The sequence below is a fragment of the Culex pipiens genome, chromosome 1 (genome assembly GCF_016801865.2).
Source record: "Culex pipiens pallens isolate TS chromosome 1, TS_CPP_V2, whole genome shotgun sequence".
Lineage (NCBI taxonomy): Eukaryota > Metazoa > Arthropoda > Insecta > Diptera > Culicidae > Culex > Culex pipiens.
This window is the reverse complement of record NC_068937.1, coordinates 31377097-31665454: the sequence shown is the minus strand read 5'-3', so window position 1 is coordinate 31665454 and position 288358 is coordinate 31377097. Positions and strand designations below refer to the sequence as shown.

Sequence of the window (288358 nt, the reverse complement as noted above, 5' to 3'; positions counted from 1 at the left end):
TGTAATTTTTGTAATTTTTGTTATTTTTGTAATTTTTGTAATTTTTGTAATTTTTGTAATTTTTGTAATTTTTGTAATTTTTGTAATTTTTGTAATTTTTGTAAATTTTGTAAATTTTGTAAATTTTGTAAATTTTGTATTTTTTGTATTTTTTGTCATTTTTGTCTTTTTTGTAATTTTTGTATTTTTTGTCATTTTTGTCATTTTTGTCATTTTTGTCATTTTTGTCATTTTTGTCATTTTTGTCATTTTTGTCATTTTTGTCATTTTTGTCATTTTTGTAATTTTTGTCATTTTTGTCATTTTTGTCATTTTTGTCATTTTTGTCATTTTTGTCATTTTTGTCATTTTTGTAATTTTTGTAATTTTTGTAATTTTTGTAATTTTTGTAATTTTTGTAATTTTTGTAATTTTTGTAATTTTTGTAATTTTTGTAATTTTTGTAATTTTTGTAATTTTTGTAATTTTTGTAATTTTTGTAATTTTTGTAATTTTTGTAATTTTTGTAATTTTTGTAATTTTTGTAATTTTTGTAATTTTTGTAATTTTTGTAATTTTTGTAATTTTTGTAATTTTTGTAATTTTTGTAATTTTTGTCATTTTTGTCATTTTTGTCATTTTTGTCATTTTTGTCATTTTTGTCATTTTTGTCATTTTTGTCATTTTTGTCATTTTTGTCATTTTTGTCATTTTTGTCATTTTTGTCATTTTTGTCATTTTTGTCATTTTTGTCATTTTTGTCATTTTTGTCATTTTTGTCATTTTTGTCATTTATGTCATTTTTGTCATTTTTGTCATTTTTGTCATTTTTGTCATTTTTGTCATTTTTGTCATTTTTGTCATTTTTGTCATTTTTGTCATTTTTGTCATTTTTGTCATTTTTGTCATTTTTGTCATTTTTGTCATTTTTGTCATTTTTGTCATTTTTGTCATTTTTGTCATTTTTGTCATTTTTGTCATTTTTGTCATTTTTGTCATTTTTGTCATTTTTGTCATTTTTGTAATTTTTGTAATTTTTGTCATTTTTGTCATTTTTGTCATTTTTGTCATTTTTGTCATTTTTGTCATTTTTGTCATTTTTGTCATTTTTGTCATTTTTGTCATTTTTGTCATTTTTGTCATTTTTGTCATTTTTGTCATTTTTGTCATTTTTGTCATTTTTGTCATTTTTGTCATTTTTGTCATTTTTGTCATTTATGTCATTTTTGTCATTTTTGTCATTTTTGTCATTTTTGTCATTTTTGTCATTTTTGTCATTTTTGTCATTTTTGTCATTTTTGTCATTTTTGTCATTTTTGTCATTTTTGTCATTTTTGTCATTTTTGTCATTTTTGTCATTTTTGTCATTTTTGTCATTTTTGTCATTTTTGTCATTTTTGTCATTTTTGTCATTTTTGTCATTTTTGTCATTTTTGTCATTTTTGTCATTTTTGTCATTTTTGTCATTTTTGTCATTTTTGTCATTTTTGTCATTTTTGTCATTTTTGTCATTTTTGTCATTTTTGTCATTTTTGTCATTTTTGTCATTTTTGTCATTTTTGTCATTTTTGTCATTTTTGTCATTTTTGTCATTTTTGTCATTTTTGTCATTTTTGTCATTTTTGTCATTTTTGTCATTTTTGTCATTTTTGTCATTTTTGTCATTTTTGTCATTTTTGTCATTGTTGGGGAGGATATTGAAGTTCCGTTGAGCGAAAACACCGTTTAATTGATGTTCATATTGCTAAAAGCTAAATTCCTTTATTACTATAAATTCCAACTTTAAATGTAAACAACTTACATTAGTCTTCAAATCTGCTTATCCTTCTCCAACCAATGCCAGCAGATTAAACTCGTACTTGACCGATTATGGCCTGACGTAGCGCTCCTAAATTCAATTCAATATTTAGGACATAGTTTTACAATTCATTCTAAGTATCTTACTTACAAATTGATTGTTTAATATAGTTAATATCTTTAAACAATCGCTCCTACATCGTGCCTACCACTTTTGCTCATCCAACCCACACATCGTCAATCACCGATCAATCGACCCAAACCTCTTGACATTTGCTGCCGACCTGTCCAATGTGACGTTTCGGGCACCCGCGGCGGCGCCTTGTAGGAACGACCAAGGCAACGCTGCGCTGCAACCTGGCCATAGGGAACCGGTGGTAGACGCCGTAACAGTCATTTTTGTCATTTTTGTCGTTTTTGTCATTTTTGTCATTTTTGTCATTTTTGTCATTTTTGTCATTTTTGTCATTTTTGTCATTTTTGTCATTTTTGTCATTTTTGTCATTTATGTCATTTTTGTCATTTTTGTCATTTTTGTGTTTTTTGTCATTTTTGTCATTTTTGTGTTTTTTGTCATTTTTGTCATTTTTGTCATTTTTGTCATTTTTGTCATTTTGTCATTTTCGTCATTTTTGTTATTTTTGTCATTTTTGTCATTTTTGTCATTTTTTGTAATTTTTGTAATTTTTTGTCATTTTTGTTATTTTTGTCATTTTTGTCATTTTTGACATTTTTGTCATCTTTGTCATTTTTATCATTTTTGACATTTTTGTCATTTTTGACATTTTTGACATTTTTGACATTTTTGACATTTTTGACATTTTTGACATTTTTGACATTTTTGACATTTTTGACATTTTTGACATTTTTGACATTTTTGACATTTTTGACATTTTTGACATTTTTGACATTTTTGACATTTTTGACATTTTTGACATTTTTGACATTTTTGACATTTTTGACATTTTTGACATTTTTGACATTTTTGACATTTTTGACATTTTTGACATTTTTGACATTTTTGACATTTTTGACATTTTTGACATTTTTGACATTTTTGACATTTTTGACATTTTTGACATTTTTGACATTTTTGACATTTTTGACATTTTTGTCATTTTTGTCATTTTTGTCATTGTTGTCATTTTTGACATTTTTGACATTTTTGTTTCTATAATAAAGTTTTTCAAAATGCAGAAATTAATCTTTCCCAAATTCAGTGTGTCAATCACCACACCAGTTGCAAATGATTCGAAATCGTTTCCAATGAACTCTCGATTCCAAGAACGAAGGTCGTTCGCGCTGTTGCAAAATTGACGGACTCCGCGAACCAAACTGCGAAATTAAAAACATTTCAAATCATCCGAATTCGTTCAATCAATCACGTGGTCCCTTAAGACAACCCCAACGCCGGTCTAAGCTCCAAGATTGAGCGACTGCATAATCATGTTTTGATTTATGTTGTCTGGGCTGCGAATACGCTGCCGTTGGTCTTCTGAAAACCCCCAGAACCAAGCTAGACGACGACGATCCCCCAGCTTCGCTGCAGCGGCAGCTGCGAGTGTGAATTGTGCAAAAATGTGCACTTATAAGGGAGTGTTGCCAGCCACCTCACCACGCCAAGAAGTCCGCCACCGTCCGAGAGCTGTTTAAGGTCCGCTCCGAACCACGGTTACCCGCGGGGATCAACGATTCGCACCGCGTGGAGTTGGAGCGCTCAAGAAAAAAGGTGGTGTTCAAAGTCTAGTTAGCACGTCATTATGGTGGACTGAGTGTTGCCAACAAAGCCGTCTGCAGCGGTTTGTGATCTATTGCCACCCGATAAAGGTCTTTAGGGAAATTTCACATGCGTGGAGCATGGTCCACTTTTGGGTCCAAACCCCGTGGGTTTGGCCACGCCGCGATCGGCATCGATTCCATGTTTGACGTTTCGACGGCGGTCGTCTTTAGGGAAATCACCTGTCAAGTTTTTAAAGGCTTCGCCTGAACCAACACCAAACTCAATTTGTTCACCTTAATTGACAAGTATGGAGTTGACGGGACAAAACTCGATTTCGGGAGCCGCCGCCATGCTTGCGGAATCGGAGAACAACACAAACCGGGCGTTTTGTCGCCAGGTTAGTTGGCTTCTTCTCTCGTGACAAGCCGTGTGTTATCTCTGTTGTTGTCGTCGGAGGACGTCGTTATGCAGCTTCCCCTCGCCACGGCAGTCACCTCCCGGGACATGAAGGCTAATTTGTTACACTCACGCTTTTTTCCCCTGCCCGGAGACGACATGGTCGCCTTGGCGATGTTCTGCGCGGTCTCTCTGGGGAATTCTGCTCAGAAGAGACGGTCGCGAAGGTTGCGATGAGGCTGCGCTGATACCGCAGGCAGGGCCAATTGTGTTTGCCGTTTTCTGGAAGAATCTTGCGGAGGTTGTTTGCGGGGCGTACCTTCGTGACACAGGAGTCACCATTCGCTAGTTGGCAGAACAGAAAAGTTAATTTTAGAAAGCTTATTGTTCTTCCTAGAACTGTGAGAGGCTCGGGCTTTGCTGGAATGAGACACGGTGGTCAAACGAACGCACCAGCGGATTGCCCTTGTTGGGGTCGTTGACCTTGTCTCCAAAGATATTTACCGATTAATTTCAGTTTGAATTGGTGCTTTAACGAAAGCGAAGTCTTGAATCAAATGAATTAATACTTGTCCCACATGTGAGTGATAAATCGATTGAAGCTGTCCCAACTTCCTCATACCAATTTCATCGATACTCATCTTGTCCCATGTTCAAAACCTGTCCCATTTTTTTTAAATCAACCTCAAAACATGGCAAACGACCATTGTCAAAATAAAGTTTATCCATGATAAAAAATAAGAATTTGTCTCACTCACATGAGACAAGCCTTGTCCCACTGTTATACTTGGAAGACCAGTATAGCAGAAAACTAGTGTCTTTTTCTTGCATTGAATCAGAACAGTTCAATAGATCAGTGTCCAACGATCAGATCTTGTCTCACAGGTTCAAGGTCAACGATTTGAACACGTCTCATGATCTGGGACAAGTCTCACTGTTTTTCTTTCAAGATCAATCGTCTATGTATGGCAGATGGTCCATTTTTGCCGAAAATCAGACCTTGTCTCAAGATCATTAACTTATCTGGTCTACTAAACATCGACCATTAGTCAGATGTTGCCATATGAGACAAGACTTGTCCCACTGTTTTACTTAGAATATGAACCGGCAAAATATGGTTGATTACAAGGGTGTCTCACCACATCGGATGCCACCCGAATGTCAACCAAATGTAGTCAAATGTCATCCCAATGCATTGCACCTCATTCAAAGCCACGGTTCGATACCCTCGTACTGGAGGTTCCCAAATAGGTTCCCATTCGTTCGTACTAGAACACTAGTCACACGTAATCCACGATACGATCGCTGACTGACCTATTACGTCCATGTTAACAACACGGTCTCGCTCACACCTCACCTCACCTCTCTGTTCGGGCGTTCGCGTACACTCTCTCGTGCGCTCCCGCCGAACAGCCGTACCTCTCTCCGATTCCTTTTCCCGTCGTGTCCGTACCCTCTACAGTCAGGTACGCTCATACGAGAGCACCGGTCTGGGATGGGCGCGCGCTCTTGGTGGTAGATACATCTCCGACACATCTCCGAGTGCGCACCGCTCCGTAGAACCACGTATGACGTTCATGTTAACAACACGGTCACGCTCACACCACACCTCACCTCTCTGTTCGGGCGTTCGTACACTTTCGTGAGCTCCCGCCGAACAGCCGAACCCGTATCCGATTCCTCTCTCCGTCTCCGTCCCTATCTCCTCTCGCCCACCTTCGTCGGGTCCTCTCTGCGGGCCTGCGCTCATACGGGGGCACCGGTCTACGGTTGGCTCGCGCTCTCGGTGGTAGATACGTGTATGTATCTTCGAGTGCGCACCTCCCGTAAAACCGCGTATGACGATCCCGGTTCAATGATGGAGTTTTCATATACGCTCATGAAGGGCCTCCATTACCAAACTTGACTCCCCATAGGTACGAGAAAGCAGAGCGTTCCCCAAAAGACGACTTAAAATTTGTATGCAATAAAAATGATCTCCAACCGCCTGCATCACAAGTCGGGGCAAATCGGGACATCATGTCCGCGGACGTATGCATCGGTGTTGAACGAAAGTCCCCGTACCCCCCAGCCTGGAGTTTGGTCACGTCCTGGCCACTCCCGGAACCGGTAAAGATTGCTTCCCCCGAAGGTAGGCATGCTCTGCGGGACCTCTTCCGTGCCCGTAGACGGGGCCACCATACACGCGTGCGCTACTACATGGGTCGACGATCTCGCACTTCCCGACCCCAGGGTCCCTGTCCGTGTGGAATTGCATCTGGAATAGTAAGCGTGTATGGTGACCCCGACTCGTCATGCAAATATTTTTTTTAACCCGTTTTTTTTATTTCTTCTTCTTTTTCTTTTTTTTCTTCTTCTTCTTTTTCTTTTTTTTTCTCTTCTTCTTTTTCTTTTTTTTTTCTTCTTCTTCATTTTTTGACCAAAGCTCATGAGCGTACATCGGATAAAGTATACACTAAATCCCCTAAATACGCTCCCCCCGATTGCGCCTCCCCCGTTTTGCGCCCCCCGAATTGCGCTCAAACCCCGAAATAACGCTCCCCCCAAATAACGCTCTAAGTGGCGCAAATCGGGGGAGCGTTATTGCGGGGTTTTGGCGTAAAATGGGGTTTTCTTTTTAAATGTACTTTATTTACATATAAATGAAATATTTGTATAAGGGGTCATCCACAAAACACGGATAAGGGGCCATCCACAAATCTGGGTATCCAAGAACTCCCTAGATATGTACTTGATCAACGGGGGTCTATATGGGTGTATTAACCATCGGTATAGCTTCAGGTAGCTTCAGTGAACCACAATGGATACCCTTAGCCATGTTGGATTGTTATAGGTCCTCCAGGAACTCCCAGAAGTTATGACCTGACGATCTACCTGATCAACGGGGTTCTATATGGGTATATTAATCATCGGTATAGCTTCAGGTAGCTTCAGTGAACCACGATGGATATTCTGGGTTACGTTGGATTGTTATGGGTCCTCCAGGAACTCCCGGGAGTTATGACCTGATGATCTACTTGATCAACGGGGGTCTATATGAGTGTATTAACCATCGGTATAGCTTCAGGTAGCTTCATGAACCACGATGGATACCCTTCGCCATATTGGGTTGTTATGGGTCCTCCAGGAACTCCCGGGAGTTATGACCTGATGATCTACCTGATCAACGGGGGCCTATATGAATACATTAATCATCGGTATAGCTTCAGGTAGCTTCACCTAACCACGAAGGATACTCTGAGGTACGTTGGATTGTTATAGGTCGTCCAGGAACTCCTGGAAGTCATGACCTGGATATCTACCAGATCAACGGAGGTTTATATGGATGAATTAATCATCGGTATAGCTTCAGGTAACTTCAGTAGCATCCATCATGGTTCAGTGAAGCTACCTGAAGCTATACCGATGATTAATACACCCACATAGACCCCCGTTGATCAGCTAGATCATCAGGTCATAACTCCCGGGAGTTCCTTGAGGACCCATAACAATCCAACGTACCCCAGAATATCCATCGTGGTTCACTGAAGTTACCTGAAGCTATACCGATGGTTAATATACCCATATAGACCCCCGTTGATCAGGTAGATCATCAGGTCATAACTCCCGGGAGTTCCTGGAGGGCCCATAACAATCCAACGTAACCCAGAAGATCCATCGTGGTTCACTGAAGCTACCTGAAGCTATACCGATGATTAATATACCCATATAGACCCGCGTTGATCAGGTAGATCATCAGGTCATAACTCCCGGGAGTTCCTGGATGGCCCATAACAATCGAACGTAACCCAGAAGATCCATCGTGGTTCACTGAAGCTACCTGAAGCTATACCGATGATTAATATACCCAAAAGACCCCCGTTGATCAGGTAGATCATCAGGTCATAACTCCCGGGAGTTCCTGGAGGGCCCATAACAATCCAACGTAACCCAGAAGATCCATCGTGGTTCACTGAAGCTACCTGAAGCTATACCGATGGTTAATACACTCATATAGACCCCCGTTGATCAGGTAGATCATCAGGTCATAACTCCCGGGAGTTCCTGGAGGACCCATAACAATTTAACGTAACCCAGAATATCCATCGTGGTTCACTGAAGCTACCGGAAGCTATACCGATGGTTAATACACCCATATAGACCCCCGTTGATCAAGTAGATATCTAGGGCATGACTTCCGGGAGTTCTTGGATACCCAGATTTGTGGATGGCCCCTTATCCGTGTTTTGTGGATGACCCCTTATACAAATATTTCATTTATATGTAAATAAAGTACATTTAAAAAGAAAACCCCATTTTACGCCAAAACCCCGCAATAACGCTCCCCCGATTTGCGCTCAAACCCCGAAATAACGCTCCCCCCGTTTGCGCTCAAACCCCGAAATAACGCTCCCCCGAATTGCGCTCTCCCCCGGTGTGCGCCCCCCCAAAAAGAGCGCACATGGGGGATTTAGTGTATGGGGCGTACGCTGGCAAGGTCGAGCGCAAGCGACGCTACATGCTGCCACCAACACTGTCGGCGTACACCAGTCCATGTATATGGAGTGTACGCGGGTTTGCGCACACGATGTTCCCACTCCTAGGACGGTACATTCCTTCGAAGTGTACGGATGCGCACCCGAGGTTGCCTACCATGTCAACCTTTTTCATATGCCAGACTTAGGCAAATTTTGCCAATTTAGGTGAACTTTTTTCCCATGTAGGCGAAACTCGCCTCCAAGTAATCCAATTTGGCCTCCACTTAAGTAAACCTTGTCTTAGCGTGGATACCGGTACCTAAGCTCATCGGCGTACACCAGTCCGCGTATATGGGGTGTACGCGGTCGAAGTGTACGGATGCGCACCCGAGGTTGCCTACCATGTCAACCTTTTTCATATGCCAGACTTAGGCAAATTTTGCCAATTTAGGTGAACTTTTTTCCCATGTAGGCGAAACTCGCCTCCAAGTAATCCAATTTGGCCTCCACTTAAGTAAACCTTGTCTTAGCGTGGATACCGGTACCTAAGCTCATCGGCGTACACCAGTCCGCGTACACCAGTCCGCGTACACCAGTCCACGTACACCAGTCCATGTATATGGAGTGTACGCGGGTTTGCGCACACGATGTTCCCACTCCTAGGACGGTACATTCCTTCGAAGTGTACGGATGCGCACCCGAGGTTGCCTACCATGTCAACCTTTTTCATATGCCAGACTTAGGCAAATTTTGCCAATTTAGGTGAACTTTTTTCCCATGTAGGCGAAACTCGCCTCCAAGTAATCCAATTTGGCCTCCACTTAAGTAAACCTTGTCTCAGCGTGGATACCGGTACCTAAGCTCATCGGCGTACACCAGTCCGCGTACACCAGTCCACGTACACCAGTCCATGTATATGGAGTGTACGCGGGTTTGCGCACACGATGTTCCCACTCCTAGGACGGTACATTCCTTCGAAGTGTACGGATGCGCACCCGAGGTTGCCTACCATGTCAACCTTTTTCATATGCCAGACTTAGGCAAATTTTGCCAATTTAGGTGAACTTTTTTCCCATGTAGGCGAAACTCGCCTCCAAGTAATCCAATTTGGCCTCCACTTAAGTAAACCTTGTCTCAGCGTGGATACCGGTACCTAAGCTCATCGGCGTACACCAGTCCGCGTACACCAGTCCACGTACACCAGTCCATGTATATGGAGTGTACGCGGGTTTGCGCACACGATGTTCCCACTCCTAGGACGGTACATTCCTTCGAAGTGTACGGATGCGCACCCGAGGTTGCCTACCATGTCAACCTTTTTCATATGCCAGACTTAGGCAAATTTTGCCATTTTAGGTGAACTTTTTTCCCATGTAGGCGAAACTCGCCTCCAAGTAATCCAATTTGGCCTCCACTTAAGTAAACCTTGTCTTAGCGTGGATACCGGTACCTAAGCTCATCGGCGTACACCAGTCCGCGTATATGGGGTGTACGCGGTCGAAGTGTACGGATGCGCACCCGAGGTTGCCTACCATGTCAACCTTTTTCATATGCCAGACTTAGGCAAATTTTGCCAATTTAGGTGAACTTTTTTCCCATGTAGGCGAAACTCGCCTCCAAGTAATCCAATTTGGCCTCCACTTAAGTAAACCTTGTCTTAGCGTAGATACCCGTTAACCAATGAACAAAAGAAGTAAAAATTGTAAATTGTGTTGAATTTTTTTTATTTGTCAAATTACAACACTAGTCGTCGTCGTCTTCGTCGTCGCTGAAGTTTTCTCCGGTGATATCAACGCTACTTTGTACTACCAGCAGATCCTCCCATTCGAAGGAGCGCTGCGATGTACCCTCACCGGCTTCTGGGTCCTCAAGCCGCGATATACCTTCAAGGACGTACATGTCCTTGCGCTGCGACGTGTCCTTGCGCTGCGACGTGTCCTTGCGCTGCGACGTACCCTCGCCGGGGTCTGCGACTTCCCGTCTTTTCACCGACGACTTTCTCGCGTTAGAGAAAACGTGGGAGATGTCCTTGTTCAACTCATCGAACGATCTCGGAGGCAGCGATCGGTGCACGTTGAAGTAAGCTGCAACAAGACGGTAAACAGCGTCTCGCATGGCGTGCGCCATCGGGGTTGCCGATCCCGAAGACCGACCAACGGTCGTTGTGACAAGCTCGTCCGGAGAGTACAGCTCTAGAAGAACACCGCGCAAGAAGTCAGTGTACCCGAGCTGCCTCAGCTCAGTGAACCTCTCCTCGCTGATGCCCCCCATCCTGCCGGCGTTCCACCCGCCGTACCTGATAACTCTCATTATCAACTCCTTCATGGTGCGTTGTTCCGGACAGTACTTCGCCAGCTGAGGTTTCTTCGATGGAGTTGGTTGGCTGTTACCGCGGCGGCCACGACTACGCGACGACGAGCCGTGCTTACGAGCTTGGTCACTCTCCAATATGGCTACCCTGGCCTCAAGGGAAGCGACCTGCTGACGTAAAGGCTCAAGCTGAGCCTCACGTTGCGGCGACTCGCGTTGCGGCACAGGCGGTGACTCGCGTTGCGGCACAGGCGGTGACTCGCGTTGAGGCTCAGGCGGCGACTCACGTTGAGGCACAGGTGGTGACCCGCGCTGACGCACAGTTGGTGAACCGCGTCCACGGTTGATGGCACGGAATACCCTCGCCTGAAGAGTAGTTGGCCGAGTGATGACTTCAAGACTCGAACCTTCCTCACTGCCGCTTGACATCGAACCTTCCTCACTGCCGCTTGACATCGAACCGTCCTCACTACCGCTGGCCATCTTGTAGAATGATTTGTTTACTGATGCTGAGGCGGCTTTATATACTAAAAATAAATGGTACCTGTGTATGTAGAGAACTTTACCATATAGGCAGACCTTGCCTCCGTATAGGCAAACTATACCTCCTTATAGGCAAGTTTCACCTCCAAGTAGGCGAACTTCGCCTCAAACTAACCCAACCCAGACAACTGTGGGTACTCATCTCACCTCAGCTCAGTGGTGCCATCACAGGAATGAACACTTTCCCATTTCCGGGACTTAGACGAATTTTGAAACTTTTGTGCATTTCATGGGTTGCATACATTTAGGGGCAACATTGTATAAAGAGTATAAACCGGATGTTTGTAGAGACCAGTACATAGGCAACTACAAACACCCGGTTATAACACTCCCCCTGGCTATTCAACCACCTTAGTGGTTGCATAGTCAGAGTGTCATCATGGATAGTAAAGAACACTCCAAGAGTACGGACATGATATAATATGTATTACTTATGAACCTAATCAACCTAGCTTGCCCTAGTTAGGCATGGGCTGTTTGTAACGTATCATACGAGCTTTTTCCTGAACCTTAGACGCAGTAAGCATCCACACTACACTACTCTTCTTAACGTGAAACACCTTCCCGTGGTCATCTCGTATCAGGTAGATGTGCTTATCGGACGTGCTGTTAGGCAGCGCGATCTGGCCCGAAAAGTTTGAAAACAGATGCTTAGCTTCATACACCTCCTGACCGGGTTCATGGTCTTCATGGTCCTCCGTGTCAGACTCACTATCGGAAACGATCAAGTCTTCCCAGTTCCGGTCCCCGAGGGCATGTACACTAAACTCGAAAGATTGTTCAGCCTGCAAGAGGCCAAGCTTGCCCAAGACCTCAGATGCCCTCCCCTCAGCACTGGTTAGTGCGGCTTTTATTTCAGCATCCGTCGGCAGTGTCGGTAGCACGGACTCGTTGGTCGGACCCGTGTGACCAGGGAATCGAAACTTAATACGGTTACGGTGCTGAATTTGATGCAGCATGTGAGCTCGCCGCAGCTTTTCGCCGATTTCCTTGAAAGTGAGGTTCGTCTGGGTATGGTTCATTGTCGTCATCGATCGAAGATTCCGGAATGTCGCCTCGACGTCCTGACTGCCGAAACACCTCACTAAGAATTCCTCGGGTCGGCCACGATCGCGGCAGTCTCTTGCTGCCAGCACAAGGCTGTGAGCATTTATCTCAAGACAAGCGTACGTGTTTGCTGTCACACATTGGAAGCTGCTTGTTCTATTCTTCAATGTCCAGTTCCTCCACGCCCGCATGAAAAACAACGCCTCCCTGTGGAAATAAACGGTGTTTAATTTAAACCCAACAATTGTGCCATAGATTAACTGTACCAGAGCATTGAGATGGCTTCAATCGGCGCCAACGATACATCAGTATATGCTCGGTATATAGCGCTCATGTAGCGGAGCAGCACTACCGTGCCCTCGCTACCAGGCACATGTTCCTCCAACAGGTTGATAACGGCTTCCTCCATTACTTTTTCCGTAGGTCGAAAGCTCATGAGGTCGGTCGGGTGAAGATCACCGTACGTGAGACCGTGTTTGTCCTTCGAAACCTTATCCAACAGGGCATCGAGGTGGGTAACGCTAGCCACCGATGTACCAATCATTAACGCTCGTTTGCGATTGAACAACTTGCGCGCTAGTTTGTTCACTGTGTGCGTTATATCTTGGTACAGATAGGTGCGCTGAACAAGTTTCCAAAGAAATCTAACACCTAGCTCATCACACGGTACATCTGCCAATTGCATGATGCTGAGCATTGCCTTCAGGAGAGTTGGGTCCCCATCTGAAGCTATACCAAAAACGGTGATGCCATGCTTCTTCAGCAAGTCGATGGTGTGAAGCCAACGCTTGAGTACATCTGCATACGTAAAGCTGTTGTCCGTACCCATGTAGAACAGCACGTACGGGGCCGCATTTGGATCTAGAGGTACTGCTAGTTGAACGTATGCAGTGCTTGCCAGTCGGCAATTTTTCAACTTGTCAGCCATATCCTGCGCATTGCTGGCGTCAAAGTAGTTTCGTTTGGGAAGTCCCGTGTGGTCAAGCGGAGCTACTAGTCCAGTCAAAGTGTTTGTTCGCTCGTCGTACTGGGCACGCGGGGTAACCCTCGTCCCATCCTCCGCAAGCATCACCGTCAGCGGATAGCCGTTCTCGGTCAGGTAACGCTTCAGACCCGCCGCGTCGATCACCCCTGAAAAAATAGGAAGTTAATGAAGGTTTAAGATTAAACCAAACATTCTTACCATCTTTAATGTCCGTTGTATGTTTGTCCATGTGCCTTAGAAGGGTAGCTCGGCTTATGCCGGGAACATTCCCAACCATGAACTCATGATACTTCTTCCCAGCCATTATGTATCGATACAACGACATGTCCTTTTCTTCATCGGTGTAGTGTAACTTGCATGCACTCTTAAATGCGATGGTCTCATAGAGCTTAATCAGGTTATAAGCCTTGGAAGTTGCCACAGGACATTCGGCTGCACTGTCCCGTGGTTCTAGTTTCCCGACGTTTTGTTGTCACTCCTCAGAAAATGCCCACCCCGCAAGTGATGATGGTGACGGCTGCTACCTTCGCCGGCGTATTGATACTGATTGATCAAGTCTGCCACCGACTTTCTGCTCGGTTGACATACACCGCTACCAGCAGCTCCATCACCGCCAGCGCTAACAGGAGCTGTACCATCGTTACCGCTTTCCGCAGGTCCACCATCGCCACTGCTAACAACAGTTTCACCATCGACAATAGCAGCTTCACTACCGTCACCATCATTTGCAGCTTCCTCATTGCTACCGCTTCTCGAAGCTCCACCACTGCCATCGCCAACAGCTGCTTCGTCAACGCTATCGTTTCTCGAAGCTACACTACTGCCACCGCCAACATCAGCTTCCTCAACGCTTCCACTGCCACCACCAACAGCGCGATCCCCGTGAGCGCCATCTCCATCGCTATCCGTGTCCTCTTCTGAACTTAGACTTGCCAGTTCTTCTTCTCTTCTACGGACCACTCCCCGTAAATGTGTACGAACATGCTGGTAATAATTATTCGTAACCCAATTGCCACCAGAACCCTTGCACATGGGACGTGTTTTCTTGCATACTGCGCACGTAACACGTACTGTCGCTTGGTCCCCGGTGTTTGAAATGGTAAGCACTGGCAAGTCTACGAAGTAGTCGGGGTCGACTCCACATTCCTCGTGCTGACGGTAGTAGTTGGCCAACTTCTCTAGAAGCATTTTCTTCGAATCGTCAGCAATAGGATTTACTTGGTCTGTACCAATTTCTTGGCACCGTCTCGCTAGTACCGGTGAGCCCTCGATGAATTGGCGTATCCCGTACTTTCGGATCAATTTGCCTACATTGTCGATCGAAACCTTTTCAGCGGCATGCACAGTGAATGTTGCCAGATCGTTCTGTTGCCGGCCAAACACATCGTACTTTGACCTTGTGAGCCCTCGGCTTACGGCATCATCGAAAATTTCGACACCACTCTTTCTGACATCATCTTCGATGAGTTTCGGCCATTCCACACTTGCCTCAGCGATGACTTGCGATGCTGACAGGTCGAACATATCCAGCAAGGCCATGACTCGATGCGGCACGAGACCGATCACCTTCTGGACACGTTTCCAGAACCGCTCCTTTATCTGCCCCCTTTCTTCGGCATTCATCCTTGCTGCTATTGTGATAGTCAGTACAACGGCACTATTTTAGTCTGCAAGGAAAGGAGAAAGACGTTTGGTTAGCAAAGGCAGGCAATAAAATGGCAAGTTTAAATGCATTATAATGCATCCGAACACATCGGATGCATCTTTTATGAGCCACCCCCTGGTTGATTACCATTTTTATATCATAAGCTATCTCCCTATTAATTGAAAAGTCTGACGGTTAACGATCAGAGCTTGTCTCAAAGTGAAAATTTTGTCTCATGATCAGATCTTGTCCCATTGCTTTTCTTGGAAGACTAACGTACGGTAGAAAATAATTTTCAATGCATTTTCAGGCATTCATAGTCAGATTTTGTTCTACTTTTAACCTTATCAGAACTACAGTCAACGATCTTGTCCCAAAAGCTTCAATATTGTCCCATGGTCAGATCTTGTCTCACCGCTTTAATTAGAAGACTAAAGAACGATTGATGATTATTTGCAATTCATTTTTAAGGCATTCATGGTCAGATTTTGTCCCACTGTTAACCTCAACAGAGCTACAGTCAACGATCTTGTCTCAAAGCTGCAATCTTGTCCCATGGTCAAATCTTGTCCCACTGCTATATGTTGACGACTAACGAACGGTAGAAGAATATTTTCAATACACTTTCAGGCATTCATGGTCAGATTTTGTCCTACTGTTAACTTTATCAGAACTACAGTCAAGGATCTTGTCTCAAAACTTCAATCTTGTCCCATGGTCATTCCTTGTCCCACTGCTTTACTTGAAAGACCAACGTACCGTAGAAGATCATTTTCAATGCATTTTAAGGCATTCATGTTCAGATTTTGTCCCACTGTTAACCATAACTGAACTACAGTCAACAATCTTGTCTCAAAGCTCCAATCTTGTCCCATGGTCAGATCTTGTCCCACTGCTATACTTGGAAGACTAACGTTAGTTAGAAGATCATTTTCAATTCATTTTTAGGAATTCATGGTCAAATTTTGTCCCACTAGCCTTAACAAAACTACAATCAAGGATCTTGTCTCAAAACTTCAATCTTGTCCCATGGTCATTCCTTGTCCCACTGCTTTACTTGGAAGACTAACGTACAGTAGAAGATAATTTTCAAACTATTTGTTATGCTTTCATGGTCAGATGTTGTCCCACAATTAACCTGAACAAAACAACAGTTAACGAACTTGTCTCAATACTTCAATTTTGTCCCATGGTCAAATCTTGTCCCACTGCTTTACTTGGAGGACTTTCTTACGGTAGAAGATCATTTTCAATGCATTTTTAGGCATTAATGGTCAGATTTTGTCCCACTGTCAACTTTAGAGTTTCATGCCAAAATGTACAATTTTGTCTCAAGGGCAAACCTTGTCTCACTGGTGAACTTATTACCAATGCAAACGATCAAGAGTTGTCCCACGATTTCACCAGTTTCAATAAAATAAGGTTAACGTTCAGACATTTATCAGCCTTGCATCGAAATTAGCTACCACTTATGATAACTTCATCGAGCAGCGCTGACAAATGACCGTTTTGTCACTTATCAAAACAGATAACCCCTCGAATTTGTCTCCGATAGCGCTCCGTCTAGCCCATTTTCCATAACTCAGCCCTAAATCAAGTCAGTAAACTTCAAAACTGATCGACACCCATTAGCTTTTTATCGCATTAGATAACCAAATTGAAATTTAGGGCTTCGAGTCCAAGCCGTGCCACTCCCACGGTCGATCTCGGCTCTGATCAATTCAACACTTTACGACGCGTCGAGGCCGCCGCCTCGATATCGTAAAACATTGAGTTTTCTCTAACTCTAACGCAAACATTAGGTAATGGCGCGATATTGGTTCGATATTCGGAAATCTGGCGATCTGGCAGCTTTTCTCCCTGCCGGTCACTCTCAAAGTGACCAAGGGGGGAATCTCTCACGTAATTAACCGAACGTGACTGGCCGATAAATGCGAGGTGATAAAAACGTTTGATCGTTTTACCCCTCGACTAGACTAGGGAGGCGCTTCAACTCAAATGCAAAGTCATTGCGACCTTTTTCCGGTGAAATTTCCGTATCGGGTCCGGGATATCGGGCTCACTAATTGCCGACCTTACGACCTTTTTGACACGCGCGCGTTACCGATTGTAAACAAACTTTCGCGTGACGACCCGGACCCCTTTCGGATTATGGTTGGGTCAGCTCACGACCCGGTGGAGCTCGGGAAAGGTGCGGCGATCGCCGTTTGGTAGATAGTTGGTTGCAATAAGTGATCATTCGAAGATAAATTTGGTTCTTTTTGATGAGATTTTGAATTTTGGAACGTTTTTAGGTTACTTATCGTTTTTATTGTTGATATCGTTTTTGTCGTTTTCAACGTTTTTCACCGTTTTTTGTTGTGTTGAACATTGCTTACCATTCTAAACGTGATAAAAACGTGTTTATATCGTTTTTATAGTTTTGGGCCAAACGGTACATCTGAGCAGATCTTTTAACTACAGTCACAACTACACCATCAAATCTCATTAACCTCGCAATAACAGTCTCAGAAGCTATAAAACCTTCTAGTTTTCCGACCAAAACAGAATAAATTTCCCGCTCAAAGGTACAACTGCGTCCTACACACTAATCCGGATCATCGATCCGTCCTGAAATGGCCTGACAACGCCAATAAATCCCCGCGCTGCATAATATAAATGAGCACAATTAATTGGAATATTTCACACTTTGCTCAACTCTAGGACCCACCACCGCAGAGGGTCGTCCAGCCGATCCGATCGCCTCTCGACGGATTTGACCAACGCGAAACGTGGGTCAATTAATCTGCATGTTTTGCCCCTTTCTGGTGGGCTTCTTCGGCCCGTCTTTTATTGGTCCAATCGATCGTGATCGTGATCTCGTGAGCGGGGGGGTTCCTCGCCGTTTTGACCGTTTAGGTCACTGCAATTTTTCAATCAATAGTTTAAATGGGGTTTTTTTGCGAGAGTTGGTAGCCCAATAGGTCAGCGCAGCGATATCCTCTAACCTGTTTTGGGAGTTCGAAGATGGAATCTTTTGCGCAAATTTTTCAAATTAATTTGCGATTTCCTGCGAACTCTGAGCGGAGCAAACAGACCGTCCAGATCTGCTTTCCTTTTATGGTCCAATGGTGGCCAGGATTGACACACATTTCGGGTGACCTTTGCCGCGATGCGCCACCACGAGGATCATTCCAACAGTGTCAGGGGATTTATGATTTATGACCCCCACGATCGAGTCACTTCAGTCCAATCGGACAAATTTGACCAATTTTGGAGCGTCGCCGATGTCGATGATTGCTTTATTAGACGTGGGTCCTTGACTTATTAAAGAGTGGGCATTATTCAAATTTTTTTAACACTCCTCCGTCCAAGGCATATTTCACTTACACGGACGACCAAGCCTCCGAAACAGTTGCTTCGCTAAATTCAACTCGCTCGCATTTGGCTCCATTTCAACCAATCTTGATCGTTCTTGCAGCATTCGAACCGGTAGGATTTCAAGATTCATCTAAAACAAAAACGAACCTGATCCGACTTACCTGCTAGTAACACCGACTAAATTCGTCGAAGCAACTCTTTTTAGGCGCTCGTTTTAGGGAACACACCATGGCCAAATCAACAAGAAAGCATTAAAATTTGAAATCAACCATTCAAATTTAACTAATTTGGGGTCGCTGAACACGAATATGACACTTAGAATATTTCAAAAAATTCAGAAATCCAGAAATCCAAGATGGCGGCCAATATGGCGCCTGTAGTATATTGGGAACATATATTTGAGGGTGTAATAGTGATTCAACCACTCAAATGTAACTAATTTGGGGTCGCTGAACACGAATATGACACTTAGAATATTCCAAAGTATTCAGAAATCCAGAAATCCAAGATGGCGGCCAATATGGCGCCTGTAGTATATTGGGAATATTTATATGAGGTTGTAATAGTGATTCAACCACTCAAATGTAACTAATTTGTGGTCGCTGAACACGAATATGACACTTAGAATATTCCAAAGTATTCAGAAATCCAGAAATCCAAGATGGCGGCCAATATGGCGCCTAAAGTATATTGGGAACATATATTTGAGGGTGTAATAGTGATTCAACCACTCAAATCTAACTAATTTGGGGTCGCTGAACACGAATATGACACTTAGAAAATCCCAAAGTATTCAGAAATCCAGAAATCCAAGATGGCGGCCAATATGGCGCCTGTAGTATATTAGGAATATTTATTTGAGGGTGTAATAGTGATTCAACCACTCAAATCTAACTGATTTGAGGTCGCTGAACACGAATATGACACTTAGAATATTCCAAAGTATTCAGAAATCCAGAAATCCAAGATGGCGGCCAATATGGCGCCTGTAGTATATTGGGAATATTTATATGAGGGTGTAATAGCCATTCAACCACTCAAATCTAACTAATTTGAGGTCGCTGAACAAGAATATGACACTTCGAAAATCCCAAAGTATTCAGAAATCCAGAAATCCAAGATGGCGGCCAATATGGCGCCTGTAGTATATTGGGAATATTTATATGAGGTTGTAATAGTGATTCATCCACTCAAATGTAACTAATTTGGGGTCGCTGAAAACGAATATGACACTTAGAATAGTCCAAAGTATTCAGAAATCCAGAAATCCAAGATGGCGACCAATATGGCGCCTGTAGTATATTGGGAACATATATTTGAGGGTGTAATAGTGATTCAACCACTCAAATGTAACTAATTTGGGGTCGCTGAACACGAATATGACACTTAGAAAATCCCAAAGTATTCAGAAATCCAGAAATCCAAGATGGCGGCCAATATGGCGCCTGTAGTATATTGGGAATATTTATATGAGGGTGTAATAGCCATTCAACCACTCAAATCTAACTAATTTGGGGTCGCTGAACACGAATATGACACTTGGTATATTCCAAAGTATTATGAAATTCAGAAATCCAAGATGGCGGCCAATATGGCGCCTGTAGTATATTGGGAATATTTATTTGAGGTTGTAATAGTGATTCAACCACTCAAATCTAACTAATTTGGGGTCGTTGAACACGAATATGACACTTAGAATATTCCAAAGTATTCAGAAATCCAGAAATCCAAGATGGCGGCCAATATGGCGCCTGTAGAATTTTGGGAATATTTATTTGAGAGTGTAAAAGCCATTCAACCACTCAAATCTTACTTATTTAGGGTCGCTGAACACGAATATGACACTTGGTATATTCCAAAGTATTCTGAAATTCAGAAATCCAAGATGGCGGCCAATATGGCGGCTGTAGAATTTTGGGAATATTTATATGAGGGTGTAATAGCCATTCAACCACTCAAATATAACTAATTTGGGGTCGCTAAACACGAATATGACACTTGATATATTTCAAAGTATTCAGAAATTCATAAATCCAATATGGCGGCCTATATGGCGCCTGTAGTATATTGGGAATATTTATTTGAGGTTGTAAAAGCCATTCAACCACTCAAATCCAACTTATTTGGGGTATGAATATGAGGAATATGACACTTGGTATATTCCAAAGTGTTCAGAAATCCAGAATTCCAAGATGGCGGCCAATATGGCGCCTGTAGTATATTGGGATTATTTATTTGAGGTTGTAATAGTGATTCAACCACTCAAATCTAACTAATTTGAGGTCGTTGAACACGAATATGACACTTAGAATATTCCAAAAATTCAGAAATCCAGAAATCCAAGATGGCAGCCAATATGGCGGCTGTAGAATTTTGGAAATATTTATATGAGGGTGTAATAGCCATTCAACCACTCAAATGTAACTAATTTGGGGTCGCTAAACACGAATATGACACTTAGAAAATCCCAAAGTATTCAGAAATCTAGAAATCTAAATGGTTGCCAATATGGCGCCTGTAGTATATTGGGAATATTTATTTGAGGTTGTAATTGTGATTCAACCTCTCAAATCAAACTGATTAGAGGTCACTGAACACGAATATGACACTAAGAATATTCCAAAGTGTTCAGAAATCCAGAAATTCAAGATGGCGGTAATATGACGCCTGTAGAATATTGGGAATATTTTTTTGAGGTTGTAATTGTGATTCAACCACTCAAATGTAACTAATTTGGGGTCGCTGAACACGAATATGACACTTTGAATATTTCAAAGTATTCAGAAATCTAGAAATTCAAGATGGCGGCTAATATGACGCCTGTAGAATATTGGGAATATTTATTTGAGGTTTTAATAGTGATTGAACCACTCAAATCTAAATAATTTTAAGTCACTGAACACGAATATGATACTTAGAATATCCCAAAGTATTCAGAAATCCAGAAATCTAAGATGGCTGCCAAAATGGCGCCTGTAGTATGTTGGGAATAATTTTTTTTTCTTAATTTCTGAATACTTTGGGATATTCTTAGTGTCATATTCGTGTTCAGCGACACCAAATTAGTTAGATTTGAGTGGTTTAATCACTATTACAACCTCAAATAAATATTTCCAAAATTCTACAGGCGCCATATAGGCCGCCAGCTTGGATTTCTGGATTTCTGAATACTTTGGAATATTCTTAGTGTCATATTCGTGTTCAGCGACCTCAAATTAGTTGGATTTGAGTGGTTGAATCACTATTACAACCTCAAATAAATATTCCCAATATACTACAGGCGCCGTATTGGCCGCCATCTTGGATTTCTGAATTTCAGAATACTTTGGAATATACAAAGTGTCATATTCGTGTTCAGCGACCCCAAATTAGTTGGATTTGAGTGGTTGAATGGCTATTACACCCTAAAATAAATATTCCCAATATACTACAGGCGCCATATTGGCCGCCATCTTGGATTTCTGAATTTCAGAATACTTTGGAATATACAAAGTGTCATATTCGTGTTCAGCGACCCCAAATTAGTTAGATTTGAGTGGTTGAATGGCTTTTACAACCTCAAATAAATACTCCCAATATACTACAGGCGCCATATTGGCAACCATTTGGATTTCTAGATTTCTGAATACTTTGGGATATTCTTAGTGTCATATTCGTGTTCAACGACCCCAAATTAGTTATATTTGAGTGGTTGAATGGCTATTACACCCTCATATAAATATTCCCAAAATTTTACAGCCGCCATATTGTCCGCCATCTTGGATTTCTGGATTTCTGAATACTTTGGAATATACCAAGTGTCATATTCATGTTCAGCAACCTCAAATCAGTTAGATTTGAGTGGTTGAATCACTATTACACCCTCAAATATATGTTCCCAATATACTACAGGCGCCATATTGGTCGCCATCTTGGATTTCTGGATTTCTGAATACTTTGGACTATTCTAAGTGTCATATTCGTTTTCAGCGACCCCAAATTAGTTACATTTGAGTGGTTGAATCACTATTACACCCTCAAATATATGTTCCCAATATACTACAGGCGCCATATTGGCCGCCATCTTGGATTTCTGGATTTCTGAATTTTTTGAAATATTCTAAGTGTCATATTCGTGTTCAGCGACCCCAAATTAGTTAAATTTGAATGGTTGATTTCAAATTTTAATGCTTTCTTGTTGATTTGGCCATGACGTGTTCCCTAAAACGAGTGCCTAAAATGAGTTGCTTCGACGAATTTAGTCGGTGTGACTATCAGGTAATTCGGATCAAGTTCGTTCTTGTTTCAGATGAATCTTGAAATCCTACCGGTTCGAATGCTGCAAGAACGATCAAGATTGGTTGAAATGGGGCCAAATGCGAGCGAGTTGAAATTAGCGAAGCAACGGTTTCGGAGGCTTGGACGGAGGAGTGTTAACTCGATCAATATCGAAATTGGTTAGTTCGCGGGATGTAACAAAGCGCTCAGGATCTCCTTGATGGTCCTAAAAATGACGTGGAACTTCGAGGACATCGAACCTGATCGTACTTTTGACGACCAGAACCGAAAACTTAAGAAATGGTCTACAAACCAAATATTCTTTAAAACTACGGAACTATTTGATGTCCCCATAGGTTCAAACCATGACTGGGATCTCCAAGAGTGCACTCATGACTTCGTTATACCACGTGCTTCAACCATATTCGATATTGATCATGTTCATGAGGATACGTCACTGATCAAATTTATAACCCCCCAAAATATAATCAAGAACCTCCACCAGCAGACACATATCTCAAAACCGCGGACAAAGTTATGATCCTCTGTTCAAACCTTCGCGTACCTTTGGTCCATAATCTTACAAGTTTCGCTGGCCAACGAACCGTCAGATTTATGATGTCGTTTCAATCGCGCGAACCTCCCCCGCGCGATGGGACTTTCCGCCGTCATCATCGGGCGGGACAGACCGTCGTCTTTTGATTGGCTACCCGCGTGACAATGGCCAGAAGGAGGTTTGTCGCGGAGACATAAATTCTTGTTCCGAGAACGAGAATGATGGGAAGACGGCACGGAAAAGATCGAGTTTTGAGACAAGGAGGGCGGTTTGGGCAATTTGGGACAAATTTAAGCAGTTTTAGCAATTCATTTAAGTGACCATGTGAGACTATTTTTTAAGTTTAGACAATTTTAACAGTTAACATTTATTTGATTAAAATTATTAGGAATAAAGACATTTTTAGACAAGCTGAGACAAACTTTGAGACACCTGAAGACTAGAGATTGGAATGACATAAGATCTATTAGACCCATTCACAACAGTTTTGAAGACAATTTGAGACAGTTTGAGACAACTTGAGAGAATTTGAGACAGTTTGAGACAGTTTGAGACAGTTTGAGACAACTTGAGACAACTTGAGACAACTTGAGACAACATAAGACAACTAGAGACAGTGTTAGACTTCTTGATGTACCTATTCAAAACAGTTTGATGAAGACAATTTGAGACAGTTTGAGACAACTTGAGGCAACTTAAGACAACTTGAGGCAGTGTTAGACTTACAACAAACAAACAATTATCCACATTAACGACTCCCGGGTCTTTTGTGGTCTCTATTGCAAGTTTCTGCTCGAATCTAGGAGTCCGAAGGCTTGAATGGGGAGGGCACCCAAACCTCTTTCTACTCCAAGGAACCTTCCACTCCAGTGTTTGAACTGACGACCTTTGGATTGCAAGTCCAACCACCGCCAGCGATTCCACCGGAGTAGGCTTGGTTTGGTGTGTTGTTTGTACTTATGGCATGGAGACGACTCCTACACCTGGAATAACTTAACGGCCTAACAACCAAGGCCGGGACCGACATTTTACTTCCTCATCCGATGGAAGGTTGGAGCAGATGGGAACTTCTTGATATACTAATTCAAAATTGTTTCATGAAGACAATTTGAGACAGTTTGAGACAACTTGAGACAGTTTGAGACAAGTTGAGACAATTTAAGACAAAATAACATAAGACAATATAAGACAACTTGAGACAGTCTTAGACTTCTTGATATACCCATTCAAAACAGTTTGATGAAGACAATTTGAGACAGTTTGAGACAACTTGAGACAGTTTAAGACAAGTTGAGACAATTTAAGACAACATAAGACAACATAAGGCAACTTGAGACAGTGTTAGACTCCTTGGTATACCCATTCAAAATAGTTTGATGAAGACAATTTGAGACAGTTTGAGACAACTTGAGACAATTTGAGACAACTTGAGGCAGTGTTAGACTTCTTGATATACCAAATAAAAACAGTTTCATGAAGATAATTTGAGACAGTTTGAGACAAGTTTAGAAAATTTAAGACAACATAAGACAATATAAGACAACTTGAGACAGTGTTAGACTTCTTGATATAACCATTCAAAACAGTTTGATGAAGACAAATTAAGACAGTTTGAGACAACTTGAGACAATTTGAGACATTTGAGATTTGAGACTTGAGACAAATTAAGACAACTTGAGGCAGGTTAGACATTTTGATATAATTTTGGAAAATTAATTATTCTCAGACAAACTAAATCTTTTGATAAACATTGTACAGTTTGAGACAAATTGAGACAATATGAGTCAATTTGAGACAATTTGAGACAACTTAAGGCAATTTGAGACAGTGTTTGACTTCTTGGTTAAATATGAGAAAATTCAATATTCTGAGACAAACTTATACTTTTCTGACATTGTACAGTTTGAGATTTATTGAGACAGTTTGCGACAACTTAAGACAACTTGAGACAGTGTTAGACTTCTTGATAAAAATTGAGAAAATTCAATATTCTGAGACAAACTGAATCATTTTCTGTACATTATACAGTTTGAGACAACTTGAGACAGCTTGAGACAACCTAAGACAACTTGAGACAGTGTTAGATTTTGGATAAAACTTGAAAAAATTCAATATTTTGAGACAAACTGAATCTTTTTCCTGTACATTGTACAGTTTGAGACAACTTGAGACGACTTGAGACAATTTAAGACAGTTTAAGGCAACTTAAAACAACTTGAGACAGTGTTAGACTTCTTTTAAAAAAAATGAGAAAATTCAATATTCTGAGACAAACTGAACCTTACAGTTTGAGACAACTTGAGACGACTTGAGACAATTTAAGACAGTTTGAGACAAATAAAGACAACTTGAGACAAAGTTAAACTTCTTGATAAAATTTGAGAAAATTCAAAAATCTGAGACAAACTGAACCTTATTCTGTACATTGTACAGTTTGCGACAACTTGAGACAATTTAAGACAGTTTGGGACAAATTAAGACAACTTGAAACAGTGTTAGACTTTTTGATAAAACTTGAGAAAATTCTAAATTCTGAGACAAACTGAACCTTTTTCTGTACATTAAACAGTTTGCGACAACTTGAGACAACTTGAGACAATTTAAGACAGTTTGAGACTTATTAAGACAACTTGAGACAATGTTAGATGTTTTGATATAATTCTGAAAATTCAATATTCTGAGACAAACTGAACCTTTTTCTGTACATTGTACAGTTTGAAACAACTTGAGACAATTTAAGGCAGTTTGAGACAACTTAAGACACCTTGAAACAGTGTTAAACTTCTGGATAAAATTTGAGAAAATTCAATATTCTGAGACAAATTGAATCAATTTCTGAACATTATACAGTTTGAGATATCTTGAGACAGCTTGAAACAACTTAAGAAAATTTGAGACAGTTTGAGACAACTTCAGACACCTTGAGACATTTTTGGACTTCTTGATATAATTTGAGAAAATTATATATTCTGATTCAAAAGGAAACTTTTTCTGTACATTGTACAGTTTGAGACAACATGAGACAATTTGAGACAGTTTGAGACAATTTCAGACAACTTAAGATAACTTCAAGCAGTGTTAGACTTTTTGATAAAACTTGAGAAAATTATTCTGAGACAAACTGAACCTTATTTAGCCAGTTTGAGACAAACTGTGACATTTGGACATTTCCGTCAATTTTGCAAACCAAAATGCATCTTTTTCCGTGCATCATTGCCCGAACAATCAGTGGGCATATTTCACGCTCTCTTGCAGAAGAATTGCAGCAAATCCCAGCGGGAGGTCGCACTCGTTCTGAGACTTAGAACTCGAGTTATTCAAATTTTGTTTTCACTCGAACCATTAGTCATACACGCCGTCGCGGATTTGTTCGGGGGCGTCCATGAATTACGATCGGAAACCATGCCGGTTTATTGTGATTGGGCGCTGTCTCTGAAAGAAGAGGAAGGCAACATTGTTTAGAATTTTAATCGTTTTCGTTAGTCCGTTTTTTTCGAGGGAGATTTCACCGAAAAAAAAAACTTCAACTACAACAAACTAACATAAACGTGATTTATGCGTTCGAAGAGGTGGGGGGATCGTACGCAAGACTTGAAGAGGCGAGCATGATTTATGGCAGCTTTTTCCTTCCAACCCAAAGGCATCGTACGTGCGTAATGAGAAATGAGTAATTCTTCTACATTAGGACCACGCGCGCGCGGTTGTTTGGACGTGCATGAGCTAAGTGTGAACGATTGCGAAACTTTTTGAGAAGTAAACGTCAGAAACGCACCGCTGTTGAAGACCACGTATTTGAGTAATGGTTTGTTATGAAGGTGTAATTTTTCAAAGAGATCGCCGAACCCCGTTACATTCTGTGGGAAATATTTTACTTGGGATGCAAGTTGGTCATCTCCTGAACATTTAAAGCGTTCTAAAATGATACAATCTATCAAAAACTATCAAAAACGGTCAAAACGATAAAAACGATCAAAACGATAAAAACGATTAAAATGATAAAAAAACGATTAGGACTTCCCAAATATTTCAACTAATCTATGAATTTGTGAATTTCAGGCTTTTTCCTTCGTTCAATCCATTAGAAAGTAACTCACTTTCAACGCCCATATCGCGCACGTAAAAACAAACAAAATGTCAACCCCAACAACCACATCGTACACACGTTACGTCACACCACACTCCAGACACTAGCCCTGAAACCGGAAAGAAACGGCCTTTCACGCATCAGTACGCTGTGGAAACGATTCAATTCTGGTCACATTCGAGATTTTTGCTCGTTTCACCTTTAGACCGTGTTTTTGTGCGTTAGCAAACGCGAGAAAGTAAAATTACCTGTCAGTAATGTCACCGCGTTGCATACTTTCCGGGCGCGCAGACAGGTAAAAAACTTCCAGACCGTTAAAAATTTATAATATCCAACCTTAAGGCACAGCATATCGTTTTTTTCTTCCTTAAGCCTCAACCGCAACGAACTGCACTGAACGACGTGGAAAAAATTAAGTCGTAGGCGGTGGCTGTTGAGCGACGGAAAGCTGAGTCAAGAAACGGTAACGTCTGCGGGAAGGCAGCTCGACAAATATGTGACAGGGTTACACAACTGTTTGGAGTGTAGCGGGGCTGTGAAGTAACGAGCACGTGTGGCGCACGTGGAGGACGGGGGAGAAATGTGCAATTTGATTGAAATGTCATAAGAATGGTTTCTTATTGTTGAAGAGATAGTTTTTTGACAAATTTCGCCAATTTTGAATCGATTCTACCATTTTCCAAGTTTTTATCGTTTTTATCGTTTTTGTTTTTTTTTCTATTGGAACGTTTTTTGACGATTTTTAATTGATTTATCGTTTTTAACATTTTTAACAACTTTCGCTCAAACTTCTAACAAGCTTTTATTCAGTTTTCAACGCGTTTCGGACACATTTTTGTACAAGTTTGAGCAAGGCAAAAATGACTCACAACTGGAAAACGCAATTTTAAATGTTTATTCAATCTCAAAAGATACAATTTTACGATTTAACAATTATTACTTTATTTTTTTAATTTTTGAACTGTAGGTATCTTTTGCTTGAGAATACAAATGTTGATTTGAAAAAAATATCGTTTATATCGTTTTCAAACTTTGACACATTTTGAATGCACTTTTTTTACAAATTTATGCATTTTCAATATACTTTTGATTTGCAACTGTTTAAAGCAAAATCAACTTTTGCCGTTCAACATTTGCCAGTGAAAATGATTTTAAAATAATAATAGTTCTATCAAACCGATCTGAAGCATCATCATGTATCTTGCCTGAAATTCTGCCCCGCTAATCTTCTACCCGTCAAAATTGAGGTCATCTCGTCCATTAACCGGCCCGTTTAAGCTCTTGCGCTAAAACTGACGACTTTTCCACGATCACGATGACCTTCGTTCCATCCCCCCCCCCCTCCTCTTGCTGGACATTCAAGAAAAGGACGTCCGCATCATTTTTCAGAGGTCCATCTTCTTCGCTTCCCCCTTTAGGGCATTCCGGCAAGCTTCGAATGCACAAGACTTTCTCATTGTTGCTCGCTTGTTTTGTGACTTGAACGCGCGCGCTGCCACTTTTCAGCGACGAACCCAGCTCCCTTTGAGGGTAAAAACGTTTAGTTTCGCTCCGGACTCGTCATTTTTCAGGCCCCTTTTTTCGCAGAAAAGATCTACCCCCTTCAACTGTTTCGCCAGAAATTCTTCCGCCGACAGTGAGATCTCGTCTGATCTCTGCCAGCTACCTTGTCTTATGAGCCTTGAAATTGCATCACAAAAAAGCTGCAACTTTTTTTTTTTGCGACCATCATAAGATGGCAAAAAAGCATTTAGTTTTGAGACCTCCCTTTTTTGTGCATCTCAAACACACAAAAAAAAACGGAAGAACGGACGGGGCGACCTTCCGGGAATTGCAAGTTTTTCAATCAGCCCGAAAAAATGGGGGTCTTGGACGGCCAAATTCCGCGTCAGACACGGTGAGGAAGATAATTCGAGGTTTCTGGGGATGGAGTTTTTGAGGGATTTTTAGGATGAAGGGAAGGAAGATTCTGGGAAGAATTTGAGGAAAATTAAGCTTAGTTTGGGAAAGTTGATTAATGTTTGAGTTGGTTCAAATTATTGTGTCTGTTCTAATCAAAAGGACGACCTAAAAAATATTTTTCTTTACAATTAGAAAAAAAAATGTGATAATAAATCATCAATTTTTTTGTCAAAATTTGACCAAAATACAAAAGATTTAAATATGGGAACAGCCAAGTTTTTTTTCGAAATCAATTTCTCCTTAGAAAGCAAAATATTTCATTTCAAAATTTCCATAAACGATGTTGCAAAAATTAACGCAATTCATATCAATCGTAAAACGTTGCAAAATTATCTGTTAGTTCAAGTTGCAAATGTCGTGTTTTTGCAATATTAGAATTGTATTTTGAAACTCATAAATTGTAATATGATTATTCATGGCAATTACTATAAAACTCGTTCAATTCTTAAGACAATTAATAATCTGCAGAAATGTCCCGATTAATCGGTAATTTAAGTTTATTTTTCAACTTTGTCAAAATTTTATTCATAACTGTTTTTAGGAATATTCACCCTCTTCTTGGCCGTCATCGCCTCAACAATCCTGGCCAACGAGCTCGAAAAGCATTGCAGCAAAATTTCGTGCCGGATTTACACCGACAAGTACTGCACCAAACCGCTGAAAACTGGCTCCTACTGCTGGTGCCAAAGCTTGCAGCGCTCGATAGTAAAACGGCTGATGACCTGCCCGGCGGGCCAGGTATTCAATGGGAACTCGGAAAAATGCGAAAAGGATAGTCCAGGGGCGAGGTCCTTCTGTGAAACTTGTGGCGACAAGTGCAAATTTTACTGAGGTTTTTCGTTTAAAAAGAAAATAATCAATAAAATTGTTTTTTATTTTATATTTGTTACCGTAACGCTTACTGAGGGCATATCAGAACCCAGAGGCGACGCGTGGCCAAAATGTTGACCTGTTCAAAAAATCTGTTTAGCAATTTTTATGTTTTTAGCTCAATTTTATTATACATAATAAAGAGAAATTAGAAGATGTTAGCAATGTTGTTGTGACAATTGTTGATCACTTGATTTCTATTTAAATAGTAACTTTTTCAAATTACACCAATGATCATTCTTTTTGGTAAAAAGTGTAAAATTGAAATGCTTTTTACATTGTAGTTTTCTATAATTTAGCTAGTTTTGTTAATAAACAACAACTTAATTCAAACAAATTTGAGGCGTAATCCAACCACAAGTTCTTATATTCGATGAGATTAGATTAAAGCAAAAATTATTCATTATTCGCACTAAGCAAACATCCCCGATTTTTACCATTCTAATCTTCAAACCGCGTGCTCTATAGTTTCCTGGCAAAAAAAAAATAAAACAATTAAAAATTGTATTTTAAGTTTCCCTTCAAAATTGCCCTAACAAATTCAAGGAAAAATATTAATATTGATGAACATTTAAATTATCATTCAACAAAAAATCGTGCAATCGATTGCAGGGCTGCGGAGTCGGGTCATGTTTCAAACAACTCCGTCTCCGACTCCGACTCCGACTCCGGCCTAAAAACTCTAGCCGACTCCGACTCCGACTCCAGCTTTCAACAAATGGTTAGCTCCGACTCCGACTCCACATATTTTTAAATGTTTCAAAAGTTAGTTAACTATTATTTTGAAAACATTGATAAATAGGATTATTTAAATACTCTCTAAATGTCATGTTTTTCTCAAGGAAAATAAGTTCGAATCACAAAACTGAAAAAAAAGTTTCCAGGTAACAAGTTTTAAACGTTATTGAAACAGAAATCAAAAAATATCTCCAGTTTTGAAGGCATTTTCAGAAAAACAAAACAATGCAGAAGTATGGACCAAAATTTTGCCGACGATTTATAATTAAAAAAAAAGTGATTTTTGTAAAAAAATTAAATCATGTACTTCAAATTGTTTGACCTCACTTTTATGTAAAGTCGTATTTGCAATCGGAAAGTACTTAACACATTTTTTTATTAAGTGCACCGTTTTATAAATATAGCTTTTTAAAGTTAAATTTTGCCAGAAAAATTCCGGTTTTTTTGTTTTTTTTGTCCATTCCTGAAAATATTGTTTTCGAAAAGTTCAGAAAATTTCCTACTTTTTCGTCTAAGAATATTGGACCACTGGTTGCTGAGATACAGCGGATAAAAGAAAAAGAAACAGGAAAATTGTGTTTTATTAAGTCTAACCCAAACAACCCTCCATTTTCTAATGTCGATATATCAGCAATTAATGGTCCGATTTTCAATATTTAAAAATGAAACATTCGTGAAATGTTCCGATCTCTTCAGAAAAAATATTTTTTTTTTTGAATGAATACTAACATTTCAAAAGGGCCATACATTTAATATTTTTAGAAATGGACAATCATGGACACTATTTTATAAAGTCAAAAAATCGGGATTTTTCGGACAAAATTCAACTTTGTTAAAAAGTACTTTTCGAAAAAATCGGTCAGAAAATGTTAAGTGCAAGATTGAATTTTTTACATAAATCACTGTTTAAAAAAAAATCACAACTCGTCGGCAAAATTTTGGTCCGCACTTCAGAATGGCTTAAAAGATTCGGAGTTTTGTCCCCTAAAACATATAAAAATAATCAAATACCAATTTTGGGACATTGAATTTCTGTAATTAAAAGTTTTTTAAAAGATCACCAAAGTTTTTTTTCCGGTTCTCATTTTTTTAATAGTTCTCATAAGTACTTACAAGACACCAAATCAATCAAAAATTTTTTTGAAAAGTTACAGAAGGTTTGAAGCCAAATTTAGCAAAAAAAAAAAACAAAAACAAAAAATAAAAAAGGTTGAAATCAGTCGATTTCGTCGAGAATTGCTCTTCTGATAAATCTATTTAAAAAAAATGAAAAAAATGGCAACGCAATGCATGCAACTTAAAACAACAATTAAAAAATAAAAAGTCTAGTGAACAATAAAAAAAAAACATATTTTTTGTTGAATTTTAAATAACTCCGACTCCGACTCCGGGTTATCAGAAATTTTCGGCTCCGACTCCGACTCCAGCTCATAAAATTTAGCCGACTCCGGCTCCGACTCCAGCTGTTCGAGTTGTTACGACTCCGACTCCACAGCCCTGATCGATTGGATGTTGTTCAACGTTTATTTTTCCATTTGTTATCAAAATGGTAATTTTAAGCATATAACAAATTTTGAATTAATAGCCACAAATAAATTATAGCCTTAGTGAGACCCAAAAAATCTCAGATTTTTTGTTATTTTACTGCATCTAATATCTCAATATAAATCCATAAAATAAAATAAAAAACTTATTTTTATAAAATTTTCCCAAAATAAATTTGAACGATCATAATAAATATTCAACGAATTGGCAGTTGTTCATAAATGCAACTTTATTTCAGTTAAAAACGCTTTTCGGAAGCAAAGTGCCGTTCTGCTATTTAAAAAAATTAAAAAGATTTTACAAAAATATTTGAGCGAACACGCCAACTCGTCTTGGAACCATGAAACAGCCAAGTGCATTCGCAGCATAGAGCGCTCAATGAAAATCTAACGCGCACTGAAAATTCTCCCAAGTAGCCGCCAACGAGTTCGCATCCAATACAACGCATCCATAAAATACACTGAAAGCCCTCCCATTTGTACACGCTGGACGGTATGAACGTGGTAGCTCAGGGTGTGCACAGGGATACCAAGTCTGAACAGAAAATAATCTGGCAAAATAACTGGCAAAAACCTGGCAAGCCACTTTTCTCAAAGTAATGAGCGAAATAGTGTTCAAAAATGGTGTAATTTCACTTTTTATGCATTATAGCTTCACAAAATAAACATCATACTTCAATTCAACAAAGTCTGGAAGAAATAAAAAATAAAACTTTTCAAATTGCCACTCAAAAAAACCGGCAATGCCAGATTTATCTGGCAACCTGGCATCCCTGAGTGTGCATGAAAGCTTTTGGACAGCCGCCATAAAAGCGTGCGAGCCGAGACGCGAGCAGGGAGAGAACAAAATATGAAGTTTTCTCTCTCCATTTTAAACTTTGCTCTCTCTCCCTGCTCGCGTCTCGGCGTTTGCCCAATGCGTTGCGCTCGCTCGTTCGGATGTGTGTGAGACGAGCTCGGTCAACTTTCACAAAAGAAAAGTAGGCTATTTCGTCGTTCAAGAATGACAAGTTGTAAAAAGTATTTTTTTCCAATTACGTCGTGAAACTACTTACTTTTCCTGTCATTCTTGAATGACGAAATAGCCTACTGTTCTGTACCAAAAATAACAGAATCGAATAGCAACACTCTTCAATATAAACTTGTTTCGAAAAGTAACACTTTTCAACGTTTTTTTGATTTAAACGATTTATTGACAAAATACATGAAAATTTGACTTAAAAATTCACTCAATGGGTGTTTTTCGGAATTGCAAAAAATGTTGTATGGAACTCGCTGCAAATCTTGATTTTTTCAGCACTCTTCGTATTTATCCAACATCCTTTTTATATTTCCGCACCTTACAACAGCCTTTCCCCAAAATAAAAATCCCAGAACCTCACTGCCTCTTGCAGAACGCCCGGGCCGCCCGGCTGTCCGTCTCGCACCGGTCCGTTTCCCCGTTGAAAACCGTCTTGCTGGGGCACGTTCCGTACGCTTTCTTGAGCTTGCCGCCCTTCATGTGGCAGGAGCAATAGGCGCGCGCCTTCAGCGGTCTGGTGCAATCCTTGTCCACCACGGTGCAGCGGATGTGTTTGCAGTACTTTTCGGTTTTACTACAGCTCACGAGTGCCGCCGTCAGCAGCACCAGGATGGTGAAAAGCGCTGGAAAAGGATTTTTTTTCTCGCAAGACAGTTCATGATTTCAAGTTCAACTTACCCATTAAACGAGCCATCTTTGAGTACTACTAACAATATAATGGAGAATCTTCTGACTTTTATAGGATGCCGATTGTGGTTGGGCAATTGGTTTTTTCTAAGATTACTTCATTGCTGTTGTAAGTTTTGCACACTTCAAATCGCAATTCATTTATAAATATGCATAATTTAATACTTGTGGCATTAATTGATTGCACAATTCATAAACTCGTATTCATTGAAATGTTCCTACAATTACAAAAATTTCGAAATAGTCGTTATATAAAAGCCGAACAATTTCTAGAATAGCCATCATTTCTCAAAGATGGCTAGATACTTCAGTAAGTAAGATTTTAAAAATAATAACAAAAAATATTCCAAGACTCTAAAATTTCAGTTATTTTTGCCCTTACCCTGACGGTTCTCGTGACGATTGCTCTGAGTGACAACGTGGAAAAGTACTGCAAAAGCATGAAATGTACCAAGGTCGACAAGGATTGCACCAAACCGTGGAAGCCACGTGCCTATTGTGCGTGCGTTAAGGTTAATGGGAAGCTCGATCTGAGATATGGAATCTGTCCGAACCAGAAGATCTTCAACGGAAAGAATGATAAATGCGAGGACGACAGCGAGTCGGTGAGGGCTTTCTGCAAGAAGCAGTCCTGTTAACGGGATATTTGTTGATTTTATGAAAACTAAATAAAAGTTCGATACGACAAAATTAAAAAAAAAATGTTTATTTTCCACACAAAAATTGACAAAAATAACAAAAATGGCAAAAATGACAAAAACGACAAAAATGACAAAAATTACAAAAATGACAAAAATTACAAAAATGACAAAAATGACAAAAATGACAAAAGTGACAAAAGTGACAAAAATGACAAAAATGACAAAAATGACAAAAATTACAAAAATGACAAAAAAGACAAAAATGACAAAAATGACAAAAATGACAAAAATGACAAAAATTAAAAAAAATGACAAAAAAAAACAAAAATGACAGAAATGACAAAAATTACAAAAATTACAAAAATTGCAAAAATTACAAAAATTACAAAAATTACAAAAATTACAAAAATTACAAAAATTACAAAAATTACAAAAATTACAAAAATTACAAAAATTACAAAAATTACAAAAATTACAAAAATTACAAAAATTACAAAAATTACAAAAATTACAAAAATTACAAAAATTACAAAAATTACAAAAATTACAAAAATCCCGTATCAAAAATTACAAAAATTACAAAAATTACAAAAATTACAAAAATTACAAAAATTACAAAAATTACAAAAATTACAAAAATTACAAAAATTACAAAAATTACAAAAATTACAAAAATTACAAAAATTACAAAAATTACAAAAATTACAAAAATTACAAAAATTACAAAAATTACAAAAATTACAAAAATTACAAAAATTACAAAAATTACAAAAATTACAAAAATTACAAAAATTACAAAAATTACAAAAATTACAAAAATTACAAAAATTACAAAAATTACAAAAATTACAAAAATTACAAAAATTACAAAAATTACAAAAATTACAAAAATTACAAAAATTACAAAAATTACAAAAATTACAAAAATTACAAAAATTACAAAAATTACAAAAAATACAAAAAATACAAAAAATTACAAAAATTACAAAAATTACAAAAATTACAAAAATTACAAAAATTACAAAAATTACAAAAATTACAAAAATTACAAAAATTACAAAAATTACAAAAATTACAAAAATTACAAAAAATACAAAAAATACAAAAAATACAAAAATTACAAAAATTACAAAAATTACAAAAATTACAAAAATACAAAAAATACAAAAAATACAAAAATTACAAAAATTACAAAAATTACAAAAATTACAAAAATTACAAAAATTACAAAAATTACAAAAATTACAAAAATTACAAAAATTACAAAAATTACAAAAATTACAAAAATTACAAAAATTACAAAAATTACAAAAATTACAAAAATTACAAAAATTACAAAAATTACAAAAATTACAAAAATTACAAAAATTACAAAAATTACAAAAATTACAAAAATTACAAAAATTACAAAAATTACAAAAATTACAAAAATTACAAAAATTACAAAAATTACAAAAATTACAAAAATTACAAAAATTACAAAAATTACAAAAATTACAAAAATTACAAAAATTACAAAAATTACAAAAATTACAAAAATTACAAAATTACAAAAATTACAAAAATTACAAAAATTACAAAAATTACAAAAATTACAAAAATTACAAAAATTACAAAAATTACAAAAATTACAAAAATTACAAAAATTACAAAAATTACAAAAATTACAAAAATTACAAAATCTACAAAAATTACAAAAATTACAAAAATTACAAAAATTACAAAAATTACAAAAATTACAAAAATTACAAAAATTACAAAAATTACAAAAATTACAAAAATTACAAAAAATACAAAAAATACAAAAAATACAAAAATTACAATAATTACAAAAATTACAAAAATTACAAAAATTACAAAAATTACAAAAATTACAAAAATTACAAAAATTACAAAAATTACAAAAATTACAAAAATTACAAAAATTACAAAAATTACAAAAATTACAAAAATTACAAAAATTACAAAAATTACAAAAATTACAAAAATTACAAAAATTACAAAAATTACAAAAATTACAAAAATTACAAAAATTACAAAAATTACAAAAATTACAAAAATTACAAAAATTACAAAAATTGCAAAAAATACAAAAAATACAAAAAATACAAAAAATACAAAAATTACAAAAATTACAAAAATTACAAAAATTACAAAAATTACAAAAATTACAAAAATTACAAAAATTACAAAAATTACAAAAATTACAAAAATTACAAAAATTACAAAAATTACAAAAATTACAAAAATTACAAAAATTACAAAAATTACAAAAATTACAAAAATTACAAAAATTACAAAAATTACAAAAATTACAAAAATTACAAAAATTACAAAAATTACAAAAAATACAAAAAATACAAAAAATACAAAAAATACAAAAATTACAAAAAATTACAAAAATTACAAAAATAACAAAAATTACAAAAATTACAAAAATTACAAAAATTACAAAAATTACAAAAATTACAAAAATTACAAAAATTACAAAAATTACAAAAATTACAAAAATTACAAAAATTACAAAAATTACAAAAATTACAAAAATTACAAAAATTACAAAAATTACAAAAATTACAAAAATTACAAAAATTACAAAAATTACAAAAATTACAAAAATTACAAAAATTACAAAAAATACAAAAATTACAAAAAATACAAAAAATACAAAAAATACAAAAATTACAAAAATTACAAAAATTACAAAAATTACAAAAATTACAAAAATTACAAAAATAACAAAAATTACAAAAATTACAAAAATTACAAAAATTACAAAAATTACAAAAATTACAAAAATTACAAAAATTACAAAAATTACAAAAATTACAAAAATTACAAAAATTACAAAAATTACAAAAAATACAAAAAATACAAAAATTACAAAAATTACAAAAATTACAAAAATTACAAAAATTACAAAAATTACAAAAATTACAAAAATTACAAAAATTACAAAAATTACAAAAATTACAAAAATTACAAAAATTACAAAAATTACAAAAATTACAAAAATTACAAAAATTACAAAAATTACAAAAATTACAAAAATTACAAAAATTACAAAAAATACAAAAATTACAAAAATTACAAAAATTACAAAAATTACAAAAATTACAAAAATTACAAAAATTACAAAAATTACAAAAATTACAAAAATTACAAAAATTACAAAAATTACAAAAATTACAAAAATTACAAAAATTACAAAAATTACAAAAATTACAAAAATTACAAAAAATACAAAAAATACAAAAAATACAAAAATTACAAAAATTACAAAAATTACAAAAATTACAAAAATTACAAAAATTACAAAAATTACAAAAATTACAAAAATTACAAAAATTACAAAAATTACAAAAATTACAAAAATTACAAAAATTACAAAAATTACAAAAATTACAAAAATTACAAAAATTACAAAAATTACAAAAATTACAAAAATTACAAAAATTACAAAAATTACAAAAATTACAAAAAATACAAAAAATACAAAAAATACAAAAATTACAAAAATTACAAAAATTACAAAAATTACAAAAATTACAAAAATTACAAAAATTACAAAAATTACAAAAATTACAAAAATTACAAAAATTACAAAAATTACAAAAATTACAAAAATTACAAAAATTACAAAAATTACAAAAATTACAAAAATTACAAAAATTACAAAAATTACAAAAATTACAAAAATTACAAAAAATACAAAAAATACAAAAAATACAAAAATTACAAAAATTACAAAAATTACAAAAATTACAAAAATTACAAAAATTACAAAAATTACAAAAATTACAAAAATTACAAAAATTACAAAAATTACAAAAATTACAAAAATTACAAAAATTACAAAAAATACAAAAAATACAAAAAATACAAAAATTACAAAAATTACAAAAATTACAAAAATTACAAAAATTACAAAAATTACAAAAATTACAAAAATTACAAAAATTACAAAAATTACAAAAATTACAAAAATTACCAAAATTACAAAAATTACAAAAATTACAAAAATTACAAAAATTACAAAAATTACAAAAATTACAAAAACACTAACGTTACAAAAATTACAATAAATAAATAAATACAATAAAAAACAACACTTTAATCGCGTGGATGCTTTTTGAAACATGTAACCAACTGAGCAAGTATTGCAAAACCAAATCAATAGTTGGTTGCAACTAGACTATAAAGATCTTAAGATTCATGATATTTGTATCAGTTTTCCAAGATGGCTAAGTATAACTGGAGTGCGATTTTTTTCTCTTTTGAAATTCAATCAATGACTTTAAGATCTTAACATATTAATTTTTCAGTAATTATCATCGTTTTTCTGACGTTTCTCACCGCACTCACCCATTGCGACAGTTTGACAGATAAATTCTGCAAACACATCACCTGTACCAAAGTCGACAAGGAATGCACCAAACCGTTGAAACCGAACGCCTACTGCGTGTGTGAGTCGATCAAGGGGGGGTTCACTAAATCTTACACAACATGCCCCGGACCAACCGTTTTCAACGGGGCGAACGTCCGATGTGAGCCGAAAAGTGCGGAAGCTACACTTTACTGCAAGAATCAGCAGAAGAACCAGAAGCCTGAGAAGAAGAAGAGTCCGAAGAAAAAGACTTAAATTGAAATAAAACTGGTAATTCTTGTTTAATTTTTTCTAGTATCCCAACTTCTTCAACTCATCAGCGCAGATTTGACGAACTCTGGCCGTATCCCGGGTGCAACCGCCCGTTTGGGGGTTAAATATCGTGGCGGGATCATGGCAGGGCACACTGATGCGAACCAGCCTATTTCTGCCCTGGCTTCGGTCGCGAACGCACCAGCAGTAGGTTGAAAAGTTTTCCCGAGCGCAAACTTTCTTGTACGTCGCAATCCGTCTGCAGCTTAGGAAGTCGCAGTCCGATTCCGAGTCGGCGCGGGTTTGGAGGGTGGCCAGGAGTAGCAGGAAAATTAGGGCTGGAAAAGATGGGTTTAGAAAGAAGTGTTTCAAATTTGATGATGAATTACTTACTGCACAAGTTTTGCATCTTGGAATGAAGTCATGACTTGATTCAATTTTCATTCGCTTTTATAGAACAAATCTAGTCATGAAGATTAATTTTCGTGTCAATTCTATGGACATAGTTCTTTGACTAATGCTCTTGTTTGTTAACATGTCAATCAAAAAAAGAAAGATTGATCGTTTTTCTCAACAACAGTGATGAGCTACACAGCAAAATAGTAGTAATCCAGCTGCTTGTAAAAGGCCTGGGTATAAAATAATAAAATTCTATGTAATATTACATTCTGAAATATGTAGCCCATCAGTATGGGAAACCTACTTTATCGAAATGTCAAGCTCATATATGCGTTTATCCTTTCCATTCTTCATCGGTCTGATGGCCGAGCGGGCTAAGGCGCCAGTCCTTTCTGTTGGTGCTGGGTTTGAATCCCGTCGTTTGCAATTTTTTTGTGTTAACAAAAATTTTACATGCAGTGTGTAATATTAAGTGTATTTTTTGACGAAGGTATGTGCATGCTTTTGCATGCGATTTTACCATAGGATTTTTCGTTGTGTAGAGAAGTGTGAGCAAAAAATATTTTTTCATGTGATTATTAAAGTTAAAAATAACAAATGCATAATTTTAAAAGTGGGCAACAATAGAAAATGAAATTTAAATCAATGACGGTTTATTGGCCAACAATATCTTGAAATTTTGCTTTTTTTTTCAAACATTACCCTTTCATCTTGTTCAAAAACTTTTTAAACCCACTGGGCCCCTTCATCGGCATGCCACTCGCGTCGCATCGTTTCATATTTTTAGCCTTCCCCGTCACACAATAGCCCTTCTTCAAGTTGAACACGTAACCCTGCTCGCAGTCAAAGTACTTGGAGAACTTCACCCCGTCGTCCAGCAGACACATGCAGTACCCCTGGACGTTCCCACCCGCGGCACAGTGCTTCTCGCCGAGGACGTTCTTGCTGGCGCACTGCAAGTAGCGACAGTTCCGGCCATCCCGCTCGTCCCGGAACTGCTCAAAGTCGGAAGCTGAAGCTGTCGCTAGGGACAGGAGGATGATTGAAACTGAAAAATAATGGTTTGAGTTGTATTTTGAAAGCTTTAAATTGAAACAAATTTGCTTACAAATGTTGAAAAAATACATTTTGCAACATAAAAAAGACGAACTTTTGCAACAAGATCTTTCTTAACAACTGGACAACCAAAGTCACTCTTTAGCAATTATATTGAATGCAGTGCAGCGAATAACTGCAGCAATTTTGTTTGTACAGATGTAACACTGTTTTGAAACACCAAATTACGAAATTTCTACTGGTTTTGCACTTGATTAATCGAAACAAACGCTATAGCAGCTTGCTATCGCCGCTCAAATCGCACATCAAGTGCGCCAACTGTGGAGGCAACTAAACCAGCAATTGCCCGCTGTCCTTCCTTAATAAAAAGACTTGCAATAAATTGCTCAAAAATGCCTGTTCAATGTCTTTCTTTATTTAACCAATTCAAACAATCCGCTATCAACCCCCAAAAAAGCCCTTCTTCTTCTTCATCAGTTTCCCCTTGTCGTCACACTTTTGCATCTTCTTGGCCTTCCCCTTAACGCAGTAACCCTTTCCGGTGTGGTAAACGTGCCCATTTGCGCAGGCAAAATACTTTGCGAACGAGTTTCCGTTGCTCAACAGGCACATGCAGTATCCGAGGACGTTTCCACCGGCGGCGCAAAGCTTCTCGCCCAGGACGTTGGTCAGCCCGCACGGCAGGTAGCCGCAGAATTTCCGATCATTTTCGGAGCAGAACGTGGAGGGGGTGAAGATTGTTAGGAGAAGTGGAAGGACTGAAAAAAGATATCGTAAAGTCAAAGATAAAGTTGTTTGAATTAAACTTGTTTTACCGTGAATCAAAAGCATCTCTACTTAAGGATTAAATCAGGAGTTAAACTCTGAACTTGATCGCTGTTTTAACACTAATGATAAAAGAAAACATTTTTTCATTCAGTTCTATTCAAATTAATAAAACAGTGATGGAAATAATTTTGCAATAACTGATTGATTCAAAGATTAGGAAATATCTGATTAATAATACACTTAAACTAAGGGTGGTTCTCTAGAAAATATCTTCCATGAGCCAACCGACTAATGACCAACTGGCCGGGGTCGAGAGGGGGGCAAAAAAAATAAAAAAATATAAAAATTTAAATAACAAGCCATAGTCCTAACATTTTAATGCAAAAAGTGTTTTAAAATGCATTTTACACTAGTTAAGTTGTTTTGCAATCATTAGTTTTCAAAAAAGGTAAAATTTGACGAAAACAAAAAAACAATTGCGAAATAAAAACTTGATAAAAACTTTTTGCGATACTAAACATCGGAAATTTTCAATAATCAAAAGATTTTTAAATCAACCCATACATGCTTAAAATTATTCTAAACGCAGGGAAATACGTTTTAAATTGATTTCAACTGATTGTACTTAAATTTCCATTGAAATTTTGAAGGTTTTTGAAAAAAAAACTTTGGAGAAAATATATCTTAATCCACCTATGTGGATGATGGTGGCTTCCTCACTGCTTACCGAAAATGGATGACACAAAAATTCTGTAAATAATGTTCATTTGAATTATTCGTTTGTTGGAAATCAAGTGTGCAGTAAATAATCAAAAAAAAACTCATTTGTTTAATGATTTGATTATCCGAATTATCCATGAGAGCTTCGGATAATCAAACTCCGGATAATCGAAACTACAGATAGTCGAGGCTTCGGATAAACGAGTCTGGACGGTGCAATGTAAATATATACTGTACTTCTTAGGTAAGACTGAACTATCTGAAGTCCTCAGATAAAAATCACTTTGGATAATCGAAACCTTCTATTATCGAAACTTCTTTAATCAACATTTGGGGTTGGACTGTCCAACTTAGCAACTCGATCTTGACTCGACTCCAACTCGATTAGCCGAAGCCCTTGGAAAAATTTCACTTCGGATAATTCAAACTATGAAAAATTTAATGGTCAGATAATCAAAACTTCGCTCTAGACTGTCCAACTTAGAACACTTCAGATAATCGCAAATTTGGATAATTCCAACTTTGGTTACTCGAAACTTTGGATAATCTAAATTTCGGATAATCATAACTCGGGTTTGGACTAACCAACTTAGAAAAGGTAAGACTTGATCAGCCGAAGTCCTCGGAAAAATGTCATTTCGGTTAATCGAAACTTTGGATAATAGAATCAAGTTTTTTGTGCTTGCTTTAAATTGTTTTGAAAATGTTAAATCCAAGCTGGCGGCTTGAATAGCTTGAAAAATTAAGGAAATTCATGCGGTAATGTGACAGGTAACCCAACCTTTTAATTTTGACTTAGATGAACTCGAAATTGATGTTAAAAGAGATAAAATCTAGAGTTTTTTTTTATTAGGTCCTATAAACATATGAAAGACAATAGTTTATTGGTCCTTTTCAAAAAAAAACTCTGGAAATAAAGAATACGTTCGGATAATCGGACTTCAGACAAGCGAAACTTTGGATAATTCAGTCAAGACTTCACTGAAACTTTGCATTTGTTTTTTTATGAAATTTCATTGCCTTAGCCTAAAGGTAGGCAAAATTGTGTTTGAATTTGTGATAAAAAATAATCGATAAGGCTATTACTAATATTTTGAAAAGTTTTTGTCAAAATCGGCCTGAAAAATCAGGCGACAATACAAAATTTCTCAAAAAACATAGAAATTTCATCGGAAATTCAAGTGCAATCAGCTGGAATCAATTTAAAATGCATTAATCTGTATTTAGACTCATTTTTTAAGCATATTTGGGTTTATTCAAAATCTTTAGAATTTTTGTCAATTTTCAATGAACTGCATAAAGTTTTTGCTTACAATTACAATTTCGCAATCTTACATTTTTAGGAAACTTATGCTTGCAAAACAACTGAACTAGTGTAAAATGCGCAATACTTTTTTTTAACTAGTCATTTAATAAGGCCGTTGCAAATATTTTTCAAAGTTTATGTCGCCCCTCCCTTCAAAATCGTGCTGAATAATCAAGGGGCAAAAAAAAACATTTTTTCGAAAAACTTGAAAATTTTAATGAAAATTAAAGTTTATTCAACTGAAACCCAGTTAAAATGCATTTTCCTGCGTTCATATTTAGCATGTTTGAACTCCTTTGAAAACATTTTAAATTTTCATGAAATACCAATGTACAGTCCGACGAAATTTTTTTTTTTTCGTGAAAGAAAATTTTCCGTCGATACCTCGATATTTTGAAAACTAATGATTGGAAAGCAACTGAGCGCGTGTAAAATGCATTTTAAAACACTTTTTTCATCCAAATGTTTAAACTTAGGCTTGTTATTTCAATTTTTATTTTTTTGCCCCCCCCCCCCCCTCGACTTTAGTCAGAGCCGAGGGACATAAACTTCAAAACATATTTGCAACGGCTTTATGAGTTTTTATTACAGTTTCAGAGCTGATTCTAGCTGTAGTTTAAGGAATGTATGACAAAAGGTCGAAAGCGAAAAGGTTGAATGCCAAAAGGTCGAAAGGACAAAAGGTAAAAAAAAAACTAATTATCGGAAGTTTTTTTTCAATTGTATAAAAAAAAAAAATATTGATGGAGCTTTAAAGCATTAATAAAAAAATATTTCACATCTTTTTTCATTCAAATTTGTAGATATTTTGATAAAAAATGCCCTTTGCTTTTTTGAGACATTTACATTTTTGGAGGTCAGTTTTTTTAAAAGAATTACGACCTTCAAGGATATATTATAAAATTGATAGAAAACAAAAATATTTAAGAAGTGAGATTTATTCTCTTTTTTGAAACTACTTATGCTTGAAAGAATGGGAAAAGACTCAAAAATATTTCATCAAAAAATACTAAAAATAAGGTGTTTTCGGGAAAATTGTTCTAAATTTGATGAAGGACCTACATCTGAGAAATGATAAAGATAGGACGATTGCGCCCTCCACAGGTAAAAAACTGAAACAGTTGCTTTTCTCTATACATTTTGACAATTTTTCCCATACAAACTTCAATGACTTAGAGGAAGGGGTTTCCGTGGTAAGGATGAGCTCAAATTTGATGTTTAGCCTAATGATGGGTCAATCTTTGATTTCGGGGGGTAGTCCCGAGGAAGCCCAGATTTAGACCACCCTACTGCACACAATCGACAATTTATCCATTCGACTTTATGTCTTTCGTAAAAGTAAAAGTAAAAGTAAAGTAAAGTAAGTCTTTCGACCTGTTGTTGCTCATCCCTTTTACAAATATTGTGAAATTCAAACCTGGACTTCGATGGTTTAACACTATTTTAATTTATTCTTTTATTTCTAAACGGGCTGTTCCAATTACTTTGTTGATCTTTACTCAACTATTTATTCACTGTATTGCTCAGGTATAAAGATGAAAGCAATTTCGATTTCCATAAGTATTTTTCACATAATACGAGTTGTTTTGTTTTCATGTTTAATTTCCATTTTTTAAAATGAATACTTTACGTGGTAATTTATATCTGCTATTTTCGATGGTTTTTTAAATGTACTTCTCCCTCAGTATTATTCCTCCTTTTGGCTGTCTTAACCTTAAAAACTTTTTGCGACCAGCACGAGCGCGACTCCTGCGGCTATCTGCAATGTGCCACCAAGCAGATTACGGGGGAAAAGCACTGCGCCGCCGGGGGACAAACCTGGGGCTACTGCACGTGCGTCGAGGAAAATGGGAAAAAGCTGGAAAAGTACGTGCGCTGTGAGGAGTTGAAAATTTTCGACCTCACCAAGGGAAACTGCGTGAAGCATAGCAAAAAAGCGGAGGAATCTTGCGGGCAGAGTGGCACGGACAAGAAGAAGAAGAGTTTGCTGGAGAAGATTGAGACGAAGTTTAATGTTTGAGGAATAGATATCAGAGTAAATTGAACCAAGAACACAGAATGAAGGTGGTTATGTTTTAGACATGACCAGAATTACATTGAACATGTATGAAAGAAAAAAATACAAAAAGTTTGCTGGAAACCCTGAAATTTGAGCATTTCTATCGAAAAGTAAATGTAAATTTTCATACCCAGTATCGAAAACCACGTAAAGATTGTGTTTTACTCGAACTCGAATTGTTAAAAAAATATTTTTAACATTTTTTCAAAGATTTCTAAGTATAAATAAACCCAAAACAAAGGGAGAAGGTGGATATGTTATAGACATGACCAGAATGACAATGAAAATTTTGAAATAAGAACATTTCTCAACTGTTAACTTTAATACTAAATCAGCTTTTCAAACATTTATTTCAAAACCTTTTCTGCTCTTCTGTACCCCATATAAACGCTGCAAAGTGATCATTATTTAATAGTTGCGTGCAAGTTTTCCACAATTCTTGAGCATCATGATGCCATCAATTACTGGTAATATCTTAGATAGTTTAAAATGTTCAAAAAGTTCATAAACCATCAAAATTTTAAAATCCTTGCAGTTCTAATCCTACTGTTGACACCTTTCACGCCATAATCTTCCGGCGAACGTGGTGGCTGCGAGTTTTTGCAGTGCGAGTCCAAACCGTGATGGGTGAGAGGCACTGCGCCAGGTTCGATAACAACGATGGCTACTGTACGTGCGTGCTGCAGAACGGCCAAAAGGTTCATCAGTTCGTGCCGTGTGAAATGTTGAAAATTTTCGACCTGACAAAGGGCAAATGCGTCGAGCACACCCGGAAGGGGGACCAATCGTGCGGGATGAGTGGAACCGCCAAGAAAAAGCTGGGAATTGGGGAGAAGTTTGACGCCAAGTTGGAGCAAATTTTTAAGGGGTAGATTGTTAGTTTTATTTACTGAAAAGTGGTCCAAAAATACACTGTAAAGTACTAAGTCAAGGTTGAGGTTCTTCCGGTTTGACAGCAGTTATTGAACGCAACCTTGCATGCTTCTACTGCGGACAGCTGTCCGCCCACAGACTGTCTTGCATGCAAGTTTGCCGCTTGAAGCTAAACAGCGTCCCGTTCGCGCACGGCATCTTCACGATCTCGAACACCTTGGGAACCGCCGTCGGCCGACACTGGCAGAACGCGTCTCGATCGGCCGGATGGCACCACAGCGTCGAAATGTCCGCGTACGTCACGCACGCGTGCTCACACTTGACCTCCACCGGGGCGGGTTCCTCGGCGCCCCCCATCAGCTCGTCCGGTCCCAGACACTCCGCCTTGTCCCACATGTCCACGGTGACGCACGTTTGCCGCCGGAAGCTGAAGTACGTCTGGGCGCGGGCGCAGGGCATGACCGCTTCCTGCCACGTCCCAGTCGCCGTGGTCCGGCACTGGCAGAAGTGGGTCGGATCGGCGTGGCACCACAGCGTGTTGACCTCCTTGTACGTCTTGCAGGACGATCCGATGCAGCTTTCGCGGCTTTGGGCCAGGGCCGTTCCGGCGAGGGCGAGCAGGGTTAAGAGTTTGAGAGTTGACATATTTGAGGGTGTTTCTCCGTTGAAGTTTGGGTTGAAACTGATGTTTTTATACCGACTGCGACAAAAAGGTACGCAATTCGCCAAAATATGGTAATTTCATCTTCAAATAAACCGCAACACGTTTATTACACCGGTCTGTACACTTCAAATAAAAGATTCTTTGCCTGATAAGATACCGTAAAACTTTGCTGAGATTCGTGCAGGTTATTCCGGAATCGCCGAAAAGTACCAATTAGTCTTATTGTCTGGTTTATCACTGAAAGTCAAATATTTTGAGCAGAAGTTGTTTTTACAAGTTTCACGCGACTCAGCTGGACCAAAACTGGGTAGAATTTCGACGAAATTTGACAAAATTTGATTAACTCCAGATTCTTTGTCATTCTGGTCATGCCTATCACAAACTGGTCAACTCCCAGAATTCTACCAACTCCAAGAATCCAAAGCATGAACCATTAGCCACTCACACTACTGCCCCCATTCCAGCCACATAAAAGCAAGTACAAAGTAAGAGTATCACTTACGATCGTAACATTTGAAGAAAAAACCTCCAACATACCTTTAAGCGCACAGGCCCCGTTTAGCACTCGGTGGGCCCCTTCCATAAATGGCGATCTATTCTTTGACATTTTTTTTCGCTGCACGGGGACAAGCTTCCGTACTTGGACTTGCCCGGTCTTATCTGCGGTGAAAGAAGCGAAATAACCGCCGCCGCGCCACCTTTTGGTGTGACAGCTCTCGGCGCGGAGCGTCGTCCATAGATTCCGTTATACATTCCGCGTGGAGTGAGTTATTTTGCTGCGTAGTAAGACTTCGCTGGTTTGACACTTTTCAATTTGAACTAACTTAAGCTGAACTGTCACTTTGACAGTTCTGTTGCAGAGCTTGTTTGACAACAACAACTGTCAAACCAGCGGGTCCTTACTGTACCGAAGATCTTCGATTATGGTCAAAAGTTACCCGCACGTCGTCCCAAGATGACATTATTTAATCTCGCGATGCGTGATGGAAAGGTTCACGATGGTTATGGACGTGTGGAAAACGAGTTTTTCCTTGATGCGCAAGCTGATCAGCGATCGCGGTGCGCGATTTTTTCAACTCTTTCTCGAACGAAACATGGCTAAACACTGCCCATTATGACCACTTGCCGTGGAAGATTGAGTCGTCACGCCGCCACTTCTTTTGGGGGAGTCCCGCGCGCGAATTACGCGCACACGTGATTTTGACAGTTATGACAGTAATTGAAGGGTTGCCAGATTCGCGTTTCGTAACGCTTGTCACTTGCTACGTGGCCGATGTCGCTTTCAATTAGTTTCGAAATCGGCTAGAGTAACCGATGGCAGGATCCCACGAGCCTACTTTGTAGAATGCAAAGCCACCCCGCGTCATCTGTCAAGCCGCCCCCAATCAGCTGTCACAGCCGCTGCACTGAAACTTGTTCCGAATTCTCGCGAGACTCGTTAATGAGTCACACCGCAGCAATTGCAACGGACTCGAAACAAGTTTTCGATGGCGTCTGATTAGCATAAACATAACCTCGAACACTGAGCGTGGCGGCGCAGCCGCCGCAATCACGGGTTTGATCTGTCAATATTGACAACAGCCGCCGCCGTACACAAACCCTAGCTTGATAAGATCAACCAATTCCGCGCTAAACCACAACAAACAATCAAAATGGTAATTGTTTTCGTTTGTTTTCGTTTCAGATTTTGACAGCCGCAGCCCGAGCAGCGCACCTCCTGGCGGCCGATGTTGCAACTGCGCGCGATGTAAACAAACCGAAATGGGTTAACCGTGTCGGACCTGGAACAAAAAACGTGAACTCGGCAAAAACAACATAAAAATAAAGTTCAACCGGGTAAGAACGGTTTAATTACACAACACGCGCGCCGAACGAAAGTGAAACATTGAGGTTAGGAAAAATGTTCTCGGCGGAGCAGCCGCCGCCATCTTTGGTCATGACGTCAGCGCCGTCGCGTGGAGCAGTGAAAGGATCACGTGACGTTCGGTAATTAGCGGAAATACACACACTCGAAGCAGGAGGAGGAAGTGTAGTGAAATTCTAGGTTATGTGTGATGTTTTGAGACGAAACTGGTTAATCGTGATAGAAGCAAGAAGGGGGAATAACGACAACCCAGGAGAAGACCGTTTAGTAGCTTAGTGGAACTTCAAGAATGACCGGATTATTCGGAGATAAAAGGTAAGCAAACAGCTGAGTCTGACCCAGTAAACTACACCGGTTATGCCGTCAAAGAGCGACAATTTTGCAAGTTCTTGCCCGCGCAAGAAAAACGAGTTCGGCCCCCTTGAGCATCCGGCGCAACGGCAGTTCCGTCCAACCGGTTCTAACCTCAAACCCAGTTTCGGCAGAAAAGTGCAGTCACGACATCTAGCGGAACTGAGCCGAGTCCCGAAAGAGAGCGCGCTGGTTCGCGCGATGTCAGGAGGTCGCGCTTGGACCCACGGCCTGCTATGAATTATTCATTTATGGTAAATTTGGCGCGGCTCACCGAGTGGAAGTCATGTTTCACTGTCGTGTTTTTCGGAGCTCTCTAACCGCTCGTGGAACCGGAATAGACGAATTTGTAGTTTTGGCGGAGACTTCCTAAGTGATTTTGTGGTGTCGGGAAATTGCCTGACCCGACTGACACGGTTTTCTTCGTTGGAAATTGGGTTACTTGGATTAGGGGTGCCTTCTTGGGTCAATTTTTAGGTTAGGATCGCTTGAGTCGCGTTCTCGTCTTCATAATTTGAGCGGTATTGTTTAACTGATTATTCTGATTGTTTTTTAGACGTTTCCTGAACTCTTCTTTGCTTTATGTCAGCCTGACATGTGCCACTGAGTTTGTGCGGTGAAATGTTTCAAGAAGTCCAAATTATCCAAAAATTTAAAATTATCGGTTTTACATGGTAGTAATGTTTAACTTATCATTATATTGGATTTTTATGAAATATTTCATGCACAATTTTTTAGGAACATGTCAGTGGTGAAACGTTTCAAAAACATCCACCAATATTATGTCGGCTCATGTCAAATGTTTTTTTTCGATTTGACTTTGTTGTGACAGAAAACGGAATCGACGTAACACCTTATAATGTGGCCCTCTTAAACCTTGCGGTTTCGTCAACGGATCCACAGGCGTGTATCGTTCTTTTTGCGACAAGACTCCGCCTCCCGGGTCTCCTAAGTGTGAAGGTATGGGCACGGGGAGAGGGCACCGAATACCTATATTTACACTATATAATTTTTTGCGTCCGCCTCGGGATTCGAACCGGCGACCTCTGGATTGTGAGTCCAGTGCGCGGTCCGATTGATCCACACAGGCAGACATTGTTGTGACAGATGTTGAACCGATATGAGCTGTCAAGATTAACGAACGAAACATTCCATCAATAATCCAACAAATTTTGAAGATGTAAACTAGACTTTCGTGTCATTTGAATCTCTCAAATTTCTCAAATCTCTTGAGTCTTACAAATCTTATCCTCTTAAACCCATTCCGCAACATTTCCAAAGGAAACTTTTCCAAATCCCTTCTCAAATCACCATCCCAGAAGAAAAGATTGATGGGCCCATTTACAATAACACTTTTTTTTTTGCACAACTCACATTTCAAGCCGGCACGACGCGTCGTTGAAAGCGAAAGTGTTCTCTCTTGTCTGGTCTGTGTTTGTGAATCGGTTTAAGGTCGCGGATCCGATCGTGACGTTTGCCGCCCATTAACGGCCTTTTGTGTTGAGTCCGAAATTTGGTTTGAAATTTGGCAACCTAAGGCAAGGTCGTGGATGTTTGGTTATAAAAAAGAAGTTTCTTTTTGAATAAATTAAATTTTTGGGGAAAGTGACTGAAGAGTCGTGTCGTTGAATTCACTATATATTTGAAACGTGAATTATTTTAAGTTTTCATTGACCAATTTTACAAATGTTTAGTAGCGATCATGTTTATTTTGTCAAATGACTGACAAATAACAAGTTTGTCGCAAATCTCACTGTTTATGACACCACTGAATTTGTGCAGTGAAATATTTCAAGAAGTCCACCAAAATTATCATAGCAATATTGTTAACAATACAATTTTGGTGGATTTTTTGGAAACATTTCATCCAACAAATTCAATGGCACATGTCAGACTGACATTTGGCGAGAGGTATCAATACCCGTCAACTTTTCACCGACATGGCATGAGAAAACTTACCGGCGAAACGATTCAACAAATTCAAACAGATTTTGATCAGTCGCCGATGATTTTCTTGAAATAATTCGTTGGCGTCGAACTGTCAAAAAATGATCGCGATAGATCGTGGTGCATACTTTCCGATTACATTTTTTGTGTAATCAGTGTGGTAAATGATTTGGTAAATTTTTTGATAGTTTGATGCAAACGAAATATTTCAAGAAAATCTACCACGGAGTTGTATTGTTAAACATACAATTTTGGTAGATTTTCTGGAAACATTTCATCGCACAAATTTAATGGCTTATGTCAAACTGAAGTTTGGCGAAAAAGTGTCAATCCTAGCCAAACTTTTCAGTCATTAAATGAAGAAACTTACCGATGAAACATTTCAAAGAAATCCACCACAATTGTAGGTTTAACAATACAACTCGGACCTACTAAAATCCGTTCAACAATACGGCTCATGTCACTATAATATTTGCTGTAAATGTCGGATTGACATGCGGTGTGAAAATTTTCAACTGAAATATTTCAAAGCTATCCTATAAAACAGTCACAGGCGTATTGTTGAACAGATAATTTTGAATGATTTTTTGAAATATTTCTTCAAACAATTTTGACATTTGTTAGCCTGACATTTGACATAGTAAAATTCTTCTAATTGAAGTGTGAAAACCACCGTTGAAATGTTTCAACAAATGCACCAACATTATTAATTACAATATGCATCAGATAAACAATAAAAGAGTTGCATTGGTAATTTGATTTTCGTTAGCCGCGGTAAATTTTCTTGAAATATTTCAAACTGTCAAAAATCCACCAAAGCATTTACACGGTTACTGAAAATCGCACTTTTGGGAGTTCAGAAATCGCACTTTTGACAGTTCGCTTAAACGAACTCAAAAAAGTGTGATTTCGCGAACTCGAAAAATGGTAAAAATCGCCAAAAAACGAGTTCAGTTATGCGAACTCCCAAAAGTGTGATTTTGGACTTAGCGAAATTTTTGCAAACTTTTTGAAACCTTTCATCATTCCATTTTGACATTTCTGTTAAGTTTGCTGGTAGAGATAGATCGCGGAATGGAACAGGTAAGTGAATTCCGTTGGAAAGTGGATTGTTTCGTCGGCAGAGGTGGCCAAGTGCAGTCGGTTCCCCGGATGACTGGTTTAGATTCCGGATTACAGATTCATTCAAAGAATCCATCCCCTGGAAGACAGATTTGTTGACAGTGTTTTGTAAGAGAAATCCGTCCACCGGTGGACGGATTTCTGGGCAATGTTTTGCAGGAGAAATTCGTCCACCGGTGGACGGAATTCCGGCCAAAGTTGGCAAGAGGAACTGGTCCACCGGTGGATGGATTTGTGGGCAATGTTTTGCAGGAGAAATTCGTCCACCGGTGGACGGAATTCCGGCCAAAGTTGGCAAGAGGAACTGGTCCACCGGTGGACGGATTTCAGGGCAATGTTTTGCAGGAGAAATTCGTCCACCGGTGGACGGAATTCCTGCCAAAGTTGGCAAGAGGAATTGGTCCACCGGTGGACGGATTTCTGGGCAATGTTTGTAGAAGGAATCCGTCCACCGGTGGACCGAATTCCGGCCAAAGTTGGCAAGAGGAACTGGTCCACCGGTGGATGGATTTCTGGGCAATGTTTTGCAGGAGAAATCCGTCCACCGGTGGACGGAATTCCTGCCAAAGTTGGCAAGAGGAACTGGTCCACCGGTGGACGGATTTCTGGGCAATGTTTTGCAGGAGAAATTCGTCCACCGGTGGACGGAATTCCTGCCAAAGTTGGCAAGAGGAATTGGTCCACCGGTGGACGGATTTCTGGGCAATGTTTTGCAGGAGAAATTCGTCCACCGGTGGACGGAATTCCTGCCAAAGTTGGCAAGAGGAATTGGTCCACCGGTGGACGGATTTCTGGGCAATGTTTTGCAGGAGAAATTCGTCCACCGGTGGACGGAATTCCGGCCAAAGTTGGCAAGAGGAACTGGTCCACCAGTGGACGGATTTCAGGGCAATGTTTTGCAGGAGAAATTCGTCCACCGGTGGACGGAATTCCTGCCAAAGTTGGCAAGAGGAATTGGTCCACCGGTGGACGGATTTCTGGGCAATGTTTTGCAGGAGAAATTCGTCCACCGGTGGACGGAATTCCGGTCAAAGTTGGCAAGAGGAACTGATCCATCGGTGGACGGAATTCCTGCCAAAGTTGGCAAGAGGAACTGGTCCACCGGTGGACGGATTTCTGGGCAATGTTTGTAGAAGGAATCCGTCCACCGGTGGACCGAATTCCGGCCAAAGTTGGCAAGAGGAACTGGTCCACCGGTGGACGGATTTCTGGGCAATGTTTTGCAGGAGAAATCAGTCCACCGGTGGACGGAATTCTGGCCAAAGTTGGCAAGAGGAACTGGTCCAACGGTGGACGGATTTCTGGGCAATGTTTTGCAGGAGGAATCCGTCCACCGGTGGACGGATTGACTGCCTTAATTGGCAAGAGGAACTGGTCCACCGATCCTAACGCAAAACATTGCCCAAACCCAAAATAATGAACTGAAGTATTTTAGGCACGGATTGGCCTACCTCGAACCGGAATTCCGCGCCCAGGGTGTGCGACAAAATTGGACGAATCATTCCATACTTCCGTACTGTATTAATCACCATCTGCAACAGATCTTACCGTAACCAAGATGCGTGATCGGTCCAGTACGCACTTCGGACGTGGAGTTGACCACCATAAGGGTTACGATAGAATTTAGTCTTCGCTAAACCTATCTGAAATTAACTTTCTACTACATATTTTACATCATCTCTAGAGATCCGGCGGAACCTTTGCCACTGAAGGACGATCTGCTGTTGGCGGACGATCCACCGTTCTGGACTCGACCACCCTCAAACTGGTAAAACTTATTCTTGATTAAGCTTATCTGTAATTAATCTTCGTTTTTTTAGGCCAACTCGGACATTCCCGGAAACCCGGAAAAAAACATCTGGACGCTATCGACTGACGGGAGTCCTCGATCCGGATTATCTGCTAGACGCGATCACGGAAAAGACGGCCTCGACGTATTGTCTTACCGTGGAGCGCTGTGGCCAGAGGAGAACGTCGCGTGCAACAAGTTCAACTCGAAGATCATCCAGGGTGAGGTCAGATCTGAAGCTGGTGGGAAGTCAGACGAGTGCGCACCGGTTCCACAAGGTCGTGTGGAGTCCGCTGGATTTTGGTACGGCCACGAACCCGAACGGGGTCATCGTCGGTGGTTGCGAAGCTGGCATCATCCAGGTTTACAGCGCTTTGAAGCTGTTGGCCGGGGAGAACGCGCTGATGGCTCGGGAGCGTCGGAGTCGGAAATCTTCATCTGGGATCTGAACATCACGGCGGCGCCGATGAGCTCAGGAACGAAGGCGCAACCGTTTGAGGATGTTCAGGGTCTCGCATGGAACCGACGGGTCCAGCATATCCTGGCCTCCATCTCCAGCTCGTGTTGCGTCATCTGGGAAAACCCATCATCAAACTGACCGATACCCAATCGCGGATCAGTTGGCGCGCGCCGTCCAGTGGCACCCGGAAGTGGCCACCCAGTTGTGAGTAGCCCCCTCCGTTCAACTGTGGGATCTCCGCTACGCGACTGCCCCCACCAAAACCTTCCACATCCACCAGCGGGGTGTCCTCGGTCTGACCTGGTGCCCGAAGGATTTCGACCTGGTCGCTTCCTGCAGCAAAGACAACAAAATCCACTGCTGGAACCAAAACTCCGAAGAGCAAAACGGGGAAATCCTCTCCGAGCTCGCGACCACCAACCAGTGGAACTTTGACGTGGCCTGGTGTCCGCGCAACCCGGCGCTCATCGCCGGTTCCAGCTTTGACGGCAACGTAACCGTTTATTCGGTCAACGGGGGAGCGCACGCCCAGGTGCAGTCGGTGAACAAAATAGCCGATTCGTTCCCCGGAGTGGACAGCATCGAGCACGAGCCAGTTCACCCGTTCGAAGGACAGCCGCAGCTCACCTGCAACGATCTGAAGCGACCGGCGGGAGCGTGCTTTGGGGTGAGTCGCCATCATATACTTTTACAAAAAAAAACCCTAAAATTTTCAACCCCTCACAGTTCGGCAGCAAGTTGGACACGTTCTACGGAACGAGCCGCACCGTCATCGTGAACCAGATCGTAACGGATCGCGAGCTGGTCGAACGCTCGAACCATCTCGAGCAAGTGCTGGCCGAGGGCACTCGCTCCGACGCCTGCGTGAGAAGGAACTTGAAGGATTGCTGGGAGACTTCTCGGCTTGACTGCGCGATCTACTGCGATGCCGGGGACATTTGAAGTGACCTAAATTTTCTCGAAGCACCATTTAATGAACAAAAAAGGTTATTGTTTTTATTGTTGTACTATTTTATACATTAATAAATAATTATACCGTTTTGATTTTATTTTAGTTTATAATTAAAATTATTTCAATTCCAATCCCTCAAGAAAAACCAGAAAGCGCCCGAAAATAGGCAACATCCGAACAGATTTGATCCAGTGAAATATTTCCCCACGCTCGAACTCGGCAAATCATGAAAATCATGATTTTGCCAGTTCGACCCACTTTACCAAAAAAAGTGTTATCCGAGTTGAACTCGAAAAATCATGATAATTACCATTTTTTTGGTTTTATTTGGTAAGCGTGTACCACATTGATCACACAAAAAAAAACTGTGGTAGAAAAGTATACACCGCGATCCACCGCGATACATTTTTGACAGTTCGACGCCAACGAATTATTTCAAGAAAATTAACAGCGTTTAACCAAAATCAAATTAACTACGAACTGTCAAAACTGAGCGATGAAACATTTCAAAATAGCCCACATCTGCGTGTAACTGCATTCAAATTGACAGCTGAAAGTTGTTAAATGCAAGAAATCTACACCCCAATTTCTAATCACTCAGTTGTCGTGAAATCCGAACCTTCCCAAAAATGAATAATTTGGCATCTGTCAGATTTGAGTCAGATCTGGGTGAATCTCACTCAATTTTCGTTGAATTCTGAGTGAAATTCAGTAAAATTTGACAGATGACCCATTACTCGTTGCGTGTAGGTCAAAATGTAAACAAAATCGTGACGTCAGAAATGAACTCAAATCACTCAAAGTTCATTTTGTGAGTGATTTTAACATTTTTGCCTAGTTTGACAACTGAGCAGTTCTCTAGGATTTCGGTCATTCAATTTTTTTGTATTTTTTAATCCGGCTGAAACTTTTTTGGTGCCTTCGGTATGCCCAAAGAAGCCATTTTGCATCACTAGTTTGTCCATATTATTTTCCATACAAATTTGGCAGCTGTCCATACAAAAATGATGTATGAAAATTCAAAAATCTGTATCTTTTTGATCGATTTGGTGTCTTCGGCAAAGTTGTAGGTATGGATACGGACTACACTGGAAAAAAATGGTACACGGTAAAAAAAATTTGGTGACTATTTTTAATTTTTTTTTTTTGATATGTTTTAGAGGACATAAAATGGCAACTTTTCAGAAATTTCCAGGTTGTGCAAAAAATCATTGACCGAGTTATGAATTTTTTAATCATTACTAATTTTTTCAAAAAATCGAAATTTTGGTCGCAAAAATTTTTCAACTTCATTTTTCGATGTAAAATTGAATTTGCAATCAAAAAGTACTTTAGTGAAATTTTGATAAAGTGCACCGTTTTCAAGTTAAAGCCATTTTTATGTAAAATTAGTGCACATGTTTGCCCACTTTTGAAAAAAATATTTTTGAAAAGCTGAGAAAATTCTCTATATTTTGCTTCATCGGACTTTGTTGATACGACCTTTAGATGCTGAGATATTGCAATGCAAAGGTTTAAAAACAGGAAAATTGATGTTTTCTAAGTCTCACCCAAACAGCCCACCATTTTTCAAAGTCGATATAACATGAAACATTTGTGAAATTTTCCGATCTTTTCGAAAACAATATTTTCAAAATTTTCAAATCAAGATTAACATTTCAAAAAGGCCAAACATTCAATATTTCGCCCTTTTAAGATTTTTTGAAAGAATTAGTATTGATTAAAAAATTCATAACTCGGTCAATGATTTTTTGCACAACCTGGAAATTTCTGAAAAGTTGGCTTTTTATGTCCTCTAAAACATATCAAAAAATAAAAAATAAATAAAAATAGTGTTTTATTGCAAATCAAGTTTTAGTGATAAAAAGTTAAATAAAAAAATCACAAAATTTTTTATACCGTGTACCATTTTTTCCAGTGTAGTCCATATCCATACCTACAACTTAGCCGAAGACACCAAATCGATCAAAAAATTCCTTCAAAAGATACAGATTTTTGAATTTTCATACATCATTTTTGTATGGACAGCTGCCAAATTTGTATGGAAAATTATATGGACAAACTAATGATGCAAAATGGCTTCTTTGGGCATACCGAAGGCACCAAAAAAGTTTCAGCCGGATTAAAAAATACAAAAATTAAAATTGAAGAAAAAAGACCGATTTCGTAGAGAATTGCTCAACTACTTTGTCCCCAGTTTTCTGTGGGAGAGAATAGGAGGCGACTATTTATGAAAATCATAGGGGAACTATACCCTTTCTCAGCCTATTTCTATTATCAGCCTATCAGCACTTTGATCATGAATTACAGCTTTCATAAAGAGTTTTTGATTGTTCCAAAGTAATAAATAGCTCAAACAAACGCGAGCAAGCAACTCTCCATTGTTGATACATCTGAAAATGTTGATTTAATAGCGGAAAACGGCAAAAGTGATGAGAATTGGTCGAACGGCTTAGAGTGATTAAAATGGGCATATTTCCCCTACCTGTCAAAATTCCTGGCCTCAACATTTTGTCGCGAGTTGCTTTTCTCCTCTATTTATTTAGCCGAATAAAGCCACGTGTTCCGAACTAGGAAGTCACGCTAGATCTTAATTCATTCCGGAGGACCTACAGCACCCTTCCCCTACCGAATATTGGTGGTGTCCCTCTTCTGTCAAACTGACTGTATATTTCACAACTTTGGTCGTAACTTTTATGCCTCCTCCTTCAAACCCCCCCTCCTCCCTTCCAGGGACTAATGTCTTTGCGATTGTTTTTGCCGCGCCATTTTTCTGTTGCAAAATCAAAACAAACCCTCCAGAGAGACACAGTTTGGCACTGCTGAAGGTGCACCGTTGCGATGCCGCAGTCACGATTTTCGCAAATCTCACCGAGATCTGTACGTAACATCCCCGCGCGAGATCTCAACCGAAGGACCGTCCGCGACCCAGTAACAGATGTATAATCATAATGTCTTACTTATTGCCGTACTTAATCATCTTCCACGGGGTCCAGCTGGATCGTCGTGCTTCGGAGAAATCCGGACCGTTTTTGGAGCGCGCGGACTGCGCGCGCGTTTGTTTCTAATTTCGGTCCCATTAACCTAGTCCCGGGAAGGAGTCTGGAGTAGGAATGGTAATCTGGATCTAATTATGGCAAAAACGGGACGGGAGCGGATGGGATTGGAACTGTGGATTAGATGGGACGGTGGGATTAAATGGATCAATTCGATTGTCGTGATCGGCTCGGAGAGGTAAATTAAATATTGAGGATTACTGGGCAGGGTATCGATTACCGATCTAATGGGATTGGTATGTGCGAGTTTATTGAATTGGAAAAGGGCTTAAATGAGGAATGAAAGCCTAATATCTAACACGTTAGCGTTGTCCGTTTCAGCGTTGCTTGCTTCAGCGTTGTCCGTTTCAGCGTTGCTCGATTCAGCGTTGTCCGTTTCAGCGTTGCTCGATTCAGCGTTGCTTGCTTCAGCGTTTCTCGCTTCAGCGTTGCTCGCTTCAGCGTTGCTTGCTTCAGCGTTGTCCGTTTCAGCGTTGCTCGCTTCAGCGTTGCCTTCTTCAACCGATGAGTTCGCAAGCCCCCTTTTTCAAGTCCAACTGACATAATTATGACATCATTAGCCGCCTTCAATGCCTTTCCGCTCGCATGACTGTTGTGTGTCCGGAAAGGTCATCCGGAATCGATCCCAAGTTGCATACACGTGCTCGCTTCCGGAAGGTCGTCGGTCATAACGTGTCCCAATTTAGCGCGCGGTCCTCCACGGCGTTCAAATGTTTCCGGGTCATCCCTTTCACCCTTAACTATTGCTGTTTTCTAGAACTTCTAGAACCAAAAGCGGACACGACAAACATGCACTTTTCGGACGCGATAATGTTGTTCCGCTTGACCCAGTTCGAAGGGGATGGGGAAGACCTTTCCCACAGGTTGGTCGAAATCTAGTGCAAGCGGAAGTGGGCAATTCCTGCACAGCACTAGGCTATTTGAGGTGGACCTATTTCGAGGATGACGGGGCGGGTTATTTATGACCATTGATTTGTGTTGTTCACAGCTGGACAGAATAGCAGCGCGCACTACCCGGGTTGGCGCTGCTGGGCTAGGAGAAAGTGGAAAAATCGATTTGGTCGCATGTGGGGACACACAAAGGAAAAACCCACATGTGTGTGTCACTATGCCTATGCCTCGGTGACACAATCGACGGTAGGGCTAGGTTAGTGGAGGTCTGGATAAAGTAAACAAAGCAATCACGAGGTTGCATTACGTAAATGAGTTGGCTATTGATCGGTGCGCTGAACTAGAGTATCCTATCGATTCCTAAGTAAAATTTGGCAAAATTCATAGTATTTGAAAAGTTTCTTACGGTTCATGTAACTAATGTGATTCAAATAATTCCTAGGATTCATAAGATACAGATTTATAGGATTCATTTCAAGGTTGTTAATCGATAAAATTATCGTCGATAATATTATCGTCTGACGATAACGGTAATGGTTATCGTTATCGTTGGGACGATAACGATTATCTATTGTTATCTCTAATTTTATTTCGAAAATTCTATCGGCGCTTTCACAAAGAATATAGTTTTTTTTTTTAAATATAGTAAATTACAAACTATAAATATGTACTCAGAATTGTTCACAAAATACCGTATTTTTTCGAAAATACTCAAATTTTCATAACTTACAATGGGTATCAAACGATGCTCTTTATTAAAATATTGTTGTTAAATACTAAAATTTTCACAAAATATCTTTTTTTTCAAAAGTACTAAAATTTTCATAATTTGCAATATGAGTATCAAATGAATTGAAATTTTGTATGCTTTATCACATCAATACAGTTTTTTTTTTATGAAAAAACGAATATTTTCACAAAATACCGTTTTTTTTCAAAAATACTCAAATTTTCATATTTTGCAATATGGGTATCAAACGATGCGAAATTTCGTATGTTTTTTCTCTTCATTAAAGTATTTTTGCTAAATACCTACTTAAAAGTTCACAAAATACCTTGTTTTTTGAAAGTACTGAAATTTTCATAATTTGCAATATGGGTATCAAAAGAATTGAAATTTCGTATGCTTTATCATATTAATACAGTTTTTATAAAAATACAAATATTTTCACAAAATACCGTATTTTTTCGAAAATACTCAAATTTTCAAAACATGCAATATGCGTATCCAACGAAGCGAAATTTTGCTTCAAATCAAACAAAATTTTCTGTCGTTTGAAACCCATATTGCATATTTTGCAAATTCATGTTTTTTTTCGAAAAGTACGTTAATTTGTGAAAATTTAAATATTTACAAAAAACTCTAATAAAGTGAAAAAAAAACATACAAAATTTAGCTTCGTTTGATACCCATATTTTGAAAAATTTTGTATTTTCGAAAAAATACGGTAATTTTGAAAAAATTGAAGTATTTAAAAAAACTACAAAAAAAAAAAAATAAAAAAAATCTAAATTGTTTGACACCCATATTGCAATTTTATAAAATTTTAGTATTGTCGATAAAATACGTCTAAAAAAACTGTATTAATGGGATGCTGATGCAAATGCTTCATATACTGCATATTCTTTTTTTAAATCTTTTAGAGCTTTTTTTTTAAAAAATACAATTTTGTTTTACAAATTACCGTATTTTTTCGAAAATATTTTTTTTAATATGAATTATGGGTATCAAACGAAGCTCAATTTTGTATGCTTTTTCACTATATTAGAGTTTTTTTGAAAATACTAAAATTTTCACAAATTACCGTACTTTTCGAAAAAACTTGAATTTTCAAAATATGCAAAGTATATCAAACGACGCATGCTTTTTTCACTTTATTAATTTTTTTTGAAAATTATAAAATGTTCACAAATTACCGTACTTTGTGAATATTTTATAATTAATTTGTGAACATTTAATAATTTCCAAAAAAAATAAATAATGAAGTGAAAAAAGCATGCGTCGTTTTATATACTTTGCATATTTTGAAATTTCAAGTTTTTTCATAAAGTACGGTATTTTGTGTAAATTTTTGTGTCTAAAAAAACTGTATTAATGTGATGCTGATGCAAATGCTTCATATACTGCATATTTCGAAAATTCTAGTTTTTTTCGAAACGTACGGTAATTTGTGAATATTTTATAATTTTCAAAAAAAAATAATAAAGTGAAAAAAGCATGCGTCGCTTGATATATTTTGCTTATTTTGAAAATTCAAGTTTTTTCGAAAAGTACGGTAATTTGTGAAAATTTTAGTATTTTCATACAAAATCTTATAAAGTGAAAAAGCATACAAAATTTAGCTTCGTTTGATACCCATATTTCATATTTTAAAAATTTAAGTATTTTCTAATAAATACGGTAATTTGTAATAAAATGTATTTTGTAAAAAAATAACACTTATAAATTTTAAAAAACAATATAAAATTTAAATTTGTTTGATACCCATACTGCAATTTTTTATAATTTGAATATTTTCGATAAAATACGGTATTTTGTGTAAATTTTTGTATTAAAAAACCTGTATTAATGTGATGCTGGTGCTAAACATACAAAATTTGCGTCGTTTGATACCCATACTACATATTTTGAAAGTTCGGGTTTTTTTTCGAAAAGTACGGTAATTTGTAAATATTTTAGCATTTTCCAAAAAAAAAAAGTGGAAAAAGCATACAAAATTTGGCTTTGTTGGATACCCATATTGCATATTTTGAAAATTTGAGTATTTTCGAAAAAAATCGGTATTTTGTGAAAATATTTGTTTTATAAACAAAACTCTAATAAGTTAAAAAAAAGCAAACAAAAATTAAAATTGTTTGATACCTATATTGCAATTTCATAAAATTTTAGTATTTTCGATAAAATACGTTATTTTGTGTAAATTTTTGTATTAAAAAAAACTGTACTGATGTGATGCTGGTGCTAATGTTTTATATAATACAAAAATTTTCGTCGTTTGATACCCATACTACATATTTTGAAAATTCGGGTTTTTTTTTCTAAAAGTACGGTAATTTGTGAATATTTTAGAATTTTCCAAAAAAAAAAATTAATAAAGTGAAAAAAGCATACAAAATTTAGCTTTGTTGGATACCCATATTGCATATTTTGAAAATTTGAGTATTTTCGAAAAAATACGGTATTTTGTGAAAATGTTTGTTTTATTTAAAAAAAACTGTTTTAATGTGGAAAAGCATACATAATTTCAATTCGTTTGATACCCATACTGCAAATTATGAAAATTTGAGTATTTTCGAAAAATTATGATATTTTGTGAAAATTTTAGTATTTTATAAAAATACTTTAATAAAATAAAAAAAACTTACCAAATTTCGTTTCGTTTGATACTTAAATTGCAAATTATTAAAATTTTAGTATTTTAGAAAAAATACGGTATTTTGTGAACAATTTTGAGTACATATTTATACTTTGAAACTTAGGCCGTTGAAAATATTTTTCAAACTTTTTTTTTACTTTGACCAGAGTTGAGGGCCATAAACTTCAATAAATGTTTGCAACGGCCTTACTACATTTTCAAAAAATATATTCTTAGTGAAAGCATTGAAAATTTAACATGATATGGTTGAATAAATCGATTTTAGAAAGATTTAAAAAATGAGTTATCGTCCATTATCGGCGATAAGATTATCACCGATAGAATTATCGAAATAACGATTGATTCTCGTTATCGTAATCGATTTCCGGAGTTTTTTTTTAAAAAAAAAGGTCCAATAAACCAAATTTCCAGTTTTTGCTGTTTGGATGTTTTTGAAACTGCCTAGAGTCAGGGGTGTTAAAAAACACCCAAAAAGTAAAAACTGAAAATTTGGTTTATTTTACCTTTTTTTAAACAAAAACTCCAGTTTTGTCCTTTTAGAAGATTTAGAGTGACATAACTAGTTTAAAAATACTCAATTACTGCACGTGCATCCACTACTGCCCCAACTACCAACTGTTATCTCCATCCATCGCCTACAATGTCGTTCGTTAGTCCTATGACCTATGTGCGACTAAACCAATTACATAACTGCGCAAACCTCCATTACCCACACTCACGGTTCACGTGTTTACGCGGCATGCCCTCTGGTCCCGTGAACAATTACCAGCTCTTATTAGGTCTCGAACCGAAAAAAACAACCGACCAATCCCTCAAAGTCTACACCAAGTGCGTACGGCCACAGGTCTCCACGGTCTCCCCGCAAAGGCTACCGCAGAAGCCCACCCCGCAACATCCATTAAAACTGTACACAGACACACTCTCGCGCAATTGGTACAAAGTTTCGCCGAAAGATGTCGCTCCGCAGAGACCTCCCGTGGACCTTTCGGAAAGGTGTGTCCGCGCTCGAAGTAATGCACGACCTGCACGACGATCGGTCTGAACACGTTACAAATGTGTCGCCGCGCCGTTGATGGGGTCACCTCGTCTGCTCACTGCTGGCTACATTGTCGTGGAGACCCCGGGAGTTGAGGTTATGCAACGTTGCACGCCAACCTTAACGAAGAAAACAAAGGTTAATGGTGACCTTGCCTGGAACGAACGCGGGGGTACCCCACAGTACTGTTGGAATAATCAACTTTTCTCCCAATTGCGGACGGTACCGTATCATTACCCTTCGTCACGTTCATCATGATCAACTCTGAGGGGCCAACTTCGTTGCGGTGGAAACGAACTCTCTCTAGCAAAGACACCAACCCGCCAAGTTGCCCGAACTGATTGCGAATTAACCCCACGAGGTCCCCACGGTGGAAATTTACACTTTGTCCAGATCCGTTATCCGCGCAGAACCGACGGCGATGACGCTGTTGACCGACATGTGCCGGGATCGAAGCCAATTTCGATGATGATGGCCAAAATGACCGATTACGGGGGGGAGTCCCCCCGGTATAGAACGATCGGTTGGACCTCGCGCAAAACAATCGGGGTCAACGGACGAGATTGGCAAGGGAGATTTAGGGGTTAGGGATGAGGATGGGGAAGAATTTACGGTTAATTGTGCGATCGACGGTAATTTTATGAAGCTCTTTTAATGATGATGGTGGTGGCCACCCTGGGTCGATTGTTTTTGTACTGGAGGTTGTTCTGAAACATTGTTTTGATTAGAATGGTTTACGGAATGGGGTTTCTTGTATCTTGTCTTACTGACTTGTAATCATTAATTACTCAGGTCTCCAGCGTGTAACTATGTAATTGTGGTTGTAATTTGGGAATTTTAAAATTACTTTTGGTATAAAACCTGTTTTATCGAATGTTGACATAGTTTTACAGGATAATTATTGCTTTCAAATAAACTACTTGATTTCAGCTTTCATTGCTCACGAAATCTACGTTGATTTGATTTTTTTGTTAAACATTTTAACCTGTTGGTTCGACAAAGTCAACACAGCAAAAATGAGTTTAATTTTGGAATGTTGAAAATTTGGTAGGTTGAATATTACCTCTTTTTTGAGTAATATTACCTAAAATATGTGTAAAAATGTGAACCTGATGAATATTCATCAATTTCTAATGTAATATTACAATTTTTTTTTTGACATAAAATCTGTCACCATTTGCTGAATATTATCATCATTCTTTTTCTGTGAAGCGAAAAGTGAAGTCTAAATTAAAAAAAAATACTCAGTGGCAGCGATGGAATAATCATCATCAAAAGAAAATCATTGGACGTTCATCAAGAGAAAAAATCCGACGGGAGCATAGCTCTCCTCTCTCGCGCACGAAAGATCGGTAAAAGGAATCTAAAAAAATCATCATCTTGATTATTCGGCGGAACATCTTTTTCACCACTACAGTTGCAAGTGTAACGTCACACGTCGAAATATGACCTGTCACATTTTGTAGATGGGCAATGTGTGTAAACAAAGTGAAATAAATATTATTAAGTGCTGCTGACAAGGAAATTCACAAAAAATCATCAGCAGATTGATTTTCTTGGAGAAGTTCGGGAGCGATTTTCTTTTGCGTGATTTGCCTCCTCTCTCTTTCGCGGGTGAAGAAAGTTCGCAAGCGAAATTGATTTTTTTGCGATTATTCCATCCCTGCTCAGTGGATTGTTTTTAAATGTTTTTCCTGATTGAACCCAAATATGATTTTTATCATTTTAAATGTCATGAATGTTTTTCAAATTTTTAAAGTATTTTTATTCAAAAGATCGAAAAAAAAATACAGACAAATTCATTGAAAATCGGATCAACAGTTACCGAAATATCAGGCGAAGGCAATGGAAACACTAAGAAAAACTCATTTTACTTAATTATTTTTTTTTTTTGCTACACAGCAAAAATAGTTGAATTTTGGAATGTTGAAAATTTAGTTGGTTGAATATTACATCTTTTTTGAGTAATTTTACCAAAAAAAAAAATGTTGAAAAATGTTCTCAGAAACTGATGAAAATTCACCAGTTTCTGGTGTAAGATTACACTTTTTTTTGACACAAAATCTGTCACCATTTCCTGATGAAATTACCATAATTTTTTATGGTTGAAAGTTGATTTTTGGCAGGTTGAAAATTTGGTTGGTTGGCTCTTTTTTTAATAATTTTACTTAAAAAAATTGTAAAAATATGAATCGGATGAAAATTCATCCGAAACTTATGGATATTCCCAATTCCTGATGTAATATTACACTTTTTTTTGACACAAAATCTGTCATGAATATTAACATCTTTTTTTTTTTTAATTCAAACAATTTAAATTGCGGGTAATTTTTTCAGTTCTATTTTTAGAAATTGACATACATGGACAATATAATAATTTTCAAAAAAACTTATTTCTAGGGTATTTTTTCAAAGGGTTCTATGCGCCGTGGGTTTCCTATGTTTATAGGACCTTTGACAAACAAAATTTAAATTAATACCTAAAGTTTACACAGAAAAAAAATTGGAATTTTGGAATGTTTAAATTTGGTAGGTTGAATATTACCTCTTTTTTTGAGTAATATTACAAAAAAATGTCTAAAAATGTGAATATTTATCAAAAACTGATGAAAATTCATCATTTTCTGGGGTTAAATTAATCATTTTTTTGACACTAAATCTGTCACCATTGAATATTATCATAATTTTTTTTCTGTGTAGTTAAACATGAAATTCAATTCAATTTAAATTACTTTCGTTCGACAACAACGCACTTTATTAAAAAAAATTAGAAAAAAATTCAATTGCAAAGTTATGTAATTTTTTTGTTTAGCTTGAAAAATGCCCTTTTGGTTAAAAAAAATACAAATTAAAAAAAGTACGGTTTTTGAGTATTAAACCTTGTGAAAAATTTGTTAAAAAGGGTGAATTTCTTTCAGAGTGTGGTAATTATTTTTTCTGACAACTTTGCTAAAGATACCAAATCGAACTGAAAATTTCTTGAAGATACAGATTTATCATTCTTTAAAATTCGCCAAAAATCAATAATCAATCATTTTGTTTTATGTAACTTTGCCAATGTTTTTAAAAATATATTTTTCTGGGGTCAACTTTGACTGTGTTTTTCACTATCTTTTTTGTAAAAGTAAGTATGCAGTAATTTTTGTAGTGTCCCAGACTATTTTCTGCAATTTTAATGACAAAAAAGTATAAAAAAGTAAATTACAAGCCAAACTATTAACATTTTAATGATAAAAGTGTTTTAAAGTGCATTTTACACCTGCCCAGTTGTTTTGCAATCATTAGTTTTTAAATATCTAAGTATTGACGAAACTAACGAAAAAAGAATCGTGGTGCTGTATAACAGAGTTTCAAAAAAAAAATTTTTGATCGATTTCAGACATGGTAAATATGATTTTAAAAAGCAGGAATATGTTTTATATTTAATACTAAAATTGAAACCAGAAAAAAACATGAAACAAGAAAAGTTAAGTTTTCGTAGAACAAAAGTTGCACAGTTTGTTTGTTATTCATGGATTTTTTCCATTTTAATTTTCATAATTGAAAAATTCAATTTAGTGGTAAACCCAATTTATTCTCGTTTCATTACTAGAAATTTGGGCAGGTTCCAAGACTCGCAAAATGTTTTTCATGTTCAAAATCTGAAAGGGTTGAAGTAATTTTAGTAATCACTAAGGACGACTTAGTAGAACTCATAGTTTTGATTGTTAATCAAATGCGGCTTACTAATTTCCGTGTCCGCCGAGTACATTTTTATCCCTCTCTCTTCGACTAAGGCTGTTTTAGCAGCCCCCCGATACCGGCAATGAAAATTCATGAAAGAGGGGGCTTTCTTTCCGTTCTGCTAAATTCAGCCCCAGAAGCGTTCTTTCCTTCGCTCAAATGTGAGCACTTTCTGTGGTGACGGGCGGGGTCTCGTCCATATATGAGGAGTACACAGTTCTTCTTTTCCTGGTTTCTTCTTAAGATATCCCCCGCATAATGAGCCCAACTTAACCGTTTCAGAACGATTTTATTTTCTCCGCTGGTCCGAGTTGATCGGTTAAGGGGGAAGCACATATGCAAACATTGGCATCGGACCCTTGGCGAAAATATTTCACAGTCGTGGGTCGTGGTCGAGAACTTTTCAACCGACCCACCGAGAAGGGAGGAGGATGGCGGAGGTTGTGGCGAATTTCTCCCGCAGGGTCACATGCTGCATAGCCAATAACACCCATTGGGCCACAGTAACAGCATATTTTGCTCAAGAATTTTCTTCCTCGTCCCTCTCTTCTGTTGATGCAGCAACTGCACGATTTGAAGGCAATAATATTTTTATGCCTTTCAATAATTTCATCATAACATAACGGTATCGCGAAATGCCCCCCCGTTCTCCTCCCTGCCTTATACTCGAGAAAGCCTAATTTCAGCGAGCCCCATTTGGTCACGGTTTGCATAAGTGAGTCGACGAAAGGTGGCCCGTAAACCTTCTGGGGGTAACCCCCGCCCACCCTCTCTCTTCTAGTTATAGTTTTAGTTTTATTCTGTGTTCCACGAAACAACACAAAAAAAAAACGCTGAACAAAAAAAACGCGCAAACGTCTGGCGCGAGGTCGCGCGCGCGAAACTGGGCATGTTGTTTTCGAGGAAGCAAAAAAAAAACAAAAAATGGACGATCTTTTCTAGGAGTCTAGTTGTAGTAACGTGCCAATGTGGGTGAAGTGGCGCGGGGGTGGTCCGAGCGGACCTTACGAGGGGGGAAAAAGGGCGATTTATGCAAAACGTGCAGCTCGGAAACCTGAGTTGGGGAACCTATATTTATGGGGTTTGGCGGGAAACCTTGGGCTTGTAGGAAGTTGGGAATAAATCGAGCGAGTGCAACATGATATAAATTGAAGCAAAATGTAATTACTTGGGGGAAAAATATAATTTTTTTGCTAAAACAAATCAAAAGTTGAGTAATTTTTGCATGGAAAAAAGACAAATAAAATCAAGGTGTTTTTTTTGATAAATTAATTGTCGATAATTTTTCAAAAAAAAAATCTGGAAAATGATACTATTATAATTTATAATGGCTGAAAAATGATTTTTGGCGAATTTGTAGAAAGATAAATCTGTATCATTGAAAGAAATTTTCAGTTCAATTAGGTATCTTTAGCAACGTTGTGTGTAAGTTGTGAGTAAAATTCAGAAAAAATAAGTACTACACTCTGAAAAAAATGCTTCCTATTTAATTTTTTTTACAAGGATCAATTCCCAAAAACCGCACTTTTTTTTAATTTTTTTTTTTACCCAAAAGGGCATTTTTCAAGCTAAACAAAGGCATGGAAAAAAACATTCCAACAGAGTAAGGAGTAAATAGAAGTTTCCTCAAATATTGAAAAAATGCTTGATTTTTTTTTTGTTGCAAAAATAGCAAAACTGCAAAAAATACATTAGGCTTCATCCATAAAGTACGTCACGCTAAAATCAGCCAAAATTTACCCCCCCCCCCTCCCCCCCTTTGTCACGCTTTTCCTATACTTACAACACGCAATGTCACACTTGCTCAGACCCCCCCTCCCCCCCTAGAGCGTGACATACTTTATGGATGACGCCTTATTATGCAATTGACTTTTTTTCTACATTTTTAATATACTTAATATGCGACTTAATTAAACCAAATCGTGTTACGTTTTCAACGAAGCGATTTTTGTTATGCATTTTTACATTATTAGAGTTTTTCTTTGGGAAATATTTAAACTTCCACAAAATAGCGTATTTTTTTCAAAAATACTTAATTTTTCAAAATGTGCGATATGTGTATCAAACGAAGCGAAATTTGTTATACATTTTCACTTCATTAGAGTTTAAAAAAAATACTAACAATTTCACAAAATACTGTATTTTTCGACAATACTCAAATTTTCAAAATATGCAATCTGGGTATCAAGCGAAGCGAAATTTTGTACGCTTTTTCACTTCATTAGAGTTTTGTTTGAAAAATAATGAAATTTTCACAAAATAACAATTTTTTTTCGAAAATACTCAAATTTTCAAAATACGCAATGCAATATGTTCGTTTGATACTCATATTTCAAATCATGAAAGTTTGAGTACTTTCGAAAAAAAATCGGTATTTTGTGGAAATTTTAGTATTTTCCAAAAAATAGACTCAAATTTCGCTTCGTTTGATACCAATATTGCAAATTTTTAAATTTGAGTATTTTCGAAAAATACGGTATTTTGTGAAAATGTATGTATTTAAAAAAAAACTCGAATGAAGTGAAAATGTATAGCAAATTTCGCTTCGATTGATACCCATATTGCAAATTTTAGATTTGAGTATTTTCGAAAAAAATACGGTATTTTGTGAAATTTTTAGTTTTTTTTTTTTCAAAAAAAACTCTTTTGAAGTGATAAGTATACCATATTTCGCATCGATTAATACCCGTATTCACTAGCGCGCACAGGGTGGGGCAACATGGGGCAGTTGCCCCACTATCCTCAGAAATTTGTTCTAAAATTGCTAAGGGGGTGCCCATAAACGACGAAATTTTCAAAACGCTCATATTGTTGCCCCACCTTCCTTGATGATCTGGGCACGCTAGTGCCCGTATTGCAAATTTGAAAATTTGAGTACTTGCGAAAAAACGGTGTTTTGTAAACATTTTTGTGTATTTATACTTCTCAAAAAATATATTTTTAGTGAAAGCATTGAAAATTTAACATGATTTAGTTGAATTAAGTCGATTTTGGGAATATTTAAAATAAAAATGTTTTCTTCATTATTGGCGATAAGGCGATAAAAAATTTAATGTCATTTTTGATTGCAAATTTGATTTTGCATCTTTAAAAGAGTTTAGAAATTTATTGGACCCCTAAAAGATACACATGGGTAATTCTCCGCCAACTCACACAGCAGTTGCCCCGACCCCTCTTCGATTTGCGTACAACTTTGTCCTAAGGGGTAACTTTTGTCCCTGATCACGAATCCGAGGTCCGTTTTTTGATATCTCGTGACGGAGGGGCGGTACGACCCCTTCCATTTTTGAACATGTGAAAAAAGAGGTGTTTTTCAATAATTTGCAGCCTGAAACGGTGATGAGATAGAAATTTGGTGTCAAAGGGACTTTGATGTAAAATTAGACGCCCGATTTGATGGCGTACTCAGAATTCCGAAAAAACGTATTTTTCATCGAAAAAAACACTAAAAAAGTTTTAAAAACTCTCCCATTTTCCGTTACTCGACTGTAAAAATTTTTGGAACATGTCATTTTATGGGAAATTTAATGTACTTTTCGAATCTACATTGACCCAGAAGGGTCATTTTTTCATTTAGAACAAAATTTTTCATTTTAAAATTTCGTGTTTTTTCTAACTTTGCAGGGTTATTTTTTAGAGTGTAACAATGTTCTACAAAGTTGTAGAGCAGACAATTACAAAAATTTTGATATATAGACATAAGGGGTTTGCTTATAAACATCACGAGTTATCGCGATTTTACGAAAAAAAAGTTTTGAAAAAGTTGGTCGTCATCGATCATGGCCGTTCATGGTCACCCGCGACAGACACGGACGACGAAACAAAGAGAAACGCAAAAAGTAACTTTTTCAAAACTTTTTTTCGTAAAATCGCGATAACTCGTGATGTTTATAAGCAAACCCCTTATGTCTATATATCAAAATTTTTGTAATTGTCTGCTCTACAACTTTGTAGAACATTGTTACACTCTAAAAAATAACCCTGCAAAGTTAGAAAAAACACGAAATTTTAAAATGAAAAATTTTGTTCTAAATGAAAAAATGACCCTTCTGGGACAATGTAGATTCGAAAAGTACATTAAATTTCCCATAAAATGACATGTTCCAAAATTTTTTACAGTCGAGTAACGGAAAATGGGAGAATTTTTAAAACTTTTTTAGTGTTTTTTTCGATGAAAAATACGTTTATTCGAAATTCTGAGTACGCCATCAAATCGGGCGTCTAATTTTACATAAAAGTCCCTTTGACACCAAATTTCTATCTCATCACCGTTTCAGGCTGCAAATTATTGAAAAACACCTCTTTTTTCGCATGTTCAAAAATGGAAGGGGTCGTACCGCCCCTCCGTCACGAGATATCAAAAAACGGACCTCGGATTCGTGATCAGGGACAAAAGTTACCCCTTAGGACAAAGTTTCACGCAAATCGAAGAGGGGTCGGGGCAACTTTTCCCGATTTCGTGTGAGTTGGTAGAGAATTACCCACATCAGATTTTTTTTCTGTGTACCAATGTGTACCCATTTTTTCAGAAAATTGCCAAGGCCATTGTAAATTTTATTTCAAGTTTTTATCTCCTCCTCCTCCTCCCCCCCCCATCCCTTAAAAGTTTTCCTAAAAAAAATGAGGGGACAAAAAAATTGCCAAAAATTGAAAATTTCATTTAAAAAAGTTGTGAAATCGTTTGTATACTATTCACAACACCGACAAAAATGCTTTTTTATGCATTTTGATCTTTAAAGGGCTCTTTAATCTTTTAACAATATTTGAATGAATGTCGCAAAAGTTTCAGAATATTTTTTCTCGAATGCATTTTTTTTTGTTGCAAAATTTTGATAGTTGCATAATTGTTATGATGTACACAGTAAGAAAATGTGTAAATTTAGAAGGTGTTATATTGGAAGGTTGAATATCATCTTTTATGATATAATTTTACTTCAATTTAGACTGAAAAGGTACATTACGCCAGAAAAGTGGTAAAATAACTTTTTTTTTCTGGCATAATATATGTAATACTACCATAATTTTTTTAATGTGTATAAATCATTTCGCCTTTGGAAAAAGAGGCTACAAATTCGAAAATTGCCGCTGTTTTTTTGTTCTTGACCAAATAACCAACGATACTTCCCTGACCCTGTCTCACAAACAAATTGACCCTCGATAAGTCCCCATCAGTCCTCTTCAGAAAACCACGTTTCGCCGATAATTGGCCCCAGTTTGCAAATCCAGCAGCAACAACGCGGCAATCATGCAGACCCGAATCATGAATATGCAAATTTTCAATTTCGCTACCGGTCGTCGTCGTCGTCCTACGTCTTTGTCCGGCTGCAGCTCTCCTGCTCTTGTTTGGTGAATGTGATTTGCATTTTCCAAATTGATGTCTTTCCTGTTGTGCGTAGGTCGAAGTTACGGCCGCAATCATCGGGAAAAGGAAGGTTTGAGGTAGAGAATCTGCGTAAGGGAAAAGAAGTCTTTTCAAACGACCTAAAATATTGATTGATCTTGGTCATTTTGACAGTTCTCTTGTATCGGCATATCAAGAGATAAACTTCAGTTCCCTCCTTCTAGTTCCTTTCTGAAGGGGTCAACCCGCACCACCTCGATGACGAAAAACGGCGCTGTTGCTTTCGCCAAACGGTTCCGCAAGGTCAGCGTCGAGAGTCCCCCTCAGGGCACACCATCAGGCAAAGTGGTCGCGCAAATGTCACGCAGCACTCTTAAACGAGATGGTCCAAGTTGGCGAAAGAAACAATTAATCATCGAGACGTGTCGTCGTCTTCGTTGGGCGTCCTGTGTTCAAGCCATGACTCCTGCCGTTGATAACGACACAGCAGGCGCTGCTGCTCTACTTTGACATCGCGCTGAATGAACCGCGCGCGACCTCTACCCAGTTTCTCCGAGAAGACGCGGAGAGCCAGCCCGCTCGAGGGCGACTCCAAATAAGGAAGGTGGTTCCGAAAAGCAGGTTTTCGGTTATGCTGACCTTCATGGTTACCTCAGAGTCGTGTCGGGAGAGGACGACCAACTGGTAGAACTCTATCGTTTCTTTAACGGGTTGACCTGCGGGTAACGAGTCAGGAAGAATGGGCCCCCCGCACACATCGAGATATTCGAGCGGCCAGCGGGTCACTGCTCATTACCGTCATTACGGTCAACTCCGTGGACCTCTAATGCGCGCATTTCCAATCGGGACGCCCTCAACGCCGTCGAGTTGATTGGCGAATGATTTGACTAATAAGCATGGCCGTGGCCGTGCGCAGATCTCCGGAGGTCGTCACCGTTGGTCGGAGGAAAGCGTACGAGTACGCGTACACAGGTAATTGCGCAAGTTCGAGCATTTGCCCTCCGGGGTCTTTTTGTTTTACAGTTACGTGTGCGCTGAAGAGGGTTTTGGGACACGATCGAGGTCGGGAAAGGGGCTTCTTGCGTTGAATTTGTGCGATCTTTTGGCGTCTTTAGTGTTTCTGGATAAAGGCCTATGCGTCCGCGGCAGTAACAAGCTGGAGGAAGCTAATTTTGGACTCCCTGGTTTGCGGTAGGCATTTTTTAGCTCTGGATTATGTCCTCCAAGTTAGACCTTATTTTGGCGACTCATTCGTTCTCAAATTCCATTCCTCCTGAGAAGAACTCAGCACTATGTATTTGTTCACGCCCCCCGCTAGCTGTGAACTGTCAAAATCAAACCAAGATCTTTCAAAATAAGGTAGTGCAAATCAAGGCTTCACCCTCATTTCAAATCACTCAGTTTTCGAACCTACTCAAAAATGATTAAATGGAGCATTCGTCAGATTTGAGTGAATTTCCCTCAGAAATAAACCAAAAATTATTGATTTCAGCCAAATCTGAGTGAAATTCACTCAAATCTGACAGATGCTCCATTTACCCATTTCTGAGTAGGTGCGGTTTTGACGAAAACTGAGTGATTTTGAACGTGCGTGTTTATATCATAGGTATTGCCCAGTTAACTCAATCCGAATTCTGAAACGGAATCTAAATAGAATCGTATACAAATTCCGTTTCAAACGCGACAACCGGTTCCGTGTTCGAACCGGTTGTTGCGTTTGAAACGGAATTTGTATACGATTCTAATTAGATTCCGTTTCAGAATTCGGATTGATTTGACTGGGTGGTTTGCATTAGTGTGAGTGCATCACTCCGTGCCACGAAAATCAAAACAATAACAATGCCAACCGTACAATGGACTGTTTCTGGACAACCAAAACACAAACAAAGTCAGCTTCCATCGGAGAAACAGAGTCTGAAGGCATGTAGGTTAGATGCGTAATGCGGATTTTTCAGCTGTCAAAAAATAGCGTTGGCTTGATTTGTTTATGTTGTGGTTCTACCGTTTGCTGTCAAATCCTCTCATCAAGATCTATCAAAAGAAAGGCAGTGCGTGGTGAATTACACGTTAAACTTAGATTGCACAAGCAAAGTAAGTAAAATGTTTGTGTAAATCAGCAATCTCCACGCAAAATGCTTCTGAAAACGAAGGAAAATCCCCCAAAACCCAGCACCGCGCAGGTAAACAACAAAATCGCGCGTGTCTGCAAAACAACAACGCCGCTTGAAAGCCCACTTATTTCCCATAAACGGCAATGTCGTTTGGACCAGCTTTTTTTTTCGTCGACGTCGGCGTCAAAAATGGTCACGCGCATGTCGACGATCTTCAACCGACGCACCGCCGAGGATTTATAATGAAATTAAAGCGTCGTTATGCTTAGGACCCGCTGAACTTCGTGATGCGTTTCCGATGAGCGTTGACAGTTCAGGATTGCCGAAAAGACTTTAACGACGACCACATGGTCGTCACGAGCAATTATGGACGCACTCTGGAGTTCAACCTTGGGCGATCGGTTGAATGCTCAACCGCAGAGCACATCGTCGAAACTGTCTGCAGAAAGAGATACTTGTGTGAATTTCGGCGTGGACCCCCGTAATCAGATCAGGCCGGGTTCGAAGGTGAGCCGGATCCCGTAGGCAAATGCACCAGTACAAGACAACAGATGGCCGGATGAAGTCTGCAGGAGAGGTGGTGAGCTTGCGATATCCAAATCCACAAGTCTGACGACAGCGCACAGAGTACAATGCGAAATCGATGCCTTCTTCTTACATGCCTTCCACGAGTTGGTTGAATCACCGAGATCCTAAAAATAATAGGTTGGAATAGGTTGAATGCAAGGTCAAACGTAAACAACCCATTTTTTATAGTCACACAAAATTACGAAATTTACTAAATTTCGTTTAAAAACTTAAAAAAATCTTGACAATTTTACTGATGTCGCAACCATGGCGAAGACACTCGCCAAAAAGGTCGAAACGGCGCACCATATGGTCCAGTTCCTCTACGGGAACCGCGTGTAAGCGAGTTGTTGGGGCGTTGAAAACCCGCCGAACCGGCTCTGGCAGCGAAAAGATAAAAAAAAGACATGGTCGAAAAAGGGAAAAGGTGATCTTTATGGTTTCGATTTCGTTTCGCGCGCGCAACAATAACAACAACAACGTCAGTTTGACAGTTGCGATCGATGATGAAAGATGACGCGTAATTTTGGCGCGAATGCTCGTTATTGCGGTGCGGCAGAAGATCTCTCTCTTCGGGGCAAGTAGCGAAAGTCGATTTCCGAAAAAGGGCTTCCGAGCGATTGTTTGAGGTTACGTTTTGGGGTCATCCCGGTGACGAGTGAGTGACAGCTGCGATTGATTCGTACGAATGAGAAGGGTTGTAAATCTGGAGAGGTCTCATTACTTCTTGGGTTGGAAGATTTTCCCACAAAACAAGATTCTGCCTTACCCTGAATGGTCAATTTCCTTGGCGAGCTGTCAAAACTGCGCACGCTTACAAAAACGTACCCAAACTTGAGTTTAACCTCGATTAAACGATTTTAGTACAAAAAGTGTACTAAATTAGCACAGATTACGTGCGCTCTCAAGAGGTCCAACTTCTTACGCACGCGGTAGAACAAAAGAACGCGACGATCGCAAAAAAGGTGCCGAAGCCATTCAATCATCTTTCAGAAGCGGGGTTCTTTCCCCTCGAGATACCACCCCAAGGTCCCAAGAGAAGTCTGAAGGGGCCTAATTGAAAAACGCCTGACGCCATCGGCCGCGACCTTGTCGTCACAAGAACTCTTATCTACTTGGGTCGTTTTCTTCGCGGCCGCACCCCCTTTCATGGACGGACCCCGCGTCTTTCGACACATATGGTCCGATTTGCTCACCGAGCGCCCCAGGACCCCGAAGGTAAACAAAACAAAGCAAAAAAGACGCCAAGTGCTGCCCCCCCAAACAGGTGCTGATAGGCCATTGATAGCAATCAGCGGCGCCATTGTGTACGGGGTTTTTAGGCTTAGCGATGATGAATTAGCTGCGTAATGGCTGCGCGGCCATGTTGTGACCTATTGCGCGAGAGATCGGGAGGACTGCTAGGAAAGGTCGATTGCAATCGGGGGTCGTTCAAGTGGCGCGTTTCGGGAAGTGCTTGACAGTAAGGTGTCTTTTTGACGGTTGAGAGGAACTCGATGGAACGTGTGAGGACGGAAGGCAATTATGATCATTGTGCGAAGAACACGTGTGACTTTGACATAGATTTGGAATTGGGATGTCTTTGTTTTGAAAGTTTCAAAATAATCACTGGAGATATTCAACTCCTCAATTTAGCATAGCATAGCATAGCATTGGTGTCTACCCGTAGTTGCTACTCTGTTATTGACCAGGACCTCCAAGAATTGCTCCGTGGACCACAGATGAAGAGTAGGAACCAATCATCACCACTTCGCAACTTTCAAATGTCCCTATCATGCTAGCCAATCACAGCACCGGCCACGACCAGTGGTAAGACCCGGGGGAAGTGGATAGGAATTTTTAGTCCGATACTTGAGTGATGAAGACCGCTAAATCAGCTGCGTCTTCGACAAAGTATCACGTGAGGTTTGAGGGTGTTAGTAAGATGGGTGTGAAGCCAGGATTCACCGTGGTAAGTGATGCGGCCGGTCAAATCTATTTATAGTCCTTAATTCTTCGTATGTTCTTGGATTCATTTTTGGAAGCTTTCCAATTCGGTTCACCAAGCTTTTTTGTGGTGAATTCTGGTCGTGTTGAAAGTTCAATATTCGCCTAACAATTATGCAACCAGTGTCCTTGAATTCAACTTGATATTCAACTCCTCAATTTCTTCACAAACTTCAGATTTCTTTTTTCTATAATTCTAGAGTAAGTCTTCAAAAGGTCCTGGCATTTTTTCCCAAACCGGTTATATTTGTTTGCATTCAAAGTGGGAAATCGCAACTTCCTGATCTAACTCGTCCAGGCACTCCTCTACAATCTTTGCGATCTTCAAACTCCTAAACCATTCCTCTCTAAATATCACCAGATTTATGAACTGTCAAAAAGCATTCCGAAGTTCGCCATGTTTATAACTGTCCATTAGGGGCTCTTCGGACGTTCGCTGAAGGCCACTCTGACCACTCGTCCATTTTGCATCCCTCAACATTGTCGCAATTTTGCGCGCGCGAGCGCAGAAATCGTGCATTATTCAACAAGATTAATGAGTTTGCGCCGAAAAAAAAGAAGTGAGTGCTCTCGTGATGACGCAATTACTGGAGGTCCCTCTCCTTAAGGTTAGACCAACCTTTTGTCGAGACGAGTTACGACTTCCGTGCACTCTACACACTTCGTACACAAATCGATGCCTATTTATCATATTGCTCTCCAGGGTTCCTGGGCCTCCGGAGGTCTCTCCGAAGCCGGCAGTCACGTCGGAGACTTGAACGTCGTCGTCGCGACGACAAGGTATTCGTGCCCGGATCCGGCTGCCCTGCCCTGGAATGATCTGCACACAACTCTGTCATCGAAAGAGAAAGTACCTACACCTACTCCTCCGCGCAGCGATTGTTTCGGTGTAACCGAGGGAGTTGTTCCGCGATGGGTTTGGAGGGGGTCCTGCCAGGGTGGTGACTCGTTTGGTTTTACTCGTTATCTGGTGTGAACAGTGATTGAATACTCATTGCTCATCGGTGAATCGATGAAATACGAGAGATGCATACGATTTAAAATCACTTTTGAGCTCCTCAATCTACTAATTTTTGTTGTTTACTAACATTTATCAATTTATCATTTTATCAATTTTTCAATTTATCAATTTATCAATTTATCAATTTATCAATTTATCAATTTATCAATTTATCAATTTATCAATTTATCAATTTATCAATTTATCAATTTATCAATTTATCAATTTATCAATTTATCAATTTATCAATTTATCAATTTATCAATTTATCAATTTATCAATTTATCAATTTATCAATTTATCAATTTATCAATTTATCAATTTATCAATTTATCAATTTATCAATTTATCAATTTATCAATTTATCAATTTAACAATTTATCAATTTATCAATTTATCAATTTATCAATTTATCAATTTATCAATTTATCAATTTATCAATTTATCAATTTATCAATTTATCAATTTATCAATTTATCAATTTATCAATTTATCAATTTATCAATTTATCAATTCATCAATTTATCAATTTATCAATTTATCAATTTATCAATTTATCAATTTATCAATTTATCAATTTATCAATTTATCAATTTATCAATTTATCAATTTATCAATCTATCAATTTACCAATTAATCAATTTATCAATTTATCAATTTATCAATTTATCAATTTATCAATTTATCAATTTATCAATTTATCAATTTATCAATTTATCAATTTATCAATTTATCAATTTATCAATTTATCAATTTATCAATTTATCAATTTATCAATTTATCAATTTATCAATTTATCAATTTATCAATTTATCAATTTATCAATATATCAATTTATCAATTTATCAATTTATCAATTTATCAATTTATCAATTTATCAATTTATCAATTTATCAATTTATCAATTTATCAAATTATCAATTTAAGGTAGGCAACATTTGCTTCTTTTAATCGTTGATCTGAAAATCCAAAAGAAAATAATTTGAAATATGACAGTCGTTGCGAAAAAACGTAAGATGTGACGACGAAAAATGCTACATCGAATTTTTTTTTAAATAAACTAGCACATGCTAAAAATGAAAAAAAAAAAAAAAGATGGATTTGGTCCAAACCGGTTCATCCGAATTGGTTCAAATTCATCACGAATAAATTGTTGAGACTATTTGAAGAATATTGACACGTCGCATGGCATGATGAGTAGGGAAAACACTGAATCGGTTCAAACCGGTACCGGTTATATGAACCGGTTCAACTGAATCGGTCATATTTTGCGTGTGAACTCTTTATTGAGCTAATTTTAAGAGTTTTGACAGGCCGCATGACATGGTTAGTGATACAAACCCGGAATCGGTTCAACCGGTACCGGTGATTTTACCGGTTGAATTGCTCAAGAGCAATTCTCTACAAAATCGGCCTTTTTTAATTTTAAATTTTGTATTTTTTAATCCGGCTAAAACTATTACGGTGCTTTCGGTATGCCCAAAGAAGCCATTTTGCATCATTAGTTTGTCCATATAGTTTTCCATACAAATTTGGCAGCTGTCCATACAAAAATGATGTATGAAAATTCAAAAATCTGTATCTTTTGAAGGAATGTTTTAATCGATTTGGTGTCTTCGGCAAAGTTGTGGGTATGATTAAGGACTACACTAAAAAAAATTGTACACGGAAAATAAAATTTGGTGATTTTTTATTTCACTTTTTGTCACTAAAACTTGATTTGCAAAGAAAAACACTATTTTTATTTTGTTTTTCATTTTCTGATATGTTTTAGGGTACATCAAATGCCGACTTTTCAGACATTTTCAGAACAGGGAAATTTTTTTTTTATAGTTTTTCAATCAATACTGATTTTTTTTCAAAAAATCGAAATATTCGTCGCAAAAAAATTGTTCAACCTTATTTTTCGATGTAAAATTGAATCTGCAATCAAAAAATACTTCAGTAAAATTTTCATAAAGTGCACCGTTTTCAAGTTAAACCCAATTTTAGGTAACTTTTTTGAAAATAGTCGCAATTATTCATTTTTTAAAATGTGTGCCCATGTTTGCCCACTTTTGGTAAATAACATTTTTGAAAAGCTTAGAAAATTCTCTTTATATTGCTCTTTAGAACTTTGTTGATACGACCCTTGCAAATGTTTTAAAACAGGAAAATTGAGGTTTTGTATGTCTCACCCAAACAATCCATCATTTTCTAATGTCGTTAACTCAGCAACTAACGGTCCGATTTTCAATGTTAAAATATGAAACATTCGTGAAATTTTTTGATCTTTCCGAAATTAATTTTTCAATTTTTTGAAACAAGACTAACACTTCAAAAGGACGTAATATTGAATATTTGGCTCTTTTGAAATGATAGTCTTGATTACAAAATTAAAAAAATATATATTTCATGTAATTTTCACCAAGTTACAGCTTGTTGAAAATCCATGTATCGCTAAAACGGGGCTTAGTACTTTGACTGTTGATGAGATTCAAAATTCTCAAAAAGTTCACCTAATCAGCGAAAAGAGAATGTATACTCTTTTGATTTTTTTTCCTCTCAATGAGTGCCCAGTTGAGAACCTTTGCTGTCAAAGTAAGCATGGAATTTATTTCGACTGCTGGGATCAATAGACTCTAAGGGCACTAAATCTCAAATAAAGGTCATCAAAAAGCACTAAACTGCCCACCATTGAAAAAACGGCTAATATCCACTTTTGGCAAAAACGAGATATTAGCACCAGCTGGTAGAGGACGTTCCAACGCATCTTCTGGACCTTGAATTTTACTGAAATAATGTTTAGACTTGGCTGCCGATAAGAAAAACCAAACGGCTAATATGCCACTCTTATGGGAAATTGCCTTGACGGAGATTTTGTGACAAACACAAAAACGCGTTTTTCTCGGAATACTTGATTTGGCATAATAGCCGAATTTTCAATTATGGGCAGTAAACGAGCACAAAATTTTATATTAAATTATTTTTCAAAATGGCAACTTGCGTAATCTGGGTTGTATTATGAACTTTTTTAAAGTCACTAAATCTGAAATATAGGGTACCAAATAGCACTAAATGGGCACTAAATTTTGACCTATTTTTTGTCGAAATAGTGACTTGCAATCTTGCAATCTGGCTTGTATTTTTTAAACTTTATATGGTGATTTGTATAGACAATTTAAGGGTACTAAATTTAAAATATAAGGCATTAAATAGCACTAAATGAGCACGAAATTTTGACCTAAATTATTTTTGAAATTGGCGACTTGTGTAATCTGGCTAGTATTTTAATCTTTCTATGGTGATTTATACAGCAAATTTAAGGGCACTAAATCTGAAATAAATAAATGAGCACTTAATTTTTACTTGTGTAATATGGCTTGTATTTTAAACTATCTATGGCGACTTGTATAGAAAATTTAAGGGCACTAAATCTGACATATTGGGTATCAAACAGCACAACATATTGACCCACTTTTCAATCAAAATTGTGACTTGAGTAATCTGGCTTGTGTTTTAAGCCACTAAATATGAAATATAGGGCACCAAATAGCAATTAATGAGCACATTTTTTTACCTTAATTATTTTTGAAAATGGCGACTTGTGTGATGTATTTTAAACTTTCTATGGCGACTTGTACAGAGAACTTAAGGGCACTTAATCTGTAACATTGGGTATTAAATAGTACTGAATGAGCACAAAATATTGACCTGGCTTGTATTTTATTTTTTGTATGGCGATTTGTATAGACATTTTAAGGGCACTAAATCTGAAATAAAGGGCACTAAATGTCACTAAATGAATATTAAATTTTGACCCAATTTTTTTTCAAAATGTCGACTTGTGTAATCTTGCTTGTATAGACCGACGTCTCAAACAAGTCCCTGCAAGTCCATATCGATGGGAAATGGATTATTTGGACAAATCAGCACAAATTCCTTCAAATTTCCTCAATTTTCAGTCCCCAGGGGTCACCCTGGCGCGCAGTTTAAGGGCCAAAACCGGGGCACACAATGGCCTGCGGATGCAAAGTATCCTAACCTCGAAGAAACAGTTTCTCACGTGGCCGACTTCATTTCTGTCAGAGCTCGCGAAACGTTGAAAGCAAACATACTTTATGATCGTTTTCTGCAATAAAATATATCATTTTGCTTTATGTGCGTGTGTGTGTGTGTGCGCGCTTGTGCGACGGTGACGCCCCTCGCCTTGGAGACCCGTTAACGACCTCAAGATCTTGCGATCAACCGGGGGGTTTCGAACGATTCGAGAGGATAGCTCAAGCCCTCAGGGGTCTCAATAATTCTTTCGCCAGAGCGCCAGTGACCTAAGCGCGTTACATAACCGCACACAATCCCACGGCGACGATGACGACCGGCTAATCTAATTTGCCCAATAAGTCTCCAGAAAAGCCCTACTATTGCTTTCTTTCGAAGAGCAAGGGGAAAAAGGAGTAAGTTCGGCGGCACTCACATTTAAAGGTAAACCCCTCAATTGTATTCAATTTCAAACACGGTCTCATTCAATAAATTTGTACCCATATGGAGAATTGCTTAGATGCACTCGAACGCTAACTCGGTTCAGGGAAGAAATAAAAAATAAATCACCCATTGAGCAAATAGATCGAAGCCAGGTAATGCGCCCGAGGCAGCGAGACCCCCTCCTTATTGGGAACCGGAGTGGACCCTCACGGAACGTGAAAATCGATATGGAAACCAATAAATAAAATGCCAATGCCATATTTTAAGTCCAAGTGTGCGGTGGAAAGCCGTTCCGGAAAATTTTAAAACGGAGTTTATCTAACAATTTTCAAACGAACTTTTGAACAGCCTCAAAACGACTCTGAATTACAAAACTCAGCAAAGGAAATTGTTTTGTTGTCAAATTATCGGCGTTAAACTGTAGAAAACCCAAGTTTTGGCGCATTCGTTTGAAGGCTCTTCACGAGTTCCGCTGCCAATCAGAGACATGTCACATTCGTTTGAAGAAGAGTTCCGTCAAAACTACTGACAACTTAGGTAGACATTTCAAACGAATGCACCACCAAGTTCATCCTGAATGATTACTGAAAGAATTAGTCCAATCAAAACAGCAAATAATCTACTTTTTAAACTAAAATCGACTTTCGTTCGAGCAACACACGACACCTCGCCAAAACACGATCTTTGGCAGGGTACACCCTTTCCCGACTCCAAACCTTCTAAAATCTCTCAAATAAATCGCCAACCGATTGAAATTAATCTTATCTCCAGTGCTGCCAGACCATGACCAGCCCAAGTCACCGCCGCCGGTTCTTATCTCAGGCCCATTTATCTCCCTCAGCGATCTCGGCACGACGACCACGTGCACCCCCGCATCTGGACGACGGTCTCGACCATGCCCTCACCTCTCCCTCCCGGATTCGAGAATGCCGCAAAAAAAAAAAAACAAACATCGACGGGCGGTCCTGCGGGGTCCGCCGACATGCTATCGCTGGGACCCAGGGCAAAACCGCCCCAGAGAGATAATATAAAATATGATTGCGCATACCCGGGGCCGCCAAGCCGCGATCGATCGATCGATAGCCGTAGCCGGTGACCGCGGTCGCCGCCCCAAGATCCCGAGGAGAAAAGTGTCCGCGGCTTATCGAATTTAATGAGACATTAAGACTCATAATTCAACTGGCAGCTCGGACAGCAAACCCTTCTCGCGGAGTTCGGGAACCCCACTTCAAACTCTACTCTACTAGGGAGCAGTTCAATCCTGGTAGTTTGACAGTTGCGAACCATTTGACACCTGTAAGTTACTGTCCACACTTGCACTACCAAACCTTTGCTTTTATCAGGACTATGGAGTCTGGTGACAACAGAGTGACTCCAGCGCAAACTATTTCAAAACTGACAGCTGTCATTTTTCGCTATCCCTGAATGTAAACATTCACTAGACTAGCGGAATGTAAACTGTTTGTTTACATCCCAGGCTACGTCCTATTGAAAAGTTACATCAGAGTCTCTTCCCTTATTCTTAACTGTCAAACTAACAAGGTTTCACTGTACCTAAACTTTAGTAAAACAAAAACAGATCAGCAATCGCGAGGACAGTTTTGGGGCTGTGGCCGCGCTAGTGAAAGGCTGGTGCGAAAAATATTGTTCCCGCAGGGCGGCCGCGGCGATTGACAACGGACGTCATTGAACGTCAAGTGGGTGTGAGGGGAGCAAAATGTCAACCGCGTTTGAAAACATTGGTTAGTTGCGAACCGTAATTTTCGAGCAAAATCGCACAAATATCGTAGAAAACTAATAACAATCAAATTTAGCAAAATAATGCTAAAAGATCAGAGGGAGTTTGTAAACAAACGTATGTAAATAAAACAATCAAAAGGACGTTATTTGGATGTAAACAAACAGTTCATCGTGCTCTACAATATTATTGGGTATAAATACGATGATGGAAACTTGATTCGAGATTTTCAAACAATCAACAAAAAAACCACTTTAAAGTTATGCTCCAACAGTTCAAGCAAAACAATGTTAATGAGCCGAAGCAGAAGTGTAAACAAACAGTCTGTCCTGCTTACGTCAGTTTATGCTTGCATTAGGAACGATCAAGACAGACTCTTTGTTTACACTTCGGCTTCGGCCCATTTACATTGTTTTGCTTGATTATCTTTTTTATTTCACGAATAGAAATCCTTTAAGCAAAATCGGTAACTCTACACTGTAAAAAACAGTGAACCGTCATCTGGGGCGAATCGGAACATATGGTGCAAATTGGGACAGCTGTTTTAGCCTTGTTACTGTCCCTATTTAGACTTTAGTCTCGTTTCGGCCCAGTTGACGGTAAATTTGGAAAGTGTAAAATTAAAATTGGAAGGTATAATATTACCGCTTTAATGATGTTATATTAGTTATAGTAACAAAAATGTGTTGCTATATAAATCATTAGAGAAAAAATTACATCTGGGAAATACTCTATCTTTTCAGTCACGATAGTTCACATTTTTATCTATTTTTACAAAAAAATAATGAATAATATTTTTTCCAAAAAAATAACGTAATATTACAACATTACAGAGGTAAAGTTAAACCTTCTAGTTTAACACTTTTAAAATTTACACATTTTTCGACAACATAGAATTAGTAATCTCTGAAATGCTTGAAAAATCGTCAGCATTTTTTTTCCAATTTTGGAAACAAATTGAAATCGAATGAAAATGTTAAAAATTTTGTAAACTTTTTATATGTTTATGTGATAACACAGAGTAACCGAATTTGCTTAGTGTAATTTCATCAACACAGTTCAAAATTGTTCAACCCATTCAGGCTTGGTGGGTCATATATGGGTGACTCACCATGCATAACCTTCGTTAAAGTAGATTGCTTTTTTTTTTGCTTTTTTTGGGTCATATATGACGCAAAAATTAAAATTTTCAAGACTATTACTTTCGCATGTTCATAAGAATCCTTTTCCAACAACATCTAAAAAAAATCAAAAAAATGCAGGCCTGAAGGTGTAAAATTTTAATATTTGATATTACCTCTTTTATGATGTAAAATTATCTCGATTAAGACAAGAAAACTCACATTATAACGGAATAGTAAAAAAATTACAGTTTCAGAGGTAAAATTAATCATGTAATCTAAAATTACCATGTTTTTTACTGTGTAAAGTCATAAATAAAAAAGTTAAATTCAACAAAACTGTTGATAATTTCACCAGTTCCTGATGTAAAATTACACATATCACAAATCTTTTTCAATAAACAATGTGTAATTTTATATCATGAAATGGTGAAATTTTTCATCAGTTCCTGTTGAATTTAACTTTTTTACACACTATTTTAGGTTAAAAATATACATCAAGAGGTAAAATTTATCCATCAAGGTTGACAAACTTTCAAAAATAAATCTGATAATTTACACAGTAAAAAAAATCGTGGTAATATTACATCTAGGAATTATTACATCTGATACATCTATATTTTACGTCAGAAAAAAAGGTGTAATTTTACCTCTAGAAATGTGTAAATTTAACACTTTTTGGTTGCAATGCCAATTTTGTAGTCTAAATTGACGTAATATTACATTATTTAAGAGGTAATTTTAAACCTTCCAATTTTACACCTTCTAAATTTACATTTTTTTTTTGCTGTGTATACAACCCTTGTGGCAAGAGAATTGGTTGCAGGTTCTGCGATTGATACTTAATTCGATATATTTAAATAATACCTTGGGCAAAGTTATGACAGCTGTCAAAGTTTAATTTCCCTTTGAAGGTTGTATCTAAGATTTTGTTCTTTATTGCAACTTTATTCAAACAAAATAATAATGTAAATGTGCCAAAGAAAAAAAAAAAACCAAGAGTAAATCCTGCAAAGAAAAAAAAAGTTGTATTTCGGAAGTATGAAAATTTGGATGGTTGAGTATTATCTCTTCAATGTGTATTTTTTCCTAAAAACTGTATAAAAATATGATATTCAATATACACTGATGAAAATTTCCCCAGTTCTTAAAGAGTAGTTTTCTAGATTTTCACAAATTATTCCACGATTTTTTAATTTGTATCGTTATGATTTGGATGAAACTTTATCTAAACATTCCCTATGTCAAAAGACGCAATTTTGCATCATTAATTTTCCATACAAGTCCCCTTACAAAATAGATACCTACGTAAATATCTGAAACTCTGGATTTTGGGATGGGAATTTCTGATCGATTTTCGGATATTTTAACTTTTTCGGACATTTAAGCATTTTTTTTTCAATGCTTGATGAAGTTAAGCTATCCCTCAACATTTTTTTGAATGTTGAGAAAGTTTCCTACATTTTCTCTCTGAGACTTTGAAAATTTGACAATAACTTTCTGAGAAACAGCCTCACAAAGAATTCTAATCAATGAAAATGAAGTGTCATCTAATTAGCCTGTAATTTTCAACTGACGTTATCTCGAAAACTTTTGGTTCGATTTTAAATGTTAAAGGGGAAATATACACATTTTTGTCACTCTAAGCCTTTCGACCTATTCTCATCACTTTTGTATTTTTCCGCTATTCTAACAACATTTTCAGATACATCAACAAAGATGTATGCTTGCTCACTTTTATTTGAGCTTATTATATCTTTGGAATAGTCAAAAACGCTTCATGAAAGCTGTAATTCATGATAAAAGTGCTGATAAGCTGATAATAGAAATGGGCCTCTAAAATAAAATTCTTGTTAAATTTTCAATAAAAAAAATTAAAAAATTTGGTCTGAAATATGACAATGAACGACAGCCTTATTTAATGTGGACTGCAGACAATTAAGAATATCTGCTTATTTGCGAAAAAATCTGTGAATCTGGCACCCCTGCAAGTTAAATTGTTTTCTTTTCGACACTCCGAAGAAACCCCAGATCGCAATGATCTTACCGTGAAATCGCTTGTAACGATTAGTCAATCATCATTATTTTCGCATTCCGTCTAAATGCAACAACTCCTCAGTTGTTGGTGGTGGTGGCGCTGGCAACACTATTAATCAACGACGGCAACACGGTTTCGCCAAATGTCATAAACACTCGAGCACACACACACACACACACATGTGGCGATTCCTAATGGTCACGCTCGAAATAAATTATAATGTTTAGGAGAGCGCGACCCAAGTACCACGGTGCGAGAAGTTTAAGAAGCCGTTTAATGGTGGTCCTTTGCAAGAATTGTTACGTATGGGGTCCAGTAAATGTCGGATGTCAAGCCGGACAACCCCTGCGAGGGTCCTCGCCGCCGGTAATTAATTCTAGCTTAAGAGTGCGACGCGATGGTTGGACAAGGTTTGGTTAGACGAGACCTGATTTTTCAAACCATCGAGGTTATACTGTATCAGCCAACTGTCAAATGTCACCGATTGTTTACCTTCGCCAAGTTGTTTTTGTTGTGGTTGAGGTTACCCTCGGGGGTCTCCCCTGCAAGAGGTCTGGAGAACTGGTTTCGCTCGATTCGGTCTGGTTTGGAAAATTGAAAAATCGCTACCAGAGTTGAACCCCAACGCTTAGTCGTGATCAGCTTCCAGCTGAGCGCGTTCTAAACGAGTCATTACGGTAGCTTGGTGGGGTTGTCAGATATCTTAGAGCGAAGCCTCGGAGTTCTGAATCCAAGTTGAAACTCTGGTAACTCTATACGTCTTACTCATAATTCTGCCTTCACGTACGACGCTTTGACATCCAAACCCGATCGTTTAAAATTCGATCCAATCCAGCTACCGAACGTCGCTCTCTAAAGACTACCTTAATCTACCCAGCGTTAGCGTCGCGTGAACAAATTGAAAATTGTAGTTGCTGTCCACGTCGGGACGACGTGTGGCCTTTTCCCGTCCAAACTGGCCAAGAAAACAATTTCGCACTCTAAACAGGCTCCACCGCGGTAGAATGTGGTCCAATACTAAACGGAGCTCACACACATCGCGGGGCTGCTGCCGTTTTGTTACGTAACCAGCGACTAAGTTAAGCGTGCTAAAATGGGCTCTCTTTTTACCCTTATTTTATTTTCCTTTCTATTAATACGCTCTCTGGCCCAAGCTGGTTGGTCGGCTATTTCTGGTAGAGTACATGAGCCCCAGCTGGTAACGTGTTGCTGAAAAAAAAAGAAACGAAGTTGCGCCCAAGTCCGGTCCCAGAAGCCGTGCGGTAGCGCGCGGCGGTCCTGTTTTCGACTCAGTGTGACCTTTCCGCAATCGGTTCCCGGCGATCGACCACGACGTCGACGTAAAGCTGAATTATGTATATGTAAATTTTGTATTATTGTTACATTAGAGGGTAGTGCTATCGGGAAACGCCTAGGTTTTACCTACAATCACTGTCCAACTAGCGGGCGTTTACTGTAGTTCGTGGCCTCTGCAGGGAGACACCGAAAAGTGGACACTTTTGTTGTGAGAAAGGATTGGGATTGTCAACCATGTGCTAGGACGGACGGATTACAATTTGATAAACATTTTTCCTAGTAGGTGTGAACGTTCGCGCTGGCTAGCAGGCTGTGAAATCATAAATATTAACATTAACGCATTGTGAAAGGCGGGCAGAAATGTGGCAATCGAAAGGTCACCGTGTGTTTTCGACTGTCACCGCTGAATATCGAATAGTGAAAGGAGTTTCAAATCAATAACTTCTCCTACTCAGAAAAAAAATAATCATGGTAGTATTACATCTGAGAATGTCATGACAAAAGTTCAATTTTCATGTTAGGAAAACATTTGTAATTTTGCCTCTAAAATGAGTGAATTTATTTCTTTTACTTTTTCCATATTTTCTACCTCAATTGCATTTCAAATCTTCAAAAATCTGCTCCTTGGGAAGCTACAGTGTTAATAAACAGTGCATCGTTCCTAATATACACAGCAAAAATAGTAGTAATCCATCTGCGTGTAAAAGGCCTGGGTGTAAAATAAATTTTGCATTATTTAATGAAATTCGATGTAATATTACACCCTGAAATATGTAGCCCATCAGTATGGGAAACCTACTTTATCGAAATGTCAACCTCATATATGCGTTTATCCTTTCCATTCTTTATCGATCTGATGGCCGAGCGGGCTAAAGCGCCATTCCTTACTGTTGGTGCTGGGTTTGAATCCCGTCGGTTGCAACTTTTTTTTATGTTTACAAAAGTTATACATGCAGTGTGTATTATTAAGTGTCTTTTTTGACGAAGGTGATGTGCATGCTTTTGCATGCGATTTTACCATCGTGTTTTTTTGCTGTGTAAGCAATAATTGCCATAGACACTTTCGGTCCATTTACATTGTTTCGCTAGCTAGCTAGGCCAGTTAAGTTAGAATCACGAAAACACCCAGTCACGACGTTCTAGCAGTATTCTGGCAGAACCAGCTCTGCTAGAATAATTCGTGGCTGGGCAAGTGAAAAAAAAAATCAGATCAAAATTGTATCAAATAAAATTATTGCACAGCAATGCACATCACCTTCGTCAAAAAAGACACTTAATATTACACACTGCATGTACAATTTTTGTAAACACAAAAAAAAAGTTGCAACCGACGGGATTCAAACCCAGCACCAACAGTAAGGACTGGCGCCTTAGCCCGCTCGGTCATCAGACCGATGAAGAATGGAAAGGATAAACGCATATATGAGCTTGACATTTCGATCAAGTAGGTTTCCCATACTGATGGGCTACATATTTCAGGGTGTAATATTACATAGAATGTCATAAAATAATGCAAAATTTATTTTACACCCAGGCCTTTTATACGCAACTGGATTACTACTTTTTTACTGTGTGGTAAAGCTATGTCAACTTTTGAAACAAAAATATTTTTCATTAAATAACACAAAATTAAAACCAAGCAGGAAAAAATTACAGATGAAATTTTCCTAGAAACCGCACATTTTTTATTTTTCTGAAAATATTAAAATAAACTCTTTTTTTCGAGTATTTAATGTATTTTATTGAATGCCAAAAACCCGCTTTACCTTATTTAATCAATATATATTAGAAAAAGCTCACTAACATTCTAAGTATTTAGTATTGTCTAAATGTTATGTATATTTGGTGTCGATTAAGGGGTTACATACATATAAAAATCACAAAATTTTATTTTACAGAATATTCGTTAAATCCACTCAAAAGATGATTATTAATCACTCCTGAAAGTTTCATGAAGATATTTCATGATTAAACTGAGTAAGAGACGATTTAAGCTCAAAATTTTGCCATGCGCAAAGCGGGCTGTCAAACTTTGTTGGCGTTTTTCTCTAAACTCCGAGTTGATTTACGGGTGCCACGATATCTCGAGATGGGATGGACCAAATTGGCTGAAATTTGAGGTGAATACTCTCAAGATGTATCCCGTGTGCATGACGAAGCCCAATTTTTAAAATTAGCTTTTTTAAAAAATACAAAAATCAAAAACTAACGATTTTTTATGAAAAACACAAAATTATTTGTATTTTTTTTAAAAATAAACTTTTTAAAAATCGGGCTTCGTCATGCACGCGACATCGGTTTAACGAGCCTTCACCAAAATTTTGAGCTGATTTGGTCAAGACAGTGTTGAGATATCGTGGCACCCGTTTTTTGTAACTGCTAACTTGAAATTGCTATATCTCGGCAATGATGCAACCAAATATCTTCAAATTTGTTTTGTTAGTAGGTGAAAATGTATATTTTAATGCCCTGAAAAAAGAATTAAAAAAAAATGAAGTATGTGCTCATAGTAACCTCTGACTTTTTTGCCGATATACATGTTTGTAACCCTTTAAACAAGTTACGCTGCTTGTCTAACAAAATTGGCTGTCAAACCAGCGGGGCTCCAATGCACAGTGGTCCAGATCGCAAAATTAAGTGGAAAATGGATTTTCCGAAAAATGGTGAAGTTTTAGAGCTGATTAGTCTTTAGTCTTCAGAAGAGTTGTTGCAAATAGAAAAGAGCAACTTTTGGATTGGTTGAAAATTAGGGTGGTTCACGATTAGGGTGATTTTGAAAATCTAACTTTTCGGGAATATTTTTGGGATTTTTTTCGTCTTCTAGAAAGTTGTTGGGCTTGCCAATTTATGCAACTTTGTCCAAGACATCAACATTTTATCTCGTGATCTACGCCTTCTACGACTAAATTTATAGAAAGCATCTGAGAAAACCTTTTAAAATCAGTTTTTTGAACGTGGCAATTCAGGGTTAAGTTTGAGAGAAAAGTGACATTCGGAGCACTTTTAGAACTCTGAAAATCGAACATTTCTATTTTTTGACATATCAATTTGGACTTAAAGGTCAAAAGTTACAGCCATGTTAAGGTAAAAAAGATGCAAATTTTAAAACCTAAATATCTCGAAAAGCCGCAAGCCAAATTTCAAGCGCCAGGTTGCATTTAAAAGAGGAGATCCAGCACTACAAACGCTGAAAAAATCTCAGGGGTATTTTTCTTTGAACTCGAGATATCTTCATTTAAAAAAGTCTGATTTTCAATGGAAAACCATATGGGACCACCCTAACGAAATTCGAAAATTGTCCAAATATATGATTTTCCAAGTAATTTTGCCCACTGAATCTGAATCTGCCCTCAGAATTGAGCCAAATTGTCAACAAATCGATTTTTGGTCCTATTTTGGGTTTAAATGATAATTTTTTTATGGAAATAATTATCAAACAAGATATACTGCCGTGAGTCAACAATACCATTTATTTGTCAAATAGTTTGTTCACTTGATAGAGTCAACATTGTTTACGTCTGTTTTCTACAACTGATTCCAAGAATAATGTAGATGATGCTTTTATTCCTTGAAAATCTCTAGTAACAGCGTGTCGATTATTTTGTGTATCTTAAACATGTTGAAATTACTTGGTAAGGCAAATTTAAAAGCATCTCAACCCTTTTAAGTATTTTTCAACTATTTTTTTTTCAACAGTCGTCGTCGTTTTTATCAGTATGGTGAAGGACAGTTTTCAAGCTCTGGTACCCTCATCTGATTCGATGGAAGTGGCAAAGCACTCGAGCGTTGATTCTGGTCAATCCGGCATAAATTTCGTTGAAATATCAGTGAATTCGGCACATGCTGAAGCTAGGAAACCGAAAAGAACACCAACAAGATTGTGTAGGAAAAGCCCAATTTGCTAACAAATAAATTTAAGCAAGAGTTCAAAATGCACAGTAAAACAGACGTGCACGCGTGTAATTGAGCTGTCCGTGAACGATTTGTTTTTCTGTGCTTACTGTGTAGCTTATTTCTTCATGTAAAACCCCAAGTATTTCTTGTAAGTTTATTTTGATTTTGATTAATTTCAATAACCGCAAGTCAGTAATAACACCCTCTGCAATTACAATGATCATCACCATTACCATTACCGTGTGCATTACACTCTCGCGATGCTCACGTTCAGCATACGGTAGTAAGTGTAATTACATCACGTCGATTTGGGTAATCATGCGAGAGGGACCCCAAAAGTGCATGCAAGTACCGGTAGTCAGCGGCGGTTGACGACACACTTTGTGTGTGAGTGCGCAATTATGGCTCATATATCTGGCGAGGACGGCCCCTTAAGCCATGTGGGCACACTTCAGCGAAATTACGAGTCCCCATTTGGAGACATTTGAACGGTGAAAGGTGACTTAACGATCTGCCAGGTTTAGGTGGAGAAATAAAAGTTATGACGGTGTTTTTTGGATAACCTTAAGTTGTGAAGACAGAGACAAGCAGAAGTTGGTCTAAAGTGAATCTTAAAATAAAGAAATATTAAAATCAAAATTGAGCAAAATAAAAAAAAGCGTTAGATTTGGTAAACAAACACTCACGATTGCTATTATATAACAAAATACTGTGCAAAAAACGTTATTGATTTGACACTATTGTTGATCCTACGTTGTCAAACTTATCAGTGTCATGTCAACTGTCACTTTTTGCTTTATTATCAAAACAAACGTATGGTAGTGTGTTTGTGTGTGCTAGAACTGTCAAATTAAAAAGTGATCCTGTTTATTTGGTAAAAACCAATGTCAAACTACCGGGGTTTTAGTGTTACAAATGTCATTAAAAAAAACACTTCCGATTGTCTGTTTCCTACACGCTAAATCAAATCGCGCGAACGCGCACACGAATGCGCTCAAAATTTGTTAAGGGGAAGGGGAAGGGGAAGGTGGGCTCCAAATCTAAACTGTCAAACGCATTCGGCCTAATATTTCATCGCGCGGTGCGTGTCGCACCACTTTCACCTTAAGTTTTTTGGCGCGCCGCTCGAATTTCAACTCAAATGTTTTGCATAATTGGGATTAATCGGAGCGGGGTTGAGGTTAGGTTTTTGGTTCGGGGACCACACACGTGGTGGCGCTTCCCCACAAATGTCAAAACAAAACAAAAAAGTCATGTTATTTGTTTGGGTGGGAAATTGGGGTGTTTCGAACGGCAGTTATTTACGAGTGTGACTTTTGATTTCTTGTTAATGATGTGAAACTAATCGATTTTATGTTTTTTTCTGCCTTTTTTCAGGTGAGCGCCATCCGCTAGGGTAAAAAGGTGATTTTGGAGGTGTTGCGTAAGTGATGACTTTTAAATTGGCTTACTTTTTTGACATAGGACTATGTCTCTACTTACTATATTGGGGGGCCAGTTCAGAAATTCGATCAAAAGCGTCACATTTGAGCGTTCAAAAAAAGGGGACATTTCGAACGCTTATTTCTTTTTTCCCTGTGAATTAATCCGGACGGTTGAACCACCAATCGAAAGGGGAAGTCTTCAGCTATCGTTTAACTACATAGAAAGTTTGACTAAACATAGTTAAAGCACTTAAAACATGCAATCAAAATGAGTAATTTTTCAGTACAGATCGGACAGATGACCAATCAGAGCGAGCGTATGCATTCGAGGCCGCGCCCCTTTTGTGTCGTTCTCCGGCTGTGCCGCTATTTAAGCAGAAAATTTCGCAAAAGTAAGTCACTTTGGAACGAGCACTCGAACTGTGCACGTCGGGCCGGCGCGGAGCAGCAGCAGCAGCAGCCAATAGAAGAAGAGGACCAGCAACCAGAAGGAAGAACCACCAGCAGCAGAAGGAGGAAATTCTTACAAAGGCGCACCAAACGGACCGGTGGAAGTCATCATGATGTGGCGGTTCTCATGAAACATGGCCATTTCGACAGTGGTGGCCAAAACCTGGAGTGGCCGGTGATCTCAAAGCAGGTTCCCCCGGGGCCCGGGGGAACTTTTACAGAACCATACGAGTTTTGGCAATATGGGTATCAAAATTCATGGTTTTTGATACTGAACATAATAATGGCCATTTCGACAGTAGTGGTAACAACCTGGAGTGGCAACTGCCCTCAAAGAAGGTTCCCCCGGGTCCTGGGGGGACATTTACAGAACCATACGAGTTGTTGCAGTATGGGTATCAAAATTCATGGTTTTTTATACTGTACATGAAAATTGACATTTCGACAGTAGTGGCCACAACCTAGAGTGGCCGGTGATCTCAAAGCAGGTTCCCCCGGGGCCCGGGGGAACTTTTACAGAACCATACGAGTTGTGGCGATATGGGTATCAAAATTCATGGTTTTTGATGCTGAACATAATAATGGCCATTTCGACAGTAGTGGCCACAACCTCGAGTGGCCGGTGATCTCAAAGCAGGTTCCCACGGGGCCTGGGGGGACATTTACAGAACCATACGAGTTGTTGCAGTATGGGTATCAAAATTCATGGTTTTTGATACTGAACATAATAATGGCCATTTCGACAGTAGTGGCCACAACCTAGAGTGGCCGGTGATCTCAAAGCAGGTTCCCACGGGGCCCGGAGGGCCTTTTACAGAACCATACGAGTTGTGGCAATTTGGGTTTCAAAATTCATGGTTTTTGATACTGAACATAATAATGGCCATTTCGACAGTAGTGGCCACAACCTGGAGTGGCCGGTGATCTCAAAGCAGGTTCCCCCGGGGCCCGGGGGAACTTTTACAGAACCATACGAGTTGTGGCAATATGGGTATCAAAATTCATGGTTTTTGATACTGAACATAATAATGGCCATTTCGACAGTAGTGGCCACAACCTGGAGTGGCCGGTGATCTCAAAGCAGGTTCCCCCGGGGCCCGGAGGGCCTTTTACAGAACCATACGATTTTTGGCAATATGGGTATCAAAATTCATGGTTGTTGATACTGAACATGATATTGGCCATTTCGACAGTGGTGGCCAAAACCTGGAGTGGCAACTGCCCTCAAAGAAGGTTCCCCCGGGGCCTGGGGGACGTTTACAGAACCATACGAGTTGTTGCAGTATGGGTATCAAAATTCATGGTTTTTGATACTGTACATGAAAATTGACATTTCGACAGTAGTGGCCAAAACCTGGAGTGGCCGGTACCCTCAAAGCAGGTTTCCCCGGGGCCCGGAGGGCCAGGGTTTAAAAATTCATGGTTTTTGATACTGAACATAATAATGGCCATTTCGACAGTAGTGGCCACAACCTGGAGTGGCCGGTGATCTCAAAGCAGGTTCTCCCGGGGCCCGGAGGGCCTTTTACAGAACCATACGAGTTTTGGCAATATGGGTTTCAAAATTCATGGTTTTTGATACCGAACATGATAATGGCCATTTCGACTGTTGTGGCCAAACCCTGGAGTGGCCGCTGCCCTCAAAGAAGGTTCCCCCGGGGCCTGGGGGGACATTTACAGAACCATACGAGTTGTTGCAATATGGGTATCAAAATTCATGGTTTTTGATACTGAACATGAAAATTTACATTTCGACCGTAGTGGCCACAACCTGGAGTTGCCGGTGCCCTCATGGAAGGTTCACCTTGGGGGAACATTTATGACAATTTTGCCGACAAATCTATGAAACAAAATAAAATAATCTTATTCCAGATTTCCCTAGCAATCCAAAAACTCATTCAAATTGTTTGGTCCTATGTCTTTCGGTTATGTCTCTGACATACCATCTTGAACTTTTTGTGTTAGCGTTTGGTTAGGAAGACATTTATAAGTTAGTTTGACTCTACATAAGTCACAAATTTAAGAAAAAATAAACAGTTTATGACAAATTCGGAAAAATATCTGTTCAGTCAATTGTTAATCAACCTTCACAACTGACAAATAAAAGAATCTCCACTCTCTCTCACTGATAATTTCCTCAAGAAGCGCTTCATATACTACACTATCACACGCATCGACACACACACACCCCCTCACAGCAAAAAAAAACGCATACGGGGGGCTCTTTCTCACTCTAACTCGAGAGAGAATTCGGTCCCACCGCTACCAGGAGTTCAGGAAGCTTTGCACGGGCCCTAGGACTCCGGAACGGATCTCACTCACCACGGTCCAACCCAAGATCGCACCACATGAGCGGGCGCGATGACGGAGTCGAAAAAAAACTCGGTTTCAAAATCTCCTCAATTCGAGAGATTTGAGCAGCAACAGCAGCAGCGCGGGAGGGACTCAGAATTTCTCAGATCTTGGACGAACGCGGCGATTCTCTGGAAAGTTGACGATTTTGTGTTTTGAAATGAAACTTGTAATCGTGTTCATCGAATTTTGAAATTTATTTTTTTTCATTGATGTACTTCAAATCTCATAAACTTTTATAATTCAAAAAATCATCGAAACTGCGTTTAGTCCATCCTAGTCTCAAATATAGCTGCTTTAATCCTTTCAGACCTGAATTTTTGGAAAATATTTTTTTAGTTTATGACGGAAAATTGATTATATGGTCATACGAAAATTAAAGGTAGTTACCCCTCCCTGAAACATTTGTTTTGTATATTACTAATTACAAAAATGAGATAATTAACTGTTCAGAAATGTGTCATTCTTTAACTTTTCAGGCCTGACGGGTCATATATGACCCAAAAATGTAAATTTCCAAAACCAGCCTATAATTTTCGTATGGTCGTAAGCATATTTTTTTTTATTCTGCCTTGAAAGGGTTTTTCTAAAAAATTCAAGCTTGATTTTCAACTTGTTGAAATGTTTTGAAATGTATTATACACATTAAAAGAAAAATCTTGGTTATGTTACATCTGGGAATGAAAAAAAGTGCTATTTTACCTCTAAATAGTGTAAATTTAATGATTTAATGATATTCGTAATTATTTTACTGTGCACAATATCACAGTAATGCTACTGTCAAAAAATCCAAATTTAATGGAATTCTTTTTTTTTTGTTTTAAGTATTATTTCTAGCCTAAAAGTGCTTGATTTTATAAAAATGCAAAAAAACACTAAATTTTAAATGTCATGCCTAATCTTCATTTTTTGTGGCAAAAAATTTCACAAAATACGGTATATTAATCTTCTCATTGAAAAGTGCCGGCGACAAAATTGGGCGAAAAGTTCACCGCCCGGAGATCGCGAGTTGGCGCGAGCGAATGAACACCGCGAAAAAAGATTCGGGGGTGCATTGGGGTTAAATGATCATTTCGTCATTCGGTTTAATCAAAAAATAATTATGTTTTCGTAAATATCGCTACTTTGATGCGATGTAATTCTTTTTTACAGTATTTTAGGCATTGTTACATCAAATTTGACCTTTCAAACGCACTAGAATGGCCAAATTTTAAAACATCAATGTTTGCCAATTTGACCGTTTTACCTCCAATTCCCCTTGTAGAACAAAAGAAAAGTTCATCCGCGGCCTGTCAGCAGCGCGCTGTTTTGTTTGCTGGATCAACATTTGGAAATGTCGAACGTTGAAGGAAATCGCTCAAAAAATGGAAATTAACCGATTTCAAATGTTATGGCCGCAAATGAAAGGTAAGGGTGGCTAATTTTCGATTCCGATCTGTAAAACTAGCTCTGGCGAGGGTTCTGGGCACTGCGGCAATCGATTTTACCGGCGGGTTGCTTCCGGTTGCATTTGATTTGAGGAGAAGGTTTTTCAATCCACCAGGGGCTTATTCGGGGGCAACAGTTTCGGTAATCCGGAACTTCCGGTAAGTTTCATATTTGCAGTGTTTAGCATGAAAAATAAACTTAGACCAATCTTTCAAGTGTGCGCTCTTTTTGAGGAGGGGGCGCAAACCGAAGAAGAGCGCAACTCGGGGGAGCGTTATTTCGGGGTTTGAGCGCAAATTGAAGGAGCGTTATTGCGGGGTTTTGGCGTAAAATTGGATTTTCTTTTTTAATTTTATTTACAATTAAACGAAACATTTATATAAGGGGTCATCCACAAAACACTGATATTGGGCCATCCTCAAATCTGGGTATCAAAGAACTCCCGGATGTCATGGCCTAGATAGCTACCTGATCAACAGAGGTCTATATGGGTGAATTAACCATCGGTATAGCTTCAGATAGCTTTAGTGAACCACGATGGATACCCTTCGCCATCTTTGTTCACTGAAGCTACCTGAAGCCACACCGATGATCAATTCACCCATATAGACAATAGGGTCCTAAAGCCCTGAGTCAATTGTTATGTTCAACGGTAAAAAAACAAACTAGAAACAGATTAAAACCCATTTTTGATCATTTTATTTTTCATTTAAATGCAAAAAAATAGGACAGGACAACATTTTTTTTGATGAATCAACTATGGTCCGCCTTGAACGAGCTGTGATTTTTTTTAAATTGATTTAAAATCGATTTTAAATCCTTCTCGGTCGTACAAAGTGTCATTGTACTCAGAAAAATAAGCTTTATCGTTGTGAACAATAATATCACAAATGTAAGCTTCACCTTTGGGCCCAATTGAAGAAACATATCAAGCGAAATATTTGAAACCAAACTTGCACAACAACAAACAAACAGAAAAATGAGGCGTTAATTTGGATTCAACATAGTATTTAATTCCTTTCGTAATTGCAAATCGACTTTTGATTTCATTTTCAGATTTGTGTGAAACCTTGTCCATTGATGTTTTTTTATGACCAAAATAGTTTTTGTGCACTATTGCCTCATATTCTTCATACAAAATGGTGTCTGTCTATACACAAGTGCTGTGAATGTTTTCGCAAATCTGTATCTTGAGATAAGATTTTCTGAATACCAACCATTGGCAAAGTTTTAAGTTATGACCAGGTTTGAATTAAAAACTTTTTTAGTCTAAAAAAGATTTTAGTTACAATGGTTAATACACCCATATAGACCCCCGTTGATTAGGTAGATCATCAGCATGGCTTTCTACCTAAGGTACACGCGAGTGTGTAGTAGTGCGGTTGTCAAAATCGTTATCTCTGACTCTCTCACTCCACTGCCACTGACATTGTTTATGTTTTGCTTTTCCTGGCACGGTCCATTGTTCGTTTGTTATTGTTTTGGTTTTAGTGGCACGGAATCATGCACTCATACTAATGCAAAGCAAGATCGTGAGTACCTATGATATAAAGCCTTGGATCATCAGGTCATAACTCCCGGGAGTTCCTGGAGGACCCATAATAATCCAACATGGCGAAGGGTATCCATCGTGGTTCACTAAAGCTATCTGAAGCTATACCGATGGTTAATTCACCCATATAGACCTCCGTTGATCAGGTAGCTATCTAGGCCATGACATCCGGGAGTTCTTGGATACCCAGATTTGAGGATGGCCCATTATCAGTGTTTTGTGGATGACCCCTTATATAAATGTTTCGTTTAATTGTAAATAAAATTAAAAAAGAAAATCCCATTTTACGCCAAAACCCCGCAATAACGCTCCTTCGATTTGCGCTCAAACCCCGAAATAACGCTCCCCCGAGTTGCGCTCTTCTTCGGTTTGCGCCCCCTCCTCAAAAAGAGCGCACACTTGAAAGATTGGTCTAAGTTTGTTTTTCATGCTAAACACTGCAAATATGAAACTTACCGGAAGTTCCGGACTACCGAAACTGTTGCCCCCGAATAAGCCCCTGGTGGATTGAAAAACCTTCTCCTCAAATCAAATGCAACCGGAAGCAACCCGCCGGTAAAATCGATTGCCGCAGTGCCCAGAACCCTCGCCAGAACTAGTTTTACAGATCGGAATCAAAAATTAGCCACCCTTACCTTTCATTTGCGGCCATAACATTTGAAATCGGTTAATTTCCATTTTTTGAGCGATTCCTTCAACGTTCGACATTTCCAAATGTTGATCCAGCAAACAAAACAGCGCGCTGCTGACAGACCGCGGATGAACTTTTCTTTTGTTCTACAAGGGGAATTGGAGGTAAAACGGTCAAATTGGCAAACATTGATGTTTTAAAATTTGGCCATTCTAGTGCGTTTGAAAGGTCAAATTTGATGTAACAATGCCTAAAATACTGTAAAAAAGAATTACATCGCATCAAAGTAGCGATATTTACGAAAAAAATATTATTTTTTAATTAAACCGAATGACGAAATGATCATTTAACCCCATTGCACTCCCGAATCTTTTTTCGCGGTGTTCATTCGCTCGCGCCAACTCGCGATCTCCGGGCGGTGAACTTTTCGCCCAATTTTGTCGCCGGCACTTTTCAATGAGAAGATTAATACATCACTACAGTTAGGCTGCTGACAATTTTTTTTAAACATTAATAAATTCGAAAATAAAAAAAATAACTTTAACGTCTTTATGCGATTTAAAGCATTATTCAATGTTTTCCAAATTCTTCACAGGTTTTTAATCGAATATTTCCAAATTTATCATTGAGTATGTTTGAAATAAAATTTGCAATGGCAAAATTATTGATATATAGTTGAAAAAGTGTTAATATTATTTCAAGGCCATTATTTTTTTAATTTTTCTTCCCTTATTAAATTTGCTCAAAATTGTAAATTATGAAGCAATAATATTTTATTGTAAACAAGAGAGATTCGCGTTTAAACTGTTAACAATGTGTTTTCCTAATTTGTTTTTCAGACATTTGGACCCTTTGATTTTTTTTTTAAATATTTTATAGTTATTATAAAAATAACGTGTTTTCATCAACTTATTGAAATTTTAAATTTGTTTACATTGGAATTACTGAAACTATTTTCATAGTATTTTCCAATTCTTTCTTTGTTTCAAAATGTAGGGGAGAGTGGGGAGACTTGATCCCCTTTTTTTGTATCGCACATAACTCTGTCAATTTCTCACAAAACTATGATCTTTTTGCATGAATGGAAAGCTTAAACATTCAACTATGTTTGGCTGATAAGGGTATTTCATCAGATAAACTCTTCGAATAATGCCAAGCGTTTTAAAAAAATATTTTAAACCGGCATTTTCAAAATGTTAGGGGTAATTTGATCCCCCTTTCAACATTTTGAAGAAATCTTAAGCAAAATGTTTCTTATTCATCCAAACTTTTAATTTTCTATGAGTTACAGCAATTTCACATAAAACCTGTACGTTTGTGTTCAAAATATAACAAGTTTAGTATATAAAATATTTAAAAACTTAAAATTTTCTTTTTTAGACCAAAATTGAGCATGTTTACAAAAGCTGGTAATTTTTGTTTACAAAACTTTTGAAAAATGGTTCAAACTGCAGTAAGTTATGTACAACTATACTAAAGGAAACTATGTATGAAAACCCAGCCAAATTATTTAATCTTGAGGCTGATTCCAGTGACTGTAAAAATGCAGGGATCAAGTCTCCCTAAACGCACTTTTTTAAACAATTGATTGTAAAAATAGTATGACGATAAATTTAACGTCAAATGCGTAAGGGTTTTTAGAGTTGATATGTTTATCAAACAATTCATGTATAAAAAATATTTTTTTTGAATAATTTTTGAGTGTTTTCTATACTTATCAAAACAAAGAAAAAAGATCTCTTGGAAGTTTTTTGCAGCACTTCTTCGAAAAATGTGTGTAACTCAATCTGAACATTTTTTATTTTTTTTTCTTTGTTTTCTACAATGAGTTTTAGTTAATTTCGCACAACTTTCTAGAACAAAGCTAATTGTTTTACCCACATGCTGACGAGATACAGGCTTGGGATCAAGTCTCCCCGGGGATCAAGTCTCTCCACTCTCCCCTACAGCAATTCCATATGAAAGATAAAGAAAAATAATGACCCCTACGGAGCTCACTATTGAGGTCTTTGACCCACAAAGTTTGACCCATTTAATTTTATTCCTCGTTTTTTTTATAAAAACAGACTTTCGAAAATAAAAAGTAGATTTTTGGAAGAAATACACGCAAGAACAAGAAAATGACAAAAAAAAACAAGCAAGAAATCAACTTATTGCACAAAGTTTGAACAATATTTACGAAACCATTGAAAACACTCGATGGCTGAATGATTTTCGAAGCCTTGATTATCAGAATTTTGGAATATTCAAATTTTAATCATACGAAGGTATTTTCGTATTTTTTTATTTTATTATTTATAACATAAATTTTGAGTTCTTCCATCTCATTTCTGCCAATTTTGAGTGATTGTTTGTTACTAAATGCATTTGTTCAATATTTCACTACCGCCATTTTGGTTTTGAATGTACCAAATCACTTCAGAACATTTTTGGGGTCATATTTGATTTCGATGACTCAAGAAATTTTTTGCCGATTTTGAACACCTTTTATATTTAAATAAATAAATTTAATTGAAAATCGAAACATTTAGTAAATATATATTTCTTCTTAAGTCGAAAAATCAATTAAACTTTTAGAATTTCACAAGCTTTTGAATTAATTCAAATCCTCCCTCCCCTTCCCCATTCATAATTGTTAGATTTTCGTCTGTCAGATTTTTTCTGATTTCTTTTCGGTACTTGGCCAGATTTTTGCAAGTTTGACCTGGCACCCTGCTAAGTACAATTAAAATAAGTTACAAGATTTGAGTATGATTGAAAAACAAATATTTTTTTTTCAAAATTAAAGGCATTTTTCAGTAAAACATGTTCTTTGAGCAAAGTTTTATTTTTTATTTGTTTAGCCGTGATTTGTATATGTGTTAAAATTTTTGAATAAGGCATTAAATATTTTAATATTTAAATATACCATTAAAAGTTATTTGATTTATGAACCATTCGACGTAATTGATTCAATTGTCAAGTTATCGTAGTTTTAATGTTTTAATTAGTTTTCGACATTTTATGTCTGCGTGCGTGTGGTGTCCAAACCCGTACTTTTTATTTGCAAAAGTATTGTCATTTTAAAGTTGCAAATGACCATTCAAATTATAAGGCTAACTTTGTTAAACCATGACCATTTAAATGCACCTAGTGAAAACTTCAAAACAGCGAGGAATCTACGAATCTTTGAAATATGTGGTTTTTGGTAAAATCTTCCAAAATGGTAATTTTTCGAGCCTAAAAATTGCCGATGGCATTGTTGCAAAAAAGAAGAAAGAACATATTTTTTTTATTTTGAAAAAAAAATCAAAAAAAGCATGGCAAAATTATTATTTTCTAATTTTTCAGAACATAAAATCCCAGAAACTCACAGTAAAACCAAGATTTTGTTCAAAACCACACTATACACAAATTTCCGATTCTCCCGAGAATCGCTCTTCAGAGAAAATAAATAAAAATCTCCGACGAACTGCTGCTGCTGCCGGACGCCACCACCGCCGGTTTGTTCTCCCGGAGAGGAGCGGGTTGACGGTGCTGCTGAGTCAGGCGCGCGTACTCTCGTGAGGGAGGATGAGTTTTCTCCCCCTTCGAGCGGTCACAACCGCCCGCCGGAGAGTGTGTCCCTCTGATTGTGCTCGTCGTTGCTGTTGCTGAAGGAGGTTTGATTCTCTTGAATTCTCAACAGCTGCAGAGATATCTCACCTCGACGAAGTTTGGAACTTCGAGTTTTGAGTGAGAGCATTCTTTGAAGACTCAGATTCACATAACACAAAGCTCAAACTTGTTGGAAACAACTCGGTCAAACGAACGTGCCAACAGCAGTCGGCACTCTAGTGCCGCGTCTAGTTCAAGATGTTGTAGAGATCGAACATCGCATGATTCATTAGCAGTCCGAGGTCTACCGCCACCAATCGGAGAAACGATCTCACAGAAGAAATCGCAGCAGAAGAAATGGTTGATGCAGCGAGCGACTGAGCCTAATTAGATGGGGACACGCGGAACAAACGCGGGACGACTTGTTCGAACATGGGATTTACAGCCGTGGGAAAAGTTGGATCGGTAGTACAAATGGGTTACATGTGGAAAAACGGAGCAACACATCTTTGATCGTGCAATCTTTGTGGAGGTCAATCGGTATTATTCTATGAAAAACAAGTTCACAAAATTATTTGAAAAAAAAGCTCAAAGCCATTTTGCGTCCAAATTGATTTATGACCAATCGATTACAAACCTACCCCAACAGGGTAGACACAATCGAGCACTAATTGGCAACAATCGCCAAACGGTGCAAAACTTCACCTAGACTCCACTGATTAGCGTCAAAATGTGGAACCCCCTTGCTGGTATGCACCATGTTCCGTGCCCTATCGGAAGCCCAAAATCTAACGGTATCTCACTCACCCCTCCCGCCTTCAAACAGCGTCCAGGACTAGAAGTACACCATCCGCTATTCGGCCGCCGCAGATAAGATAAATCACAACAACATTGCCTCTACGAAGGCATATAGGGCTGCTGCAGTGCAGCGCAGTAGCCGGTACAAGGGCTTGTTCAAATAATCAACGATCTGACGGCGCGCGTGTGTGGGGTTGGGGAGGAATGGTCCCAGGATGAATCTCGGCAGCGGACCATATCGGCCAGCGGGACCACCACCACAACATTGTTTGATTGAGATGAATTGGCTGCATGGGAAAGAGGGACTACAACAAGACTACAAGACTTGCGACGCGGTGGGACGAAAACGGGACGCGCCATGGAGATAAAGGTTAATGCTAGATTAAATTTTCAAAAGGTCCTATCTGCATAGGAAACCCATGAGGGATAGGTTGTTTTGAAAATTTAATCTAGAATGGAGAAGTTTGAATCTCGGTCATTTGCGAAAACTGTTGTAGAACTGCGAGCGAGAAGCTACAGAGATTATTCAATAGAATTGCAAGGAGATTCGAGTAGAGTAGAGAAAATATTGTGTTTCTTCAAGATCAAGAAAAAGCCTAAAATTTCGTCTCATAAAAAAATAAAATTGGTTTTTTCCGACTGAAACATTAAGGTGCAGTAAGGTTATGCGTCACTAAAATTGCACTCAAGTATCAAATCCTGATATCTCAGAACTAATTTTTCGATTTTAATGTTGAATAAAATTTAATATTAAACATTTCTTGATTTACATCAAATAGAGCATAAAAATCAAAAAAAGTCGCAAATGTTTTGACCAAACATTTACCATATTGTTAAAAAAATCTAACATAAATCAATAACTGTTATCAATTTGGTATTTTCATCGAAAAAAAAAGTAAACAATACATTGTACAGAGCAGCTTCGATACAACGAATTTCGCTAGTTTGAATTTCCACTAATTCAAAGGCGTATTCATTCTAAAAAGCATCACAACTTTAAAAAAAAGTTGTCAAACGACATGCCAACTCCATTGTCAGAAGATGCATTAAATGTCGTGCTTTTGCCATCTGTCGGTCGTTCCAATTTGCGAGATCAGATTTGCCAGTTCGGAATTAGTTCCATTGGAATTTGCGAATTCACTATGTAATTTTACTTATTTATTAATTTTTAATTTAGAGGAGTGGTGCAAAAACAACCTAATTTAAAATTTTTACCCAAATTCAAAACAACGAAATTAGCAAAACGTATCACAAAATGCTTTAAAAATACATTATTTCAGTTTTGCATACTTGAAAAATACCAATAAATGTATACTAATATTTATTTCCACAAGTTTGTCGTCTTTCCGATATGTGCTCCAAAACTTGAATTTTCTTAAAAGCTTTAATGTGCCCTTTTTGACTCAATCTTTTTTATATGTAGTGGTCTAAATATTTTATAATTGATTTTGGGCCGTTTCAAACATTTTTCAAAGTTTATGTTGCTCTCCCTTCAAAATCGGCCCGAAAGATATGCATTTGCCTTCTAAATAGAGAATCATATTGCAATAAAAAATAAACCAATTTAGATCTAAGGAAAAGACAAATCACTAAAACCATATTTTTTTAAGTTGTCTTGGATGTTTGTAAACTATTGATAATCGAGTTTCAGCGACTATGCCCTCAGCAAGTTTTGAAACATTTTTCTTACAAATATTGAAATTTCAGCTCGAAATTTACGTGTTTAGTACGTTAATATGGTGGCATTCAAAATTAAAAAAGAAATGTCTGATAGTGTTGGATAAAGAAAATTGATGCTTTTGATAAGTTTTGATAATTACAAATAGTTAAACACGCAAAAAATACCAATTACGGGATGATTTTTGTAAATTTTTCAAAGTTTTCAAAATAAAAATGGCTGGCTATATTTTACAAATTAAATTTTTCAAGGTAAAAACTTGTACACAATTCGTTGTTGAACTTTTTTTTGTATTTTTTTGTCATAACATAAAGGGCTCATAAAGGGGTAGGCGTGGCTGAATGGTTACGCTGTTCGCTTTGTAAGCGGAATGTTCTGGGTTCGATTCCCATCTGCTCCTATCGAGAAATTATGGAAAGAAGGAATTCTGAACACTTGAATATGAACGAAAAATTCTTTAGCTCGCGGCGGGGTTCGATCCCCCGTCCTTTGGGTCAGCAGACAAAAATGCTAACCACCAGACCATCGAGGTTTAGTTGACTAGAAGGATTAAGAATGCTATAAGAATCCAAGAAACTTGATGGGAATCTGAGAACCATAGAACAGACAATGCAATATTGAATGCAAAGTTGAATTCAAGAACTTACTCGGCTGCATACTCGTTAGGTGAATATTGAACTTTCAACACGACCAGAATTCACCACAAAAAGCTTGGTGAACCGAATTGGAAAGCTTCCAAAATGAATCCAAGAACATACGAAGAATTAAGGACTATAAATAGATTTGACCGGCCGCATCACTTACCACGGTGAATCCTGGCTTCACACCCATCTTACTAACACCCTCAAACCTCACGTGATACTTTGTCGAAGACGCAGCTGATTTAGCGGTCTTCATCACTCAAGTATCGGACTAAAATTCCTATCCACTTCCCCCGTGTCTTACCACTGGTCGTGGCCGGCGCTGTGATTGGCTAGCATGATAGGGACATTTGAAAGTTGCGAAGTGGTGATGATTGGTTCCTACTCTTCATCTGTGGTCCACGGAGCAATTCTTGGAGGTCCTGGTCAAAAACAGAGTAGCAACTACGGGTAGACACCAATGCTATGCTATGCTATGCTATTTTTTTGTCATAACAATTTAAAAACATATTCTTGAAAAATAGTATACTAAATTCGAAGAAGTAAAAAATATTTTTTTCAACCCTTTTAATGTTTTTCTTGTTTCGGAAATTATTTTTATTGCAATAACCATATTTCAGCAACCAAAGACCGTATCAACAAAGTTCTAAAATTCAAAATGTATGGATTTTTCTTAATTTGCATTATATTTTTATATTTTTGATTGATTTCGGTTCGAACAGACACAATGCCTTAAAAACTGCTGTTCCTATTCAGATTGTAGTCCAGATTTGCCCCAGTTGACGGTACTCGAAAAAGACTTTATCTTGAAAATGGTGCATCTTATCAAAAAAAAAAATAGAAAAGTATTTTTTGATTGCTAATTTGATTTTTCTTTAGTTAAATTTTTTTCCAGATTCTTTTGAAAAATAATTTTTCTCTAATTGTATCATGGCTATTTTTTTTTCATTTTGGAAATTGCAAAAAAAATGTTGGCGAAAAAAAATTGTGCAGTTTTGTTCATCGAAAATTTAACCAAATTTAAAAGATTTTTGAGTTAACCAGGGGAATGCATTTTAAATCGATTTCAGTTAATTGGACTTAAACTTACATTGGAAATTTGAAATTTAAAAAAAAATGTTTTGCCCCCTGATTTTTTGGGCCGATTTTGAAGGTGGGGGTGTCAACAACTTCGAATAAAATTTTTACCAGCCTTTTAGGGTATTTCGTATTTTTTTCAAAATTTTATTCGAAATGCATTTTGCATCATTATTTTTTCCATACGAGTCTCCATGCGAATTTGCGGGCTGTCCATAAAAAATGGGTAGGGGTGAGATTTGCTGATCGATTTGGTGTCTTTGATAAAGTAGTAGTATCAGAAAAATAAATATACGGAAATATCAAGATTGTATTATTTATTGAAGGAGTTTAATAAGGGCATATTTTGCCACAGAGCAGAGCATATCATGGTTTAAAATCTGGTACCAGAGTTATACATTTTTGAAAAATAATGTTTTTTGCAAAATATTAAGATACGGTCTCTACAAATTTTAGATGCCAGGAATAATATTTTTTTTTAGCTGAAATGTTTTTTTTCGACTTTAAAATATTTGATGAAGAAAAAAAACTGAGAAAATTTCCTCCTATTTTATTCTTTCAAAACTGTATTATTCGGACAAATGGTTACTTAGGAGCAGTTCTCTAGGATTTCGGTCATTCGATTTTTTTTGTATTTTTTAATCCGGCTGAAACTTTTTTGGTGCCTTCGGTATGCCCAAAGAAGCCATTTTGCATCATTAATTTGTCCATATAATTTTCCATACAAATTTGGCAGCTGTCCATACAAAAATGATGTATGAAAATTCAAGAATCTGTATCTTTTGAAGGAATTTTTTGATCGATTTGGTGTCTTCGGCAAAGTTGTAAGTATGGATACGGACTACACTGGAAAAAAATGGTACACGGTAAAAAAAAATTGGTGATTTTTTTATTTAACTTTTTATCACTAAAACTCGATTTGCAAAAAAACACTATTTTTAATTTTTTTTATTTTTTGATATGTTTTAGAGGACATAAAAAGCCAACTTTTCAGAAATTTCCAGGTTGTGCAAAAAATCATTGACCGAGTTATGAATTTTTTAATCAATACTATTTTTTTCAAAAAATCGAAATATTGGTCGCAAAAATTTTTCAACTTCATTTTTCGATGTAAAATTGAATTTGCAATCAAAAAGTACTTTAGTGAAATTTTGATAAAATGCACCGTTTTCAAGTTACAGCCATTTTTATGTAACTTTTTTCAAAATAGTCGCAGTTTTTCATTTTTTTAAATTAGTGCACATGTTTGCTCACCTTTGAAAAAAATATTTTTGAAAAGCTGAGAAAATTCTCTATATTTTGCTTCATCGGACTTTGTTGATACGACCTTTAGTTGCTGAGATATTGCAATGCAAAGGTTTAAAAACAGGAAAATTGATGTTTTCTAAGTCTCACCCAAGCAGCCCACCATTTTTCAATGTCGATATCTCAGCAACTAATGGTCCGATTTTCAATGTTAAAATATGAAACATTTGTGAAATTTTTCGTTCTTTTCGAAAACAATATTTTCAAAATTTTCAAATCGAGACTAACATTTCAAAAAGGCCAAACATTAAATATTTCGCCCTTTTAAAATGTTAGTGTTGGTTTAAAATTTTTGAAAATATTGTTTTCGAAAAGATCGGAAAATTTCACAAATGTTTCATATTTTAACATTGAAAATCGGACCATTAGTTGCTGAGATATCGACATTGAAAAATGGTGGGCTGTTTGTGTGAGACTTAGAAAACATCAATTTTCCTGTTTTTAAACCTTTGCATTGCAATATCTCAGCAACTAAAGGTCGTATCAACAAAGTCCGATGAAGCAAAATATAGAGAATTTTCTCAGCTTTTCAAAAATATTTTTTTCAAAGGTTAGCAAACATGTGCACTAATTTAAAAAAATGAAAAACTGCGACTATTTTGAAAAAAGTTACATAAAAATGGCTGTAACTTGAAAACGGTGCATTTTATCAAAATTTCACTAAAGTACTTTTTGATTGCAAATTCAATTTTACATCGAAAAATGAAGTTGAAAAATTTTTGCGACCAATATTTCGATTTTTTGAAAAAAATAGTATTGATTAAAAAATTCATAACTCGGTCAATGATTTTTTGCACAACCTGGAAATTTCTGAAAAGTTGGCTTTTTATGTCCTCTAAAACATATCAAAAAATAAAAAAAATTAAAAATAGTGTTTTTTTGCAAATCGAGTTTTAGTGATAAAAAGTTAAATAAAAAAATCACCAATTTTTTTTTACCGTGTACCATTTTTTCCAGTGTAGTCCGTATCCATACTTACAACTTTGCCGAAGACACCAAATCGATCAAAAAATTCCTTCAAAAGATACAGATTTTTGAATTTTCATACATCATTTTTGTATGGACAGCTGCCAAATTTGTATGGAAAATTATATGGACAAATTAATGATGCAAAATGGCTTCTTTGGGCATACCAAAGGCACCAAAAAAGTTTCAGCCGGATTAAAAAATACAAAAATTAAAATTGAAGAAAAAAGACCGATTTCGTAGAGAACTGCTCTTAGATATAGCTCTAAATTTTTTAATGTATTGTGAAAACTGAGGTTTCCTCAGTGTCACCTAATCAGCCCTCGTGTTTGACAACTATTAGTTCGATTTCCAATGTCAAAAACTGAAACATATGTTAAATTTCCTGGTTTTTGAAACATTTAATCAAAAAAATACATATTTTTAGAATTCAGTTTAAGTGATAAAAATGAAATTAAAAACAGGAATTGTTTGTTCCATGTACCCATTTTTTCGTAGCAGTCCATACCATTACTTATAACTTTGCTGAAGACACCAAATCGATCAGAAAATGTCTTACCAAGATACAGTTTTTCGAATATTCCCATACCAACTTTGTGTAATCAGCCTGTAAAATTAATAAGACTTGTATTGAGAAACTTATGATGAAAAATAGCTTCTTTTGACATTGTGAATGCATGGAAAAAGTGTGAAAACCTGGAGAATTACTCTTAAATCGTATTATTTGGGAAAAAAATACGACCATTACTAAACAAACGTTTAGTTTGTACACGAAATGAATGCAGTGTCACGATCCCATAACTTGCATACAGTTTATCATCCATTTCATAGTACGCTCATATAATTGCATCCAATCAAATTTCACACTCCACACGTCCCAGAACAATTTGGGATGCTCACGCAAACACTACTCCCCGCGCTCAACTCATCATACCTCCTCCATGCGTGGCTCGATTCACACGGCTGATCCCGCGTATAACTGAATCCCCTCATCACACACTAGAGCAGTGTTGATCGCTATCTCCCACGAAGAAATGGTCGTGCGCGGTTCACACGCTTATGAATTCACGCTTTCCCGCACGAAAAAAACGCGCGCGTAGATTTCAATTTCGTTTGGAGAAAAAAAAGTCGTGGACCCTTGGCAAAGACGACATCGATTAGTGTCGCCACGACCGAAGATCAAGTTTCCCTTCAAGGCTCGTCGAGGCGTAAATTGGCGCGAACGTTGCGCCTCGGCGTGCACCACTGCGGCGTGGGGATTATATCATAACAATTCTCGAGAAAAACTGAGTTTTTCATTTTGTTGACTTCAATACGAGCTTCCATACAAAGGTGTTGAATATTGAATTTTTTCAGAATTGAATTTCATTGAAATTTGAATGAGTCTGAAGATCGATAAGGAAGACAACAGTAGCGGCCAGCCCCACAATTTGAAAATTTACCGCAGAGATGATTCTTTGAACTGAATTAAATTTCAGCAAAAAAGTGTCCATTTCGCGCAGAACTACCTCGAAGACGATTGGCTATCAAGACTGTGCAAACGTGCGTGCGGAATGTGTCACACTGCTCGGTACAAGTTTCAACCGGTTGAGCTGTCAAGGAGTCGGCCCTAGAAGGGCCACTTTTCGCCACACCACCTAGGGGGGGCTCATTTTGCAACGGTGAATTCCTCGTCCCGATCACGGCATGGATTAAACAAGCTCAGTACTCTATCGGTTTGTGGTGTACATCAATTAATCAGAGGCCACCGTACTCCACACTGTAAACCTAGGGGTAGGACACACCCCGGCGGAGCCTTGTAGCTGATTAATATTTTAACCACGCGTGGATCGCTCCTCGAAGCCATGGGAATCTTGTGGGCATGACAACAGAAAAACGCTTCTACAAATATGACAACCATCTCTTAACAACTTGTGGACGACGCCGTGCAGCAAGTCTCCATGATCTGCAGATCATGATGATACGTCGGTTGCACAAGACCTGCAAACCTGGTGCCCTAGAGAGAAAGAACGGGTTGTCGTAACGCGCGCTCTACCACCGAGTTGATTAGTGAGTCGGAATTTGAGGAATCCACCCCGGTGTTGGTCACCGTGAAGCTGAGACGGTGACCTGGTTGTGGACGGGACTTGATGTGTGATGACGGATGTGGCCCTTGAGAATGTTTGTTTGAGGGGAAAAAGTGCTGTCAAGAATGTTGATGTAGAGTAGCGTTGACGAAGAATTCAACTTTGAAACGCAAATTTGTCGGTGTAATGTTCCGTTAAAAGTTTAATTGACCATGTTGGTGGCAATTTAATCAACAGCAGCTAATAGAATTAACACCTTTTTGGCACTTTCAATATTGAATAAGTCATCTCTATAGAAGGATTTGAGTTCGACGGTTTCAATTCTTTATCTTACCTTTATTTAAAAACCTTGGCGTCCGCTCTCACAACTCCAACATAAACCCTTTCAATCGCCCCAATCCCTAGGCGGTCCAAACACTTCCGGGATCAGCTCACAGGCCCAGGCGCCAGACATACGGCCACCGCTCAGACAATGCTGACCTTCCGCGACTTCAAGCCAGCGTTGCGGGCGTCAATAGCTTAGAACCCGCGCGCGCGGGGCCCGTTTTGACCCACATCGTCGCTGAACCCGCTGAAGTTGCTGCTGCTGTCCAACCGCCCACTCGGCGTGATCCCTAACCGGGCACGTATGCGCAATTCACACTTCATTGCGAGAGGGCCACCCCCTCGGGGTATTTCTGTAGGGACACCCCCTGGACCACCAACCTTTTCTTCGCGGTGTGTGAACCAATCGAAGCTGTTCAATGTGCGAATGCATTCGGTAGAGTAGAACCTCGGGAACTCGCCAAAGAATGGGCAGATTATGAAAAAAAATTGTTTTCTTTTTTAATTTTTGGCTGGCACTGTGACCAAAGAGGTTACATTGAATAAAAAGTAATCTTTGAATTGCTTTTGAAATTTCAGAGAAAAGTTACAACAAAGTTTACCTAATTCTGTTAAAAAATTTCACAAAACAAAAATATTTTTGCATTTTTTTGGCTTTGTTTAAGACGACTAAAAATGCCATATTTTGAGAGATGACATTGAATGGTCAAAATTAATTTAATCAATAAAAATAATTTTCGAAAAAGGACAAAGATTGGCATTTTTCGAAAATTATTTTTATCTCATCTTTATATTTTTTTTTGTATAAAGTGTTTAGAATGATTTTCAGCGCAAAAGGTGTTTTTCATGCTTGAAATGCACTGGAAATGTGTGTTTTATCACGATTTTAGATCTTAGGGTTAACATGAAATGTTAAACTTTTACTACAGACGTGTTTAAAAAAAAATTGATCACATTTTGTAACTAAAAAGGTGAGATTGTTACCTGAAAATTGAACTTTTTTTAACTAAAACTATTTCTTGTATGTTTTTCTCTTAAAGGCGACCTTACTAGTATAACCTTCATTTATTTAAAAAATCTTAAAAAAAAATCATTTTATTCTTTTTTTTGTTTGAATATTTGAAATAAAGAAATCTGAAAATTAAATGATAGAAATTAATTTATTTTTTCAAAATTTCAAGGTAATTTACACCATTTCTGAAGGCATAAAATGAAATTCATCAAAGAAATCAAAATAAAAAATAATCTGAAAATTTGCAAGGTTCTTCAAGTTTTAAAAATTTAAAAAAAGTTATAAGAAATCAACATTCGAATTTTGTTTTTAAATTACATAACTAATAAAAAGTATTTCAATTCAACTTTTAACAATATTAAAATCTCAAAAATAATAAAATTCAGAAAATTTCTAGAAATCCTGTATCTTTTTGAAAATAAACAACAAAATTCTTTAAAATCCTTGCATTTAAAGCCCTGAAATTCCTCAATCCAAATTTTTAAATTTCTTAAATTTTTTGATTTTGTTAATTAAATTTTGATGATTAATGATGTTGATTAAAATGATTTAAATTTTGAAAATTCCTTTAAATGTTTCCTGTAAGCTGTTATAAAAAAATACTTAATATCAAAATTGACAAAAAAAATAGTTTTTTTTTAATTTTTAGCTGCTTACAACTTCAAGAATTCTTCATAATATTATTATATTTGAAATTTTTAAAATTAGACCAATTTTTTTACCTTAGAATTCTCTAATATTTCTCAAATTCTTCGAATTTCGAAAATTCCTATCAATTAAAAAAAACTTTAATTTCATGAATGCTTTAAATTTCAAAAAAATAGTTTTTATCATTCTACCATTTTTCTAAAAATAAAAATGAAAAAAACCAGAAAAATATAGTTAAAAAATTTAAAATTCTTGATTATTTTTAATGAAATAAAATTTCATAATTCCAAAAACATATAAAATATCTTACATTCTAAAATTTCTTATTTCTTTTCAATTTTTGATTTCCTAAAAAATAATATTTAATTCTCCAAATTCTTTAAAATAAGAAAAATTCTATTTTTTTAGGTTGAAAATTATTTTAAAAATGTTATTAATTTCCTAAAATTCTCATAATCCTATAACATTTCTTATAAATTTCTAATACTTGCAAATATTTTTCGCAACCAATTTTGAAGCGGGGTGGAGAGAAAGTTGCGTCAAAAGCTTTGAAAAATATTTGTAATGACCCAAGTTATATAATCTTAAAAAAAAATATTTAAAGAAAAAACTGTTTTTATTTATTTTTGAATTCTTAACCAGCTGGAAATTTTATTCCGTAATAATTCTATATCATTCTATATTAGAATAAATTTGAAAATTCCTGATTTTTTTTTAAATTTATGTACAAAATTGAATTTTGAAAATTCCTATAAATTTGAAAAACCTAAGATTTCACGAATGCTTTAAATTAACAAAATATAGTTTTTAGCATTAAACCATTTATGTTAGATTTTTCAAACTTCTAACATTTTTAAATAAAATAAGCAAAAAAAACCAAAAAAAATTATTCAAGAACTTAAAATTCTTGATTTTTTTATTAATAGAATGTTATATTTCCAAAAACATATAAAATGTCTAATATTCTAAAATTTCTTAAAAGTTTTTAATTTTTGTTTTCCTCAAAAATAATATTCAATTGTTCAATTTCTTTGAAACAAGAAAAACAAATTTAAGTTAAAAATCATTTAAAAAATGTTATTTTATTCCTAAAATTCTTATAATCCAAAAAAATCTTATAAATTTCCAAAACTTTTTGAATTCCTATAATTCTTAAAAATTTTATATATATTTTTCAAAATTTCTTTTTTTTATAAAGCCGTTGCAAATATTTTTTGCAACCAATTTTGAAGTGGGGTAGGGGGAGGGGGGGTTGTGTTGCGACAAAAGTTTTGAAAATATGTTTTACGGCCCAATTTCTAAAATAAAAAAATATATTAAAAGAATTATCGTTTTTTTTATTTATCGATTGTTAATCAGCTAGAAATGTTATTCCTTGATCATTCATATTCAAAAAAATCTGAAAATTCATCTGAAATTATTTTTTTTGTTATTCATGAACAAAATATGAATTCCAAAAACTCTGAAAATTCTTATTTTTTAATTAATCATATTGTATTTAATTAAAAGAAAAACTTTCGTGTCTCAAAATCCAAAAATAAAATCGTTAATTTGCCTAAATTTTTAATCCATTTTTTTAAAGTTGTTTGTTTTATTTCCTTAAAATTAATATTACATTTAGAATTTTTCAAAATTTTATATTTTTGGAAACTGTTAAAATAAGTCTAATTTTTTATATCTTAGAAATACGTAAATTTTCGACGCTCTTAAAATTATTTTTTTTTAATGCGGGAAATATAGGTAAAAATTAAAACATTACGTCAAATTAATTTAAATTTTTATATTTGTTGTTATGTTTAAGTGAACAAATAATGCCAACTTTTTCGCCAAGTTATGATTTTTCATTAAAGTTATATTTGAAAAGAATCGAAAATCTTTCGGAATAAAATCATACAATTTAATGTTAAACACAAAAGGACTTTTGTGATTTTTTTTTGTAAAAATTCATCGTTTTTGATTTGAAGCCATTTTTAGTTCAACTTTTTAAGATTTTTTTTTTAAATAGTAAACATCCTTGTTCATCACTGACAAAAATAAATTTGAATGGCTTGGAAAATTATCTATTAAAGGTCGGATCAACAATGTTCAAAAAAAGATCTCAAGAATCTCTGCAGACAGATTTCCGAATTATTGTATAACTCTTTTCTAAGGACATCCTTTTGACAGTAATTTTCAAAAGCTAAGAGAAAAAGTCAAACCAATCCTGGATGTCTATGGCACATTTTGAAGTGCTTCAAAAGACCTTTCGAATGCATCTAAGAGAGTTGGAATTGATGAAGTTTTACGGAAATGCGAGCAATTTTAGGTTTTTTTTATGTTTTTTCGACCTCAAACTTCAAAGCCCGTTTTACCCCACTTCCCTTTGTCGTAGAGGGCTCATATTTGGCATGAGTTCATCTCATGTATAGACCAACAAACGCTGAAAGTTTCATTCATCCGGAGCACTTCGATACGACCTCTAGAACATACCGAGCAATATTTACAAATACTGCCTCTTAAATATATTTGGAGAAACCAATAATTCAAAATTGTAAATTTGAGCTGAGGCATCGATCAAAAATTTAAAAAAATCATAAAAAATAATTGTTAAGTATTATTTTTGTGAAATTCTAGGAAACGGCTCGAATTTTGAAATCCTTGAAATTCTGAAAATTCTTTGAATCCTTTAAATACTTGAATCTCTTTATTTTTTTTACATTGCCTAAATTCTTAAAATAACGAGTAACATCACAAAAGCGATCAAACCACCAAGGTCCAACCGTACCAGCAAATGTAATGCACTTCTGTCTCCACCAACCACACACCATAAAGCACCGAAACCTGGCCCGTTTGAGTCAAGCCCAGCAACACTGCGCATGCGATCGCAATCTCCCACAACGAAACTCCACTGGCGAACAACTGTGCACGACTTTACGACGACATCGACAACTGTCCGTTGGTTGATTTGCATGGCGGCTGGGTGAAAACCCCTGGAGATTGCTGGACCGCGATTGCGCTCGCAAACGGAATTCGATTTGGGCTCAGAGCTGGAACTTTGGGACCTACGCCCTCCATTTGAAAAGTGATTGAAAGAAGTTAGTTTTTCGTGAAAAAATGTCAAATTGTTTGACGAAGATCGTTGATCTCCAGCTGTGACTTCAACTCCATATCATCGGTCTGTTATCTCCCAAGAATATCCGATTTGCGTAATGAATCACCGACCATTCCGCTTATGGTCCATCACGAATTAAAAGCCTCGGCGGTACCCATCAAACGGATCACAACCCTTCGCTACCTTCGTTGGACGGTTCACAACCTGAAGCGACAATAATTAGCGACAAATCCGCCGTCGTCCATATTTGTCCCAAAATCCCCGTCCAGAACCAGCAGCTGCGGACACGTTGTTTACCATATCGCCGGACAACATCGGGGGGTTACCGCTAAATTTGGTCCTCCCAAAAGGTCGTCAATTAAGGTAGCGCCCCACGAATGGCAAAGAATGACCCTCGTCCTCATTAGGGGCGTATTAAATACAAATAATCACTGCCAAATGGTCCTTTTGATGGTGCCTTCTCTAGTCGTGATCAAATTTCATTCTCCAAACAGCTGTATGGTTGGTACAAATATGGACTGGAGCTTCTTCACTTTGAACTTGTCTTGAGTCTAAGTAAGGAACCTGTAACAGGAGGACGAAAGGTAATTAATCTCAATGTCATAAAGTAAACAAAACCGTGCTACCTCAAACCGTATTGATCTTGGCACTTTTGACAGCTCGCTATCGTATGCAAACTTGTACGCAACATTGCACTTCTTGCGAGGGATTCAGGCCTCGTTAGCGTCATCGTGGAACATTCCATTCCAATAAATTGTATTAATCTTTGCCGCCGAATCACGAATGTCGAAGGGAAGTGTACACACAAACAAACAAGCTGGTGCGCGACCTGGTTCCGAGTTAACCGAACCGGCGGGGTTAATGAAATTCTGTCATGAATAGTTTATTGGGTCGTTGACTTGTCCGTTCACACTTTTCTCACACCTAGCGGTACACAAAACACAATCTTTTACTAATTCTACATAGCGGTGAACTCCGACGGTTCGCCCGGTTTGTTTACGTCAAGTGACAGTTCTAAAATGTCAAACCACCGCGGTTTCACCGCACCGAACTGTCAGCAGCTATTCAACCACAGCTCATCCCGCGTACACGTCTGATGGCGGAAGGAGAAGCTAGTGCTCTCCGCGCACGGCATCACCACCGGAACCCACACCGTCGGGTCAATCTTCAGCGGCCGGCACTGACAAAACCTGGTCCGATCCTCGTGACACACCAGCGTGCTAACTTCCGCGTACGTCACACACGGCACCTCCTCGCACAGCGCCAGCTCAAGTTCACCACCTTCGGGGCCCAGCTCGTCGCACTCCCGGTCGTCGTACATGGGCGGATGGACGCACGTCTGTCGCCGGAAGCTGTACAGAGTTCCCGGAGCGCAGGGCATCACCTGCGGTACCCAGGTTCCGCTGGGGCTTGGCCGACACTGGCAGAAGTGTGCCGGATCGGCGTGGCACCACAGCGTGTTGACGTCCTCGTACGTCCGGCAGGCCACGTTGATGCAGTCCTGGACGGATTGGGCGGTGGTGGGACCGGTGACGAACGGGATTAGAACTAGGAAGACACCTGAAAACAGAAATCGGGTCAAATTCTGGTCAAGAATGAGTATTTCCAAGTTAGCGTGTACGCTGTTTTCAGATGTAAACAAAGAGCTGTCACTTTTTGAAAAAAATCAACGTGGCATCAACTTACCCAAATGATGCATGATGTTATCCGTTCTGGTTGACGTTCCCCAAGGTTATCACTTGGTCGCGGAGAAACAGCACTCATTTTATATGGTGCCAACGAAATGCGTCCCAGAAATGGCTAATCTGGCCCTTATCTGCATCTTTGCGGTATAATTTGCCGAAAGGGAAGTGAGCAGTTTGTGATATCTTTATTTAGTCGGCAATGCAATCGTAATTTTGCTAATTATTCCAGCTTGAATGGAGTCGGAAATGGTTCAAATCAGACGTGAAATGCGCTAACTGTGATGGGAATCACACCGCAAACTTTCGCGAATGTATGACAACTTTATACTAAAAAATCGTTTATTGTTTACACTGTTTACAAACTAAAAAAATCCTCAGCAACTGCTCAACCACAGCTCGTCCCGCGAGCAAGTCTGATGGAAAAACGAAAAACTCGTATCCGCCGCACACGGCATGGCCACCGGAACCCACACCGTCGGCTCGATCCGCAGCGGCTTGCACTGGCAGAACTGCTTCGGGTCCGCGTGACAGACCAGCGTGTTGATCTCCCAATACGTCACACAGGGCACCTCCTCGCACAGTACCGAGTCCGCGGGATCATCAGTTCCACCACCTCCGTCCAAACATTCCAGCGCGTCGTGCATGTACGGATGGACGCACGTCTGCCGACGGAAGCTGTACAGAGTTCCCGGAGCGCAGGGCATTACCTGCGGCGCCCAGGTTCCGCTCGGGCTAGGACGGCACTGGCAGAAGTGGCCCGGATCGGTGTGGCACCACAGCGTGTTGACGTCCTCGTACGTGCGGCAGGACGCCCGAATGCAGTCGTCTACGGTTTGTGCGAAAGCTGCGCAGGATGCCAGAACGAGCAACGAAATGCCCAGAAACTTCATTTTGCGCTGAATTAAACTTGTCAGGTTGACAGCAATCCGTTCCCGATGACGATCTGCTACGTTCTCAACTGTTACCGAGTTTGGAAAGGTCATTTTATACGCGAACAAATTGCAACTCCAAATCACCAATCAGGAACTTATCGAATTTCTAAAAAAAAGTTTTCTACTTTCAGTTAAGCTTATCATTTTCCCTGGAAACGCACCACAAATTTGGGCGGAGCTACCAGCTTCTGCGTATTTTTGTTGGGTTTTATGACTACTTTGGAAGTTCTCTTCACCAAGCTTTAGTCATAAATCGTAAGTGATATTAAACATTGTTGGCAGCGTTGAGAAAATCACCATCAAAAGAGATTGTGGTGTACGGAAATGAACTTCAAGCGAAACTTTTTTGCGAGTGGAGAATTTCCCTTATCCCCTTAAAAAAGTGGATTTTGGAATTCCAAATTAAGTGTTTTTTCTGTAACTTTTTCTCTTGGTGTACCAGTCCGCGGCGGTTATAAACTATAAATTATCAAGAATCAACAGTTAATCCTCCGTAGTATGGCTAAATTTAAAACAAGCGAATTCATTCAGCTTTACGGCTTACCAGACGTTTGATAACGAACGCACGCGGAAAAGCTAAACAAATCAAACAATATTGCGTAGAATGTAAAAGTGAATCGCGCCGTGCACTGTGATTGAATTTCATCTGTTATCTAATCGAGTTTCGTTGAGAATTAGTCGATGCCGGATACTGTTCAATTAAATTGGATTGGATTAAACCAAAGGCAAGGTCGTCTAGCTCAATTTGAAGGTATTTTTAGGTTCATTCTATTTATTTTGAATTATTTGAACCTTGTACTTTTCTTATCTAAACGACAATTTCTTGGCATTCATTGTTAGCAGAGAAGGCAAGACATATTTGAATTAACTTAAAACTCTCAAAATTTGTTAGAATTGTTAAATAATGTCATCTTTGGATGTCTTGAAGAGACAATCGTTAATTTTCAATCAAATCACTCAGAGGTATTTAATTTGGAAACCTGGATTTCTACTACACTAGTCTAGCTAAATTTTCGACCGAAAGATTCATGATAACAGCAATTGAATCATAAAGATATGATTTGTCGTTCGAAGAATTTAGCTATCTGATTTTTTTTTGCAATTATGAATTTCGCAAGTCTTATCACTATTGGTGATGATTCAACAATCTCGACAACGGTTTTTGTAGGGTTACCAGATGACACTCATACAAGTAGAGTACATTTTTAGAAATTAATGCAACTAGCATAAATGTCCGTAATAGAAATGAAAGGAATAATACGTTTTTTCACTTCCAAAAATTCCTTCCTTCCTTAGAATTAACAAAGTAACTAATGGATCTGAAACAAAAGGGCGAAATAAATAAGGGTGAGTGGAGAAAAGGTCGAATTCCAAAAGGTGAAAATGAAAAAATGAAAATGTGAAAATGTCTTAATTCAGTCTTATCAAAACATTATTTCAAATTGATCTTTGATTTTTTTGTATCAATTGGTAAAAAAAACAGCTTTCAAAAAAGTTTTTTTTAGATAAAAATCTTTTTTGTTATTAAAAATGTGATAAAACAGCTATTCCAAAATTTATGTGTTAAGATATTATTTTTTCACCTCCTATTTTTAGAAATTCTTTAAAGGAGACGAAAAAAATATCCCTTGGAATGATGAAACATATCCAGTTTTTATAAAAATTACACAAAAAAATCAAACTTATTGGTAAGATTTTTTCCAAGGGTTTCCAGCAAGGCTTCAGACTGGCAAGTAATTAATAATTACTTTGATTTTTAGCTGGTAATTAGGTAATTTTTTAATTACTTAGTAATTCATGGTAATTAGAGTAATTTAAGGTAATTAATCGGTAATTAAAGTAATTTTTGAGTAATTAAAGCAATTGATTTTTATTTAACAAAAATTATTAGAAAATTATTTTATTAATTTCAAATAAGAGTTAAACAAAAAGATTAAAAAATACTGGTTCTGTATGTAGAAGGCCTTATTCACCATGTTGTTTATCGAAGCTGATTAAACACAAAAGGCAACGCCATTATATATTACCCAGTGAAAAATGTTTTGTGAATCCGAAATCTATTAATTTTTATTGAATATTTATAAAAAAAAGTTTTCATTTTGCAAGAACTACATTAGAATTGTTTAATTTTTTATTATTTTCCTTCTAATAGGCAGTCAAAATTATTTGAAGTTTATGTGGATCAAATATTTAAAACCAAAATGTACTTAATTATCATTGATAAAAACAAAGTTTTAATGTGATAGTCATTTAAAAACCAATAAAAATATTGTTTTTATCTTTTTTCATAATCTGCAGAAATTGATAGTCCTGTAATATCTCTCTAATAAGAGCTAAGCTATTTTCCCGAAAAATTTCCAAATATTTCTGAGACAAATGTTTCAATGTTAAAAACCAAACACAGTGAAATTAAAATCGACTAATATTCAGATGCAGAAATTAAATCCAATGTAAATGTCACATTTCACATTATCCGTATTTTCAGTAACGGATTTTTTTTAATTTTCTTGAGAAAAAAAACATGCAAAGTTATGTCAAACAAATGTTTGAAAAACATTTTAAAAAATAAAGGGGTTACATACATGTAAATCGGTAAAAATGTCAGAGGTTACTTAAACATTTTCAAAATCTGTTTTCAGGCCATCAAAATATACATTTTCATCTATTAACAAAACAAATTTGAAGACATTTGGTTGTGTCATTGTCGAGTTATACCTATTTGAAGTTAGCAGTTTCAAAAAAACGGGTGCCACGATATCTCAACATTGCTTCGACCAAATCGGCTCAAATTTTTTGTGAAGATTCGTTCAACCGGTCCCGTGTGCATGACGAAGGCCGATTTTCAAATAGTTTATTTTAAAAAGAGATAAAAATATCTTTCTGATTTTCATATAAAAAAACACCAGTTTTGATTTTTGTATTTTTTGAAAATTCAAAATTTTAAAATCGGGCTTCGTCATGTACACGGGATATGTCTTGCACGCAGAAAAATAAGGCATATTTGAATCAACAAAACGTTTTGTTGATTTGAAAATCATGATTTTTGTTGAATCAACGCCAAACGTCAAAGCAGCTTTTTCAAAACAACAAAAGACTTTTGTGGATTTGAGAAAATCAAGGTTTGATTCAAACCTCGTACAGGCTGATTCTACTTGGATTATACAAAACATTTTTCTGCGTGTGGGAGTGTTTAGAGAAAAACGCTTACAAAGTTTAACAGTTTACTATGCGCATGGCAAAATTCTGAGCTTATATCGTCTCTAACTCAGTTAAATCATAAAATATCTTCATTAAACTTTCAGGAGTTATTGAAATTCATCTTTCAAGAGGATTTAATCAATTTTCTGTAATATGAAATTTTGTGATTTTCTACATGTATGTAACCGCTTAACGTTATTTTGATGAATTTCACAATTTTCATGAAGAGCCGCTTCAAACATTTGTCAAAGTTTATGTTTGGCTCGAAAAATCAGGGGGCCTTTTTGGCTTCCTCTCCGAGGAATGCCATATAAAATCACTTGAAAATTGGCCAAAAAATTGCACTTCGATTTCTCGGAAATGGCTGAACGGATTTGGACACTTCCGGTTGCATTCGATCCCTCTTAGCTTCCGATAAGTCGCTATTGAAAATCTTCCCCGTAGCCCTTTCCTGTCAAAAGATATTTACGAAAAACGATTTGCAAAACTAAAATGGAAAAACAAAAAACGATGAAAAATTTTCAAAATTGCTTCATTTTTGCACAACTAGGTAGTCTGGAATGTCCTCCATCCACGGCTGAAACGGGACAAAAATCCATTGAAATTAGCCAAAGTTACAGCCACTTTAAGAAAACTGTTTGCATTCAGCCGCCTCCAAATCGACTAAAACGTGGCCAAAATTAACCAAAATTTCGGCATGTTGCACATTTTTGTAAAGCTTTTTCAAAACCCAATCCAATGAGATACATATCTCGACGAATTATTAGGCTTAGTCGCTAATATCTGCACTAAACTGCTATTTTTGACGATACCAATGCATTATCACATGCTGGTTCGCCCATCCGGCTAAAAAACCCAGAACTATTATACTTCACTCGAAAGCATTTTTCATCGTGCTTCGAATGTCATTTTAGGAAATAAAATTCCCTTTGTGAATCGCGTCCAGCACGCTAAGATTCTGTCGTCCCTAAATCAGGACCAGAATAGCCTCAAAAACGTCTTCGCCAAGCCAAGACAAGTCAAGTCATTTCGGGAAATGACAATATGTAATGTGTTCTTAGATACCTATCCATGAGCCATCGATCGACTCCGTTAGCGATACACTTTTTACCCTTTCTTAAATTTTCGCTTTAGCTGTAGAAGGTGAGAGCGGAATGCAAGGCGTGAGAAGGAGAGAGTTTACGGAAATTTTGACTCGTTTGAGCACTGCATAGGGACGTGGCGTTACATCGTGCTGCCATCTGGTTTTTTTAAGTGCAAAAGTGCTGAGTCATCGTCTAAAAATAGACGGCGTCCTATCTCGCCCAGCAAAATGAAGTCGATAAAGTAGTCGGTTTCGATAAGAAAAAGTGGAAAACGTGGTCTAAAAATAGTGACGCCATCCCCCTATGCCGTCACGGTGTAAAAACTCGCGTGCATTGCTTACATGGATTTTCGTCGACGAACATGGGCGTATTTTACTTCTACTCGGATTGAATAGCATTCGATTTAGTAAGTCTCTAGACTATATACTAAGTATTCTGCTTTCAGTCAAAAAGGATCGCAAAGTTATTATTTTAAATTGTTTTAAAAATCCATTTTAAATCCTTTGCGGTCGTACAAAGGGTCATTGTACCCAGAAAATTAAGCTTTATCATTGTGAACAATAATATTACCAATTTAGTTGAATTTTAGAACTCAATCAACGAATCGCCTCTATATATACATGTACATTCTCAATACATTTATTTGTGTATGAACCGAGAAGAGGAAGCCCCCATTCACCTAGGTGGATTAAGTAACGTTTTTTAAACAACTTCTATATTTTAATGGCATTCGACGTGCAATAAACTGAAAGCAATTTTAAATTAATAATTAATTATATTAAAATTCATATATTGAAGTAAAACAATACAGTAATTTTTTAGCTTTTATGACAAACACAACATCAAAAAACGTAAGTCAACTTAAATAATCTTCTTTTGCACTTGATTGATAAGGGTTCGGATGACTGAAACGTGAAATATAATGGAATTTCGAATCAGATAATGAAAAGGTTAAATTGGCCATAAAACAAATATTACTGTTCATATCAATTGAGTTACTTATTTTTCACATGAAAATGGTATAATTAAATACTAATGTCAATTTTATAATAAAATAAAACAATTCCTAATTTCAAACCAATTAACTCGCTGTAGGATATTATGTAAACATCACAAAAAACAAAAAACAAAAACAAAAAACAAAAAACAAAAACAAAAACAAAAACAAAAACAAAAACAAAAACAAAAACAAAAACAAAAAACAAAAAACAAAAAACAAAAACAAAAACAAAAACAAAAAACAAAAAACAAAAAACAAAAAACAAAAAACAAAAAACAAAAAACAAAAAACAAAAAACAAAAAACAAAAAACAAAAAACAAAAAACAAAAAACAAAAAACAAAAAACAAAAAACAAAAAACAAAAAACAAAAAACAAAAAACAAAAACAAAAAACAAAAACAAAAAACAAAAAAACAAAAAACAAAAAACAAAAACAAAAACAAAAAACAAAAAACAAAAAACAAAAACAAAAAACAAAAACAAAAAACAAAAAACAAAAAACAAAAAACAAAAAACAAAAAACAAAAAACAAAAAACAAAAAACAAAAAACAACAAAAAAAAACAAAAAACAAAAAACAAAAAACAAAAAACAAAAAACAAAAAACAAAAAACAGAAAACAAAAAAACAGAAAACAAAAAAACAGAAAACAAAAAAACAAAAAACAAAAACAAAAAACAAAAAACAAAAAACAAAAAACAAAAAACTAAAAACAAAAAACAAAAAACAAAAAACAAAAAACAAAAACAAAAAAAAAAACAAAAACAAAAACAAAAACAAAAACAAAAACAAAAACAAAAACAAAAACAAAAACAAAAACAAAAACAAAAACAAAAACAAAAACAAAAACAAAAACAAAAACAAAAAACAAAAAACAAAACAAACAAAAAACAAAAAACAAAAAACAAAAAACAAAAAACAAAAAACAAAAAACAAAAAACAAAAAACAAAAAACAAAAACAAAAAACAAAAAACAAAAACAAAACAAAACCCCATAGTTTCAGCGCCCTCTAGTGGGGGTATATTTGACGTTTGATCACCTTTAGTTATTTTCAATAAAAAATTTACGCGAAATTCACAATATTCAGATTGGTACAAAAAAATAAACAGCATAATTTTTGAAAGAGCTATCGAATGAGCTATTTATAAATAATTTAGTTTAGTACCGTAGAAATGAATACTTAAATTTAAATTAAATGTTTTTATCGTAGTGAAAAGTAATTAAGTAATTTATGTAATTAATCATTTTGGACCAGTAATTTGAGTAATTAATTGGCAGACTGGCAAGTAATAAACGCTTCTGGAAACCCTTGATTTTTTCATTCTGTCACATTTTTTTTTTCAATATTTTTGTGTCATTTTGCATTCTTTAAAATATGAACCGTTCTTTGAATGCATTTCTTTTATGGGATAATTGATAAATTAACATCTCGAGTTTTTTTTTTAAGTCGTATAACAAAATTTCCAATTTTTGCTTTTTAGGTGTTTTTGAAACCGCCTTGAGTCAGGGGTATTCTAAATCACCTGAGACCTATTAAAAAAAAACTCTGGACTTACAATATTGTTTCTTTGATATTAACAATGATATTTTTAACAATTATCTTATTAACATAACTATTCAGTTCATTCATATTATCGCTTCACATTCATTTAATCACGTGCAGTTCCGTACTTTTCTTTTTAGAAAATACCTAGCTCATTGATTTTCAACTCAATTTCAAATTTACAGAAAAATAATCAAAATTTTAAGGCAAAAAATCACAAAATGCTTAATACGTTATTACAGTTATGCTTCTGACAAAAAATTGCAAAATTTATATGAATTGATGTCAATTTTTTTTCTAGAGTTTTACGTCTTTTGCCGATTTGTAATAAAGATGAAAACGCGCTAATTTGCCTAAAAATGCATGAATAAACGTTTAGCAATGTTTTCTCAATAGCCATAATTAGGCTTAGTGATTTTTCACGCTGAAAAATTTAAAATTTCACGGGACATGGGAATTTCAAAACACTAAATTTCACGGAAATTTCACGGAACTTGAAAAATGTTCGAATACCTTGAAAAGTTAATGTTAAAATTCCACAAACTAATTTGTATGCTTCATTTTATATTATTTTTCAATAAACTATAAATTTTCTTTATCAATTATAGACGTGACCAAATCTTTAATTAATTTCTTTGCTTTTTTAGTCACGTAAGATTGTTCTTATCAAGAACTGATACAAATATTAAGAGTGATTACGAAAACTGGCTTTGGAAAAAAAGTTTGATCGTGTTAAATGATAATAGTTAAGAAACCTTAACATCAATAAAAGAAGGACTAGTGCATTCTTATGAATTGAATTTTTGTTCGTTTTTTTCTCAAAATATTTGAGATTTTGATTTTTTTTTTGATCTGCTTCTATTTTATGCATGTTATTGAATTCGATTTCCAATACAAAGGTTTTCAAAAGTTTTCATCTCCCTTTTCAATAAGGCAAAATTAAGTTAAAAAAATAAAGATAAAAATAAAATAATCTTATTCAAAAAAGAAGAAGAAACTTAGAAAAACAAATATTTTTCTAAAATTACAGATATTGTGCTCTTTTTTCTTTTTTAACGGAAATTTCAGTTCCATTGTTTTTTACACTAGAAATTTGAAAATTCCACGAGAACTATCAAACCAAATCATCAAATATCGAATTGAAGAAGAATTGAACGGTACTCAGAAAAACTGCAATGTTTTAAAAATACCTGATGTTATGTTGAATTCTATCTTTAATGTTAAATGGTAGTGTTATTTGGGTATATTTTGGGATAACTGGATGATTCAGAGAACGTTTTTGTAACTGATTTTTATTCACATAATTTAGGTATAAATAGCATTCATTTCTTTATAAATGTTGTAGCAATTTTATGTTAATGTATGTTTCGTAATCCTAATTCTTTAATGAATCATATCATAATTTAAAACTAATAAAATTTTAATATAAAGGTTTTTTCTGTAATAGCATTGATTAGAAAAATAATGCTAAATTTCACGGGATTACGCGGAAATCATAAAATTTCCCAAATTTCAGGCTGACCGCGAAATCGTGAAAATTCACTAACCCTAGTCATAATCGATTTTATTAGTTTTTTTTCAGTATTTTTTTGTTCCTGTTTGTTCTATTGCTTAAAAAAAGGGTATGAGAGGGAAGAGGGGGGGGAGGGCTCGTAATAAATGTTATATAAAAATTACTACAAAAAAATAATGAAAAAATTAAAAATATTTTTTTTCTTGAAAAACAAATGTTTTCTATTTTATTAGTGTGAGTTATTCCATTCTCAAGCTTCAAACATACTTTGAAAAGTTCAAAGAGATTTTTTTGCACTCTAATATATCATTTAAATCATTTAATTTTTTTTTTGTAAAAAAATTGTTTTGTTTTTTTTATTCAAAAATCGAAGTTTGGTTTATTGATAACTTCAAAAAAAACTTCAGTATGTATTTTAGGTTTCATAACATATAAAAACACAGACTTTTGAGATTAGGAAAACATTTTAAAAATGTGTCAGTCATTTAAACTGGTCAAAAAAACAAATACGAAATTAAATCAGCTTTGTAAAATAATTGAAAAATAATTGAAGTTATTCGATATATTTTTAACGTAATAATTTGACATATTTTGATTAATTAATTTAACCTGATTTTTGAAATTTTGCTTTCAAACCTTCTGTTACCAAACGATAAATGAAAAAAAAATGCAAGGAACACCAAATCTTTAGGAACCAGGTATATACACAAAATGTTTGATGAGTTGAATCGATGGATGATATTTTCAAAAAAACATTTAGATATTTGAAGGAATGATTTAAAATGTAATATTTATTTTCTTTTTTGGCTACATGATCTGAAATCATCTGAAAACAGAGAACTCTATGTTAGATTTCTGATGTTTTGTTCGCTTCGCTTGGCTAGGAGACTGTGATTTTAGCTTATTGCAGACTGGATTTCGCTATGTTACGTGATGCTTGCCTAAGCCCAAGTTGCCTAGGAATCGAAAATTGGTAGTAGAACCAATTCCACCTGCAACTCTCATCTCCACCGCGCACCTGGGACAAGGACAGGGATGTGGAACAGAGGGGGTGTGGATGCTCCACTTTTTAAAGGGGATAAGGGAAAATCTTCACGGTTTCCCGAGTTAGTTTCGCTTGAAATTTGACAGTTTTTGGGAAGGTCTAGCAAGATTTCTGTTGTTATTAAGGTTGTGAGAATAGAATTAATCCTGCAATAATTTTGTTTAGATTGAGGAAAAATATGATGAAATTACAAAGAATCAAAACTTATAAGTGTCAAAAAACATTAAAACAGAGTGCAACAGTCAAGTTTGGATCTAAAAAATGGCTCAAAATGAGTACTCGTATTTTTTAAAGAGTAAGTATGGTAACCCCACATTGATTTTCGATCAATTTATAATGTTTTGGCTGTTACTTAATCAAAGAGAACATTCTAGAACCTTTCTGTTTGGATCAAGAAAGATTAAGGTGTGAAAATTCAAAGTCAAGTGTTGACCTAATGCAAACACATGAGACTCGAAACTTCAGTTTTGTTTGCATTAAAAATAAGTATTAGTTCTAAATCTTAATCTTTGAATAATATTGCCAGATATTTAAAAAAAAGTCTTTTTGTAGGATTGACTTAGCGTTACTTCACCCAAACACCACACATTTCCATAACCCCCCCTCCGTAATCCCTCGCGATCGCAATCAGCCGGTCCGCAATCCGTTCCGCGCGACCCAAAAGGTCGTGTACAAGCAAATCGTGCCCACACCACCCTGTACGCTGCTCCAGAAACTCTAGTCTACCCAGTCTCAAAAGGTTACCTGCTGCTGCGGCAGCAGCAGAAAACACTGATTAACAAGTAGTATGTGCGACTACCGCGACCTCCTTCGAATGGCCAAACCCCGGGCGGGATGGTGTCCGAAATCTCCGATCCAATTACACGGTATTATTGGGCCGTGTAATGCACCCCCCCGATCTATGCGCAATTGCTACCTGCCGCCGAGGCGAGGGTGTCGGAGGTCTTCGTCCACCGTTGTCTAGTCGGTAGTCCATCTAACAGATATTCTCATTTTTTTTTTCGCGGGTGAAACCTGCGCGCACTGTTCAATGTAGGTCGAGTGGTCTCTTATTAGGCTCAATTGCAGCGCCGTTACCACTAATCCCAGGGCTAAGATATCGAGGGAAGGACGTCGTCGGATGACGATTGGTGAGGCTCTCCGCAGATGACGCTCGAAGGTTTCGAGTACAACTTTGTTTCGAAGTGCGTGGGTGGAATCGAGGGGGTGCTGAGCCGGTTGATTGATTTGATGACTTGGAGTTGGATCTGGTTTGAGCAATGTTGTGGGAATTAAAAGTGGATCAATTGGAGGTTTTAATTCTCAAGTTGTTTGTGTTGAGGTTTTATGAATCAGTTACTACAGACATAACCTAATAATTTGTCATTTTTACGAATGAACTCTGTTGTTCTGACAGTCAAAAAAAGAGTGAGAACTGTCACATTTGCTTAACAACAATAACAACAACAACAACAACAACAAACAAACGCTAACGCTGAAAAACAAAATAAATCGCAAAAATCGAAATAATAAAAAAATTGAAAAAATCAAAACAATCGAAAAAATCAAAAAAATCAAAACTATCGAAAAAATAAAAAAAAATCGAAAAAATCGAAAAAAATTAAAAAATCGAAAAAAAATAAAAAACCTAATAGGTAAATCAAAAAAATCTAAAAAATCTAAAAATCTAAAAAATCTAAAAAATCTAAAAAATCTAAAAAATCTAAAAAATCTAAAAAATCTAAAAAATCTAAAAAATCTAAAAAATCTAAAAAATCTAAAAAATCTAAAAAATCTAAAAAATCTAAAAAATCTAAAAAATCTAAAAAATCTAAAAAATCTAAAAAATCTAAAAAATCTAAAAAATCTAAAAAATCTAAAAAATCTAAAAAATCTAAAAAATCTAAAAAATCTAAAAAATCTAAAAAATCTAAAAAATCTAAAAAATCTAAAAAATCTAAAAAATCTAAAAAATTTAAAAAATCTAAAAAATCTAAAAAATCTAAAAAATCTAAAAAATCTAAAAAATCTAAAAAATTTAAAAAATCTAAAAAATCTAAAAAATCTAAAAAATCTAAAAAATCTAAAAAATCTAAAAAATCTAAAACATCTAAAAAATCTAAAAAATCTAAAAAATCTAAAAGCTCTAAAAAATCTAAAAAATCTAAAAAATCTAAAAAATCTAAAAAATCTAAAAAATCTAAAAAATCTAAAAAATCTAAAAAATCTAAAAAATCTAAAAAATCTAAAAAATTTAAAAAATCTAAAAAATCTAAAAAATCTAAAAAATCTAAAAAATCTAAAAAATCTAAAAAATCTAAAAAATCTAAAAAATCTAAAAAATCTAAAAAATCTAAAAAATCTAAAAAATCTAAAAAATCTAAAAAATCTAAAAAATCTAAAAAATCTAAAAAATCTAAAAAATCTAAAAAATCTAAAAAATCTAAAAATCTAAAAAATCTAAAAAATCTAAAAAATCTAAAAAATCTAAAAAATCTAAAAAATCTAAAAAATCTAAAAAATCTAAAAAATCTAAAAATCTAAAAAATCTAAAAAATCTAAAAAATCTAAAAAATCTAAAAAATCTAAAAATTCTAAAAAATCTAAAAAATCTAAAAAATCTAAAAAATCTAAAAAATCTAAAAAATCTAAAAAATCTAAAAAATCTAAAAAATCTAAAAAATCTAAAAAATCTAAAAAATCTAAAAAATCTAAAAAATCTAAAAAATCTAAAAAATCTAAAAAATCTAAAAAATCTAAAAAATCTAAAAAATCTAAAAAATCTAAAAAATCTAAAAAATCTAAAAAAACTAAAAAATCTAAAAAATCTAAAAAATCTAAAAAATCTTAAAAAATCTAAAAAATCTAAAAAATCTAAAAAATCTTGAAAATATTAAAAAATCTTAAAAAACTAAAAAATCTAAAAAATCTAAAAAAAATAAAAAATCTAAAAAATCTAAAAAATCTAAAAAATCTAAAAAATCTAAAAAATCTAAAAAATCTAAAAAATCTAAAAAATCTAAAAAATCTAAAAAATCGAAAAAATCGAAAAAATTGAAAAAATTGAAAAAATCAAACAAATCGAAAAAAATCAAAAAAATCGACAAATCAAAAAATCTAAAAAAACTAAAAAATCTAAAAAATCTAAAAAAACTAAAAAATCTAAAAAATCTAAAAAATCTAAAAAATCTAAAAAATCTAAAAAATCTAAAAAATCTAAAAAATCTAAAAAATCTAAAAAATCGAAAAAATCGAAAAAATCGAAAAAATCGAAAAAATCGAAAAAATCGAAAAAATCGAAAAAATCGAAAAAATCGAAAAAATCGAAAAAATCGAAAAAATCGAAAAAAATCGAAAAAATCGACAAATCAAAAAATCGAAAAAATCAAAAAAAAAAAACAAAAAAATCGGAAAAATTGAAAAAATCTAAAAAATCGAAAAAAAAATCGATAAAAAAATTGAAAAAATCAAAAAAATCGAAAAAATTAAAAAAAATCGAGAAATTCGGAAAAATCGAAAAATTAAAAAAAAAATCGAAAAAATCGAAAAAAAAAACAAAAAATTCAAAATAATCGAAAAAAAACCATAAAATTCAAAAAAAAAATCAAACAAATTAAAAAAAACAAAAACACAAACAAAATTAAAATGATAAAAAAAATCTTAATAATCTTAATAATAAAAATAATAAAATAATCAAAATAATCAAAAAAATAAAAATACAACAAAAAAATCAAATAAATCAATAAAAAACAAAATGAAATGAAAACAAAGAAATCTAAAAAAAACAAAAAAATCAAAAAAAATAACAACAACAACAACAAACAAACGCTAACGCTATCAAGCCCCGTAATTGCGCTACACTCCTTGCACTCAAATTTGGGCAGGTCAGCCCCACTTTAGGGTGCAGCTCGCGCAACCTTAACGAGAGAGGATCAACCCCACATTACCTTACCCCTGCCCAAAGTGTACAAACCAAGTCACTAATGACTGTTTTGCGTTAACACAACTTGCACTCAAGTGGTAATTTCGGTCCCAATTTGGGACGACACTCCCTCCGTCAATTACCCGGCCCGGACACTTCCGATTTGAAGGGTTCGGAGGGAAAGAATTCCGCGCGAGCGCGGAGAAATGAGATTTTTCCCAACCATGTCGGAGAACATCACCCGGAGGCCATTAGGGTGTCGTCGTGACTTGGCACAAAAGAAAGATGTCTCTTCACAGAGGCGTGCAACACAATACGGTACATCTTGGCAGATCTTGGAGCCACTTGCGAGCTGTCTAATGTGAATGTCATCTTCACGAGCGCGCTCGTCAACTGCCGCGTGGTGGTGTTTGCATAATGGCCTACCTCAAGATTCGCGCAGGGAGCACCACAAAACTTAATATTGACCATCGATAAAGAATTCCACAACATGAGAACTGCTGCTGCTGCTACCTACTTCAAGTCCTCATCAGCCGTGGCCATGCGCGGAAATGTAAGCCATTGTTGGTTTTCAGATCTTTGTTCTCGTGAAGACCTCGGCGATTAGGAGTCCCGACAACAGATCTCCTTCGGAAAACCAATAAGTGCCCGCGACCTCCACCACCAAGTGACTGACATCAGCCCCGTAGAACAGCGCGCGCTCGAGTAGTTTTCGCATACATTTTCATAAATTTGTTATTGTTCGGTTTAATGAACTGTGTGCAGCGCGCAGCAGCCCTGGGAAGAAGTCGTCGAGATGCGCATTCTTTCTTCGATTCTAATGATTCTTCCCTACTCGTGGTTACGACTTCAACTAGTCAAAGATCACCGGTAGTTCTACCCTCCTCCTCTCTTCTCGAACCAATCGGCGAACAAAACGCGCAAATAAAATGCACCTTTTGCTTGTTCACTGTCGGGGAGAAATTGCGGTTAGGGTGGTCTTGAGAACTTGACACTTTTCGTTTGTTGAACACCGCAAAGCGATCCGACGTCACCCTGCAAAGTTTTAACTTAACGTTTAGATCGTTTTTTCAATCGAGAACCACCCTAACGGCACTCGAAATGAAGTTCGCGAACCGATCTCCTGTTTAACATATGCTATATGGTGATTGGCTTCGAAGCCTGCTGGCTTCCGAAGGGCCCTCACCATTTGCTGACATTGCACCGTCTACGACTCGTTGGCGGAGAAATGGACATCATCCTGGATTACGCGCGCGGTTCGGTACCGCGCGCTGACACGCATCCTGGGGGTCGAGCGCGTTGTGGTCACGCGGAGAACGGTAAACTCGCTAGGCCGTAGAGAAGAACTTGAGGTGCTTGACCGTCGCAAAGAACAGACACATGCTGATTTATGGCTGGTTCTTTGACGGGGTGAGAGAGAGTGGCATTGCAAATATACATCGGACGGTACAAATCGGTTGCGAAGGGAGGTCATTGAACGGGGAGTCGATAGTGGGGAGTCTAGTGGTGATGGATAACGGTGAAGAGAATTGTGAGTTTGAACATTTGAACTTACTTGGAGTGGATGTAAACACTTGTGACATCGAAAGGTAATATCTTGTCTTTTGATATTTGTTCAGTTGGTATCAGGTCAGTTGGTATCTGGTCAGTTGGTATCTGGTCAGTTGGTATCTGGTCAATTGGTATCTGGACTATTGGTATCTGGTCAATTGGTATCTAGTCTATTGGTATCTAGTCTATTGGTATCTGGTCAATTGGTATCTAGTCTATTGGTATCTAGTCAATTGGTATCTGGACTATTGGTATCTGGTCAATTGGTATCTGGTCAATTGGTATCTGGACTATTGGTATCTGGTCAATTGGTATCTGGACTATTGGTATCTGGTCAATTGGTATCTGGTCAATTGGTATCTGGACTATTGGTATCTGGACTATTGGTATCTGGACTATTGGCATCTGGACTATTGGTATCTGGTCAATTGGTATCTAGTCTATTGGTATCTAGTCTATTGGTATCTGGACTATTGGTATCTGGTCAATTGGTATCTGGTCAATTGGTATCTGGACTATTGGTATCTGAACTATTGGCATCTGGACTATTGGTATCTGGTCAATTGGTATCTAGTCTATTGGTATCTGGTCAATTGGTATCTGATCAATTGGTATCTGGTCAATTGGTATCTGGTCAATTGGTATCTAGTCTATTGGTATCTGGTCAATTGGTATCTGGACTATTGGTATCTGGTCAATTGGTATCTAGTCTATTGGTATCTGGTCAATTGGTATCTGGACTATTGGTATCTGGACTATTGGTATCTGGACTATTGATATCTGGTCAATTGGTATCTAGTCTATTGGTATCTAGTCAATTGGTATCTGGACTATTGGTATCTGGTCAGTTTGTATCTGATCAATCGGTATCTGATCTGTTGATATCTCGTCAATTGGGACAAAAAAACCAAGAGACAAGAGTCCAACAATGCAACCACCTCGCCAAAGATCAATCTTCAATCGCAAATCCATAAATCACAAGTTTGTTGTGCCCAAAACAAGGCCGTTCACATGTGACCATTTTTCAGATAATTGCTTTTCGATGTTTTGATGCAAAGCACATACACATTCTGAACACACCCAATTAGCGATAAATAAAAAGAGTCAAAATTCCATCGATACTTTGTTGCGCCAAACCAGCCAACAAATATCAGTGCGAAACTAATCCAACCCGATCGCAAACCCATAAATCACGATACAACGACCAGCTCTGGGAACCCCTTAAAAAGGCCGACCAAAATCCCGCCAGCAGCAGCTGAGTCAAAGTCCGAGGTAGTAGCATCCGTAACCTGATTTGCATATTTTGATCATTAATAATAATCGATTAAAGTTGAGCTCGGCGATTCGTGAGCTTTTGAAAAAGCACGTGTGACTCAATCGGCGCGACCTTGCGAACCAATTAATTGATGTCGAAAATGTTTTGTCGCCTGATTAATTTGAGACAATGGCGCCTACCTTTTTCTTTTGAGGTTAGGATTTATCTCTGCGGTGACCTTAGAGGTAGATTTTGGTTTTGGAACTCTATTTCTCGGATCTCCTTTAGATTTAATGGTTTTGATTTCGACCCTGAACGCATCTGTTAAAAAATACCGTCTTTTCGGACTGCGAGTTCAAAAACAAAACTTTCATACAAATTTGTTTAAAAACAAGTCTTCTCAAGTCACTTTGAGTTCTAGGATTTTGTCGACTCTAACTCTTACTATAGCTTCTCAGAATATATTAACTCTGACTCCGACTTCCCTGTTTCCAAAAAGTTCCGACTTCACAGCCCTGTTTTTTTTCTCTTTGCCAGGCCTACTGTGTTAAATTCATCGCAAGGATGATTCATTGAAATAGAATGAAATGGAATTTAAGTGGGAATCAACTAATTTTCAACAACATTACATGGAAATTGTCTACATTGGAGTCTCCAGAAATCAATTCGTAGTCGATAAATTTTGAGGACACAAAGATCTGATTTAAATACTTATTCTGAACTACGCTAGCCCTTTTGAACAGTCCCCGATCGTCATTACCGTGCAGGTCACGCCAATTACTATCGTTTATGCTCGCTATTCTACCAATCTAATTTCTTCCCTTTTCTTCCTATTTTCAGGTGAGCGTCCAAAGAAGCTGCCCTTGGAACAAGCGTTCGAACAATCCCACTCGAGCCCAACCAGGTAACCCCCGAAAAATGACCCGATTCCGTCCGTCCCTCGCAATCACGCAAATCGCGCGGCAAATTGGATTTTTTGGAGGGCGCACACCCCCCGCGGGAAGTCTAATTGGGATCGTTATCTTCGAACCGTTAGACCATAGTTATGTCATCTTGTTGTGGGTCAACCCGGCGAATCGGAGACGATTACGGGGCAGAATCTTGACCACAACAAGAGAGGAGCGAAATAGCATCCAGTCACCTCACTTAATGGCACGTGGTTTTGACGGACGGAGGAGCGACCGACGTAATGACACAATTTTGTTGCAAATGAAGGGTTCAAAAGGGGGGGGGGATCGAATTGGCACACATGGGGGAGACGTTGAGGTGAGTTTGAAAAGGGGAATAGACTGAATGAGCTTTTGTTGACCGTGGCGGCGATGTTTCTGGAATGACTGATTGATGAATTAATCACGGGAAGGTCGTTAAATTGAGTCATTACCTAGAACTTGGAGGTAGTTCTTCTCAAATTGAGTTGTTTTTTTTTTTTGTTTTTTTTTTTATAGAATGAGCTGTTTTCTACATTTTCTTTTATTTTTCAATTTTCTTCTCACACATTACTTTCTTATTCTCATTTATAATCATTCAAATTATCACAGCTAATCTAATCTTTAAGGAGGTATTAGACTATGGCAAACAAACAAACTCGCCCTTTTTGATAGCTTGACAGTTTGCCTGCTTTGTTCGCAGAAACGTTTGTCAATTTGTCAACGTTAAGGTGCAATCCATTCCGTGCCACCACAATTAACCGTTGATGATCACTTCCTCCGAGGGCAGCGAATTACCCTCAATCAAAACTCCCAACCATATGTGGACTCCCCCGGACTCAATCCAAATGATGATGACCTAATCCGAGCGAGACTCACATTATCCCACCTCCAACAAAAAGCGCGACCTTGCGTTCCGCGGGCCAGCCCAATTTGGTGCCCAAACGGTCAAAACGATAAATATTCATAATTGCACCCGAAGAAATTCGTCATAATTTATCGCACGACCCGCGGGCGGAAATCGATCTCTCGGAGTGGACCTTGATCCGTACGGGTCCCGTCTACAAGCGTAATTAAATCAAAACACAACATTTATTGTCTCTTGTCCGGGCATAATATCGAGAGTAAGGGTCCAGCAGCTGTCCGCGCAAAAGTGGTTGGTATCCCGATTTAGAAGTTTGAAGGTAGCGCCCAACAGAGGGCGCTGACAACCTGACAATCGTTTACTGAATTGGCCGTATATGACGCGGCAGAGAGACTCATTAAAATATTACACATTTTGAGGTTAGGTCTGATGGTGGCTTATAAACTTTGCTAATAAAATTGTAAAGCGATTAAGCCGCGATCCGGGTTTCGAATTAACATCTTGGCGCGCGGTTGATTTGTGGTGAGAAGCGCCTTTTAGCGGTGGCTCTATTACTACCGCGTGTATGTTTGTGGAGTGTGTGTGTGTGTGTGTTGTTAAATTGAACGAATCGGCAGTTGATTGGTGCACAGGGGTGAAGCTCTACACTTTAGTCAACAGATACTCTACACTCTTGTCTGATCTACACTCTAACATCTACACTTAACTCACTTTAAGTTCAGCTTTAATCTAGGCTTTTCACACTTGTCCTTTTCCTGTCAAAACGCTAAACTCTACACGGGAGTCTACACCATGCTCTACATTCTACTCTACACTCAATTGTTCGGCTCTACACTCACTTTACACTAGTTGGCTTCTCAATTGGGGCTTAGAATCTACTCTACACTGTACTCTACACTTTTCTCCACAACTCTACACTCTTTTTTTCTGTGACAGCTACATCCCTGTCTCCCGCACACCGCACAACGCAACCCATCATCGGACAAGATTATGACGGCAATTAGAGCTACATCGGTGACACATCCAAACAGGGAGAAGGGGGCAGAATATTGCGTTTCATGTGTCAACATTCAAGAGGGACGTTATTGGGGGGGCAATGAAATCACTTCCAACTCTGAGCTCGCTTCGCGAGACGGGGTGCACAAGATCGATTTAAATTTTTAATATAATTTATTCTGCGCGACCCTTTTTGTTACGCTGGAGGACGAAAGCTACCTTGGGGTGCCATAATGGCGCCTGGTCGCCATGACAGCTTGAAAGCAAAATTGTTTTCGGTTTATTTTGTTGAGATTTTTTTTTGCGGTGTCGCTGGCAGAAAATAAACAACAACAGGGTCGTTACAGCTGTCACCGATCACTCGAACTTTGAGCTCGTGATGAAAATTTATGAGATCGGAATCGTCCAACGGTGATGACATCGGTAAGGTTTACGGATGGGAAGAAAAAGCATGGCGCCATCTTGAGAAATCATTTGTGGAGGTCCTCGTTTTGAGAAAGGTGCATTGATGGCTTTTGGAGACTTTAAAAATGCCCGAAATACCTATGAAAAAATAGTTTCAATTATACATTGCAGTATTCCACGAGAAACTTGGAGTACAAATCTCCGAAATCCTCAAGGTATAATAAGGTTTAATAAGCAAGATATAAAGTTCTAGAAAAAAAAACTCTTTGTTTTTCTAGAACGAAAACGTAAAGGTCGAAAGCCATACCTATTCTAAAAAACAACTTTTTATTACAAAAACTAGATATTGACAAACTGATTTGAGTTTTCTCAAAACTTGAACAAATATTTTCTGATTTTTGGAATGACGACTGATTTGAGCCAATTTGAAGTAAAAGTCGTGATTTCGAAAATCTGAAAAAAAATTCTAAAAGAATACAAGTTTTTTTCTCAAGTTTCACTATTTAACATTGAGAGTCTGATCAATGGTTTCCAAGATATCTTCGATTAACAATTGACTTTCTAGTATAAAATTCAAAAAATCGTTTTTGGTCACGGCCAAATTGTAGAGAATTTTCTCAGCTTTTCGATTTTTTTTTTGTCATAGATGGACTATTTTGTTGAATAATTCAACCTAAAATTGGCTTTTATTTGAAAACGTTATACTTTGTCAAAATTAACAAAGTACTTTTTAATTATTAATTCAATTTTAATCTTCATATGATTTTTTAGTTATTTTTTGTGTTTATTTGATTCTTTTCTAAACACACAATTTTTTCACATTACACATTAATTTCGAAAGTTATAACACATAGTTTTGAAAATACTCAAAATTTTCACAAAACTACATATTTTCGGAAAAATAGTGAAAATATAGGTTTTTTACAATATGGGTATCAAATGATCTTGGATTTTTTACAAATTCAAAAGTTCTACCACTTTTTTTTGAATACTAAAAATGTTCACAAAATATCAAAAAAATAAGTTTTTTGCTATATAGGTATCAAATGATCGTGATTTTCATACTTTTTGATATTAATAATATTTTTTATGAATTACTCAAAATTTTCACAAAACTACGTTTTTTCGAAAAAATACTAAAAATTTATGTTTTTTACATATGGGTATTAAATGGTCGGGATTTTTTCATACATTTTGAAAGCTATGAAACAAATTTTTGAAAATAGTAAAAAAATTCAAAAATAACGTATTTTCGAAAAAAAATACTTGAAGTTTAAGTTTTTCATACAGTATGTATCAAATGATCGGAATGTTTTCATACATTTCGATAGTAATAATATTTTTTGTGAAATACTCAAAATATTCAAAAACTACGTATTTTCAAAAAAAAAATCTACAAATTTCAGTTTTGATATCCATATTGTAAAAAACTTGAATTTTTCATTATTTTTTTCGAAAATACGTAGTTTTGTGAAAATTTCGAATATTTCACAAAAAAATATTATTACTATCGAAATATATGAAAAAATCCAGATCATTTGATACCAATATTGTTTAAAAAAAAATTTTTTTTCGAAAATGCGTAGTTTTGTGAATTTTTTAAAGTATTTTTAAAATTGTGTGTAATAACTTTCAAAATGTATGAAAAAATCCCGATTATTCGATACCAAATAGCAAAATTAATAACTTTAAGTATCTTTTCGAGAAAAAATGCATTTTAAAAATTCAAAAATACGTATTTTTATGAAAATTTTCATGTAATTACAAGCCTTACCCGACAAACTTCGTTCTGCCTTTTTTCTTTTGTTGACGTTTAATTTTTTTTTTTTGCTTATTCAGCCTCCTGTGATCAAAATTAGATTTTGCGTAACTTTTCCCATACAATCTGCAGATTTTCCGGAATCGGTTCCAGAGTGGCCAAAGTTTTAACTTTTTGGCGTAAGAACCTTCCTTGGACTTATACGAACCCAACGCAACAAAGAGCACCTCGATCCGAAGCTCCGTATTGCACTGATTCGCGTTCGAACAAAACCGTCGAAATTTTATATATATATATGTATATATAGATAATTGAAATGGATAACTGACATTCGATGAATCATAATTGGTAAAATTGTTTTTGGTAGTTTATATTAAAACCATATTAGCACTTATTATGAGAATACAGCACAACATAACACTAAATGAGCACCAAATTTTGAACATGAAAATGGTGGATTGTAAACATGAATCTCATTTTTGTGTTTGTGAATTTGTATTATAAACTTCAGAGTATAATTAAAAGAATGCGGAACAAAAAAATAACACTCAACGGGCACCAAATGAGCACTAAAATATAAATGGAAGATTGTATGAAAATATTGAGAGCACAAATTATGGCTTGAGGCACCTGCTTAAAAATTTTCTTTTTTGGCATTTTGTAGTTAGTGTGAAAATCTTAATTGTTCAAATTTAGCACAAAATAGCTTTAAATAAGCACTAAATTTGCAATTGTGTAATTTAAAAAAAGTGTTTTTTGTTGAAATTTTTTTCTTACTGCTGTTTTTTTTTTGTATCAAAAGGTCTAAAATGAAATATTTACAGTTCGATCTGGCACAAAATTCACTCACATACCAGCTGTCGATTCCGTTCTCAAATACTTCGTACGTGATCCAAATTTCAAGTTAGTTTAGCCAAAAAATTCAAAACAGGTCATTCCTCCTGCACGTGAAATATGAGACACATTTAATCCGTGTTTATTTTAATCACAATCGCTCCATAAAGCACACGATTCACCCCCTTTCAAAAACACAAAATTTATTCAATCAAATTCCACCAGCTCACACCTTAGAACCCGAAACTTCCCCACCCCTCGAGCACATTATTGATGAGTCAGTAAGCTTTGCATATATGCAAATCACGCCATATTTAGTACCGATTTGTTAAAGCCCAGTTCAAAAGCTGGCTTTTCTTCTGAATAAAAAACGAAAAGTAAACATGATACCGCTCTTCACAAAGCAATATTCTAGCCATCTGGTTAAGCGGTTTTTAAGTATTCATAATGTTCACCGAACATCCCCGTTAAACGATCCAGCTTAAACAAGGCGCGCGAGTCTATTTTTCACAAAAATGGCCAATGACACACGCCTCCTAGATTGCACGAAAGCAACCTGGTCGAAAAACCAGTTGTTGCTGCGATGACTAGTTTCGAAGGAAACCTGAAACAACTTCCACTTTTCGCCCGGCGCGACCTTCATTAGCACCTTTGGAAGAGTTCTGCGCGCGTAGGGTTTTGCATAAATTAGAGGCCCCATAATTTGTTGAGTTTGCTCGGCCAGCCCCACCATGGCGAATTCATTAATCAAAACGATCCACCCGGCCGGCGTGGACAATCGCCTGGCGAGTCCAAGGACACCAATCTGGATTTTGCCGGCTCTCTCGGTTGTCAAAGTGGATAATTGGATTAGTGGAAGTGTTTTGCAAAGTTGTTTGGAGCGAGGTTGTAGATTTTGTACTGCGAATGTCTCACTGTTGACTCCAAGCAACCGTGGCATAATGGTAGAGAGCAAGTTTACCAATCAAAGGGTGCCATGACGATTCTTGCATTGAATGCGTTTCTATTTGTCACACATCTCAGTATTGCGCGTAATAAATCAGTTTTATTCGCGTATTGATCGCGGATTGTTTTCACGGCTCATTCCAGCAGATCAAACCCCGGCACTCGTGAGCAATAATTGTCATGCAAATGAGTTCTGAAAGCGGCGATTCCGTTACGCAGTAAAACTCTCTCGTTGCAAGTATCAATCAATCTGACAGGGACCGTTCAATAAAACCCGAACTGCTTTTTATTAGCACTTTTGCTACAAGTCCTGTGAGCAGTGGTGCCACATGGGTTTTCAATCGCTCACTCACGACTCACCGATTACGCGCCTGACTTGATCGCGAAATATCCATTAAAAGTCAGGCCGGACTGCTTTCCATACGGCGCTTTTAAATAATAGCAGCGACTAAACCTCCTGCTTCTAAGCGGTACTTATCCAATTCAGGATTCAGTTTAGAGTGCGTTTGGGATATTGGCGTATGCAGCTACTGTGGCAGCTTAAGGTAAATGTCAGCCGAGCCGGTTTCTCACGCATCGGAACGAAAGTCGGGTTTAATTGCGAGCAACTTCTGGTTACGATCAAGCGGGAGATTATAGAAATTACATGGAATTGTGCGTAAGGTTGCATAGTTTAGTAAAGGTTTTCATTAAGTTCAGATTTAATGGGAGCGTTTGTTACGGTACGTCCACGTATCCTTCCTCCCCTGTAGATTCTGTGAAATGTGATACGTTCGCAGAATCCTCTCTGCGGTAAACACAGCGCAGTGAGGCTGGCCATTTTAGTTTTTGTAATACATTTTCGGGTGTTCTCGGATGTACTGCATACTGTTATACTGGTAATTTTTTTCAATATCACTAGTGAGTAAATGTAGGGAGGTGAGCAAATCTGTCCGGTATGTGTGATTTGTAATCGTTAGCAGGTTTCCTAAAAACAAAAAATACAAGAGCTATCAAACTGTCATAGTTGCTCACAAAATGAGTTACTTTGAGTCTGGGTTTATAGAGGAGAAAAGCAACACGCGACAAAATTTTGAGGCTAGGAATTTTGACAGGTATGATTTTCATAAAGTATTCGCCTCTTTTTCTCTCCCACATAAAAACTGGGGACAAGGTAGCTGTCAAACTAGGCCAAACTGTTAAAGTCACTCACAAAATGAACTTTGAGTGACTTGAGTTCATTTCTGACGTCACGATTTTCTCCTCTATTCCTGACGTCATAGTCATTGTTTCAGATAAAGTCACTCATAAAATGGATTTTCAGGTAATTCTTTAAAACGTCATAATTTTCATGTCAAAAGACAAGGAAAAAGTGACATAATAAATGAATTACAATCATAGAGGAGAAAAGCAACTCGCGACATAATTTTGAGGCTAGGAATTTTGACAGGTATGATTTTCATAAAGTATTCGCCTCCTTTTCTCTCCCACAAAAAAAAAAAAAAACTGGGGACAAGGTATCTGTCAAACTAAGCTAAAATGTTAAAGTCACTCACAAAATGAACTTTGAGTGATTTGAGTTCATTTCTGACGTCACGATTTTTTCCTCTATAGAGGAGAAAAGCAACTCGTGACGTCAGAAATGAACTCAAATCGCTCAAAGTTCATTTTGTGAGTGACTTTAACATTTTGGCCTAGTTTGACAGCTACCTTGTCCCCAGTTTTTTTTTGTGGGAGAGAAAAGGAGGCGAATACTTTATGAAAATCATAGCTGTCAAAATTCCTGGCCTCAAAATTTTGTCACGAGTTGCTTTTCTCCTCTATTCGCTGTTCTTTTTGGAGGTGACATTAACAGTTTGACAGCTGCCACGATCACTTTTTATTTGTATGTGAGAGAAAACCAACCAGCAACATCATTTTGTGGACTTGTATGATGTGTTTGTGATCTTTTTATTTATAGTCACAAATCTAAAAATCTAAAAATCTAAAAATCTAAAAATCTAAAAATCTAGAAATCTAAAAATCTAAAAATCTAAAAATCTAAAAATCTAAAAATCTAAAAATCTAAAAATCTAAAAATCTAAAAATCTAAAAATCTAAAAATCTAAAAATCTAAAAATCTAAAAATCTGAATATCTAAAAATCTAAAAATCTAAAAATCTAAAAATCTAAAAATCTAAAAATCTAAAAATCTAAAAATCTAAAAATCTAAAAATCTAAAAATCTAAAAATCTAAAAATCAAAAAATCTAAAAATCTAAAAATCTAAAAATCTAAAAATCTAAAAATCTAAAAATCTAAAAATCTAAAAATCTAAAAATCTAAAAATCTAAAAATCTAAAAATCTAAAAATCTAAAAATCTAAAAATCTAAAAATCTAAAAATCTGAAAATCTAAAGATCTAAAAATCTAAAAATCTAAAAATCTGAAAATCTAAAAACTTTGTGCACAACCCCGTCATAAGCAACCGACTTCAATCTTCAATCTTCAATATCCCAAATGTGGCTTGACAAGAACAAAAACTGACTCCCTCGCCTGCGAGGTAGGCAGCCCACATTGCGTGCAACCTCCCCGCCCCCTGCGATATCATGACAGTTGATAGCTCACACTTTTTTAACCTCCATCGCCACCGATTTCGAGGGTCAAAATTAGGTCAAGGCCCACGATTAGGCCTGATGAAGTGACAGTCGCTTCCCAGGAGGGGGCGCCATCGCGTGACATCGCGCGACCTATCATAAGCGATTTGTTTACATTTTTTATTCGCGCCTGTCATACCCAATCTCGACGCCGCGATGACGAAGAGCGTTGTCGCATTCGGCGTTTATGACACTTGTGCGGGGGGGTTCGTTAAGATAGGTTTATCTAAAGTGGTTCGCGTGGTTTAATTGTACCAGGAAATGTTGTACTGCACACGAAGTGAAGTGACTGACCGGTGGACATTTCGCGCAAAGTTACGAACTTGGGTGAAGGTCGCCCAGCTCCAGGGCACTTCCAATTATGCGTTGGACACTTCAAACTTCAAGGTTCCGACTCTGTTATTAACCTCGTCGTGAAAACAAAGCCGTAAGCTTTTGTGTCCACGAGAGATGGGTTCCAAGGTGTCATCATGCGTAACTCGCAGGCAACTCTCGGCGATCCCGCAAAAGGAGGACGTTCTCTCAAATGATTAACGAGCTTGTTAGGCTTCGAAGTACCTTGAAAAGGCCGCCGTAAGTGGAAATTAAATCGATTATTTTATTGTGGAGGGTCCGCCCCGTGCGATTTCGGAGTTACGGCCGGAGAAGTGGACGACCGCAACCGGGTTGGTTGGTAAACCGCCCATCAGATGGCGCGTCACTTCACGTGAACAATCTCTTGGGCTTATTGGACAATTATGGGATCATTTTTCATTGATCGGTGCGGGCCGTAATTGTAAGTGATTCGCGAAATGGACGAGCTGCCTTTGGGATGGGACTTGATACGGATCGAAACGGCTTTGCAGTTGATGTATACTGAAGACACCTCTTTTGAGGATAAGTACAAGCTATCGCCGCTGACTTGTTTCGAGATAAGTATTTTCTTGACGCTTACAAACTGTCTTGAAGGTTGTAGAAGATTGGTCAATCAGGGTCGTGGGCTCTAAAACTTGACAAATCCAAACAAAATGTTCAGTTTTTGAACGCTACAATCTCAAAACTTGGCAACATAACCTATCCTAACAATTCAGTAACAATTCGTGTTGATACCACTGACAGCTGTCAAAAGTCAGTTATACTTTCTTATAATTTCGTAGCCAGCATACAGATATTGAATGGATTAAACACGAGCACACTCCAACTGTCAAATGACAAAGGTAAACAAACCGAGGGGTACTCCACTGACTTATTTTGAGGGATTCCCCACTGCCATCTTTGTACCAAGATTGAAAAGATTAATTCATTTGTTTTCATCCAACTAACCTCAAAATTGAAGCCCAACTAGGACTCACTTAACCCCCCTTCAAATTAATCCGAAGACCCTCAATTGGCCCCCAAATTAACGACAATCTCGCTGATTAAGACCTCCTGAATCTCGTCCCCCTGCTAACCCCATTTCAACCACGCCACACAGTCCTCAATAAATCAAATTTTCGCCGCCAACCACCAAACGTCAAATTACTGTCAGTAGCTGTAAGCTACACCCACCAATTCGGGCCCACCCCTCGTTACTCGCTGCGCAAGTTACATCACAATCCAAAACTCCCCCGTCTCGACTTGAGAGTTTGCTAGGTATTGAACCCGGTTCGACATCTCGCGAAAGCTCCGCGCGCGGTGTTCAGGGAGAGTAGGTAGCATAATTACACCCAAACGTTAGACGGTAGACGGGGCTAACTTCCCGGCTACCGTTGAATTATGGGTCCTGGTGGGGCACGGGACGGGGGGTTCCTTTCGCCTTGACTCGGGAAAATTCGCTTTAGATAAGCAAACAAAACGATGTTAATCGAGTTGTTACGGCATTCGCGGACGGTACCCTCCCGGGGTGTCACACGCGTTGAACTTCGAATGTTTGACAGCTCACAACTACCATCAAACAAAACCAAAACAAATGTGACGCTAAAATTAAAAAGTGACGTTCATTTGACAACAGTCAAACCAGCGGCGTTGCACTGTACCTTTCTAACCGGGTAACGCGAATCCAATAAATCAAAGCTTCAGTCACTCAGCCTGCTGAATTGATTGATTTGAGCGGTTATTGACAACACGACGGGAGGGGTGCGAAATTGAGACATTTACCCTAGGGCGCGCGCGCCTTTCTCTTTGACGTTTGACAGCGCGCGCGCTCGCGTAATGGGGGTCTTCAAGGGGTCGCCCGATTTGATGGTTGCGATTTGGGAGCGGAGTCTATTCAGGTGTTAAATGGTTCAAAGTTTTGCCGCTATGACTAGTTAGAATCTTCAGAACAGTTTGAGACATTTTTTGGTTGATTTGACAGCCCCAGATGCCAGACTAAATTTAGCAAAACAATAAAATTTGGCCAATGTCACATTAAGTTAACTTGGCCTTAAAATCGTTTATTGTCAAACTAGCAGGGTTACTTTTCAGTTTGACACTTGATGATGTGCGTAGGCGCCGTTTAAAAAGTGACAGTTCTTTATTATTTCAAGCAAAACTCAAGCAACACAATGTAAACAAACAAAAGTCGAAAAGTAAACAGTGAGTCTGCCCTGCTCACGTCACTTGTTGTTTATATTAGGAACAGGCAGGATAGACTCTTTGTTTACTCTTCGATTTTGGCTCATTTACATCGTGTTGCTTGAGTTTTGCTTGCAACTATAAAGAACTGTCACTTTTTACACGACGCTCACACCATCAAGTGTCAAACTGAACAGTAACCCTGCTAGTTTGACAACAAACATGTCAACTTAAGGTCAGATTTCGATGCAAATATCGATTTCACAGCCCATCAGGAAGTTGTCATCTGACTGCACTTTTATGTTGCACTTTAATCTTAATCCACGCGCAACAATGTAAACATCCTTATTCGCTCAGAACTGATCTTGAGTCAGCACTCGAAGCTGTCCGCGCAACAATGTCCGCCGCACGGAAGCCTGTTAGTTTCGGTTGTCTGTCACTTTTTTTTCATTGACGCCATACAAAAACAAGAACGTTAATAAAGAATACTGTTGTGATAGGGTTTATTTACTCAAAAACAAGGTTAATTTCGACGTCGCGAGACTGGCGGATATTAGATTTGCATGTTATTTTTGACTTCAAACCTCGGGCGAGCTTCTGGTTATTGACAATGTTGTCAACCACGCTTTGAACTTGCCGCACGTGGTGGACCTTGGAACTGACCTGCTTCCAAAAAGCTTAGCTGCGGCGCGCCGCTGAAGGCCGGTTTCTGGGGAATTAAAATGTTTAATAACCCCGCGATTGCGACTGCTAAAGTACGGCGTAGAACGTCGAGTTGAAGAAGCTCGCGTTGACGGAGGACCTTCCTCGGGGTAATCAATCATGATTCCTCGAGCAACCTGATGAGTGGTCGCGGACATTATCGAATTAAACGGAATTACCACATGCTGGGTCAGGAGTTTCGAAACTGCCGGAAAGCACGAAACGGACGGGAGAATGAAGTGTCAGAAGGGGCAGGTTCTTAAGTTTTGAGTGCTCGGACATCCGTTTCGTGACCGAGTTTTTTTGGAAGGGAGTAAGCTGAAATCAATAGTGGAACAACGTGCTACATTTGGAGTGCATTTCTACACCCAAACGAAGAATCGCTGACAGTCAACGCCGCTATCAAATCATTACACTGATTGACAGCTGTTCTGACACACCACGTGCTCGAAAACCAGGGGGTAGCGAGAAGTCGCCATCTTGGAAGTTCAGAAAACAAACACTGACGAAGTGTGTTATCCTGGTTAACTCAAAAGTGCCATGCAAAAGTGTAAAAGTAAACTGAAAATGTGTAAAACCTATTCTCAGTGTACGAGCGCAGTGTTTGATCGACAAAAAGAAAGAAAAAAACAAAAAAGGTAAACAAAAAAATCACACGGAAAGGGGATCCATCGCCAAATCAGCAGAAGGATTTTCCTGGTTTGATTTTGCCGATATTTGCGAAAAATTTCACTAAACTAGCGAAATTTTTCGCTGAGACCAGCGGCTGAGCAAAATCAAATCCAGCAACATAGTTCTGCTGGTTTGCTCTCGCTAATTACTGGCAAACATATTTGACAGCGGAAATTCTAGCGAAACTTTTCGCTGTTTACAGCGTAGATCTCCACTACTGTGGCAGAAATTCTACTGTAAGAGGTAGCTGCAGAAATGACAGTTGTCATTTTCATCTCCGAGTTGATTGATGGAACTCAACAAGCTTTTGAAACTAAGTGAAAATAAAAAGCAAAATTTGGGTAGTGAGGTGGTAGAGTGCAGTGAAATCGACCAATCACTTGAAATTTCATGTTCTCACAGTGCCGGTTTATCAAATCAACAAATCCAACGCGTAAGTAAACAAATACCATGAAGGGGGAATTTATTTGCAAACATGACATGTGTTACGAAATCTGCAAAAAAAAAAAAAAAACGCTTGCAATGATAACAGTTTCTCCCAAAACCAGCAGAACAATTTTCTGGTTTATTTTGACACGAGCTACTGCCGCCGGAAAAAAATCCAGACGTCAGCGAAACAAAACGCTGATCCAGTGCCAAAATGCGCTGAACCAGCGAAAAAACCCACTGGACCAGCGCATTGTCTCCCGAATCGAGCAGAAGAATCTCCTGGTTGATTATGGAATCTGGAAGCTTCTCATGAACCAGCAGAACTAATCGCTGATTCTAGCGAAACTTATCCCCCAAGCAGCGAAAATTTTCACTAAACAAGTAAATGTTTTCGCTGTTTCTATCAAATTTGACTGACTTCCAAACCAGCGAAAAAAAATAACGATTCCAGGTAATTTTTCTGCAGGCTGAGAAATTAGCGACTTTTTTCGCTAGTTTTAGCGGATTTTATCACGTTTTGGCGATGGATCCCCTTTCCGTGCACTTTTTTCGATATGCATTTTCAGCCAATACTGGGTTGGAATCTCCAATAATTAGCAACACAATTCACGTATTTTTCAGGCATTTATCGTTTAAATTGCGGAAAATTTTAAAATCAAAACCCCAAACAATGATTTGTTATGGGCTACCATTTGACAGCTAGTGCTATTGTTGTGGGCTCTCATTTGACAACCGTGCTAATGTCGACTGTTGTCAGTTTGCTTTGGTCGGAATAGGGTTGCCATCCGCCCGTCGAAAACAATGGTCACGACTGTCATCCACATACAAAGCGAGTGAAGTCAAAATCGAACCATGTTTTTGCAGCGAGGTTTTTGAAAATGTTTTATGCACATGAATTGCAAAAATAAAATCTTTTTGTTTTAATCACCAATTTCAGATTTGAACTTTAATTAATATTCAAATACACTCAACCCCTGGTGGTTGGTCACTTTTACGTTTGACATTTTTTAGTTTGTACCCCGTTGGTTTGACAAAGTCAAACTAAAAAGTGAACTGTCACTTTATACACGGCGCTCACGCACACTATCAAAAAAAAAACGATTGGTGGTGTGTGTGAACTCCGTGTAAAAGGGGTGTCAAACTAAAAAGTGACCCCGTTCGTTTGACAACAGTTGGTGTCAAACCATCGGGGTTTGAGTGTAACTTGAAGCAATTGTAGTTTTTTTAAACGATTTGAATTTAATCTCAGATTTAGAACAGGATGCAATGAATAATCATCGAAATATGTTGATCAAACTCGTGGTTGAATTATGTTTAAATGTTAAATAAACTGAGTATTCTAAAAGTGTAATTGAATTTAAACCAACAGTCAGGAAGAATCTTACCAAGCTAATTTTATTTCAAGGATACTGAATATATTTAATTTTTAGTGTAATGTTACGTGTTGTTCTAGTACAACTTTGTTTATCGGTCTTATAAATGATAAATGAGGAAATCTGTACGTTATCATTGCCATTTACTTAAATATATAAGCAAAAGATGATTAAAACTAAAAATTAATTAATTTTAAGATAAAAATTAATTATTTTGTTTCATACAACCTTTTCAAAAACCCCACGTAAACAACATTGACAGCGCCTTTGGCGGTGACTTCGGGAAAGTGCATGCCTGTCAGATCCCTGGTTTTGACATCTTTAAGGCAAAAATATCTTAATGAAGATGGTCGAAACTAACTGACCAGCGAAATTGCCCATTCCCATTTTTGACAGTCGCGTAGTTCAGTGAAGAACCGCTCCAGGAGAGGATGGCGCTACTTCTTAGAGGTCACGTTTTGCGAAGTTGGAGATCAACTAAGAACTTCTTGGAGACCTATTTTTACTTCAAGTATGATTTCCTAACAACTTGGACCACGTGCTGAAGGTACCCACTTGAAATGTCATCAGTTTTGGTCATAACTTTCACCGCTGTTCAAGCAAGTAACAAAAAGTCCCCCGAAAGCGCCCAACCCCGGTAATTCGGGTCACGCCGGATAATTCGCTTGACGGCTCATTAGAGCCGCTCGCCAAGGTTAGATCATAAGTGCACGGGGCTTTGCAGATCTTGTCCACGCGCGGCGATAACTTTAATGCGCCCGAGGAGAGCCTCGTTGGGAAAAGTACCGCGCCAATAAAAGCTTGGTCACCAAGCGACGAGGAGGTTATGCAATCCGGCCAGACCAAAATCCAGTTCACCACCGCTAGGGAGTACGGTGACGACGATTCTCCGCACGACGGGGGACGTCGTCGTGGAGTTCGGGGGTGGAAGGTCTCCTTAGATGACGCGGCGGGGACTTCCAGCTGTGAGAGCGAGTTGCAACTTGGGCTAACGCCCAAGACTAGGCTGGTGGAGCCAGCAGCGGTACCGTACTAGAAAGATAATACCTTCAGGCTGGCCTTTCTAATGCGCCGCGGTCTCGAACAACTCGAAATTATCACTGGGTTTAAGTTGGAACTGCTCAACAAAGCAGGGTGACCACTAGATTAAAGCAAATTGACATTTATAGGGTTCCATTGCATTGGTACTTCAGAAACGTCAAAGCGGCCAGACCTACAGTCTTCAGTTTACCGCAACGATGATTCGTTGAACTCAGAGGTCACCCTGGTCAAAAGCTCAAACCCACCAGCTGCTTTTGCTTTTCCAGTTCTGTTTTCGGACTCCCTGCGCGCAGAACTCCCCGAACCTCCACTCCACGTGCGCCCGGACTCCGCGAATTTGAATTGATAATAAAAGCTCAAACTATGGCCACTGAAAGTCGTAAAAATGTGCACTTAATGACACACTCGCGGGGCCACCCGATCGGGGTGACCACGGAGTGCCTTACGTTATTGCCTTATTTAGGCCCCCGATTGTCCAGTCTGCTGCTGCTGCAACAAACTCCGCCGCCGTGGTTATTAGGGCTAGATCTCCCTCTAATAAGGACCCATATCGGCTCGGACCGTCGGCTCCGGTTTATCGAACTTTTGCGGTGACAAAAACAGAGTGTAATTTATTTGCATTTCATCATATCTCTCTCTCGTGGTGAACGAGAGGGTGAGGGCTGCAGCGCGCCACGTGATTGCGGTCTGGAGGTGGCCCCGCACTTGGTTGAAGTCCAAGTATCGATATTAGAAAGGTGGGCCACTAGTCAGTGTTAATTAACTTTTGACAGCCGACTGTGCAATTTACGACTGTTTTTGACAGATTATGCGAAATTAATTGGAGTTAGATATGAATGCACGGGTCGTAATGCGGACCATTCCTTACAAATCAACAGAACAGTGATAAGAATTTGTCAAGTTTTAATTTGTTGACACCATTGATCTTGCCATTAACGGTACACATCAAGAGCTTTTGCACCAAGATTTTTGTTACGGACATTTCAGTATCTTCAAAACTACGGGAACTATCAATAGAATTTTTTGATTTATCCAAAATAATTTACAACAAGGTTTGCTTATTTTTACAATAAGATTGTTGCAGAAGACAACAACTTTCTTGGTTGCTGTGCACCCTTAACAGTACTCTGAAACCCGGATGGTTTGACATCGATTGTTGTCAACCAATCGGAAACTATTTTTAGTTTGACACCCTCTTTACACGGAGCTTACACTCACAACCAAACGTTTATTTTGAGAGATTGAGTGAGATCCGTGTAAAAACTGAAATTTCAGTTTGACTTTGTCAAACCAACGGAGTACAAACTCAAAAGTGACCAACCACAAGGAGTTCAGTGTACCTTTGATGTTGAATGTCAAAACTGGTTCAAAAGATGGTTTGACACCGTTTGTTGTCGAACAACACATTAGGATTGTTTCGTTTGACATTTCAGTTGAACTCTGTCAAACTAACTGGATACAAACTAAAAAGTGGCAAAAAACGGAGTATTTGTTTTTGTTTACATTCCGTGCTTCAACTTGTCTTTTTTCGGGGTAAAAAAAGTCAAACGTCAAAGAACGTGAGTGTGTAGTGGTGCGATTGTCAACATCGGTACCTCTGACTCTGTATCTTCAATGGCTGAAGCTGACTTTGTTTATGTGTTGATTTTCGTGGCACGCTTCAGTATTCTTTTGTTATTGTTTTGACTGTTCTGGAACGGAGTGATGCACTCATACTAATGCAAACCAAAATGTTTCATGCCTATAGAGTTATCTACGTGCGCATGTATTGCGTATACGTACACGAAAAAGATTGAGGTTAAATTTTGTACCCGCCAGCAAAACAAATGGTGTGCAAGTGTGCGTGAGAGCGGGCTTAGATAACTCTATGGTATACAGCCTTGAGAAACAAGTTAATTATATCACGAGAAGGGGCCATCCATAAACCACGTGAACACTTTAGGAGGGAAGGGGAGGGGGGGTTTGTATGGAAAAATTTGTATGAAGAGGGGGGTCTAAAATTGGTTTAACATATACATTAGATAAGGTATTACGGATTTCCCAGCTGTCAAAATATAGTTAGCACTAAAACCAAATTTTATATGAAAATTTTCAGAAAAAGTTAAATTTTTGACAATTTTTCGAACAAAAAAAACACTTAAAAGCATTTTTCGGTCCAATTTGGTGTGCTAAACAACCCTACAAACAAACGGTGGAATTTCCCCGAACATTTTTCAAATTTTCCTTTTTTCTCAAATTTCTATAAAAATGTGATCTTTTTGCTAACTATTTTTTGACAGCTCGAAACCCCGCTTCACTTTATCTGATCTAGAGGAACTATACCCTTTCTCAGCCTATTTCTATTATCGGCCTATCAGCACTTTGATCATGAATTACAGTTTTCATAAAGTGTTTTTGACTGTTCCAAAGTAATAAATAGCTCAAATAAGAGTGAGCAAGCAACTCTCCATTGATGATACATCTGAAAATGTTGATTTAATAGCGGAAAAGCGCAAAAGTGATGAGAATTGGTCGAACGGCTTAGAGTGATTAAAATGGGTATATTTCCCCTATATACATTGCGTGGTTTTTGGCTGATGCCAAGGATCTGACACGCATGCAGTTTTCTGATGTCACCGCAAGATGCGCTGTCAGTATTGTTTACGTGTGGTTTTTGAAAAGGTCGTATGAAATGCATACTTAATTATTTTTCAAAATGTTTTTTTTTACTATCTTTTGCATATATATTTGAGATAATTACAAATATTACTTAAATTTCTCCACATTTAACAATAATAATATCAAAATAGTACAAAGTTTTTCTTGACCATCCAAGCAAAATATCACAAAACACTAAACTAAAAATGAAATAGATTCAATTCTTCGAAACAACATAAATTACGTTTGATTTTTCCTGACCGTTGCAACGCGTTGGTTTAAAATAAATTTTGGATTTTTTTTAAAACGTCCAATGAACCAAATTTTCAGTTTTTGCATTTTTGGGTGTTTTTAATACCCTTGACTCAAGCCGGTTTCAAAAACACCCTGTTACGACCGCTGAGATGGGCGCCCTGCCGAACGGTGTAGCTCCGGCGGTGTAATCGGCGGACTCCACCACAACTGTCAACACGAAAGCAAAAACTGGAAATTTGGTTTATTGGACCTTTAAAAAAAACTTCAGAATTGCGCTATTAAAATATTCACTCAATTTCCGTCGAAAATGTTTTAAACTAGTTTTAATTGTTCACCAAAAAGGTGATATGCCAACATAAGGTGCTCGATGGAATTAAATGCTGATCTCAAAGTTCAGGTCCGAGATTAAATGTAAATCTTTCTAAAGAAAAAAATAAACTGAAAAAAGTTTTTTTTTTAAATTATGACCGATGCGCATACGACCTTTTCAAACGCTACGCGCCAAAAACTTGGTTCGATTTTGACTTCACTCGCCTTGTATGTGGATGATAGTTGTGATGTAGCCGTGGCTGATGCACGAAGTGATTTGTTTACCTTTTTTGGTACCCTCCGCAAACGTCAAACCAAACAAAATTGCTGCCGGATCTTTTTCCGGATTTCTCCCGGGTTCGTATTCATTTGACGTTTGCTGAGGGTGCCGAAAAGTTTGGTTATGTTCTGCTTGCAAAAGACAATAAGATTTTGACAGTTATTGCTTTGTTGTTGTATTAGGAAATCTACCAACTCTGTGGAGTTCAGAGATGAAAGTCAATTACTTTGAAGGTGTAATATCTAGCTTCAGTGAGTTACACTGGGTAGATCAATGATCTATTCTGAAGTTCTAGAAAATCTACCGAGTTCAGAGATGGCAGACTTATCATCGGCTGCATATATCAATGACGCTTCGTTAACATCTAACCACATGCGGACGACATCGCGAAATGACTTATATCGAAACAGTAACGCCACCAGCAGCTCAAACGGCATTAAACTGAACTACGCAACTGTCATGCAGATGGCTTTGTCCTCTTTTGATGATTAAGTTTTGTTTCGAGATTTTGGAGTTTGCCTTCTATTTTATACTGTAATCTTTGCATTTCTTCAAAAAATGGGTTCAATTTGACTGTTCTACCGTGTCAAAATGTTTGACAAACATCACAAAACTGGTTAAATCTACCACATAATTATTAAAATCTCGCACCCTATATCACAAAACCGCGCTCGTAAACACATTCATTAGTCTCGGACCTCAGCTCGACGTTCATCGTCGCCGCCACCAGGGCCGCGTTGTCGCCTCGGGACGGCTGTGGAACCACTTTTGCGCGCGCGAAAACTGGTTGGATGACCGCCTACGCACCGCTGCTGCCACTTCGGGTAATCAATTCAGTCGCCAGGGCGCGCGCCCGATCTCTCATAACTTCCATTGTTGTGAGGTATTCGGTCGAAGAGGACCTATTTTGGTCCTACGCGGGACCTAGCGGTACGATCTGCCCGAGTTACGACGTGCAACCCTAGGATTCTAAGCTGATTTCAACAACCGTGGCGTCAACGGGACGGCGTACACAAATTTGCGACGTCAAGCCTTGAACTTGGGGGTCCCCACTTGGGGTTTTGTTGTTGTTGCCCCACGGAATAGAAGTATTACCTTCCGGAGGTGACAGCTGCGCGCGCGGTGGCGTCAGCTATTGATCTGGGTTGTCTCTAGCTCAAATCGGCGCGGGGTTTAATTACTTAATGAGTGAACCCCCCTCCGGTGTAATTATCGCGCATTCCACGAGGTGACTCGTTAGCGGTGATCGTATTAGAATTTCGATTTAAATTTTATGACATTTATAGTGTGATAAGTAATTGGATCTAGAGTTATAGCGCTAGTACCGGTACCTCACCAGGAGATTAATTCCTTGAGAAAAGCTCGAACGCGCAGAGTTCACGATCCACCGAAGAGATCGGAGGCACTGTTTTAGAATACCTTTCGAAAGAGCCCTCGGTTGCCCCAACCGATCGTTGTTTTAGCCATTCCGATCACCGGTTCGATCATTACCATTAAAATTGAACTTCAAATACCAATCCGGGGCCGATGCTACTACCCGACCGAGAAGAAGAACAATTTCAATATTCATGAGACGTTGTTGCGATGGGAACTCTGCCGACCGACCGACCCAGGGTGCATTACATCGAAATAATTACCGGCGGATCGTTCCTTGGCCAGATCTGGCAAATTAAAATTTTCTCCGGCGCGGTCCACTCTGGTCCGGTCGCGGGGGGAGAGCGGGGAATCTCGTGAAGAATGCACCGCACAACTTTGTTTCATGATGTAAGCTGCGTGGTATCGTCGTGTCCCGGTGGGGATTGGAAAGGTTAGGCTGGTTCGGGGTTTTTTGGGGCGTTTCTGGATTACCCCGTCTTGTAACAAATTCATATCGCGCAACAAGCACAACGTCACGCTACAACTTAGTTTGACAACAGCAAGCTATGTCGTGCAACAAACCACCAGTTGCTTTCCAAATGGATATTTTTTTCGATGTGAATCTATAAAAAAAACTAAAGGTGTTGCGCGTTACAAAAATGTTTGAAGAATATGTTGCATTTTTGTGGTTGAATTTCTCTTCCTTGTTAGAAAAGGGGTCTGCAACGCAAAAAGTTACTGTTGCGTGGAAGTTGCAACACGCTGTGCGACAGTTTTTAAGCTAGAACTCAGCCACACTAATTTTCAATATCGACCAAGGTTTCCTCAGTGCTGTTCCGATGGAGAGATTGACATTGACCAATTCATACTAGTTTGGCCAATAAAAATTTTGTATGCAGCGTAACACGACCTTCCACCCCCCCCCCCCCCCCCTTTACCCACAACTGCGTTACGTAATAAAAGAGCGCTCCCAAACTTCACTTTTTTACACTGAAAATTATAAGGAGACTGGTCAGAGATGGCTGGAAAAACGTGCCAATCATGTTTTGAGCTTGGCAAAATTTCCAAATTTTGCTGGGCGTAAAAGAAAATGCTTCAAATTCACATCGACCAGTTCTCCCTATCAATGGTCTCTAGACATATGGGTATCATACTGTATGGTTTTCGATTCTGACCATGAAAATTGCTATTTAAACCGAGTTGCCATAGTTCGTATTATTGAGATTTCAAGTTAATTATTATTATCTATCAATGTTCATTGTCATGCTGGTCATGCCTTTAACATAATCACTCACACTTTTTTTTTCAATAATACCAAGAATATCATTTGCCTTCGCTCTATGTAAAACATATGTGACAACATTGAATGAAGGCAATTGATATTCTTGGAATAATTGAAAAAAAAATTGTAGTTGGTTATGTTACAGACATGACCAGCATGACAAAGAACATTGTAAGATAATAAAAAAAGCTTAAAATTGAGTAAAATTACTAAAACCAAATAGATGCAACAAAAACAACATGATTCACTTTACAATTTTTGTTGACACTGGTTCACAATGGGACCATGTCCATCAAATTTCGGTATGTTATAAATAATGGTTAGCTTAACATATCAATTTTGTTTTTGTTTATATTACCTGCTTTAATTTGTGTTAATCAAGACCAAACAATGAAACGCGATATTATTAAATCGTAAAAAAAGAATGTATGACAAAAGGTCGGATGCCAAAATGTCGAGTGCCAAAAGCGGTCGAGTGTCGAAAGCGGAAAAAAAGTCGAAAGTTTTTTAAGCTTTTATTATTAATATTTTCGATACAATTTTTAAATACCGGCTCCGTGGCTTAATGGTTGCGGCTTCTGCCTCGAAAGCAGAAGGTTCAGGGATCAAATCCCGGTCGGTTCCCTTGAAATTTGGAATCAGGAATTGAACTTTGAATATGAACAAAAAACCTTTAAGAATCAGGTGGGATTCGAACTCACACCTTTGGATTGATGGTCTGAAACGCTAACCAGTCGGCCATCATGGAGTTAATGCTTTAGAACTGAATTGATCCGTAGTGGCGAAATAATGTCACAAGGTATAACATATCAAACCATTATATAACTACTAACACCGTCTCAAAACAGCCCAGGGCCATCTCATATACTCATGAACTGGACGAGGGAGTCGTGGATTGCCTGGCCCGAGTCATCTGCATTACCGATCTATGTCTGTACAATTTCAGAAGAAATCGTTAGCCAGAGAAAGGTATTCGCTTCAAAGGTTCTTGAGATATATGGTGGTTACTAACCGAACCGTCTCAGTTGAAATATACTGTGGTCATGGCCTAGTCCTGCAAAGACGGGGGTTCAAATACATACATACATACATACAATATTTTCGATCCAATTTTTAAATTTGATTTGGACTCCTAATTTTTCTAGACAATTATGAAAGGTTGTGACAAATATTTGAAAAATATTTGCATTGGCCTAATGACCTTTTAACTCCTCATGTTTAAAAGAATGAAAAAAAACTCACAATAAAATAACATTATGAAGGATAGATAATTCGCAAAAATATTTAAGTAGTCAGACTTTTTTTCAGGAACTGCCTAAGTTTGAAGGAATGGAAAAAAAGTCTCAAAAATCTTCCAACCATCGTGATTTTTTTTAAAATAATTACAACAATCAAGAATAATAAGCTTTTTAAAGATGAAAAAAAACATCAATTCTTTTTTGAGTAAAATTTTTTTTTTCAAAAACTGCTAATGTTCGAAAGAATGCAAAAAAATGACAAAAATATCGCAATATTCAAGAATGTTTTTTTTTTATTTTTTGAATGTTGAAAAATAACATATTATAACTATCAGGATTTTTTATGAAAAAAAGTATGAGGAACATTTCCATTTTAATGAATGAAAAAAATCACAAAATAGTTTTGAAACCGGACTTTTGCAAAGAACTGCTCATGATTATAAGAATTGCAAAGCTTACAAAAATTTTAGGACAATCAAGAATATGTTGCTTTTAAAAATAGAATAGGATATTTAAACATTATTTTAGTAGTCAGATTTTTTCTTATTAAAAGAACGAATTTCTCGTGTTTTAGAGAATAGAATAACTCACAATATATTTAGTTTTTTATGGAATGGAAAAACTGTGAAAAAATAGTTTGTAATGTAGTTATGTAATTTATTTGAAAGAACTGCTCATTATTGAAGAATGGAAAAAATCACAGAATATTTTGTAAAGTTTTTAATACATGTATTCCATGTCACAAAAATATTTGTGAATATTATTCCACTTTTTCCACAATTGACCTTTTAAACTTTCACCGTTTTGTCATTTTGTCCATTCCCACTTTTGGCATTCGACCTTTTGTCCACTAAACCGTGCCGTGCAACAAGATCATTCGTGCAACAATTTAACAGTACTGTCACGTTGCAGTCATCTGGTATGTCGTTAAACACGTTATCTGGTATTACGACAAAACTTGAATTGTTGCAATGTTTTGCCTTCATCAGTGAAGTTTATGTTTTGGCAACTTTTTCTGTACATCGTTTGAAGTACTTTAGCGAAAGTTGCAATATTCCTTCCTAAACTGTGTTTAGGGTGTTTCAACCAAACAAAAAAGTTCCCAGATTACGGCAACCTCGGTTTGTATTTTTTTGGACCAGCCTACCGCAACCCACTCGCTATCCGATGTCCATCTGCAAAGGGCCGTCCCTTAGGGCAGATTAACATACAACGGCATATCACCATCGGATTTGCAGAAATTATGCAGCCAACAAGTTCTGTGCGCGAGCGCGCTGGTGATCGCTCGCGACCAAACCTAGTTCAATGATAATAAATCGATTCGAACATCTCGGGCGGGTAGGAAAACAAATTTTTCACAAAACCAGAATCGTGAACTGCTGCCACCAGCAGGAGTGGTCCCCGGCCAATGTTTTGACATCCCTCTGTCAACGGATCGGGGACTACTGGCCGGCGAACGATCGCTTGGAGAAGGGGAAATAGTTTGCAAAAATAAACAATCATTCAGGCTGATATTAATAATTCATAATTTTTGCATACCGCTTTGAGAAGCGCGCGCGCTATAATGAACTGGCGTGCTCGGAGATCTGCTAGATTCGATAAGACCTGCTAGAGACCATGGACCTCGTGGTGGACTCCATTGTTCTGGACCTGGAGGTTTCCTCCAAGAGATCGACACGATCGATCGCTACAAGATCCGAAAGGGGTTCAAGCTCGGTTCTGGTCGATGTGACCATGAATCGATTCCAGGCCGTCGAAAATTGTTGCACCCGCTGCTCGGAAAGCAATGCGCGCTGACAAATTGCGAGCTGCCGCTCCGGACTTATGTAAATCAGATGCTAATTACCCGCTCGGCAGCGCCATAAATCATGCACCGAGAGCCGCATCGTCATAATCCGCGGGCGCCAAAAGCCCTGTGGGAATGTTCCGGGGAGTACGGAGTTGGAGCCGGAGACCAGCTGATTTGATTTATCACTGTCGCTATCTCGGCGCGATCAACGCGACGCCGGGCTTAAGTCGCGCGCGTTTAAGCTTAGTGCACCCGCGAAGGTGCGAACTGTGGCGCCCTTTTGTCAATTATATGGGTGAGGTTATGTATCAGTAAAAGTTTAATTTTTCTGACTTTTTCAACAAAAACCTTATTACTTAATGAAAACAAATTACCTTTTCCCAGCAATGCAATGCGACCCAGATGAATATTTTATTGACGCGCTACGCGATCACCTTCAGGCGCGCGTCCTTCGCACAACTTTGCACAAGCCCTGCACAGCATATCGTTACAATCAACCAGGCGCCCACTCGACTTCCAACCTATTGATGGTGATAAAAAGTGTCTTAAATTGCGAAATCAACCCTCTCTGGGGAATGCCGCGAGTTATTCTTGCATTTAATGTGCGGCGCCACTGATTATTGCGCGCATTGAACCTGAATCACCCGCGTTTCGTGGAAGGTTTGCGGGTCATAGAGTGGAGTTGAAGATCAGCTAAAGTTACAAGTTTTGGTAGAATGGCATATCACAACGGCATGAAAATACCTATATGAATCTAAATTTTACTTTTAATATGAATGATAATTTATTTTGAATTATTTTTTATTAAGAGTTAATTAGTTTTCCTAGTTCTAACGATTTTTAACGAAACGTAACTAAATTTAACTATTTTTTCCAAATTTCACAAAATTTAACGAAATTTTACTAAATTAGGCTAATAACAAGTTATTTTAACCAAAAGTTAACTATTATTTGCTAAGTATTACTCATTTCAATTATTTTTTCACTCATTTGATCTATATTATACTATTTTAAATTAATTTTAACTGAATCGAGAAAAAATTACTAAAACTTATCAAAATTATACTAATTTCAGAAAATAAGTTATTTTGACTAATATTTTCCTATTTTCTACTAATTTCGTCCACATGTTATTAAATTTTTACGAGATTTGCAATCAATGCCTTTGAGCTGCTGGTTTTCCTATCTTATTAGCATAAAAAGCACAGAGGAATCGTAATGGTAACTAGTTTTAACGATTATAAATTAATTTAACTAATTAAAAACTAAACTGATGTGAACTAATTTTCTAAAAATTTGACTTAATTTATGTTGTGTTAACTAATTTTAATTGAATTACACTTTTTTGTTATTATAATTTTTTTTTCGTATTGTGCAGGCTCAAAAAATATTGAAAAGCAATTTACTTTACTAAGTTGAATTAACTGTAACTAATTTGACTGATTTAATCTAATTTCAAATTATTTCAACTAATTTTAACTTAATTTGATATTACCTTAATTGAAATGAATTTCGCTTATGTTAAAAAGTTTTAACTAATTTAAATTAATTCAACTAATTGTGTCTAACCTTCACCATATAATACTAAATTGAACTATTGTTAAATTATTTTGATCATATTTTACAATTTTTTTACGATTTTGCATTTTTTCCAAATTCTGCAAATTCTTTTTTTTTTTTTGCTAATATTTAACTTATTTCAAAAAAAATCAATTAATTTTAACTCTAATACTTCAATACCTTCATTGAACTGAATTTTACTTACGTCAAATAGTTTTAACTAATTTAAATTAATTCAGCTAAGTGTATTTTATTTTCACCATATAATTTTACTTTTTTCCATTTCTTGCAAATTCAAAAATGTCTTGACAAATTTTTACTAAACATAACTAACTTTACCTGAATTAAACTTATTTTGAATATTTTAGGCCGTTGTAAATGTTTTTTGAAGTTTATGTCCCTCGACTCTGATCGGGATCGAGGGGGGGGGGGCAAAAAAATAAAAATATATTAAAATTGAAGCCTAGGAAAATGCATTTCTAATTGTTTTCAGTTGGTTTGACTTCTATTTCCTTTAAAATTTTGATGTTTTTGAAAAACATATTTACTTTTGCCCCCTGACTTTTCGAACCGATTTTGAAGCGAGGGGGGGGGGGCGACATAAACTTTAAAAAATATTTGCAACGGCCTTTATCTTATTTCAAACTGTTTTGACCAATTTTAACATAATTGACTTAATATTACATTATTTGAAATGAATTTTACTTATGTTTAATAGTTTTAAATCATTTAAATCAAAGTTGATCTTTATCAAAGAATACTAAATAGAAATATTGTTAATTAATTTATTATTAGTTAATTTTAATCAAATACCCTTAATCGGACCCCGTGGCGCGGTGGTTAGCGGCTTCGGCTGCCGATCCCTCATGTGTGCTAAGGGGCCCGGGTTCGATTCCCGCCCATCTCCTCTGGGTGTTCTGTGTTTGTCCCGTTAGTTAGTAAATTCAGTCTGAAAAGACGGTGTGATGTCTATTGTTATAACTTTTTTTTTATTTATATTTAACCGAACTTTACAAGTTCTATTTTTTTACAATTTTTAGCTTACCTTAATTAGTTAACCTAAATTAAACTTAATTTGACTTATCTAATCTAATTTCATTTTTTTAACTAAATTTAAGTTAATTAACCTTAACTTTTTTTTAAATGAATTTTACTCATTTTACTAAGTTTAAAAAAAATTAAATTATTTCAACTTATTGTAGGTAACATTCACCAACTATTACTAAATCGGGGTATTGTTAATTAATTTATTGTTAGTTTATTTTAATCAAAGTTAACTAACTTTTTTTTAAATTAAGCTTTTTCCAAATTTCAGAAGTCCAAATTTGTTTGACAAATTTAAACTAAACTTAGCTAAATTAACCTAAATTTGACTTATTTTGACTAATCAAATCTAATTTCAAACTTTCCAAACTAATTTCAACTTAATTTATTTAATATTACCACCTCATTTTAACAAAATTTTACTTATTTACGAATTTTACTAATGTTAATTGGTTTAAACTAATTTAAATTAATTCAACCAATTGAAGCTTATCTTCAGCAAATATGACTAAATCGAACTATTGGTAATTAATTTTAATCAAATTTAACTAAATTTAATTTATGTTGCCTAATTTTAACAACATTTTACTAATGTTTACTAACTTTAACCATTTTTATTAATGTTTACTAATTTGATTTTTTTTAAAATAATTTTTACTAATGTTAACAAATTTTAAATAATGTTTAGGCCGTTGCAAATATTTTTCAAAGTTTATGTCTCCCCCCCCCCCTCCTTCAAAATTGGTCCGAAAAATCAGGGGGTAAAAAAATATTTTTTTCAAAAAACATCAAAATTTCAATGGAAATAGAAGTCTAATAAACTGAGAAAAAACTAAAATGCCTTTTCCTGCATTGATAATCATATTTAGCAAGGTTTGGTTCGTTTAAAAATATTTGAAACTTTTATGAAATTACAATGTACAGCACCGAAAAACTTTTTTTTCTCGCAAAAATAAAATTTTCGTCAATACTTAGAAATCTTGGAAATAAATGATGGCAAAACATCTGGACAGGTGGACATTTTAAAACACTTTTTGATTAAAAGTTGAAACCATGGCTGGTAATTTCAATGATTATAATTATTTTTTCCCACTCCCTCCTCGACTTTGGTCAGAGTCGAGGGACATACACTTCAAAAAATATTTGCAACGGCCTTACTAATTTTTTACAAAAGTTTATTTGTTTTAACTTATTTGAAAATATATATACATAATTTTTGCAACCTTGAACAAAATTTAACTAATTTTAACAAAATTGACCTTAACTTTAATAAATTTACCTAAATTTGACTACAATAACTTAAATTCAGCTAAATTTACCGAAATGTTTAATATACTTTACTTTAGAAAACTTTAAAGGAAAAAACTCTGTTCATAAGTTATAATTACTACCGTCATCAGGGGTGGCATTGGGTCTAAATATTCGTAAATTAACAAAATTATACTAATTTAACTTTTTTGTCTTAAATAAAACTAAAATGTGGTTTCAATCATATTTACTATACACTTATTTGTTTCAACTGAATTCGGTAGTTGAAAATCGATAAAGTTTAAATCGGTAAACCATCCTTCAACATGAACAAAATTTTACCGAATATCGGTTGTACGATAAACAACAATGAACTTCATTACCGAAGTTAAAAGTGTTTACCGAATTCGGTAATTTCAATTTACCGATCTGTTCAGCAGTTGAAAATTCGGTAAATAAAAAAAAAGTATGGGTCGAATTTCAACTAACTCAAACTATTTTTTACAGATTTCAACAATATTTTACTATTATTTACTATTTTAAACGAATTTTTAACTTGAATTTTTACTAATTTTATCTAATTTCGACTAAATTTGAATAATTTAAACTTATTTTAACTTATTTTTCACTGACACAACTATTTTTTATTGTTTTTTTTTAATTGGAATCAGCAAAATTTGATTTCTAGAGATTTATAAAAACCGACTCCAGCTTCTCAAAATTTGTCGAATCCTGCATTGAGTCTTTAAAAAGTCGACCCCAAATACAGCTCCGATTCTCTGGTTACACATGCAACGTTGCACGTCTTGCGATATGTTGCAAATCCTGTACTACGCTACAAGAGAAGTGCAACATCTTACAAGGCCAAACAATGCTTTGACGTTGGACTTCAAGAAATCCTCCTACCTTGTCTTGCTCCTCAGTCTATGTCCCCGAACAATGTATATTTAATGAAACGGTGTCACCTGTATGCCTTGTTGGCGCAATAATCGCACCATAATCATTCGGCTTCGATAATTCAATTCAATTGTTTCAATAGTGGTCGTCGCTTACAAACCCCCTCCGCTGACACTTGAGGCTGTGAACTTTTTTTCTCTCACCACCTCAACGCCGATTGCCGCTTCGATAAATGTAATGAATCGATTAAGCTCTGTTCCGTTTGCTCTAGCTAAAACACTCACACACAGTAGAGAGTGAATGTGCAACAGCTCCATTAATTGGAATTCTTGTTTTTATCTCATTTCAGGTGAGCTCGTGCGCTAAGGCCGCTCGAAAGGATTGCGTTAAGTAAGTTTAAATGCCTTCCCTCCTCCGAACTAAGCTACGCGAAATATTCCCAACCCGGGGACCACCTTGAAGAAGTTCTGACGAGTTACGCGGCGGCGCCGCGATCAACCAATTACGGCGCATTTCCTTACCCGTGACACCTGATCGTCAAGTTTGCGAGTCCTTGACTGCCGCGAAAGTGGCGAGCCCTTCAATAACACGTTTATTAATTACCATAATTACAACCCGGGCCATTACAGCAGCTCGGTTCGGTCCGGTCCTTCTTGCGGAGACCAAGCGATCGCGAAGATCTCTCTGTTGGTTCCGAAAAAGGGCTGACCAGAACCAAGGGCTAATTATGTCAGAAGAGCTTCATTTCCATGCCGGTTATCGGAAGGAAGATCGTCGTCGAGGTTCTGCTGCTCCTTGAAGCGGGCAGGATCATGTTTTCGCTTTCGCGAGAACTTTATCAGCCGATGAATATCTAAGCAGGCGGAACGCGCTGCTGGGTTGAAGAATGTCAAATGGCACTGAACTTCGGACGAAAAAGGTATTCTCACATGCAACAAAGTGCAGCAGGTGATGGACGCAGCGATGCTGCTTGCAACGTCACACAAGTCTATCAAGATACAAAACGTTCGAATATCTGCCAATTTGTTTTATTCAGGGTAAAAATCATACGACTTTACATTGTGTCAAAATTGACACGATGACGTAACCCGCCAAACCCTTAAATTTTGTGATTTCCACTCATCATTCTTTGCTGCTGAGTTGGCTTTCTAGATGGGTTTGCCGATGCCATCAGCACGCAGGCGAAGATTGACAGGACGAAAAGTTTGTCTGTAATTTGAAGGGTGGAGAATTAAAACTATTTGAAACTTGAAGAACAAAGTACTTACAGTAGGCGAGCTTCATCTTTCTCTTTGATTACTGATTAGTGAAGGCACTGAAGGGCGCTTTTATATCTCCCTGTTTGTGACTTGAGTAGTTTGATTAGCATAATTTATGGATAGTATTTTTTTGCGAAAAATTTATCGTGACTGGAATCAACAGCAATCGACACGCTTTGCTTTCTGGAATAAATTGTGATCAATATTAGTTTCTAGTTGCGAAATATAAATAAGCGTGTGGCATTCTTCCATTAATAGTTGTGCAACATGAAGAAAAATAAGTTGTTGTATTACTATTTATTTCATAATTTATTTATTTGTCTTTTAATTGATCGCTCAATATTCTTTTGTTATTTTATTTCGTAATAAATTGTGATTTGGGGTCATTTCGAAGAAAGCTAGAAATCTGCTAATTTTGGTTCGGAAACTTTTTATTGGAGGTCAAATATATTATTTAGAGTCTCTTAAGGCATACTAATAAAAAAAATTATGGATGCATGCATGCATCCATCGATTTTCAGCGCTTTTTCTTATGAAAAATTCAAGAAAATTAAAAAAAAAGTTGCTCAATGATTTTTTTCAGCGGACCCCTCAAAATGCCGGGAAAGAGCCCGTCTTTCATGGGCCAAATATAAAATGTGACGAAATTTTAATCCTAAGTTTGTTCTAGGAAACACACCGTGAAAATACTAAAATTTTCTCCAAACACCGTATTTTTCGAAAATACTCAAATTTTCATAACTTTAGCAAGCTGAGAAAAACGCATTTGAAGTTTGTCCCACGCATAATGCTACGTGTTTTCATAATCTATCGTTATCGATAATTTTACCGGCGATAATTTTATAGGCGATAAGGGACGATAACTTATATATGAAATACTAAAAAAAACTCAAAAATATTTCTGCAAGCAAAATTTGGAAACGTTAACGAATTTAGAAAATTTGAGCGTTTTCGAGAATATACGCTATTTTGTGAAAATTTGAGTATTTTATTCAAAAAACTCTAAAAATAATGCATGGAAAATTTCGAATCGTTCGATACCCATATAGCGAATTGTAAAAATTTGAGTATGTATTTTCGAGAAAATTCGGTATTTTGTGAAAATTTTAGTATTTCATTCAAAAAAATCTAAAACATTGAAAATCCATGCAACATTTCGAATCGTTTGACAACCATATTGCGAATTATGAAAATTGGAGTATTTTCGAGAAAATACGGTATTTTATGAATAATTTAGTATTTCATTCAAAAATCTCTACAACAGTAAAAATGCATGCAACATTTCGAATCGTTTGACACCTATAGAATTATAGAAATTTGAGTATTTTTGAGAAAATACGGTATTTTGTGACAATTCAAGTATTTCATTCAAAAATCTCTAAAACAGTGAAGATGCATGCAAAATTTCGAATCGTTTGATACCCATATAGCGAATTATGAAAATTTGAGTACTTTCAAAAAAATACGGTATTTTGTGATTTTTTTTATTTATGCTTTGAAACTTACAACATTATCAAAAAATATAATCCAAGCAAATGCAATGAAAATTTAACATGATATTGATGGACTAAGCCAATTTAAGAGAGATTTAAAAAATAATGAGTTATCGTCTGTTATCGTCGATAAGATTATCGCCGATAGAGTTATTATTCCAATTATCGTTATCGTTAGATTTGTAATATGGGTAAAAAAGTAAAATTTTGTATGACTATTCTCTTGATACTTAAGCTTCTTTTATAAAACGCTAAACAAATTAAAAATGCCGTATTTTTCGAAAATACTCATATTTCATTGCAAAATACAGATAACATAAAATGTTTTTTGTGAAATTTGAAGTATGTAACAAAAAAACTATAATTAAGTAAAAATACATGCAAAATTTCGCCTTGCAGATTATGAAAATTGGAGTGTTTTTTTTAATACGGTAATTTGTACATAATAAAAAAAGCATAAAACAAAAAACCTCTAAAAAAGTCAAAATGCAATTAAAATTCGCTTTGTTTGATACAAATCGATGCAAATTATGAAAATTTCAGTATTTTCAAAATGTACGCTATTTAATGAGGAAAAAAATGCATTAAAACATAAGCTCTTTCAAAAACATTATGAAAAATCAAGGAAGCAAAATTTCGGCAATGAAACAACCAATTGGTTTATCGAAGTGAATAGACAAAACATACTGTGATTTAGTTTTAAGCTTTTCTATTTCTATCTTTTTCTTTAACAAATTGTTAGAATATCCAATTACATCAAAATGAACTATAATACAAATCATAGTTGAAAGGAACTCCAAAACTCTATTAGGTTATAAGAATTACGAAATTGTAAATTGATTATTTACTAATAAAATAAATTGAATTGAATTGAAACAACCAAATGTCCTAAAATTTGTTTGGTTTGTAGATGAAAATGTATATTTTAATACACTGAAAACAAACATTGTGGATTGTGAGTCCATCTACCATCCCGCGACTACACTGAAAAGGAGGGCTTATTTTAATCACGTTATAGAAAATTTAAAATGCATTTGTGATTGTACCAATTTTTTTATAATAACAATTTAGAATTTTTAGGAGTAAAACCAACTTTTTTTACATTTTTTTACAAAACATCAAAATCAAGCCCATCGGAAGCCTGTTCCACCAATTCTTTAGCTTTCTCTTTGGCATTCCTGAATTTGAACCACCCTTTCACGGTGGTTTTAAACTCGTCCCATTTTCTCCGGCCTCCGATTGGGTTGCACCGACCACAAGCAGAAGAAACAGGTCTGAAATATGAAAAAATATCCTTACAATTTTTGTTAAGGCAACTAAGTAGAGAAAAAACTTACAATATATCAGCTTCATAGTGCTTTTGTTGAATGATAGACTGGAAACTCGTGGTTGCCTTTATATGTGGGTACGTTTGACTGAAGTAATTTGAATAATCTCTTACAATAGGGTAATTCTCTACCAACTCACTCGAAATCGGGAAAAGTTGCCCCGACCCCTCTTCGATTTGCGTGAAACTTTGTCCTAAGGGGTAACTTTTGTCCCTGATCACGAATCCGAGGTCCGTTTTTTGATATCTCGTGACGGAGGGGCGGTACGACCCCTTCCATTTTTGAACATGCGAAAAAAGAGGTGTTTTTCAATAATTTGCAGCCTGAAACGGTGATGAGATAGAAATTTGGTGTCAAAGAGACTTTTATGTAAAATTAGACGCCCGATTTGATGGCGTACTCAGAATTCCGAAAAAACGTATTTTTCATCGAAAAAAACACTAAAAAAGTTTTAAAAATTCTCCAATTTTCCGTTACTCGACTGTAAAAAATTTTGGAACATGTCATTTTATGGGAAATTTAATGTACTTTTCGAATCTACATTGACCCAGAAGGGTCATTTTTTCATTTAGAACAAAACATTTCATTTTAAAATTTCGTGTTTTTTCTAACTTTGCAGGGTTATTTTTTAGAGTGTAACAATGTTCTACAAAGTTTTAGAGCAGACAATTACAAAAAATTTGATATATAGACATAAGGGGTTTGCTTATAAACATCACGAGTTATCGCGATTTTACGAAAAAAAAGTTTTGAGAAGTTACTTTTTGCGTTTCTCTTTGTTTCGTCGTCCATGTCTGTCATGAACGGCCATGAACAAAGACGACCAACTTTTTCAAAACTTGTTTTCGTAAAATCGCGATAACTCGTGATGTTTATAAGCAAACCCCTTATGTCTATATATCAAAATTTTTGTAATTGTCTGTTCTACAACTTTGTAGAACATTGTTACACTCTAAAAAATAACCCTGCAAAGTTAGAAAAAACACGAAATTTTAAAATGAAAAGTTTTGTTCTAAATGAAAAAATGACCCTTCTGGGTCAATTTAGATTCGAAAAGTACATTAAATTTCCCATAAAATGACATGTTCCAAAAATTTTTACAGTCGAGTAACGGAAAATGGGAGAATTTTTAATTTTTTTTTAGTATTTTTTTCGATGAAAAATACGTTTTTTCGGAATTCTGAGTACGCCATCAAATCGGGCGTACAATTTTACATAAAAGTCCCTTTGACACCAAATTTCTATCTCATCACCGTTTCAGGCTGCAAATTATTGAAAAACACCTCTTTTTACGCATGTTCAAAAATGGAAGGGGTCGTACCGCCCCTCCGTCACGAGATATCAAAAAACGGACCTCGGATTCGTGATCAGGGACAAAAGTTACCCCTTAGGACAAAGTTTCACGCAAATCGAAAAGGGGTCGGGGCAACTGCTGTGTGAGTTGGCGGAGAATTACCCAATAGTGATTTCAATTTAAATTTCATAATTTTAATGTTCAAAGATAATGGCAAAAGTTAATCTTATAGTTGTACCGTTCCCTATCAAATACGGCGTGTTATGGATAAAGACTTAAATTGTTTTATAAAACGTTAGTTTTTACATATTGTTTAATCATAAAATTAAAACTTAACGTCAACCCTGACTGCTCCACTAACCAAATTGAGCTGATCTTCTTGCACACTTTAATTGTTAATGTTATCACATTTGTTCGCGTCAATAATTGGGGTTCGTTAAAATATTACGTTTTTTTGTTGTTTCAGACCCTTCCCCTATAAATTTGCTAGGTAGTATTTGAACAAACCCTGAGTCGCAAGAAAAAGGACACAATTTTTACAAGAACAAAAAGAAGAATTAAATAAAAGAGTTCAACAGTTTTGTTCACAAACAATTTATTTCATTGTTATCAACGTACAGTTTGTAAAACTGTCAACCATGAAGGTTGTTCACCGATGCGTTTTACTTGCGTTTACACGGCGTGGTGTACTGTTCCTGCGACACAGGTTTCCCAGCTGCCATCATGACAGCGGCCAGCAGCGACGCCAGAAAGAGTAGGTCTGCAATGGTGGAAAAAGTTATTGAAAACTAGCTTCAAGTAAAATTATTTATTAAACTTACAGCTTGTTATCTTCATCTTGATTGAATTTAGAATAATTGAATGGGATAGTGGATAGTATTTATATATTCTTCTTTTTTTCTACAATATTGTTCGATAAATGCAGAAAAAACATGTTTATTACTAAATAAATTCTTGCATAAACTAAAGTATTCAACTCGTGTCCAAGTTGTTCTTATTTGTCATTCAACTTCAAACATCGGTGTGTAAAAATTTATCTGATATTCATTTCTGTAAGCCATGTTCACTTTCTTCCTCTGGGTTGATTTGCAATTCTGGAATTTTCCCTAGCCCTTCTTGATTCTTCACGATATATTGAGTCTTCTTCGTCACGAGAGTATGGTTTTCCGGTCACAAATCCAGACACCAACATTACACCACTTAGGAGTATTAGTAGAAATGCGCAGTCTAAAATAGTTTATAAAACTAAAATTAAATTAAATTTCGTAAAATTTAAAAATAAAGCACTTGCACTTTAGCAGATTCATCTTGGTTTGAAGAGTGCTAAACAAAACAAATTATGCAAGCTTTTATTGCAAAACTTCTTTCTCGCAAGTTGTTTGAACAATAGCAAAACAATCAAGTTGGCATTGCTTTAAACATTCCTGCTCTATGAACAAACACACGTGGCACGTGCAGTTTGTTGGTTTGTTTGATAAGAATCATTCTTGTCATTTAATAACATTTTTAGTGCACCATTGTTTGAATGAAGCCATTACAAGTTATGTGTATATTATTTATTATCAGATTATGAAGACAAATTTCAAGCTTAATTTTAAAGTTGTTAAACTTGACATGGAACAACTATGCATTTATAGGCAGTTCAGGTCTATTTCCAATCCTGAAATTACAATAAATTAACTTTTTTTAAAATTACTTTACAATTGATTTTCAAGCTTATGCAATGAACCTACTTGTTTGCCAGTGGTAAAAGTGAACAATAAAAAGAAAATTTGTGACAAGAATGATACAATAAAAAATATTTTTAGCCATAAAAGGCAATAATGAATCTTTGTTAAATTTCAGAGATTTTAATCCTTTATTAATGAATCAGCTCGATCATTTTATATCAGGGCTGTGAAGTGATTCATATAAATTTGTAGTAAAAACAAAAGTATTTTTCTAAAATTTTATTGACATGTGGTCGATAACGTTGCAACTTTGCACAACGATGCACTATCCTTTGTTTTTATTCACAATTCGGGCCTGCTCGTTGGCCTTTTTGGCTTGTTGTTGAGCAGCGGCTCCTCCAACTTTAGCAGCCCGTATGGCTTGGGAAGGTTTATTTCCTCCTCCAGCTGCCACCAGCAACACGCTGCTCAAAATTACCACCAGTAGCACGAGAACTGAAATTATGGAAAAGTTGGTTTTATTTTGAAGTTTCGATACGATTCTGCAACGCTTACAGTTTGGAAGCTTCATTTTGCCTTTTAATAACAGACTCGATTGATTGTCGCAGAATGAAATAGGTGTCTTTTATATAAATCAAAATCTCTGCATTGTTTGAACAGAACAGATTTATTTGTGCTTCATTATTAAACGTCATGCGCAAATGACGCAGCATTTTTCTAGTTTTTTTTTATTTTCGAGATAAAACCAATTTAAGAATTATTTGGGGTTTTTCAAATAATATATTTTGCTTTATTTAAACTCCGCTGGATTTATTCTTAATTTTAGCATTCTCCCTAATCTTTCTAGATGCTTCATAAGCTAGTCGGTCTTCCTTTGAGGATCTCAATCGAGAATGTTTTTTCCCAGTCGCCAGAAAAACACCAGCAGTGAGAAGTAGTAGAAATGTGAAGTCTGAAAATAAAAAAAAAATATATTGTAACAAAATGTCAAGCTTCCATGCAATCACTCACAGTGCGCAAGATTCATCTTGTGTTGAAAACTGAAGATTAAAACACATGCGGCAAGCTTTTATTGCAATACCTAAGCAATCAAACTGGAAACAAGTTATCAACATTGAATATTCCTCCTACAAAGCAAACACACGAGGCAAGTGCAGATTGTTGCTATCTAGTTTGCACATTTTTCTCAAAAAGAAACGTTTTATTATGAGCTTCTTTCAATCGAGATTTTAGAAGCAACAAATAATTGCATATCATGTCAACATACTATTTATTTTACGAGATTTTAAGTTTTCACAAGTAAACGTGAAGGAGCTATTACACTACGGCAAACATACTTGCACTTTTGACAGTTTGCCAGTTTGCCCGGATTTGTTTGTACAAACGTCAGCCTGTATACATTTTGCCTTTTTTGCGAGTTTGGCAAACTGTCAAACATGAAAAAGTGCGAGTTTGTTTGTTTGCGGTAGTGTAATGGCTTCTTGAAAGGTACTTAGGTTTTTTAGAATAAATTTGAAATGCATTTTAAATCATTTTGAGCATTAATATTAGTAAAAAAGTAAACATAAACACACCCACCATTTTTTTTTTTTTTTGCTTTAAATGACGTACTTTTCTGTGAGTTTTTCAATACTTTTAATAATGAACTGTTCAAATTTTCATTTCATTTTCATTTTTATTAAGGTGGACAAAAAGTAAAGAAGTTCGTTCAAATCAAATAGCATAACTACCACATTTTTTTTGAGGCAAAAAAATAATAAGTCAGACTTCTGAAAATACTTTGAGGGATTTTCCATTACAAAAAAAAAACATTTTCTTGATGATGCAAGTATTTTTTCAGTTTTTTTACTCTTTTAAACATGACCGGTTCTTTTGCAAAACCGACTTCTAAAATATTTTGTGATTTTTTTTTATTCATCAAAGGGGAACTATCCTAGACGGTTGTAAAATGTTATAATATGTAAAAATAATCTTTTTGAATGTAGTACTATTTTTAAGAGTTTTTCTATTCGTACACAAGCAGTTAAAATAAGTGTCTTTCACATTTTTGCTTGTTGAATTATTTTTGTAATTTTTCGATTCTTTCCATAAGCAGTACTATAATTGGGAGCGTTCTTTTATTACGTAACGCAACAAATTGGATTTTTAGACCCCCTTGCCCCCCTCCTAACAAAATTTCCATACAAATCTTAAAAATTTGTATGGAGCGTAACACGACATCCAACAACCCCCCCCCCCCCTCCACCCCCTCTAACCAACTGCGTTACGTAAGAAAAGAACGCTCCCACACTTGACACTTTATAGTTTGTACCCCGTTGGTTTGTCAAAGTCAAACTAAAACGTGACGAACTGTCACTTTTTACACGGCGCTCACGCACACTATCAACACAAACGTTTGGTAGTGTGTGTGAACTCCGGGTAAAAGGGGTGTCAAACTAGAAAGTGACCCCGACCAAATCGGCTCACAATTTTGGTGAAGACTCATATGAAATCATATAAAAATCGTCAGTGTATGATTTTTGTACTTTTTGACATAATTTCATAATCAGGCTTCGTCATGCCTGGAATATGTCTTGAGAATCTTCACCCCTATCAGCCAACTTCCAATCTCGAGATAACGTTGCATCCGACAATCAACTCGGTGTCTCGGGAAAAACGCTAAGAAAGTTCGATAGTTCGCTTTGCGCATGGCAAAATTTCAAGATTAAATCGCCATTCACTTTAATCATGAAATATCTTCATGAAACTTCCAGGATTGATATGATAAATTTTCGGATTCAATAAATTTTCTGAACTATGAAATTTTGTGATTTTCTACATGTTGATTCCAGTGCTCTCTTGTACTTAGCTTGCTGGGATTTCTATCTAGATAGTGAAGATAAAATTGCTGTGCTCACTAAATTTGGACAACTTTTTTTCCATTAAAATTTATTACACCCTAATGTGAACCCTTAAAAAAACAACAAACACATTTTTTATGACATATAACTTTTTTATTCCAGAACTCCAAAATCAAGCCCATCTGAAGCCTGTTCCACCAATTCTTTAGCTTTCTCTTTGGCATTCCTGAATTTGAACCACCCTTTTACGGTGGTTTTAATTTCGTCCCATTTTTCTCCGGCCTCCGTTTGGATTGCACCGACCACAATCAGGAGAAACAGGTCTGAAATATGAAAAAATATCCTTACAATTTTTGTTAAGGCAACTAAGTAGAGAAAAAACTTACAATATATCAGCTTCATAGTGCTTTTGATGAATGATAGACTGGAAACTCGTGATTGCCTTTATATGTGGGCACGTTTGACTGGAATAATTTGAATAATCTCTTCCAATAGCGATTTAAATTTAAATTTCAAAATTTTAATTTTCGAAGGTAATGGCAAAAGTTAATCTTAAAGCTATACCGGTCCCTATAAAATACGGCATGTAATCATAAATGTTTAACTCGAATTTTTGAAAATGATGGATAAAGCCTTAATTTGTTTAAAAAAATGTTAGTTTTTACATACCGTAAACCGGGGATTGATAGGATTTCAATTGGTTTTTGGAATATTTTCAAACAGGTAAGGTTTTTCTCAAGATTATTATTTTTAAAACATGTACTGGGGTAGGCCACACAAAGTCCATGTACTATTTTGAAAAAAATGTTTTTTCAATAGTGTTTAAAAAAAAGTTACGTTAAATATTCTTAGTTTAAATTCCGGGGTGACTTTGATAGTCATAGTTTTTCTTGTTAAAATCATATTTAAGATGTTCAAACTTTATTTGTACGTTAAATGTACCATCACTAAAGTAGCTGATATAGTTTTTAAGGAAAAAATATCAATGTTTATGTTTAGTTAACTAAATTTATAACAAAATACATATAAATTTCAGGTAAAAATGTTAAAAAGTCGGAATTTTGCCTGAAATTTGTTAAAACTAGTTTTGTTTATAAAATTATCGATTTGTATTGCATTTTATACTGAATTCGAAGCACGAATCACAAGTTTTCACATTTTACATGAAATTTGATCAACTGAAATTTGCCTATAAATTTGGAGATTTTTTTAATTGTGTTTCAGAATCACATATAATTTATTATTTACAAACATATTCAACCTTCTTCTTGTGGTACTTTGAACACTTCTCTTCCACGGTCAGTAAATTCTAAACAATTCCGTGCGTATTTTAATTGTACTCTTCATATTGCGGAAAAATCGCAAACCTATCAAAGTCACCCCGTTTTACGGTACTGTTTTATCATTATATTAAAGCTTAACGTAAGCCCAGACTGCTCCACTAAATTAATTGAGCTAATCTTCTTGCACACTTTTATTTGATACCTTTTGTAATTATATCACATTTGTTCCCGTCAATGATTGGGGTTCGTTAAAATATTACGTTTTTTTTTGTTATTTCAGACCCTTCCCCTATAAATTTGCTGCCAAAGCATTTGTCAGCACAAAATTTATACAAGAAAAAAATAAAATGAAATAAAAGAATTCAACAGTTTTCTTCACAAACAATTTATTTCATTGTTATCAAAGTACAGTTTGTTAAACTGTCAACCATGCAGGTTGTACACCGATGCGTTTTACTTGCGTTTACACGGCGTGGTGTAGGGGAGAGTGGGGAGACTTGATCCCCTTTTTTTGTATCGCACATAACTCTGTCAATTTCTCACAAAACTATAAACTTTTTGCATGAATTGAAAGCCTTAACATTCATCTGTGTTTGGCTAATAAGGATATTTCATCAGATGAACTCTTCGAATCATGCCAAGCGTTTTAAAAAAATATTTTAAACCGGCATTTTAAAAATGTTAGGGGTAACTTGATCCCCCTTTCAACATTTTGAAGAAATCTTAAGCAAAATGTTTCTTATTCATCCAAACTTTTAATTTTCTATAAGTTACAGCAATTTCACATAAAACCTGTACGTTTGTGTTCAAAATATAACAAGTTTATTATGTTAAATATTTAAAAACTTAAAATATTATTTTTTAGACCAAAATTAAGCATGTTTACAAAAGCTGCAAATTTTTGTTTACGAAACTTTCGAAAAATGGTTCAAACTGCAGTAAGTTATATACAACTATACTAAAGGAAACTATGTATGAAAACCCAGCTCAATTAATTAATCTTGAGGCTGATTCCAGTGACTGTAAAAATGCAGGGATCAAGTCTCCCTAAACGCACTTTTTTAAACAATTGATTGTAAAAATAGTATGACGATAAATTTAACATCAAATGCGTAAGGGTTTTGGAGTTGATAAGTTTATCAAACAATTCATGTGTAAAAAATATTTTTTTAATAATTTTTGAGTGTTTTCTATACATATCAATACAAAGAAAAAAAAATCTCTTGGAAGTTTTTTGCAGCTCATTTTAGAAAAATGTGTGTAACTGAATCTAAACATTTTTTAATTTTTTTCTTTGTTTTCTACAATGAGTTTTAGTTAATTTCGCACAACTTTCTAGAACAAAGCTAATTGTTTTACCCACATGCTGACCAGATACAGGCTTGGGATCAAGTGTCCCCGGGGATCAAGTCTCCCCACTCTCCCCTACTGTTCCTGCGACACAGGTTTCCCAGCTGCCATCATGACAGCGGCCAGCAGCGACGCCAGAAAGAGTAGATCTGCAATGGTGGAAAAAGTTTAGTAAACATAATACTTGGTTAAATATGAAAGCTTATGTTAAACTTACAGCTTGTTATCTTCATCTTGATTGAATTCAGAATAACTGAACAGTTTAGCGGATAGCTTTTATATTCATTTTTTTTTGTACAATATTGTTTGATATATGAAGAAAAAAAAACATTTTCAATTGCATAAGCTAATGTATTCAACTCGTGTACAAGTTGTGCTTATTTGCAAGTCTATTGAGTAAGGTACTTGCAATTGATAGAAAATGACCATATTTGTTTGATAACACAGTCTGTATATCTAGCAGTGTTCATAAAGCAAATGATTTGATTTCAAAATTATTATTTTTTAAACATTCACCCACTTATTCACTTTCTTCCTCTGGGTTGATTTGCGGCTCTGGCATGCTCCCTGGCCCTTCTTGATTCTTCGCGGTATATTGCGTCTTCTTCGTCACGTGAATATTTTTTCCCCGTCACAAATCCAGACACAAGCATTACACCAGTCAGCAGAAGCAGTATTAATGTATAGTCTTCAAATAATTTGAAAAATTAATTTTAAATATAATGTTGTAAAATGTCAAAAGAATCACTTACACATTAACAGATTCATCTTGGTTCAAAGAGTGCAAAAAAAAAACAAATGAGGCAAGCTTTTATTGCAAAATTTATTCCTCACAAAATGTTTGAACAATTGCAAATAATCAAGGTAGCATTGCTTTACACATTCCCACTTTATAAACAAACACACGTGGCACGTGCAGATAGTTGGATGGTTTGTAATTTGTGTAAGTACAATTATGACATTTAATCGAAACTAATCATCTCTTATTGTGTTTGAACGAACAAATTTAAGTTCAATTTTCAAGTCTTACAAGCCATGAAATCATTGCAAATTCGATTTCAAGGTTTTTAAGTTTTTTTGCCCCAACTATCTCAATGAATTCAAAACATATTGGTTTTGGGTGTCTTTTTCCTTATTGTGGAATTAAAATAGAAAATGTTATGATAATTGTTGTGATAATGGTAAAAAAACTCATTTAAAGAAAATGAAGAAAAAGCTGGGAATGATTTAGAGCAATTCCAGCTCAAATCAGTATTTTTTCTGATACTTTTGTACCCGACCCTCTCCGATTTCAATGAAACTTTTAAGACATGTTATCCTAGACCTATATAAGCCATGGTGTATATGGAGTAGTGTGCCCAGAAAAAATGACCCCCTGCTCCACAAGCGGAAAACGGTTTTTCGGGTTATTTTAAGCATATGTGTAAATTTTGAGCGAAATTGGTTGAGATTAACCCATTGATACCCGAGCCCGAAGATGGCGAAAAAAATGTTTTTCATACAAAAATGACTTTTTTAAATCGCTAATAACTTTTCAGGATCGAGTTTTACAGCTTTGGTATGTTCTACAAAGTTGTAGAGCATTAAATTTTCAATAAGAATCTCACTTTTGAGAATATTTGGATGGAAGTAGCGCACCGTGCAGACCAAACCGTAAGAAACTTCGGTTTTCCATACATTTTTTAGATTTTCCCATACAAACTTCACCTCCGAGTATCAATAAGTAAATGATGACCGATTTTGCTCATATTTTGCCCAGAGTCCTAAAATAGGTCAAGGAACAATATTCAGCTTGTGGAGCGAGGTTTTGAGAAAAAGTCCCATATTCTGGGCACCCTAATATGGAGCCACTTGCACTCGAAAATAACATTTGAGAAGGGCGCAAGTTATTTAAATATTTTTGTATTTTGTTATTTAAAAATTACTGTAACTCGAAGCCGTTGTAGCGTATCAAAAAGTGGTCAACGACAAACTTGAAGGAAATTGGACGGGCTTTCTGAAAAAAATACACTGAAAATTTTCTAAAACCGATGGTAGGAATCGATTTTCCAGACAATTTTACATACAAATCTCCATATTGACCATTGTCCTATGTCCAATCCTTGTGAAAATACAGCGGTTTTAAAAATAAAAATGTTGAAAAAATAGGTTTTTTGATGGTTTTTGGCAATTTCTATATGACACACTTTATTTTTCAATCTCGAAAATATTTTCACCGAAAAGCTCGTAAAGTTTCCTATAAGTTTGCCTTTGACAACTTTTCAATTTGACTCGTTTTAATATTTACGTAACCTTATTTACTATCCAGGTTTCTACCACACTGCCGGCTCCATATACACAAAAATCGCTTATATAGGCCTAGGATAACATGTCTAAAAAGTTTCATTGAAATTTGAGAGGGTCGGGTACAAAAGTACCAGAAAAAAATCCTGATTTGAGCTGGAATTGCTCTTTATTTTCGAATAAGAAACCATTCTATTAAAAACACAATTGGAATCCTAGAGTTTTCTAAAATGTTATTGCCAAGTGGTTAATTACATCAAAATTGCAAACACTTTGCGCGACGATTCACTATCCTTTGTTCTTCTTCACAATTCGGGCCTGCTCGTTGGCCTTCTTGGCCTTTTGCTGTGCAGAAGCTCCGCCAACTTTTGCATCCCGACGGGCCTCGGAAGGTTTGTTTCCTCCGCCAGCTGCCACCAGCAGCACGCTGCTCAAAAGCGGCAACAGTAGCAGGAGAACTGAAATTATGGAAAAGTTATTCGATTTTGAAGTTTTGATACGATTATGCAACTTACAGTATGCAAGCTTCATTTTTCTTAGAATATTAGCAACGACTGTTTGAATCAGAACAACCAACTTGTATTTTATATTCGTCAGATTTTCTGCATTGTTTGAATAGAACAGATTTGTTTGTATTCCATTATAAAAGGCCATGCATAAATGACGTAGCTTTCTGATACGTATCGTTTTATCTCATGTATCCAAATGATCTGGTGTGCCTTCTCTTTTTTTTTAAATAAAATAAAAAAACAAATTTCAAAATGTTTTTAGGACTTATTATTTTTATTTTTTTTTTGGCTTTGCTTTATTGAAACTCCAACAGGTCGTGCAATGTCACTTTCCTCCGCTGGATTGTTTAGCAGTTTTGGCGTGCTCCCTTACCTTTCTAGATTCTGCATAAGCTATTCGATCTTCCTTTGAAGATTTCAATCGGGAATGTCTTTTTCCAGTCGCCAGAAAAACACCAGCGAGGAAAAGTAGTAGAAATGAAAAGTCTGAAAAAAAAAGTTAAGAAAGCGAATGAAACAACTTTTTAAAGTTCCATGAAATCACTTACAGTAAGCAAGATTCATCTTGGTTTGAAAACTATAACGTAGAACACATGAGGCAAGCTTTTATTGCAACGTTTAAGCGATTACAGAGCAAATAGGTTTTTATTACCTTGAGTATTCTTATTGCAAAGCAAACACACGTGACAAATGCAGATCCCGGGCAGACGGTAGTAACAAAATTCATGCCATTTCAATAACAAATACTGCTAAAATAACAGAAAGTGTTATGGAATCTTCTTAAAAAATCCACTTTTGCATGAGAGTTTAATAACAGTTTATGTTATCATAACAAAATTTGTTATTGGTCTGTACTGGTTGAAAGCCAAAACAACTTTGAAATAACATTTTTTGTTATGGCAGAATACCTCCAACTGTTATTGGGATGATCGGATTAGTTGTTAAAATAACAAAAAAATAATAACAAAGATTTGTTCGAAGAATAACTAAAAGTGTTATTAGTCTGTTACGACGAATAACAAATCTTGTTATACATAACATAAAATGTTATTGGCCTAGTATTTTCAAATATCAAAAAATGTTATTCCCAAGTTAATTCCGTCTGCTCGAAATTGACTGTTGTCTGATGAAAATGGTTTTCATTTGCACTTTTTTTTAATATAAAAAAAAGAACTATTTTAAAAAAAAAAACATTAAGGCCGTTGCAAATATTTTTCAATGTTTATGTCGCCCCCCCCCCCCCCTTCAAAATCAGTTCGAAAAATCGAGGGGCAAAAAAATATTTTTTCAAAAAACTTCAAAATTTCAAAGGAAATAGAAGTCTAACCAAATGAAAACAATTAGAAATGCATTTTCCAGCATTCAAAATCATATTTGACATGTCTGGGATCGATCAAAAATATTTTCAATTTTTGTGAAAACCCAATGTACCAGCACCGCAAAAAGTTTTTTTTTCGGCGAAAAAAAAAATCTCTTCAATACTTGCATATTTTTAACACTTATGATTGCAAAACAACTGGGCAGGTGTAAAATACATTTTAGAACACTTTTTTCATTCAAATGTTGAGACCATGGCTTGTAATTTCAATTTTTATATTTTTATATTTTTTTGCCACGCCCCCCCCCCCCCCCTCGACCCCGACCAGAGTCGAGGGACATAAACTTCAAAAAATATTTGCAACGGCTTAAGCATCTCTAATCAAATAAAAGAAACAGATTTTTGAATGCAACGATTAATGGCATGTCAGAAAACTATGTTCAAAATGGAGCTTGAATTTAAATAAAAAAGTGGAGTTTTGCTGGTTCAGAATCATACATTTTATTATTCAAGCTACAAGCTTGTAAACAAAGAGTTTTTTTGAATAGGTCCTATAAACATATGGAAGACAATAGTTTATTGGTCCTTCTAAACAAAAAACTCTAGAAATTATTTTTTAAATGTTGTGTCAATTTTCCTTTTGTTACTTCCCCTGTGCCCAAATTGTCTGTCTCGGATTTGTTGTAAAGTAACACGCCAGTAACACAGTGCTTAGAACTAGCAAAAGTGGAGGTCGATCTGAAATTTTGAAATGATAACAAAAAGTTCAAGGTGTATCATTGGAAGTACACGAATCGGCAACACTTACCATGAGATAGCTTCATTTTGTTCAAAATAGCCGTTAAAATGAACTTCATTTTTCAAAGAATAGCAGAATAAACTGCCTTTCTCGGAACAGGGAAATTTCTTTTATACTAAACTCGATTGCAAAAGTCGTTTAAAAAACATTTATTCTTTTAGAAATCCTTCTCACAAGTGTTCAATTTCAAAAGACAAAGAGGCGACCTCTTAGAACGTGTTCTGTTTCTACTGGGTAATCGTATGACATTTGTTCCATGTCTCCGACGCAATCATGACACCAATTCTTTCGCTCTTCTGTTATGTCAATTTCTTTCTCTTTCCATTGGCTCTCCGAGATCCTTGCGGATCAAGTATATTTTTAGAAGCATTTGTGTCGTTGTTGTTACTTTTTTGTTTCACAAGCATGCATTACAACTTTTGTTGTTCAAAATCAATATCTTGCGACAGAAAAATTAAACAAGGTGGTTACACAACTATGCCAACATAGGCCTTAAAAATATTGTTTGCTAGAAAAAATGCATTTCAAAACAATTATTTGGATACATTACAACCTAAAGTCACTGTTAGAGTAGAGGAAATCGCCCACATTCGTAATTGTTCATTTTCTGGAGCGCTTGGTACCAGGAATCTGACACGCATTCAGTTTCCTGAAGTCTCCACCAGAGGCGCTGTCAATATCGTTTACGTAGGGGAGTTTGGGGTAATATGGACAGTGGGGGTAATTTGGACACCCCTTTAAAAATCACGTTTTCTTCGGATATAAAGTGAAAACGGCAATTTAAGTGATAAGGCTAGTACTAGTAATGACCTAGGAGTATGGACAAACCAAAAAAGTTGGAATATGTTAAGTAGTTTTGGTGTAATATGTAAAAGTTTCCAAAGGCCGGTTGGCACTGCCTTAAATTCTAATATTTGAAGGTTAGGAAATAAGGTTTTGCAGGAGTTATATGGCAAAAAAGTGGACATTTTTTGTTTAAGGGGGATGCTTGGACGATGCCTGAGATATGTACGTATAAAAATTGTGCATTTTATCCATTTTTATCATCAAAAATTGCAATTTATGATAGAATATGCTATGGGGGTAATTTGGACATGGCTTGTGGGGTAATTTGGACATACCTGAAAGTCTACCTGTCAGGCAACAAAAAAGTAACTTTCATGGTTGGATGAGTTTTTAAAGGGATTTAGATAAATTTAGAGGGATTTAATATGTCAAAACAATCAAAAATTAATGTGAGCAATGAGAACTTTCACAACACCCCTATTTTTTAATTTAGATAAATTTATTCCAATATTCGAATTGATGAAAATCTGATTACTGCACATTTGGCGTTCAACAAGACTCTAATGTTGATTGCTTTTAATTAATTTCTTTGACATTTCTAATTTCTATGCTTGTTTACAATAATATTTAAATTTGAAGGGCTACAGAATGTAAAATAAAAAAAAATATGATATTTTCAGGCTGATAAATTCTATATAAAGATTGATTTATATAAACATAAACGATACCTTAATCACTAAAAACAAGTATAGTGTGCCTGATCCAGAATCAATGTTTAAATCATTTCAGTATTAATGATTAAATTATGTATACTACACTGAACTATTTGTTATCTTCCTATTGAATTATAGTTCTATCACAAAATCATTATTTAAACCTTTGATGAAATATTGTGAGCAACACTTCAAAATATAAAGCAATTACAAAACCAGGTTGAAGGATAAAAAACATGCTCAAAAAATCAAATGTTAAACTTATTCTTCAACATGTGTCCAAATTACCCCACAAAAGGTGTTCATATTACCCCACAAGGTATGTCCATATTACCCCACAAGGCATGTCCAAATTACCCCACAAGGCATGTCCAAATTACCCCATAGGGGTGTTCATATTACCCCCACACAAAAATGTGGTGGTAATTTGGACACCTTTTAACTTTTGCGATAAAAATGGGTTTTTCATCAAAATTTATCGAAATCAATGACATTTTTCCATCAAATATGGTCTCTATTATCCTCTGGTGTCATCCACATTCCTTTAAAATATCCATACAGCCCGTAACAGAGCAATTTCCTTAGGGTGTCCAAATTACCCCACACTCCCCTATGGTTTTTGAAAAGGTCGTATGTAATAAATACATAATTTTTTTTCCTAAAATTATTTTTTAGTTAGTTTTTACCTCGGTTTCAACTTTTCTTTCCATATATATGAGAGATAATTACAAGTATTACGTTATTTGTTTACATCTAACATTTATTAGATCAATAAAACAATGTTCTACTTGGCCATTCAGGAAAAACAACACGTCACACTGAACTGCACTAAAAAACTGAATAGCTTTAGTTTCCTTGAAACAAAATAAAATTTGTTTGATCCTTCCTGTCCGTTGTATTAAAATGAATTACGCTTTCAGAATACTAACTAAATTTCTGTCGAGAATGCTTTAAACTAGCTGTAACTGATCACCAAAGTGCTGATATGCCAACATTAGGTTCTCGATGGAATTATATGCTGTTCCCCTAGTTCAATTTTGGATTAAACATAAATCTTTCTAAAGAAAAAAAAACTGAAAAAAGTTTTGATTTATGTAATTTATGTCCGATGCGCATACGTCCTTTTCAAATGCCACGCGCTAAAAACTTGGTTCGATCTTGGTTCGATTTTGACTTCACTCGCTTTGTATGTGGATGACAGTCGTGTCGTAACCGTGCTTGGTACGGTATGTCCACGCATCCTTTCTCCCCTGAAGATTCTGTGAAATGTCACCCGTAAACAGAATCCTCCCTGCGGCTGACACAACGCAGTAGGGCTGGCTGCTTTAATTTTCGTAATGCATTTTCTTGTGCTCTCGGATATGTGGGGACTTAGATTAAGCAAGACTTTTCTGATTTATATTTTTTTAACAAATTATGTTACAAATGAGCAATAAACTAAAGGTATAATATTTCAAAAATATTTATTTTTTCTATTATTTTTTTAAGTTAATCCGATTAAGTTCAATCGGGCAACCTAAAGACGCCATCTTGATTTCTTGTTTGAAGACTCATCCCGGTCCTGCCCACATAACTTTCCTCGGCTTTGGTGTTGTGGAATCTTCACCAGGGTTGGCCTCCCTTCTGGCCCTGGAATGGGCATTGCTTTCGCCTGCTGCCACCAACAATAAACAGCTCAAAAGCGGCACAAGTAGAAGAAGGACTGAAATTTTAGAACATAGGATTTTATTTTAGGTAATATATTAAGAAATGTGTAGGGTGAACACGATTTTGCCACACTCTTACAATTTGCAAGCTTCATGTTCTTCAGAATAGCAGAAAAAACTTTTGATCGCAGAAAAAATAATTTTCTTTTATATCTTGAATTTGTTAAATTTCAATAGACTTTACATCCCAACTGGCATTTGCAACATTTCATTTTATTACACTAGCATTACACAGCTGTTTGGTCTCAAAGAAATAAATGTTGTTTGAAAACAAGTGTCCCAACAAGCACAAATTGTTCAACAATTGCATTTGTAACTGGCTATAAAACTAACTAATCAATTCAAGAACGTCAATAAAGGAGGTATTAGACTATGAAAAACAAACTCGCACTTCTTCGCGTTTGACATTTGCCAAACTCGCAAACAAAGCAAAATGTATGCAGGCTGACGTTTCTGCAAACAAATGCAGGCAAACTGCCAAACTGTCTGAAAGTGCGAGTTTGTTTGTTTGTCATAGTCTTCCTTAAGCGGCGTCACGCCAAAACGAAAAAAAAAAAAAACAAAAAACACGCAAATCGGCGCGCCGGAACAGTTCACAAAGATTCTAGACCCACTAGCGTGATGATAGTGTTCCCCTCAACTTCTACGGCAGAACTTCTTCGTGAGAAAGCCCTCAGCCAGAGATCAGCAATTTCCGATACTCCCGAATGAGAGGAATGCAAAGTAGTGCGCGCGCGTCCTCCTATCGGAACGCCCGCCCTTTTGCCCCGCAGAAATGGCACTCTAATGGCTGTGGTAGGGTAGAACCACGGTGGTTTGACATTGTCAAATCGGAGTGAACCTTGTCGAAGGATCTGAAACAATTTGTAAACAAAGAGTGCAAGCTGTTTGTGTAAGTTGAGAACTGTCACTTTTGACGTTTTGAACTCCTTTCATTTCGATTGAAAATATTTTCGATTGATTGTTTACATGAGAGTATAATTAAAAGTGACAGTTCATCACTCTTTCAACACAAATTTGATAGTTGCCCCCTTTACTCATTTCTGAGTAGGTTCGGTTTGTGACGAAAACTGAGTGATTTTAAACGTTTGACGTTTTGTGAGCTAAACGCTCAGGGATTCGCGATCAAAAGCTCCATAATTCCGGCAGATGGCGCAAAGCATCGAAGAATGACGATTCAAATTTTCGCTGTTCGGTTACATAGGAATGCAAACTTTAAATTGAATTTGCAGCTCTTAGAACAACTTTTTTTTTTAAATCCAAGTAGTATGAGTGTAAACTTTTTGCCCTCTATAAATTAACACAATAAAAAAGATTTTGAAAAAAAATAATTTTGAAAAAAATATATTGTGTAAAATCATAGAGCATCAAAAGTTAACAAAGGATCAGCACGAATTTTTGATCAAAAGTTGTTTTGAACGCTGGAATTTAACAAAACAGAATTCGCATTCATAACCTCAAAGGGTGGAAATTTCAATTGGGTCCTAAAATGAAGCTTAGATTGCTGATATTATTGTTTACAGCGATAAAGCTTATTTTTCTGAGTACAATGACCCTTTGTACGACCACAAAGAGTTTAAAATGGATTTTCAAATCAATTTTGAAAAAAATAATCTCGCGGTCCTTCTTGACAGAAAAGCTCCTACTTGACAGCTCGTTCTAAGGGGACCATAGTTGATCCATCGAAAAAATGTTGTCTTGTCAAAAAAAAATTTGCATTAAAATGGAAAAAAGTGATCAGGAATGGTTTTTAATCGTGTTTTTAACGTTGTACATAAAAATTGACATAGGGATTTAGTACCCAATTGACATTCTTCGCTCTGTTCTACTACTCAACACTAGGTGTCGCATGTCGTTTGGCTCTTGAACGCCAATACCAGATGCACAGATTTGTCTGTTTTTCACAGACATTTGGGGCTTGTAACAGACTTTTTTCGAGGTGCCAGACTTTTTGAAATTTCCATGACGAAAAAATATCGAGCGGAACTTATTTTAGAAGTCTCCAAATGCATAAAAATGCATTTTCCGATGTTTTTCCATGATAGTACATTGATTTTTTGTTAAGTTTACAGACATGCACAGATTTTTTAGCTAGGCCTTTCCAGACTTTTAAAAACCATATGGCATCCCTGAAAACGCTGTCAAACCAGCGGTGTTGCACCTGCAAAGAGATGACGAGCTCCCGATGGGAAATCATCCCGCGCGGGATTCCGGCTTGCATTAGAACCTGCCACAAGTAAGAAGGGAAGGTAGAAAAACGGCCAAGTCACGCCAATTTGCAAGAAGCAAATTACCGTGTGGCACAACAGTCAGAATGCAACAGAAGAGAGATATTAAAGTTCTGATTTGTTGGGGTTTGCCGTGGACTCATCCTGGAGGGGATAAAAATGTTTTGATTAATAGAGTTGTACTGCCAATTATCAGGGGGAAGGCATTCCAGAAAGAAGGGAGTTGCACTCAAACCAAAGCAAACAATAGCAATTGCGCGCACAGATCGATTCGATCGATGGATCATGCAACTTCTAGAAGAAGGGTTTCCGTAGAGAAGGTGCGTGGCCGGTGGCCTAGATGAGTTATTGGTGGAACCTTCCGCGCCGAGAATCACGTTTGGTTGCGGGGGATTGCGTGCACAATCACATAAAGTTGGAAGTCACGACGAAGGAAATGGTTGGATTTGCTTGCGAGGTTGCATTCGAAGGCAGCTGGTATTAAAGTGCCATTTCAAGCCAATTTGGGTTGCTTTGTTTTGTGCGTATTCTAGGATGTTCTGAAGTTCTAGCTACAAATTTCAACCTTTTTATGAGATTTTCCGAAGACTTCAACTCGTCACCTCACCTCACCTCGTCTTGACAACCAGCACAAGGTATCGTACTTCCGCTAGAGCCGATCTCGCGGGCACTTCATTAATAGCGAAACCACAGAGCGTAAACCTGCCACTTCACACCTTCAGCTGACCACACGATGCTCAGCGCAACCAGTTATCTCCCAGCAACTCCGCGAGATGTCGCGGCACTATTAATTTTATTGTTGTAATGATTTATCGCCCCAAGATGACCGCGACTCCTTCTGCAACCACGGGTATTGATGTCCCCTGGAGCTAGGTCGTCGTTCCGTTATGCACTGCTGCAACAGCTGCAGGACTAATCTAATAACTGCCACAAAGAGCGCGAGACTCGTGGTAGCCCGAAGAAGTTTTGCAATTCGAGACGCTCGAAGTTCCGCGCGCACGTGGCTTCCGGCGTCGTCAGAACTTGTCCGGATTAATTGTGCGGAAAATCGGAGAAAAAAAAAACTTGAACAAATGGACTCGTCACTCTGCTTTCTTGACGTATTACTTCAAACTACTTTGTAGTTACACCCACTTGAAGCAGGGATGTTTGCAAACGATTCAAGACCTGCTCACCATAACATACTGACCTGGTCGCAGGAGAGAAAGTGGGCTATCCATCTAATGTGAGGCTTATTATTTGATGCCGCGAGGGGTTACTGGATACGCGATGATTACGGATTCGTTCCAGGTGCTGAAGCCCTGCAGGGTGTGTAGGAGTTGGGTGGAATGTGCGACCTGATCATCTGATTGATACATTGTAAGTCTTTACAATAGCTGGGGAGTGATCTGCTGACCATCTGACATCGATTCCAGTGAAGACTGACGAGTTAAGACTGTAGATGTTAAATACCAAGTCAATTTTAAAACCCAACACCAAACATGTAAAAACATACAGACAAAAAGACACAAATTGTACAGACATACACAAACCCTCAAACCGGCACCACTGCTACGGGAGATCTGTCATCTCGCGCAGCATAACAATGTAAACAAAGTATAGAAAGTAATAAATGTCAAGTTTAAAAGCAACAATCACGGAGTTTGTTTGCTTTGCTCAACACGAAAAGATGAATTTTCACGTAATTCGTCCGAAATACTTTCAGTAATCTACTAATTACGCGCGGGAGTGATTAGTGAGGAGGAGGAGAAGAGGATAAAGGAAGACTGAGTGGAAAGAACATGCATCATGTGTGAGGAAGTTTCATGCAAGGAAAAGGAAGGTTCTGGAGGAAGTGCAATTCCGGGACGGTCGAAACTTATGTCCAGAAGACATTTTAAACTGAAGATTGAAGCACTGACGAACTGACGTGCAACCAGGAACAAATTTGTCGATCATTTTTGACCGCACACTGTTTCTTTTTCTTTCTACTATTCTCTTCTTCGCCGATTGTCAGGATTCGAGTTTGACGTTTTGTCACATCAGTTGTGAAGAATTCTGGAACAACATTTGAAAATGGCGGATAAGAGTTGGGATGGAAATGTTACGAAAAGTCTAAAAAACGCCTAATTTGGATGTTTAACGCAATTTCTTGCCTCATTTCATATTAAATAATGCAATATTTGCAAAATATTCATCCTTTAGTTCAGAATTTCTAAAAGTTTTTAAGCTTCAATATGTTTTTCCCCATTTTCATTTGTTGTTCCTGAAAGTTTATCAGCAAGTGCAGCTGCGCATCTGTCAAATCGTCTGTTTGACAATCGCTGATCGCTGAGGGTGAGTGAGAAGGAAGATAGGAAAGTGCGGTCAAGTTTGGATTCGGGGTGGCACGTCAGTTCGTCAGTGATTGAAGACTGATGACTGAAGACTGAAGACTGATAACTGAAGACTGAAGACTGACGATTGCAGACTGACGATTGCAGACTGACGATTGCAGACTGTAGACTTACGACTATAGACTATACACTGAAAACTGAAGAATGTAGACTGAAGACTGAAGACTGAAGACTGAAGACTGAAGACTGAAAAATGAAGCCTGAAGACTGAAGACTGTAGACTGATTCAGATTCAAGATTCACAACTCTGAATCCTCTCCAGAACTCAGACTCAGTTCGCAGCTTCGTCTATGCAATGTTGCATCGTTTGCAACCTCTCGCATGCAAGTTTGTTGCAGCTGCTGCTGCAGCGCAGCTGTCATAAAAACGACCCGCCATCCCAAATACGGCAAGTGACTTTTGATTAGCCGTGCTCCCGCTGCGTACACGGCCGTTACTATCACGGTAAATTTGTCGCCATTAACCGCTCCGCTCCGGGTTCTAATGAGTAGATGGCCCGAGCAGCGGTAGTAATAGCTTAAGTCATTTAATCTCTCCGCGGTCGCTAGCGACCCTCTCTTCTCTGATTTATGATAATTGGAAAGCTGTACGGTTTGTAATTTCAACTCTGACGCCGTTTTGGCCATCTCTTCGTCGGTGGCCACCACAACGTTGTTCGCAGCTGGCCGCGCAGTGTTCTGTAACAGAGTGCGCTACTGTCACTGTTGTAACGAGTACATATGAATTAAAAGTACAGTCGGTATGATTGGGAAGTAAAATACCTAAACTGTATTAAACGTACACGCCGCAGACTAGAGCTTTCTTACTGAGTGACCTTTGCTCATTCCTTTGGTCACTCAAATGCCGAGTACCTTTTGCGCCAGTTATCCCAAAAGCTTTCCGTTCAACCAGATGGCCGAGTGGTTTAAACTTTGCTCTTGAGGTGAGCCAGCACAGGAGATCGGGGAGAGCCAGCCGCACGAATCTCGCGAAGAGTTTCGCGTTTTCGCGGTTCGGGGGTGATGAGATCGTGGAGGTGATAAAGCGGTCTAGGGGAATGACAAGCTATTGTCCAGGGTTGGTAACCGTGAGAGGGAACGGAATTCAGAACTGAAGCCTCTCATAAGTCTCGGCGTTCTGATGACGCGCCCAACGGTTCACTTTTATCAGTTCCGCGGAAGAGGCACCAGTGGCCCTCGATTGTGCGCGTCTCGTGATTAAATTGTAGGTTCTAGCTTTCCATGAGTTTGTCTTTTTAGGTTATCTCTAGTGTAATGTGTTTCTCTGTCCTTTCCCTGTTAGCTAGCTTAGCGAGATTAGTAGATTGTGCTAGTGCCGTGTCGTGTGCGTGTGTGTAAGCCTGCGTGCATGTGCGTTCCAGAATTCCTGGTAAGTCCGGAACCCGACCACCTCGTGGCTTAACGTGTGCTAATCCGTGATTCCGTGTCCCGTGCCAGTTCTGCGACACCGCCACGCTCGTCAAAGACGGCCACGATCTACCGGGGACCAGCTACCGCTTCGAACCGGCCGCAACGCCCACGCCGCCGAAGGCCAGCGCTCGCCAAACCGCGCTCGGCAGCGAAACTGTACGGCCACGCCGTAACAGGACAGCAGCAACCGTCACCGCAGCGTCCTTGAATTAACCGCCATCGCGATCAGCATCCGCCATCGCGATCGCCAACCGCCATCAACCTAACCTGGAAGGTTAGGAAACCACGTGAGTGAAGAGGGAGAGAAGTCCGGCCTCGAAGGCGGACGCGCGAACCGGCAACCAACAAACAGCTAACCAGCGTTCCAGCCGAGCAGCAGCAGCAGATCTTCAAACGTAGGTCGTCGCGGTTCCCTCGCAGGTGCGACCAACCACGTGCTCGAGGCCCGTCCGGTGTTAACCGGAGAGCAGCAACAGCAGCAGCAGCGAGTGATGACGTCGTAGACGCCGTCCGCAGCGAACACCAACCGAGCAACCGACCAGAGTTTCTTCGAAACCAGCAGCAGCAGAACAGGTAGAGACGACCACGTGATCGTCGACAGCGAAAGCAAACCGTGAGTAAAGCATGCTTTAAGTGATAAGTCCATGGCACACTTTTCGCCCGCTACCAACCTTACCAACTAAGCAGCGCGGCGCCGCGTCTGTCGAGACTGTTCCGACTCGCCTAAAATGAACACATAAAACGCACATAGCACACACACCTAAACCGGAAGAAGAAGAGAGAAGAAGGAAGACAAACACACGGTAGATTTTTGGATGAAGTAACAGGATCTCAGGGAAAGGAAGAGGGGAGGATCGCCGGCAAACACAAACGTACGTACGAAAACATGAATGACTCACTGTAAATAAACGAACACAAAACCCTACAAATGTTTTTCCTGCTGCACTTAACACACAGTAGCTATAAAAACACTTATGCTAGGGTGACCGAGAGAGTCGACTCATGTTGGTCGCGACCGATTAAATAAATGAAGATATTCTTTCCTTATTCTATTTTACTTTATTTTTCTACTGGAGTCAGGGCTCCGAATCCCTTGGACGATTGGCTATTTTTCTTGCAGAACTGTTTCAGGTGGACTGTTGAAGGCCGCAGGTGATGAAACACGCCCTGAGGTCTCCAGTCCGTTTCCGGTTTCTTTTTCAGCTACCCTTCCTGGGTAGTGGCTTGGTACGCTAGTCGGAGTACCTCCGACGCGTTTTACACCCCCACAGAACTCCCTGTCCCGAAACGGGATTACTGAACCCCCCCTCGAGAGGTCTCTACGGCTGGGCAAACCGACAAACAGGTGGATGGTCTCCTTCGGGAGTGGCGCTTAAGCCATCTCACTTAACCATAGGGGAGTTCGATAGGCTGGCGGGCTATAACTGGCGCCCAACAATACAAGGCATCTACTGTACTCTATTTTTTATTTGATTTTTTTTTCTTGGATCGTTTTACTAAATTTTCTGAAATTTACGGATTTTGGGAATTATTTTTTTGGCTTGATTTTTTTGGTTTGATTTGAATTGGTTTTTTTTGTAGTATTAGATTCTTTTGTTCTGAAGGAAGAGTTGAGTTTCTCGGAGAAATTGCAAACACTATTTTGGGTTGTTTTTCATTTGCATACATTTATTGTATTTACTTTCTATTTTTTTCTTTTCATCATACATTATTTATATTATCATATTTTTTTTTTCATTGCTACAATTTTTGTAATTTTGGTACTACGATTTGTATTATTTAAGGAGCCTACTCTGCAGTTTTGTTGTTATAGCAAACTAATTTAGCGAGCTATAAAATTTGGAATTTCGTAATTGAACCTAATTGCACTAGATGTTCAAATTGGTACCGTTTCCTCGTGCGGAGGACCTTACGATCGAAGAGATCGAGCACGAACTCACGGTTCGCAAACAACCGGAATCAATTTTCCTACTCGATCTACCGGCAAAGCAAAGGAAGGTACGAAGCTTATTCAAAAGGGATCAAAAGGAGAGCTTGACGTGGCCGTCGTACACAAACATTCGGGAAGAGGAAGAGTACATCCATGGTAGAATTGACAAATTGGCCAAAGCACTCGAAAAAAAGCAAGAGACCAGGTTTGAATCGCGCGTTTTAAGCTATTGGCACCGGACCAGACGACATTCGGCGCGTACGGAAGCGGAGAGGAAGATCAAGCGCGAACTGATTCAAAAGATTGAGAATCTTATGAAACAGTTCCAGTTTGGGGTACCTCAGTCGCCGGTCAAGAAACAAATCAACAATATCTTGGAATCATCTCGTAACTCAACTCCCACAACTGTGTCCAATATTTCCGAACGTTCGAAACTCACGTTGAGAACCCCTGTACCTTGCCCTATCACAACTGTAGCGATTACCCCGACGCCCACAATTTTGATCACGACGCCTAGTCCAAATTTATCACCATTAGTGACTTCTCCAATCACGACCCCGACTTTGTCGATTTCTGTCGCCAGCGGATCGGATACGCCGAACGCCGTCGTGACACCCACACTCACGCTTGAGAGTCCAAACGCAACTACGCCTACATCGCGAGTATCAACGCCGTTGGTGCAGACCCCAAACGTAGTTCCGCGGAACCCGAGGTTTGAATTTCCCACACCAGACCGGGGTGGTGAAGGTACGGTCAGCAATAGCGGTTCGAGTTCTCCGACGAAAGGAAAAACGACAGACATGGCTTCAGGAGGTTCAGGTCAGGGCAACGGAGGACAGGCTGGAGATGACAAGTTCATGACGGAGTGGAAAAATATGAAGGCGTTGCTTGTGGACTTAGTGGACAAAAACGCAGAGCTAAGGACGGAAATACAAGAACAAAAGAAGGCGTTACAGGCGAAAGGAAGTCAGGGACCAGTCAAAATGAAGACGGGCGCAACCCAAACGGACGACAGCTCGAAGGGAGCGATACCGAAGAGAGGAGAGGGATCAACGTCGACTTCAACCGGTATTCCGCAAGAGGAATGGGAAGCCATGAAGGAGATGCTGCGGACGATCATGCTGCAGCAGAGCTCGGCATCAGCAAACAACAACAACGTACCTCCTAGGAACAATCCTCAGCCAGGCCGAGGAAGCGGAAATCCACGCCAATCTCCACCGCCGTACCCACCGAGTTACGAGGGCGACTACAGCGACTCAGCTAGCTCGAGAGGAGGGGCTCGTGGAGGCCATCGGTATCGAGATCAACCAGGACGATTCGACGGACGGATCGACAAATGGAAGATCCGGTTCTCAGGCGATTCCAATGTATCCGTGGAGAATTTTCTATACAAGGCGAAGAAACTAGCGGAACGGGAAGAAATTCCGCCGTGGGAGCTACTCCGGAACATCCACAAGTTGCTCGAAGGAACCGCCGAAGACTGGTTTTTCACTTACGCGGACGATTTCGACTGTTGGCGAACGTTCGAGTGCAAGTTCACGCACCGGTTCGGCAATCCCAACAAGGACCAGGGAATCCGATCAACCATGAAATACCGGAAGCAGCAACGGGGAGAGGCGTTCAAAGCATTTGTAGATGAGATCGTGAGGTTGAACCGGCTGCTGACAAACCCGTTACCGCAGGACAGGCTGTACGAGACCATCTGGGACAACATGAGGGATCACTACAAGACAAAGATTGCCGTAGTTGGGGTAGGAGACTTGGACCAACTGTTGGAAATCAACCACCGGATCGACGCAGCGGACAGCTCGATCAAGCAGCAAGCAGACGGCTCAGGCGAGTTTTCAAATCAGCGCCACGTGAATCACGTGGAAGTTGATGAGTATGGAAGCGAAGAGGACGGAGCATCGGTCAACGCCATCAGAGGTCAACAGAGCAGCTACAGGCCGCCGTGCAGTTCGGCGAGTCAGGACCAGCAACGATCGACAAGTGCGTACCGTAATCCGTACCGATCGAGACCGCAGCAGCAACCCAGAGAACAAGCACATCACCAACAACAACCGCAAGATCAACTACAACAACAACCGCAGCATTTGATCAATCAAACGCGACAGGCAGACGCGACTCAAGCGGCGAACCCACTTCCGGTAGAGACCAGCGGAGCCACAGCTCAACTTTTGTGCTGGAACTGCTTGGTTCACGGGCACAGCTGGCGCCAATGCAGCAAGCCGAAGGTGATTTTCTGCTACGGGTGTGGCTGTTTGGGAAGAACGATCACAAATTGTGATCGGTGTTCAGTGTCGGCTACCCAACGTTCCTCGGCTACGCCGCAGGGAAACGAGTAGAGGGGTGCGAGTCTGGGAATTCGACCACCGACCTGAGACCAAACATTCCCACTTCAAATCTCGTTTACGACCCTTTTGCGCAAGTATACCAAGTCCGAATACAGGCCAACAAGTGTCCGCACATCCGAGTCAACATCTTCGACACGCAGATCGATGCGCTGCTCGACTCTGGAGCGGGAGTCAGCATTTTGAACTCGCTGGACATCATCGACCAGTACCGTTTAAAAATCCAACCGGCGGCCATCCGAGTGTCGACCGCGGACGGGTCGAACTACGGCTGCTTGGGCTTTGTAAATTTGCCTTTTACTTTCAAGAACACGACGCGAGTCATTCCAACCATTGTCGTTCCGGAGATCTCTCGGAAACTCATTCTCGGAGCCGATTTCTGGGAGGCGTTCGGGATCAAGCCGATGATCGACCTCGGTCAAGGACCGGAAAGCGTCGAGATGGTCGAGCAGGACGACGACGCACTTCTCTGTTTCACGATCGAGCCTTCGGAGACAACGCCAACGTTGGAAGACCCCGAGGAGGACGACACGCTGGACATTCCGGTGTACGAAGGGCCGACCGAGTCCGTTCCGGATCCAGATGCGATCGAGACCGAGCACGTCCTGACGACCGAACAACGCCGACAACTGTCCGAAGTCATTCGTGCGTTCGAGTTGACGTCGACCGGGAAGTTAGGACGCACACACCTCATCGAACACGAGATTGTGCTGAAGGAAGGAGCAAAACCGAGGAACCCGCCCATGTACCGCTGTTCACCGTACGTTCAGCAAGCGATCAACGCCGAGGTGGAACGGTTCAAGAAGCTGGACGCGATCGAGGAATGCTACAGCGAATGGACCAACCCGCTTGTTCCGGTGCCGAAAAAGAACGGGAAAGTTCGGGTCTGTCTCGATTCGCGAAAGATCAACAAGTTGACGGTCAAAGATAGCTACCCGATGCGGAACATGCAAGACATATTCCGACGGTTGGGCAAGGCTACGTACTTCTCGGTCATAGACTTGAAAGACGCATACTTTCAAATCCCTTTGAAAGAGGAATGTCGTAATTTGACCGCTTTTCGAACTTCAGAGGGAGTTTTCCGGTTCAAAGTCCTTCCGTTCGGGCTGATGAATGCGCCGTTCACGATGTCCCGCCTGATGGCCAAGGCAATTGGTTCAGACCTAGAGCCTAACGTCTTCGTCTACCTGGACGACATCGTGATCGCGGCGAGTTCCTTCGACGAGCACCTGCGGTTACTTCGACTGGTGGCGGAACGACTTCGAAAGGCCGGGTTGACTATCTCGCTCGAGAAATCTCGTTTCTTCCGCAAGCAGGTCATGTACTTGGGGTACCTCCTCAACGAGCACGGAGTGGCCATCGACAAAAGCCGGATTCAACCGATCCTCGACTACGCGCAGCCGCGGACGCAGGAGGACATCCGGAGGTTAATGGGCCTCGCCGGGTTCTACCAACGGTTCATCAAGGACTACAGCAGAATGACGGCGCCGATCACCGACTTGTTAACCAAGGAGAACAAACGCTTCACGTGGACCAAAGAGGCGGAAGACGGGTTTCGGGAGCTCAAAGCAGTCCTGACCTCCGCGCCGATCTTGGGAAACCCTGACTTCTCAAAGCTGTTCACCATCGAGTCGGACGCGTCAGACCGAGCTGTGGGAGCTGCGCTGGTTCAAGAGCAAGACGGCGTCACGCGCGTCATCAGCTACTTCAGCAAGAAGCTCAACCGAACACAGCGGCGATATTCAGCAGTAGAAAAGGAGTGCCTCGGCGTACTGTCGGCCATACAACATTTCCGGCATTACGTAGAGGGAGCCAAGTTCCGGGTCATCACCGACGCCAGAAGCTTGCTCTGGTTGTTCAACGTCGGCGCAGAGACGGGCAACGCGAAGCTGCTGAGGTGGGCGTTGAGGATACAAGCCTACGATTTCGACCTCGAGTACCGGAAAGGGAAGGCGAACATCACGGCCGACTGCCTGTCACGCTCGATCGAAGTGGACGCCGTTCGCGTCACGCTTCCGGACGACGAGTACGAAGAGCAGATCGAGAACATCACCGGGAACCCAACAAAGTTCAGTGACTACCGGGTGATCGACGGACGGATATTCCGCTACGTGAAATCGCCTAACCGCCAGACAGATCCACGGTTCAGCTGGAAGCTGCTGCCGCCGCGAGCCGAACGCAAGGAGATCATCACGAAGGTCCACGACCAAGCTCACTTCGGTTTCGAAAAGACACTGGCATCTCTGAAGGAGCGACACTACTGGCCGAAAATGCGAGAAGAGGTTCGGAAACACTGCCGCGAATGCCTGCAGTGCCAGGTGAGCAAAGCCGGCAACCAGAACGTCACGCCGCCCATGGGACCCCAAAAACCGGTCCAATACCCGTGGCAGTTCATCACGCTCGACTACGTCGGTCCGCTACCCGCCTCGGGCAAGAACAGGAACACATGCCTGCTCGTCGTGACCGATGTGTTCAGCAAGTTTGTGTTAGTGCAACCGTTCCGCGAGGCGAAGGCGCATTCGCTCACCGAGTTTGTTGAGAACAACGTGTTTCGTCTGTTCGGAGTCCCGGAGATAGTCCTGACGGACAACGGAACTCAGTTTTTATCCAAGCAGTTCAAAACCCTTCTCGAGTCGTACCACGTCCAGCACTGGCTGACCCCGGCGTACCACCCTCAGGTGAACAACACTGAGCGGGTGAACCGAGTGATCACCACGGCCATCAGGGCGACGTTGAAGAAAGACCACAAACATTGGGCCGACAACCTTCAGGACATCGCGGACGCCATCCGCAACGCTGTACACGATTCGACACACTACAGTCCATACTTCGTGGTCTTCGGCCGGAACAAAGTGTCCGACGGCCGGGAGTACAGCTGGATCAGAGACAACTACGAGCCGAGCGACGACGACAAGGACGTTCCGGAGCAGAAGAAGAAGCTGTTCGAAGAGATCAAAACCAACCTAACCGCCGCCTACAAGAGACACGCCAAGACGTACAACCTCCGAACGAACGCCAACTGTCCCAAGTACACCGTGGGGGAGAAAGTGCTGAAGCAGACCTTTGACCTGTCCGACAAGGGGAAGGGCTTCTGCAAGAAGCTCGCGCCGAAGTACGAACCTGCGGTCGTGCGAAAGGTGCTGGGAAAGAACACGTACGAGCTGGAGGATCTGGACGGAAAACGTTTTGGGGTCTACTTCACCAATCGGCTGAAAAAGTGGCACACACCTCAGCCAGCGGCAAGTGGATCGTGATTAGATCTTTTCGAAGAGCAAATTGGATTTTTTTTTTAGCTATGTCCCTCCTAATCCCACCAGGAGCAACCATTTCCGTTTAGGGAACAAAACACCCTCGGGGTAATTACCTCATTAGGGCACTCGACGGACTCGTGTTAGGGAAAACCAGAATAAACAAACCAGCACTGAGGGTACCGAGTTGTACCACGCGCGATCGCGACCTGGGAGAAGCGGTTCGATTTGGGGTGATTTGTCATGTGTGTTCCAAACTTAAGTATGAGAAGATGAAGCAAAGAAGGAGCAGCTTAGTTGCGATGACTTCCAAAACGCCCGATGACTGTCGAGAGCCAGTAGTCACTTGTACTAAGATTGCACGAAGCTATGAATGAGCAAGTGATGACCTGTGTTAGTAGCCACCGAAAGGTGTGAACGAAGAAAGCGAGCCTGCGATGACTTCAACAGCGATCGATGATTGTCGAAAGCTAGTAGTGCATCTTTGGACAACGCCCACAAATCATCTCGAAATCGAATCAGACGATCCACATTTTCTAAAACCCAACGAGCTATGAATAGACTTCAACCGAAGAAGTGACCAAGGGTAGAACCGGTTCTACCACGCGAAAATACCAAATTTTGGGCCGAGTAGACACCACAAACCAAGACTAGCCTGACCGAGTCACAGCTAGCACGCGTAAAACGAAGAAGAGGAAGAAGATACGCAAAACCGAACGCGACGCGAAGAAGTTAGTGGTTAGTAGGGCCTAACGCCTAACCCTTAAACTAAGTTAGTACTAAACTAGGTTAATCTTAGATCTATAAAAACTCACGATCCGCTAGTCCAGTTGGGGGTGGATCATCCTTCCTTCCGTCGAGTGTGGGTGGAGTCCAAACTTCCGTCAGTCGGGGCGAGTAATCCTTCCGGCGAAGTGGGGTAAGGGTGGCCGAACATCGTCAGTTGGCCGAGCAAGATCGTCGTCCTCTGTTTGCGTGGGAGGACGACATTGTAATATGATCACTTTCATTATTAGTTTTCTTCTTATACTTACCTGAATTGTTGATTATTTTTCTACGATGGAGTTGATTTTTCCAGTTTCTTTTGTTTTTGCCTCGTTTTCCGAAGGTTAACGTTCCTTTTCTAATGTAAATAGTAGTTATAGTTTCCCCCCCCTTGTAAATAGTAGTTTAAGTTATAGTTAGTAAACAATCGAAACACAGCTGGCGGTTCGCGGGTTTGTTTACAATCGGTTTCCAAACATAGTAGTTTTTGCACTATAGTTTTTCCCCAAAGTAGATTTTCCACACCAATTTTTGCACAGATTTTCCCACCCAGTTTTCCATTTTTTGATAATTTTTCCCAAGTAGTTTCAGTTTGATTGATTAGCCACAATTTCCGCAGTTTTTTCCCCCCGAGCGCTTATCAATCGCTAACGACAGGTCGCGATTTCCACGCCGCAGTAGACATGCCGCTGCGCTGAAAATAAACAAACAAAAAAACCAACTTAAAACCGATAGCTGGAACGATATCTCAGCTCGACTTTCCTCGTTTCCGTTGGGGACGGTCCTTCCGACCATCCCAGTCGTCTGTTCTGGCCATTTCACACACTTTTTCCACATTTTTTTCCTCTAAAACTTTCACTCGCGGTTCCAAACTTGCGCCTGCTTTTTTCCACTTTCGCTTTCACACACTTTCCTCCGTTGACAGTTCGATGACGTTTATTTGTTTGTGTGCGTAGCACCGGTAAAATGCGCAGGGTGATTGAGTGACAGATCCAGATCTTGGAGATGGATTCTGCATGGGTGATTTTTTTTTGAATGCGAGGGGTGAGCGAATGTTTTTTTGTAGTTTGTAATTATGTGTTGATTCTTCAAGAATTTCGTTATCGGATTTGATCCTGGTGTTAGAAGTTCTTGTGAGGAGGAATATTTTGCGTTTCAAATCATAATGAGTGTTAAATCGCGGAAATATATTTCCGTGGCGGCGAATTATGAGGAGAAACAGACCCCGTTTCTGTCAGTGAAGTTTGTTCCCACAGACTCGTCTTAGTATTGGGCCGGGATTGCAAACTAAACTGACTAGTTCTTTTCGTGAACGTTGTCTTCGCCTATCGGCTTTGTCCTGGTGTAGAAGACACGTTTCGTCTACTGTGCTAGCTCGCGTAGGGTTATGCGCAAACTCTATGTCGATGCTATATTTTTTTCCGTAGCTTGTTTTAATGTTTTTATTTTGTAATTTTGAGTATGAATGAGTCGTCGTCATCAATGAACTGATCAGTAATTTTCTGGGTCACAAATTTCTTTATTGCCTCTTCTCCTTATTTTTTTCTCAATATTTTCATTAGAATTAGTTGTACATATTTAAACATTCAGCATAAATTTCTTTATTAAAGGTCAATTTTTTTTCCATGAATATTTTTTTTCAAAAGCCTTTGCCGTAATTGAGCCGGTTGATTAGAGTTAGGAACATTTGTAAATTGAATATTTTTTTTGAATTACTCGTTTTTTTGCATTTTCTCGAGGCTTTACTGTTGTTATTGATGATTTGAGTAGTAATTCGCTGGAGACCGGAGACTTTAGTCATTGATGGTTAGTAGCAGACTTACAACATCGTCGCTGACACTGTGATGTTGTCGGATCTGGAAAGTGAGACGGAGCTGACTGTTAGCAAGGACCTAACTTGTTAGTGAGTTGACAGTTCAGTGGTGAACGTATATGACCCCGAATAGAAACCAATCATCAGTATCACTTCTGTTTGGCCTACGAAAATTTGTTTGGTCGTTTTCACCTCCGTGTTAACGCCAAACAAATTTTCGTACTTTTAGTGGGGAATGATGTAACGAGTACATATGAATTAAAAGTACAGTCGGTATGATTGGGAAGTAAAATACCTAAACTGTATTAAACGTACACGCCGCAGACTAGAGCTTTCTTACTGAGTGACCTTTGCTCATTCCTTTGGTCACTCAAATGCCGAGTACCTTTTGCGCCAGTTATCCCAAAAGCTTTCCGTTCAACCAGATGGCCGAGTGGTTTAAACTTTGCTCTTGAGGTGAGCCAGCACAGGAGATCGGGGAGAGCCAGCCGCACGAATCTCGCGAAGAGTTTCGCGTTTTCGCGGTTCGGGGGTGATGAGATCGTGGAGGTGATAAAGCGGTCTAGGGGAATGACAAGCTATTGTCCAGGGTTGGTAACCGTGAGAGGGAACGGAATTCAGAACTGAAGCCTCTCATAAGTCTCGGCGTTCTGATGACGCGCCCAACGGTTCACTTTTATCAGTTCCGCGGAAGAGGCACCAGTGGCCCTCGATTGTGCGCGTCTCGTGATTAAATTGTAGGTTCTAGCTTTCCATGAGTTTGTCTTTTTAGGTTATCTCTAGTGTAATGTGTTTCTCTGTCCTTTCCCTGTTAGCTAGCTTAGCGAGATTAGTAGATTGTGCTAGTGCCGTGTCGTGTGCGTGTGTGTAAGCCTGCGTGCATGTGCGTTCCAGAATTCCTGGTAAGTCCGGAACCCGACCACCTCGTGGCTTAACGTGTGCTAATCCGTGATTCCGTGTCCCGTGCCAGTTCTGCGACACCGCCACGCTCGTCAAAGACGGCCACGATCTACCGGGGACCAGCTACCGCTTCGAACCGGCCGCAACGCCCACGCCGCCGAAGGCCAGCGCTCGCCAAACCGCGCTCGGCAGCGAAACTGTACGGCCACGCCGTAACAGGACAGCAGCAACCGTCACCGCAGCGTCCTTGAATTAACCGCCATCGCGATCAGCATCCGCCATCGCGATCGCCAACCGCCATCAACCTAACCTGGAAGGTTAGGAAACCACGTGAGTGAAGAGGGAGAGAAGTCCGGCCTCGAAGGCGGACGCGCGAACCGGCAACCAACAAACAGCTAACCAGCGTTCCAGCCGAGCAGCAGCAGCAGATCTTCAAACGTAGGTCGTCGCGGTTCCCTCGCAGGTGCGACCAACCACGTGCTCGAGGCCCGTCCGGTGTTAACCGGAGAGCAGCAACAGCAGCAGCAGCGAGTGATGACGTCGTAGACGCCGTCCGCAGCGAACACCAACCGAGCAACCGACCAGAGTTTCTTCGAAACCAGCAGCAGCAGAACAGGTAGAGACGACCACGTGATCGTCGACAGCGAAAGCAAACCGTGAGTAAAGCATGCTTTAAGTGATAAGTCCATGGCACACTTTTCGCCCGCTACCAACCTTACCAACTAAGCAGCGCGGCGCCGCGTCTGTCGAGACTGTTCCGACTCGCCTAAAATGAACACATAAAACGCACATAGCACACACACCTAAACCGGAAGAAGAAGAGAGAAGAAGGAAGACAAACACACGGTAGATTTTTGGATGAAGTAACAGGATCTCAGGGAAAGGAAGAGGGGAGGATCGCCGGCAAACACAAACGTACGTACGAAAACATGAATGACTCACTGTAAATAAACGAACACAAAACCCTACAAATGTTTTTCCTGCTGCACTTAACACACAGTAGCTATAAAAACACTTATGCTAGGGTGACCGAGAGAGTCGACTCATGTTGGTCGCGACCGATTAAATAAATGAAGATATTCTTTCCTTATTCTATTTTACTTTATTTTTCTACTGGAGTCAGGGCTCCGAATCCCTTGGACGATTGGCTATTTTTCTTGCAGAACTGTTTCAGGTGGACTGTTGAAGGCCGCAGGTGATGAAACACGCCCTGAGGTCTCCAGTCCGTTTCCGGTTTCTTTTTCAGCTACCCTTCCTGGGTAGTGGCTTGGTACGCTAGTCGGAGTACCTCCGACGCGTTTTACACCCCCACAGAACTCCCTGTCCCGAAACGGGATTACTGAACCCCCCCCTCGAGAGGTCTCTACGGCTGGGCAAACCGACAAACAGGTGGATGGTCTCCTTCGGGAGTGGCGCTTAAGCCATCTCACTCAACCATAGGGGAGTTCGATAGGCTGGCGGGTTATACTGTGATAAATGTTCGCGGAAATCGAACCGGACTCGTAACTCATTTGGCCGCGTTGACACCGCGGCGGTAGCGGTACTTTCGAAATTCGCGCGCGAAACTTAGAACTGCGGGGTGATAAATAGTGCTAACTTTTCGGACCTTGTGTGCAGTTCTCGACGAGGGAGTTGCCCGGTGGTTCGAAATCTCCGGTAATTAATCTCAAGGGGACCACCGTCGTGGTTGTTGTGGCCAGCATCCTGGTCCTGGTTGCGGTCAGGCTGACCTGATAATATGGGTTTGGCAAGAACAATGAACTTCACTTGATGTGGAGTTGCAGCTGAGGAACCTCTGATAAAACGCGTGGAACACGATTTTTGCGAACTGTCAAAATAATCAAGATCATTAGATCATGGTAGTCCCAAACCAATTAGGTTTTACGCCGACTCGGTTTTTAGGTTAGAAATTTGACAGTGCACTGTTTACATTTTTTGCACGTGTGTCTCAGTAAAAATGTGTGTGCGTGTGCGCTCGTGACGTCACGCTGTAAAACCTAATGCTGTTTATCAGTAGGTATGCGTCTTCTTGGTTTGCATTAGTGTGAGTGCATCACTTTGTGCCACGAAAATCAAAACAATAACAAAAAAACAAAGGGCCATATCATGAAAACACAAACAAAAACAAAGTCAGCGTCCATTGTTTTTGGCACGCAGTGACATAACCAAACTTTTCGACATCTTCCGCAAACGTCAAACCAGTAAAAAGTTGCTGCCGGATCTTTTTCCAAATTTGCATGATTTGACATTTGCAAAGGGTTCCAACAAAATTCAACAAATCAGTCAAAAAGTTTACTCGTCGTTCCTTTTTTGCAAGGATTACCACTGGTAAACTCGAAAAAGAGGGTTTGTTTTCCTTGTGTTGACAGATAAAGGGTACTTCTGACTTTGAGTGTAGGTAGAAAGCACTCTCAAAAAATGTAAACATTTTACGCAAGCAGAACTGGCGTAGAACCGTATTGAAAACTTTTATAAAATGTTTCACCTCCTTCACACAAGTTCCTCCACTGCAGTAGATCACAAACCGTGGCCGCGGCGACCCTGCAACAAACTATTCGACTGACTTGCTGGACGCCAAGCGGAGGGTGTGGCCCCAAACAGGGTCGGTCGGCCAACCCCGGCTGATTGATAGGCATCGCGATTAGTGTTGATAGGTTGCGCGCGGAAAGCTGTGCGAAATGTGCGCGGCACGGATATTGGTAGCGGAGTTGGGCGGCCCGAGGAAACCGGAGAGGTCAAACAATTTATCGAGTGACCCGCGCCGGTGGTGATTTGAGGGATTGTTGACGTTTGACCCGACCGTAGAAGAGCTAGATGCTGAAGATTAGCGGAACTTGTTGAAGTTCCCACCTCTAACGATCTTGTCGATCGCTTGATCCGAGCATCAACTGACATTCAACGCAACTGTCACCCATCGGTGAGAGCCTACAAATTGCCTTTTGTCCCCAGTTGATATCCCACATGCAACGTCCACTTCTAGGTCTCCAAACCTTGACACGTTGTTCTCCGTCATCGGCTGACATTCATTTCCATATGTCGTCCCGGGGTATCCATTCCGGAGTCATGTCCAAGTGCATGTTCTAACTAATTACTCTCCGTTCGCAGAGCGAACCCGCCGAAGCCTGCCGGACACGGGTGTTTCGTGCTATTGGCATTGACAGTACCGGGCTTTGGTTGCAGGGTTGATTTACGGTGATTGTCCCCCAGCAATCCAATCAGTTGAACGCGCTGGTCGGTGGCGTGCTCTCGAAGTGCAATTGACTGTCAAATCGCCAAGATTCTTCACTTCAGGTTGAGCGAAAAAAGGTAAACAAAAACAGCTGTCAAACCGGCCTGCAGACATTCGGCAATACGTGTACAGAAAACGTGGTGGCCAGGCCTACTGTGCTGTGTTTACCGCAACGATGATTCATTGATTTGCTTAGCTTGAAAGCAATCAGAATTGTTTATAAATATGACAGCTGCGAATAAATCGCAAACGAACCGATTTGCGGTCAACCTAGTGCGGTGACCAGCGCGAGGACATGTCCCGCGAAGATCTCGGCGGCGATCGTGAGGCGTCCAGTTGCGTCGCTTGGCGTTATTGTTATTTAAATGGGCCGTTATTAATAAATTGTGTTTCGCGCGGTCGCACATGCAATACGACTTTGCCTCATAAGTTAATCTAAATTATTATCTTAATTATTCGGCCCATTGAGGGGTGCTCCAGAGAGTGCAGTTGCATTAATTCAAACGTTAAGATCGATTTGACAGCCCCCGCTCGCGGCGTCCCGCGCCGCATTTCAGGTCAGGATTTTATTAAAAGATTTTCTGCCGCGTTCTAGGCCTTAAACGAATAGCGTGGTTCTAGAGTTGCATGTTCGTAACTAGAACTAGAACTCACGTAACTTTCTTCGGTCGACCCTGCCGGGCCGCTGCATGTTAAGGTTGGCAACGATTTTGCATTCCGGCATGCGGGGAAGTAATTATGAATTAAGGTGCACCACACTACAATCCCTCCAGGTGGCGCGCGGATATCGAAAGGGAAAAAAGCCCCCATTTACATGGGGTCATTAAGTGGAAAATGGTGTTACCGTTTCACTTTCGATTCAAACGGCCGGCTGACCAGACCTTTGCGATTACCGCTGTGGTATTTGATGGCTAATGACGGAACTTTAGGCTCGGGGTTGAATTGAAATGACTAGATTGATGTGACACATGAATTAACACACTGCTGTGCTTGGAGGAAGCAAGTGGCGCTGCTGTCGATGAAGGGCATTGAAGTTGCACTGAACTGGAGAAAAAGGCATCTCGGATGGCTTCCTGGAAGATAGAATTGATCATTCAAAAATCTGAATCTATTGAAGGAATTTTGCACAGTTTGGACATTTAAGAAAACTTGGCATTTGATGTCCCCTAAAACATATCAGAAAACCAAAAAAATAAAAATTGTTATTTTTTGCAAATCAAGTTTTAATGACAAAAAGTGAATTTAAAAATCATCAAAAAAAATTACCGTGTATCATATTTTTTCAGTGTAGTCCTTATACATACCTACAACTTTGCCGAAGACACCAAATCGAACAAAAAATTCCTTTAAAAGATAGAGATTTTTGAATTTTCATATATCATTTTTGTATGGACAGTTGCCAAATTTGTATGGAAAATTATATGGACAAACTAATGATGCAAAATGGCTTCTCTGGGCATACCAAAGGCACCAAAAAAGTTTCAACCTGATTAAAAAACAAAAACAAAATCGAATGACCGAAATCTCAGACAATTGCTCATCTTACGAAAAACTGACCTGAAGATATCTTGCAGAAATTAATCTGAAGTTATCTTGCAGCGATTGTTTTTCGATGTTTAGTACTTCCAAGATAACTTTTTAAGAATTTTGCAAGATAACTTCTGCCATCTCGAATCAACCCCTCCGACGTTGACACCCGTCAATGCAAAACTAACAATTCCGCCCTCACTATCGTCAATCCTAACCTCAAAACTGACCACCAGGCCGCCGCATCCCACCACCCGTCACAACCGAGCTGTCAACATTGCAACTGCAGCAACAACTCCTCCAACAATAGTAGGTCAGCTCACGTCGACCTACATCCATCATCCGCGCAGTGAGACTTGAAACCTCAAAACAGCCTTGATCCACGGCGGGGGGGCGTTACGATTGCAGATTGCATCACAAGCATGCAGCGCCCCTCGGTTTGCCCGGATGGGTCATGGGCGTCCGTCTATGCAAATATCTGCGCGGGCCTCAGACTCAGCTCATAATCTCGAAGAAGGAATTGTTGCTCCCGCGGCCATTCTGGTACCTAACCTAACCTAAACGCAGAACGTTGCGAAAATAAATGCGGAATCTGATAGAGCGCGCAACACCAGTCCGGGCTATCCAGATGTTATTAGCTTCCACCATTAATGAATTGCGCGGTATCCCCGGGGGCGATACTTGGAAGTGCGAACCCAAATTGTCCTGATGGTGATGATGATGATGAGACTGTGAGGCGGATAAAAGTTGTGTGGAAATATGGGCTCGGACTAAGGTGTGACTTAAACAGGGCAAAGTACCGTAATTCTCGCCGCAGTGTGATTAAAAGCTCGTTGAAGTCGTTGAAGTGGTGACGTACCTACGCCCGAACATTTGCTTTTAATACCGGAGATATTTGTCTGCCAACTCATCTTGTCCAGCGCAGCACAGACAAACAGGCTTAAATCTCTTTTAAATTTGATCAAGCAGCAATTTAACGGTCGATTTAAATGACAGAAAACTCACCACGACAAGTTTGTATGCACCACGACTCACGCGTTTGACAGTTGCTTTAAACTGAGTGCCAGGGTTGCCAAAACTCCGGGCCGCGTTTTTGTTTCGTCCAGCCCGAGACAGCTTTTGAAAAATGTTCAATGACGTTCATGAAATAATATATTATAGTACATACATGTTCAAGTCAAGAATCTAAATTCAAAAAATAAGCTTGAGATCAATTTTTCAAGCTAGAAAAATATACAGATAAACCTCTTTTTACGAGGAGGCGTTACGCTTTTTCTGTCGCTGATTTCTTTCAAACCATACATTATTTTTGCAAGCTTCAAAATGCGTTTTGTAGATCTGAACAAAACCTGTAAATTGCTTTTATAAGATTGCAAAAATGTTGCGTCGTTCCAGAGAAACTGGTAAATAAGAAAAACGTAACGCATCGCGTGAAAAGAGTTTTATCTGTTATTGGATTCGAAACATTTACGTGTTTTTTTTTAATGTACAGCCGACTCTCTAGCCGTCGATCTTCTCGACATCAATATTTCTCCAACTGTCAATTATGTTTTGTTGTATATTCGCAAGAAATTGTGGCACAAATCTGTGGAAATTCTGGGGGAAAATCTGCAAGAAGCTGAGTCAGCAGGGTGACCACTCAAATCCCATTTTGTAATCCCCGGCTTATTCCCGACTTTTCCAGAATCTCAAATAATGGGCATTTCTTATCTAAAGAATGATTTGAAACAAAAAACTCTTTGTAAAAAGTCAATATCAATATAAAAAAATCTAAATGAGTTAAAAAAAATCAAGCTGTTGACAATTTTCGCAAGAACAGAAATTTAAAAAAAAAATCTTTAAAAAAAACCTTCAAATATTGAAGCACTCATTATTTTGACTCAAATTAGAAACATAAAAAAAGTCTTTGAAAAATATCCGAAAACTTAATCAAATTCAAAATTTCAACGTTTATTTTTAAAGTTGGCAAAAGTATAGTTTTTGATACTTCATTTCAACTGGAAATTACAAAAAGTTAAAGATAACTGAATTTTACATTTTATTTTTTATTTTAAAATATGATTGCTGTTATTATTATTTCAATGAATTTAGAAAATGTCCAGGAATACGCAAAAAAAAGTTTACAAACATTCCTTTTAAATTTTGTTATTTAATTTTTTGAATTAATGTTGATTTATCTAGTTGTCAGTATTTAACAGCTTCAATGATAAAACGAGTTTGACAGGATTCTATGTTTCAACAATTATTTTATGTAAAATGTTTGAAAGAACAAATTCTTTAAACATATTTGCAATAACTTAAACCAAAATTTGGATTTTTTTTTTTTCAAATATTCAATCGATGTCATAAAATTAACAGAATCACTAGCGTGCACAGGGTGGAGCAACATGGGGCAACTGCCCCACCCTCCCTAAGAAATTTGTTCTAAATTTGGTGAGGGGGTGTTCATTTATGACGTCATTTTCAAAACGTCCATATTATTGCTCCACCTTCCTCAAAGAGCTGGGCGCGCTAGTGAACAGTATCCTACGTTTATGCTAGCCATAATCGTTGAATTTATGCTCAATTTTTATGTAAGTTTTTCATTAACTTTGTTGTTGTTTTAAGTTAGAGAATAAGAGGTAATGTTTTGATAAACAAAAAAAAATAAAAAATAAATCTATTGATTCATCAAAAAATATTATAAAAATTTGTGTCAAATACATTCAGTGTTAATTAAAAATTTTAATGTATTATGTTAATGTTTTTTATTAACTTTATTGTTGTTTTAAGTTAGAGAATAAGAGGTAATGTTTGATAAACAAAAAAAACAAAAAAATCTGTTGATTCATCAAAAAATATTTTAAAAATCTGTGTCAAATACATTCAGTTCATTAAAATTTTTAATGTATTAAAAAAACCTTTCCATTCTCAAATAGGAAAGGAACCCTAAATTTAAAGCATGTTGCCAAAGAAGAATTGAGTGAATTTAATTTGAAAATTTTACAAAATATTTCAAAATTATTTAAGAATTAGATTTTTATTTCGAGCTGGTATGCTTGGAATTCCCGACTTTCTGACTAAACATCACAAATTCCCGACTTTTTCCCGATTTTTGGCAGATTTTAGCGAATTCCCGACTTTTTCCTGACTTTCTCGATTTTCCGACTTGAGTGGCCACCCTGTAGCTGGTGCAAGTCTCCAGACGCATGCCAGAAATGGGAGCGTTCTTTTATTACGTAACGCAAAAAATCGGTTTTTTAGACCCCCTCCCCCCACCTCGTAACAACATTTCTATACAAATTTTAAATTTTTTGTATGGAGCGTAACACGGCATCCGACCCCCGCCCCCTCTCCCCTACTGCGTTACGTAATAAAAGAACGCTCCCAATGAGCTCGCCATTTCCGACTGGGTTTCTCTAACTAATTTTGATTGAACAGAAAGACCTTTTTTGTACGTGGAATCATTACGCTTTGTATTTGGTATATTTCAATTAACTTAAAACTTTTTTTGATTTTTTTACTTCCAGTGCAATAAACGACAAACAAAACGTAATGCCTCAGCGTCAAAAAGTGCCGGTGATTATTTTCCACATGACTGACATGACAAAGAACTTTGCTCTTAAAATTTGAACTTTTTAATTGAATTTCTATTACTATTATTTCAAAGTCCAGGTATATTCCGGATATATTTGGGATTTCATTGGATTAAGATATTAATTTAAAATACAATCTTTAACCCACGGGAGGTCGCGTACGTGTACTTTGTACACACTTTGTAACGGCACTTGTAAGAAATGCCAAAACACGCGACTTCCCGAAGGTTAATATCCAAAGTATGTATGTACATACCTAAATTGGGCATGTCGATGTGCCAACTATCGTTACGGGCGTTACAAGTCACGAAAAATGCTACAGAGAATCCCCGTTTTACGCAGAGGCGTTACGATTTGAAATTTGCCGATTTTTCTGGAACGACGCAACATTTTTGTGCTCTTTTTGAAGCAATCAATTCGTCTTGTGCAGATCTACAAATCACTTTTTGAAGTATGCAAAAATGTGTTTTGATTTCTGAGAAATCGACGAAATAAAAAGTGTAATGCATCCACGTCAAAGGAGGTTCCTGTTAGAATCGATCTAATTTGGGACTTCGTCTCTGTCACCGAAATTGACTTCTGATGTTCCTTATTCGTTCATAGAGTCAACAGAACCTGTTTTTACAGCTGAAGTTCACAACAAAGTTGATCACAACTTAAGAACGGCAATGCAAATAAAATTTAAATATCATTCTAATCGTCCATTTACTCTAGAAAGAGCTGAAAGCGCCGCGATGATGGTCCCAAGAAGGATGTAGCTAATTAATACCACAACTTAATAATGTCAACAGGAAGTAGTTCAACTCGTTAGCTTGATCGGCTGTTACAAAACCGGTGACATCTACAGTTAAGTTGTTCTAACGCTCCGCACTTAATTTGCATCCTAACCGCTCAACCAAACCCGCTGCTAGCCGATGATTCCAATCGATCAACTCTAAAGTCTTCTTCTTCAAAGCATCTGCACTTGGTCAGTGAAGCTCATCGAGTTAATTGCCCTGGAATAAGCTCAAGTGACGTAACGCAGCCGTCTCAAAACTTCACTTTCTAGCTTCGACGATCCTCTTCTTCGACCTCACGCAAGTATACGTATAATGCTTCGCGCAAGAGGTGCAATCTACGCAATTATAGACATTCCGGTTGAGAACCTGCTTCAGAATTGCTCTCCAGGGGCGCTCCACTCGGGGGCACTCTAATTAGGAGAGCAGGTTCTCCGTTCGACAGACAACACGACAAAGTCATCACGCAAGAAGAGGCCCCCAATAAGGTGATATGGGACGAAATTGCTGGCAAGGTCGTCTGCGCAAGAGCTCGGTAAGGACCGCCGCCGCTGCTGCAAGGTGGTGCAACCTTAAATGGAATGGCACTTGCCGCGGCGGCGGAGAGGCCGGTCTTGATTGCGACCGCTATGGCCACGGATTGGTGCGGTTTGTTTTTCTCTCGTAAATAATAAGGATATTAAATTGAATTGCTCGCGTGAGAGCGTGTGGTACGGCGTAATTCTTTGGGCGGCGGCCGAGATTGAGATTACTATTCTAGTGGAGGGGAAATCTTCCGCTACAATGTTGTGTTGGGGCGGCGAAAATTGGCCCCGACGGATGTGCGCCTCGTTGGAGATCGTTGTGCTGCGGTGGCGCCGCTGCGTAGCAGTAGGGGAATTCAATCGAAGGATCAGAAATTGTGAAATCAATCATCGACGGGAGGTTTAGTGGTCCGGCACGACTGCAATTGTCGGAACCTTGATTTTTATGGGCTGCAGACTCGTTGAGAAACCGCTTGAGCCGAACATCATGATGAGATTATCTTCCCAGGTGCAGATTAAAATTGCTCAATATTCGCTATCTGTACTTGGGCTTGGTAGATTCCATCACGATCAACGAAGACGTAACGCCCATTGACGGAACGACTCCGACTTCTCAGAATTTGTCCGAGTCCACTGACTTCGACATCAACTGTAAAGGTTGAGATTCTTGTGTAATAACACTGTAAACATTTTCTATACAGTAAAACCAGTTTTTACGCGAAGGCGTTACGCTTTTTATTTCGTCGATTTCTGTCAAACCAAAACAAATTACAACACGTAACGCCCTCCGCATAAAAAGAGGTTTCTCCCTAACAAATTGTTTGACAGTGGTCTCCTAATATGTAATGAAGATGCATCATCACAACAACAGGAAACAACAAATATCTTTAACGACATTATAGCAGCACACGTGGTTTATGGACGATCCCTAAACAACAACAAACATTTGACAGGTGACCAAAGCGTAACACCCAACCATCTGTATTTGACAGATTTTTTGATCCCAAAAACTACAAATATCAGTATGATTATATTTAAAATTTTCAATAATTTAGTAATTGAATACTGCTTTAATATGATTACAGTGAAACCTTTTTCAACGCGATGCGTTACGTTCTTCTATTTTGTCGATTTCTCTGGAACGCCGCAACATTTTCGCAATCTTTCAAAAGCAATTTTTAGGTTTTGTTCAGATCTACAAATCGCTTTTTGAATCTTTAAAAAATATTGTATGATTTAAGAGAAATCTACGAAACAAAAAGCGTAACGCCCCCGCGTAAAAAGATGTTTCTCTGTATAAAACTTAAATCTGATGTTAAAAATTCAAAAATCTCTTCAATGGCTCTGAATTTGACATGATATTTACAGATAAAATACAGAATTATTTTTTAGGAAATTACAGATCTCCCATAATCTAATAAAGCACCGTTGGTAACACCACGTAACTTCAACGCTTCTTGCACAGCATAGGGAGCGTTCTTTTATTACGTAACACAAAAAATTGTTTTGCGGTCCGCTTCCCCCCCATGTAACAAAATTTCCATACAAATTTCAAAATAAATAATTATGGAGCGTAACACGGACTTCGAAAAAAATGCAAATTGCTGAGATATCGACATTAGAAAATGATGGGTTATTTTGGTGAGACTTAGAAAACATCAATTTTCCTGTTTTTAAATCTTTGCTTGGCAATATCTCAGCAACTAACGGTCGTATCAACAAAGTTCAAAAAAGCAAATTATAGAGAATTTGGTATTTGAAATCTCAGCTTTACAAAATTTTTTTTTTCAAAAGTGGGCAAAAATGGGCTTTTAATTTAAAAAATGAATAACTGCGACTATTTTCAAAAAAGTTACCTAAAATGACTATAACTTGAAAACGGGGCACTTTATGAAAATTTTATTATTTGGTTTTACAGCGTGACGTCACGAGCGCACACGCACACACATTTTTACAGAGACACACGTGCAAAAAATGTAAACAGTGCAGCCAAGCTGTCAAATTTCTAACCTCAAAACCGAGTCGGCGTAAAACCTAATAGTACTTTTTGAATGCAAATTTGATTTTACATCGAAAAATGGAGTTGAAATTTTTTTACGACCAATGTTTCGATTTTTTGAAAAAATCAGTATTGATTAAAAAATTCATAACTCGATCAAAGATTTTTTGCCCGTTCTGGAAATTTCTGAAAAGTTGACATTTGATGTTCCCTAAAACATATCAAAAAATAAAAAATAAATTGAAAATATGGTTTTTTTTTGAAAATAAAGTTTTTGTGACAAAAAGTGATCACCAAAAAAAATCTTTTTTAAGTGTAGTCCTTATTCATACCTACAACTTTGCCGAAGACACCAAATCGATCAAAAAATTCCTTCAAATGAAACAGATTTTTGAATTTTCATACATCGTTTTTGCATGGACAGCTGCCAAATTTGTATGGAAAATTAAACGGACAAACTAATGACTTCTTTGGGCATACCGAAGGCACCAAACAAGTTTCAGACAGATAAAAAATACAAAAAAAAAATTGAATTACCGAAATCTCAGAGAATTGCTTAGTTGCATTTCCGTAATGACTTTTCAAAAGAGTATAACCTTAGATGTAAACAAACAGTCTATCATACTTTTACACACCGTGGACTGTCACTAGAGCAAGTGGGACAGTTTATTTGCTTACATCCAAGATTTCGCCCTTTTAAAAAAATATTTAAAAAAAAAAATATTACTGATTTTTAAATTTCAACTGTCACTAACCGCAGGAGTAAACAACATTTGCAATCGAAAACCAACTTGATATCTGCTTCTTTTTCATTCAACCCTTTCAACCCTGATGGGTCATATTGACACAAAAATCAAAATTCTTCAAACTGATCCACAAATTAAAACCTTAAAGTTTTTTTTTCCATTTTCTTGATTTTTCTAAAATAAATATTTCTGTTACAATTTGAAACGAAAATGAGGAGGACAAAAGTATAAAATTTTGCGTAACGTAATACAAGAATGTTCCCTAAATTTGATTTTCAGTGATTTTGACAGCTGGTAATATTAGTAACGCCCGTAACGCCAGCGCCAATCGCACAGCCCTAGGGTGGTACTTTTCTAATCAAGCGCAGTTCTTTGATTTTGAATTAAAACAAATGTAAGCAATTTTGAAGATCTTAATTCACTCCAGAGAAGCATCAGATCCATTTGCTGGCAATTTGCACCGTTTCGCGCAAAAAATGCCCAAACTAATTGCAGCAACTGTCAGATAATGTTAAAACCAAGTGACTCCTCTTGACAGCGAGTCGTCTTCGCGAAAGCCTCCCCGAAGATTGAGCATCTCGAGAAGTGGTTTCTTGCGCCGAAGCCCCACTCGGGAACCGCAGTGATACAGGAAAAGGGGTGAGATCAATCAGCGGTTGGAGTGGTCGTTTTTGCTTTCGAGTGCGCTACCGCCAGTTCTGGCCAGAACGGGTTCCCAGGAACCTCGTGTGATGGATCGTCTTCGTCGTCGTCGTCGCTTCAACCTCTGGAAGATGATGTATAATTACAGGGTGCTCTCACTCTGAAACCAACACCAACTCGGTCGACGACGACTGCTCGTTCAAAACAAAAGAAAGGTCAGAAGAGTTCTGCGTTCGTAATTCAATCAGGGAAACACAACCTCCTCATCAACATTCCGCGTCGCGTTGAGGATGACCTTTGACAGGGCTGCAACAACAACTCCGCAAAGGGGTGATAATTACGCGAGCTGGCAGCACTTCTTGCATTGTCATTCGAAACTTCGCGAACTAGTTCGCGCGGGGTTCGAAGAGGACTGGAGGAGCTCGCTGCAACTCTGTTGCAGCTGCTGAAGGGTCTGGAAAGGTTTCGGCTTACAGCTTTCTTCAAGTTGACCTAGAGGTCTTCTTGAAACTGAGTGGACGCTAGGCTGACCAAGGGTGCCATTAGTCCGGCATTGTTCTGAAGTGTCCTGCAATAGCTGGTCCAAGAACATCCCAAGAACTTGGCTTGTAACGGTCGCTGTAATTGAACCTTTGACATGTTTTGCGGTGCAGAATATTTATAGCTATCCTCCTGTTTAATTACACACCAACTCCAAGTTCAATATCTGCCAAGTCACTCGATAGCCGCGCACATCTGGCCCGATCGTCTAATCCCGTTCGAGTGTGTGCTGTCGCCGAGCTACCAGACCGTTAATAATGAGCAAATAAATCATTCCAAACTCATCGTGAGTTCTCGAAAAGCGCCGTTCAACACCTCCTTCGACTAACTTTGTAGCAGCGGCCTGAGATTCCCGGCAAGGCCGTTCGCCACTTTAGGGCAGTCGTTGTTGTCGCCACGACTCGATCATACATCAACAGTCCATTTTTAATACGTGTGTACAAATTGCAAATTCGCGTTCCAACCGGGGCTTGGCCCGGCGCAACTGCCGTCCACTTAGAAGTGGACGTTGAGGGCCTGTCGATATAAATTATCGACTCGGGGGTTTTCAATGCAGCTGTTCTGTTTTTTCGACGGCAGTCGTTTGTTTCAACACTTGGCACCACCTGGTGGACGGAAGATGCCGAGGTAGTGACACCTCGCGTGGTCACCTCGTCGGATTCTGAATTCATGTAACCAGTTCCATTAGTCTAAGCCTAGAACTTCACAAATATGGCAGCACACATTACATGCCAAGCTGGTGGCGAATGGTTAATTTATAGGCTGTTAGTTACTTTGTTACGCAGAGGTTTTGGCAACCCTGCGTAGCTGTCAAAACGGTGCGAAATTCGCTTTTAGCCACCCACGGTAGAGATGCCCTTAGCTGTCAAACGGAAATCTTGGAAGGGTTCCCAAAACTTCTGTTTGCCTATCCGCCAGACAATCTTAAAAGTGACAACAATTCAACCCTGGTTCAGCTTACCCTGCAATATCCAAACAAAGTCAGGTGCCCTTCCCCCCCTCTGGCGGCCACATTCTGCAGAAACAAGATTAGATAAAGAAATCAGCTTATTCAATTAATATCTGACCAGCACCATCGCTGGCAACCAGCTCGACGCCAGCTACTTGCAAGCCTGGGAAGGGAGGGAAGCCATTTCATTTTGCCATAAATTTAATGTCCATAATAATGAAAACGAGCGCGTGAAAAGCACTGTTTGAGGGTGTCATTTTGCAGATTAGAATAATGGCACCACTGCCACCTACACGCACACCCCCCTGTATTAAGTGGTGTGAGGTGCTTAGAATTTTGCACTCAATGACATTTGTCCGAGATTTGTTCCTGATGGCGCTTAGGCTGAAGGTTGGGAATTGATCGTCCCGGCTGTCGCCGGTGATCGAGATTAAGTGATCTTGCGGGTTTTTATTGAAATTGGCGCTGAATTGATCGATAACCGTAAGGAAAATGGGGTTTAATGGTGATTGATCGAAGTGTAGGCACCCTGATTTGATCTTGTTTAGTGTAAATGTGTCATTTTATCAAACTTTGATGATTTTGTTCAAGTTTGGCAACCCTGTTGCAAAAGCGCTGGCGTTACGGGCGTTACTAGCGCTGCCAGCTGTCAAATCTTTGTTATTGTTTACAATTTAGATTTGTTCTACAAAGGGGAAGCATTCATTCATTACGTAACACAAAGTTTTTGTATTTTTTAACAATTTATTCCTCGAACATCAACAATAGCTTAAGCAACAATGACCTTCTGGTTGACGGAATGTCCGACCAGCGGGGCAGCGTACTTGGCCGCGGCGGCTCCCAGGTAGTTGTTGTATCCGTAGCCGTAACCGGTGTGGGCCAGCGGAAGTCCCCATGGGGCGACCTTTGCGATGGTGGGCTGGACAAGGGGCGCGACCTTGCCGTGGCCGTACCATCCGTTGTAGGCACTGTTGGCTGGCGAGGACCACTGGTTGACTCCGTACGGGTAGGCAGCTTGGTGGTTCCAGGAGTTAAGACCGTTGTAGGAGTTGAGACCGTTGTAGGAGTTGAGACCGTTGTAGGAGTTCAGTCCATTCCAGGAGTTAAGTCCGTTCCAGGAGTTGAAACCATTCCAGGAATCCACGCCGTAGGTGGTCACTGGCCACGAGCTTGGGACATGTCCAGCTTGGGCGGCAACGGCCAAAGAGGCGACAAACAGAGCGATGAAGGCCTGCAAAAGGTAGAAATTTGATTGGTTTTGTCCAAACTTTGCTGTAGATTAACTTACGTTCATTGTTTCGCGGCTGGTTGATTTTTTGACGAACTTGTTGATCGATGGGAGCTGCTGGTAAACTATGCTGACAAATGCGTGTACAAGCGGTTTTATACCTCTTGGGAAAACGCATCCTGAAAGCAATTTGATCCAAGTTTACCCATCCAACCGTATCGTTGACCGTAAGTTTAATTGGGTCACAAAGTTCTTTAACCGTAAGTGACTGTCAAAATTCGAAATCGAAAAAGTATAAAATCACGGTTCAGGACACTGCCAAGCATAGTTCGCCAGCAGCTCTTCCTTCGATAGTCAACTTCGTCCAAGAATCAACCAAGCGTGAAACAATGAACGTAAGTTAATCTACAGCAAAGTTTGTACAACTGCACATCACAACAATTATCTATTTGGATAGGCCTTCATCGCTCTGTTTGTCGCCACTTTGGCCGTTGCCGCCCAAGCTGGACATGTCCCAAGCTCGTGGCCAGTGACCACCTACGGCGTGGACTCCTGGAATGGTCTCAACTCCTGGAACGGACTCAACTCCTGGACCGGATTGAACTCCTGGAACGGACTAAACTCCTGGAACCACCCAGCTGCCTACCTGTACGGAGTCAACCAGTGGTCCACGCCAGCCTACAACGGATGGTACGGCAAGGTCGCGCCCCTTGTCCAGCCCACCATCGCAAAAGTCGCCCCGTGGGGACTTCCGGTGGCCCACACCGGATACGGCTACGGATACAACAACTACCTGGCTGAGGCCAAGTACGTCGCCCCGCTGGTCGGACATTCCGTCAACCAGAAGGTCATTGTAGCTTAAGTTATTGTTTATGTGCATGGAATAAATGATTTTAAAATTCCAAAACTTTTCATTACGTAATGGATGAACGCTTCCTCGGCAGAGCAAAAAAAAACAAATTGTAAACAATAACAAACATTTGACAGCTAACCGCGCTAGTAACGGCCGTAACGCCAGCGTACGTCACTGCCACCCAATCAGTTCAATTCGAATTCTGAAACGGAATCTTATCAGAATCGTATAGGCAATCAAACGTCAAAATTAACCCCCACTAGAGGGCGCTGAAACTTGGGGTGATGTTTTCATTATAACCTACAGCGAGTAAGTTGGTTTAAAATTTGAAATTATTTTATTTCATCATAAAATCGACATTAATAGCAAATTATACCATTTTCAGGTAAGAAATAAATAGCTTAATTGATATAAACGAAAATATTTTTGTGATGGCCGATTTAACCTGTTCATTAACTGATTCAAAATAAGGGAATGTTTTAATCAACCAAAACCTAACTAATCAATTGAGAATGTAGATTATTCAAGTGGACAAATATTTTTTAAAGGCACTACTACCATAAAAGCAAAGCTCTGCTTGAAAAATGGTAATTGGAATGATTTTCAAAATTTGCAATCTAACCTCATTCTCGCGTTTTCAATCCGGGTCTCAGAATTTTCAATGAAAAAGGCAACTTAGCAAAAAAATCAAAAAGTCAATCGATAGAACTTTTTTTTTCTTACCTCCTGTTAACTTTATTTTATTACAAAAGATCAATTTTCTTTTAAAAAACCTTAAAATAGTTTTCACTCGCCTTTGCACTTATCGCGCAAAAACGTAAACGTAACCTTGCTCCAAAGTTCTTCTACTCGAATGTAGGTGGCGAATCGAGTTTTTAGCTTTGGTTTTGGGGGCCTATACGAATTGCGTTTTAGCCCGGATCGACCCATATGGCCCCGCTGCCAGACAAGCCGTCAACCATAAGGTGATCGTGACATTAGCGGTTGAAGCTAATAAACTGTGATTTTACCAAAATACAATGTTTATTGACTTTATCATAATCGACAAAGACGGCTTCAGCGATTAACAAATGTAAACAATGTTTGACAGTTCATACCGTTAGTAACGCCTGTAACGCAAGCGCTACCAAAACAGTTTCGAGGTTAGGTTTTTCGAGTTCAAACCACTCCAGAATGACATCACAGAACCGACCTGTCAGTCTAACAACCTAATTTAGCAATCATCCCGGTCAAGACAACAACAGCGAGACTTCACCGTAGCAGGTCTCTCCGTCATCGGACCTCCCGCTGGTCCCGTACACACACCCAGCGTGTGGGTTCGTCCAGACTCGGACGATCGATCGATGTCTTGTTTCCCATCATCAAAGACCCCGGGTGTGTGTTTGCCCGCAAAGTGCGAAAATCAGCGTATTTCGTCGACCAAGTGTCATTCCCTGGAGGCTCCGTTTGGGAGCCCCAGATCACGCAATCTAGTTCACACGCGGAGATCGTAGTAGGCTTTCAATGGGCGCGCTCCTCGGGAAGGTGTTAAATTATCACACCAATGCCTGCTACGATTGCCTTGAGGGGTGGTGGAATTCGAAGCCGCCTTCGATCCGCCGCTGTGCCGACTTGACAGTAAGTAGCCACTTGCGCGGCGGCGCGCTCAAAATTATGCCTGGTAGCATCAAATATTTTTTAACGAGCGCGAGCGCTCGCGCCCCTGGAATGGGCCGCGTAACCATAAATCCCACCTAATTGTCGATAAATTACTGCGTTTATAATAAATATTTATACCCGCGCTCAATCGGTGGAAGCTGCTGGCCGCTAATCTCCATATAACGCGTATCAAGCGCAAGTCGGTTGAGTCAGAGAGGTGTGCGCTACACGCACACAATCGGCCATTAGCGTGAGCGACGCGAGCGTTAGCATTACAATGTAACGCGGCCATATTGGTTCTCCTTGCGACACCTTAATGGCTTCATTAGTGGGCTCCTCCCACCTTCCGATCTTACACCACTAATCCGCCGGGTACTAACCGTAAATTACGCCACTTTATGGCCTCCAACCAATAGAGACTGACCTTCCTTCTCTTTCCTTCTTCCTCTTCCAGAATGCTGCTCACGCTCTGCTGGATGCTGGTGCTAGCCGGCCTGGTCCAGCGGGCGGTCGGGCTGGACCCGAAGTTCGATCCGTCCACCCGGATGCGGCTGGTGCTGGTGCCGGCGGACGCCCAGGTCGGTTCCGTCATCTACCGGTTACGGGCCACCGACGAGGAGTTCGAGTACCCGCTGCAGTTTGAGCTTGTTGGTAAGTTGGGACTGTCAATTTGAGGGGGCGTTACGGTATTTGACAGATGTAACGCTATCTTGCACGCACATCCAGAATCACTCAGTTTTGACAAAATTTATTGTTTATATTTGAGATTCCCTATAATAAACCTTCAATTTCCCTCCCCACAGGTGACGCCGCCTCCGCCACCGTCCAGATCGAGACGCTGCCGTGCACCCGGTTCAACTCGATCTGCCAGGCGAACGTGATCCTGCAGCGGCGGCTCGAGGCGGGCCGCTACTACGACTTCCAGGTCGCGGTGAAGGACACCAAGGGCGGCATGTCGGTGCAGGCCTGCTCGATCACGGCCACCAACTTCAGCACGCCGCATGACCTCATTTTCCCGCACAAAACGGGCATCATCATGGTGCCGGAGGTGAGTTCGCCCATAAATGCCCTCGCGAGGGTGCTCGAAGGAAGGGGGAAAAGTAGGACAAATATAATAAATAAATTTTTCCCATGAAGAAGAACAATAGATGGGACCGGGAGGTAATTCCGAGCGGGCGCGCGCGCCTTGAACCTTTTCCCTAATCGGTGCGCGATCGTGCGATGTAATGTCCAGCCTACGGGGGGAAGCGTCCTTTGTTCGAGATTCTCTGGAGAAGTTCTCCGGAAAATCTCTCAGGTCTTTAAGCGTAGACCCTCTGAGAAATGTAACGCCTCGATCGGCCCTTGTCAACCCGATTTTGTCATACCATCAGACTTATCGGGGCATAACATTTCTCAGGGGGATGGAGGACGTCATAAATGGTAACCAATGGTAACGGCGTTATGCCCGTCTAATTGTCAAAAAAAAACTTGAAATGACAGCCACATCTTGTTGACATTTCAAGCGGACATAACGCCGTTATCATACGTTACGTTATTTATTGTTAAACAAAGTCAATTTTAAACCAAACAAATCTGTGATTTCCCAGAGATCTACGCTTCCCGTACCCGGTAGTCATAAATATGCTCTCTCTAGCGAAAACAAACCAGGCCAGGGCAGAAAAGCGCGTGCCTCCTGGCTCCGATCGCACAAATCGATCCGATCCAATAAATAATCCATATTTAAAAATAGAATCGCTGCATAAATTCCGCCACTTTATTGGTCTGCCAGTTGTGGTTGTTGCTGTGCGGCGAAGAAGACACGCGCCAACACCTCCCCGCGCCGCCACAATTCAACATAATTAGATTAAATAAAACATAAATTTGCCTATCGAAGACGCGGCGAACCGGTTTCGAGTAGAATGTTTGGCTGTGGCAACAATTCTATAATCGTACTGTGGCGATTAGGCAGGAGTCGGATAGAGAAGGCACCAACAACTGGCGGTTTATCCTTTCTTGGGCAATATATTACAAAATTGGCAGATTAGAATGTGCAGTTGAGGGTTAAGACCAGGGGAGGATTGCAACAAAGTTTAAACTTAGACTAACAGACGATTTTTTTTCAAATCAATATGTTTATCTGTGACATACAGTCACAGACAACAGACGTTTGGGCTCGATTCTTCCCTTGTGTAAATCATTGCTACAATTTTTTTAGTTGTGGCAATCCGTTTGTGGCGCTGCAGTCGCTTTGCCCTGACACATTGCCCACTCTCAAAATATCGCTTTCCGTCTACTGTTATTTTCCATTTTGTTGGTTTTCAACGTTTGTAATCGTTTGTTCAGGATGAAAAGTTGATTTCAGCCGATTTCAGCAAAATCTCTCGCGCTTGCAGCTGCTTGACAAATGTGAGGAAACCAAAGTGGCCAACCTGGTTCCTGAACCGAGTTTAGCCCCGACGGATTGCCGATTGGAGTAAGGCGTCGTTATAGAGGAGGTGTGCAAAAGACCGACGTTCCAATCAAGATCCCCTCGGAAAATACGGTCGCCCGGTGTCATCATCAACGCAACGGAAGCTGCCACACTCCCCCCGCACCCGATTTTGATTTTATGTGTGTTCCTTGTCAGAATGATTCGCAAAATGACCTCTATGACGGGGCTACGCTTCTTGAACCTGGTGCCACTCATGGAAGAAGATGGGAAGGGGTGGGGGGTGGGGATGTTTGAGGATCGCTTGCACTGGTTATCCGGTGGGGGAAACTGACGCGCCGGGGAGAATATTCGAGATTTAGGACGTGGGTTTCGAGGGCGTTGAAGAGGTTGGTGTCTTGGAGGTGAGGGTTGAAGTGATCGTGGTAGCTGGTTTGTCGGTTCCGGAGATAATCTTCGGATAGTTCCGGATTGTTTCGTTTCTGGTTCCGGATCTTTTCTCCCTCAAGAAACAGTTGCCTATCCTCCCGATTTCCACCGGGTCTCGTCCTTCTTTTTCGCTCTCCTCTGTTGGTTTTGTTTATAAACACAACCAGCAAGAATTTGACAGCCTCAAGCGCGGCCTTGGTTGCTGTGTTTAAAAAAGCATCAGACAAGACTATTTTTTTAATGTCGATAATTAAAGGGAAAAAAACTTCCATGTGCTCGTAAATCGTGTTAATTAATGATTAAAGTAGATTTACTATAGCATAAAAACGTAATCTTTACCTTTTTTCCGAAAAATTGAAAAAATATATTTTTTAAATGTTTCAATCACACCTTCTCAGAAAACCATCATGGCTGATTTAGAGAGTGGCAATAGGCTAACAGATGGCACTAGTAGGTTAGCAGGATGCGGCAGCCATGTTTTTACACACGATTTTCAAATTATTTTGTTCTAGCCGCTACGTCTGTTGTCTGTGATACAGTTAAACATCGCATAGTGCGCAGGCGTTACGCTTTGTAATTCTTCGATTACTCTAAAATGACATAATATTTATGCAATCTTTTTGAAGCTAGTTCTAGATTGAAACAAGACGAACAAATTACTTCAAAAAGATTGCAAAAATATTATACCATGTTTGAGAAATCGACGAAATATAAAGCGTAACGCCTGCGTACTATGCGAGGATTGACTTTAGTAACTAATCCGGTTTTTTTTTATGTCACACATTACGTTAATGTTGATACACGTGAATTTGACATTTGAGGTTTGCATAACGCTGTTACCATACGTTACCATTTATGTAAGAAGAAAGCTTGAAATGCGATGCTTTACGTTTTTTTTATTTGTGGGTTTCTATGGAACGCCGCAACATTCCTGCATTTTCTAAAAGCATTTTGTAGCAAATTTTTAGTTCAGATCTAAGGCGTTTACCGAAGCTTGCAACAATATTGTATAATTCAGGAAAAATCGACGAAAAAACGTAACGCCTTCGCGTAAAAAGAGATTTCTCCCCACTAAGAAATGTAACGCCCCGATCGCCCGATTTTAATCTACCATCAGACCGATCGGGTCGTTACATTTCTCAATGGGTCTGTATCCAATTTTTAGCATGGAGGGCGTTACGAATGTTAACAGCGTTACGCACCCCAGAAATGTCAAAATTTATTTTTGATTTTTTGTTTTTTTTTTAATTTCTAGTTTTTCTGGTTTCACCAATTTTCTGTGAATTTCTTGGAATCCTCAAAATTTATTTAATTTTGGAATCTGCAGAATTTTTTAAAATGTCTTGTTATCCTTGAATCGCTTTAATTGTTGAGTTTCAAAATTCCAGATTTGTTTGAATTTTCAAATTTCATCAATCTTGAATTTCTTGAATTTCTTGAATTTCTTGAGTTTCTTGAATTTCTTGAGTTTCTTGAATTTCTTGAATTTCTTGAATTTCTTGAATTTCTTGAATTTCTTGAATTTCTTGAATTTCTTGAATTTCTTGAATTTCTTGAATTTCTTGAATTTCTTGAATTTCTTGAATTTCTTGAATTTCTTGAATTTCTTGAATTTCTTGAATTTCTGGAATTTCTTGAATTTCTTGAATTTCTTGAATTTCTTGGATTTCTTGAATTTCTTGAACTTGTTAAATTTCTTAAATTTCTTAAATGTCTGAAATTTCTTAAATTTCTTAAATTTCTTAAGTTTCTTAAATTTTCGTAAATTTCTTAAATTTCTTGAGTCATGAATTTCTAAAATTTCTTGAATTTCTTGAATTTCTTGAATTTCTTGAATTTCTTGAATTTCTTGAATTTCTTGAATTTCTTGAATTTCTTGAATTTCTTGAATTTCTTGAATTTCTTGAATTTCTTGAATTTCTTGAATTTCTTGAATTTCTTGAATTTCTTGAATTTCTTGAATTTCTTGAATTTCTTGAATTTCTTGAATTTCTTAAATTTTTTGAATTTCTTAAATTTCTTGAATTTCTTGAATTTCTTGAATTTCTTGAATTTCTTGAATTTCTTGAATTTTTTGAATTTCTTGAATTTCTTGAATTTCTTGAATTTCTTGAAATTCTTGAATTTCTTGAATTTCTTGAAATTCTTGAATTTCTTGAATTTTTTGAATTTCTTGAATTTCTTGAAATTCTTGAATTTCTTGAATTTTTTGAATTTCTTGAATTTCTTGAATTTCTTGAATTTCTTGAATTTCTTGAATTTCTTGAATTTCTTGAATTTCTTAAATTTTTTGAATTTCTTGAATTTCTTGAATTTCTTGAATTTCTTGAATTTCTTGAATTTCTTGAATTTCTTGAATTTCTTGAATTTCTTGAATTTCTTGAATTTCTTGAATTTCTTGAATTTCTTGAATTTCTTGAATTTCTTGAATTTCTTGAATTTCTTGAATTTCTTGAATTTCTTGTATTTCTTGAATTTCTTGAATTTCTTGAATTTCTTGAATTTCTTGAATTTCTTGAATTTCTTGAATTTCTTGAATTTCTTGAATTTCTTGAATTTCTTGAATTTCTTGAATTTCTTGAATTTCTTGAATTTCTTGAATTTCTTAAATTTTTTGAATTTCTTAAATTTCTTGAATTTCTTGAATTTCTTGAATTTCTTGAATTTCTTGAATTTCTTGAATTTCTTGAATTTCTTGAATTTTTTGAATTTCTTGAATTTCTTGAATTTCTTGAAATTCTTGAATTTCTTGAATTTCTTGAATTTCTTGAATTTCTTGAATTTCTTGAATTTCTTGAATTTCTTGAATTTCTTAAATTTTTTGAATTTCTTGAATTTCTTGAATTTCTTGAATTTCTTGAATTTCTTGAATTTCTTGAATTTCTTGAATTTCTTGAATTTCTTGAATTTCTTGAATTTCTGGAATTTCTTGAATTTCTTGAATTTCTTGAATTTCTTGGATTTCTTGAATTTCTTGAACTTGTTAAATTTCTTAAATTTCTTAAATGTCTGAAATTTCTTAAATTTCTTAAATTTCTTAAGTTTCTTAAATTTTCGTAAATTTCTTAAATTTCTTGAGTCATGAATTTCTAAAATTTCTTGAATTTCTTGAATTTCTTGAATTTCTTGAATTTCTTGAATTTCTTGAATTTCTTGAATTTCTTGAATTTCTTGAATTTCTTGAATTTCTTGAATTTCTTGAATTTCTTGAATTTCTTGAATTTCTTGAATTTCTTAAATTTCTTGAATTTCTTGAATTTCTTGAATTTCTTGAATTTCTTGAATTTCTTGAATTTCTTAAATTTTTTGAATTTCTTAAATTTCTTGAATTTCTTGAATTTCTTGAATTTCTTGAATTTCTTGAATTTCTTGAATTTTTTGAATTTCTTGAATTTCTTGAATTTCTTGAATTTCTTGAAATTCTTGAATTTCTTGAATTTCTTGAAATTCTTGAATTTCTTGAATTTTTTGAATTTCTTGAATTTCTTGAATTTCTTGAATTTCTTGAATTTCTTGAATTTCTTGAATTTCTTGAATTTCTTGAATTTCTTGAATTTCTTGAATTTCTTGAATTTCTTGAATTTCTTGAATTTCTTGAATTTCTTGAATTTCTTGAATTTCTTGAATTTCTTGAATTTCTTAAATTTTTTGAATTTCTTGAATTTCTTGAATTTCTTGAATTTCTTGAATTTCTTAAATTTTTTGAATTTCTTGAATTTCTTGAATTTCTTGAATTTCTTGAATTTCTTGAATTTCTTGAATTTCTTGAATTTCTTGAATTTCTTGAATTTCTTGAATTTCTTGAATTTCTTGAATTTCTTGAATTTCTTGAATTTCTTGAATTTCTTGAATTTCTTGAATTTCTTGAGTTTCTTGAATTTCTTAAATTTATTAAAAAAATTGTTGAAGAAATTCAACTTTTTTAATTTTCCTGAATTCCTTCATTTTTTTGAAAATTCTAAATTTCTTGATTTTATTTTAAATTTTTGAATACCTTTGCATTTTTTAAATTCTTTTTTTGTTGAATTTTTTGAATTTATTGAATATTTCTTAAATTTCTTAAATACCCCTTTTTTATTTTTTGAATTTTTAAAGTTTCTTTAGCTTCTTTAATTTTTTGAATTTGCTGAATTTCTTGAATTTCTTGCATTTCTTAAATTCCTCTTTTTCTTATTTTTTGAATTTCTGAATTTGCTAACTTTCTCAAACTTCTCGTTTTCTTATTTTTATTTCCTGATTTACTTCAGTTTTTGGAAAACTGAGTTTCAAGATTTTTTTAAATTTCTTGATTTTCTTGCGTGTACTGAACTGTTTTTAGTTCTTTAGTTTGCTTAATTTAGGATTTTTTTAGTTTTTTAGATGATTAATAATTGGAGAATTTTTAAGATTTCTTGAAGTAGTTGAATTTGTTAATTTTCTAAATATTTGATTGCATTTCTTCAATTAATTCTTTTCTTCATTTTTTTTTATTTATAAAGTTTCTCAAATTTCCTACATTTGCTGAATTTGTTGAATTTTTTGAATTTCTTGAATATTTCTTAAATTCCTTTTTTCTATTTTTTGAATTTTTAAATTTTCTTTAATTTCTTTAATTTTTTGAATTTGCTGAGTTTCTTGAATTTCTTGCATTTCTTAAATTCCTCTTTTTCTTATTTTTTTGAATTTCTAAGATTTTTGAAATTCTTTAATTTCCTGACTTTGCTAAATTTATTGAATTTCTTAAATTCCTCGTTTTCTTAATTTTTTTGAATTTATTGAAATTCTTTAATTTTATCAATTTGTTCAATTTCTTATTTACTGATTTACTTCAGTTTTTGAAAAACTGAGTTTCAAGTTTTTTTTATTTCTTGATTTTCTTGTGTGTACTGAACCCCGTTAAGTTCTTTAATTTGCTAAATTGATGAATTTTTAGTTTTTTAGATGATTTTTATAATTGGAGAATTTTAAAGATTTCTTGAATTGATTGAATTTGTTGATTTTCGTAATAATTTTTTGCGTTTCTAAAATTCTTTTTTTTCTTCATTTTTTTTTATTTCTAAAGTTTCTCAAATTTCTTTAATTTGCTGATTTTTTTTTTGAATTTCTTGAATATTTCTTAAATTTCTTAAATTCCTTTTTTTTATTTTTTGAGTTTTTAAATTTTTTTCAATTTTCTGAATTTGCTGAATTAACTGCTTAATTGCTTAATTTGCTAAGTTCATGAATTTGTTAGTTTTTTTAGATGTTCTTAATTAATGGAGATTTTTTAAGATTTCTTGAGTTCATTGAATTTGTTGATTTTCTAAATTCCTGATCAACTCTCTTTTTTGTATCTTTTATTTTTTTTTAAAGATTGGATTAGATATTCAGAAGGCTAGTACAAATTTCATCTAAAGTTTTGCTGTTGACTTAAATTCCCCCTTTGTCTAGTGCTGTTTACCGATAAAGTTCGACCCCAACCTCATCGTTACACCTCGCAGATCGCTAATTTATTGCCCCATAGTTCTCTCGATCCCGAAGAGTCTACAAAGCTTACCCAGAATTACACTGGTTGAATTGGCACTTGAACCAGCAATCCAAACGTGTAGATCGTACTCAGGAAATGTGCGCGCTGTTCAATAGTTTTTTACCCCTCCGCAATCTTGTCCATCGTAGTTGGCGACGAACTTCAGAATGATAGGAATGATCTCAACGTCGCAAGAGGTTAGGGTGGAAGGGCGGCGGAAAATGAGATTGTTAACACTTTGTTCAACATGGGAATGGTCGCTTGGTGAGGAAGAAGAGACTGCACCAACCCTGTTGCATTGAGTTGAGCAAAATGAGACATGTCGGTGACGGTAATAGTCATAACGTTCTGCGACCGACTGCAAAAAAGGTGCAAACTCATGTCAATTCACACGGAGAAGGATGATCCAGAGCTACTCAGCCGAAGAGACGGGCCTGAGGTGCGAATTGGCAGATTTTGCAGATTGCTAAGTGGGTTGTAGAACTTGTCCGCGTCCGTCTTGTACAAGAGTTCTCTTCCGCAGAGGAGCGCGCCTAATGCATCAACGTCACCTCCATCAAGAGGACGAGGAGATCTGCGGTGCGATCTTGTACTCTCTCTCTTCCTAAAAGGTCCACAAGATCCCATGGTCGCGATTGCGCGATCGTGGAGACCGACCAGAGATGGCGCGATCTAGAAGAGCTAACGGTACCATCGCCGGTTTTAACAGGGGCGTTTCAGAGGGTTTGTTTTGAAAAAATCTTCAAAAGTTTCGAAAATCCGCTAAAATTTGAATATCCGCTGGCCGCCAACGAAATTATGGAAAAGTATAATATGTTCAAAACTGTGATTAAGCTTATCTCAATCTTGGGTACGAATGGCTGACCCCTTGAAACGATTCTGCTGCTCGCCCAGGCACCTCCAGATCTTCGGAGTTATTTCACGTTACAACGCGCGGAAGAAAAAAACTCGTGTTGCCCAATGTGTACATATCTCACGGACAATTGCAAATAAATAATAATCATAATGAATAGAACAAAGCCCATCATCGCCCGGAGGGCTCTCTCTGTCCCACAAGAGGCTCTCGTGGTCTGAGGTCTACGAGGAAAAGGCCTCCTTTCGATATCGCGCGGGACCTCACCTCCGTCTACTTCTACTTCTTCTTGGTACTTGGTTGGGCGAACCCTATGATAAATGGCTATCGCGAATAATTTACCAGCTGAACCAGCCAGTCAGCGAAGGGCACCATGTCCCAACCCTTCGATAGAACGCGGAAGTGAGTCGAGTCTCTCCTGTGTGGACAAAAGTGGCGAATTGTGTCACGAGATTCCCCAACTCGCTGGGGGAACGTGATGTCCATTTTTGTCCCCGGGCCAGTGTCAGTGGGGCATCGTATGTCCCCGGGCAAGAATTTTTCCCTGGGCAGGGGACGCGAAATTTATTACGACATCGCGAGGAACAGATGCTCGAGACTTGGGAAGGCCGGGAACCACATCCATAACTGCACACGTCCTCCAATTATGGTCACAGAGCAGTAACGTATAAGTTACCGCGGACTTTGCGAGGAAGGTAGGTCATTTAATAAGTCACACAGCGTGGTTAAACTAGGAGAATGAATTACAGTGAAGCGTTTTTTTGTATGGAAGGATAATAAGTCAAAAGTTAATAAAATGATCTGAGAATATGTAATAAAAGATAGCGGTATTTTTAATTCTAATTAGGTAATTTTACCGACAACAAACCAGCCTGAACTCTAAGCACGAACATCGAAATTTTACGAAGCTCGTGGCTTACGTTACTTTTTAACTTAGACAAAAACCCAACATCGGCTTCCAGGCACAACTTAACGAAGGATGTGGAATGACAAACCAGTGCCTAAATGAAATGGGCTTATAACTTGATATCGAATAATAATTCAATTATATTATTTCTAAAGGCATCGGACTCACTTTGAAATTAGATTTCTCGTTAAAAGAAGTACATACAAATAAAATAAATTCTAGACTCGACTAGAACAAGTTAAAAATAAAATGAAAGAAGTTGAAAAGTCAGGGCTCCAAAATGAAGTAACTTTTTTCAAAATGCCGATTTAACTTTAATTAACAAAAAAACAAGATCCTAAATCTAAAACGTTCAAAAAATTTCAACGATAATGAACTTAAATTTTATATATCAATTTTTAATGCTTTGGATATCTACAATTTTTTGATTATTTTTTTAATTTCTTTAAATTTAAAATAAAAAAAATATCCAAGAGATATGAAATATTGGTTTATTTCATTTATTTTGAATTTCTTTAAATTAAAATAAAAACAAGATATCTAAAAAATATGAAATCAGATAAATAAAACTTTTAAGGGGGTTTCAGAAATAAAAATTGAATAAATGAATAAGTAAAAAAAACTCAGTCAATTCAAAAACTGAAGCAAATTGAACAAATTTACCAAATTAAAGGAATTTGGGATTTTTTTAAATTCAAAACATTTCAAAATTTCAGCGATTTAGAACAATTAAGTAAAAACAAAAATCAATATATTCAAAAAAAAATTCAATAAAAATTAGGGAGCCTAAGAAATAAAAAAAATAACAGTTAATCAGAAATAAGAAACTTAACAAATTCAAACAATTCAAGAAGTTTGAGAAATTCAACAAAAATTAAGAAAATCTTTAAATCTGAAAATTCAAGATTTTAGCAAATTACAGAATTACTAGAAATTTAAGAAATTCAAGAAATTAAAAAAAATGAAACTCCGTTTTTTTAAACTATAGCAAATCAGGAATTGGGAATTCAAGTCAAGAAATTAAAGGAACTCAAGAAATTTCAGAAATTCAAGAAATTTAAGTATTTCAAGGAATTAAAAAAAAACAAAAAAAAATACAAAAAAACAACATCAGGAAATAAAATAAAACCAACAAAAATTTAATAAATTTGAGACGAAAAAAAAACTATCAAAAAATCAAAAATTTGAAGAAATTAAGGAAATCACAACAATAAACAAATTTAAAAAAAAATACGGTATGAATAGCAGATCGGGAATTGAGAAATTCAACAAATTCAGGAAACTTATTAATTCAAAAAATTAAGAAATTCAAGAAATTCAAGAAGTTTAAGAAATTCAAGAAGTTTAAGAAATTCAAGAAATTTACATAATTTAACAAAATACAAGAATTTCAAGAAGCTCAACAAATTGATAATATGTAAAATCAAATCAAGAATATAAAAGTAAAACAAATTAAAGGAATACAAGAAATGTTTGCTATTAAGCAAATTAAAAAAATGGCAATCTCTGGAATTAAAGATTTTAAATTAATTCAAGAAATTTTAGTAATTCAAAAAAATAAAGGAGTTTCAGGATTTTATCAAATTTGAGAATTAGAAGTCGCTGAATAAATTCAAGAAATTCAAATAACCAATCAACAATAAACCATGTTAAAAAAAATAAATTTAGGGATTTCAAGAAATGTAAGAAAAAGGACATAAAAACAAAAACAAAACTAGATTTAAAGGAATTCAAAAAAAAATAAGTAGTTCAGTTATTCATTGAGTTTTAGAAATTCAAAAACCTCTTTCTGAAAAATCTCCTGGACACCTTTTTGGAACAAAACTTAGAAATTAAGAAACTAAGAAACTAAGAAACTAAGAAACTAATCATGAAAGTAAGGCAGACCAAAATCAATAGATTTTAAAACATTTCTCCTGTTTTTTTTATTCTAGATCTAAGTCTTATTTCTTATTTTAAAACCTCCAATATGATTTTCAAAAGTACTTTTTAGTAAGTTTCGGAATTTTGCCTAGTTGACTTTTTCGACCAAATCTAACCGATATGGTCAACTCCGCGCCTTTTTGCGCCAATATCTGTGTCATCGCACCGCGGAGCTCAACTAAGTCATCTTCCCAAGTCAGCGCTGCTGCGCTCAAGAACTCTTCGCCTCAAGCAAATTGATGGTGCGGTATTTTACGTAATAAATTAACCACGCCGCGCGCGCTCTTCGGTTTCCTGGACTTCCTTACAAGGGCATTCTGGTGCCGCCGACCGTATCTTTAAGGTGACGCCACAGCAGAATGTACGTACGCGCGCATCTGTCATTCGATTTAGCTAAATCGAAGCCGCCGTCGCCGCCATGTTGAAGCTTAATGGCTCCGTCATGATTTCGGGATAAATTTTGCGCCCTTCGGGCGCAAATTTGTTGCTCTAGTTGCAACAAAGTTGCACTTGTCACGATATAAATCGCGGCGGCCGACACATGAATGGCTGCACGGTTAGTGTAATCTATGCAAAAGGTTCGCCCATTTATCACCTGGGAAGAAGCGCTGTCAAAATAAAACACGCACCTTAAACGTTGGGACAGGACAAATCCTCAATTCGATTCAGTGCGAAAGCAATTAGCAGCTAATTAGATTTGTCCTAACCTAACCTAAAATAATTACCACGATTGCTAATCAAATTGTCGTTTTGCAGGACGCCAAAAAGGGCACCGAGCTGGACTACGTGCTGGCTAACAAGAACCCGCTGATGCCGAAGCCGGTCTACCTGGAGCTGTGGGTAAGTTGGAGGACATCGCCGTAACGGAACCGTCATTGTAACGCCATTCCATTTTTCTTCCCTGCCAGGGTTCGCCACTGTTCGCCATCCGGCAGAAGATTATCTCACCGGAGATGACCGAGGGTACGATCTTCCTGCTCGGACCGCTCGACTTTGAGAAGCAGGCGATGTACCACCTGACGGTGCTGGCCAATGTGAGTAATTTCTTCAAAACTAGGTCATTTTAGAACATTGTCAATAAACCTCCGTCAAACGGGTCGCTCACCTTTCACTTCTACCGCAAAACCACCTCCCCGAACCGGTTGTCGATTATCCAATTCCTACATCCGACCTCAACGCCGATTACCAAATTACCTCACACCGCCGCGGAAACAAACCGCCCTTCCTCTCCTTCAGAAAACCTCAAAGCTTGCTTTGATTCCGCCCAAGAAAATGCGTACCGGTCATCGCGCACACACAAACAAACAAACAAAAAAAGCTTGCTGGTTGCTGACGCGCCTCGCGAATGTGGGTCAACGAACGTACTTTTAACGACCGCCGCGGACGAATGACGACCCGAAAGCGGAACGGCAACAAAAACATATCAGCCGGCGCGCGTTAGGGCACCAAAAAAAACACAACAACAACCGCGCGAATCACTCTCACTTTCGGCTTCAGCCATGATTGTATTTTGGTTGCACCAGGCGAGCAGCGATCGGGTGGAGGTGTGTGTGCGAGGAGACAGCTTCGTGACTATGGTGACGCGACGGTCGAAACAAACATTATCGCGCAGCGAGCTGCTTTGTTTTCTTTTCGGTGTTGTTCTTTCACCGACGACGGCTACTTTGTCGAATTGGTGATAATGTCGGTCAATTATCACGGGTGACGAAGATTTTCGGCTCAATCAAATAAGGGTGTTTGCTTGTGTGTGTGTGTGTGCGGGTTAAGTGTGTCACCGCACTGAGTAAATATTTGAGTAGCGTTAGTCAGAGCACTAACCCTCGCTCTATCTTAATAGAATAATCTAAATGGTGTCCCCCGGAGGGGAACAGCGAAACCCCAACCTCACTACACGCAAAGAAATTACGGTGAACGTTGAATGCTCAACCAGCCTAACCCATCTGATGTTCAAGTTTTTGAGCATCGGATGTTCAAAGCATTTCTAAAATCACCCACACATCAGCAGTACGATTCATACGTTTGTGATTTTGAATTAGTATGCGTGAAATCTGCGGGCAACGTACCGTCTAGCGAAGAAATTCTTCTTCATCTTTTTTAAAATAGCCACTCTTCTTTGTGAGCAATTTGACGTTTTGTTTTTTTCTCGCAGTAGGCTTGTCAGATTTTTTCGCGCAACAACTGCAAAATTTTCAGCTGATGATTCCGTGCTCGCCGCACCATCATACCTGCCTAAAAGTGGTTCCTGGAGGTGGGCAAAGGTGTTTTTCTATCCCCAGCAGGCAGAAGTGGGCATGAGGTATGTTTAGTAAACGACGCGAACAAAGAAAATGTGAGAAACGTTTTCTTTGCGGTAAACTTCATCCCCGTGATTCACCACTAATCGAAAAGTTCCCCCGCAGAAATAGCGGAACACGAGGAGGTCACATCCCGGGTGGCCCATTTGGAGCTAAGCTACGACACGGACGGAGCGGACTCCTCTGCCAAGGAACCACTTCCGCCGCCGGACGCAGCAAGCTGGCTGCAGTTTGACGTCCATTTGCAAGACATGACCCCCGAGACCCGCGAGCAGCTGGTGCGGGAAGTTTTGCGTTGCGCAACTCGTTGGATGAGCAAGACGCTCGGAAGGTTCATACGGCGGGGAAACGGAACAACTTCGTCGAGTTTAAGTCCGGGCAGTTTATGAATCGTGCCGCGATCAACATTGCAGTCTTGATTGCAGTCGTGGAAGCGGTTTTGGAAAAGGTGTTGTGCAAGTTGATTGAGCGGAATTGCGGGGAGGAGGAGGAGTTAGTACGTTTTCGGAGGTCCCGGGGGATGTAGCGAGTACATTTGTGGCGGAATGCTGAAGAACAACTGCCAGGAAGTACCGAAGCTGTCTTGCTGGTGCTGGTCAAGCTGGCTGTGACCGTGATGCGTCCCGTGGGAAAAAAACCGTGCACTTCCCGGCCAACCAATTCCGAGCGTTACGTCATGTGCCAGGAGCGCCTCAACAAGTGTCTGGACATGGGCGAGTTCCTGTTCTCGGCGAACAAGGACATGTGCGATTCCAACCAAGTCCGACATTCTGGTAGCGGAGGAACTGGTTCAAAACGACGCTTCCAAGTCACTTGAAACTTAAACAACAAACTGGCCAGCCACCAGATCGACAGTCTAAAAGCAATTATCGACGCCCTGCAGCCCAGCTACCTGCTGATACCTGTCTGTCGTAGTTTTTGGCCTAAACCGAGCGAGAGTCTTTTCTTTTTTTCAAGATCCCACCACCCACCACTTGAAACCAAACTGCTCGCTTCAACACTGAAAACCAGACTAAAGACCTCTCTCTGATTTGCGATGCACCAAAGCTACTCTCGCGCTACCAACGATCCGATATGCACAGACACATACAAAACACTCTAATTTCTATCTCCCGCGCCGCCTTCGTGTGTTTCGCATTCTCTCTTTTCAACACCAACGCTTCGCGTTGCGTCGACTACACTCAACGCTCGCGACGCACTAATACAGTCGCACACGCATTGCTTGTCTATTTCAAAGCACACCGATGTTGCTCTTGCTTCGTGAGCGTCGTCGCTCGTTCGAAACTCGACACTAATAATACAAATGGTCATAAATGACTTCTCTAAAATATTGCGCACTAATTCTGATATTCTAAGCTATCTCTACGAAACATTATTATGTACACGCCTTATCTGCGACATTCTCTAAAATATTGCGCACTAATTCTGATATTCTAAGCTATCTCTACGAAACATTATTATGTACACGCCTTATCTGCGACATTTTCCTTCTCCTGTACTCTGTTTAACAAAGAAAAAAACAGCCACAACCGTCCTTAAAACTGACAGAATTTCTCATCGCAATATTTTTACTCATCATCATCGTAAAATTCTTCATAAAAATTCAGGCGAAGGATACAACATAAAGCCCTGTGGGTCATTAGGCCTCCGTTTCCTAAATCTTTGCATCAAATTGAATGAAACATTCTCGCCAGGAAATAAAATCTTTAGCACAGTCATTTCTTTACTCACAATCATCTTTAAATTCTCCCTAGGTAATCAAACAAACGCTCTAACGCAATGCGTATAGGTCATCAGGACACTTTTTCAAATCTTCGCATCAAACTTTTTAAAACTATCAAACACATCGAAACTCGCCAAATCATCATCAACCACAGAGATTAAATCTCAAAGCACAGCGATTTTCCACTCGCATTCATTATTTCTTCACTACCCTAGAAACAAATGATTCCTCCTTGAAAACAAATCAAGACTACCAAATACCACTCTTCAAATCTTCACATCAAACTGACCAAAACTTCCAAACACATCGATCATTCTGTGCGCTACGCTCATTTTTTAATTCTCACCTGAAATCAAATTCATAAGAACAACGATTTGCTTATCATCATCAAATCTTGGCATCAAACTGATTAAAAAAATAATCAAACACATCGAAGCTCTCAATCATCATCTTTTAAAATGTCCACAGAGATGAAATCCCAAAACACAGCGATTTCCGCTCACAAAACAAATCCTCCTAGTAAATAAATCAAGACTATCAAAATACCGCTCTTCAAATATTTGCAGCAAACTGTCAAACTGATCAAAAATCTCAGGTACATCTTTTTTTTCTCGCTACAATCATTCTTTAAATTCTCACAGAAATCAAATTCTGAAGAAAAACATCACTTTTTATTCACAATCATCATATTTAAACTCTCCCTAAATTTTCAATCAAATCTTCCTGAAATTCTCAAACACATCTATTAGTTTGATCGTTATCATCATTCTTTTTTCACTAGAAATCATTTTTCCACTAGGAATCAATATCTTAAGCCTAGCAGTTTTTGCACACATATTTAAACTCTCCACTAAATTTCAATCAAATCATCATCGATCAAAACCAACTCATTTTTGAATTATCTTCAGAACTCAATCAAAGGCTCCAATTCAACTCATGTAAGCCTTCAAGCTACCCTTTCTCAAATCCACGCCACAAACTGACCCAAATTCATAATCACATCGATTATCATCGCCCAAAACCAACTTTTCTTATATTCTCTACAGAAATGTGATACTGACTGACGCTCTAAAACTCACGAAAGTTCTCGATTGCAATGATCAACATTTAACATCTCTCTTGAAACACAATCACAGGCTCCAGTCTAGGCTCCAACTTAGACGTGAAGGCTCTTAGGCCACTTGCTTTAAATTAAAAGAATTTCCCAAACACATCGATCATTTCTAGACTTCTTTTTCAAAACAACCAATGCGCCATATCGATTACCGATTCCCAAATCTTTGCCTCAAACCAAACAAAACGATTTTTCCAGCTCTCAATCATCTTTTAATTCTCTCTACAAGTTCAATAATTAGCATTAACAGAAAGGTGTGTGGGTCCTCAGGCTACCGCTTCTCAAGTCTCTCCACACATATATTACTCCTGCTCGCAATCCTCATCTTCTAATTCCTACTCGAAATGAAGTTTATAAATACAGTGATTCCTTTACTCACAATCATCTTTAATTCTCACTAGAAGAATACTCTTTTTAAAGTCTTCGCATCAAACTGATTGAATTTCTCAAAACATCGATGCCCGCAATCATCATCTTTCAAATTATCAACATTGACCAAATTCCAAAACACAGCGATTTTCCGCTCACAATCATAATCCCTTCATTACTAAGAAAAAACAAATCTGCCTAGAAAACAAATCATTCCTCCCTGAAATCAAGACCATCAAATACCGCTCCTCAAAACTTCACATGAAACTGATCAAACTCTCAAGCACATCGATCATTCTGTGCGTTACGCTCATTTTTAATTCTCACCAGAAATCAAATTCTTGAGCACAGCGATTTTTCACTCATCATAATCTTTAAACTCTCCCTAGAATGTCAATCAAATATCTCTTAATCAAAACCAACTTATTTTTTTAATTCTCTTCAAAACTCAATCAAAGGCTCCAATACAACTCATGTAAGCCTTCAAGCTACCCTTTCTCAAACCCAAGCCACAAACTTACTCAAATTCATAAACACATTGATTATAATCGCACAAAACCAATTTTTCTAAAATTCTCCCCAGCCTCCTTTTACTGAAAGACACTCTCAAACTCACGACAATTCTCGTTCGTAATGAACACAATTTAGCATCTCCCTACAAATATGCTCCAACTTAAAATGTTTCGCCTCAAACCGACTGGTAAACCTGAATTCCACAATTCCTCCCGTTAGCAACCAGCTTCATCCCCAAAACTCAACTATAATTTCTGAACTCTTTCCAGAAACTCAACCAAAGCCCGAAGCGAAAGCGTATATTTTATCAATCTACCCTCCATCATAAGTGATTGATTTCATCAAACTCGACTATTTTCCTATTCCACCTCTAGTTTTCTATACAAACCCACAGAAAGGCTTCATCGTAAAGGTTGAACAACTCCAACTAATTTCAAACCTGCAGCCAACAGTCACGCTCCTTCCATGAACCTCGATCTACGTAGCAAATTAGTAACGCTCGTCTTATCAACCTTTATACTTCACCCTCTTCATCTGAAGTCACAAAACATATATATTATAGCCTATAGCCAACGAGCAACGTCCGTTTAACAGATACCCCGTTACGGCCATCAAGCAACGCTCGTCAAACAAACACATTGTTAAGGCCAACGAGCCACGCTCGTCTTACAATCACTCTGTTGTTGCTAAAGAGCTTCTTTCTTTCACAAATACACCCTTGCGTTCAATGAGCAACGTTCACCTTACAAAATACCCTTGAAGCCAACGAGCAACGCTAGTCCTGCTCATCTCACAAACATTCCGATGTGGTCAACGAGCAACACTCGTCTCACAAACACTCTGATGTGGCCAACGAGCAACGCTCGTCTCACAAAATATTATCTTTTCACTCAGTTCTTTTCAAACACGCACGAAGCAAAATGATCATCGTTCGGTCAAAACGTTCATCGTTTGTGCAAAACGAGAGAAAATTGAGAGAAAAATGTCTATTTCCGGTCTCTTTTCGCTCAATTCTCTCCCATTTATCGTCGAATTCCTTCATTTTCTTGACATTCGCGTCCTATTTCGTACTCCCTGATTCCTGTTTGTGACTTTTTACATGCATTGGAGTTCATCGCTCAAGAAAGTGAGTTCATTGTAAGTGCTCGTTTGAAAACTTACCAATGAAATCGAGAATATTCTTTCGCCTCATGGTATCCAACGAGTAACGCTCCTCTCATGATTTTCCTCGTATCATACGAGCAACGCCCGTCTCATTGTTTTCTTTTCGTGTCCAACGAGCAATGCTCGTCTCACGATTTCCTCTTCATGTCCAACGAGCAACGCTCATCTCATGATTTTCTCTTCGTGTCCAACGAGCAACGCTCGTCTCACGGCTTCCTCCTCGTGTCCAACAAGCAACGCTCGTCTCACGGTTTCCTCCTCGTGACCAACGAGCAATGCTCGTCTCACGATTTCCTCCTCATGTCCAATGAGCAACGCTCATCTCATGATTTTCTCTTCGTGTCCAACGAGCAACGCTCGTCTCACGGTTCCCTCCTCGTGACCAACGAGCCACGCTCGTCTCACGGCTTCCTCCTCGTGTCCAACAAGCAACGCTCGTCTCACGGTTTCCTCCTCGTGACCAACGAGCAATGCTCGTCTCACGATTTCCTCCTCATGTCCAATGAGCAACGCTCATCTCATGATTTTCTCTTCGTGTCCAACGAGCAACGCTCGTCTCACGGTTCCCTCCTCGTGACCAACGAGCCACGCTCGTCTCACGATTTCCTCCTCATGTCCAATGAGCAACGCTCATCTCATGATTTTCTCTTCGTGTCCAACAAGCAACGCTCGTCTCACGGTTTCCTCCTCGTGACCAACGAGCAATGCTCGTCTCACGATTTCCTCCTCATGTCCAACAAGCAACGCTCGTCTCACGGTTTCCTCCTCGTGACCAACGAGCAATGCTCGTCTCACGATTTCCTCCTCATGTCCAATGAGCAACGCTCATCTCATGATTTTCTCTTAGTGTCCAACGAGCAACGCTCGTCTCACGGTTCCCTCCTCGTGACAACGAGCCACGCTCGTCTCACGATTTCCTCCTCATGTCCAATGAGCACCGCTCATCTCATGATTTTCTCTTCGTGTCCAACAAGCAACGCTCGTCTCACGGTTTCCTCCTCGTGACCAACGAGCAATGCTCGTCTCACGATTTCCTCCTCATGTCCAACGAGCAACGCTCATCTCACGAATGTTCAAATAATTACAGTCGTACCACAACTTACTATGACCAAAACTCTTATTTTATAAGAAAACTCGTGCCATTTCATCCAGACTTCGATCGAAAAATTATCAGAATATCGGAGTAATCTAAAATCAATTCGTTCTACAGATAATAGTACTCCAGTCCGGTGTCGTACCAAAACAGGCCAATTGTTAAGCGTAATCAACACCAGGCCAACAAAACAATCGGTTACATCGAACAGCTTCCGTACCAATCCAATCTACAGGGAAATAGCTCGACGCTTAAGTTCCGTCACAAAGTGCAACACTCGTCTCACAGTTCTCCGCATTGCTGACCTGCAAACAACGGTCGTCTCACACTGATCTATCTTTTTTCCATTTACAAACATTCAGCTGTCAACCCAAACAATCAATCCTCCGCACAACAACGCATTCTTCAACTTTAAATTTTAATAAAAGGAAACGTAAAATGATACGCAAATCATGAAATCCTCACGAAATCGAACCAATGCCTCTCCAAAAAAATGCAGAAAACAACATTCTTGAAATCTCCCCTCAGTGTTTGATCAACTTGATTCCAAAACACAACTTAGAAAATCAAATATTTCGGCACGTTTTTAACTCAACATCGGCCCGAAACAGAGCCGGTCGGTTCTACACTCTCCCGACTCAGCACAAACACATCACTGTGGGTTGTCGTCTCTTCCAATTGTCCAACAAAATCTCAAGCATAACTTACCGGTTGCTCCTAGCCTTCGTATTGTATCACTTGCTCACCTTTTCACAATTTACACAACTTGTGGGGGTGGGGGACCATAGAATATAATTTTTTCGAAGGTATTCTATTTTTAAACACTAAATTCTACCAACTGTGCCATTGTCGTAGTTTTTGGCCTAAACCGAGCGAGAGTCTTTTCTTTTTTTCAAGATCCCACCACCCACCACTTGAAACCAAACTGCTCGCTTCAACACTGAAAACCAGACTAAAGACCTCTCTCTGATTTGCGATGCACCAAAGCTACTCTCGCGCTACCAACGATCCGATATGCACAGACACATACAAAACACTCTAATTTCTATCTCCCGCGCCGCCTTCGTGTGTTTCGCATTCTCTCTTTTCAACACCAACGCTTCGCGTTGCGTCGACTACACTCAACGCTCGCGACGCACTAATACAGTCGCACACGCATTGCTTGTCTATTTCAAAGCACACCGATGTTGCTCTTGCTTCGTGAGCGTCGTCGCTCGTTCGAAACTCGACACTAATAATACAAATGGTCATAAATGACTTCTCTAAAATATTGCGCACTAATTCTGATATTCTAAGCTATCTCTACGAAACATTATTATGTACACGCCTTATCTGCGACATTCTCTAAAATATTGCGCACTAATTCTGATATTCTAAGCTATCTCTACGAAACATTATTATGTACACGCCTTATCTGCGACACTGTCGACCACGACTTTGTCCAGGAAACGATGTGGCGCTTCTGGAAGTTGGACCATAAATCGGCGCTCGCTCCGACCGCGGACGCCAAGACCAAGAACGACTGGAGATTTGTGGCGCTGGACGTGTCCGTCGACAAGAGCATAAACATCCGCACCATGTTCGTGAGCATGGGCAACGGAAAAGTGCTCTTCTACATCTAGAAAAGGTCCGAGTGGCGCCAAACCAAAAAGTATTAGTTCATTCTGTCGCCGCGAACGGAGAAATTGTCGAGGAAATTCAAGTTTGGACAACCGGGAAACTCGCGTGTATGCTCTCTAAATCATGAAGCTATCATCCTCGGTGGCGTCGACGTCCGGGCCTTCCCGCTGGCCAAGCGCACCAAGTTCGCCACCACGTTGTGCCACCTCAGCACCAACCCGGACCGCCCGGTTCCGGTTCACGCCAAGCAGCTGTACGCGCTCGCCGAGATGGAGCACTTTTTCGCGAATGTGACCATCTACACGCTCGAGCGGCTCAAGGCGCGCAAAACCCAGCGCTTTTAAAGGATTTTTAGACCGAACTTGCACGATTTGTTTGAGAGGTGAGTTTAAACGGGTTTTGGAGGTTGAATCAAAAAGTTCTGACAGTGTTTTTCTTTTTCAGGAGGGGTTCATCACGGAGTATATTTCGAAAAGCTCAAGTCGAGCACGATTATTATCGGTTCAGATCGAAGCCGTAGTACGAGTTGAAACCTCCGACCAAACCGAACGAAGTCACACACCACTCACGGAACGATCAGCGCCGAGCCGTAGAAACCGCCCAAAACTCTCGCTGCTTAGGAGCCAACCAAATTGAAAGTTAAACCGTAAGCCCCAAGAGGCCGGAGACAAGTCCATTTATGTTTTGATCATGAAGATGACCAAGTTACGTTTAAAAACTAGTTAGGATTATGCAAAATTTTTATTTTATGTGACTATTAAAAAAATACTGATTGTTCGTTTTTTTAATCGTTTCATCGTAAGAATAATGGTCAAAACAGACAATTTTAGTTGCTGTTAAACCAAAATAACAGCATCAAAAATTGTCTGCTTTGAATAATATTCTCAGCGGAATTTGGGTATGCGTCCTGGGGGCAAAAAACGATAGAATCCATCTTGTGGTGAAAAGCGGTACTAGCCCAGCTACTGCGATGTACGGTGGCGCCACAAGCGGTGAATAGCGAAAACCACAGAAAAGCCGCCCGTGACGACACGCACACACTGAAACGAGCTGTCAAATTTCCTAAAAAGCACAGTGAGCATCGGATGGTCATCGCGCTTTGAACATCGAATGCGCATGATCGTTTATGACCATCCGATGTTCAAGAATTTGATACCAACGTTCAACAAATTCACATTGGCGGTTTTGCGTGTACATATTATGACAAATGACGGCTGAAACATTGCGCTCGTGAAATTAAATGTAAATATGGCGAAAAAATCTCGGTCTCGTTTGGCACATGTCACCGAGCAAAATCGTCATGGCATGCTCTGTTGACTTAATGGTGGGCACATACATATCAAATATAGAATGAATATTTGTAGGCTAGAGTGTAGCGATGTAAACAAAGAACTGTCACTCTTAAACTTTCAACAAAAAATAAAGTTGAAAAAGTTTCAAAATGTCATCTGTGACAGCGAGCATGTCAACAACGCACGACGGAGTGAGTCAAACTCGGCCCAACAGATGGCGTGGACATATGATTAATCATAACTCGCGCCGCATAGATCTGCGCGCGCGGATCAATATGTTCTGCGAAATTGCCGTCCTGCAACTCGCGACTGATCCAATCAAATTCGATGCAATGGCGGCGTTTCTTTCTGCATACCCCGTGTGTCAAAAGCTTGATCTATTTGAATTTAATTTGCTTTGAAGTGCTGGGATTGGGTTTGGTTGCAGCTTAAAAACAAATACGAGTCTTTGGAATGCGCGGACATGGGACCCTTTGGGGGGTCTGTTGTGCATCCACGTGGGTTGGTTTTGTTGACTTTTTTTTTTCTTACAATTAGCTACCCAATTGTCAAGCGGTGTGTTTGTTTTTGCTTTCAGCTCAATTGCCTTGCAGTAATTGGCTGTCGTAACGAGTCAATTGCAGTTGATGAACTGTATTTGAAAGTAAGACGAATGACTAACACGTTCAAAATGATCAGCCTTTGTGAAACCGATTTGATTTCTTTATGACAAATTGAAGAGGTGAATATCGTTTGATTAAGTTCCAGCTATCTTAATAATCTCAGTTCAAAAAACAAGCTCTCATTCTCATCAAAAGTCATCAAAATTCTCATCATTATCTGTAAGTGTGCATGTTTTCATGTTCCAAGCAAACAGCTGTCAAACGGAGCCAAGGCATATAGATAAGATAAGGTAGGGTGGGATTCAAGCTGTCATTAATCAGAATAAAATGCGGATTTAATGAGGAAAATTTAAAAAAAAATGATAATTTGACCGAATTATCTAAAACAAAAAAAATGTCGGAAAAATGGGGGAAGGGAACAAAAACTAACAATAAAATTTGCAATGGCTTTAAGTTTATCAGAAGGAAAAGTCATAACAATAATCATTTAATTTTCTGGAAAAAAAATCAGGAGTTTTGAAATTCAAACATTTTAACATACAAATATTCAGAAATAAAAAAAAATCAAAAGAAGATAAAAATTCCGTAATTTCAAAATAATAAAAAACAGATATCCATAAATTGACCAATAAAAAACAATTAATATTTTAACGTAAACAAAATCAGGAACATAATATATTTGGAATTCAAAAAATAATCATAGCAAAATATTTAAATTAAAAAATCTGAAAATTCTGAAATAAATAAATTTAAAAACATAAAAATTCTAAATAAAAAAAGATCGAAAATACATTATTTCAAACATTCAAGATCAGGGGTGCCCAACCTTTTGGCCCTACGGGCCAGATATGATTTTTCTGAAGCAGTGGCGGGCCTGAACTAATGTTGGTAAAGGTACAAAAAAAAAACATAATAAAATTTATTTTATTAGGTTGTTTTAACCCGGGCATGGTCTTCGGGTCTATAGGACCCAGTAGCACTATAAAAGTAATTGTAACTTTTGACCAAAAACACCTAGAGATCTGAAATTTTGTGACTTTGTGTATCTTACTAAGACACACATTCTGGCCAAAAATGAACTTCCGGTGGCCACCGGAAGTGCCCACCAAAAAAAAACTGACACCAATGGTATTCCGGGTCTATAGGACCCAGAAATGTTTTCAGCTGCCAAAATTCGAGATTGTAACCGATTTTGGATGTCTTGACCGCAAATGAAAGGCTAGGATGTCTACTTTCTGAATTCGACCGGCAGAACCGGGTTTGGACACCGTGGCCACCGGGAACCTGCTATAACCGAAAAAAGTCCTTTTTGAGGCCCCTACTTTGAGGACCTGTATCTCCGAAACGATTGCACATAGCAGGTTGCTTCCGGTTGCATTCGACAGATAATAACCTGAATTTTAAGCTCCAGAAAAAATAATTGGTCCATAGTGGCCACCGGTTTCGGTAACCCGGAACTTCCGGAAAACTTGATTTTTACAGTTTTTGACATAAAACCGACACACAGACCAGTATTTTGAAACCGATTATTTTGTAAATCATTGCAGAAGGATACTATATACCACCCCTGACTGTTTGGTATCGGTTCTGGCCAACTCTGGCCAATCCGGAACCGGTTCCAGGGTACCACTAAAACGGTTCCAATAATTGTCACGCTAGAAACCCGTCATGTTGCATATCAAACTTCATGAAATTGCATGTTATGACCATCTGAGGTCATGCCGGTGTCCTCTGACCCATCCTGGTCACTCCGGAACCGGTTACCGGTGGCCACTGGGGGACACTATCGGAATATGCAATGAACCCTATCATCCGACGTATCAAACTTCACGAAATTGAAAGTTATGACCATCTGAGGTCATGCCGATGTCCTCTGACCCATCCTGGTCACTCCGGAACCGGTTACCGGTGGCCACTGGGGGACACTATCGGAATATGCAATGAACCCTATAATCCGACGTATCAAACTTCATGAAATTGAAAGTTATGACCATCTGAGGTCATGCCGATGTCCTCTGACCCATCCTGGTCACTCCGGAACCGGTTACCGGTGGCCACTGGGGGACACTATCGGAATATGTAATGAACCCTATCATCCGACGTATCAAACTTCATGAAATTGAAAGTTATGACCATCTGAGGTCATGCCGATGTCCTCTGACCCATCCTGGTCACTCCGGAACCGGTTACCGGTGGCCACTGGGGGACACTATCGGAATATGCAATGAACCCTATCATCCGACGTATCAAACTTCATGAAATTGAAAGTTATGACCATCTAAGGTCATGCCGATGTCCTCTGACCCATCCTGGTCACTCCGGAACCGGTTACCGGTGGCCACTGGGGGACACTATCGGAATATGCAATGAACCCTATCATCCGACATATCAAACTTCATGAAATTGAAAGTTATGACCATCTGAGGTCATGCCGATGTCCTTGGACCCATCCTGGTCACTCCGGAACCGGTTACCGGTGGCCACTGGGGGACACTATCGGAATATGCAATGAACCCTATCATCCGACATATCAAACTTCATGAAATTGAAAGTTATGACCATCTGAGGTCATGCCGATGTCCTCGGACCCATCCTGGTCACTCCGGAACCGGTTACCGGTGGCCACTGGGGGACACTATCGGAATATGCAATGAACCCTATCATCCGACGTATCAAACTTCATGAAATTGAAAGTTATGACCATTTGAGGTCATGCCGATGTCCTCTGACCCATCCTGGTCACTCCGGAACCGGTTACCGGTGACCACTGGGGGACACTATCGGAATATGCAATGAACCCTATCATCCGACGTATCAAACTTCACGAAATTGAAAGTTATGACCATCTGAGGTCATGCCGATGTCCTCTGACCCATCTTGGTCACTCCGGAACCGGTTACCGGTGGCCACCGGGGGACACTATCGGAATATGCAATGAACCCTATCATCCGACGTATCAAACTTCATGAAATTGAACATTCTTACCATCTGAGGTCATGCTAACGTCCTTTGAACTTATCTGGTCACTCCAGAATCGGTTACCGTTGGCCACTTGGTGACACTCTCTGAGTATGTAGTAAACCCTATCATCCGACATATCAAACTTCATGAAATTGAAAGTTATGACCATTTGAGGTCATGCCGATGTCCTCTGACACATCCTGGTCACTCCGGAACCGGTTACCGGTGGCCACTGGGGGACACTTGTGGAATATGCAATGAACCCTGTCATCCGACTTATCAAACTTCATGAAATTGAACATTCTTACCATCTGAGGTCATGCACTTGGGGACACTTGTGGAATATGCTAGAACCCTAACATCCGACATATCAAACTTCATAGAATTGAAAATTATTACTATCCCAGGTTATGCCAACATCTGTATCCTTCTATATCGCACAGCAAAAAATATGTGAATTTTGGAATGTTGAAAATTTGGATAACCACTTTTTTGAGTAATTTTACCTAAAAAATGTGTAAAAATGTGAACCTAATGAAAATTCACCAGAAACTGATGGAAAATCACCAATTCCTGATGTAATATTACACATATTTTTGACACGAAATCTTTCACTATTTTCTCATTACTATAGTTTTTAATCTGTCTATCAATATCAAACTTTTTTTTCACATTGGGCATTTGTGCGACCACCTAAGAAGGCTATCTTTTGTAATGTACCCTGGTTACAGTCCATACTACAAATTACTCGTATTCATGGGATCGGTAGACGAGGGGATATTTTGCAGCCATTGTTTATCCATTTATCCGGCAGAGCACATGTGCCGAGCATTCTAGCTCAGTTAAACAAAAACGACAGAGGATGTTAGGCCCCATGCCGATTTTGTGCAGGTGATATCAATCAGGACAATGTCCTGTTAGAAGCCCTGCGAGTATTCGTAGTTCCCTACGGTTTAAGCCAAGAAGTTTCTTGGTGATTGAAGGACTTGGAGTGATAAAAGTTTACGCTTGTCTCAATCCACGCATCTCGCCCCAGATTGAAGCAATTTGCGATTGTCCTCAATTCGTCACTTGTGCTATCTTGTAACACGTCTGCTGTAAAAAGATAGGAGATAGATAGCACACAAGCGACGAATTAGTTATTTCTTGCTTCACGGCACTTTTTGAGATTCCAAGGAACGGATCGGGATCCACGAATATGCTTGATAAGCCTAGTCTGGCAAGTTCATCAGCCATTTCAATGCCTTCAATGCCGCAGTATCCTGGTACCCAAAACAACATGCCGAGTAGCAAGTTCCAAACATGTTTGGATTCGCATTTAGAGGATTTTAACGCCAATAGTGCAGCTTAGCTATCCGAGAAAATACCGATTTTTGCGTGTCTATAATTTCTAAAATATCAAAATTAAAGGTTAGATGAAAGAGTTTCTGCACCCAAATCTCGGCAACACTCGGTTTGAGAGAAAGACGGCCTCATGAAGTTTGATATGTCGGACGATAGGGTTTCTATTCCGCATATTCCACAAGTGTACACCAGTTGCCATCGGTAACCGATTCCAAAAGCCTGATAGAGTTAGGGGATGTTAGCGTAATTAAATATTGTTCAATTTCATGTTGTTCGATATGCCGTAATTGCATATTACGATAATGTTCCCCAAAAGCCACTGGTAACCGGTCCCGGAGTGGCCCTCAGTGGCCATAGGTAACCGGTTCCAGATTGATCAGGTAAGGTTAGTTGAAGTCGGCATAACCTTGGATAGTAATAATTTTCAATTCTATGAAGTTTGATATTTCGGATGATAGGGTTTCTCGCATATTCCACAAGTGTCCCCAAGTGGCCATCGGAAACCGATTCCGAAGTGACCAGAAAAGTTCAAAGAACGTTAGCATGACCTCAGATGGTCATAACATTCAATTTCATGAAGTTTGATACGTCGGATGATAGGGTTTACTACATACTCAGAGAGTGTCACCAAGTGGCCAACGGTAACCGATTCTGGAGTGACCAGATAAGTTCAAAGGACGTTAGCATGACCTCAGATGGTAAGAATGTTCAATTTCATGAAGTTTGATACGTCGGATGACAGGGTTCATTGCATATTCCACAAGTGTCCCCCAGTGGCCACCGGTAGCCGGTTCCGGAGTGACCAGGATGTGTCAGAGGACATCGGCATGACCTCAAATGGTCATAACTTTCAATTTCATGAAGTTTGATACGTCGGATGATAGGGTTCATTGCATATTCCGATAGTGTCCCCCAGTGGCCACCGGTAACTGGTTCCGGAGTGACCAGGTTGGGTCAGAGGACATCGGCATGACCTCAAATGGTCATAACTTTCAATTTCATGAAGTTTGATACGTCGGATGATAGGGTTCATTGCATATTCCGATAGTGTCCCCCAGTGGCCACCGGTAACCGGTTCCGGAGTGACCAGGATGGGTCCGAGGACATCGGCATGACCTCAGATGGTCATAACTTTCAATTTCATGAAGTTTGATACGTCGGATGATAGGGTTTACTACATACTCAGAGAGTGTCACCAAGTGGCCAACGGTAACCGATTCTGGAGTGACCAGATAAGTTCAAAGGACGTTAGCATGACCTCAGATGGTAAGAATGTTCAATTTCATGAAGTTTGATACGTCGGATGACAGGGTTCATTGCATATTCCACAAGTGTCCCCCAGTGGCCACCGGTAGCCGGTTCCGGAGTGACCAGGATGTGTCAGAGGACATCGGCATGACCTCAAATGGTCATAACTTTCAATTTCATGAAGTTTGATATGTCGGATGATAGGGTTCATTGCATATTCCGATAGTGTCCCCCAGTGGCCACCGGTAACTGGTTCCGGAGTGACCAGGTTGGGTCCGAGGACATCGGCATGACCTCAAATGGTCATAACTTTCAATTTCATGAAGTTTGATACGTCGGATGATAGGGTTCATTGCATATTACGATAGTGTCCCCCAGTGGCCACCGGTAACCGGTTCCGGAGTTACCAGGATGGGTCCGAGGACATCGGCATGACCTCAGATGGTCATAACTTTCAATTTCATGAAGTTTGATACGTCGGATGATAGGGTTCATTGCATATTCCGATAGTGTCCCCCAGTGGCCACCGGTAACCGGTTCCGGAGTTTGATACGTCGGATGACAGGGTTCATTGCATATTCCACAAGTGTCCCCCAGTGGCCACCGGTAGCCGGTTCCGGAGTGACCAGGATGTGTCAGAGGACATCGGCATGACCTCAAATGGTCATAACTTTCAATTTCATGAAGTTTGATACGTCGGATGATAGGGTTCATTGCATATTCCGATAGTGTCCCCCAGTGGCCACCGGTAACCGGTTCTGGAGTGACCAGGATGGGTCAGAGGACATCGGCATGACCTCAGATGGTCATAACTTTCAATTTCATGAAGTTTGATACGTCGGATGATAGGGTTCATTGCATATTCCGATAGTGTCCCCCAGTGGCCACCGGTAACCGGTTCTGGAGTGACCAGGATGGGTCAGAGGACATCGGCATGACCTCAGATGGTCATAACTTTCAATTTCATGAAGTTTGATATGTCGGATGATAGGGTTCATTGCATATTCCGATAGTGTCCCCCAGTGGCCACCGGTAACCGGTTCCGGAGTGACCAGGATGGGTCAGAGGACATCGGCATGACCTCAAATGGTCATAACATGCAATTTCATGAAGTTTGATATGCAACATGACGGGTTTCTAGCGTGACAATTATTTGAACCGTTTTAGTGGTACCCTGGAACCGGTTCAGGATTGGCCAGAGTTGGCCAGAACCGATACCAAACAGTCAGGGGTGGTATATAGTATCCTTCTGCAATGATTTACAAAATAATCGGTTTCAAAATACTGGTCTGTGTGACGGTTTTATGTCAAAAACTGTAAAAATCAAGTTTTCCGGAAGTTCCGGGTTACCGGAACCGGTGGCCACTATGGACCAATAATTTTTTCTGGGGCTTAAAATTCAGGTAATTATCTGTCGAATGCAAGCGGAAGCAACCTACTATGTGCAATCGTTTCGGAGATACAGGTCCTCAAAGTAGGGGCCTCAAAAAGGACTTTTTTCGGTTATAGCAGGTTCCCGGTGGCCACGGTGTCCAAACCCGGTTCTGCCGGTCGGATTCAGAAAGTAGACATCCTAGCCTTTCATTTGCGGTCAAGACATCCAAAATCGGTTACAATCTCGAATTTTGGCAGCTGAAAACATTTCTGGGTCCTATAGACCCGGAATACCATTCGTGTATGTAGAAAACGAAGACCATGGCCAGGTTAAGTAAACAAATAAATAAAGAAGTGATAACTTTCAAATATGTGTTTATTTCATTTATTTTTATTGTGTTTCGGTTAAAATTGTATTGAAGTTGTTTTTGTGGTTTAACAAAAAATATTCAACTTTTTTTACGAAAAAACAATTTTTGCGTTGTTGTGCACTTTTATTCAAATATTTTACAAAACATTTCAAAATGATTTTAAAGACACGAAATTTAGAAAATGTGGAAAAATATAAATATCTGATAGTTTTTAATTCGTCATTCTTAAATTTTCTTAGAATTATGAATGCTGTCTGATTTCTTGACTCATTTTGAAAGATTTTTTAATATTTAAAAAATATGTACAGCGATCTTTAATTTTGATAAGATTAATTTGCTTTTTTGAAGCTTTTTTTCAGCTAACTTTATAATTAAAAAGATGTTCTGAAAAAATACATTATTTTTGTTACTCATTTATGAAAAATCAATTTCAATCAAAATCTTCAAAAATGTAACAATTCATTAAGAAGTAAAAACAGCCAATACTTTAAGAAATTAAAAAAAAAGACAACATCCTAACAAAACGTTGAATTAGCAACATTTTATGTCAAAAGCAAAAATTAAGCAAATAAATGTTTCGTTATAATATCTGATAATTTGATCTCAACATTATCCTTTAAATTTTGACACTAAATTTATTTACAATTTATGAACAGCCTTTAGGGCCGGTCATAGAACTATTTTGAAAAGCCGTCGTGGGCCGGACGTTGGGCAGGCCTGTTCAAGATAATAGAAATCTAAAATTTGAAATTAAAAAAACAATTAATCCAATAATCAAAGGTTCAAATTTTGCAAATTGTATGATTGAAAATTCCAGAATTTCAAAATTAAAAAACTGGCAAATTTTAGAACTCAAGATCTCGGAAAATTCAAAATATTTAACATTTTGAAACAAGACGTTCAAAAATTTCAAAACATAAATGCATATTTATAATTTAAAAATACTTAAAATTTGAAAATTCAACAATTCAAAAATCTTAAATTACTAAATTGAAAAATATAGATATTTTGACATTCAATTAAAAATGTTAAAACTCAAAAAATATATTGGATAAACTAATTTTTTTTTAGAATTTAAGAATTTATGTATTTTAAATCTAAAAAAAACTGAAATTATAATAACAAAATACAAACACTTCACAATTTGAAATTAAAAAATTTTAAAATTCAGAAATTTTAAAATTTAAGTTTTAATTATTCAAAATACAAAAACTTCAAAATTACTCTTTTGCCTTTGATTTTTGATGATTTTTTAAAGAATAAGGGCGGGGGGGGGGGGAATAAAATAAAATAAAATTAGCAATGGCTTGAAGTAAAACAAAAGGAAAAGCCATAACAAAAATCATTAAATTGTCTGGCAAAAAAAATCTAAAACTCATGAGTTTTGAAATTAAAACATTAAAAAATACTTATATTCAGAAAATTGAATATTTATAAATAAAAAGAAATAAAATTTTGAATTCAGTTATGATTTTTTTGTAAAATCACAAAAAAAGTTTACGCATTAAAAAATTTGAAACAACTTTAATTTAAAGAAAGACAAAATCAAGATTTTAATATTATTTTGAACTTCAATATTTGAAAATCAAGACAAAACTTTGAAATTTCAAGATTAAAAAATTTAGAAATTATTTACAGAAAAAATTCAAAATTAAGAGATTTTAAATCTAGACATTTCAAAATGTAAAAAATCAGAAATTCAGAATTTCAAAAAACAAGTTACCAAAGATCAAAATTGTTTATTTGTTAACCCTCTACGACCTAACCCCGCCTTTAGACGGGCTTCGATCTAAAAAATCGCCAAAAATCAATTTTCCAACCGATTTTTGATCTTTAAAAAGCATTGGAAAGAAGAACTTATAAAATTTCAGAAAATTTCAGGGTTGGAAGTTTAACTTGTTTTATGTGACTTTGCCAATGTTTTTATAAATTTCATTTTTTTAGGGGTCAACTTTGGCTGTGTTTTTTAAAAACATTTCCTATATTTTCAGTAAAAAGAAGTATGCAGTAATTTTTGTAGTGTCCCAGACTATGCCTCTACGCATTTTATGCAATTTAAATGACGATGGTTCCATTCTATAGCAGAAAATGTAAAAAACATGCAAAAAATTGAAAAAGTGACTGTAAAAACGTGAAAAAATTAGATAGGCAAAATGTAATTATATTAGGTGGTAGAATAGGCCAAATACTACCAAAAACAAACATAAACTAAACAAGATAAATGCAAATTAAAATACTAAAAATAAAACAAGAAAAACATAAAACAAGAGAAGTAAAGTTTTTCGTAGAACAAAAGTTGCTCAAAATGACCTCCTGAACACGGGAAAAATAAATATTTTCGAAAAAAAAATTTGGGCAGTAGAGGGTTAAAAATGTACCTAATTAAAAATAAAAAAAAAAACTTGCCTACTTTAAAAATTATAAAAAAATCAATCGATTAAGAAAATTTTATAATTTTAGAATTTTTACGTAAGGCCGTTGCAAATATTTTTTGAAGTTTATGTCCCGCGGCTTACACCAAAGTCGATGGGGGGGGCAAAAAAATAGAAAAAATCAAATTTCAATCCATGGTTTCAACATTTGGATGAAAAAAGTGTTTTCAAATGCATTTTACACGCGTACAGTTGCTTATGGATGTGTTGACGAACATTTTTTTTCGCGAAAAAAAAAACTTTTCGTGGGACTGTACATTGGTATTTCATGAAAATTTAAAATGTGTTCAACGGAGTTCAAACATGCTAAATATGATTATAGACGCAGGATAATGCATTTTAACTGGTTTTTGGTTGATTAAACTTTAATTTTCCTAAAAAAATTGAAGTTTTTCGAAAAAAAAATTTTTTACGCCCTTATTATTCAGGCCGATTTTAAAGGGGGGGGGGGGGGGGGGGGCGAAAAAAAATTTGAAAAATATTTGCAACGGCCTAAAGGCATTTAAAAATTTTAAAATACAAATTAAAAAAATCAGAAATTTAAAAATTTAGAATTTCAATAATTAAATAAATATGAAATTTAAAAATATAAAAATTTTAAAATTCAACATCAAAAATGTTTAAAAATTCAAATACATCATGATTTAAAAAGTTTATTATTCTTCAAAAATCTAAAGCTTAAAACATTCATACATTTTAGAATTTATGAATTTAGGAATCCAAAAATTCAAAAAAATGTTAAAATTTATTTAAAAAATGAGATTTTGAAAAATTAGTGTATTAAATTTAAAATTTAAAAAATTTCATGCTTTAGAATTGCAAAAAAATCAAATTTTTAATTTTAGGGATTTAAAAGTTTGAAAATTTACAAAATTAAAAAAAACAATTACAATTTTTGTAAACCCAAATAGCAAACTTAAATTTTAGGGATTTAAAAAAATTAATTAAGTTTTTACTAAACTATCTTAAGGCCTCGCTAAAATTTCACATCAAAATCGAATTCATTATCGAATCACGGTATTTTTACTTCATTTTTACTTCATAAATGTTCCAAAATTGGATCCTAAAATTAAGCTTTAATTTTTTATAGTAATGTTCACAACGATAATGCTTTTTTTCTGAGTACAATGACCCTTTGTGCAACCGCAAAGGATTTAAAATGGATTTTTAAATCAATTTTGAAAAATTAACTTCGCGGCCCTTCTTGATAGAAATGGTCCTACTGACAGCTCGTTCTCCGATTTTCGAGCCAATATTGGAGGAGGCGACACAAACTTTGAAAAATATTTGCAGCAATGTTTAACAATGTATAGTTCAACAATAACGTTGACTTAAAATGAAACAATTTCTATAAAAATGAGGACATTTTTGTTTCTTAGCTATCTTCTCAAATTTTCTTACAGCTCCATTTTAAATTCATTGCCTCGTTCCAATTAAAACGCTCTCCACTGGTCAAACGGTCCTTATTCCACAACCCGCCAGCACCATTCATCTTACTCAAAACTGTTCCTGGTCCGTCGCACGTACGGTGTCGCATGTGACGCACGCTCCAAACACCCATTCATTAAACGCCGCGGAAAGGCCATAAATCACGCCACACGCCAAACAATACCTCCTTGACTTGTCACCACAAATCATCTGCTCGGTGCAGTTCGTTCTAAGCAGGACATCGCGTCGCTAACTCACCGTGTGATTAGCACCCTCTGCGCCACTTTGCCCGCGATCGCGGCTGTCATTTGTCATCGTACAATGTGAGAACCTGTGGGAAAAGTGACTATTTTCTCACACCTGGATTGTAACGCACGTAACCATAACCTATGATTTAGAACTGCATCTGTCGATCATCGCGCGCGATCAATAACAATCATTGTGGTTCGATTTTGACATAGAGTTGCAAGCAAGACTGAGTACGTCTCTGTGTTTGACAGATCGAAATCAAGGTAGCTAAAAGAGAGGTGGGGAACTGTCATTCTCAAATCGAACTCTATGGCTTCAGAACCTTTCCAATGTTCCTTTGTTTACGAACCCGTTCGCCGTGACCATAACCTTACCGTTTTCGCGTGGGATGATTGTAGTTTGTGTTCAAATCCAGTTCCACTTTCGGCCGCTGCGCGGCGCTAATGGACCTGGCAAATGACAGCGCAAGGCGCTCCGACGGCGTCGCCGCTTTTAATTATGTAGATGAAGTGGAAATGGAACTGGAACAGTAATAAAATTTAACCAGAGTTGCGGATTTGCATAAATTTACATCTGCTTTTCCGTAGCCTGCGGCGCATATGTGTGTTCACACGCTAATAGAAATCGAACACGATGTAATCAATTTACTTTGTGGCATTTAAAACGCGCGTTTCTAATTTGCCTGACTGATGGCAGCACTGATTTTTGACATTTCTCGGCGTGGCCTTGGGCTGTAATTATCGCGCCGTTGTCTGTTATCCGGCTTTAATGGCTGTCATTCTTTATTCTTCCACAGGACGCCTATGCCGAACCAGGGCAGGACTCGCGGAACATTGCCGGCCTGGAGGTGGTCATCATCGTGGAGGATGTGCAGGACGTTCCGCCGGTGTTTACGGTGGCGCCACCTGTTACGCGGCTGCCGCCGGGGTTGATTCCGGGCGATAAGGTAAGAAGGCGCTTTATTGACAGCGCAGTGTTGCCAACTGATTTGAGTTTCTTTTTAAGGTTCTGCAAGTCCACGCTGAGGATGGCGACAAGGGCGTTCCCAGGGAGATCCGGTACGGACTGGTCTCGGAGGGCAATCCGTTTACGTCGTTCTTCGAAATCAACGAAACTAGCGGTGAGTATCGCGAGCTAAGTTGTAAACAAACTAAAAAATACTCATTAAAATCAATCAATCTACAGGTGAAATCTCCCTGCTTCGCCCGCTGGACGACATCCTGGCGCTCACGCACGTCGGCGATCCGGTCCTGCTGACCGTTATCGCCGAGGAGGTCAAGGTTGCCCGTGACGAACCGCCGGCGATGGCCACCACCGTCCAGCTGGCGTTTTTCCTGCCGGAACGCAGCAACTCGCCGCCGTACTTTGAAAATGACCAGTGAGTACGATACAGTAAACTGCCGATGGTTTGACAGTCAAGAACAAAAAAGTTGTATAAACATTGACGTTGTCAAACCATCAAAAGCCTACTGTTCCCGCTATCTGTTTAATGACGATCTGCACGCAAGGCCGGAAGTTGACCTTCCCTGAAACCCTTAACTAATGACCCAAATCAATAACCGGCGACGATTGTTATCTTTCCCCAGTTACGTCACACGGTTGGAGGAGAACGCAGCCCCCGGGACGGTGCTGTCCTTTACCGATCCGTACACGCCACGGGTGATGGACGACGACGCGGGGAAGAACGGGGTGTTTTCGCTGACGCTGATCGGGAACAACGGGACGTTCGAGATTTCGCCGAATGTGGCCGAGGGGCACGCGAACTTTGTGATTCGAGTGCGGGACAACGTGATGCTGGATTACGAGACGGCGGAGTATGTGCACTTTCAGGTAAGCAAAACAAATATAAACTGGCAGCACTGTCTTGCAGGAAATTGATTGAAACAGAATCTAATAACTCTAAAAACTCTTAAAATTCTTAAAACTCTTAAAATTCTTAAAATTCTTAAAATTCTTAAAATTCTTAAAATTCTTAAAATTCTTAAAATTCTTAAAATTCTTAATATTCTTAAAATTCTTAAAATTCTTAAAATTCTTAAAATTCTTAAAAATCCTAAAATTCTTAAAAATTTTAAAATTCTTAAAATTCTTAAAATTCTTAAAATTTTTAAAATTCTTAAAATTCTTAAAATTCTTAAAATTTTTAAAATTCTTAAAATTCTTAAAATTCTTAAAATTCTTAAAATTCTTAAAATTCTTAAAATTCTTAAAATTCTTAAAATTCTTAAAATTCTTAAAATTCTTAAAATTCTTAAAATTCTTAAAATTCTTAAAATTCTTAAAATTCTTAAAATTCTTAAAATTCTTAAAATTCTTAAAATTCTTAAAATTCTTAAAATTCTTAAAATTCTTAAAATTCTTAACATTCTTAAAATTCTTAAAATTCTTAAAATTCTTCAAATTCTTCAAATTCTTAAAATTCTTAAAATTCTTAAAATTCTTAAAATTCTTAAAATTCTTAAAATTCTTAAAATTCTTAAAATTCTTAAAATTCTTAAAATTCTTAAAATTCTTAAAATTCTTAAAATTCTTAAAATTCTTAAAATTCTTAAAATTCTTAAAATTCTTAAAATTCTTAAAATTCTTAAAATTCTTAAAATTCTTAAAATTTTAAAAATTCTTAAAATTCTTAAAATTCTTAAAATTCTTAAAATTCTTAAAATTCTTAACATTCTTAAAATACTTAAAATTCTTAAAATTCTTAAAATTCTTAAAATTCTTAAAATTCTTAAAATTCTTAAAATTCTTAAAATTCTTAAAATTCTTAAAATTCTTAAAATTCTTAAAATTCTTAAAATTCTTAAAATTCTTAAAATTCTTAAAATTCTTAAAATTCTTAAAATTCTTAAAATTCTTAAAATTCTTAAAATTCTTAAAATTCTTAAAATTCTTAAAATTCTTAAAATTCTTAAAATTCTTAAAATTCTTAAAATTCTTAAAATTCTTAAAATTCTTAAAATTCTTAAAATTCTTAAAATTCTTAAAATTCTTAAAATTCTTAAAATTCTTAAAATTCTTAAAATTCTTAAAATGCTTAAAATTCTTAAAATTCTTAAAATTCTTAAAATTCTTAAAATTCTTAAAATTCTTAAAATTCTTAAAATTCTTAAAATTCTTAAAATTCTTAAAATTCTTAAAATTCTTAAAATTCTTAAAAATCTTAAAATTCTTAAAATTCTTAAAATTCTTAAAATTCTTAAAATGCTTAAAATTCTTAAAATTCTTAAAATTCTTAAAATTCTTAAAATTCTTAAAATTCTTAAAATTCTTAAAATTCTTAAAATTCTTAAAATTCTTAAAATTTTAAAAAATTTTAAAAAAAAATTAATTCTTAAAATTATTAAATCTTTTAATTTTTTTAAAATTCCTGAAATTCCTAAAATTTTTCAAATTCTTAAAAATCTCAAAGTTTTAAAATTTTTAAAATTTTTACTTCTTTAGAAAAAAGACCTACACAATTGAAGAATTTTACAAATTTTACAATATGTCCGTGATTTACAATTTTTTTCGAATTTTGCAAATTATACGATTTTAAGAATTTTACAAATTTTTCATATTCTATAATTTTTTGTTAAATTTGTAGAATTTGTGATTTGCTTTTGCAAAATTTACAAATTTAACGAAATTTACAAATTTTACGAAATTAACAAATTTATAGAGTTTTGCAATTTAAAGGAATTTTACAAAATTTACATCTTAAAGAAATTTACGAAATTCACGTAGTTTACTAAATTCACGTAATTTACAAAATTTAAAAAATTACGAAATTTACTTAATCTAGAAAGTTTACTAAATTTACGAAACTAACGAAATTTTCTAAATTTATTAACTTTTCTAACTTAACTAAATTACTAAATTTACGAAATTTACAAAATAAACGAAACCTACGAAAATTAGAAAGTTTACGAAATTTAGAAAATTTACAAAATTTAGAAAATTAACGAAATTAAGAAAATTAACGTCATTTACTACATTTACTAAATTTACTAAATTTAATAAATTTACTAAATTTACTAAATTTACTAAATTTACTAAATTTACTAAATTTACTAAATTTACTAAATTTACTAAATTTACTAAATTTACTAAATTCACTAATTATTAGAATTTAACAGTTCTGCTCCAGGATGTTACATTTGCAATTCAGAGATTTGGAGAACCTTTCAACTGAGATAAATTCATAAGCCTTTGCAGGGAGGATACATATTTCTACGTTTAGATTTTGCTAACTGGGGGTTCTTTTAAGGAAAATAAATTTTGAGAAAAAACCCTAGATAAATTCACTAAATTTACTAAATTTACCTAATTTACTAAATTTACCTAATTTACTAAATTTACTAAATTTACTAAATTTACTAAATTTACTAAATTTACTAAATTTACTAAATTTACTAAATTTACTAAATTTACTAAATTTACTAAATTTACTAAATTTACTAAATTTACTAAATTTACTAAATTTACTAAATTTACTAAATTTACTAAATTTACTAAATTTACTAAATTTACTAAATTTACTAAATTTACTAAATTTACAAAATTTACTAAATTTACAAAATTTACTAAATTTACTAAATTTACTAAATTTACTTAATTTACTACATTAACTAAATTTACTTAATTTACTAAATTTACTAAATTAACTAAATTTAAGAAAATTAATAAATTTACTAAATTAACTAAATTTACTAAATTTACTAAATTTACTAAATTTACTACATTAACTAAATTTACTAAATTTACTAAATTTACTAAATTTACTAAATTTACTAAATTTACTAAATTTACTAAATTTACTAAATTAACTAAATTTACTAAATTTACTAAATTTACTAAATTTACTACATTAACTAAATTTACTAAATTTACTTAATTTACTAAATTTACTTAATTAACTAAATTTACGAAATTTACTAAATTTACTAAATTAAATAAATTTACGAAATTTACTAAATTTACTAAATTTACTAAATTTACTAAATTCACTAAATTTACTAAATTTACTAGATTTAATAAATTTTAAAGTTTTACGATTTTTACGAATTTCCCGAGATTAACGAATTTAACGAAATTTTATCAATTTATCGATTTTCCTAAATCTTACAAGAATTTGAAATTTTACAATTTGACGATTTGTTACAAATTTGACGAAGTTTTACAAATTTGACGAAATTTTACAAATTTGACGAAATTTTACAAATTTGACGAAATTTTACAAATTTGACGAAATTTTACAAATTTGATAAAATTTTACAAATTTGACGAAATTTTACAAATTTGACGAAATTTTTACAAATTTGACGAAATTTTACAAATTTGACGAAATTTTACAAATTTGACGAAATCTGACAAATTTGACGTAATCTTACAAATTTGAAGAAATTTTACAAATTTGACGAAATTTACAAATTCAACGAAATTTTCAAATTCCACGAAATTTACAAATTCGACGAAATTCACAAATTCGATGAAATTTACAAATTCGACAAAATTTTACAAATTTGACGAAATTTACAAACTCGACGAAATTTACAAATTCGACGTAATTTACAAATCATTTTTTTTTAATTTCTCATTTTACAAATTTTACTTATTTAATGAATTTTCAGAATTTTACGAATTTAAAGAATTAAGAAATTTTGGAATTTAATGAAATTTAGCAATTTAAGAATTTAGCAATAAAGGAAATTCAAGAAATTTCGATTTTTTTTTAATTTGACCACTTTTAAATTTTGATTTTGAGCTTTTGAATTGTTTTTTTATGAATTGAAAAATGCAAGAAATTCAAAATTTAAGTTTTTTATTAAATTGATAAAAACGTAAATTAAATTCTAATTTTACCTCTCTCCCCAGATCGTCGCACAGGAGCTCGGCCCCGCCACGAACCTGTCCGCCGCGGTCAACGTATCGGTGTACCTCTCCGACGTCAACGACAACGCGCCCGTCTTCGAGCAGAACGACTACATCGTCGACCTGCCGGAAAACATGACCGCCGGGACGCGCGTCGTGCAGGTTCACGCCACCGACGTGGACACGGGGCTGGGCGGGAAGATCCGGTACACGCAGATTTTGGGCCCGCAGAACACTTCGCTGAACTTGGACCCGAGTTCGGGGGTCATTACGGTGGCGACGAGCAACCACGGGTTCGATCGGGAGTTGATGCCGGAGTATCATTTGTACGTGGAGGCTCGGGATGATGACGGGATTGGAAATCGGGCGCAGGTTCTGCTGGTTATCCGGTTGATTGACGTGAACGACGAGACTCCGACGTTTGAGAAGAGTTTGTACGAGTTCATTTTGTCGCAGAACTTGCGGAACTTTACCGTGCCGGCGTTCATCAAAGCGATTGATGGTGATGCCGAGGCGCCGAACAATGAGGTTCGGTACGAGCTGATCTACGGTAATTACGAGAACAAGTTCGAGCTTCATCCGATCACTGGAGAACTGAAGCTTACGTCGGCGTTGGTGCGGCGAGCCAAGTCCACTCGCCAACGGCGTCAAACTAGTCAGCAGCAGCAGGGTCAACAGGAGTCGGAGGTGTTCGTGTTGACGGCACGGGCCTTCGACCTGGGCGTTCCGGTGCGTTTCTCCACGACGACGATCCGGGTGTACCCGCCGGAGAGCCGAACCCGCACGATGACCTTCATCGTGCCCGGGCACGATCCAGACCGGGCCAAGGTGCAGGAAACGCTCGCGGACGTCACCGGCGGGAAGGTCATCATCCAGGAGATTCGACCGTACAGCGGCACGACTGCGGTGCCCGGGGCCACCGACATCGGCGGCGACAGCAAGGACCGCAGCCTGGTCCTGGCGACCATCCTGTACGATGGTGACTCCGTGGTAGACATTGCCCGGATCCAGCAAAGACTGTCCGTCAACGGAACCGTGACGAATGCCATCAGCCAGGACGAGCGGAGTGCGGTGAGTGTCACGTCACAGCTTGGGAACCAGAGTCCACAATCTAACCCCTTCTTCATTTTTAGATCCTCTACAAGGCGGAGAATCGGGTGCTCTTCTGGCTGCTAATCTTCCTCGCCATCCTGCTGGCCCTGGGCATCCTAACGCTGCTGCTGTGCTGCATCTGTCCGTGGTGCCCTCTGTACGCGGCCACGAGGTAGGTTTTCTTCAAAATTCCCCCTCGAAACCAACCCCCTCAAAAGAATACACATACCACACACTTCAAGAGCTATGAGACATCTCCGAGTCGAATTTCCCGTTCCTCCACTAACACTAAGCTGTTTTGTTGTTTTGTTTCTTTGGTTCTGTTCTGGAGCTCAGTCTCTCTTCATTGTTAATTTTCTACCTTTTCCACTGCCACTAACCCCACATTTACATTTACACAAACGCCGAGAGCACATTTCGAGAATTTTTTGTTTTTATTTAGCAGAATTTTTGTTTTGTAATCCTTTTCCACTATTCGAAGGAATTTTGGATTGTCTTCAAACCAAAAGCAAACAGACAGACGTTGCAGACATCATCTCTGCTCGGGACGTAAGATTAAAGTACCTACCTAGAATGTGACGCCGATGGTAACGCACGACATTTTGAAAATACTTATATCGACTCCGCAGATAGAGCTTTAAGACAAATTTCTTTCAATGATTTTCTCCGTCACCTCTGTGGTACCCAAAGTTTGGTCAACATGCCATCATTTGGTTTTTTTGGGGCATAAACGTGGTTTTGATACGGCATTGCTGAAGCAGCCATGTTAATGTATATCGGTGGCTTCATCAGTTTCCTGCCGTGTTTTTTTTCCGGGCCGGCTTTAACGTATTCGTCCCTCATTTGAAACAGATGAGTGGATGCAGCGAAAAATGATCATCAACCTAACACTGTCGTTCTTTCCGGGATCTTGCAATAGCTCGCTGGGGTCAGCTTTTTCTGCCGCTCGTGCTTTTTTAGCTTCGCTGCGTTGTTCAATTCTTGACTTTTTTTTGATAAGGTCCTATAAACAAATGTAAACATTGAGTGTATCCCTTTCACACCTTATGTCAAAATCCATCGGAGTAAGCGGGATACACTCAATGTTTACATTTGTTTATAGGACCTTATCAAAAAAAAGTCAAGAATTGTTCGTAGAGCTCTTTCACGGAAATGCTAAGATTCCGGCGCCGAGCATCCCGCTCGGAGTCGTCTGATGCAGTACTCACTGAAAAAAGTTCAAAGAAATAAAAGTGAACATTTTTGCCATGATTATGATTAAAATATTCGGAAATTATCTCAAATCGCGGGAATTCATTTAATAATCAAACATAAATACTTGCTTTTGCCAAAAAAAATTAACCGCACTGGTTCGCTGTTGGGATCGAAAGAATGTGTTTGGTTTGGTTTCCCTCTTTTTTCCAAAGGCTCGTAAAACTGCAAGATAACGATCCGTTGAAACAAAATCTATAAGTCTGTACTGACAGTGATGCCAATACCAGAAACTTATCATTTACTGTTATGGTTTAGATCTCCAATAGAGGAGAAAAGCAACTCGCGACAAAATTTTGAGGCTAGGAATTTTGACAGGTATGATTTTCATAAAGTATTCGCCTCCTTTTCTTTCCCACAGAAAACCTGGGAACGAGGTAGCTGTCAAACTATGCCAAAATGTTAAAGTCACTCACAAAATGAACTTTGAGTGATTTGAGTTCATTTCTGACGTCACGATTTTCTCCTCTATACACTCAAACCCCGATGGTTTGACACCAACTGTTGTCAAACGAACGGGGTCACTTTTTAGTTTGACACCCCTTTTACACGGAGTTCACACACACTATCAAACGAATGTTTTGATAGTGTGCGTGAGCGCCGTGTAAAAAGTGACAGTTCGTCACTTTTTAGTTTGACTTTGACCAACCAACGGGGTACAAACTAAAAAAGTGTCAAACGAAAAAGTTACTAACCACCGGGGGTTGAATGAAATATTTAACATCCCTGATTGAGAAATGTTTTTCGTCGTACTTACGCCGTAATAGAGTTAACTAAGCAAGATCTCAGGAATAACAGCACGTAATTTGTTTTGCTGGCTGGTTTCAAAACAAAATTTCTGAAGCAACACGAGAAAATGGCGGATAAGCATTTTGACGGCTGGAACTATTTTGCTAATGCCGAGACGATAGGTTTTTCCACAAATCTCGAAATTTACAGCAAAAGCCAAAGTTCTGCCTTTTAAAACTGCGAGTTTCGTGTAATAGTACCTCAGTCTCAGAATTTATGTTTATGCGTCCATTTCAAATGTTGCTCCAGATATAATCCCAATCTTTTTCGTGTGTGTACAAACCGGGGGGATGGCAACCCTATTCCAACCAAAGCAAACTGACAACAGTCGACATTAGCACGGTTGTCAAACGAGAGCCCACAACAAAAGCACAAACTGTCAAATGGTAGCCCACAACAAATCATTGTTTGGGTATTTGATTTTAAAGTTTTCCGCAATTTAAACGATAAATTCCTGAAAAATAGGGCGTCCAATTTTCCCGGGTTTTGAATTTCCCGGGAAACGGGAAAAATATTTTTGGAATCCCGGGATTTCCCGGGATCCCGGGAAATTTTTGTATCAGTAATTAAATCTATGTTTTCATTATATTTGTTATGTTTTCAAGCTTAAAATCATAGAATTAGCTTTAAAATATTAATTGGTGATAATCTACACTTCAATCTAAACGAAGACGAATGTTTTTAAATAGCCTAAAATTAAAATTAATTGATAAAAATCATTTTTTTGTGATGTTTTGGATTTTAAATAAACTACAATTTTCAATTCCAATATGATTCATTATTTATTTGCGATTCAAATTACATAAGTCTTTATAAAAATATTTCTCTTATATATTTTTTTTATATGACATGAGTAAAACAGCTTAAAAAACTTCATTAATATGTCTTAAAAACAAAAAAAACGACAACAAATAAAATGATACAAGTCAATGTAAAATTTTAGATAAGTTTTGAATTCACATATGAAACATATTTTATAAATTAACTTCAAGTAACTATCGCCAACCGGGGAAATCGGGACTAAAATTTGAATAGGTCCAGGAGATTTAGAGCAATACATTTGGAATTCGGTGTACTAATTGTTTAGTTCTGTTCCTGTTTTAACCAAAGTGATCCAAAACATTATGCATTTTTTTCTGCTTAAATACCTGTCTTTATTTGTCACATTTGTCCTTATTTGCCCCAGATGCAGGTGTTTGATTAAAAATAATTTAATATGAGATTTTTTTTCAAATATAAAATCGTAAATATACGTAAATATATCCAGTCGTTAAAAAAAGAAAAAAGAAAAAAATTAAAGCGCTAGACATTTCACGGACCTGTTAAATAAAATTATAATAAATTTCCCAAATAAGCCAAATAAATGCTGATATTTGCCGAATACATATTTTAATGCATTTTATCGATTACTAAGTATTCAACTGTTTATCTATTTTAATGCTTCTTATCGATTACTTAGTATTCAAGTGTTCTACTTGTTGCAAATCTGAATTTCCAGACCAAAATATGATTATTTTTTCAATTTCGGGAATTCCCGGGACAAATTATAGAAAATCCCGGGATTCGGGAATTCCCGGTTTTGGAAAAATCCCGGGATTTTTGTCCCGGGAATTTCCGGGATGGACGCACTACTGAAAAAACACGTGAATTGTGTTGCTGATGGCAAATTCTATCATATTCTTGTAGATTCCATCCCAATATTGGCTGAAAATATCGAATAAAGTGATTTTTCTGTTTACCTTTACCGACCAAAAGGTCGACAAAACAGTGCGCCCGTACACTGAGAATCGGCATTACACATTCTCCAGTTTGCTTTTACAAATTTGCATGGGACTCTTGAGTTCAACCAGGATAACACACTTCGTGTAAACATAGTAATATGTATAATACTGATTCTCAGTGTTTGTTTTCTGAACTTCAAAGATGGCGTCTTCTTCGCTACCCCCTGGTACAACACACACAAAACATACATGCGCACGTAGATAACTTTATTGAAACTATTATAAGGGCAAACTCTAATGCCAGCCCAAGTTGTGTGGTTGAAGTGATTTTGATTTACCGGTAGATATTATTTAAATATTTTGTTGGCGTTGGATGTTACAAAATCCAATATCAACAGTTAAAGTGTAAAGTGTTGAAACTTTTTCGGGGACAATTCTCAGAGCAGTACAATCGTTGCTTGAGTTAATACTAGCAAAACAATGTAATTGGGCCAATACCGCAGTGTAAACAAAGAGTCTATCCTGCTCGTTCCTAATGTAAACATCAACTGACATGAATATTTCCGTACCAGTTTTAGGGTATGTGGTTCTATTTGGGGATAACTACAGCCCAACCGAAGGTCAATTTTGATAGTTCTTGGTGTGGCTCAATGTTTCCAGGCATAGAATTGAAAGTTTTTCGTGGCCAACTCGCACAGGAGGATAAATTGACGATTTTAACTCAACCCCCGGTGGTTTGACACTTTTTAGTTTTCACCATTATCACTACCTTTTTACACGGTACACTCAACCCCCGGTGGTTGGTCACTTTTTCGTTTGACACTTTTTAGTTTGTACCCCGTTGGTTGGTCAAAGTCAAACTAAAAAGTGACGAACTGTCACTTTTTACACGGCGCTCACGCACACTTTCAAAACAAACGTTTGGTAGTGTGTGTGAACTCCGTGTAAAAGGGGTGTCAAACTAAAAAGTGACCCCTTTCGTTTGACAACAGTTGGTGTCAAACCATCGGGGTTTGACTGACTATCAAATCGAACGTTTGGTAGTGTGTGTGCGAGTTCCGTGTAGAGAGGGTGTCAAAAGCAGGGAAGGTATTTGCCGATGGGCCTCCAAAAAGCTTTTTTCATTTATTTTCTTCCAGTTAAGGAATTTACAATAAAGATGTATGGAGCACTTGCAGATATTTTACTAATAAACACCTTTGTGAAAGATTGTTTTGTCCTAAACTGAATGCTGTTGACACTAGAGTGTAAACAAAGATCCCCTCACGATCGCGAGTGAAGGACGCCGATGGTGGCATTTTTTGACATTGTTTAAGCTCTAGTGTCAACAGCATTCACCTTGGAACAAAACAATGTTCTACAAAATTGTTCGTTTGTACAAAATCAACAATTGCTTCATACATCGTTATAGTCAATTCTGTAACTGGAAGGTAATAAATCAAACAAGGGCTTCGCGATGGTTTTTTTTTGCCATCTGCCATCTCTGGTCAAAAGTGACCCGGTTCGTTTGACAAAAATTGGCGTCAAATCATCGGGGTTTAAGTGTTGTTTTAATTTTTACTGCGAGATGGCGCCACTTTATAAGAGAATATTATTTAACAATATTTTCAAAAAAAAAATCGTGAAAATATAAACAGTCAGAAAATTAAAAAAAAAATATCAATAAGGCTGAAATTTATCAACACATTCACAGTATGCTTACATTACAGCTGGAGATTTGTTTGCGTCAAGTTTCCTATCCCTTTCTAGCAAAAGTTTTTTGTCAGGCGACTTCTAGCTGTTTGTTTTGACTGACCGCCCGATATGTCAGCCAACATACTTCGCAGGGCTGTGACAGCTCGAGCTCAATCATTGTTTGCATCAGGACACTGTGACGAGAAGTTCGTCATTTTTGGGTTAAAATATATTTTTTACACTGAGCCTTATGGTCCCTAAATTTGAAATATCTCAAAAGATTAAAAAGTCTTTTCATGATTTAAATTCACAAATACCAATAATGCAATATATTCTTAAATGTTTACAATCGATTTTACTAGGTTTTTTCAATGAAAATTTAGTTTTTGTCAATAATTATTTTCATTGAAATGTTAAAATACTTGCACTAAAATCCTTTTTTTATGTTTGCTTTCCCCTCGACCTTGGCTAGAGCCAGGAGACAAAAACATTGAAAATATTTGCAACATTATTTACATCATAAATTAATACTTTAGAGAAATGAACTAATTTTTAATATATGGCAGATTTTAGTATGTATTTCGTAAAGTATTTAAAGAACCAATCCTACTTTATGTAAAAAAAATGTTTGATCATCACTTTCCATTCTTTTTTAAAGAGATTATTCATTTAAGCACGGATTTTCATGCCATAAGATCATCATGAATTAATGATTACCAACGGAATATTCATTAATTCAGAGGATTTGGATATCTAGAAAATACATTCAAATCGCTTCGCCTTCGCCCCTAAAGTACAAATAATTTTTTTGAAAAATTGATGAAAATATGAGATAAAACTCTGTTTAAAAAATCTTGTACAAAACAAACATCAAAACCCATATTTTTTAACTAAACAAATAATTATAAGGCGTCACTTTGGTGGCAGAAAAAAAAATTAAATTAAAGATATCTTTTGATATTCTTTATTTAACTTTGCCAATTTTGAGCCAAATCGGTTAAGGAAAATTTGCAAAAATGTATTGGCAAAAGCAAAAATTCCACCAAAAGGTGGCATTAAATGTGTCGGATCATTGTCAAGTTTGAGATTCTAATGTAAAGTTTTATGACAAACAACTTTGTCGAAGACCGCAAAACGATCCGAGTTAACCCTGATGAGTTATTAGCGACTTTTAAATCTAAACTGATTTCGCTCAAAAATTTGACAGTTATTTATTTTTGCCTAGTATCCCCGAGGTCGATTTTTTTTAATGTCGCCCTAGGCGTCACCCATACATAATGAAGAATTTTCTCGAGGATTTGTACCCATCCCTACCCCTTGTTGGTTTTTTTTTTTCAACTGAGATATTTAAACCCTAAATATAAACTTTTTCTGGTTTTTGATAAAAATGATTTATTTTAATTATTTGGTATGTTTTTAGATTATTTTGAAACTGAGTAGAGTATTTTTTTCTTTAAAAGTAGTTTGATTAAGTAGAAAAATAACAGAAAAATGCATTCCCAGTAAATTTTCCGTTCGTTTTATCACTCCCGTTTATCATCGACTAAGCGCTTCCTCTCTATTGCACGTAAAACCTCTCTCACCAATACCAATACCACCACCACCACTTCAACCTCCGCTGCACCGCCACATCACCAATACCACCATCATTTCTCTATTGTTCTCTGCACCATAATAAACATCATTCTACCACCACAACCACCACCATCAAAGTCAGCAAACCATTCAAAGTGCACCGCACCAGCCCCAGAACTAAAACAATAATCGTGATTGTTCTCTTTGTTTTTTTTTCTTCTCTTCTCTTTTTATACACACACTGATGTACTGATCCGCGAAAACAATCAAACAAATCAAAAAACCCTTCACGAAAATCTAACCTGAAAAAAAAACCAAAACGCCACACACAACACGCGTGTAGAAAAAGAGTAATTAGAGTCAATAGTATCGAAGATGATGTGCACCTTGTTCACAGAGAGCAAGGCATTGGAAAACAGTCAAAATCTGTTCAGGTAGTGATGTGTGATTCCGTACTTTTTTCTCTCTCTCTTTCTTTATTCTCTCCCCGCTCTGGTTTTTCTTTTGTTCCTTGCTCTCTCACTCGTCGAGTGGGCGCGCTCGCTATTGTTCTCTCCTCTTTTGTTTTGTTTTGCTTGTACACTTCTACCGCTTTCTGTCCTGTTTTCATTCCCCTCTTCTTTTGTTTTTGTTTTGGTATGTGCTACTAACCTTGAACGAAGTATACTAACCTTGAGCCGCTTAACTCTTTCATTTGCCACTAATACCTTGTCCTTTTGGTTTTCTATTTGTTGTACTTTCCCAATATTCAACTCTTTTTACTAAACGAAAGATTTCTTCTTTTTTTTCTTCCGCCCCTCTCCGTTTTTTTTTTATTGTTTTGACGTTTCCAACGTTCTGGTGTATTGGTGGGCGCGCGTGCGAAACAAAAATCAACCCCAAAAACCAAAAACAAAAGGTCGCGGAATGGATGGGACGAAGAGAAGCCTGGTCGGCGGATAGATCGTCCGATTCCCGTACCAAGCCGACGCGTTGGGAATTTAGAGGAAGACGACACGCTAACAAAGCCGCACTAGCAGAGGCAGCGGCCGCAGCAGGCCATGACAACCGAGGGCACACGATCGAGGACGACGAAGATGGCGGCGGCGGCGGTGACAGTGGCGGCGGAGGCAGAATGGTGGGAGTCAGCGATAAGAAAACGATGACCGACGGTAGTGGTAAAACGAAAGAGCAGACTGTTAAGATTAGGTTAGTAGATCCCCCCTGCTCGCGGCGGCTAGTGGTGGTGCGAAGGTATTAGGTGGTGGTGGTGATGGTGGAAAGAGTGTGGACAAAAGGGCCGACGGCAAAATGGTCGATTTGAATGTGGTGTGTGTGAGAGAGAGAACGTGTGAAAGAGGTGTAATGTAGGCGTAGTATTAGTACTAATCCCAGTGTAGAGCGTTGCTACCCAGAAATTACTAACACTTCCAACTCACGTAACTAACAGTATTTTAGAGATCTGAAAGTATTACTAGATTTACTCAAATAATAGGCTTTTTTTAAATTGTATGGTTATCTCTATTTTTACTAAACTGCCATAATAGTAGTTTTTGCAAAAAGGTGCAAAAAGCAGATTTTATTCAGCACGAGTCGTACTTTAACCCTGTAGAGTTGGATAAATACGACAAATGCTGAAAAATTGTGTTTTGTTCAGATTTTCATACAATTTTTTTGCCATTCTTGAAAATATTCGCAGAAAGATATTTTCAAAGATGCAAAAAATAAATAAGATTGCCATTAGGATGTAATATCAAAATCGATTTCCCAACACACCAATTTTTTGATCCTTTTGGGGTCCTAAACAACTCCTCACTATGCGCAGAGCGATTAAATTTTCTATGGAAATTTGTATGTAATCGATTTTTTGGATTTTGATACTTAAAGCTGCCTACAAAAAGTTTCAAGATTGGCAAGCAGTGCTTGCTTGCCGGATGTCTATCCCCCGAAAAATACGAAAATCCCTACTATGGATCAGATTTTAAAGATCTTTAAGGAAGTCATTGACTCCATTCATTTGGCTACAAAAGGAAACACACAAAACAGTGCTGAAAAGTAACACAGCAATGGTGAAAAGTTTTACTTTTCAGCACAGTTTTATTGCTTTTGGAAAATATGCCGTTTCATTTCACTCAAGTGACGGTAAATGTTGATTGTTTCACGGCGGAATTGCTGAACAAATTTTAAACACCGGCATTCCGGTTATGTCTAAGACATACATTTTTTTTCTATTTTACTAAGAACTTTTTGTACATAGATGTGAAAATAAGAAAAAGGTTCGAATTAAGTAATTTGGAAGCATTATTTCAAAATAATTTATTAGTTTTGCCTTCCTTACTAAAGAAAGGTATAGGTTATGCCTTATTGCTGGAAATCATATCTTTCTTCGCAAATATTACATTTCATCATGGATTTTCTTCGGAAAAATCGCTAAAAAATCACACTGTATCGATTTTTGACACTCTATCGATCCATAAAGACAGAACTCGTCTATCTCCGACCCTCGAATATTAAGAACTGTCTCTTTTTACACGGGACTCACATTTACTATCAAACCAAACGTTTGGTAGTAAGTGTGAGCTCTGTGTAAAGAGGATGTCAAACGAAAAAGTAACCCCATTCGTTTGACAACAGTTGGTGTCAAACCATCGGGGTTTCAGTGTATAAGTTTTTGCATAATTATTGTCAAATCTGTTTTATTTGATGAATTGGAGCCTAACATTTCAAAAGGGCACATCTTTTTTGTAAACAATTGTGTACAATAAAACCTCTTTTTACGCGGTGGCGTTACGCTTTTTATTTCGTCGATTTCTCTGGAACGACGCAACATTTTTGCCATCTTTTAAAAGCAATTTGTAGGTTTTGGTCAGCTCTACAAAATGCTTTTTGAAGCTTGCAAAAATATTGTGTAGTTTAAGAGCAATCGACAAAACAAAAAGCTTAACGCAACCTCGTAAAAAGAGGTTTCTCTGTATCCCTTTCACTCAAATGTGAAAGGGACACACTCTTGTTTAAAAAAGTTATGTGCCCTAATGAAATGGCAAGCACGAATTTTAACATCAATTTTCATTTCAAATATGTTTGGACGCTGTAGTTAATTCCAAAATAATTAAATTAAATTAAAAGATGAATTTACCAAATCTGTGAAACGTTTCTCTGAAATATTTCATAGGCGTCCGAAGCACCGGGAAGGCAAAGCAGAAATTTATGGTTCTGAGTTTCTTAAATTCTAGCAATCTTTTTATACAAAATATAGATTGTTTTTATGGTAACAGGTTATTTGAGACCTAAAGAATGTCGTTCACTAAAATTTAAGTCCAAATTTGTGAAATTCATAAGCAAAAAAGAGTGTCCGGCATTCGATGCAAAAGTGTCCGGAAATCGAAACACCATTCATCAGAGTCCGGAGTTGTATTATTAATTTGATTTTGGTTAACCGTGGTGGATTATCTTGAAATAATTCGTTGGTGTCGAACTGTCAAAAATTAATCGCGGAAGATCGCGGTGGATACTTTTCTACTACAGATTGTCAAGGGAAACAGATTAGCTAATGTTTGACAGAACCAAAGGCGGTGTACACCAACCGGCAGTGTTGCAAGCGCAAAACATACGTTGCCAGTACTGATTTATTTTGCAGATTGGTTTCCCCTAGACAATCTGTATTTTCTACCACAGTTTTTTGTGTAATCAATGTGGTAGATGCTTTGGTGGATTTTTGACAGTTCGAATTATTTGAAGAAAATCCACCGCGGTTGAAAAAAATCAAATTAAAAATACAAATCGGGATTCGAAGCACAACAAGTCATTTTAATTTTGAAATTCTGGTGAAAAATTGTAAGAAAATACATATTTTGCATTCATACTCTTGAAATAGACTATTTCCGCTATTTCCACATTTCCAACTTCAATAAAAAAAACCCAATCATTTCCAACTTATTATATGATGTTTTGCCAGCTATAACAAAAATGATTTGCTACTAAGTGTCCGGATTTCGAATCATGACGTTATTCAATCTTCCAAAATTACCCCTTCAAAATTTACACATATTTTTCGCTGTGTATTATTTTTTCCTATTTTCCATTCGCCCTTTTTGTCATTCGAGCTTTTGTCCATGCCGGATGAAAATTTCATCACGTCGCTGTAATTTAAATTAGTTTTTGAAGTAGAATGACACTTTTTTTAGAAAAATCGTTTTGCTCTGGGCGAAAAAATGTTAAATGTAACTACTAGAGTGTAACAAAAATGACTTTTTGGCGGGCATTCAGGGGTTTGTTCCGGTGGGCATACTGAGCCCAAATCCCAAATATGAGCTTGATTGGACGTAACAGGAGCTGGCGCTCCGCCCTTCAATTTTAAATGGGATTTAACCCGTAAAAAAAGATTTTTTCAAAAATGTCAATTTTTGAGGCATTTTGGCCACTGAAGCGTTTACCAAAAACATCACTGGCGTGTAGGCCAGATCATTGCGCATCTTTTGGTATATATATCATTGAAGTTTGGAGCACCCTGGAGCTCGGTACAGACCTTCAAAGTTTGGCATTTTTTCGAAAAACCGGCCCCGGCAAAAAAGATATGCGTCGCGTCTCGCGACGCCCGGGACGCCATTTGATTTTGCTGGGACCGATTTTTCGAAAAAATGCCAAACTTTGAAGGTCTGTACCGAGCTCCAGGATGCTCCAAACTTCAATGTTATATATACCAAAAGATGCGCAAGGATCTGGCCTACACGCCAGTGATGTTTTTGGTAAACGCTTCAGTGGCCAAAATGCCTCGAAAATTGACATTTTTGAAAAAATCTTTTTTTACGGGTTAAATCCCATTCAAAATTGAAGGGCGGAGCGCCAGCTCCTGTTACGTCCAATCAAGCTCATATTTGGGATTTGGGCTCAGTATGCCCACCGGAACAAACCCCTGAATGCCCGCCAAAAAGTCATTTTTGTTACATCCTAGTAACTACTCTCTCCTAAAAAAAATCAAGAAATTTCAAGACCAACCTTTAAAATTTTTAATGCAAAAAGTATCATAAAACGCTTTTAAACATAATTACAATTATGCTACTATAAAAAAATTGCAAAATATCAATGAATTTAAGGTGAAGCCGTTGATCATTTTCGAAGAAAATTGATCATCACTATAAAATCTTCTGTATTAAATTCAATTTAACGAATTTCAGCACCAAAAGGAATCAGCATGTGCCGGTTGTTGCCTTCTTGAAGCCACTGAAAGAATTTTTGATCTAAATCAAATGTGCTTCAACATTTATATAATTTTGAGGCACAGTCATTGAAGTCCTAGTTGGCAATCATTGATTAATGACGATTTCCATAACTTTACAAGGAATGGGATAATCGTTACCAAAAGGAATCAGCATGTTCTATTCTAAACAACTTGTTGAAGGAATTTTGTCAAAATATTAATAGGGGCGCAAAATTTATATCTTTGAACGAAAAATCATGGCAATGATGGAAGTCTTCACGTTAAGAAAATATATATTTTTTTATTTTTACAAAATCACAATTTGCAAATCGTGTGTACTGTTTGTTTAAAATTACAAAAAAAATCTTATACAGTGTATTTAAAAGAAATAAATTTACAAACAACTGTACAAGTTTTTTCAAAGAAAATGTCAATTTTGACAATTTTTCTCCGAAAACTTAGAATAAAACTTGCAATGACCCAAAATAAAATGTTAGATCAACATTAAAACTTATCTGCTTATTCGTTGCAAATTTTTCATGTTTACTGCAGAAAATCTCGATTAATTTTATTCACTTTTTATTTTTCCTAATTCTTCATTCTACTGAAATCATCTTATCATTTCAATGGAGTTTAATATAACTTGTTTCAAGAGAGAATAGAGAACTTTTCTAAATGTTTTCAGTGTTCTATGAAAATATTTAGTATGACTTCCTTGCTAAGAAAGATGACTAAATTGTCCGAACAAATGTTAGAAAAAAATATGTTTTTCAATTAAGAGGGAGAAGAAAAACTAAGCTCTGGCAACACTGCACAGTGGTCCGAAACCGAAATCTAGCGTGACAAAATTGATAGCGGCCACACGTTAAGATTTAGAGCTTTGGTGTCTTCGGGACAAATGATCAGGGTCAATAGGGACATCTTTTGGTATGGTGGACATTAGGGTGGTCCAAATTTTAGGTGGTTCAGAATTTTTATTTTGGCGGGATGACGAGATAGCGCTTTGGTGTCTTCAGAAAAGTTGTAGGGAACACCATTCTGAGCAACTTTGCTGAAGAGCACAAAGCTCTATCTTCAAACGGGAAGTTTTTAGAGCCATTTTTGTGATTTAGGTTTGGGTGTTTATGAAAAAATGAGTTTTTTGAATTTATCAACTCAGGCTTATGTCGTAGTGAGTTGGTGTCTTCTAGACATTTGAAAAGCTTATCAAAACACACATTTATCTTCCAAGAGAGCGAAAATCGGACCTTTTAAACGAAAGTTATAGCCAAAATACGACAAAAAAGACGCCATTTTGAAATGTGAATAACTCGAAAAGGTGGTGGAGTTTGACCTCGCTCTTAGAAGCATCTGAAAGTACACATTCTAGAGTATATTTGCTGAAAATATCTCGGAGGTCTTTTTTGTTTAACTCATTTAATCTTAATTAGAAAATGAGCATTTTTAAATTCCTGAAATATTTCAGGAATAAATTTAATTATTTTGTTGATTCCTGAAATATTTCAGTAAAAACTTGTTTCTTCTTTTACAACCACTAGATCATTTTGTACATTTTTGAACCCTTCTAGACAATTGTAGAGCTTGTTAAAATGAACATTTTCGTTCTTGAAAAACGAATTTTGGCCAATTCTATCAAAAGTTATGGGCAAAAAACGATTTAAAAATGCTCATTTTCAAATTAAGATTAAATGAGTTAAACAAAAAAGACCTCCGAGATATTTTCAGCAAATGTACTCTAGAATGTGTACTTTCAGATGCTTCTAAGAGCGAGGTCAAACTCCACCACCTTTTCGAGTTATTCACATTTCAAAATGGCGTCTTTTTCGTCGTATTTTGGCTATAACTTTCGTTTAAAAGGTCCGATTTTCGCTCTCTTGGAAGATAAATGTGTGTTTTGATAAGCTTTTCAAATGTCTAGAAGACACCAACTCACTACGACATAAGCCTGAGTTGATAAATTCAAAAAACTCATTTTTTCATAAACACCCAAACCTGAATAACAAAAATGGCTCTAGAAACTTCCCGTTTGTAGATAGAGCTTTGTGCCCTTCAGCAAAGTTGCTCAGAATGGTGTTCCCTACAACTTTTCTGAAGACACCAAAGCGCTATCTCGTCATCCCGCCAAAATAAAAATTCTGAACCACCCTAAAATTTGGACCACCCTAATGTCCACCATACCAAAAGATGTCCCTATTGACCCTGATCATTTGTCCCGAAGACACCAAAGCTCTAAATCTTAACGTGTGGCCGCTATCAATTTTGTCACGCTAGATTCCGGTTTCGGACCACTGTGCACTGTCTAAAGTTTTGAGCTCTCAAGTGAATTTTTTAAATGCATTTCAATGCTAATTGTTTTTATTGCCTAAATTATATCTCTGTACATTATTTTATTAGAAAGATTTTTCCGTGGAGTAATAAAGTTTGATGGTCTGGCAACCCTGCCATAAGCTATACACTCAAACTCCGATGGTTTGACACCAATTGTTGTCAAACGAACGGGGTCACTTTTTAGTTTGACACCCCTTTTACACGGAGCTCACACACACACTACTGAACGTTTGTTTTGATAGTGTGCGTGAGCGCCGTATAAAAAGTGACAATTCGTATATCAGCATAGCCAAAGCATAGCAAGCTTTCTAAGTTGATTGTGAATCTAAGCAACTTACTTATTCTACTTTACTTAGATGTTCTAACCTAAGTGATTGTAGATAGCCCATCCCCATTTTGATAAAGTGGCTGTAGTAACCATTTTTTTAACTAACTAAATTCTTAACTATGTCACAATCTTCCCATAAATTTTTAAATGTATGTATCTGAATGCTGTAGACACCACCTTTATATAAAATGTTAACTTAGTGAATGTAGACCAATAGAATGCAATTAAAAGTATGTTAAACTGTAGAATGACTGTTAACCCACCGGAGGTCGCGTACGTGTACTTTGTACACAGTTTGTAAGGGCACTTGTAAGAAAGGCGAAAACACGCGACTTCCCGAAGGTTAAACTTGATTTGGAATCGATATTCGTTAAACTTTGTAACTTTCATACAACAAAATAAAGCAGATAATAAAAAATAATTTAAAATGTGACTTATTTCTACCCTGACTGTGTCTCACTCCGCTTAATCTCACATTGAACTGAAAGTATGACCACAAAACGAGCATAACATTAACATTGAGCACAGTCAGCTTAGTCACCAAAACATGTGTTGCGCCGGCTGCACCGGAACATGCCTACCGGATGTCCTTGACCCGGTTTCGGCGCGTCCTTGGGGGGGAAGTCATAAAAATCTCAGTAGTCGGGGGTGGCCACTGCGGTCAATGCATGCTTAGGTTAGGGTATCCGCTTTGCAACTGGAGGAAGCTTACTAGAATTAATTATCCATGTTGTGTGTCGCATCGCAGTTAGCCTACTTGGATGGTTCGTTTCTAACATTTTTCGGTGTTTTCTCTCTCTTTTTCGATTGCAGAAATGAATACAAATCCAAATCAGCAAAGGATGGCGGTGGTGTCGGTGGCGGTGACGGTTTGCACCGTTCCCGCAGCAACCTGCTGAACAACGAGCAGGTCGCGCGCGACATGTACGTGGAGGACGTGGACGAGCACGATCCGGAGTACCAGTCGCTGAAGCGGGTGCACCGCGATCGGGAGCAGCACCAGCAGACGCAGATTGACGACGACTCGATGCGGCGGCACGAGATGGACCGGGGGAGCGATTTGAACTATGAGCGGCGGGGTAGCTTTAAGCGGCAGGGTGGGCTGACGATCGGGATTGAGGACTCGATCGAGCCGCGGGATCAGTATTATATTAAGGATGGGAACGCGGAGATTTTGCGGTTGATTACGCGGGGGAGGAACGAGGAGGAGAACATTTATGTGAATGTGCCACCGCAGAGGGGGGCGGGGAAGGGGGAGGTTGGGGGTGGTGGGCAGGGTCCGCAGTATATAATGGTGGACAACGGGGGGAAGGAGATTCTGATGAGGAGGTATATTGAGGAGCAGGCGAATGGGAAGCAGATTATACGGGAGCACTATCAGCTGTTGCCGGGGACGACGTTTATCCAGACGATTCCGAATGAGGTGCCGGGGAATGGAGGGGCGAGTTATAGAGGGGAGCACGTTACGGAGGTGAAGATCAACCATGAGCAGAAGTCGAGGAGGGGTTCGAACAAGGAGGGTGACGAGGACGAGATCCACATAACGCATGCCGTGTCGAACCACTCGTTGATCCATCAGGAGTTGGAGAACTCGCTTAAGCAGCAGAACGCCTTGTTGCGGCAGATCTTGCTGGAGAAGGAATCGCTGGAGAAGAAGTACAACCAGCAGGATCAGGCGCTGGAAACGCAGAGTCTTCCCTGCCAAGCGGTTGTCGCAACGCAGACGGACTGCGAGACCGCCACCCAAACGGAACCCGTCAAGGTCGAGCGACGGCGCACGAAAAGCGAAAACGACGACTCACTCTCGGAGGACGAGTACGAGTACGTCAAGTACAGCCCACCGGACAGCCCGGACGGAGTGTATCTGATCAAGCGGAAGCGCACCCGCAAGAAGACCAAGTACAAAACCGACAGTGACACGAACGGCACCAAGAGCGGACGGCGGTTCATTACGGTGGAATCGGTGAAGCGCAAGATACGGACGCCCATCCAGGAGGAGGAGGAGCCACGGCCGGTGCCGAAGCACGCCGAAACGAGAGCGAGCATTCTGCGGCGGAAACGCAACGAGGAGCGACTCAAGAAGGACGTGCTGATGGAGATTTCCGACTCGCTCGAGGACAAGGAAACCAGGAAGAAAGACAAGCGGCGGAAGGTTTACAAGAAGAACGTCAAATACTACGAAGACTCGGACGGGTCGGACAAGGAGGGCATGCAAAAGTACTTCTCGGCGGACAGCTTGGACGACGAGATCAACTCGGACGTGGAGGACTACACGTACGAAGTGACCAAGACTTCCAAATCGGTGACGGTTTCGCCGCGAGCGGGCGTCCAACAGCGAATATCGAGGAAGGACAACAAGCAGGAAACGACGCGGATAAGGGTCGCGACTTCGGAGTCCCCGTCGAGACCGGTGAAAAAACCTGCGCCGAAGCCGCCCCGGATGACCAAGTCGTTGTCCAAGGAGGGACTCGAGCAGGACATTCCGGCAAAGTACATGGACTGGTATCACAATCTCGGGAAGGACGAGGAGGTCAAGAAGGGTTACCGGGAAACAGAAAAGAAAATAGTCCGGAAGAAGGTCGTTTCCTCCTCTTCCAAAGAGGACGATCCCAAGTTCAAGCCGGAACCGGCCCCTCGAACGTCACCCCCAAAAGACGCGCGCCTCCTCAAAGAAGACATCCAAATGGCCAAGAAGGTGCAATCGCAGTCTTCCAACGACGCCACCAGCCATCCCCTTCTCCAACACTCCGAACATCGCTTCGAAGCCGAGTACGACCAAAACTCCCAAGCCCCCGCCCCACCCGACAAGCTCCCCCACTACCTGTACCCCGAAACCCCACCCATCGTCAACCGCGACAACAAGGTCCAAATCAAGATCGTCGACTCCTCCGCCTCCAAACCCTCCCCCATCAAGGAGCACGAAGTCAAGGAACCCCGCCCCCGACCCTCCGACCCCCCTCCCACCACCAAAACCCTCAACGCCTCCACCCTCGAGGACGACCACGACTCCGGGATCGCCATGAACTCCCTCCTCCACAACAAGAACCGCCGCCACCCGCTCACCGACAAGAAGAGCATCTTCACGATCGCGTACGACGACGTGCGCATCCGCCAGATCCGCTCGGAGAGCGACACCCCGCCGTTTTCCTAACAGCGGCCGGGGGGTCAGCCTGCCGAGCAGCTGCAGCGACAGCAGCGACGCAGGTCGGCGCGGCAGCGGAACCTGGACCGTGAGTCCAAGTCCGAAGCCGAAGAGCAGCAGCAGCAGCAGCGGAGACGGGGAGGGAAGCAGCTGGCGCTTCGTAAGCGCAATAGTGAGTGAGAGCGAGGAGGGCGAGGAGGGGGGGTCGAAGCGGCGATAGGAAGCGGCTCTCACTCTCCTTCTGCAAAGGCGCTTGAAATGTTTCATTTGACAGGGAGCTGTCAAGGGGAATAATTCAAGCGCCTTTAAAGTGATGTGTTTGAAATGTTTCACGTGACGGTTGCTTTTGCCTACACTCACGTTCAAAATCATTCAGTTTTTGTCAAAACCAAACCTACTCAGAAATGAGTGAAGGAGGAATCTAAATATCAGGTTTAAGTGATTTTCACTCAGAGCCGATACTTACAATTTTGGTGGATTTTTTTTTGGAAACGTTTCATTGGTAACTTATTTTCTCACTTTTCCGACAAATGACAGTCTGACATGTGAAATTAAATTTTTGCGATAAAATGTTCCCAAAAAATTCACCAACTCTGTAAGTTTAACAATATCACTTAGATCTGGGTCAAAATGAATAGATGAATCTAATAGTTTAAGTAGCTTTTCTTTGCCCAATTTTTGCAGCAAAATGTCAGTATGATATTTTTGTGATTAACATGAAAAATTTAACAAGAAATTTACATCAGTTTGACTGTGTCTAAAGCAAATAATTTCTGAGCCATTATGCCTCAGATTTTGCCAAATCAAAACCCTTCTGGAATAATGCAAATTTTCTCATTTTTGGGAAAAAATACTCAAAATGAATAAAATTTACTCAAATTTTGTGTAAATTTTACCAAACACCCAACGTGGTGATTATTGCACTCAATCTCAATAATGCCTACGGTAAGTCGAAATTTTTTGATAGCAATGAAAAATGAAAAATTAAAATTGAACCTTTTCAAAAGAAACTCCAATATTGGTTTCCAAAATTCAGAAATTTAATATCCAAATTTTTCAAAATCGTAATCTAAAAAATTACCATTTTAAAAATAGTAAATATTAAAATTTTACAATTTTAAAATTTTGAAATTACTTTTTCGAGATGATCAAATTACTATTTTTTAAGATATTGGAAATTTTAAATTTTTATACTTCTAAATTTAAGTTTAAAATTTTCAATGTCTTAAACAATGGGAATTTGATCATCTCGAAAAAATAATTTCAAAATTCTTAAATTTCTATATTTACTATTTTTAAAATGGTAATTTTTTAGATTACGAATTTGAAAAATCTGGATATTGAATTTTAAAATTTTTGAATTTTGGAATTTGGAAACCAATATTTGAGTTTGTCCTAACGCCTATGTTACTTTTAAAAACAACGGTGTAAAAAAGGCTTTAAATCCATTTTAGATCATTTATTTGATTTTGAGCTGTTGCGAATCTTTTTATAAGTTTTTGTTGACCCCGGCCAGAGCAGACAGACTAAAAAATTTCGAAAGTATTTGGATTGGTCTAAAACCAAAAAAACGGGACAACAATCTCACCATTGAGGTCCTTTTTTTTGTTTTTTTAGCCTTTAAAGATTTTTAAAATTTTAAGTGTATTTTAAATTTTTCAACTTTTAAATGTATTTTAAATTTTAAAAATTTTGGGGTTTTTAAACCTTTTGAGATCTTTCAAAATTTTAAAATTTCTGACACTTGTAAAATTTTGATATTTTTTTTATATTTAAAATTCTTATTTTTTTAAGATTTTCAAAATTTTTAATTTATTTTCAATTTTTAAAATTTTGGATTTTTTTTAACCTTTTAAGATCTTTAAAATTTTAATTTTTTTTTCAATTCTTTAAACCTTTTGAGATTTTTAAAATTTTCAATTTATTTTCAATTTTTATAATTCTTAATTTTTTTTAAAGATTTTTAAAATTTAAAATTTATTTTCTATTTTAAAAATTTAGAATTTTTTAAACCTCTTGAAATTTTTAAAATTTTAAATTTATTTTGAATTTTTTAAATATTTGATCTTTTAAACCGTTTGAGATGTTTAAAATTTTAAATTTATTTTCAATTTTTAAAATTTTGAATTTTTTGAACCTTTTGTGATTTCTAGAAATTTTAAAATTTCTAAAACTCGTAAAATTTTGATAATTTTTAATATTTTTTGAAATTGATTTTCTTTTTTTTCGGATTTTTTGATCCTTTTAAGATTTTTAAAATGTTTGAAATTTATGTAATTTGTATAACTTTGATAGTGTTCATATTTTTCAAAATGTAATATTTTTCATATTTTCTGATTTTTGATATTAAAAAAAAAAGTTGGTTTGAAGGACCATCTATAAACCACGTGGACAATTGGGTCCTAAAATTAAGCTTAAATTTTTGATATTATTGTTCACAACGATAAAGCTTATTTTTCTGAGTTCAATGATGCTTTATACAACCGCAAAGGATTTAAAATTGATTTTTGAATCAATGTTAAAAAATTAACTTCACGGCCCTTCTTGACAGATAAGGTCCTACTTGACAGCTCGTTCCAAGGGGACCATAGTTGATCCATCGAAAAAATGTGTCTTGTATTTTTTTTTGCATTAAAACGAATAAAAGTGATCAGAAATGCTTTTTAATCGTGTTTTTTTTTACCGTTGAACACAAAAATTGACATAGCGCTTTAGAACCCTATTGTCCATACAAAAATTATTTTTTTTGTATGGAGCTTGGACAACTTTTAGAAATCTCAGCCTCCCTCCCCCCCTCGTAAAGTGGCCACGTGGTTTATGGATGGCCTCAAATAGCTATAACATGTTTCTATTGTAATTTCTCGATGATAAGTCGTAATTTGTCGATGGTAGATCGAGAAATCTCGGTTGCGATTCGAAAAATAATGATCGAGAGCAATAATCACCACGTAAAATTTTTAAGAATTTAAGAGAATGCATCCGAAACTTATTCAGGGGTAGGATTCGGTTTTGACCAAATCTTAGCGAAACTATCTCAAAAATTAGTTATTATAAATGAGCGTATATTTTGACAGCGCCCGTCAGCTGAAATATTTCACACCTCCGTCAAACCGTCACGCTGTTTCAAGCCGTATTGTTAAACGGAGTTTGATCAACCGCGATAGACTTTCTTGAAATAATTCGTTGCCGTCGAACTGTCAAAAATTCAGTTAATGCGAACGAAATATTTCAAGGAAATCTACCACGGATCTACCAAAATCTGTTGCGAAATATGGCTCCAATGATCCGAGTAAAACACCCGTAGGACTCCTACCCAGTACAAACCCCGTTGGCTATCAAGTCCAGAGACAAAAAAAATAGCTTTACGCAGCCCCTTTCCCGGGAGAAAAATAAAAAATCAAAAAGGTCTAAAATTGGAAGAAACGAGAAACTGCCATAGCTGATAAGGAAATCTTTCAAAACTACAAGTACGAACACGCCATTTTCCTAAACAAAACGAGCAAAAACCAACAAGTGTATCAAATGTGTAGCAAATTTGAAGTAGTTTTACCACACACTGTTTTTAATATCGATCATCTTTAGAGTAAACAGAAAAAACGCTCGCGCGCCTTCGTTCGTGTTGTATTGTTACGTGTTATTTTCCTATCTTGTTTAGAGTGTAGCTAACGACAAACAAAACCGCCCTTACAAAGTGTCATCTCTAAGTGCTAAGTTCCAGACCGTTTAGTCGATAAGAGCCTGTACATTTGTTTTAAACTTTACCTTTTGTGTTACGCTTAAGTATCCTGCGCGATAAGTTGTACATATTAGTTATTAAGATGTAATTTGTGATAAGTACAAGATTACTCACGACTTCCATTCCGGAATTTGTTCTGTTAAACTGTTCTGTTTCCGCGATCAAGATTCTTTTTAAAAGACAAAAAAACAATCAGAACCTGGTTATCAAATAACTAGTCTTACTTGTTTCGAGTTTTCAATTATTTTAACCTTCTTTGTTTAGAACGCGAGCGAATGTTTGCAAAAATAAAACAAGTGATATTCTCCTTCCAAATCGTAACGCAATGTGGGGAGCAAAAATCTAAGAATAGGCTAATGAAATTTCACATTCCAAGCAAAAGAGAGAACAACATTCTTCCGATTAAAAAGCTAGAAAAAAATCTAAACAAATGCTCACCCAGTGTTGTAAAAATTTCATGTTTATTAGTTTATTCAAAATAATGAAAAAAGAAGCAAACTTGTACAGAACAGACACAAAAAAACCTAAACGTAACGATTTTTATCAACAAAAAACAAGAAGAGATTCTCCTGTGTTAGGTGTTATTAGAGCTGGCGAACCCGTCCCAGCCGTTTGTGTAAAGTAGTAGGAATGTAAGTTGTGTATAAAGAGGGTTTTTGCTGTGCCTGGCAGCAATAGTTTAGGGAGAAGACGACTTTTGGCTAGCAAAAGTTGGGTGAAAGCCGAACAGCAGAATCCATATCCTGTAAGTGCGATATGTGTAAGCAATGCAGACTATAAGAAGTAATAAAAAAAGATATTTTGAATAAAATTTCGTATTTTTATTCAGTGGATCCGAAATAGAGATTGGTGATGGGATTTAGAGGCGTTTAATTATTCTTATTATTTAAAACGCAACTCAGTTTTTCAAAGAACACTAAATAAAATCGGTGGGTCTGATATTTGGCTCCATGAAAAAGGGCTCTTTCCCGACATTTTGAGGAGTGAATCAAAAGTTTTTTTTTTGAATATTTCGTCATAAAAGTCGCTGATAATCGTATAATTCATGTAAATATCATGTATAAACCCCAAATCAAAACTGGAAGAACCAAACGATCGAATAAAAAATTTCTGTTTGTAAATTTTTTCATAGAAATATATTGGTTGCATACAAATTTGAGGTTTAAACAAAGCTAAACATTTATTATTTCATTACAAAGCAATTATTACTCAATTTCATTTGGTAAAGAAATACCGAACTCGGTAATTGATAAATCGGTAAAGTTTATGTCGGTATTACTTTTGATAGAATTGACCAAAATTCATTTTTCGGGAATAACAATGTTCATTTTGACAAGCTCTACCATTGTTTAGAAGGGCCCAACAATGTACAAAATGGTCTAGTGGTTGAAAATGAAGCTACAAGTTTAGCTGAAATATTTCACGAATAATTTTTATTTATTTTGCTAATTCCAGAAATATTTCAGCTAAAACTAGTTTCTTCTTTTACAACCACTAGATCATTTTGTACATTTTTGGGCCCTTCTAAACAATTGTAGAGCTTGTCAAAATGAACATTTTTATTCCTGAAAAATGATTTTTTGGTCAATTCTATCTGTCCACGCACTAGACACAAGTTTCGGCCGTCCCGGAACACCGACGGCCTGTGTCCCCAAACAATTCACTTCCCAGAATCTTCCTTTTCCTTGCACGAAACATCCTCAATTCTGCTGCATGTTCC

The 288358-nt window shown here is 37.8% G+C and overlaps 7 protein-coding genes and 4 long non-coding RNA genes across 21 annotated transcripts; 4 read left to right on the top strand and 7 right to left on the bottom strand.

Annotated features, from left to right (window-relative positions):
- Positions 1–1660: 1660 nt before the first annotated feature.
- Positions 1661–2054, bottom strand: LOC120419637 (uncharacterized). Its single transcript, XR_005605761.1, has 3 exons — positions 1928–2054; positions 1781–1867; positions 1661–1730 (listed from the first exon to the last, which is right to left on the bottom strand). It is a non-coding gene; the product is annotated as an uncharacterized LOC120419637 (long non-coding RNA).
- A 9592-nt stretch (positions 2055–11646) lies between these two features.
- Positions 11647–12440, bottom strand: LOC120419639 (uncharacterized). Its single transcript, XM_039582393.2, has one exon. It carries the CDS (start codon positions 12438–12440, stop codon positions 11661–11663), a length of 780 nt encoding a protein of 259 aa, XP_039438327.2. The 3' UTR covers positions 11647–11660.
- Positions 12441–12505: 65 nt separating this feature from the next.
- On the bottom strand, positions 12506–23168 carry LOC120419638 (uncharacterized). Its single transcript, XM_039582392.2, has 4 exons — positions 23137–23168; positions 13759–14891; positions 13433–13684; positions 12506–13380 (listed from the first exon to the last, which is right to left on the bottom strand). Exons 1-4 carry the CDS (start codon positions 23166–23168, stop codon positions 12506–12508), a joined length of 2292 nt encoding a protein of 763 aa, XP_039438326.2.
- Positions 23169–29542: 6374 nt separating this feature from the next.
- Positions 29543–30129, top strand: LOC128092446 (uncharacterized). The gene is made up of 2 exons (XM_052706265.1): positions 29543–29584; positions 29640–30129. Exons 1-2 carry the CDS (start codon positions 29569–29571, stop codon positions 29927–29929), a joined length of 306 nt encoding a protein of 101 aa, XP_052562225.1. The 5' UTR covers positions 29543–29568; the 3' UTR covers positions 29930–30129.
- An 18599-nt stretch (positions 30130–48728) lies between these two features.
- On the top strand, positions 48729–286811 carry LOC120419629 (cadherin-86C). 10 transcript variants are annotated; one of them, XR_005605756.2, is made up of 15 exons: positions 48734–49262; positions 223233–223429; positions 223582–223826; positions 235542–235625; positions 235694–235819; positions 258773–258922; positions 258982–259096; positions 259162–259354; positions 259563–259806; positions 263830–264897; positions 264960–265090; positions 272272–272362; positions 272827–273116; positions 280574–283062; positions 286207–286811. XR_005605756.2 is itself a non-coding variant. In XM_039582386.2 (14 exons), exons 1-14 carry the CDS (start codon positions 49237–49239, stop codon positions 280657–280659), a joined length of 3015 nt encoding a protein of 1004 aa, XP_039438320.1. In that variant the 5' UTR covers positions 48729–49236; the 3' UTR covers positions 280660–280799. The 10 variants fall into 10 exon arrangements, 8 of the variants coding, with proteins under 8 accessions (XP_039438320.1, XP_039438321.1, XP_039438316.1 ...); XR_005605755.2 differs by having other exon boundaries at positions 280574–283074; XM_039582386.2 differs by lacking the exon at positions 286207–286811 and having other exon boundaries at positions 48729–49262; positions 272827–273085; positions 280574–280799.
- Positions 52119–54970, top strand: LOC128092608 (uncharacterized). The gene is made up of 3 exons (XM_052706830.1): positions 52119–52328; positions 54052–54135; positions 54188–54970. The coding sequence occupies exons 1-3, from the start codon at positions 52320–52322 to the stop codon at positions 54752–54754; spliced, it is 660 nt and encodes a 219-aa protein (XP_052562790.1). The 5' UTR covers positions 52119–52319; the 3' UTR covers positions 54755–54970.
- Positions 167915–168397, bottom strand: LOC120419633 (uncharacterized). Its single transcript, XR_005605757.2, has 2 exons — positions 168171–168397; positions 167915–168111 (listed from the first exon to the last, which is right to left on the bottom strand). It is a non-coding gene; the product is annotated as an uncharacterized LOC120419633 (long non-coding RNA).
- LOC120419634 (uncharacterized) lies at positions 172855–180244 on the bottom strand. Its single transcript, XR_005605758.2, has 3 exons — positions 180172–180244; positions 179936–180107; positions 172855–173036 (listed from the first exon to the last, which is right to left on the bottom strand). It is a non-coding gene; the product is annotated as an uncharacterized LOC120419634 (long non-coding RNA).
- On the bottom strand, positions 181916–182363 carry LOC128092610 (uncharacterized). The gene is made up of 2 exons (XM_052706832.1): positions 182218–182363; positions 181916–182160 (listed from the first exon to the last, which is right to left on the bottom strand). Exons 1-2 carry the CDS (start codon positions 182354–182356, stop codon positions 181991–181993), a joined length of 309 nt encoding a protein of 102 aa, XP_052562792.1. The 5' UTR covers positions 182357–182363; the 3' UTR covers positions 181916–181990.
- LOC120419635 (uncharacterized) lies at positions 187276–236637 on the bottom strand. 2 transcript variants are annotated; one of them, XR_008211931.1, is made up of 2 exons: positions 235891–236637; positions 187276–187529 (listed from the first exon to the last, which is right to left on the bottom strand). It is a non-coding gene; the product is annotated as an uncharacterized LOC120419635 (long non-coding RNA). The 2 variants fall into 2 exon arrangements; XR_005605759.2 differs by lacking the exon at positions 235891–236637 and adding an exon at positions 187613–187671.
- Positions 220463–221149, top strand: LOC128092609 (uncharacterized). The gene is made up of 2 exons (XM_052706831.1): positions 220463–220682; positions 220745–221149. The coding sequence occupies exons 1-2, from the start codon at positions 220677–220679 to the stop codon at positions 221147–221149; spliced, it is 411 nt and encodes a 136-aa protein (XP_052562791.1). The 5' UTR covers positions 220463–220676.
- Positions 286812–288358: the final 1547 nt, after the last annotated feature.

Coding starts and splice junctions, on each gene's coding strand:
- LOC120419639 (XM_039582393.2), bottom strand. CDS start 12,440: ATGCGGGCGTGGAGGAACTGGACATTGAAGAATAGAACAAGCAGCTTC.
- LOC120419638 (XM_039582392.2), bottom strand. CDS start 23,168: ATGACGGCGGAAAGTCCCATCGCGCGGGGGAG. Junction 14,892..23,136: donor AGTCCCATCGCGCGGGGGAG/GTTCGCGCGATT, acceptor AGACTAAAATAG/TGCCGTTGTACTGACTATCA. Junction 13,685..13,758: donor GTATCAATACGCCGGCGAAG/GTAGCAGCCGTC, acceptor TCGGGAAACTAG/AACCACGGGACAGTGCAGCC.
- LOC120419629 (XM_039582382.2), top strand. CDS start 49,237: ATGACCGGATTATTCGGAGATAAAAG. Junction 223,430..223,581: donor GCTGCAGTTTGAGCTTGTTG/GTAAGTTGGGAC, acceptor CCCTCCCCACAG/GTGACGCCGCCTCCGCCACC. Junction 265,091..272,271: donor CCTCTGTACGCGGCCACGAG/GTAGGTTTTCTT, acceptor ACACGCGTGTAG/AAAAAGAGTAATTAGAGTCA.
- LOC128092608 (XM_052706830.1), top strand. Junction 54,136..54,187: donor ACTCGACCACCCTCAAACTG/GTAAAACTTATT, acceptor TCGTTTTTTTAG/GCCAACTCGGACATTCCCGG.
- LOC128092610 (XM_052706832.1), bottom strand. CDS start 182,356: ATGGCCTTTTATAATGGAATACAAACAAATCTGTTCTATTCAAACAAT. Junction 182,161..182,217: donor AAAAATGAAGCTTGCATACT/GTAAGTTGCATA, acceptor CCATAATTTCAG/TTCTCCTGCTACTGTTGCCG.